The sequence below is a fragment of the Camarhynchus parvulus genome, chromosome 10 (assembly GCF_901933205.1).
Source record: "Camarhynchus parvulus chromosome 10, STF_HiC, whole genome shotgun sequence".
In the NCBI taxonomy this organism is placed as follows: domain Eukaryota; kingdom Metazoa; phylum Chordata; class Aves; order Passeriformes; family Thraupidae; genus Camarhynchus; species Camarhynchus parvulus.
This window is the reverse complement of record NC_044580.1, coordinates 12,981,497-13,269,854: the sequence shown is the minus strand read 5'-3', so window position 1 is coordinate 13,269,854 and position 288,358 is coordinate 12,981,497. Positions and strand designations below refer to the sequence as shown.

The following is a 288,358-nucleotide window of genomic DNA, read 5'->3' as shown; positions in this document are numbered from 1 at the left end:
GAGCCCAGTCCATCCCAGATTTTGAGAGCAAATGTGAAGGTGTGATAGGACAGGCTCTGTGCACCCACTTGCACAGGATGCAGGAGGCAGAGAGCAAGCAGCCTTGCTAAGTCTTCTCCTTCCCTTTCGCAAGGAAACTTTGCTGTGAGCCCTCATGGCTGTTCTGGTGCCAGCAAGTTCCCTGCAGATGGAGAGAGCAAATAAAAATGTGCATATTTACATTATACATGCAGATTAGATAGTGTGCATTCCTCACAGCCTGTCCCTGAAACACCCTCCAAAAGGAGTGTGGGGGAGAATGCAAAGAAGTTGAGTCCAACTCTGATCTCCTATTGTCTCACTCCCACACTATGGGAATCAGACAACATGTACCCCCAGCTGATTAACCCTTTCTAGTGACCTGCAGCATGGACAAAGCTCTCAGTCTCTGGCGGTCTCTACCTTAGTGCAAAAAGAGGAAATATTTGCTTACACAATGGTGCTAAATTAAAAACTCAGCAGAATTATCTGCAGGGCGGCAGTGGTAATGATGGGGAAATTAATTACTGCGTTTCTGAGCCTTTGCATGGTCTGGTGGAAGAAAGTGGGAGAGTGGGTACCTTTGTGTGCACACAAGGAGTTACCCTGACACAGAGAAAAATAATTTAAATATTGGACTGAAGTCCTGTTGTATTTACAAAGAACTTTTGCAGTCAGGCTTCCTTAGACCACTTCACTCCTCTCTGAACATCCTTCCTCCTCACAGGTAAGCCTGCTCCCTCTCAAAGCTGTTTTCAGGCTTTGTGTTTGCCTCCCTCCAGCCTCACATCTCTACCAGACTCACCTTCCTACTGTGAGGTCAGTTTAGGGAGAAGAGGGAAGTGAGAAGCCAATGATGGGACACCCAAAGTTTGCTCCTGGGGGAGGTCAAATAAAGCTCCTCTGAAAGTAGAGGAAGGACAAATGGGAGAGCAATGTCAGACCCATCTCTCCCCAGACCAGGCTGGAAGATGTTTGGACCCAAATCTCTTTCCTCCTGCTGAGTTAGGTTTTGGATACCTGCCTAGGACTGAGCTGTTCAATCCCACCTGCACTGAGAGCACCAAGACCAGAGCTTGGGCCCATGGTAGAACACACCTTGCTGGAGGTGTGCCCTTCTGAAAGGCCTTGAGTTAGACACTTACACATGCAAAAAACTTCCATTCTGCATGGAAAGAAGTCTGGGATGGTGGTTTGCTGACAGACCCAGGCTGGGAGAAGCCTGCAGCAATCAGAGGCCATTTCCTGGGCCACAAGGAGCCACCTGCTGAGCCCACAGCTCCCCATCTCCTCTCCCACGCTGCAGCACTCGTGTCTGCCCTCTCAAACGTGCTTCCTCAGGGCACTTGTTCTGTCTCTTCATGGAGCGAGCAGCACTCTCACTCACACCTGCTCCCCTCACCCTCCCACGCAGCTCAGCATTGCAACAAAATTAGGAAACCATGCCCATTTCTCCCCAGAAAATCCTTGCCGGGCTCTGCCAGCTGCCACCTCACTGACAGATGTTCTGCTCAAGCACTCACTATCGTTCTTACATAGTGGCAGCCTGGGTAAATATTTCATGCCTCATGCCAAACTTTTAGTGCTCCCAGTTGGAGAAAATGGCATCACCACATTTAGCCTGGGCCATCCACAACTACGGGGTGCTGATTTCTGAACTCTCCATGGTCTTGCTTGCAGGTGGGTTATAGTTTTTTTGTGTGGGAAGCTGTTTTCCTTGGAGTCAGGTTAATTCCAACCTTTTGAGCTGCAAGGAGAGGAGCCTGCACAGTGCCAGCTGCAGGAAAGGGCTTGGCTGAATATAAGATATAAAGGAATGAGAGATTCATGGCATTTTCCAGGCAGATGAATACATTATACTTTTTGATATCTTTTTAAAAGTGCAATTTTCCTATTTATATCCATGAGGTATAAATTGCCTTTGAGTTTTTCCATACAGAGTTTGTTTCTGACACTGATAAGCTCATGCGCCTGTATGAGATCAAAGCTGTAGATTAAAAAAAAAAAAAGCACCTGTTTTAGGTCCCAAATCAACCCCCAAATATATGTGCAGACTTAAAATTAGGAAATTGCTCTTGAATTTTTAAAGAAGCTGTTTGAACATTCAGCCCTCATTCACTTAGCATATGCAACATTGCCCATTCAGAGCCTTGGAGCCCAGTTTATTTTAGTGTTATATCAATTTGGTGTTCCAGCACTGTAATTCTCTGCTAGGTCAATGCCAATCCTGTTGAGTTCTTTCGAGGTGCAGGGTCTCAGTTCACAGAAGGGCAGGTGCAGTGTTAAGCAATTAGCCCATTGCCATCCTCGAGCATAGGAAAATGTAATGATGACCCGAGATTTTACTGCAGAAAGGGAGCCCCAGATGCAGTATGTGATTGAAGCTGACAGATCACTGCATTTACAGCAACTTAAATGCAGGTCTGGAGCAATTTTGTGTAAAATTGAAGGAAAATAGTAAAGTCAATGTGTCACAAAGTACCATGCAAATGTTGTGAATAAAAGCTTCAAAGGGTACTAAAGTGCCATTGATTACCTCTGAGAGGTTTTTTAAGATCTCAAGCCCAAGAAAAAGAAGTTCCATATACGCTGTAATGTTAAACCATCATCTCCACATTTCTAGTAATCACCTCTTCTCCAGAGGAATCCAGCCATTAGAACCCTGTCAGGGGTTCTCACTAAAGATACACAAGGAAATCGCTGCGTCCTGCTAAGATCAACAGCATTATGCCCTTCAAAAGCCACCGCTGGTCACCTCTGCTTTGGCAGCTAAGATTTAAAGAGGGATTAACATGTTTATTCAGAAGGATGGCTTAATGTCTTCTGTATCCTCAAAGCCAGTCAGGATTCAGAGGTGCTAGCAAAATGCCTCATCACCTTTCTTTATATTTTCATTGTGCCTCCTACCACGGCTTGTTTTATAGATATAGAATCTAATAAACTAAGATCATATACTTTTGGGGAGAGGAGAAGAGGAGAAAATTACATGCTTGGTTGGTAATGATAACAAGATTGCCATGGGAAGCGTGTCATTTTGAGGAGGAATTTAGAACAAAGCAGTGCTCACATGGCATGGGTGAAGCGGGTTTGAACCTGACAGTGCAAAATGGAGATGGGGAATGAAAAGGGAAAACACTGAGTGTTTCCATGTGTAACCTCCGAGGACTGGTATTTCCAGCTCTCAGAAACAAGTGTCCATGAGCAATGTCAGGCTGGCACATGCATGTTAGCCCTTTTCAGCCCTCTTCTGTGGCAACAGGCTGATGGTAGAGAGGAAGAAGAGTAGGAGGAATGACTGATACTAACCACAGGCAGGTATCCACACTAGAAAGCTGTGCCATGTCCTGGTTTTTACAGTTCAACAAAGTTGCTGGCAAATGAAAGTGCTTTGGGGGGGAAAAAAGGCAAGCAAATAAAAATCTTTAATAATTGTTTCAAAGACAAGAGATGTCACCTTAGACTCAACTCTCCACCCAGGTACCTTACCAGGGGCCAGCTGATTGGCTGACTTGGATACAATTTGGAAATTCTTGCATGAGAAGCATTGTGGCAATAAACTCCTGCTGGAAGACAGAAACAGCCTGAGATAAGAGTGACACAGTGAATTTTTAGTGCATTTAGCATAAAACATCCTTCCATCAAAACTGCTTATCTCTTCCTTCTTCACCAGCACCTCTGTTGCTGTTTCAACCCTTAAGTGGTTTCTTTCACTTGTTTTTGACACTTTGGGCTTGTCCTAAGCCTGCTGAGTGATGGCATTCCCTGAGCTGCTTTACTGGGAGGTGGAGCGACAAGGAATGACAGCAAGGCGTTTTCTCTGGGAGCACTATTCTCTACTTGCCAGTCTGCCACGAACATTTTTAGGGTCAGGCTACCTTGTAAGGAAGGAAGTGAGCACCAGAGGTCCATTCTCTCTCTGCCTGTGTGGCCAGTAGCTCTGTGCTGTTAACACATGGGCTGCATGCACTGGGACAGGGAGCAGCTTGCGTTTGCAGGGACCTCCGAGGAGAACAGCCTGGAAACGTCAGAACTCCTTTCCTTTACAGGCCCACTCTTGGGAGGTGCAGGAAGAAGCTCAGTCCAGCCACAGACTGCAGTAAGGAGGGTGCTGTCATGCAGAAAATCTTGGCAGAAGCCTTCGAGTGCTGAGCCCTCTCCCAGCACCACAAACCAAGCCAGCCAAGCGAGCGACAGCTACTAACAGGCCATCTCCAGCCTGGCCCAGATCCGAGTGTCTGCCTGAGCCAATGCTCACCAGCACTGTGCTTTACCTAGGCAGAGTCAGCCAGGTGGCATTGGCAAGGAACCAAGGCAAGCAGCTCACTCCTGGGGAGCAGTCTTCCATCCGAGGTGGCACGTGACAGGAGATGTGGTGCCTATTGGCAGCGAGATCAGATGTGCCTTACAACAGTTTCTGAAGCTCTGGAACTAGTTCAGGCCTGAAATTTAGAGAAATTTGGTTAACTTGTTCTGTTTTGTCTGAATAGCACTTCTCTTTTTTTGTGTGTGTGTGGGATCTGGCTTCAGCTCCTGTTGGGAGTGCTGAAATTCCATCACAAAAGCTGCCTCATCACTTAGCTTTTTATTATAGTCTTTCAGCACCACATGACTGTTAGTGAATCTCCAGCCATGCTGGAAATGGGAAAAAAAACAACAAATAGCTTTTTAGATAGTGCAAAAAAGACCATGTGTTTCTGCCAACAGCCACCCCCATTTACATTTCCCCTCTCCCCCAACTACCGCAAGATGGGATTAACTGGAGGTCCCCATTACCTTCAGGATGATTATTTGCAGTGGGAGGTATTTTTCAAAGTGAGTGACAGCACTGTGGTGGGAGGAAGAGAGATCCCTTGAGGGGCCTCTAATACCCCTCTTTGCATTTTCCATTCCTTAGCAATCACTCCTCTGCAGGTCTGTCCTACAGGGCTGGCCTGCCTAGCCAGTAATTGCCAAAGAAATCAAAATATAAAGTATGGCAGCTGCAGGCATCCAGTGGAAAAACATCCCTGCATGCACATGCACAAGACTAAGGGGGAGAGAGAGGGGAGAGAAAGCACATTAAAGGAAAGACAACACTTTTAGCAGGCTGGAGTGTCCTTGACCAAAGGAGACATCAAAGACAGCTCCAGTGATTTACTCTTTGACAGGCTGGCATCTCTGTGATTCACACAGCTAATCAATTAGGTGATACATTCCCCCTCCCTGCCACCCCTTTATTTTTAAAAGCTTCTTGCCAAGAGTGGAAATGCTTCAGAACTGAATGGGTAACCACATCCAGACCACGCTGCAGGACCTGACAAATATCATCCCAGTGGATCTGCAAGGGGTCAGAGCTCTACTAAAGGGGATTTGTCATGGGGCAAGGCAGTTTAGCTCCATCAACAGTGCATGAAACATATTCCTGGGTCACACATTCCAAGGCAGTCAGTGTTGCAAAGTTGCACAACCCCTCTATTAACTGGATTTAGGTCTATCCCTACTTCACCCCTTCTGTGCCACATGCAGGCTTTGCAAGACATCCAGCACTTCAGACCTTCAGGCCTGGGCAAGCAAAGTGGCCTTAAGAAAAACCCTTCCCTCTGAACATACATATCTACCTATCTGAACATACATATCTACACCTGGAGGCAGCAATAGTGACCCTTTCTTAAACCCAAAGGGACTCTTCATCATTCCTCCCCTGCTTTTTGGGTGCACATACTTACACGCACACAGGACTAACACAGCAAGTTAGAGGCACTTCAGGGGCATCCACACTCGCACAGGTACCTCCTACCTCAAATAATTTCCATATTTATGATCTGTCACCTGAATCGCAGTTCAAGAACTTACATATGCAAGCACTGACCCTGAGTTCACACAGGCTGTGCCATGTGTGCACCATCCCCAGTGCTTGCACCAGCTTCCAGCCAGTGGCTGCTCTGAGGACTGCTAATGGGGGAGAAATTAGTAAAAAACAGCATTCTCCTTGTCTGCTTCCTCCAGTTTATTCCAGGTGGGATGTAGGGAAGCAGAGCATGGCTTTACATCTCAAACCAGCAGCATCTGCAATAACAAAACCCTTTAGTGTTCAGTGTTGGGTCCTTGACATCTAATGATCAAAAATAAAACACAGCGATCCTGCATTTTCCAAGCAGTGTATCGAGGGACAGCACTTTCCTCTTGGTATAAAAACATCATGTTGGCAGTCCTATTGTAAAATGAGAGCCACTGTCACAGCAGAGCAATTCCAAGTCCTGGGAGGTACAGAGGCTGGGGAATACATCACTACAGGCTTCTGGGACTGAGAGCTGCAGCCAGCCTGGCACTGCAGAAAGAACCCTGCATTTAATGTTTGTGCTTACTCTCTCCTAATTAGAAACCACAGAAATCTGATCATGGTTTAGTACAGTCAGGGAGAGAGCAGTTTCAGGGTTTGGGGAATAAACCCTTCCCACGTGGGATTTTCTGAAGATCATGGTCGTCCCAGGACAGAAATCTTCTCAGGGATACACACAGGCACTCAGCCATTTGGAGGCACAGCCAGAGGCTGAATGAGCTAGTCAGAACTTGGGTGCTGAGCCAGCCATATCAGTATTTGCAGTGTTTAACATTTCATTGAAGATAATATCAGAAATCTCTAGTCTTTGTGGCTGCAAGACATCTTTTGAGCACAGCCACTGTAATGCTCCCCATATGAATATGCTTATGCACAGCTCAAATAAACAGCCACAAATTGATGAAAATGCCTCAGGAAAAAAAGCCACAGTAACTCTTGAAAAGTTACTCCTGAAAGAAAGATTTCTCCCTACTTGTCTCAAAGCCCAAGACCGGACAGGAATTATCTCAGGATAATTCTTGGTGAATGTTTACTACTGATCTTTCCAGGAGAAGCATGATGCTAACAAAGAGAAGAGGACAGTGCTGTGCACTGGCAGAGCACCATCAGACAGAGCTCTGTTGAGAAGATGGGAGTTCACACAGGTTTTATCCCTGCTTCTTAGCCTCATGAGACATTACATAATGGCATGGTGAAGAAATCCTCCCCTCTGGGTTCAGGCTGGAGATCTCTCACTCTGGCTCATTGAGTTCAGAGAGTGTAGGCAAAAAGCTGACGGTCTTACCCCATTCACTTTCCTTCACAGCACAGACTGCCCTGAGCATCCTGGGGTGCACCCAGCTGAGCCCTGGCTCCCTCTTGCTGCTTGGAAGTCTCCTGTGAAAACAAAGACATTGTTGAATATTCTTTGATTTGATCTAGATGAAACCTCTCATCAGGTCCTGCTGCTCTTCATGGCAAAATACCCACAGGCAACAGAGTCCAATTTTTACCCGTTCAGCTTCAGGCATAAATTTGCTGTTTTCAAAGTGGAGCATCAGATGGCAGAGTGAAGGGGGAAAAAAGTCCTTCACCAGCTGTGAAAACTGCCCTTTTAATTTTCATGAAAAGATATGAGGCAAGAACAAAAGGAATGTTCCGCTGGCTGTTTCATTCCTTACTGGTGGTGTCGACAGTGAGCATTTCCTTTCACCATTCAACTCCTAGAAGTCATTAGCTGCTGGATCTCTTTTTAGCTTCACTCCTTTCTCCTTGGTGAATTACATCCTTCTAGATATCACCTCTTGAATTCATATTTGATTTGTGTGGGGCAAGTTTTATCTGTTCTGCCCGTGACATGAAAATTGTTGTTTCCTTTTCTCCCACCCAGGATTCTCTGTTGAGGTAAACCCTTTACCTATTTCTGTGACTGCACTTTGAGGTCTGACTTCACATATAAGGCTTTCTGGTTTACATCTACACTGGATCTCATTAAAACTGTGCATCAGTCCAGATTTCTCCTCATTATAACAGTCAGAGCTTATGGGAGCACAGTTATAATGAGGCCAAAGAGTATGGCTCAAAAACAATTTCTAATAGCTCATTAGCAAGAGAAGATAAGTCAGATACCTCTGTTGTTCCCTTTAAAGATGAGAGCCATCCCCTTCTCAGCCCATGGAGCTTAGCTACATTTAGTCTTCAAAATCAAGGCAAAGCTGTCTTCTCCACTGAGGTTTGTCCCACAGCCTTAGAAGTGTCCTGGACTCCTGTGTGCTGTGATAATATCTGCAGATGTTCAGGAATCACTTAATGAGCTCAAGGCTCATTCCCTGCTTTCTCAGTGTTCCCACTCTACCTGGAAAAGCAGCTGTACACTCTGGCAACTCAACTGCTGATGCTCTTTCCTCCCCTACTTCAAGGAGGATCCACTCCTGCCCGATTCTGTGCCTGTAGTGTTCTGCTTCCTCTCCCTCAGAGTTGCTGAGGTTTGTACATCAGCCTGACACAGGTTTATTCCAAATATTCACCAGAATCTTGGTGGTGGGAACCTAGTCTGAGCTGGTGCTGTACTGCATACATGGAGTATTTCAGACTTCCCCCTTTTTTACACAAATAGACAAAACCAAAGAGAAGTGTTCAAGCTTGCAAAAAGGCTTTAAGAGAGCTTGCCTTGTCTTTTTTCTTCTTCCCCTTCTAGGTAACATCCAGCAGGGGCTACTATAGACTTGGAAGTGTTATCAAGAGCTGCCAAGACTTTCAGCTGCAAAGGACCTGACCAAAAGCCACTGTGTAGCTTTTACCCTGCCCTTACCCAGCCAAGGTGGCAAAACACTGTGGAAAATCTGTGAAAACCACCAAGCAAGGACCTTAGAATTTATGCACTCCTATTATTGCATTGCTGGGACATTTCTCAGGATGAAGCAATTCACATTGTGAAATATCAGGGCACTAAAAAGCTCAGGAGGAGCCTCATTGCATTGACAGTATGGCTCGTGTGTTCTTATCAGCTACTCACAGTACCTATCAGACAAAAACTCCATCATCAGTGGTGTTTAATGCTGAACTTTTGGCTCAGTTCTGTGCAGGCTCAAGATGTTATGTTTTCACAGCCTCACAAGATGCTGTGTGTCCTTCTAGAGCTGACATCACGGGTGCCTCTTTTGAATGGGTGATGTCTGGCTGTGGAAGGACTGCAGAGTGATGGTGCCGCAATTCTGGAGTGCCCCATCCTCAGGAAGAGCCTGGCTGCCATCATCCATCAGGCTCAAACTCCTGTGCTGCAGCTGCAGGGCACTGTGGGGGCTGCTTGCTTTGGGTCTCTGCGTGTGGCTGACAGAGCTGCCCGGCTGAAATGGGAAGGTGTCATCTCCCCTGCAGGAATGTGCTCCTCAGTCAGAAGCAGGAACATAACTATATTTGAAAGCATTTTATTTTTAGCTTATCATTCATAATTCTGCTTGTGCACGTCACAGTGACTCATGCTTTGTTCCTTCTTCCTTGAGCTGGTGGTTGCAGAAACACAATTCTTTGTTTACTGCATGGTCTCTCTATTTGAGGACTTGTTGTTGCAGTGAGGTTGGCTCTAGCAAGGGCTTCTTCTCAACCAAACATTATTTTTCCATTAGAGGTTGGATAAATATCTTCTTTTCCCACTAAGAAATATGGGATTTGGTAAAATGCAGATGAAGTAAACGCAGATGCAGTGGTCACAGCTGTCTGAAACAGAAAAGGCCTCCAAATGAAAAAGGAGCTATTAACACAATGGAGAGGAGCATCAAATCCTGTTCCTCACACCACTGCCAAGCCCTCAGCAGATGTTCAGTCCAGATGATTCCCCAGAACATCTGTGCCATATCCTCTACCTGCTGCAAACTACAAAACGTGGCCCAGCAAGACCTCACAATAAACTTAGACCTTGTGTAGGAAAGACAAAACCTTTCCAACTGCGGAGAAAAATGAGAAACGAAAGGGAAAGAAAGCTCCTAATAGTTACCCCACAGGTTCTACATGCTCTGATACTGGCTTTTCCTAATGTAAAGCCATGGCACTGTGCTAACAACTAGCACTTTTTGTACCCTGAGGCTCATGGCTCACCTAAGCTTTCTCTGATCCCTCCAGTGAGCCATTAGTACACCAACTGTTGTGAGGTTGTTTTAGCAACAGTTTGAAAAGTGATTTTTATGAGCTGTTTATTACCTTCTCAGATTTATTGTGTTCCATTCAGACTGATTATGTGGGGGGAAAAAAATCTCTAAAAAAACATGAACTAAACCAAACCAAATCAAAAAGTCTATATGTCTTTTCTTCCCTTATTTTTCTCTTTCACCTAACATTTGGAATAAGTGTCAGAATTAATTTAAGTCAACATTTTGAAATCGGTCTTGAATATTTCAAAGTTTGAGTATTTAAATTAAGGTTCTTGTGAGTGAATTTAGGAAGTGAGATTTGTGGATTCATTCCCAGTGATTACAAAGTGATTACCTGCTCCTTCCTGTCTCGGGAATCTGTGTCTGGGGCTTGACATGTAAAGGTGGATATACCTTTCATTTTCAGAACTTGATGATGCTGATGAGAACTTCTCCACAGCCCAGACTTAAAAGGCTGCCAGGTGTTGCACCAACAGAGGAAAGAATTTCTTCTCCAAAGGATGTGTGACTATGCAAATTAACATCAAACTGCTCAGAATCATCTCAGCTAGATGGCAAAGGGGAGTTCTGCCATAGAACCAGTGTCCATGGTTGAGCTTTGGATAAAAGCTGGTATGCTGACAAATTAAGGATATTTTCTCTCCATTTATTCTGTATTTCATATGATGGTATCAGCCACAAATTTCCGCAAATTTCCAATGTTTGCTGTGGTTATTACTGAAGCAAGTACATATGCAAAATAAGTACCTGGCCTGCCAGTCCCTCAGCACAGCTCCAACAAGCCCAGCACTCATTTATCCCAGCTTCAGTGGCAGGGGATTTATCCCACTTCACATGATGCCTGTGGGAGCCACACTACTGATTGTAGAAAAAGCTCTGGGAATTGCAAGACGAAGTCCTAGGAAATCCAGAGAGACTGAAAGTCGGACACACACTGAATGTTTTCCCTTTCCCTTGGCAGGTAATGAGAGGAAAGCCCTGGAGGATTCTTTGCCAGTTGTGGAGTAGGATGGGAATGTGGTTCCTGTGCAGTGATGAACAGAGCACATGGGAGCAGCCTCCTGCAAGGAGGAGGTAGCAGACTTCATGGGATTAAACAGATCCCCTGGCTGTGTGAGGCACCACTCTGTCACTCTGTTTCTGGCTCATCACTCCTCTTGTGGATTTTTCCTTCTTTTTTTAAATCTATTTTTCTGGTCTGTCCATTGACTGAAGAGGCCACAGACAATGAACTCTCCATCAGCCCTAAAAAAATGGATTTTCTTAGGTGTAGCTGTGATCTCAAGACAGAAATGAAGATCTTCGCTCTTCACAGTAATTAATATCCATCCATCAGCTTTAAAATCATCTGTGTATGATAAATGCAAGAAGCTAAATATCTTGCTCCTGAGCTAGTTGTCACCCAGGCACAACAATCCTTCTGTTGAGGGTTCATTCATGTAATTCCTCTAAAGGCCAGAAGCAGCCTTAAGAATCTGAGAATTCAGAGATTTGCCCTGCTGCCTTGTTACCCTGCATGATCATTTCTGATAAGTGTTCTTGTTTAATCATTTCCCTGCACAAAGCCCAGGGTTCTCTTATGTTTGCGTGTGTCATGTTAATAAAAGTCCATTTGGGAGGATGCTGGGGGTGGAAATTATTTGACCGAGGTTAAGTAACAATTGTACAAAATTGTTTTGACATTATGTTAATATCTGCTCGTGTATTATCCTCAATTTAAAGTTAATCACCAAAATTACCATTGTAGTTCCAAAAAATCTAATGAAATAAGATTTGTTGAGGTGTGAATAATGCAGAAATTGAGAAGTGTGCAGTCACTATTAAAAAAAAATAACTGAAATAAGCTGCTGGCTTTAACTCTCTCAGTGTTCTTATAAACTGAGGTGAGTTCACAAAGTATATCAGGCCTCTAACAGAAATTGTGACAGGGACTGAGCAGGATCTGGAACAGTGTGTCCTGCCCTTGGGCTTGTGTTAGCACACAGGGCTCAGCACAGCAGGGTCCCACTCCTGCCCCAGCTCCTGGGGCATGGCTGGACATTCCAAGCTAATAAATATGAATTGGTGCTTTAACGGTCAGTGGGCTTCACCACGACTTGGCTGTGCTAGGATGAACATATCTGATCTGGGAAGATGAAGACAGACCACTGCTATCATGAAAAAAGCTCTTAAAAAAAAATTATTACCATAAATTCTAATAAAAAGCACAGTGGAGAAATATTAGCACAAGGAACGAAAAGCGATGGAGGAATCTGTTTGCCTCTTGTGTTACACCTGAATGAATATGGAGAAAATGAAGGAAGAAACATCAATGCTGTATATGACAGCTCACTGCTCCACAGCTCACTCTTAGCTGATTTAGATAAAACAAATACAAAAAACACTTTTTAAAATAAGTTAAATCCATACTCATACAGAAACTTGTTGCAAAAGGATTCAAAGATAAATTATGTGCTACTGGGAGAAAGTAATAACAGCTATTTTTGTAAAATTGGAAATTGTGGTGGATTTGAACCAGGATTTCAACTACAGCAAGAAAATATATAATAGTTCTGAGAAATGGCATCCCAACAGCACACCTGAAGCTTGCTGCCTGAGATGTGTGAGTGGGTTCCAAGGGGAAGGGTGGGACAACTGCTGCAGGCTTGGCTGGAAGGGAGTCAGAGCCAGACTGTGAGCATGGCTGGGTGGCTCAGGGTGTGCTTGCAGCGACAGGGATGCTCTCTGCTTCACCTCTGCCCTTTCCACTGCAGGGAACAGGCACAGAAAGGAGGAAACAGGTGAAATGTGGGGGAAAAAAAGAGAAGATAAAGACAAAAATAAAAGGACCAAAGAAAGGAATGGAGAAGAAATCAAACCCAGACAATTGCAGCATCTTTCTGCAGACTTGCCACAGACATAATTAAAGTTGTCATGAATTACAGAGCAGTAACATTTTCTTATGTCCAGATCGAAGTACAAGAAAGACAATAAAGAAGAAGGAAGAAGCAGCCATAGATGATCCATTTTTTGATCCTCACTTCACACTCCAAACTGGCTAACTTAGTGGGAGAGGCAGTAAGAATCACAATTTTTGATAGAAAACTCCAATTTTCATGTGCAAAATGAATCAGTCTGCATTTGCATTTGGTTTTCCTAAGGCTGAGTGTACAGAGATCTAGTCAGTCACGGCCCAACCTGTTCTGGCACAGTAATTGCAGCCAGTTTTGTGGATAACAAGTACAATTTCAAGTGAGGAAGCAAGCTTGAAGGAGACTGAAGACCTGATCCTCTGTTTGCCTCAAAAAGCTACAGAATAGCTGCATTGTTGGCTTTAATAAATTCCCCATGGAGATTTCATATCCTCTCTAAAGTGGTTCCACAAAATCCTGTTTTCAGCTTCTTCACCTACCATTATCTGTAAAATGATCCTTGCTCTTCTGGTTTTGGGGCTTTTGCTGTGACATCTGAACAAGAATGTTTTGATTCATAGAGGTGAAGAATTAAAGATGCTTTTATCTTGATTTTTTTTTTGGTTGTACAATGGAGCCAAAAATCTATCAGGACAAAATTGATAGCTGCTGCCAGAAATAAGAGTAAAGTGCCTAGGCACAACATACTTAGTTTGTGGATGTAGCTGTATTTCAAAAGGAAAACTAACAGATTGAATTATCCCACAAGTTACTGGAATTTGAAATAAAACCATTGCCACAATGGTCAAGAAGAAGGAAGTGAATTTTAGAAGTGCTGGTACAACAGAGAACCTTCATTCTGAAACTTCCAAGTTCCTAAGTACCATGAGAAAATTGAGACAGGGAACATGTCCTCCTCTGGCAAAGTGTCATTAATGCCGAGCTGTGTGTGACAATGTCACCCTCTTGTAGCTAGGAAAATAACTGCAAGTGTAAGCCTTGTAGTGGCACAACCACCTATGGCCACATCAAACTGCCTGCAGTCAGTCCAGAGCTTGGAGGACAATCCCAGGCTGGGCTAATGCTGGAGTGCAAGAAAGGATTGCGTACTCTGAGGGGTCAAGCTAAAACCTGGGATCACGAACACAAAGTAAATATTCAACCACAGAACAACAAATCAGATATAAGTAAAAGTAAAAAGAAATAACAATCTTTTCTATTAATGGCTGTTACAGGCAGGGACCAAAAAGAAAGAGCCCCAGAGTGCTTAGCAGGCACTGAATGAGCCAAGGGGTTGGAACACAAGTTCCTGCAATGTTAGAAGGAGCAGTTTCAGAAAAAAAATCAAAACTGTTTTGGTGACCTTAACCCAAACATAAGACCACAAAACAGACATCAGGAATGGTTTAGTAGATTTATGATTTAAACTCCCCTCATTTTAAAGTGTCACACTTTAACTGTCCCAATGCAACTGAATATGTTCCATGGGTTGATACCTACTTCCAGCAGGGAAGAGTTAGGCTCTCCCAGATTGAGCTATTAATGTAATTATGTGTTTCTATTGCACAATCTCTTGGAATAAATTCCATTTCTAATATGGTTTTTTAGTGTACAGCTTTCCAAACTCCTCCAAATCAAAATGCCCACTGGTTCTTAGCAGTTGCTAATTAGACAAGATCAACCACCATGGGAACCTCTGCTTTATCCTTGACATGACCATCTTGCTTTTAATTGGCAAAAGCTTTGTGGACAGACTGGTGGCTGCTCAGACATAGATGTTTGTCCTTTTCTGATTAACAATCTGCATTTTTGTTCTCTTGCAGAGGCTTATGGAAGGTTACTAAGAAACTTGAGATTTTTGTAAGACTGCTTTACAATACTACCTGACACACATAAGATTATTTAATGCTTTAAATTTATTTAGTATGCTTGTAACTAAAATTTCAAGCTTTACCTTCCATGCAGAGATGATTGCTTTTAAAGATTGTCAACAGCCAGTGACAGCATTTCCTGAGCAATCCCAAACTTTCTCATGCCTTTGGGCACTGACAGGCTGTTCCAGCTTTACCTTCAACCAGCCTGCACTTTGTGTGGATGAGTCTGGCTTAGCCTCTTCCCACAGAAAACACATCATCTGCACGCTGAACTCAGGCCAGACTCACAGAATGGTTCACAAAGTGTTCACTTGGCCTGGAGCTGGGATTTGTGTTCTCTGAGCCAAATTTTAAGAGAAGCAGGGAGGGTTTGTAGCGCTGGGGGGGTGCCAGGCAGGTTGTGGAAGTTACGAGCGAGCGTTGAAGCCTGTTTCAGACACCATTCTCAGAGATGCAGACTTCGCAAAGTGAAAGCCCTGAGAACTGCAATTCTTGTGTAGGTGCCCAAGAACTGAAATTACAGCTCTCTCACTGCTTTTTCCTCTGGGATCTGGCTGTTAGCTGGGGCTCATTTGCACATAACCTCAGGTTTGCAGGTACCTCCTGGACTTCTGAGTCACAAGTCACTTCATTTCAGCTTGTGGTGATGATGCTTTAGAAACAAGGAGCAACTCTTGCTCAAAGCTCTCCTTAGCCATCTCTCCAAGTTACTTTGCAAGCTTTATGGCTTCTCCAGAGACCCTGGGCTGCTTTACTAATAGTTTCTACTTCATTTCCTGAACCGCCATCCAGTGCCCAGCATAGAAGGATTAAATGGTGCCTTAAAGCTCTGGGCTCTGGTGTGTGTGCTCTGCCCAAACACTCCAGCACTTTCTTGGGCTTTTCTGTCTCTTTTCTGTCTTGTCCTCATCCCTCCTTGAAGTTTCTCAAGTTTCACCTGCAGGATCAAGGTCCTTCTAGTCTGAGAATATAAGGCATTAAAACCAAGGAAACACACTGGCCAAGGGAATTTACAGGTTCAGCCCCTGCACATTGAGCCTGAGATTTCATCATGGCAGAGACAGACAAATTAGCTGGGAAAAGGAGCTTGAAGCATTCTGACTCTAAAGGTGAGTCCTGCTCTGTGTCATTAGCCTAGTGTGCTCTGCTCAGGGGAAAAAACAGATTATTCCCAATATGAATCTAGGATCAACAGTAACAGACTTTTCATGTTGGATTTATTAATCCATTTTCTTTTGGTTGTCTGGTTTGAGGCTTTCTAAACAAGAGAGCTGTGTAGCTTGGCTGGCTGTGGGAGACAAAGGTTAACACTGAAGAATACACAAGTTCCTGCAATTAGACAATTTCTTTGTAGCATAATGTAGGCACCAAGATGACCTCAGAGGCCTTTTTTGCTGTTGCAGAAGCATACTAGACAAGTTTTTCAGCAGCTGTGCATTAGTGTTCTGTATTAAATGGGCTGATTATACATTACAGCAGCTTCCCTAAGATCTTCCCATCACTTTGGATTTTTTCATGGCAATTTTCTCTCTCTCCTCCTTTTCTCTTGCCTCCAAGGGGTGCTTTGTAAATATGTGCCATCCAGTGGGAAAGCAGGTGGGGGGATCATAAAAGTCATGCTTTAGGGATTCATAGGAAGATTGTTCTGTCCTATTTCTCCAAAAAAAAAGAAAAAAAAGGACTCGACTCATATTTCTTTTCAGGGAAAGAGGTTTCAGGCTCTGGCAGTGTGGGACTCACAGCCATGGGAAAGATCTAAGTGTGCACAAATTACAGTATCTGAAGAGAGAAAGGAGAGATTTTAAGACCTTATGATACAGATCCATTTTTATTGCGATTGTTCTGGTGCACCATTTATTTACATTCTTGTTAATCCCTCCTACCTGTACTCTCTCCTTCCACAGAACAGCAAGTTCAGCATGTGGTGTATTTCTGGTTACTGAAGGAGAGAGCTCGCTGGATAAATTTGGGGAGAAGGGGCAGCTGCCCAGGAGGGGACACCCAGCTGCTCAGCTGAGGGCAGGGACTGGCAGACCAGCAAAGTGGCCCAGCTGCTGGGATCACTTCATCCCTCCCCTCAGTCTCCTCTGCTCACTGGAAAGCCCTGTGCAGGAGGATCTGTGGTTTAGAGTTGCTGGCGTAAACAGAGGGGGTTTTTTGATTGGGTTTTGGGGTTGATTTCCCCCCAAACTCTATCTCACTTCAAGATGTGTTGCTGGCTTCAATCCCCTTCGAATAAGTTCCTCTGTATTCTCTGTGATAGTTTTCTTTCTCTTTTGTGCTATTTCTGGGGGAGTTACATGTGAGGACTGTAGATCTGGTGTGAGCAACTAGCAAGAGCTGCATTCTGATGAGACACATTTAGTTTTCCAATTGCTTTCTGGGGATGGCTGGAGTGTCTGTGCTTTCTTAACTGAGGTGTGATGCTCTTTGTCATGGAGGAAAAGGAGGCCAAGCTCCTCTTCAGCTTGTCACATCCTTACCCTGTAATCAGGAGCTTTCATCCCCACTTGCTACATGGGCCCCAAAAGTTTTTGAGTGGCATGACGAATTTTCTTGCAAGAAATTATGGCTTTGTTGCTCTCATAACTACCTGTTGAGAGCCCTTAGAAGTGGTCTGTGAATCCCAGGAGTCCTCAGGCAGCAGATTGAAAACTTGGTCTGCAGTTGTTTGTGAGCCAAGCTCAGAGCCTGAGTATTTTGGCCGACTTCTGAGCTTTGTCTCTTTCTCTTTTTTCCTCTTCTCCCCAAAGCATGCGCCCATCCCAAGGGGCCTGGAGATTCACAGTCTAATTTTAAGCAGCTAAACTGAACCGTATGTTTCTATAACGGTGCTGCAAGCTTTTTGGAGGCTGGAACACAGCAGGAGGGTTAAGCTCACACAACCCAAAAAGCACATTTGTTAACCTGGCCCTCATGTTCAATGTGAGCAAAGGAGATTTTAGGAGGAGGTGAGGGAAGTGTAGCACCTCTGAGTTGGCTGAGATGTGAGGGCACGAAAGAAGCCCCTCTGAGCTTAGGGACAGGCATGGGAGTGGGGCTCTCCAAGCAGAAAAACACTGAAAAGCCAAAGGGCTCAGGCTGAGACTGCTGCTGATGTATTTTAAAGCTGCTGTGTATCTGTTGCGTGTACTCGGCTCTGAAGCAGGCACGCTGCAGATTCTAGGAACAACTTGTTCCCAATTTGAGGGGGGAAAACCACAACAATACTGAGTGTTAGAGGCTTTTTAGACTAGTGGTGAAAGTGATGTAACAAGATCCAATGTCTCTGTTTGTCTAACATTGATTTCCAATTGTAAAATGAGCTGGATGTTTTTAACAATGGGATGATGAACCCCTAGAGCAGTTGCCTGAGGGATGAGGCAAGCTCTCTGTTACTTAAATCCAATATATCAAGTTCATATCACTTTTCTGAAAGTGACATTCCAGCTTAACTACAAGTTCCTGAGCTCAGTATAGGACCACCAGGTGAATTTTTACACCCAGGGCTAAGTGGGAGGTCAGATTAGAAGATCATGACAGTCTGTTTTACCTTCAGACTTGAAATCCTTGAGCACGTAAAAGTGAAATCAAAGAGCTGAGAAAGGTCTCAGGGCCAAATATTGCCTGCCAAACCCAATTATCAGAACTGCAGTTCAGAGGGACCTGTGTCTTTCTGGGCCAGAAACATTTGACCACTGATTATGGCAAAGGATATAAGTGTTAGGAGAAGTGACAGGGCTGCAAGAGAACAGCTTCAAGTTCAGGAAACCTGCACTTTCTCCAGTAGAGGAGATTGGAGAGACTCATGAATTGCCTTAGGCTAAGCTAGGTCTGTGTGTCAGAAGAGAATCTCCCAGAAGTGTGCAGGACTCTGTGTCCATGGTCTGGCTGAAGGGAGCAGGAGCAGGAGTTCCAAGAACGTCACAAGGATGGGCTCTGAGCATGAGTGAGGATGAAATGAGAGATGGGCAGCTAATGCCAAAATTCGGATGTGGCTTGAAGCCCCTGCTTCCCCTCCTACCACTGTAGAGGTGGGCACAGAGCAGGTAAACTCACACCTTCAGTGTTTCCTGTGATCTCTTGTAGGACAGAGCCAAGAGCCCCTGCCACAGACATCTTTTATGAAAAATCCTTTCCTTAAGATTTTTCTTCCTGAGAAGCTGAAAGGCCTCAGGAACAAAATGTAAACAATGGTTATCTGCTGCTGTGGAATGCAACAGGTAAATCTTTGATTAGCCCAGGTTAGTTGTTTCTAATTAATAGCCAATCACAGCCCAGCTGGCTTGGACTCTGTTATCACAAACCTTTGTTATCATTCTTTCCTATTCTATTCTTAGCCAGCCTTCTGATGAAATCCTTTCTTCTATTCTTTTAGTATAGTTTTTAATGTAATATATATCATAAAATAATAAATCAAGCCTTCTGAAACATGGAGTCAGATCCTCGTCTCTTCCCTCATCCTGGGACCCCTGTGAACACTGTCACACTCCCCCACTGCCCAGGGCAGAGAGGAGGGAGCTGGCAGCTCCATGAATGAGTGCTTGCAGCCCAGCCCGCCTTGCATGCAATGCACTGCATGCATACAGGTTGTGAATGATTTCTTCCCTAAGAAATGAGCCCAGGTTAAAAATAGCTGTGTGCTGCCTCCTTCCTGCTTGCCGAGGCCGGAGATCACTCGAAGTACTGGCAGTCATTTTTAATGTGGAAATGTTTGGAAGCCAAATTGTCTGGCATCTCCTGCCAGTGTGGGGAGCTCTGGGGAAAGCTGAGGGCAGACAGTGGAGTCTGGTTTTCTCTTCACCCTGGCCTGGAAGGAGAGGGTAAGAAGTTCACTCTGGAGACAACTTCTTCATTCTCAGTTCCAGCCTTGACTCTCTGCTGAGCTTGTTAATGAAGGGCTAATTAACACTGGGTAGTTTTGTAACCTGGCACCTGGAGCTGGATCAAGATAAAATATTTTCAAGCAGCTACACTACAGGCAAACTGAGCCTGATACTCTGCCTGGTGTAGGCGACAGCCTCCTGCATTTGTCACCAACTCCCTGTTTCATGGTGAACTTGTACAACAAATTATGTGTTTGGAGGGTTATATGGCAACTCTTTGTCTATCCCTGCTCCTCTCCTGTGGGATTATATCTGCAAAGAGCTTGCAAAGCTGGAAGGGTTGAAAATTTAGGACCTAAATTACTACACAGATGCTTTCTCATTAATTCTCAGCTCAGGGCTTGCAGGAGTTTGCCACCATTTGAGAAGCAGGGGCACAGAGAGCTGCTACCGCATGATGATTCCCTCATCACCTGCTGACCTGAAGGACTGACTCAAGCCTAGAATGGCACTGTAAGTAATGACATGTTCTTGCAGTTTGCAATGAAATAATCAGGATTAAGCCCAAAGGCATGATTAAAACTATGCAGCTCATACTGTGGTGTGAAAAGGATGAAAACAATCAGGTATTTACTTACTGAACAGTTAATGCAGTGGTTTTTACTCTGATTAATCAAAGCTCTTGGGGTGGGCAGTGTTTGTCAGATCTTGCCTGAAAGAGCTGGAGATTTCTGGTCTCTGTGTTTGCAAGGAGAGAAGGAAAGGAGAATACAAGAATAGAAATTATCTCCTGCGCCCCAGATGTCAAAAACTCTGTGAGGGATGTGCTGTTTGAGTTTCTGGCCTACAGAACTCCACACAGACATGATCAATCACTGATGGATGGTGCTAGGAAGGTGAGAAATATATGCTGACTCCAGCAGAGCCTGATCTAGGAGATGGTTATTGGGACAGTTTAACTGGAGCCTGCAGGGAACTGAGAAGCTGTGACCCTCTATCCATATTATCAAGGCCATTGCCACATGACAAGACAGGAGTTGCCACCAACCAAACTCCTTCCTCTTCCTCCAACAGCTTGAAAATGAGCCACAGTTTTCTTGATTTCAGACCTTTTGAGGGTGTTTTCTTCTGCCCCCAACAGAAACCTAAATGTCATTCCCTGCTCATCAAATGCAGCTGTGCCTTTGCTGTGCTGGCATCTGGAGCATCCTTCCCATGGTGCTTTCAAGCCCTCTCTCACTTCTTCCCTTCCTCAGCTGCCAGAGCAGTGTGTGCCCTCAGGTCTCTGACTTAGCCCTTCTCCCTTTTCTGCTCCCAGCCTCAGAGATTCATTATAGAAAATGATCCAGTTTTCAGAAGTCACAAGGTTCTGTGTCTTCCACTTAATTATTGTTTTATTTTAATAAGCAATTATGTTTTGAAGGCACGTCAGGGCTCCAGGCATTAACCACTTATCACCTGCTGAGTGATTTAAAACCAGTGAAGCACATCCCATTTACAGGTTGGAATAAGGCCTGAATCCTATCAGCAGACAAATGAGTTCAGAAATACTCCATGTTTGTCACTCCTTGCTGATGGTTTCATCTCCTGGTCCTCAGAGAGGGGCTGGTTATGTGCTGGAGGGATGTCTGTTCCCCTGCTGTTCTGATAAGAAGCAAAGGGCTCATTAGGGGCTGTGAAAGGGAGAAGACAATCTGCTGGTTGGTTTGTGCAAATTACTTTGCCAAGTGTCTTCCCCAAGCCCCTCTTCACTACACACCACAAAATCCCAGCTACTAAATCAACCCACAGCTCAGGTATCCCTCACGTGAGATGCAAATCTGCTCCACTGTGAGAGGCAAGAGCAGGATAGCTGTGAGTGTCAGCTCCAGGACTGATACAGAAAATAAATACAGCCTCACAGGGCTGAGGTGTGAGGTGCAGTTGCTGGTTTGCCTTCAGGAATTGCTATTCCCTACCAAAAGGTAATGTGTTGAGCCCACTCCAAGAGCAGGAAAACAGAGGAATAAACCCTGAGCATTCCCATAGATTGGAAGATGTCCTCAGAAGCATCACCTTGAAGAACAGAGACCTGTGTTATCAATGCTATCTGGCTTTCTCCTGAAGTTTTTACAACCTAATGGCTTGGTTTCTGCCCTCCCACATCTCCTTGACATCCAGGTGGCACAGTTGGATGCTTGTTTGAAAACAGAAACCCATTATATCTTTATTTTTATGTTACACATTAAAAATACAGCCCAGGCCTGCACTGATCTGCTGACTGGAGCTGCAGCCCAGCTCCTGTGTGCTGTGGAACATCCTTACTGACATCATCCACAGTGTTTGTCAGCACAGGGCCATCTGCCCCAAGGTGTGCATTCTGCACAGACTGCAGGAGCGATTTAAACACCCTGGGGAGTTTTAATTTGGTTTAAATGCCAGGGGAGATTTAAAGGCACTGAAACCCACACCAGCCCTCAGCTGCCAAGGGGTGCAGCTCTGGTGCCAGCACAATCCATGGAGGAATGCCCTCACATCAAGGACAGGGCCTTCCTGAGCTGGGGAGCCCCAGGGAGCAGAGACACCCTCTGGGAGCTGCTGGTGGATGTGACAGCGGCTGAGGGTACCCAGGGCTCCAAAAAGACCTTGGGGAGGAAGGAGAAATGGGAATGAGCTGAGGTGAATGTGAAGGTGGTGTCCTTTCCACAGAGAACTGTTTCCTTCCCATTTGCTCTCTGATGTATCCTTGGGGATTCATTTTCCATGCTGAAGATGCTTATTTAAAACTAGTTTCTTTGAATGAAGAAGAGGAGTAGAAGATCATGGTGACATGTGCAGTTACCCACAAGTGTGTTCCATGAGTTGTTCCTCCTTTTGTTTCAAAGTTCCAACCTCTTGGCCCATGTAGGTGATGCGTTCTGGCCACTTTCTTTTCCACAGCCAGAAAGGAGGACAGCAGCCTTTCTTTTTGGAGCAACAACAGTCATCCTGAATTACATGTCAGAGCAGCTCTTGTTATGTTCCTACCTGTGCATCATCAGAACAGGCCCAATAAAAAGCCTCATTTCTCTTTATTTCCTTGTGATTTTACCTCCCCTGTCCATTTGACCTTCTGTTGTCATCCTCTATTTCTTTCTGGCCCAATGTCTGCTCTGATTTAGAAACTGATGGCTCCAGCACATCCCTCAAAGGAAGAGCAGGACATCCAGAAGAGTCTCTGTGTCAGTGTCTGGAAATGTGGAGTTTGCAGGGGCTGCTCCTTCACTGCTTCCCCCTGCAAGGTCTGGGCCTTACTTGCTCTGCTCCTGCTTCATCAAATTCCCTGGAGCTGGGCTGGGATGCCTCAGCTCTTTTCTGCAGTCCTTTTGGTGTCCTTAGCTTGGATTTGGAGCACAGCTCAGCAATGTTTGCTTGTCACGTCCCCACCAGGCTGGGGACAGCAATACAACAAATTCAGCAGAGCTTGGTGATAGGATTTGACCCAAATCACAGAGGGGAAAAAGAAGCAGCTCTGTAAGAACAGAAATTCCTCCAGATGATAAATTCCATTAGAGGCAAATAAATACAAAAGCCAGGTATGAAAGGGGCATATTCTGATTTTTCTCTTGTCTTAGTGTGATTTGAGCATAATTTGATGGGGCTCAGCTAAGCAAGCAGTGCAGAGACCCTGAGGAATGAGGCTCTGTTTGCTGAAAAGTCAACATCATGCCTCCTCAGCAGCAGGAGAAGAGGTGTGAATAAGATTGCATAGAATCAGATCCCTTTCTCCCTGTTGGAAGCTTAAAGAGATTGGAAAAGTACTTGAAACCAAATAGTCAGAGCTGGACTTGCAGACTGTGTAGACATTTTGATTTTTCTTACCCTTCTCTGGGGCAGAGCTCAATGAAGACATCAAAGAAGATGCCCTCAGACAGAATTGTGAAGATAGGACTGGGCTCTAAAGCAGCATGCAGACCTGCTGGGTGGAGATGGTTTGAGGTAAAATTAAGGCAAAAAAAAAAAAAAAAGCAAACTAACTCAGGTAAAGCTGAGAAGTAACAAGAGTTTCTTAGGTAAAGATATCCAGCTGCTCATTACCAGTACTCAGCATATGATCTATCAATATTTATGAGCAGAATCCTGCTTGATGTAGGGTCTATGCATTCTTTCCCATCTAGTTAGTTTGTTTCCCTGCAACTAGAAAGCAAAATTTCATTCAGACAGCTGAAGGATTCTCTGGCTGCACAGAATTTGATGGGAGAGTGGAATGCTAATAATTCTATTGGACAGGATTTTAGGGCTGAATTAAGGAGCAGCAACCACCATCCAAGTGTGGAACAATTATGTCAGTTTATGCCTGAAAAGCCTGAATTTGCACATGTAAGATAGACAGAGATACAGAGCTCGGCCTGCCTAGTGATGGCAAAAGCTGCATTTCTGAGTTGCACCAGGGCATGGCCCAAAGGCCATTGAAGGATTTGTCTCTTTAGAGTTATAAAACATAGATATTGGAACTGAAGGTGAGGTCTGGGGATGGTGAATCCATCCTCCTTGCGCTTGTCCCATTGAGGCAATACAAATTTATTTCCTGGAACATTTCCTCAAGTGTTTTCTTCCTTGTTGCTGCTGGAGTGAGGTGACATTTTTCATGCATAGTCTGGTGGATGTGCCTGAGGCAATGCTGAAACATAAGTCCTCCATCTCATCTGTTTCCCCTGTTCCTATGCAAGTCTTGGGCTGGGGGATGAGCAATAACTCAGTAGCATTTCCAAGCCACAGGGGAATGGCTGGAAATTAGAGGGACACCTTGATAGAAGAGCCATTTGAAGGAGTATTAATTAACAGGCAGCAAGTTCTGGACAATTGAATCACAACTCCAGATGTTCCCATTCTGACTAAATGCTTTAGCAAAAATGTTTAATTGATTGCTATCTTGTGAGCTCTGTGTGTGTGTGATAAAGCCCAAGACTGCTGAGCTGGAGGGATTGTCTGATGATAGCAACAGAGTGCACTGAGTGTTTCTTCACCTTTTTAAACTTGTGCTTTTTTATCATAGGGAATCGAGGCCAGGTTCAAAAATATTCTTTAATTGATGATCTTTATTGTAGTGCCATGGTGCTGATTGAAGTCACTGGGCCCCACTGTACATGGATGCCTTTAAATGAAGAGACATCTGTGTTTGGTCTGAAAGGCCTCTGAGTCTTGTTCAATGAGGGACTGCAGATTCAAGGCCCTCTTGATTTCTATATAACTGTAGAAAAGGTGCAAGGACAGGAGGGCAGCTGAAAGAAGAAATAAGCCATTGAGATAAAATAAAACCAACCTGAGCTTTTACCCCAGCTGAATTTCAAATAAGAAATTATTTTCCTTTTTTTTTTTTTTTTTTTTTTTTTCTCCCCCAGCCTTTAATCTCCAACCAAATTCAGAAATGTCTGCCAAGTATAAGGATGTTCTACCTGACATCTTGGGGGCTGGAGGGCCTCAAAGCACCACAAGGGAAGGGAAGATGTGTAATAGGTAAAGTGACACTTTGCAATGAAATTATAAAGTCCCAAAGATTTTATTTGTGTTCCTGCAGCTGGATGGGAAGAGCTTTCTGTTGCAGACCAAATCCAAATTCTCATGATATCATAGGTATCTTTTCATTTAAGTGAAAGCTGGCATGACCCTAATGGAGATGCCTCTCACCAAAATGTTCTTTTTGTGATGATTAATAGATTGGTTGTGATTTGATCCAGGGTCATTTCTCACTGGGGCAAACACATTGATTTCAGTGGGAACATCCTTAACTTTTAGGTCCCATTCCTTTTCCATACTATGAAAGCTAAACTGAAAGTAGCAGAGCAAGTAAATTAGTCCCACGCTTCTAAAAACAGGAATGCTTCTGCTAAAAGTATGAGAAGTACTTAATGGACAAGGTTTCTGTGAAAGAAAAAAAAAGAGAAAAAAAAGCCATATTTCCAGGCAATACTAGTGTGTTGTCATGAGAACAATTTTATGTTTTATTCGTGCCTTTCCCCTCCAGATTTTCAGTGCATGAAATTCTGTTGTGTTTGAAACTGTTACAAAGACCTCAGTGCTGCCCATGACAATGGGAAAAAGACAGATTTAACAGGGGGAAGAGGCATGAATGCGATGTGCTGAAATACCCAACAATTTATTCCGTGGCGCTTGGTTATGCTGAATGCTTTTGTTCCAGCTGGGGTCGCTCATCTGTGAGCAACAAACTGATGGCACAAAGTGTCTGCACACAACCTTTGTGTTTCTCTGCCTGTGGCTTCAGAAGGTTCGCAGCTCACTTGACATGCAGGCACTGTCTGGATGTGCCAGTCTCTGCCAAAACTGAGGTGTGTGGAAACAGGTAAATGAAGGGGAAACGCCAATTTGAGTGCAGCTGTTAAATAGAGACTTAATTGTTTTAATACGCAGGAATTTAGGGGTTATTAATTTGCTGTTTTTAAAAATAGCATCTATTTTTAGCTCTCAAAGGTGGTTGTTTCCTAGGGATCAGTGACAGGCCGTTCTGCCAAGGTGTGTAGGCTGATTTTGGAGAAGCTTCCAGCCAGCCTGGATGGAGGCTGATGTCTTGCAGACTCCTTAGAGCGGCCTGGCAAGGGGACACTTCCTATTGTACTTGGCCTATAAATCCTATAGACAAACTGTTACTTTTTCAAGACTGTCCTAATCCTGCCAGCTCAAAGGGAACAGCAGCTCTGGAGGAATCCAAGATGCTTTGGCACCCCTGCTAAAGGACAAACTGATTATGCTTCCTTCTGAGAGCACTGCTGCAGGCCTTCCTGGCAGCAGGGTTTATGGAACAGTGGCTATTTATGTATAAAGCAAAAGAAAGGAATGTGGGATTGGTTTTGTCTGCATGCAGTTACCTGATCCCATTTGAAAAACCACTGATCCCTGGCAGAATTGTAACCTTCCAGGCCATGAACTCACTGGCTCACAAGGAACTGGAACCCTAACACCCAGAATGTCATGGTCTTTGCTCTGGGCATCAAAACCTGAGCTTCTGGCAGTAATAAATCAAATCCTGGGTTGAACATATTTGAGTTTTTTAGTTCCCAGGCTGAAAACAACAGACGGTTCCTGCAGCTAACAACCTGCTGCTCCAAGAGAAGGAATCAGTGGGAGCAGTTGGGCACTGATGAGCAAAGGCTGAGAGTCTACTCCATACTGTTTAGAGCTTTGTCATCATAATTAGATCTTAAAATGTGTCAGTTCTGCATGAGACAATTCATCAGCGTGGCCCAGGAGCACGTTTGCTCGGCAGTGTGAGTGTCTGTGACTGGCACCAGAGCTATTTAATGCAGCTGGGACAATGCATTGCCATATCCCAGTTTGTGGGCTGTAGGAACGGGATGGAAATGATGAGAGAAGGAAGGAATCTTGCTACCTTCTAATTTTCACTGCCTTCATCAGTTCTGGGTTTAACAAAACCTTTCCCCATGGAGCAGCAACCAGCAAAAGCAGTGAGCATAAGGTATTCAAATAAGTGCTTTCCTTTCTCATCATAAAAGTTGGCTATAAATTGTTATTTGGGTGTTTTTAGAGAGAAATTTTTTATGTCTGCATTATTTTTGTTTCTGCAACTTCTCTTGTCTCAAAGGTTTTCACACTGAGGAGACAGGAGGCTGCTCCCCCTTGGGAAGAGGAATTGCAGAGGTGACCAGGATGATTGCAGAAGCAGGGAAAGGAGGAATGGTGGCATGAAGTGGATCTTCTGCGCTGAAATCATGCCCTCACCATGTATCCATGGCATCCAGGGATGCCACGTCTGGAGGACTCCATCCTCAGAGAGACAAGTGCTTTGTCACTATATTAAATCAAGTCTCCTACATGGCCAGTTTGCAGTGGCATGCAAATTGTAGAGTCTTGGAAGATAGGAGACAACTGAGAAGGATCTGAGGAGCTATTAATTTTATTTGTGGGCTTTAAAATATATTTTTCCATCCCTATGGAGAAAGACAAAATGCACACAGCTCATGGAGCCTGGAGGCTGCTGAATTTCACATGGATTTGAATGCCATCCTCACAACTGTGACTTGGGAACTCATCAAGCCTCAGGACACAAGAAAAATATTGCTACTCAGTGCTGGAAAAGTCAACTGTGACAATGAGCCTCCCTGAGAACAAGTTCTAGCTTACCTGGCCACTGCCACAGCAGTGCCAGGACTGCCACATCCACTGTGACCCAGAGTTCACAACCCATTGAGGGAACCTAGCAAGCCAGAGAGGGGCTGCGTTTCTGTCTTGGCTGGATTGTAAACAGATAATTCCCTTCTGTTTTGCAAAATTCCCACTTCATTTATTTTATCTGTGAGGGATACAGTCTTCCCTTCTGGCATGCCACTGCTTTGGGGGCTGTGCTGGTCCCTACTGACCATCAATTTCTAATAATGGTGAGGGCTGCATTTCAAGGATGAATCCAAGTAATTCCTCTGTCAGCTCATTGTGATATGTCCCTGGCTAAAAGCCTGGGAAACAATTTTCTTACGACCTACTCTTTGATGATAGTGCACTGTTTTATGCTGCTGCAGTCTCCCCATATGCTTGGCTTTGACTGATAAAGCTTAGCTGAGTGAGAAAAAATAAAAAACCACTGCTGATGTGCATTGCTGCTGCTGGCAAAGGCCAGAGCCCTGCATGGGGCCCCCAAAGAGGAACAAGAATCTATCTGTTGAGATTGAGCCCGATTTAATTCTTCTTATAAAGCATCTTGGCAACTGTCTGGATCTGACAGGTTGATAATAAGACTTTCCCTCAATGCAAAAAGGAAAGTAATTTACATTGGCTTCACACCTCTGGCAAGCAGGAAAGATCCTGCCCTACGTTAGCACAAATGGGGAGCAGACGTGAGAGCGAGAGCAGGCAGCACCAGGGAAGGGGGAAGGATTGCTCCACGCCTGAGCAAGCACAAGAAAATGCCATTTGGAAAATGTCAATGGCTCAGAGCTGGGCTTGGAATCAGCATTCTGTCCATGGCAGCGGTTTGGAACAGCTTTCCAGCCAAATCCTGAAGGATCACTCTTAGGAGGAGCAGCAGCTCCACCTGATTTCATTTTGCTCCCTTTAGCCCAGCGCTCCTGCTGATACACTGCTCACTCTCCCTTGTTACAGCACCAGCATACAGCTGCACTAGAGTTGTGTTTTTTGTTTTGTCATTTCATTGATGAGCATCTGACAGCCTCCAGAGAAGGACAGTGACTCTCACTGAGTGGAGAAGGGCTCTCCAAGAGGTGCAAGGATGCAATTTCCCAGGCTCTATCTTCCCCAATTCCCAAGCACATAGCTATTCCCAAGAGATCTAACAACCTGGATTGTGTCCCACCCTAAACCTGTTGCCACACTCGTTCTGGTTCTAAGCAAGGGCCTTGTAAGCTGGGCCTCCAGCAGCTTTCCGCTGGTCTCATGCCTCCAAAACATGAGGCAGCCTCTCCAAGCCTCATACACAGCCTGGATTGCCCCACAGCCATGGGAGGTAACAATTCTGTGATTGAAAATCCTCAGGTGAAAGCATGCCAGGACAGTGCCATGTCCTTCAGGGAAATGGGATCTAGAAAGTTTTGCTCTTCACAACTTAGCAGCTTTAAAGGCCTCTGTCCCTCCTGTCAAAATTGAGCTGGGAGGTGGTAGGGAGGGGAAAACTGGGATTATGTAAAGCAAACAAAAGTGGGTGGGTGGTGAGAGTATTTACTTTACTTGATCCCTGGCCACAGGAATCATGCAGAGGTTTTTTTTCTGTGATTATTTTGGGGGAATTAATCTCTAAAGATCAGGAAGAAGAAAAGTTTACTCAATATTAGTAACAATAATATTGGAAGAGCAATGTAGCTAGCTGTGGAGATTGCATCCATATCTTGGCTGAGCTGTGCTGGAAGGGCAGAGTGCCTCGTTCAGGGGTCTTAAACACTGCCTGTCATTGTGCCAGGTAAATACAGGACCCTGAGAGGGAGGCTCAGCCCTTACAACAATCCTTACAAATGAGAGATCCCGCCTGAAAGCAAAAGAGATGAAATTAAGACAAGTGCAAAGCACTCCTCTGGGGCAGGCAAAGCAGAATACACAAACACAGAACAGGGAATACACAATGAGGCATCTGGAGAGGGCTGGGGTTGCTCTGGTTCACAAGTAGAATATGAATCAACCCTGCAAGGCTGCTGCAAAACACCTCATTGTATCCAAGATTGTATTAACAAGAGTGCTCCTTGCCAGACTCGTGAGGCAATGATTACAACCTGCTTGGGGCTGACAGGGCTTCAGTCAAGTGTGGGTGTCCAGAACTGATGTGGAACTTTATCTACACCCATTAAGGAATTTGGAGAGCCCAGGAGGAAGAAACCCCCCAACAACAAATCAAGTGAATGATAAGAGGTCAGGCAAACAAGTCCTGTGGACAAAGATGGAAGGCAGCACATCAGTTCATTTCAAGAGAGAAGGCATGGAAATGGGATGCAGTCAGTCTTCCTCACAGGAGGAGGACTTATAAAAAGGCTGATGATGAGTCATTTTCCATGGCCACTGGTGTAAGAAAAAGAAGGTGATTGGATTCATGGTGAAGATTTAAGATGTTTATTAGGAAAACCCTTCTAATCCCTACAGAGGTAAAACACTAAAACAGGCTGTCTAGGAAAGATGTGGCATCTCCTTTCCTAGCGAGTTTTAGGAGCAGGCTAGACAAACAAATGTTATTTAAGTATATTTGACAAACAACTATTATTTCAGTTATTTAAATATATTTCATCCTCCCTCTGATGATCCCACAGAATGCCTTTCTGCCATATGTATCTATAATTAAGCACAATATAAAAACACAGACGTTTCCTCGAGGAGTTAAAAACCCATCTATAAATAGATAAAGTCTTCATCTTTTAGCACTAAAACTAGGTTGAACGTGCCTTATGTGACAGCTCTTTTCATATATCGTTGTGGAGCAAACATCAGGAGGAGAAGGAACTCTTTAAACCAAAGAACAGCACTGCTGTAACAACATGAGTATAAAACTGGCCAGGCATAAATTAGGCAGGAAATTGAAAGAAAGTTTCGAACTGTCAGAACAGCAATGTTCTGAAACAGCCTTTCATAATGGGAATGCTAGAGGCAAAAATCAGAACTTGTTTTTAAAATAGAGCTTGCTAAATTAATTCAAAGGATAGAGAGAACTACTGCCTGTCATAGCACAGTGCAGGCCTAGGAGATCCCTTTTGTTGCTGCATTTTAGGAGCTGAGAGGAAGAGAAGTATTTTTCGTGCCAGTGGGACTGTTTTCTGCTCTTTATTGACACAAATGTGTCTCTTTCATCCCTCTGCCTGTGTCAGGCAGTTACTGACATTCCTTTCACGGTCTGAAGGTCAATCTCTGTTTAAAACTACATAATTGCATTAAGGTGAAGGAGGGAATTCCAAGTTTGGGAAGACCTTCTTGGAGAGAACTGCAAATCCTCAGTTGCTGGGTGTCCTCTTGACTTTTCCTAGGCTGCACTTTGTGCTGGTTGGGTCAGTGCCATTTGGGGTTAATGTGAGCAGCTGGGAGAGCTGCCTCAGTGCAGAGCTGAGCCACTGTAGTCTGATAAACTGGAGCCAAACCTCATGGCCCAGGGGGTCACAGCGTGGCAGCACAGGTGGGGCAAGGTGAGGTGTCAAAGAGGGACAAGAAACTGCTGCAAAGGGGTGCAGTGTGCCAAAGGCAGCTAACAGGACAGCACAGGCCCTGTGCCAGCAGAGGAACTTAATTTCCTTGCTGACAAATGAAACAAAGATGTGATTGGAAGTGCCACGTTTTGGAGGTATGAGCAATTTCCCTGTAATCAATCATCCAAACCAAATTGTTTTCATATCTTTGCATTATTTAGCAGCTTTTTGATGGCAGACAATATGGGCTGGATTTTGTTTTTCACCCGTCCCTAACACTGATGTGATTTGTGGGCTTTGGCAGAGGGATGCTGGGGTGAAGGGAGGCTGAACTGGGCTTCTCCATTCAAAACACTTGGCAAAGACAATGTCTGTGATTATCAGCTAATCATTCAGACAGAGACGTTGTTTGTCTGCTCCTGTTAGGTCTGTGAAGTATCTGGCTTGGAGAAGCTGACAGTGAAACACATCCAGGAGAGGATGTCAGAAGCAAGAGGGAGGCAGTGAGGAGGTGATAAGGTAGAGCTGAGCTTGATAAGAGCCCCTGACTCCTCCAGTAATTGCGAGAAAGGTGAGACTGATTATTAGACCTATCAGCTCTCCTGGGTATTCCCAGTTATGTGAAGCTTTTGATGTGGTTAGAGGCTGTGGAAGGAGGGCTGGTCCATGTGTCCTGGGCTGAACTTTATGCAAGGGTTCTCTTTCTTTTCCTGGTGGGAAATGTACCTCTAAGATCTCGAGGGCTATTTTACTGTCCCTTGAATGATGTGAGGATATGAGAGAGGAAGGAATTAGCTGCAACTATCAGCACAGATGAATCCAGTGGCAGATTTGTTTCCTTACTTGGGTTCTGCAGCTGAGACTTTTGAGGGAGAACTGCTTGGTGCAAATGTAATGAAATGGAAGGTTGTGAGGAGATATATCAAGAATAAATCTACTACAGAGGAAATACTTTTCATCCCTTTTAAGTCTGATGACTTTGGCCCCATTTCAAGTCATGGCTGAAGAGCCTGTTTGCACCACACAACATGTCAGCCAGAGCCTGATTTATAGGAGGGCACCCTGCAAGGGTCAAGTAGCTCCTTGTGTCCTTACATGAGAGAGGAGAGGCTTTTTCCTTCAAGCAGGTTGAGCAGGACATTCTCATGCATTAAATTCCAAGTTGCCTTTAAGCTGCTTTGTGCCAGGGTGTGTCTCTGGAGGCAGCATCACAGTTCACAGACAAGATGCAGATGTCTGTGTGTGTGTGTGACCTGTGATGCAAAAATGTCCTGAAACCTGCAAATGGAGCCTGTCCCACTCTGTGATGCTCCCCAGAAGATGCTTAGACTGGGAAAATGTGATCCCCCGGTGGGTAACTGGTAGGTGACTGCTGGAAAATCTCTGCTCAGCACATCCCAGAACAGCCCAGTTTTACTCCCCATCAGGGCAGCAGGATTCAAGAGCTGTCTTTCAGAGAGAATTTTAAGATGGACAGAGTTGGAGATCATTTTAAGGACTCATTTCTGCTCTGAGTACAAAGGCTTGTGTATTTGTTTAGATGTCACTGGTGTGTTTCAATTTTGATTTAGCTGGCTTTCTAACAGTCACTGGCGGTGTGGCAATCATGTGAGTGTGGGGGTGTTGGGGCTGCTGCTTGCTGTTAAATGTGAGCAAACACAATCCTGGGAGCCTGTGCAGTTAACCCTGGGGATTACAAAGGCGTCAGGACCTCCTAGCATGTACAGGTGAACAAGAAAGGCAAGTTGGTTGTATCACCGACGCAGCACACGAGCTCCAAGCGCACGCTCACCTCTCTGTGGCTCGGCTCCTTGTACAAGAAATAGGGATCATGATACTTTTCCTCCTGCCTTTGTCTGCTCTGCCTGTTTGGCTGGCTGCTCGTGAGCAAGCAGTGCTCCTGGTGGAGTTTTTGTAGGAAGCTTTGTGCACCTGGCCCTGATCCCAGCGGGGGCTCTCGAGTGCCACTGGGTCCCAGCGAGCAGAGACGTCTGAACGCTGCTGGAAGCAGCAGCCTGTGCAGCACCAAGGTGGTGGATCAGGCTTGTGCCTGACAGACTGGAGTGTAGTCAAATCTCACCGTAATAAATGGTGCTTGTAACAAACCACCAGTTTATAGGCACCCCAATGCTTATTTTTCCACTGCTAATTAGTTCTTGATAGGGCAAATGCTTACATCAAGTCGAATGGATGCAAAGATCTTTTGTTTTCCTGCTTTTTTTCCCTAAGGGTACTTCTTCCCTTCTCCTTCATGTCTTTATTTTCTTTTTAAACTGCCATTTAAATGTTGAGAAGTGCAAAGCCTCCAAGCACAGGGTACTTATGGACAATTCAAATTGAGTGTTTTTCCTCATTATTCTGGGATGGTGAATTCCCTCTCCTTTTATAGTTACTACCAAGGTATAATGAAAATTTAGTTGGGTCTCTTGATGGCCACTTTGTTCAATACCAAAAGCCTTTATTTCTTCTTTTACTTTCTCCATCCTCTTTCTCCTAATCTTTAGAAAAGAATAAATCTCACCTTCTGATCATGATGCTTGATATTTCTAAGTTCGTTTAATTAAGCCTGTTTTCCCTACATTCTCAGCCTCACTTGCCACTTGTTTCTCAGGTCAGATTTCAGGAGAAGCTTCAAACTTCAGAATTTATTCAGGTGAAACCAACAGAAAATATGGGCTCTTCAGAAACTTGATTGTTTGCTTGTGAGGATTTGGAGGGCAGGAAGAAGAGCAAAAGCCATGTAATTCATCTGAGCAGAGGAAAAGTCAACTTTCCACACACAGACAAAGAATGCAACTAGCTAAATGCTTAAATAATGTTTGAGGTAAGGCAATGTGTTTGTCTGGGGAATAGTCTGCAGTAATGAAAGGAACATTTCCCTTGTTTCTGAGCTGTTGGTGAGAGTTGGCACTTGGGTGCAGGTAACAAACTGAGAAACAGCATTTTGCTTTGCTGGGCTGGTGAAACAAACCACGCTGCTGATGCTTTACCATGAAACCTTATGTGGAATTACACAGTCAACAAGTCTTTAGTGTTATTGGGATGTGGAGAGGTTTAACCATCGCTTTGGCTCAGATTTCATTGAAGCCCTGTTGCCTCAGTTCAGAGTTTGCTTTCTTTTATTGGGAAGCACATGGTAGGGACAGGAATGGGGAGGGGTTTTGCTGTGTCCCATCCCTACTGGGGACCTTTATTTGCCCACACTGCCCTCTGTGCTTGGCTGGCTTCTGCTGGCAAAAGTACAGCAGTGCTTAAATACCATACTCAGGTCACTTTTATGGTCTCAGAATTAAACTTGGATAGGGATGTGCTGGCAGAAGTGGAATCAGCATGTGCTGGACACTTAACTGCTTGTTCATGTGTGCTCAGGGAGGTCGGTGTGCATGTGAGCAGAATGAAATTACTGGCTTTGCTCTTTTCTGTCTCCTCTCCTGCTCCAGCGATCAAGCCTTAGCAACCACCAGAGCCAACACACACATACAGGTCCTTGAGAATCACCTCCCTTAGATGAAGGGCCAAAAATCCCCACCAGCTCCTGCTGGCAGAGTCATTAAAATCTGCTTTGCTGAGCTTTCAGCAGCAGAGAAACCCATCCTAAGATGCTCTGTGAGAAAAGTTCAAGTCACAATGGCAGCCACAGTCTGAGCAGCTTCGCCTCCTGGTGAGAGCTCGTGATTACACGGCACTGATGGAAGGCTTAGTCATAGCAGCGGGTCTCCAGGAAACCTCGTGTGGGGGAATGCTGCCTTCAGGCAGCAGACAGTGCTATCAGAAACCTACCAGGGACATATGCAAAAAAAAATGGGAGCTTAATTGCCAAATTTCCCCTTTATCTTAATATAATTAACAAGCTGGTGTCTCTGCGGCTCTGGTTATGTGTTATGTGTTATGTGTTATGGATGTGTTAAGGAGGATGGGAGTTTTGTTGCTGTGGCTCCTTTCATAAAATATCAGATATCTAAAATACTGCTGAATGATTATGGTTTCTTACAAAACATGCCAACAAAACAGAAGCTTCGCTATCAACTTTCTTGTGTTAAACTCCTCTCCTCTCTCCTCCAGCACTTGATAAGCAATGAGGTTTAGTTAATCATTCTCTTGTAGCAAGAAATAGGCTTCATCTTTTTGGATGAGATGCTCCTCATAGTTGGGGCTGGCAGCTCTGTGAATGGTGACTCACAGACTCATTGGACAGGCATCCACACAAATAAAAAATTCAGCAGGCTGGTCACAGCGTAAGGTGCAATGAATGGGATGACTCAACACTGCTGTCTTGCAGCATTGCATGCAAACTACCCAGGAGATGGTGCATGGCATCACCCAAAGGTGAAGAGTGAGGTAAAATGACTCAGCTCAGTGTCAGGTGGAAATCCACCAGCTCTGAGAACCTCTTCCTTTGCATCCTGAGGTCACAAAAGTCTGCTTGGTGCATGACCCAAGAGGCATTTTGCTGTAAGGGCTTTCTCTCTGCCCTGTTCAGACATCCTTGCCTTGCAGACAAGATTGTTTGTTTAGCCACAGCAGAGAGAGGCAGAACTCTGGAGTGTGCAGGCGAGCTTGGCTGAGCCTGGGTGCAAGTCAGGTTCAAGCAGGACTTATCTCAGGAGGGACTGGCAGTGTTTTTGAAGGCAATACACTCCCAGCCCCTTTGAAGCCTTATCAGGGATCTGGCTGTTTTATCTATAATGACTTTTCATGCAGGATGGCTCCTGTATGTTACTCTTGCATCGAGTATGCACAAATCATCCTGGTTCATGGAGTGATAGGTGGAATTGCAAAACTGCACTTAATGACTGAGTGACAGCCATCTGTGGTACGTGCTTTCAATGTGATATCATGGAGGATAATTTTTTCTCCTGCCTGTGAAGCTGAAAGAAGCAGGGGGGGGGTGCGGGGGGAGATGATCTCTTGGGTTTATTTGCTTTGCTTTTAATTGATTTTGGAGATTAAAGCTAGAGTGAAAGTATCAGCTTGAAGGCCCTGGGTACTGATTGCTTCTGTTTTTGTCAAAGGATGTGCATGGGAAGCATATTGTCAGCCTGCCTGGGCCCTGACCAGAGGCTGTCAGGACAGTGTTGGCTAGTCCATGTGATGCTGTTATGGGGGATGTGACATTGTTTTTGCAAGCTCAATGGACTGTAGAAATTAAGTGCTTGAGATAGAAAGCACTGAAGACAAGAAAGACTTCGTAAACTTTGGATCTGTCCCTCACAGACAGATGCAGGCTGAGCAGAGACCCTGGTGTCCTGGTGTTGCTGTAACTCAGTCTGCAGTGGAGCCTCTGCTGTGTTAGAGAGATCTGATTTTTTGGAGAAGCAGAAACCATTCTTGTGGCAGGTGTTTACCCATTTCTTCAGTGTTCACCCATCTGAATGCTTGGGTGAGCACAGTGATGGCTTTACAAGCACATGTCGTGGCTGGATAAGTTCTTCTCTTGCCACTCAAAAAAATTCTGTAGAAAATCTGCTCTCCCCTCTGCCCCAGCAAGCAGTACCTGCCCAATGCTCCAGCAGCCTGTGCTGGGGATGATGAGACCTTAGAAACACTGCTGAGCATTTGTCTGGGAAATACAGGCATGGAGATAAAGCCCCAGCCCTTGAGCTGTCCCTCAGGGCACATCAGGACTTTGGAAGAGCTCCAGTTCTAACCTGAACCCTACAACTAGAGCAGTGATCTGCTAATAGAGATGGGGGAACTATATTGTGGGGCAGGGTGCCATAATTGAAGCTTGATTATTAGAGAACTGGTCTGTCATCTTCATTTTCTTGTTATCATGGATACCTTTTCTTAAATGACTTTGAAAGCTGGCTGGTGTTTTACACCCTCAAGTTACTTTACACCTGGTGTAACATCCTACCTCAGTCTACCATGTGTTTAATAAATGAGCACTTCAGCCATCCTGCTGGGGAGCTGACTTTCTACAGCCTCTGCAAACACACACACATGCAGAATGCACTTTCCCTGATCTGTTGATGATTTTTAAATAGAAGGTTATGCAATAACCAAAGCAAAATATTTGTCCTTTGCAATTTACCCCTAAAACTTCCCTCCCATCTGTCCTGACTCTATTCCTAACCTCTCTGTTTTTCTACCAACTTCTTTGGGCCTCTAAAAGTTGTTACCACCAATTAGAACACCTTTGAAGGGCTTTCTCATAACTATCAAAGTGGTACTTGCAATAGCATCAACAAAGGCTTCCCAGTGAGAGGATGAAAAGGCTGTTGGGCTTTTTTCCTGGGCAAACTGGGCCCTGGCTCAGCTTCCAGTTCAGTGGCATTTCTATCACACAGGAGCTCCGTGTTTCTGTGCTTTCCTCCAGATGCTGCTTTTGCAGAAGTGAATGCCTGCATCTGCACACCCTGAGCTCTGCCTAGGCACTGAGACAAAGTGCTTTGAAGATCAGAGGGGATGAGTCTTTGTAGCTCTGATTAGGATGTATCCCACGGCAGGGAGCATTCCTGGGCGCTGAGTATGGAAGGGCTGGGAATCCTTGGCTGACCAGTGTTTAGAGATACCCTGGAAATATCAAGCTGGAGGGCTATAAGTGAACCCATCTGTCACAATAATAGCACAATTTCCCCAGCAATGGGTGTTTTCCCTGTATTGTGCTGTGGCCTGGAGCTGGTCTGGAACGGATCCAGGATCACAGCAGTCAGCAGGTGAGGCTGGAGTCTGCTGACTGATGTGTGTGTGCTGTTTGGAGTTGCTTAGAGAGGTAGCTCAGGGCTGGCATAAAGAAAAGAGGGCAATCTTTATTACTGGGCTGATAATTTGTTGCAGGCTGTGTGACAATTTTGTGCCAGGAAGGTGAGGGCACATGCCCTGCAAATGACTGTCCAAACCATGACCTGTGTGAACAGGTGTCTCCTTGTGAGAGCAGCAATTTGTGCTCTCTCATCCTGCTCTTGCTCAGTTGTTTTGGTGTTTTCCCTCCTAGCCATTCACTCCAAATCTCTCTCCTACATAATAGCTCTTTCAGCACGTGTGAGCAGGGCAGGTTTCTGGGATGGACAAGACACCAGAGTGATTCCAGGGTAGAGGAAACAGCCTTAAATGATATTGCTGCTGGGAGCTTAGCACTGTAATGGTAATGGCTGTAATGACCTTCATTTTCTTTCAGGAGGGTGATGTGATGCTCCCCCTCAAGAATTTGATGAGTCAAGAAGAAGGAAGAAAAATAAAAAGGTATTTTTGCTTGTGACACATGACCCTTGCTCTGTAGGAAAGAAAGGATGTTTTCTCACTGGTGTCTTTTCCTGCTGTACTGGCAACAGGCTCCACACAAGATCTCAGTCTAGCATCCCCTGTGTCTTTCCACAAGGCTTTAAAACATCAGAAGTCCTTTCCCTGAGCTGCTGGCAGGTCAAGCATTCAGGCTGGTGGCTGTGCAGTTAATGTGAGATGTCAAGGGACATGCAAGCAGTCTTGCCTTGATCTGTGCCAGTTCCAGCCTGTGTTGGGACTTTGATTAGGATAATTTCTTTGGGAATCTTGAAAAAGCCATGGGTGATTCTATGTTTCTCTGAAGGCCCTCTGGAAACCCATTTGCATGATTAGCAAAGTTGCACATGCAAATGAAAATCCTTTCTTGCAGGACCACTGATCCTGTGGCTGCAAGCATCATTCCCCCAGTTCTCTAAACACAATCCATGAACTCACAGCCCTTCCCACCTGGAATTCACTCTCAACTGCTGCTGTGTAATGCATTTCTCTTCTCTGCATATCTCTCAGCTGTGACACTGCAGCAGTTTTGGTGGATTGCTTCTTGTAATCTTTCTTCTTTCTCAAATGGTAAACTTGTTCCTGATGTAATTACCCTGATAAAGTTCTGTGGCATGAGGGATCATCCTTAATGGCACTGCTGCTCTTGGCTGCAGACAAGAGGATGTTTTATTTAAAACTTTTGTGGGAAGAGCAGTAAACAGCAAACAGTTTTGTTTTCCCCAGCATCACCTTCCTCTGCATTGTCTGGCAAAGATGGTCCCTGCATCCATCTTACAGTGCTGAGGTTCCCTTAGGACTTCTCTGCAGCCTGCAATAACCACAATGAAGTGCTGAGAAGTGCTTGTTCTGTAGGGGACTGAGGTGTTGTCATGGTCCAGCCAGCCCTGAGAAGCAGTGGCTCTGGAATAACAGGGGCAGTGTCATGGAGATGGTCATTCCCTGCTGTAAGCTGAGGAAATCACAGCACACTTGCAGGGAATGCAGGAGGAGTTTTGTGTGTACTCCTTGCCTGAGTCCTGTGTGTCCAAGTGTGGGAAGGTCTAAGAACTGTATGATTCCCTGCATTTCTGAGTAAGAGGCAGGTTGGGATGGTAGGAAAACAGGTTTGGGGCAGTCTGGCACCTTATCTCTTTTTACAAATATCTGTGACCTAGCTTGTCTTTTCCATGTAAAAAACCCCACACAACTACTCACTCTTTGAAGGTCACTTTTACTATTTGTTTTCACAACTGTTTTTTCACCTGACAATCAGAATCTGCCACAACTGCAGCTTCCCAGGCTCCATTGTACTGCATGCTGTTTGCAGTGCTGCCTCAGAACAACTTGCAATAAACACAGAATCCCTGGGAAAGAGGGACAGAAACAGATGGGTTTCCATCATGATAGAGGAGCAAGGAGTATTCTGGGCCTCTGAAGGAACCTCACTGCACTATATTCCTGAGCAAAGGGGAAAGTGGGCTGGAAAAAAACATCAAATAGTCACAACCTCATGATGCATTAGGAATTTACCAGTTTGAAGGAAGGATTTGGAGGGTGTCAGGTTTTTTGGGAATTTAGTGGGATCCATAGGGATTATGCCACTTTGCATGAGTGTGAGATCAAGGACTGCAGGTCATTTTGGGGTCAGCAGAAGAGTTTTCAGCACCTTTTCCTGCAACTCTACGAGCTGCACAGAATTGCTTACCTTTCTCATGCCAAGTCCTTTCTTAGCCTACAAAATGTTTTTTTTTCTAGTATATATCCCTTCTGCCTGGGGAAAAGTTGATCGATTCCTGCTCAGCAAATGTGGCTACATCCTCTTCTCCACCAATTTGTGGGAGTGTTCTTGTCACCCTGCTGTACATTTTTAGGAGCCTGAGCAGTTTGTGAAACACAGGGATCCTCCAGAGGCCAATTTCCATTAATTTGGTCCTCTGTGATCCTCAGACTGACCCTGATAACTCCTACAACCCCACCTGCAGCAGGAGGAGCCAGGGGAGCTCTCTGGGTTGTATTTCTTTACTGACATGGCTCTTCAGCACTCAAGGACAGTAATTGAATGTAATGTCCAAACCCCAAACCAGCCTGCAAATCCCAGCACTGTGAACAGGAAGCTTCAGCAGAGCTGTTTCCATCATCTTATCTCTCACAGACAGTTACTGTGTTCTTGATGTAATTACAGTGATAAAACAATGTGACATAACTGCTGGCTTCTATCGTGGTATCACTGCTGTTGACTTAAGTGACAGGATAATAATTTTATAAGAGACCTTTCATTTTTTTTTTTCCCTGGCAGCCACTGGCAGTGTTTAAGCATGGGAGCTGATATCTGATAAAGCACATTATGCACGTTCCACAAGTCCTAAAACTTTTTATCAGTTTTATTTATGCACTGCTCTTCCAGGTGAAATTTCCATCTGTTCCTGCAGCATCGAGGCAGTATCTCTTCCCATCCAGATCAGGGTCTGGAGTTTGCACAAATGGGCTGGAGCTGCAGTGGCAGCAGTCAGTCATGGGTGGTGTTTGGGAGAGGAGAGAGAGGAAAAGGCATTTTTCTGCGCAATTCCCTCAGTTTTCCATCGTTGGTGCATTGCGGACATGCCAGTCCCCCTACTCAGCTGGAGGAGGTGTCCTTGGGACGGCTTCTGTGAGAAAGCCTGGTTGAAAATGAGCCGTGTGAAGAGGATTAGAGTGCACTCAGACACCTCCTGGTTTTAATATATCAAAGCCCTGACAGTGTTGCTCCAACTGAGCTGGGGAGGTGCAGCCCAGAGCCAGACTGTGCGGGGAAAATTTCAAACCAATGGGAATCTAATCATATATATTTATGTCCCAGCACTTCCTTGTCTCAGCTGCACATTTATTGATGTCGTGTCACAGGAGTGCAGAGCCTTGCTGATCTATGCTGCTGTCTGAGGCTGTCAGCCAAGCCTCCCAGGGGAGCACAGGCCAGTGGCTCAGGAGGGACTTGTGTTGCTTCTGGTCCATCCTGCAGCCATCCACACTGCCTAAAAATACCTGGGAGTGCAAAGCATAGATCTTCAGGCACAGGGGAAAAGCACTGTTCTTCTCTATAAATATTTCCAGGTGATGCAACAGGGCTGTGCACAAAGCAGGGCCCTCCTAAGAGCACTGATGGGATGAGATGAGCTGGTGGGACTTGCTGGATGTTTCCTTGGCCAGACAGCCTGGATGAGAAGATCCCTCTGTGGGATCCCTGTGACTCTCATGCAGGGACATTAGCTCCCTGTCCATTTTGGTTGGACAAGCTTAGGTATGTCACGCTCAAAGCTGGAGGGGGAGATGCCCTCATGAGTTCTATTTCACTGTGTGCAAAATTGCTTGTGCAAAACAGTGAAAATACATTTTGTTTATCTGTGCAGAGTTGTCAGGAAGGATGATGAACTCACAAAATCTAGTTATAGGCAGATTGAGTGGTCATTTGCAAGATTTTGGATATTCGGATTATTTTCCTACCTTCCTTTTTTTTTTTTGTTCATTACAAGACAAGATAATGTCTGGAAGAACTGATATTTGCATTTGGTGACAATCAGATAGAGAAAGGAATCATCTGAGAATATTAATGGGCAGTGAACCTTACAGGGTTTATGGTTTGAGCTTGTCAAAATGACTCTGCAAGGAGTTTTGACAGTCTGCAGATTTTGAAGATTTTTTTCCCCTTGCTTTAAACCATCCCAGAGTGTTCATAAGAGGAATATGTTTTTCATTTGGACAGTTCAGAATTTTCTGGTGTTTTCCTCTCCATCCAAGCAGTAGAGGAGGAGGGGGAAAGCTCTAATTGGTATAAAATAATTTTCCAGTCTTTGGTTTCTCTTGGAAAATAATACTGACCAATTGGGGTGGGGTGGGTAGACAGCTTTCTGAAGGAGTAGCATGGACTTAAAATTTTGGCTTTATAAGCTGTAGTCAGAAGCTCAAACCATCATGTCTTTCCCAACAAGAGCAACTGGGAATGGGTGCATTTTCGGAGCTGTGGGAGAAATCCCAAAGCGAGCTTGCAATAATCCCTATCCTATCTTACACTGGGCAGCCTCCTTCTCCATGTTTTACCACCACCTCCAGGGAAGAAGGGGGGTCTCTGGCTGATGCAGGTGCAGCTGCAGGTGTGCCCTGGGCTGCTGTGGAGGCTTTCCCTGCTGCAGCAGGAGCCGCTCTCTGCTGTGCCTGTCTGTGCTGCTCATTTGTGACACTGTCCCCCACGGCAGTCCCCAATGACAGCCTGAGCAGTTGAAACAGGTACCACGGGCAAGAGAGGGATGTAACTGCTCTTTTAATGCTTCTTTTGTAGTCCTTTCCATCTGTATTGAAGGTGTCTGTTCAATCCCAGCTGACACCTGCCCTGACTGTCACTCCCTGGGAGGTTTTGTGTTGAGGTGCCCTCCTGGGCTTTTCAGGCAATCAAGTGGTGGCACATGGCCATGATAAACAAATGTCTTTAAAAATTCCCTGCACTGCTATTGAAGTGCTGATCCTGCTGGATGTGGAGCCCTTCACACAGAGGAGCAGGACAGCTTTTCACCTGGCACTGTCATCCTCCCAGCCAGCAGCTTTTGTGTGGCTCTGAGCTGTGGAAGAGCCCCAGACAATGGGAAAAGGGATATTTTGACAATAACCCTTCCTGTGATTGACCTCTTACTGATTGGAGCCGCCAGAAAGGATCCTGGGGCTTATTAGGGCTGCAAAAGGGATCCCAGGCCTTCCTGTAGTCTTCTCCTTCAAAAAGAATTCTATTAGGATGGGCCTGCTGCTGGGGGAGGTCAGGTGTACAGTTCTGTGAGGGAGATGAGGGGAACCAGCCTGTGCTTTAGTTATATACTGCAGGCACACTGTGAGGGATATATATATGTATATATATATGTGTGTGTGTGTGTATATATATATATATATATATATATATATATGTCTCACAGGGATTTCATACTTCCAAAAAGTGAAATTCATTCTAATTTCAAAATACCACTTTGTTCAAGTGGATACTGGAAAGTTTTGCTTCCTTCTTTTGAAGCAGCTTTCATATTTTTAGGAGAAGGGAGGAGAAAGGAGGGAGTGATGAAGTTAATCCTCTGCTTCAGCTAAGCCAAAGTAATATCTCAATCTTATAAATATTTCAGCAGTTCTCAGTCACTCTGAGAGCATTATGCTTTGGCCAGGTAGTCCAGATTTATAAGGGATGTAACATCAATTAATTTTCAGTCACAGTCATCTCTATTATGTCACCTACTCAATCACAGGCCCAGGAGAGCTGCTGACCCAGGGCTCCAGCATCTTCTTTCCAGGTCAAGCAACAAGTCACTTCTAAATCTTTCAAACCTCTTTCCCTTTCCTGATGGTTTAGGGATTAACTTTTCATCTGCCAGCCCTTTGCTTTGCTGTGAGATCTCGTTTTGGTTCCTGGCAAGTGAAGTCCAGGATGCTGAAAGAAATGCAGAATCTGCTTTGGTGCTTTTCACCAATTTTCTCTGTAAAAATAAGTAAACAAAATAAAAATCAGCCTCTCTGCAGAACCAGTTCTGGTTGGTAACAGGTGGAGGAGCCCAGTTCCTCCATCTGTGGGTGAGGTAGTGCTGCCTGGCAGCTGGCAGAGGGTCCTGTGCTGATGAGCACAACTCCTGGAAGACTGGCACGTGTCCTGCCAGGGAGAGCCCAAAACAGGAGCACAGTGCTGTGAACTGAACCAGCTCTTCAGGTGTGCCTTCAGCACTGAGATGCCACCCCAGAGCTCCCCCAGGACTGGGGACAGGCCTGGGACACCTGCTCTGAGCCACAGCTGTGGGAGCTGATGTGAGCGGAGGAGCACACTCTGAGCATGTGTTCAGAAGAGATGGACCCTCCAAAAGGGCTGGGCTGCTCTGTCTGTCCATGCATGAGCACAGGAGGAGACATTTGTTCCAGCAGGGTGTTTGGCTGGGATGTTTTTGCCTGGATCAGCTGTTCCCAGCACCCCCAGGGAAAGGCAGGGGGATGGAGTCACACTGACAGGTCCAGAGAGCTCCACCTGGTCGAGGCTGCACTCTGGAGTACTGCTGGGCAGTGCCTTTTATTTCCTTTCTCCTGCATTCATTGCAGGAACATGTTTGGCTGAAATCCCTCACAGGGATAATTCCAAGTGTCTTCCAAGTTTTAATTTAAAGGCACTATAAAAAAAAGGAGGGTGTGGGAAGAGAGAGAGAACGTGTAGTTCCTTCTTGTTCCTCATTATTGCAAATGTATGTTTGATTTCCCATTTGGGTTCATCTGCCTTCATCTTTCAGCTGCCATTGGTTCTCACTATGCCTTTCTGTGTGTGAGCAGATACCTCTCTAATATTTGAGATCTTTTCTGCTGGAAGTTGTTATCCCCCATAACTATCTTTTTGATAAAGCGAATTGAGCTCCTCTTAGTCCCTTGCAGCCAGGCATTTTCCCCACTGTATCTGGTGGTTTTTGTAATTTTCTGCAGCACCATCTCTAAGTGCTTCTTAGCAACCTTTGAAAAATGTATTTGTGAGAGCTGTTATCAGCACACCAGCATTGGTTTCACTCAGGTGTTCTGAAGTTACAAGGCACATTCTCCATCCCTTTGCATGTGACTAAAAGGCTGCACCAGACACTACTGACTACAACCTTCTCTGGGAGCTCACAGCCAGCTACTTCTTTATTAGGAAATAGCTCCTTTTGCTGTGTGTGCTTTGCTTTCTTTTCTTGTTCTCAGGGCACAGGCACTCCCTCACACTTCCCTACAGCTTCCCACCCACAGCTGGCGCGTAGATCTTCCTGCTTTGTTTGCATATAGCTCTGCGTTTACATCCATTAAGGTGTTTGGCTTGGACAGATCCAGCAATCCAGGAGGTCTGCAAAGCTCCGTGGAGCCTCCTGCTGAATTGCTCTGTGCTTCCTCACCAGCTTTTGTGTTGTCTCTAAATCTCAACGGCAGGGATTTTTATGCTGCTTAGCTGAGCAGCACTGGAAAGGCTGACTGGCACCAGGCAATACTCCTGGAATTAGAGTGAAACTAGACTTTTTGGTTGCCAATTTCCCCACACTTCCATCTGTCCAGTGTTATGATTTCAGCTCTTTGACTTATTCCTTCCTCCTTTCTCAATCCAATATTGGTGACTACAGCAGTTGTGGAGAGAACAGGCAGCGGGGTGAGAAGGGCTGGGTAATGAAGGGGGTGAATGGGAAAAACTGGGTTTACAGGTACCAGGTCCATCTCTGTGTGTGTGTGTACGTGTTACAATGCAGAGCAGAGAAGCCTGAAGTCTCCTTTAGCACAGCCTGTAATCCTATTAGAAGGATTACTCAGTTGTCCCAGGCTATCTGATCGTGGTAAGAACTCATTTAGGTCAGCTGTTTAGGAAATTTACACACACAAGAAAAAAAATAAAATATAAGCCTCTTGCTCTATTTCATAGGGATCGACAAGCTCCTTTTAGACTTTCCCTGTGCTAGTGATTACATCCCTGCTCTTGTCATTTCTCTCTTAAACCCTCATGTAAATGACTTGCTTTTAGGTTTTTACTTCTGACAGCAGATGTGGATAGACAACGTGGTAGCTGGACCCCAGGTATTTCCAGACCTTGAAAGGATTAGAATTCTAAACAGTAAAGTACTTTGGATTTGCTCTCCCTCTGTGCATTTGTGCCCATTATAACTTCAAGAGCGAGGGTATGGGTAAGTCTGATTTGTGGGCAGAACTTAATGAAAGCTAAATCTGGTCTGGCAGGGCCCCAATCAGTTTAATCCCTGGTCTGCTGATTATCAGCAATGTTATAATTTAATTTGAAGCCTCTGTATTTAGAAGGTCAGTGAAGCACTCCCATGCTTTCATTTATGGGAGAGAAAGCAGGGTGGCAGTCGGTTCAAGTGCCTGTTTCCCTCAGTGCTCCAGCAAAGGCAGGTATTAAACAGAGGAGATCTTAAAACAAGCAACAGACAAAGCATCTTGGGTGCAGAAGTATAATTATGCAGCCAGGCAGGAGCTCATAATGTTAGGAAAAGTGTGGTGGGAGCCTTTGCTTCCCAGACTGGAATAAAGCCATCACCATCCCAAGTTTTGCATTGTATTTCACAGCCTCCACCCAAATCCTTGCTGCAGAGCTGGGAGGGAGGTGTGGATCAAAATCCCACCTTTTTCTGCCAAAACACAGCCCACTCATGAGGGACTCCACTCTGGTTATTGGCAGGGCTGAGTCTATGACAGGCAGTTGAGCTGCTTCCTTCCACCCAGTTGTGCTGTTTCTATCCAGAGGGAAATGTTGTCAATGTACACAGAAAGGTGTGAATCCATGTTTCTGCACAGCATTTTGGAACATTAAGCTCTCTTGGAGGAATCTGCCAGCAGACTAACAAGGAGAGCCACTATTTGTATCTGTCCAGGAGCTCCACATGTCTGGCAGCCCAGCGTGGGTCATGCCTACTCAAGGTGCTGCACACTCTGTAATTCCAGTCATTTCTGCAGGAAGCAACCAGATCAACCGTGCAACGTGTGTTTGTGAGGTGGGGACCCTTCCAGAAATCATCAGGCATAGTTTGAATGTGGATTGAGCAGCTGGTCTGGGATACTACATGTGTAGCAACCCCTCTCCTCCTCAAGCATCTTTTTTTCCTCTCTGTGTCCCCCAGAGCAAAGGTCTGGTTGAGAAAGAGTTGGGTCTTTGCCCAAGGTCTTCTCCTCCTCTTCTCCCTCACTGGGCTTTGAACAGCAGCCAGGCTGGGGTCTTGCCAAGGTTGCTCTTCTCTCACAGGGCCTTGGGGTAGAAGAGTGTTTGGTCAGGTGAAAGGAAGTGGAAGGATTCTGTGAGCACGGAATTGCAGGTGCTCATGTGCATTGGAAGCCATTCTTCACTGGGAGATGTCCATTTAGCTGGCAGATATTTCTCCTTTGTACTGACACGCAGAGCCCTTCAGGCATGCTGGTATTCAGGATTTGCCAGGGGAGGAGCAGCCTTCTCCATCCCACCACTTCTTTCCCTTGGCAGTTGTTAAGGTTTGTGGGCTGGTGGCCATCTGGGAGACCTTCATCATCCTTGGTCTTGCTTTTCCTTCCAAGTTAGAACAGCAATTTCCTTCCATCCTTTCCTTCACCTCCTCACCTGGATGTCTTCTGCTGGATTTATTCTGGTTCTAGAGCATGTGAGAGGATCCTTGTTAATTCATGCCCAGCCAACCCTTCCTTTAGCTAACCAGAGTGCTTGCTTTAAGAGTGGAGGTTTTTACTGCCAGATACCTGCTCCCTCCTCTGTGTTTCCAGTGGAGTGCTGGTGACATCCAGTGTCTAGTCTGGCTTATCACTGGCATGCATGTGTCCTATGCTGATATCCCCAGGGGATGCTATAGATCTAAGGACTTGTTTTTCCCTCAGCTAGTCTGCATTTGAATGAGGAATCCTGCACCATGTCGGAGGTGTTTGTGACATCTGTAATTCACACATGAAGAAAAAGGAACCTTTGAGGCTAGAGCTCCCACAAAAAGCTGCCTTGAAGAGGAGAGGCAACTGTGTACAAAGAGAAATGAGAACTAAGAAACAAATCAGAGCTTCCATTGGAGATAATGAGAATCTCAGATAGCGACACAACTTACTGAGGCCAGAGAAGTCCTGTCTCTCCACTGCCCAGGGTGAGGCTTAATGATTTGTAATACTCACAGGGTCACTGCCTCCTTCCCCTCCCTGAAAGCAGCTATGGCCCTGTAGGAAAAAGGCTGGGAAAAGGTGCAGGAGAAATGGCAAAGGCCAGCAGCACAGGCAGTCCTCCACTCATCCTTTTGTCACTGCCTGGGCACATGGAGAGGGACTCTGTTTTCACAGGATGGCAGGAAAGGAGGCCAGTGTCCATGGCATGGCTGCTGAGCTCTCAGCTGAGATGCAGCTTGCAAGAAGGACTTGACTGGAGCACTGATGGTGGGAGGTCTGATACAAACCTGGCTCAAGTACTCCAGATGTACAGAACTGGCTAAAGGCAATATTTATCCTCAAACCTAGTTTCCACCCCATTTTTTTAACTGAGGTAAACCCAGGTTGTGCCTCTTAAGCTTTGCTGTTATGGAGATTCCTGAAGCTGTGGAGCTGTTCCTGTGAGAGTAACCAGAAGCCCTGGTTGCTTGGGTCATTACACACAGTGCAAAGCACAGGGGAGGGATCTGTCACCGTTGGGCTAGGAAAGACAGCAAATGGACCTTTCCATCCCTAAATGCTGTGATTTTCTCCACTCCTCATTTCCTTTATGAGATCCAGCCTTGAATGTAGTTGCTGCTTCCGCAGCTGTGTGCCCAACCCTGGGGGCAGAACATGCTGCTGCTCTCATTCCCAGCATCCTCTTTCTCATTTCACACATCCTATTAGAAAAGAGTCCTTCCCCAGCAGGGTTCAAGGGTCACAGTTTGGTGTGAGTGCAAGAGAAGCCCTTGAGTCAGCTTTGCATTTCAGCAGTTTACAGATATTGAACTGCAAATGGTGGGATTGGGCTTTAAAATAACAGAATTTTGCTGCATATTAATGAAAATGGTGTGGACTGTGCCTCTCCTTGCCTTGAAGAAAATATGAGAGGAAAGCAAGTGCTTTGATCCCTGAAGGGGTGAAGGGGCCCTGGGCTCAGCTGTCAAAACAGGGCATATTCTGCAGGACATATTCTGTAACTTCACCTCCTGGTGGTCCTGTTCTCCATGGCTCCTTCTGGTGCAAGAAGTGCAGAGGAGCACCATGTTTGCCTGCCCAAGGCCAGAGGCAGCTGCCTCCCAGCAGGATGGTTTCCCTGTCATCTCGCTCTGACGATCTTGGTTTATGCTGTTTGTTTTCTTTAATTGAATCTTTTATAAATTAACATGATTTCTGCATAATGTTTATCTTCCTCTCTGTGAGCCTTTATGACCAAGACAGCCTGGAGTGGGCTAATTAAAACACTGAGCCGTGGCTGTGTCCCTGGCCAAGGAGGGAGACGACTCTATAATGTACATGTTGCTGATACGGATCTGGGAGCTGGCGGAGCAGAGCACCAGAGGATCTGTCTGTGACCATCAGTCTTACTTAAGGAGCCTTTTCTATTCATTGCTGTTGAGGCCTGCCTCTCCTCTGCCTTTAAGTGGATGCTATGATTAGGAGCCTCTGGGTGAGCATCATCATGCTTGCAGGTACCTGTGCTGGCAGTGATGCAGGCAGGTACTTGTGCAGGCAGCAAGGAGAGCTCCCGGAGTGCGGAGCCAAAGCTGCACACCCTGATCACCTTGAAGGGCTTTTCCTCTGCACTTTATGGCTGAGCACTGCCTTGAGAAGCGGCTGAAGTTGTCTCCCTGTCCCCCTAAGACAGGGAGCTGTGAATGTGCTTATCTCCCTCAGCAGAGACAAGGCTGAGCTGCAGCTTTTCCCACCCTGGGAGCACTGAGGAACCAGGAGAGCTGTGCCGGGGGGCTGGAGGTGTAGGAGTTAAGCCTTCTGTGTTCAGCTCTGAGGAAGTCCTCAGGGGACTTTTCAGAAGGCTGCCTCCTTCCTCTACAGGCCTTTTTTCACTATTGTTCTTTCAAGATAAAGAACTTGGCTCTGTAAAGGAGTAAGCCAAGCACTGTTTTATTGCTACCAGCTGAATAGTAAAAAAGCCAAGCATAACCCATTTGCTGTTGTGCAGTGGTTAAAATCCAGCTTGGTACTTTGCATTCCAAGACATTCTGCCTCATCCTTTTTCATAGATTTCCTGCAAGCAGTAAAAATATCTTGCAAATGACTTATGCCCAACCACAAAAGCCCCCGTGTAAATATGCTGGTGCTCAGTTACAGAAGGGAAAGCATTGCACAACAGCAGCTTTAGGAATCTTTGTTTAATTTAAATGAGGTAATTGCTTTCCTCATCTGTAAAGGCACTCTAATGTTAACCTCAGAGTGCAGAGTGGTTACCTGCACAGATTCAGATCACAGCCAGGCTGGTGTTAATGCCTTAGGTCTTAACTGAACAAAAGCCTCCTCTGGGCATGGTATTTTTAAATGTTTATGGTTACAAACTGTGTGTGCCTATATCTGGCTCCTCCACTACATAACACACACAGGGTCCCGAGCAGGCAGATATCAAAGCTTCCTTAATGAACTGCTTCACCTCCTTCCTATCTGTGGTCATCTTTGTAACCCATGTTCCCATGCTGAACCTCATTGTTTTGGCAGCCTTCCTCTGTAGGACAGCAAGGACTGCTCTGTATTTACAGTGACACTGAGAAGATGGACAAACCGGGGTCTGGAGGAGGAGACTGGAGACAGAAGCTCTCCAGGGAAGCAAGGAGACACTGGTAGGATGGATGTCCTGAGCCTAATTCCTGCAAAGTTGTAGGCTCAAAGTGAGAGAAGCCAACCAGAACTGTGATGGACGAATGGTTCCCAGTGAACTGGGACAGTGGGAGGTGCTCTGTTTAAACTCATTCCTTGCCCTCTACAATGTCCTTAAGGTGTCCCCTGAAGACCCTTAACATATATTGATGGGTACAAATTCTTCTTTTCACATTACACTCTCTCCTCATTTGGCTTGATTTCCAGTACAGACCTGCCTGGCTCCCTGTTTTATTTTCCATTTTATCAGGGGTGACTATAAACAAATCTTCTTGTAAGATCAGCAAATCCAGTCCACTTTTCAGCTTGTCCTTCCCCTCAACCATGTCTGCATCACAGTTTGAGCTGAGCTTTTATTACTCCTGACAGCTGGGGTTGTGGTCCCTGCAGAATGGTTTCCCCAACCTCTGTGAGCTCTGTGCCAAAACTGGAGTTAGCTGTTCTCAGATTTAACAACCTCCAGTTTCACACACAGATTTCCAGCATCCCTGGCCCAGCACTCATTCCTGCCATAGCTCACCTTGTCAGCACTAGGAGCAACCTAACACTCATTGTTTCAACCTGACCCCACTCTCTGCCTTTAAAAATCTGCAAATAACCTTCCTTCTAATATGCCACTGGTAATGCCACCCATGAGTGAGAATAATGGTAGGAAAATAAGTTCACCAGGCTGTTTTCTGTCTTTTTTTTCCACGTGAGGGACTTGAAGTGCATTTGTAGTTTTATAATTCATGTAAAGCTAAGAGGAGGAGCTGCAAGTGTGACTCTGAACAGGGAAGCAGCAGTTCTGCTCCTCACAGTCTGAACCCACCAAGATGCATTTCTGACTGTCATCCTTTTTGCAGAGACTCTGACAGCAGGACTGGGCTTCTCTGCTTGGAGTGGAGGTAGTCGGGATGTCTCCATGGTGTACATGAAGATGAAAACCACTGAACCCTTCAGAACCTATTCTGCCCAAAGGTTTTGGCTGTAGTTGCAGCAAGCAAGGGTTAAAGCTGTTGGTGAGGTCCCAAGCTCTTTGGTGTTCACCACTTTCTTACACAGATGGGGAAAGTTTTGGCAATCTTGCTGTGGTGCTGTCATTAGCATGCATTCATTTCAAATTAATTAAAAGAGGAGATGAGATTCCCAAACTCGTTTAACTTCCTAAGTTTTGTTCTCCAGGGATTGATAGTGGAAAAACAGCTGAAGACCCAACGTGTCCTTTAGAAAGGGATGAAATGCAGTTAATCCTGGTTATATCAAAGGGAGCAGAAATGAAAAGTAAATTCCCATTAGAGAAGAGGTTTTTTTTCCTCACTGTGTTTTTCCATACAAGAACTTTCTTGGCCAGGAAGGTTGGGAGATATTTGTAGCCCTGGTTGTTTAAATATTAATCTGTACTTTAAGACTCGTTTGTGTGCGCGAAAGAGAGATTCAGTGGAAATCTGACAAATGTACATTCTCTGTGCTGGGTAGAGCTGCTCCAGAGTGTGCAGTGACGTTAGTCAGAGCCAGAGATGTTATGTGCTTTGACAGGACCAGTCAATTATGGGTTTCAGAAGTACTAACCTGCAGCAGCCCCACAATATTAAATGGGGTGTCTGGGACCTGAGTTGGCCTAAAATCCATTCATTACTGTCCTAACCTGGAAGAATTGCCTTCCTGAGCTGAAAGTCTTTTCAAAAGTGATATCTGTGTTACATAAGTGAGGGTGTTTCTTCTGTAAAGAGAGGAAGCAGAGATCAGGCTGGGAAGGTAGGCTCCCAAGGTGCTGGCTCTGAAGAAAGAGGTGTCTGAACACTTAACTTGGCAATTGAAATGTGTGAGTTGAGATTTATGTAAATCTAGAGTCAAACTCTGCTCTTTCCCTTGCCAAACAACACTCCATGTAGCTGGTTATTATTTGGAAGCAATTTTGCTCTCTGATGATTCAGTGAGGGAAGCTGCTGAAACAAAACAGAAGTGAACTGCAGAATAGTTAATATTGTAGAACAGCACAGGAGGCACATATCATCTTTATTTTTTGGGTCTCAGTCCTCAGTCAAGGCAGCTAAGCCTCATCCTGCCAGGGGAGGGTTGCAGTATCTGTGGACTGGCTCTTCATTCATGCTCTGGCACTGAATATGGAGAATATGTATTCAACTACCTGCACCTAGTCCAAGAAGGTAAAAATCCATAATCAGCCTTGTGAAAACATTTGAATAATGAATAAATCGGAGAGAGATGACAATTTATGCCAAGAAGAAACAAGTAAATATTTTCACAATTTTTATTCACCTCCCATTTATTGGCATTGTCCACTAAGGTAGAATGGGAGGCTGGAGAGCCAGAGATCACAGAGCTGAGATTTGGGATGTCCCAGCAGCAGTGATTCTGGGGCCTGGCAGAGCTGCTGTGGCAGCATCATTCTGGTGCTGTGGGATGTGATGGAGCTGCACTGAGGCACTCACTGTATGAGGAAGTTTTCATAGCACCTGCCCACGGTCTGCTCGGCTGCATCCCACACATCTCAGGCTTTCACACATAGCTTTTGCAGGTCTGCAGCTCTTCCAAGCAGATATGAATGATGGAGGAAAGGAGAATTTCCTCAGAGAGCAGCAAGTTAATTAATGGCTCCAAAGCACATCATTATAGCAATGAGCTGATGCATTCTAAATCACTTCCAACCAGTGGCTGAAGGTCATATCCATGTGCCACGGACCTTGCACGAATGCCCACAGTTTTCTCCTTCTTCAGTGAGTGTGGTACATCATTAGCTGAATTTGGAATTCAGACCTTCAAAGTGAGTGGGCATAGGAGCCACACTCCTGAGGTGTTTGAAATAAACTCTGCATCTACTGCATGTCTGAGCTGTGGATCTAAATAGGTTCTGGTGAGCTCCCTAGAGCTTTGGAGAAGCCTTTCCAAATGGCTGTGAGTCATTTACCACTTCATCATTTAGGTATACTGATGTGCATTATTTGTTTGTGAGTTCTCCTTTCATTTCTGTAAATTTAATTGGGTTTTTCTGGGGGAAAGGCAGGCACTGGCTTTGTTGCCAGATGTAACTGGTCTGCAGCTGCTTGTTCAAACTGAGCTGTTCTTCCTTGTGTCTGTATCACTGACACAGGCATTGCTTCCTGCCATGGAGGTGCCTCCCATTCCAGGCAACAAGGCATGAGGTGTTATTAGGGAGACTACAAGAGGAGAGGAAAGGGAAAAGTAGAGAAGAGGCCTGTCCTAATTTTGATTGGATTGGTGCATCTGTTTGAATGAGAGCATAAATTTGCTGAGCAGACTCACTGTTTCACTGGCTCAACTGCATCATCCTCCGGCTCAGCTGTTTCTAGTGGTTGAAGGAGTTGGGGAGGATAAAGGCTCTACATCTCCTTTCAAAAGTTGCATTTCATTCTACCTCATTTATGATATTTGGCTTGGAAATAAGTTTATTTCCACAGTGTCGGCTTTGTTTGACAAATGTTAATTTTATAGTCTTTCTGAATCCTGTAGAGAATGCCAGCCCACCTAAAATCTGAGGTGACTTGAAAATTCCATTAATGAGCAGTTACTTTCCTTTTACCAACACAAGTAGAACTTCCAGACATTTTTCTTGAGATCAAATGTATCACAGTGACTCTACTCAATCCAAATAAAAGTCGACTCCTTTTGTAAAGCTAAAGTGGATTTGGATGTGCTCCTGAAATGTGAGAAGGAATAGATCAAACTAAAGTATAGATTTCTGGATGGGATAAGCTGAACTGGGAGCATGCACTGTTAGACCTTCAAGACCTCTGTACCTTTTATCTTTGATTTGAATCCATCTCATCTTTCCAGCAGTCTTTGATTTCCCAAGTGAATAGAAGTTCCAAATGTCACATATCTGAGGACTGGCATATAAAAGGTCTTATTTTGGAGCAGTAGGAACCACATGCATCCAGCATTGAACAGCTCCCACATGCTGCAGCTCCATTTAATTGCTGAAATCAGAGATGTTGGGAATGGATTTCATCTGAAAGTCTGATCTCCTAAACTGAAAGGCATAGGACAACATTTGCTCATCCCCTGGAGATGCTGCCAGAAGTCTGTCTCTGATTAGCAATGTTAATGGAGTATTAACATAAGCCACGCCAGCAAGGGAAACTGTAGAACACATTATCATCAGGAGAGCCAGCTGTGTAAAGGCGTGTAAAGATGATGATAAATGTAGTTTGTGGCTTGGGGAGCTGGTTGCTGAACTGCTGCATCCCCTAATCCAGAAGGAATGGAGCAGGAATGGACACACCAGCCTGCTGTTCTCTGTGCCATCCTACCCAAGAGCAATGGAACAGGCAAAGAGAAGAACAGATGTTACCTTCACAGGGAAAGGGAGATGAAGGGGACTCCCCAGCCAAGTCAAGACTTTTGCTGTCACAGGTTGAATGCTTTTGGCTCAGCTCCATCTTTCAGCTGTTTAGGATTTTGCCTTTTGCAACGTCTGTGGAAGATTGATCCAGGATCTAAATATTGTGATGTCTCTGATTTCCTCTCTAAAAACTTCTCCAGAGATACTTTGCACTATTTGTTCTTGTGTTGTAGGTTTTTTCCCCTCTTGACTCAGAATATGTGAATAGTCTGGTCTGAGAGTGAGGCTCAGAGATGTTGTAAAGCTGCTCGTTTCCTTTATTGTCTTGGATCTTTCATTGTCAAATATTAGCCATGTAAGTCCTACAAATCCTCACACACTTGCCCCACCATATCCCTCAGGATGTCAGTATTTTTTCCCTGATTTTGTACTTGAAATCCAGAACCTTCAAGGGGGAAACTCAGTACATCTGACCCATATATTGTGGCGGTTTCTGCTTTGCCACGTGGAGAGAGCAGTGAGCTCTAGATCATCTTGGGAGCGACATGCTTGTGCTTCAGTGTGACAGCACCAACAGGGGCTTTGCAAGACAGTACTGAATCTACTGACATGAGCTTGTTTGCACAGTTTTCTGGTGGAGCCACACATTTCACCCAGTGACCTTTTTGACATTTTCCTGGTTTCCCTCCTGCAGGAACACTTCCATAGTGAAGTGCCATCCTCTGCTGAACAAACTTGGCATCTCATCAAGCTGACTTATTTGGTATGTATTTACACTTGTAGACTTTAGTACTCTCCTGGCAATTGAGCTTCCTTCCTGCCTACATAAATATGATTTCATTATTAGCTTTGTTTAGTTGTTGTTGTGCATCTGTGTGCTTTCCTTTCGCAAACTGCCAAAGAGAATTGCAGGTGTTGATCTCAATTTGCACCCAAAGCATCCTGAGCTCTCTACCCCACCTGCCAATTCTAATAATGAGCAGCACTCTTGACCTCCTGCCTAAAACAACCCATGAAAACTCACCCCTGTAATTTTTTTACGCTGAGGAGCCAGTAAGCTCTGTTAGAGCTGTGGCCTCTGTGGTTTTGTTTGTTTGTACTTAGACAAAAGTATTGAGTTTGTCTCAAAGGTGCTTTTCTGGCTTTTCCCTCTTGCTCTTGGATCTGCAGTGTTTACTCAAAACACGGGCTGAGCCAGAGAGGTTGCCTCTGCACAAAGGGCCCCGAGGTGCGTGAGACTCGTCCTGTTTGAGTTCTTGTGAAGTGCAGGGGAAGGTGTTATGAGCACGATCTGGACAGGAAATAAAGCTCTTATTCCCCCCATAAATGCTGTCTAGTGGAGCAGGTCAGATGAGAGATCTCATACAATTGCTCGTAGTGTTGAGCCCTCCAAGGGCGTTGGCAGCCTCAGCTCCCACTGATGGGAGTGGTTGGCCCTGCTGATCGGGCTTTGTGGAGGCAGGTGACGACTTCCAAAATACCTCCTTGCATGTCAGGCTAGCTCCTGCTTAGGGGAAAATGAAGAGCCAGTGGTTGGGTTTCCACTTTCTTTTGCAGTCTAGGCACTGCCTGGCTGTTTCTGGCCCAGGCACTGCCAAGGCAGCTGGCTTTGGCACCTCAACAAAGAGGCAGATGAGCTGCAAGCACACAACTTTCCACAGTTCTGAGTTAAACCAGCTGCTGTGCCTTTAGAAAGGAATGAGGCAGTTTCTGCACAACCTTTGGACAATTCCTGTTTACTTAAACTAACCATAAGGCTCCTCTAAGCTCCTACATCACTTTCATTCGGTGAAACCTTTGCTGATTGGAAAAAGATGTATTTGTATGCCCTGGAATGAGGATGCACTGAAACTGTGCTAATGCCAGAGGTCTGTACATGCATTATGCTCTCTGTGATCTCACATCCCATGTACCTGTAGTTCTCTCCAGGGAATCTCAGAGTCAAAGGAGAACTGTAGGAACTGTGGCATTCACTTCATGTTCAGTCTTTTATGGGAAAAAATACTGCAGGTGACCATCACTTGAATTACTATCCTGGATATTTTTGCAATCTTTTGAAATGATCTTGCAGAGGAAAATATTTCCTGCATATTTCTTGAAATTAATTTCTGCTCTGAGACGCAGGACTATGTTTGAATTAAAGTAATTTTTATTCTTCTAGAAAAAAATCACAATCTCACTTTACCAGGTGGGACTTGGCACTGTAGGGGATGGAGAAGCTGCTGGAATGAGGGTAGATTTGTTTTTTGCCTGGGAAGAGGCCAACAGGAGAGGTTTTATGAGATGAAGGAGAGACAAAGAAAGAAAGTGAAACCAAGCAGTCAACTTGGTAGCTGCAATCTTTGATCTGTGGCTGTCTGCAAGCAGCATCACAGCTCTGTGATTAGATGTACATGCTCATTATGTGTTGTACTCTCCAAGCAGGCATTGTAAATACAGCACAAAAGATTCTGCTTCCTTCTGCCCAAATATCTTTTTTCATCTATATTGCATTAAGACCTTGAGGCCTATCATCAGGGAGAGAAAAAATACAATTTTCTTATTGTACAATGCATTTCATTCCCAGCTGCTGTATTAAATTTATTCCTATTTGAAGTGGTGTCTGTGAGTATAAATCATTTAAGTTTATATGTTTTTGTTGCTGTGGCAACTGTTTGACTAATTGAATTCCAAAGCGTCTCTCTGTATTTCAGAGCTATGATAAAGGGCACACAAATTCTTAGCAGCAGGAGTCTGAAATGAGGAGGGGGGACAGGCAGCCCTGTCAAAATGACATGTCCTCAATCTCCTGGGCACAGGTTTGGCAGTGGTACCTCTGGCAATGGGCAAGGAGGGCAAGGGCTGGGGAGGAGCCAGAGCTACCTGCGAGCTCTCACTGTGGGTTCCATACTCAGAAATGGTGTTCATGCCCTTAGCAGGATGGATAAGGCATGGAGAGACTGTAACTTGGCATTGGGAAGATCATGTTTTACCTTGTGCCTATTTTCCCCATAATTCATCAGTTCTCAGTGGACATGAAGTGCTGGTGTGCTTCATGGTTAAAACAAGCCCAGATTGTAGTAGGCTCCATCTTCTTTCCATGGGGACTTTGAAGCTCCTGGGGCTTATCTACTGTCTGGGATCATGCATGGGTTCCTAAAGGATTTCTTTCCCTGTCAGTTTTTAGCAGGAAAAGGCTCCTCAGAGCTATGCCAAAGGACTAGGGAATACTGGAGTGTCCTGAATCTCTCCAGGGACAATTTCTACCCTGTTGTCTCACTTTCCTTTTTTTTTTCCAGCTGCAAAGCAGAGGTAGATGTCCTCCTAGACTAAAGCAGGAGGAGAGAAGCATTAAAACTTAACTCTTTGCAAGGGAATTGTCCTAGGTGGGTGTAAAGAGCAATTCCTTTGCAAGCAGAATGTTCCAGACAGGAACTGACCCACCTGTGCCATCTCCAGCTTGTTGTGGCAGCTGGAATAGGCTCCTTTTTTGTGTGTGTTAATTATGTAGGTGTTTATTATGGCCACAAAATGTTAATAGAAAGCCTAATGGAAATCATGCTGGCTAATGAGAAGCTCCTGAATACCTGCTGCTTTTCTCTGGGAATAACAGAAGCCACAACTCAACAGGAAATTATTTGTGCTGTTCCTGCCCTGTGCTTTTACCCTGTGATTACATCTTGTTGTCAACCTTTCATCTGACTCTCTCTGCAACCTGGGGGAAGGCCAGGACCTCTCCCTTCCCCCTGCCCAGAGGGCATGCAGGGGTCTGCTTTCCTTCCCTGCTTTCTGAAGGGTGATCTGTGAAGGGTTTTATGGAGCTTGAAAAGGTCACAGGGAGCCCTGAGTCCTTCCATTGTCCACTTCCCACAAGGGATGCTGTCCAGTCTGGGGCAAGTGCCTGAAGCCTGACAGCCTCCTGGGCTGCTCTTTATTTTGGTGAAGTTTTATTTCCAGCCCTTTAGATGCTCCACCAGCTGCTGCATGCTCCTGAAACCACCTCATCCTGGATAGGCAAAGGCAAACTGCAGCAGGTACCAGGAGCAGGCACAACAGGGTGACTCCAAGGGAAGTGGGTCAAACTGGGATTTTTTTTCTTTATTGCATTTCAGCTGCTGGTTTATTATTCTGATGCTGAGAAAGGAAAGGGAGCTGTGTTTGATGAGTGAGGCCTGGTTTGGGATCCGAGAAAGCAGCAGGAATGAATAGCAGGGGCAGCATTTCCAGGGAAGGGAGCAAATTCCTGTTGAACAAGAGCAGGAGAAGGCAGAAGAATGGTGGGCTGGAGCAGGGGTATGTGTGTGTACAGGCTAGGGAGGGGTGTCACACTGGGAGGCTACTGGTGAGAAAGTGGGTGTGTGCTGGATTGGGGGTGGGATGTGTTGACTTTTGGGAGAAGGGGTGGATTTAGCTATGACCAAAATATGCCTTTGTGTTCACCCACATGTGGAGAGCACACACCTCTAACTTCCATAGAGGAGAAAAGATGTCCCTTAGGAAAATAAAAAGCAAAATTAAACAAAAAAAAAAAAAATTAAAAAAGCCCAAACTCAGAAGGTAAAATCCATTGGAGGAACTGGAAAGCTGCATGGTTGAAGCTGTGAATGAAGAGACTCTCCTCACCAGGCAATACGGAAACTCCCAGCTGGGACCACCAAGTTTCACATTTTTTCTCCCTCGTGGGGAGAAATTGAATGCTTCTGTCTTTGCCTGCCAAAAATAATAGTGGAAAAAAAAGTGGTCTTACTGCTGCAGGAAGAGCCAAACATTTCCCTCATGGGCTGTCTGAAAGAACAGTTGTGAAAACACCAGATTTCACTGTAAAGGTGGGATTTCTCAACGGTGAGGAGCTGCAAATGAGGCATGTTGCAGGGTCCATATGGAGTTGCTGGTAGGAACTCAATACCAGGCTCTTGGAAGCATTTCAGAAGGGGCTTTCAGGAAACAGCAGAAAAGCAGTTCAAATGACTGGCTCTCAGTGATACAGAAAGCTGTAAAAATAGCATCTGAGCATCTCCTGTTACCTGGGCACTGGTACCCAGATCCTGTCGAGTGATTTCTCTGGCATCCATCCTCCCTGCCTTGACTTTAACGGGTTGTGCAGATTATTTTATGATCAATAAATATCCAGGCAGACACTGTGAAATTCCAATCAGAAAAATTTACAGCATTAAGGCAGATATTGTATAGCAGGATATAAATAAATAGAAATTGTCAGTCAAATTTCTGGCAGCTGGAGTCTGGTGTCAGTTGCAGTAAATTAAGTGTTACTTCACAAATCATCTTTATAGTTTTTTACAGTAAGTGTATCTGTGCAAAGAGGGTTTTTTTCCAGCTTGCAATGGTAAATATCCTCTGGTTCCTGTGATTTCAGCATGAAGCCTGGAATCAAAGGGAAACAAATGACAGCAGTGGATTTTGCCATAATCCTGAGATGTGTTCCCAAGCCCAAGATTGGAGCTGAGTTTGGGTGCTGAGCAATCCAAGCAGCAACAAGCCAACAACATGACAGGGAAGAGACTGGATCCTTCTAAGCCAAGAGGAAATTTCTGCACTCTGGGAGAGCTGGTTGAGGTAATGGTGCAGAGATCCACCAAAACGGGAGGAAGAGGATGGACTCCAGCTGTCTCTACCAGGATGAAGGGAGCTGTGATTGGTGCAGGCTGCACCTGGAGGTAGGTGGGAAGGATGAATTGGATCAGTACACAAATCATCACTTACTGCAGCTGGGACAGCATTTTACCTACAGATTATTACCTTTTGTTAACAACTCTTATTGGCCTGACCAGCAAATAAAGTTCCTGAAACATCATGTGACAGTTTCTGTATTGTTGGGATAGCTGAAAACTGCATAAATTTTAAGTGTCAGGTTTCTATGAATTAAAGCTGAATGTTCAACATGGAACAAAGAGGAGAGGAGGACCTGCTGGTGGTAGTTTTGTACTTTATTTGAGAAGAGAGAGCTACATAAACTATGTCAGGAAGGTACAGGTCTACACATAGTTTCATCAATCAATAAATGGAGTTGTTAACGTAACACTGAGGATATGATACCTTGAAGAAGACATAGACACGTGACCAAGGAGTATTTACAGCTCTAACATACAATATATTTATACTTGAGAGAGAGATTTGTGTGCATTTGTGCACACAGGTACCACTGTGCACACTCAGTGCACGCACGCGCACACGTAAATAGGTATAAAAGGCTTTAAAAAAAACCTTACAGAGTTCAAGAAATGAGTCTGCCTGTCGTTTGCAGCAACTGACTGTTTTCAGGGTGGAGATGGTTTCAGTTGGAGGTGGTCTGGAGTGGAGGTTTCAGTTTGAAATCTCTGTTCTCCATCGGCTGAACCTGAAGCGGGTGTCGGGTGCGTGGAACGCTGGGGTGGGTGGGTGGTGACAGAGGATGGGTGAGGTGGATGGAAGGGAGGGCAGTGGAGTTATGGGAAAGAGGGGATGCACAGCCTCTGGGGCTGGGGCAGTAACACGGAGATGAAAAAAATGACCTTTGGTGATGCCATTAAATCATCCTTTATACTAAACATAAATTATCGACACAGTTTTAAAAAAATAATTTTCTGTTTCATTTCAAGGCTGGGGAGAGAGGAAGGGCCAAAGCAGGGCAGGAAGGAAGGGAAGGTCTGGGGAGGGTAAATACCTCAGCACTTTAACAGGTCCCTGGACCTCACTGCAAATTCTTAATTTAAAAACTCTTCATGTCAGTGTGACTAATGCTGTATCAGTCATCCCCTTCCAGGGTAGCTCGATGCACATGATGTGGCAGGTAGGGGACAAGCAGGGACCCCACCTTGGCCAAAACTCATCCTCTGAGTTGGAGCTGGTGGAGGTGGGGTGGGCAGGCAGAGGTCACAGCTTCCTTGCTCCCACCAGATTCTCCCTGAAGGGGTAACCTGGCTTGTTCCCAGCAGGAGAAAATGGTGAATTTTGGTTTGGAGAAGAAGGGGAAACTGCAGTTTGGAGAAGATTGAGAACCATCAATTCACTTGCAAAATGGTAAATAGGACTCAAAAAATGCAAAAGAAGCCCCAGACTAAGCAAATGTGGATTGGTGCATTGTGTAAAAAAATTATGCCAAAAAAATAGAAACCAATTCAACATAGATCACCATAGGGATTGTTCTCTGCTCGTGCTATCTTTCCGTGACATTAGCAGAGATTAAAATAAGCTGGTTTAAATAATAGTAACAACACAAATGCCATCAAAATATCTTTCCTCTGAGCTGTAGCCCCATCCGCCTCTCAGCACCAGAGAGGTACTCTGGTGCCTGCCAGAGTGAGCTGGGGAGCTGCACCTCCTGGGGCCAAGCCTGCCTGCACTGCTGAAGGGCACTTCAGCTGGGAGGAGGAGCAATTGCCTGGAAATTAAGTCTCCCCTTGTAGATTTCTGGAAGGTGCATGGGGTTTTTTTGAAGCCAGCACAGGAAATCAGAGTGATTTTTCTGCCTAGGCCATCACGCTGCCACACAAACCCCTGACAGACAGCACCGCTTCAACACACAAACCTTGGATAAATTACCAGAGCAAGTGCACAGTGCAGCCCCTAAAAACATTCCCAAGAACAGACTGAAGACCCCAAGACAGCCTTCACCCAAGAAAGTTGTGTGTCCTCAAACTTTACCTGGGGAAAACTTGCCTCCTTGCCTGACTCAGAAGATTCAAAGGGAGTTGCAACACTCCTGGAAACCTAAATAAATGTTGATTGCTTGCCCGCCCAAAAATACTTCATTTCTCTTGAAATAACTTATGTAAAACAGCACTTCATTAAGACATGGTGGGGGAGGGGGAGGTAATTTAGTATAGTTATTTTTTTTTTTTGTTCTGCTTTAAGCCTATCTATGTAAAGCTCTCATGCAAAAAATTGCCTTCCAGTTTAGCTGAAAATTTAATGGACACTTCTGGGAAAAAATAATAGAAAAATAATAATAAAAAAAGCCAATTCTCCTTCACACAAGGAATTAGCTGGTTGTGGGGGTTGAACAGGAGGATTGAGGGGAACTAAAACAATTTAGACTGTTAGTACTGAAACCAGAGCTGTCAGAGAGCAAAATGTATGCAGTTAAAGTTATGGCGTTTGCTGGGTTTGAAGCAGAAATTGTGGATCTGGAGAAAGCCCAGCAGAACTGAAGGTTTGGAGAAACCTTCAGGACCCATTCAGACGAGCACACATCATTCTGTAGGGACCCTTTCCTCACATCTATAGTTCTTCCCCAACCAAGGCTCTCATTTGCTTCACCACAGGTCCTATCTGACCTTCACCACCCTCTTAATCACTGACCCTTCACTGGGAATCAAGTCCTTGTCCATTTCCTTCCTCTCCCCATGTCCCAGTAGGATTCTTTGATCCCTCCTCTTAGCATCATTTGTTCTCCAAGCCCCTTATTAAATTATCTTTGCCATCCTCTGCAAGCTCATCCTTTCTGATTCCCAGAGAGCCCTAAGCACCACAAGTCTGGCCTTAATTCCTGGTTTTCAGTATTGCTACTTACAAGTTTTGAAGTCTTGTATCTCAGACACTTCCCAGTCCTCTCTGTCTCTGTGTGTCCATCCACATGTCCCATTGTAGTAACTTCCAGTCACAGCTGGGGAGTGTGTGGGAGGTGGGATACAGAGGAAAGTGCTTCCAGAAAGCAGCATATGTTGAGTGGGGGGAATAGCCCAACTTTCTGGCCTACTTTTCTGGCTCTTCTTCTTCACACTAAATTTTTCAGGCGTGTTAATGAGCCTGCATGCTCCTGCCCAACAGCTTCTCACCAGGATGAAGAGGTCCAGGAGACATTCAACTCTAATTTGAGGGTACAGCTTCCTTAGTGTGATCCAGGAATACCTGTGGGGTGAAATCCCAAATATACAGGCTGAGCAAGATGAATGCTGAGACATTTTCCTTTTTTTCCTCTGTGAGATAAGACTGCTTCTCCATTTGGGGCCCTGCCTGTTGGTGTCTTTGTGGCTCTTCATCTTTCTCTGATCTTTAAGGCCAGAATGGACAGGGCTTTGTGCAACTTAGCTGGGTGGAAAATGTGCCTGCCCATGCTAGGGGTGTTGAAACTAGGTGATTTTTAAAATCTCTTCTAACCCAAACCATTCTATGATTCTGACAACCCTCTACTGCTCAGTAATGTGGCTTCTTCTTTTTTTTTTTTTTTTTTGGGGAACATAACTTCCAGTGGCCACGGTGTCATTTATATGTCCCTTACTTGCAATTTTCCAGGAGATTTGTCTGTTTACCCTTTACCAACAGTAAATGCAATTGATGGCTGAAATCTCAATCACATGATGCTTCCAATAAAATAAGGATTCTGTTTCTAAAGGGCTACCAGTGTAATATCTCTCCATTTGTCAAACTGTCTCAATGGATGAGAAGATAAGAACCTTTCACAATCCAAATTAGAGATGGAGCATTCACAGGTGGAATACCAGTACAGCAAAAAGTGGGGCAGAGAGCTTAACTCTGAAGGAAAACATGGTTCTCTCTTGCATCGGAATGATTGGTTTGTGTTTTAAACCATCCCTCCTCCATCACTTGAAAACAAGAGGCCAGATAATGATTTCACACTAGAAAAAAAACATGGGAGAAAGGAACGAAGGGTAAGGCAGCAGTTCCCTGAGCAGCGTGGGCAGGATTCCTGCAGAAGTTGGGTTCCTCCATGGACTGCGGGGCTCCCGCTCCAGCGGCGGCCGCCGCGCCGGGCCGGTGCCTCTGTCCGCGGTGCTGATCCGCAGGGACGCCGCTCACGACGTCCGTCCATCTGCTGGAATCTCCATCTTACCAAGAGATTGGGGCTGAACTGTTTTAGGCTGTTTGTGAACGCCACTTGAAGCAACTAGGGATTGTAATTAAAAAAAAAAATCAAAGAAAGGGCAGACCGGGCAGACCAGGAACTTTCTACTGAGAGGTGCTGGGCTCTAAAGCTGTTGTGTCATCCAGCAGGATCCAGTCCCTCTCATCCTTTCCCAAATCTGCCTCTTAATTTCAGCGTCCAGAAAGGCCATAAGCCAGGATTTGTTCTGTATTAGCAGGAGAAGGAGAAAAAGGAAATTAAAAGTGAGAGGAGGTTTGAGCTGCTCCTGTCCTGGTGGCCAATGTTCTTGGTTACCAGGGTGAGTATTCTGTGTCTTTTCTCATGTACAGTAGTGGGTTTTCTTATATTGTCAACCAACCACTGTCTTTTCTGATGTAATGTTTGTTAGTTTGGGTTTTTTTCCTCTTGTAGCATTTCTCTCTCTCCCGCTGTTCTGTTCCTAACATCTGTTCAGTGCCTCTCAGCACCTGCAGCCTTTACTGAGTTCAAAGTTGTGGGTCATCAACGCCTTCTACATTTAGCCTGGAGTTGCACAAGAAGGTTCGGTTTCACAGGAACAACAACTCAGTCTCTTGCTGATTTCTATTGTTTCAATCTAGCTACATAAGAATGAGGCTGGACTGGAGCAGGTCACAGCCGGAATCAATCCCAACCATCTCTCCAGCAATCAGAACAACCTGCTGGGAGCTGAGTAACGGCTGAATTCTTGGTGAGAGAAATTATAGGCATAAAAACAAAATCAAATATACTCGTGTGCTCATTCAACATTTCAAGGCATATTTATAGGTACTGCTGTATGGTGTCTTAAATATCAGAGTTTAAAAAGAAACTGGATCACTGCTGTTGGGGAAAATAATTTTTCTGTTCTGTCACTTTCACTATCTCTGCCCCTGATGAAAAAGGAAGAGAAAGACCCTGAATTACACACCCATTCAGCCCCTGTCATCACTTCTTTGGGCTGTTTGGATAGCCCTGGGAAGGATCTGTGAAGATAAGGAGATTTGAAGGTCATCTGACAGTCATTCCTCAGAACTGGAATAGAAACAAGAGAGCTGGGCAGGAATCTGAAGCTCAAGAAAAGCTGGAGATCTCTTCCTGTATGAAACTGGCCATGGCTCAGTAGGTGAACAGATGACTTTTCAATCCAGGTCCTAGCTGAGTCCCTTCCTTAGACTGCTCCATTGTATTCTTCTCCTCCTGCACCCAAGTCTTGCTGTCACTGTGAGGAAAAGCTGAAATTTTACCTCTGATCAAAATCTCTACACAGGGGATATATTTCCACCTTATTTCTTCACTTTTCAACAAGAGGGAATGCTTGAAAATTTCTTAGATTTTAGGAGGGAGAATATCCTTCAAAAAAATTCCCAGGATCACTGAAAAATGGATCCACATTCATTATAGAGAGGCGAGGCAGAGAGCTACAGCCTCCAAGGCCTGTACTTGTAATGGTCTGTGAGAAACAGCTCTGAGCAGCTAAGAGTATTTGTCTTGGGAACTGTAGTCAGTGAACCTTGGGTGGGAACCAAGCTAAAGCAGCAAACTTGCTGCTGGTCCAGGGTCAGAATGAGCTAAACCTCCTCTATTGCATGCCTGGGACTCAATTACTGTGTAATCTCTGTGGCATAGACATCTAGGAACCTCTCTGGATAGCAGATGGCTGCTGAATAGTGAGAGCAGATGACAGATTCTGGGCAGTGCTAAAGCAGAAGACCTCAAATCCTGATTACAAAAGTCAGTTCTTGAGGTTAAATCAAGCCAGGCACCTGAGCGGGAGGGATTCACACAGCATTGCACAAAGCCAGCACACTACCAGACTTGGGAGGGCTCTTGTCAAAAGCTCCACCTCCCCTCCTCTCCCCAGCACGCATTCACACACGCTGCCACATACAGGAAAAAATATCAAGGTTATGTGTTTTCTGAAATATGGTTGGCTGAATAAACACACTTACTGAGAACTCTTTGTAAAACAATAGCAGAATGAGTAACAGTGCATCGCTGCCATGGGAAATAAAAAGGAAAGTAACCCAACTGCAATTCAGCTAGAATCATTCCAAACCCCAAAGGTTGGCCTCTTTTTTTTTTTTCTTTAATGTGTCTGACATTTTATGGCATCAATAATGCAAACAAAGAGGAAATCATATTTGCAGAACACTAATGCACGGATGTCTAAAGCGAAATACAATACTGATTACTTTTTAAATGAAGCCACCAGGTTTTGATGTGCTGTGGTGGTTAAATTGGTCCATCAAATTCCTTCCAAAGCAAATTCCAGTCCAAAGCAAGAGCTTGACCTTTTCTATAACCTTGAGTAGCCTTTTCAGCTGTATTCTGATTGGAGGTAATAAATGTTAGTTTGAAGGAATCTTCCTGATGGGTCAAATTACAGAAATGTCACAATTCCTCCTAAAGATGAGGAGAAACTGAAGATATGTCACCTCTTCACAGGCTGTCCAAAACCTTTGGCAAACAGAATGGTAAGGCTACTGTGAAGAGCTGTGGGTGAGAGGAGAGATGGGCTCTGAAAGAGATTTCTATTGGGATTTTGCCCTTAAGGCTAGTGGTTGATCTCTTCAACACCTGATAGCTTTTCTCTTGCCTAGAACCTCCTGCAGATGACTGCAGAGCAACATCTGAGTAGGAAAATAAATGTATCACTAAGCTGGTGTGGCAAAAACACACAAAGAACCCTTCCCTTCCTTTTCTATATTTTTTTACATGCTAGTGCTTTTTTTTCACAAAGCGAATCTCAGAGATGCATCTCAAGAACCACAGACAGGATTGTCTCTGCCAGCACAAAAGTGAAGAAGCTGTTGTGGTCCTGCCTGGGAAATGCCACTACTCAATCTCCTCCTATAGCAAAAGACAGAAGGACTTGGGGTCAGGCCTATGCTTTCAACTTATCAGCAGGAGCATTCATTTCTGGAGCCAAAGGGCTTCTGAGTCAACTGTGTGAATTTCTTTAATCCATGCAGTTTTGGTTTGGTAGGCAGCGTTCACTGTGTGCCTGTGTGCTGGTGAGTAGGATTGGATGCCACCATCTCACATCAGCTGGGAGTTTGTCTGCCATGTAGATCACATCTGATCAGAGCTTTGTGTTTGGGGATTGTATGTCTTGGAATTAATCAGTGCAAGCAGCTAATTGCCTCTAGTTAACTAGTGCCTTTTAATTAGGACTGTACTGCTGGCTGGATACATGAAGGGAGCTGTTTGTCACTGGCAAAAATTTCAGCCTTGTGATGTAAACCTCTTTGGGGAATTAGAAGAAAAAAAAATACAGGCTGGTGCTATTGTCACTTTAGCACAGCAGAAAATCAGTTTCAGCAGAACTGGCCTGGATGAGGTTGGAGTCATGCTTTGCTGGGGTCAAAAATGATAGCAGCTGCTCCCCAACCCTTCCTCCTGTGCAGAAGGGTGGGACAGTGTGGGCTTCAGCTGGGATTTACAGGAGATACCCCACATGCATTACAATGAGCGTTGCTGTAAAATTCACTGCACAGAGGTTAATCTAGATGTCAACACTGCCTGACAGCAGTGAAATTACTCTGGGGCAGTGCTCCTTCTGAAGTCTTAATATAACAGTCAATTCCATCCTGCCTGCAGGAAATGAAAGTTTTCTGCTTTGTGTGCGGAATCATCCGGCGCCAATTTTCTCACTGTTTGAAGTCCAAACTGTTTGTGGTCTTGGGATTCACCTCACATTAAGACTTTCACTTCATTTAAAAACTCTGCTAGTCAAGTCCTGAGAACTGCAAGGACAGGAGCTGCACAGGGAGAAAAAGAAGAGACCATGGAGGGAGAAATCTGATCTCACCTACCACATTGAAATCAAACTGCTTCACCAGCCCTCTGAGCTCAGTAAAGGGAGGGAATGCACAAACTCAGTTCTCTGAGTATCAAGCAGCAAAGACTGGAGAGGCTGGAAGCCAGCAGAGAGCAAGAGAAAACATGCAAGAAGACATTTGGACCGCCCAGAGCTATGATTTTCTTTAGAGGTATTTCAGCTCTTCCCTGCTGGGACCTTGTCCTGAGCTGCCAGTAGTTCAGCAGTTAAACTCCCCCTCAGAAGAACTGTTCCAGTTTTCAGCAGTGGGATCAGTCACTTGTGCTGGGAGGGAGGGCAGTTCCTGTGGAGGACTCCTGACAGTGTGGGGAAGCAATGGTTAGGTTTGTGATGCCTCTTCCTCTTGCAGAGATGCTAAAATTGTGGGACCAGCAGAAGGGAAGAGAAACCAATGGTCATTCCTTTAGTTTGAAAAGAGCTCTCAGACTGGGTCTGGGAGAAACCCAAGCCACCAACATGAAACTGATCTACCAGCTTACTTAACTGTTGGGGAAAGCTGGATTATTTTGTCCTTCCATCTCTTCAGTCTCTTATCTCTTTCCTCAGTTCAGTTTTTCAAAATTGCAAGCAATAGGACTCCAATCACTTCTCTCAGGGAGTGGTTTCATGGCTCAGTGTTGCATTGGAAGGGAAAAAGAGGCACAGGAGAGTTGGAATGCTCCTTCATTCCTGCCAGAGCAGCAACTGACATCTCTGCCTCTGTCATTTATGACACTGCCAGCCAGAACAGATGTTTTGAAAACACCTACTTTCTCTAGGCTTGAAACTCAATGTCTGTACTTTCAAGGACAGCAGCAAAGGGAAAAGAATTTTTAGGATTTAGCAACTATGTAAACATTAAATGGGTACTGATGTAAGAGATGTCTTGGTGTGGGAGTGGAGAAGCTACCTTAGAGTTAAGCAAGTTTATCCACTCCTGAAAAGCAGTGCTGAGGGGGGAAATTTCTCTTCTTTTGCTTTTGATATTCATTTGGAGACACCACCATATGCCAAGGCTCCATGAGCCCACCATCCATCAGAAAGCCACGGAATGTAAATGGAGAACAAAACTTTTGGGTTGCACCAAGACACGCCTGTGCCTGTGAGCCCCATAGCAGAGCAGCCCTGTTGATGTCCAGAGCCTTCCAGCTATCAGAGGATCCACCACAGCGTGGTATCACAGCCAGGATCTCATTTATTCCCCTTGCTTATTCTCATCATTGCCCTACAACCAGAGAACACACCTAGAGCTGTTACAAAAACTTTGGGTACAAGCCATGGCTCTAGTGCTTCAGCTGATTCCTGGCCAGATCAGGAAAGGACATAGATACTCCACAGGGAGGGAGGAAATTAGAAAGATTTTTAAAAAAACTTTTAAAGATAATATGCTGAACAGACTGGCACACAAATGAATGCTGATCAAGTGTTCCAAACTACCTCTGGGTTTGGGGGCTTGTGGTGAACGCGTCTGCATTCTTCAGCCCATATCCTGAACTAAGGAAATCTACACATTTGAGTTCTGGGAAATAAGAGCCTTTCACGTGAAAGGAAACAGCTCATATGATACTTCTGTCTGTGCTCCTGAAACAGTATAACTTTTGAGAACTTCTTTTAGTTGCATTTTCTTACAGGAAAAAAAAAAATCACAGAAAAGCACAAAGCCTAGTGATTTTGTTTCCCACCTGCACAAATGGTCCCTTCATTTTATTGGTTTCTGCCTCCTTTTTAAACCAGTATTTGCCCAGTTTCATAGCTAACTTTTCCTGGAGCTGCAGTACGTTGCTATTTTCTTTTGTTTTTGCTTGCATCCATTGTGCTACTTAAAATTCTACACCACACTCCCCAAATCTGTCTTGATTTTCCAACCCAAGATACTCAGTTGCCTTCTAAAACCATCTTTTCCCTTTCCCTGCCTCTTTTATTCCTCCACACATTTTCTCACCTTGTTCCACCCACTCCTTGGGACAAGCAAACAGCTCAGAGCTAAAGGTGTCTCTCAAGCAAGTGCCCTCTTTAAAGGCATTCCACAGTTTTCACATTTGTCTGGGCAGCACAGTTCCCAGAGTCACCCATCTGCAATTCAACACCCTGCAGACCCAAGGATAGGCAGTTCAGACTTTTTCATCCCCCAAAATCCATGCACTGAGGGACATCTAAAAAGGCCAGATGGGCAAGTTGTGCAGGAGACAGGATGGACTTTCAGTCTGGCAGATCTCTGCATCTCTTCCCTTTGCTACATTTCAGCTTCTGCCTTGCAACCTGGCATACTGGGGTGGAAAGAAAAAATAATGGCAAGAGAAAACAAACCAGGTCACTGATGAGACCCTGAGGCTGGAGCCACATTCACTGCCTGCAGTTTGCAGCCCTGGCACAAAACTTCCACCTGTACCATGCACCAAAATAGTACCTGCACTTCCAAGAAAGCATCACTCCAGTGACACCCTTGGGTGACTGAGTTGGTGCAAACAATTTAAATTTTTAGGGAACAGCACACAGCTGGGACAGGGAAGACCCTCTGGCCCCTTCTCAGCTGTGCTCACACTGGTGTTCCTTCCAGCTCCCTTTCACAAGTTCCTTGAGAAAACTGCAGATGGAAGGGGCTGGGTGCTGGGAAGGTCTGCCTGGATGTGCTGGGAATTTGGGTGAGCTGTTCCCAGGCAGCAGGGATAGCTCTCTGCTCTGAGTAGAGGCAGGACATAGTAAAGTATCTCTCTGAGAAATAAAGAAGCATGAACTCATTTCTCTTTAACTCCAAACACTCAGATGTTGATATTCTGTGAGAATTTCCCCCAAAATCTGCTTTTCTTCTCCTCACACACAGCCCCATTGCAGAGCCCTTCTTCCTACAGGGAAGATCCCCAGTCCATGCTGATGGGAAGCTCTCTTCTGCTCCAGGAAAGATGCTTCTGGAAATGAGGTCTCAGGGTGTTCACCAGGAATGCAGCACAGCTGCTTTCCCTCTTCCCCTCCAAAACTGTCATGCCAAAAAGGGATGCAGCAGATTCTATCATGTCTTTGAACACAAAGCAATCTTCTCCTCGCTCCCAGCAAACCTCCATCCAACAATGACAGGCCAAGGGGGCCAGAGCAGCAACAGAGCAGATGTCACAGCACAGAAGTGCAGCTTATCCAGCTCTTCTGAGCAACAGTTCACAATTAACTCTGACAAAAGGGCCTTTCTCCAAGGCAGTCCCTGCCCATGGTGGGGCTAAGAGCAAAGCAGCCAGAGCCTGAGCATCTCACCACCTTCTTCAGCCATTTGCCATCTTCTGGGGACACATAAACTCTCCTCAGAGGCCACCTAATCCTAAACATGCAGCATCAAGGCTTGGTGTCACACTTGGCTCCTGAGCTCACCTTGACATTGTGACAGTACAAAGAGGTGGTGAAAGGGACAGGGTGGTGGTGCTGGGGAGGAGGGGAAGGAGGAAAGAAGTGAGGAGGGGAGGATGTAGCTGCTGTGCAGCTGTGAGGAGGGAATCTCATCAGCTGGGACCTGGTATCTGTGGGTGACTTTGTAGTGTAAAAGCCAAAAAAGAAATGACAGTGTGAGAGTGAGAGACAGGGGTGGACAAAATTGTGGCCTTGTACAACCTGGCACAGTGCCTGGGAGCCACAAGAGCAAGAAACCACTCGGGGTAAGAGACAGGCTGCCCCAGGAAAAAGTTTTCTTCTGGAGATGTTGGACAATTAACAGCCATGCTTCTTCTCTCCCTGCGCTGCATCTCCAACCCTTTCAGCCAAGCAGCCTGCACAAAAAGGGAGCCAGGCTGGGGCCAGCAACCTTTTAATCAGTCGTTTCCCCTCTCAAAGTTGGGCCTAAATAGGCAGGATATCTTCTCCCAGTAGAGCAAGGTCCTGCTATGGAGAGGCAGCATGGTACAGCATTCCTGTGTGTGGACTCCTGGTGCTGGCCCACAGCCTCATCCATGACCGTGCCATCACTGGAGATGCTGTGAGCACCTGGTGCCTGTTCAGTGGCAGTCTGTCCAGGCCCCATGGGCACGAGTCTGTCCCACTAGCCCAGATCTCTCTAACAGGCAGAGGAAGGTTGTGTCCTCACTCCCACGTGGCTCCTGCCACCCGCCATCTCCCACCCCAGGCTCTCACTGCTCATTACACAGAGACAGAATAAACCCACAGCTGCTGTTGCCACCACAATCCTCCTTTAGCAGTGTCCCCTGCCTCTATCTGAAGCCATCAGACAGGCCATGCCAGTGCCATGAGTGAGAGATATTGATTGTCAGGAGACATGGGGGATGGGGAGAGGATGCAAGACCTCCCCTCTCAGTGCAAGCCACAACCAGCCACCTAGCACCCCTTGCATCCTGGACATGAATATTACTCTGGCCATGGGGAAGGAGCCAAGATCCCTTCTCTGTCCCCCCTTCCCCCATCTGCATTGCCCTCCACAAGTGCCACATCCGAGCAGGCTATTTTTGTGCTGGCAGTTGTTGCCTTCTCAAAATCGCCTTGACAAAGCCTGTGCCGCCCGTTCCCTGCCTCCTGAGAGCAGCTGCCAAGCTGAGGTTCCCCCTCATCCTCCATTACCCATATGAAAAAAAGGCCCAGAAAGGTTTTGTTCTCTCAGCCCAGCCCGGACAGGCAGGATCCAGCAACTGACTGACTGTTTCCCCAGTTCAGGATTATTTTCTGCTCCGGGGAGATCAGCCACAGTGAGGATGCTGCTGTCTCTCCCTGGCTGTCCCCAGCACCCCCTGTTGCTGCCTGTCAGGCCTTTCTCCTCATTGAGATGCAAGGCTGGCCGCTGCGGCCATCCGCTGAGCCGTCTGCTCCTGAAGGCACCTTCCCCTCCTTCCCCCCTCCTCCCGGGGCTGCCTGTGGAGCTATTCTTCAGCCTCTGCATTTCACAACAGCTCAAAGGCAGATGCATCAATCCTTTCAGGGGATGGGGACGTGAGGAGAATGGCAAGGGAGCTGCAGGCAGGTGTTGGTAGGTTCCCAGCCATCTCACGAGCCTGGTCCCCCTCCCTGTCCCCCCGCTGGCTTGTGCCTGAGGCTTGGGCTGAGGCATGGGGCAGGAATGGGGAAGGGCAGAGGATGAGGGGGAAGAGCTCTGGGATATGCTGACCCCACAGAATGCCCAGCGGGGTTGCAGGCATGTTCCCAGCTGTCTGCACCCTGTAGCCTTTCCCCCATGAGGAGAGCAAGGATCCAACCCCGCTCACTATAAGTGTACACCGGGGGCTGATTTGGCCCTGGTGCAGACAGCTGAGGGCAGGGGAACAGCCCCATGGCCACTGACCAGCCCCATGGCCACTGACAGCCATAAGGACAGGGAGGAGCGGGGTTGTTCCTCCAAAGTGATGCCCTGGGTGAGCAGCACTCTTGTCTCACACTGGAGTGGGTTGGGGATGATTCAGGACCGGGTCCCCAGGGCCCCCCCTGGACTCCCAGGCACAGCTGCTTTGGTCCTGCTGCTCTCCCAGCACGGGCAGAGGGCTGGGGCAGAGGAGGGCTGGGGCAGGAGCCTGCAGCCTGCAGGAGGGTGGCTGCTCCCCCGTGTGTGTTTTACCCGTAGGTGCCACAATCCTTTGACTGTGTGTTCAAAAGCCTTGAGTCTATACATTTAAGAATCAGCAAATTAGAAAAATTGTCCTGAAATGTTGGAGGGAGGAAAAAGGCAGGAAGGCAGAAAGGGATGAGGAGGGACTAAGAGGAAGGGGTTGGTAAAAGAGAGTTCATCCAGGGGCACTGCCCTGGCTTTGTGCCCATCACCTGCGGGCTGGCAAGGAGGGAGGGAGGCAAGGACGAAAAGGGAGGACTGATTTCACACATTCAGTGCATATCATACAACCAGGGCAAGGCTTTCTTCCTGCAGCTCCTACCCAGGATGGCATTGCTGCCACAGCCAGTCTAGAGCCCTGCCCAGCTGCCCGAACCATACTCACAGCAGGGTTACATTTCACTGCTTGGTTGCTCGGGGGAAAGATACCTTCTCCTTTCTTTCTCTTTTTTTTTTCTTTTTAATTATATATATATATATTTAAGTATTTTTCTCCCTTTTTTGTTTCTTTTTTTTTAATATAGTCTCACGATTTTCTGTAACAGCAGCTTCTTTCTGTATTGGTGTGGAAGTTATATAGAGAGAGATATCTATAAATATATATAAGCCAAACTGCTTTACAGGTTGTTGTTCTGTGGGTTTTTTGTTGGTTTGCTTTTTGTTTTGCTTTTTTTTGTTTTCAGTGTTGTATGTGTAGCAGGCACTTGAGTTTATATGAAGATGTTTGCTTGGGAGCTGAGAGGAAAAGGGTTTGGGAGGTGGAGAGGGAAGGAAGGACGGGAGGAAGGAGCAGGGACTTCCAACAAGTGGCCACTGCTAGCCAAGGATGTCCAGGTAGATTGGTGTGGCCTTGCCCAGAGCATGGAGAATCTTGTAGATCTCCTTGATGTTGAGCCTTTGCTGAGGTTCCCTCTGCCAGCAGCCCAACATGATGTCGTAAACCTCCTTGGGGCAGACTCGGGGCCTCTCCAAAACTCGGCCTTGGGTAATGCACTCAATGACCTGAAAGAAAGAAAGAAAGAAAAGAAAACACTGAACACCAGCTGGGCAGTTTATGGAGGATGTCCCGTGCCTGATACTGTTTGGCTGATGTGGCACCATTTAGTCAACGGGAGCACTGAGAAGCCAAATCTCAGATCTACACATCCTCAGTGATCACCTGATTGTTGCTAATGATGATTTTACCATGAAAATTTGTCTCCAGCTGCAGTTTTTCAGATCTCAAAAACCTTCCCTATTTGACACCTACCTACCTCAATGCACTCTCCAAAGAGAGGTCACAAGCAAATGAAATAGATTTTAATTTCTGATGTCAGTTTTTCCTGCTAAATGAAGAAGGAAAAAAAGTCTTAAAATCCCCACAGTGCAGCAATATTTTGCACAGCTGAAATGATATTTTTCTTGTCTGAAAACCAAGAGTCCGTTCCATTGCAAAGCCCAGGAGAGGTTTATAAGGAAGAGTTCAGAGCATCTTTTCCTACATACTTCTTTCTGACACAGAAAAGCAACAAAAAGAATGAAATTTCATGTCAAATCACATCTGTGAAGGAGAAAAAATAAATTTACAGTGCTATCACTCTGTTCTGGGTCAGATTGGTGCTGCTAATGAGAAAAATGTGAGGTCCTGGATAACAGTAAAGTCTCTTCGGAGGGATGCCATTGGAAAGGAGTCCCCTAAGAGTCTCTTTGTGTATTGTTTACTGGAGGAATGAATGGAAAGGAAAGGGAAATATGAGTTTCCAGAGAGCTGCTATTACTGCCTGGCCTCCTTGGTTGGGGTTGATGAGTCCCAGCATTGCAGCGCGCGAGCAGCCTGCCACGCTCTGCAGATAAACACCAGTCCCAGGCAGCGTGTGGAGGGAAGCCACCCAGCAAGAGGTGTTTGGAGTTTATCATTTATGAATAGTAATGGTCCCACCATGCAGCTCAAGGGATACTTATCACGGTACTGTTTGCATATAAATACGGAGGGGAGAGATTAGGACCAGCTGAAAGCAAGGAGAGCAAGGCACAGCATTGAAGAGAAGCCTGCATTGCCACAGAGCTGCTGGATGCTCACTGTGGGGAGGAGGGGGTGAGTTATGGTTCCTGCCAAGACATCCTGGACATGCACAGGATCCCTGCGCTGGGCTCTTTCCAGGGCAAAGGAAAGGCATAGAGAGAAGTTAATGGACTGGCTGAGTGGTGCCCAGCTTCATTCCTCTGCTCAGAGAGGGTTTTTCCCAGCCTTGAAACAACCTTCTGAAAATGCTGTAGGGGTATGAGGCCATGCAGGTGGCACAGGAGGGAGTGGGCATCTCAGCCTTGCCAACACCCAGCAGGGGTGATGCTCAGCCAGCCTGGTGCTTGCTCCTGGTCCAGTCCTGGCAGCCAGGAGCTTGGCACGGCCTCATTGACCTGTCCCTCCATGGGCTCTGCCTCTCCACGGGGCTCTGGCACTGCATCTGGACTGCCACAGGGACTTGCTCTGATGCCACAGCATCCAGGAGCTGGTGGAGGTGTCAGTCCTCCACAGCCACACAGGTTCTGCCCATCCCTCCACAAACTGAAAAATGAGACTGATGGGAGGTAATGTGGCTCCCTCCCACAGGGGTGTTCCACCAGGATACTGTGGTCAGCAGGTTGAAAGCGGATACACCAACAGGTAAGGGAAGGATCATATTTTATCCCAGGGATGGTAGCAAACCATACACCCTCAAGATTAAGGGTGGTTGTTTTCAGCCGTACTGCCCTGCAAAGGAAACTGAGGCAGAATGAATGGGCAAAGCTGAGCTGTCACACTCCAGCGTGCCTGCTGCCCGTGTTTAAGCTCAATGTGCTCATTTGTGTGTGTTTGTATTTGCCCTCACAGGGAAATGCAAGAGCAGCTCATTAAATAGCGTGACAAATAACTTGTGTCACTGTCGATTCCGTTGTTTGTGCCTCTAAAATGTTTGCGTGTGCTGCTTTGGGATGTACAGTCAGGCCCCACTGAGCACACCAATGGGCAAGTATTAGAGCTGTAAAGCAACACCTTGGATTTGCCATCTCTGCAACTCACTTAATTAAGGGATCTGTATCCAGAAAGCAGAAAATGCACATTTTTCATTACAAAAGGTGAAATTTCTGAAATCCATTAGATACACAGTAGGATAAAAATGTTCAAGGTTCCCACACACTGCTATGTCAAAGCATCTTTTTCCTCTTCTATAATACCTCCTGCTATTCCAAGAAAAAATCTTCCAATGCATTTCTGCTGATGTGCCTCAAACTTCAGCAGTGACACCTTGCTAATCCCAGCCAGCCTTCCCTCAACATTTTTACAGGGCAGCCCTGTCGTGGTGGGCTGCAACTTTTACTAGTCAAAGAAATAACAAAGGCAAACAACCTCCATGGGTTCCACCCTCAGTGGACTGGGGCAAACCATATTATAGATACCCCATTGGCAAAAACCCCAAGGAAATGTGCCACATGAGATACATCAGGCTTAAAACAGTTTCTCACAAACTGGAGCCTGCAGTGAGCTTTAGCTGTGAAAGGAGAAACCAGGGAAATTCAAGGCATGACTTAGATCCCAGCAGTAATCTGGGTATCCCCAGTTCTGGCAGCACCCCAAGAGTTTACAAGATATGAAAGATATGTCAGGAGCTTAGCAGCAAGGGGCTGAGGATTAGCCAGCACATGGCTTTGGCAGAGCTCTTTGATTCCTGCAGGTCTCAGTTTTCCCAGCTCTTAAACTGAGAAAATGACACTTTTCCTATGGCTTCACCATGGGAGTGCCAAGGAGGGGACCATCCACGTACAAATTTCGTGGCAAACCACCTGGAAAGGAGAGACAGCAAAAAATACAGTTTTCAGCTGAGGTGTCTCAGCACTATTGTACCTCTGTGTTTGAGAGCTGGAACCAGGGCTGCTTCCCATAGGTGAAAATCTCCCAGAGGATCACCCCGAAGCTCCAGACATCACTCTCTGTGGTGAATTTCCTGTACATGATGCTCTCTGGAGGCATCCAGCGGATAGGCAGCATGGTGTGTCCTCCAACCTGGGTGAGGACAAAGGCACAGGGAAATCTCAGTGGTGACAGTCCTGAGGAAGGGCTCATAGAATTAGATCATTGAGTCAAGCTCCTGGCCCTGTGCAGGACACCCCAATAGTCACACAAATGTTCCTGAGAGCATTGTCCAAATGCTCCTGGAGCTCTGCCAGGCTTGGAGCTGTGAGCACTTCCCTGTGGAGCCCCTTGTCATGTCAGCTGTGACATGATGTGCACAAAATCAGGGCCTTTCTGTGAACTACAGCAGCAAGGAGCTGTTCCAAAAAGCTGGGCTGGCTCCTGTCCCCCCCCCCCACCACTCATGGGTTTACCCACCAATCCCACCTGGTTAACATCATGCACAGGGAGTGAAATGCACCGAGATGAATTACATCCTCTCCACCCAAAGTGGGCTGGTAAGGCAATCAAATGCCAAATGCCAAGAACATACTCCAGCCCCACAGTCTGGTGAACCTGGACACAGAGCACGAGTGGTCAGCAAAGCATTTCAGGGCCTCAGTACTCTGAGGCACCAATCAGAGATACAGCATGAGGGCTGTCCCTCTCCAGAAAGATTTTCTAAAAGCCATGCACAGGCATCTGTGCATCACCTAACTGCATGAAAGGTTTTGTGCTCACAAAACTGTGCTACAGGCCTTTTCAGAGACTGCTTTCCATATGTAAATCACTACAGGGCCCCCCTGCAAAATGTGGTCTGTAGGTAAAGAACAGGCTCTTAAGGGATATGCCCATCAGTTAATGGTGGAGGGAAAGCCAACCCCTTTGGAGAGTTTGGAACTGGATGTATAAAACTGGGGTATGCCAAGCCAGGGAAAGGCAGTTCCTCAGGTAAGAGTCAGCCCTCCTGTAAGGCACATGAATCCAGCAGGCACACAGGAGGCTTGCAGGATGCATGCAAACAGTTCCAAAATGGATGGATTTACCTTCAGATTCAGTAGAGATTCCTAAACAAGTTTCTCTGAGCAGGACAAGTTTTTCTCTGTGCTGTCTTTCTGCACAAGAAGCTCCATCTGTGGGAAAACAGCTAATTGCTATGACCAGCCAGTGCTGGAAGCAGCAGGGCTGCAAATCTCCACACTTTTTTCCGCTGAGGGTAAAGTGTCCGAGGCTTTAGCAGTGATGAGAAAAGTGCTTTTGTGGAGCTGCTTGGAAGATGCCTGTCTCATTAGGGATACCAAAAAAGCAATGATAATAACTTTGTAGCACTGCAGCTGAATCAAACAGGCAGAAATCTTTCTGGTCCTACGGAGGATGAGGGGAGACAGTGTCTGCTGTCTAGGATTCCAGCATATGCGTGCCAATTCCAAGTAATGAGATTGTTGTGCTCGCTCGCATGAAAACATTTCTTCTACAGACAAAAGCTCTCCTTTGAGCTGCCAGTTTTTCCACAGGTTTCTTTGACTGATTAAAGCAGAGCTAGTGTGGGGAAGGGTCAGTGCAGGGACAATGCAGTGCTTGGAAGCAAGAGGGAGGTGTGTTGGAACAGGGTGTGAAAGGGGTAGGATGCTCCGCTGGCTTTCTGCATGGAGCGGTTCAGATTTCTCTTGGCAGAATTTAGACTCAGGCTTGCAGAGTTGTACTCAGAGGGCTGCAGACCAGCCCTTTGCCTTACTGTGAAACAGACCCTCCCTCGAAAAAAGAGGATTTTTAAAAGTCTTTCTTTCCCAAGTGCAGATGCTTGAGGATAAAAAGCTCATTACAGCTCTGCACCTCCTGTTTTGAGGTGGCTTGGCTGGTGTGTTCTCAGCTTGCTGCTCTGAACTCCCAAGAATGTTCTGCTGTAATGAAAATGGAAATATGCTTTTGTTTGTTCCTTCAAAACCCTGGCTGCAAATTTAGTTCTTTCCTACATTCCCAGCTTTTACAGGTTGCTTCCCCTTCTTGCAAAGGGCTCTGAGGAAATGTTATAAGCAGAACAGGACATACATCAAACCTGATTGTTGCAAAAACTGTTTTGTGCTAATGCTTATTTTATTCTCCTTTAAGTAGCAGTAACTCTTCAGTTTTCCAGCAATCTCAAAATGATTACTTGCTGAAAAGCTCTCTACGTTTGCAATATCCTGAATCTTGCAGGATCATTTGTGATTACAGGCAGTACAACACACTGAGCACAGTTAACTCCCTTTTGAAGAGGTCTCAGAGCAGCTCAGAATGTGTGAACCAGGCCCTCAGCTTATACAGACAGTATCACAGCAGCACTGATCAAAAGGGAGGCCCTGATTTACCCCACTCAAGGATCTGGCCCTGGAAACACAGCAGAGAAGTCAGTAGTGCCATCTCTAAGCATTAAAATAAAGATAAAATAAAGTCAAGGGCTTTGGTCACCTCTAGACACACCCTGGTGAAGACCTGCCAGCAAAATGACATACACAGCCAAGAGCTGTCCCAAGGATGTGACAACACAACCTTGGCTTAGCTCATAGGTTGAAGTTCAGGAACAGCCAAAGCATTCCTCCCAGCCATGTGAGACACAGCTTCTACTGCAAATTAATCTGGTAATAATTAATAATCAAATTAATTTGGGGAAGAAAATTCAAACAAGCAATGCCCAGAAATTTGTGGATCCCAAAACCCGGCCCAGCTATGCTCAGAGATGAGGTGCTCCTTGCAGAGGCATCCTTTGCACCTCAAACAGGGTGCCACAATTTTGAGAGCAAAGATTAAGCCTTGCACTTACCAGCCATAAGTAGAACAGGCATCAATTAAACTCTACCATAAACCCACTCCAATGTCTAACCCAGCACATAAGGCTGGCTATTACACTTTAAAGGATTGCCTTTGACTATCCCTTGCTGCTTCCCTTGCAAACTGATTAGGATTAAAATTCCCATTTCACAGATGAGAAAACAGAAGCAGGAAGGGCAGAGGAAGGCCCTGCTCTGAAGCTGTGCAGTAAATGAACACCAAGTCCTCCTGGCCTGCAGTCAGCCATACCCTGTTATTTGATGATGTAGCAAAATGATTTAGAGCTGAGCACAGAGGGATTGTGCCAGTGATGCCACAGGAAGCAGAGTGTGTCCAGGGTGACAGAAATCCTTTGCACAACGTGTAGCAATTGTGAGCTGTGTTCTGCCACTGTAGACTGGCACGTGATTCCCACAGCTACACACTTGTTTTACAGGACCAGCCATTGCCAGGAGCATAAAACCAAAATGATGCTATTAAATCAGGCTGGAAAAATGGGTGCTGTTTTCTTCTTTTGCAAAGCCAGCTTACAAGGCAAAGCCTTGGCTTTGGCAAGAATCATTACCATGCCTTTAGGGAGAAGGTGAAAGTTTATTTCAGCCTCTGCTTGCTCAGAGCTGGGTCTAGCAGGCTTCAGAAATAAGTGACCATGCAGGACTGGTGTTTGTTAAGAGCATGCTACCTCTGGGACTTCTCTAAAACAGCCTTTCCTCTTCCCACACCATCTTCTCCATTTGGGAGCTAGGGCTGGGAGAGCCCTGCTAACAGGGAGCCTCACCTTCCCCAAGGGTAAAATGTCCTGAAACAGTGGCATTACAACATCTCCCCTGGAGACACTCCACAGCTTGGAAGAGGGCTCTGCTTGCAAGCAAATAAGACAAGTAAATCCTCTTCTGCTCCTCTCTTTAAATCCTATGATGCTGCCAAGCTTGCCCTTTTGCCTTGTTATTTTAATGCTTCACAGATCTGCAGACTGGCCTCTTTATCCCATTGTCATGGCTGTCTAGCTTTGTTTGACATTTTTAGCTAACTTTCTCTCCCTAGATCAACTCCCCATGCCCACACTGACACGTTATTCCCACTGCTCTGCTCTTTCTCTTCACAATGCTATCCTGGTAATAAAAAGAGCAATCAGTGCACATCCTCTGAGCAGCCAAAGTTTTCTTCCTCTCCATTTCAATATCACAGTATCACCTCCTTGATTCCATCCCTTTCCAGTGGATGCTCCCAGGGGCATGACCTGTGGCCCACAGGTCCACAGCTCTGTGTTTCTGGTGCTCCAGGGCACCTGGCCCCTGCTCTGAAGCCTCATTACACATCCAAACCCTTGGACTTGCAAGATATCCAGCCCCTCCCTCTGAGCAGCTTATTGCTGGATTAGATATGAACCTCAGGGAGCTGGGGGAGGTTCATGAAAGGCCAGCATTAATGGCCATTAGGGAGAGAGATAATTACTTAATGCTAGTACAGCACTTTGAGGATGTAAAGCTATATAAGTGCTATGTACATGTAGTATTATAAGGCTTGAGGTTTGTCTGCTACCAAGGAAAGCTGATGTCTGGGGGAAAAGTTCTCCTTGTCCCAGCTTCCTGAATGACATCCAGCTGATTAGGAAAGGAAAAGATGACATGATATCCCCCAGTGAGTCTGACAGTACAGCAGCAGGTAGTGGAGCAGCAGTATTCAGCAAAGACTGTGCAATAAATCCGCAGTTTGGGCCACCAGCAGAGATAACCTGGAAATCAAAACCAGAGTAGGGCTGAAAAACCCTCGTGCAAATTTAGGTCTGGTGGGAATACAGATGCTAGCACATTAAAGGCAGCTTTTGGTAGGAAGCACTGTTTTCCCCCTTCCCAGCTCACATATCAGGGCTGTAGTCCAAAGCTGCATTCAAAGGGGAACTATTTGAGCCATCTTTTCTACACCCACAGCTGGAAGGCACCTCCATGGATCTCAGCTCAGAATGGGACTTGTCTCCAGCATGCTCTTAGCCTGTGTCTTATTTTTGTTTTCGTGCAGTTTCCTTTGAAATGTTGAAATAAAAACCAAACCAACCAACCAAAGAAAGAAAGAAACAAACAACAACAAAAACCCCCAGTGCTTTGTTTTCCTTGGTCATTTGACATTTGCTTTCCAAGGTCATTTGATACCTTTCCTCCTGCTTCCTGCACTTGATGGAGGCTCTGCTCCTGCCTTGGGAAGATCCCAAGAACCACTGTAGATGTCTTTGCATTGTGCAGCATTATTTGAACTCCCCATTTTTGTGCAGGAAGAGGAGACATTTGAGTTTGTACAGAATCACACAGCAGGAGTGGAGACCTTGGCACCATTCCTCTCCAGGAAATTCCACTCAGCCTAGTGATAAGACACACAATCTCTGATTGCCATCTCTGTTCCTGCTGCTGTAGGTAGGGGTGGCCTGGGATCTTCTTTCCCTGCAGGCCTGGATGCCATCTCAGCCTGGACCACACCAAATCTTATGTCCCTCAGAGCTCAGCTCTAGGAGCTGGGTGATGCAGCTCTGAGCCTTCCCCAGCAGCCAGCTGTAAGTCTCCATCAGGACATGCTGATTCCTGCTGTAGGCAGGATGTGCTGTTGATTCAGCAGCTCTGGACAGCCTTGTATGAATAAGAGCCACAGGTGGCTCTCAGGGTCATCTGAGAGGATGTAAGGGTGAAAAAAAAGAAGAAAGCAATGAAAGCAAGAAGGAGGAAAAGCTGCTCTGTTTGGCTAAGTTGAGCTCTTGGAGAACAACAAACAAAACTGCTGTAGATTGTGCCTTTGTGAGTCAATGTTTGTCAGTTCAGATTGGGGCACAAGGAGGTGACTTCTCAGGGTGATGCAAAGAGCAGCACATGCTGCTGGCTGGGGATCCAGGAGAATACACACTCCTTCCTTGCCTTCAGCCTGGATCCAGCTGCACTGAGAAATTTTTCAGATGTGCCAGTATTTTGCCTCTGTGAGCCCTGACAGATTCCTGGGCACCTTTTGCAAAGCAGAGGGATTAACTCTGACATGCCAGGCAGAGCTGAGCTTTGCTGAACCTTAGCTGTCCCCACTTCATGGTTTCAACTGTCGCCTTAGTAGGCTCTTAAGTACCCAAGTTTAGATCAGAGGTTGCTGAATTTAACTGCAAATTATGACTGGATGTGATTCCCAAGTGCTTTATCTGTAATTTCCTTTCAGCTTATCCAGGAAGAAGGGTCCTAGCTGTATCTGAGGCTGCACCATTGCCAGAATTACCCTGGCCTCCAAAAATCCCCAGGGTGTTCCCCTGATGGAAAGGCATGGTGTATTATGGCTGCACCAGCCCATGGGCTGAGCCTCCTCAAAGTGACTCAAAAGCCATCATAGCCCTGTCCTTGCCTTCACCCCTTGAGTCTCTGCAGTCACTGCTGTCATAGTCAGAGCTGAAAGGGATGTAGGGGTCTGAGGCTATGTACCATGTTGCGAATTGTAGGATGGACCATGATACGAATAGTGCAATGGGGAAGAAGGTGAGGGAGTAAAAGTCTATTTTTAGGCTGACGGGGATTTTGAAGTTTATGATGAATTTTCATTCTCATAGGGAGGTGAGGCTTTCTGTCCCTGAGTTAAGGTAGATTGTTATAGGGACTAGGCTGATTAGGAAGGAGGTTTTGACTGTGTATGTGATTGCGGTGGGGTTGTTCTTGTTCATGCGCCAGCCCATGGGCTGAGCCTGCTCAAAGTGATTCAAAAGCCATCATAGCCCTGTCCTTGCCTTCACCCCTTGGGTCTCTGCAGTCACTGCTGTCATAGTCAGAGCTGAAAGGGAGATTAAACAGCCAGCAAACAGCTTCCATCAAACTTTTCAACTGACTTGGCTGTGTCCTCAGGATGCTCCACTCTCCAGGAACAGCAGATGTGATCCTCTGACAATTCTCACTGGCTACACCAACCAGCTCCTGCATTGCAGGCTCTGGCAGTGCCACAGCAAAAGGCTGCCTGCCTGCCTCCCTGCATGCCAGCAACCAAAGACATCTCACAGCAGTTTGCTAGGGATTTTTGAGATGTACAGAATGCACAAAGCAACCTGGAGCTGTTTCTCCTACTTGCGCGGAGCTGTGCTGGGTGTCCCAGTCATGCCCAAGGAAAGTAACATGTTGGTTGCCTGCTGCTAGAGGTGAGAAGGTTGGATTTACCCAGAGAGAACATGGGAAAAGGAGCCAAATGTCCCTGCCACGAGGTGATGTAAGGAGCCAGATGGACTGGTTCAGGAGCAGGAAACACTGACCAGGCAGGGTTAATGTGAAACCGAGAAAGGGGTGAGAGCTTCCTGCTGTCAGTAGGACTGTTTGGCAAGGGACTGTTTGTTCCCCCTAGATGCACATACTGTGTTTAAACATGAGTCTAAAAATAAAACCTGCCATTGACATTGTTTTTCCTTACTTCATTTAACAATCTAGTTGCTTTATGACCTGTAATTCTGAATCACGTTGAATCAGGCAGTGTAATTTGCAAGCAGGGACAGCAACCTTTCCCCCCCCTACCCCTCATCTCTGCTCCACTGAGTGTGTTTTAATCCCACGGTTTTCAGCATTCCTAATGAGCCATTAACAAGCTGCCAATTACTTATGCAAATGAGGGAGGGCAGACATGGAGGGGTGGCTGTAGCTAGAGGTAAATTCTTCTACCTCCAAATGGTCTGAGATAAATCACTGCTGCTCTAAGAACTGCCTGTGCCCAAGAGTCCTTTCAGCCACATTATCTACTGTCTACAAATGCCAGAGGTAATGCAGAAGATGGTTAAGACAAGGGAAACAGAGGAGAAATCGCACATATATTTTTAATTATGTTTGCCAACAATCTGCTTGGTGTGCACCTTACTACAACTCACTCTTCACCTTTTCTTCCCAACACTCAAAGCAGCTGCACTCACTGCTTGGAAACAGCTGCACAATCAGCCTGCAGAGGAATGGCCAGTCCCATGTTCATCTGAGTAAAAGCTCCAGAAGCCATGATCTCCAGCACCAGGATATGAACTGTGAGAAACGCCACCCATGCCTTATTCAGCTGGGGGGCTGTGGGAGCAGAGGAGCTGTAGTTTGTAAAACCTGTAGTAAAAAGATCAGCAAGGGCACCACCAGCTCCTAGCAGGTCCTAAACCCTTCTCCTAAAGATTGCTGCCAGGTGGAGGGGAGATGACCAAACTGATTCCCTGGGCCACCTACTGAGAGCTTCTGGTGGTCCAGAAGACAGCCCCACATTGGGAACTCAGAGAGCAAAATGCTGGTGCTGGTGGAGGACTCTCTGGTCAGCTCCCCAAGAGACTCTGGTGTTCCCTGCTCAGCTGTGGGTGGGCACGGGGCAGCTGTGGACTTGTGTGTGCCAGTGGTGGCCTCTGAAGTCCTCTGCATCACAGACACAACATGATGGGCACACATCACAGCCAGCCAAAAGCTACCTTTCTCATGGTCACTGCCCAGATAACAGCAGAGGCTGGGAATGCCACCAAATCTGTTCAAACTATAGCCTCCAGATATAGTTTGTCAGGCACCTCACAGATTTACCAGCTGTCTCCACAAGGCTGGAGACCCTTCCATCAGAACACAATTTCTTAGGACAGGCCTGCTCAGAGAGATGTCCAAACCCATGAGACAATGCAGCTCTCTGCTGGTTCCTGCTTTAAGGGGGATCTGGAGTCTGCAAAGATTACTTGTGCCAACAGAAGCTGGCCATGAATGATCTGCATTATCATTTCCCTGGTAATGCTACAAAAGGTGTTTAGTAGCTCAAAAGCTAGTAGGATAGAAGTCAAGTTAAACCATCATGATGCAAGAAAGACATCCATCAGGATTCTGTTCTTTTGGCAATGCAGAGAATGAAAATCAACCCAGCTTCTGGCTATGGGAAGGAGGAAAAATATTTGCCCAATAAATCTTAACCTGGTGGTATAAAAGCCAAGTCTGAAAATGGCCTGAGAAATGTAGCTTAGGAAATAGCAGCAATAAAGAACCTGCATGTGTGATCACTCCATGCTGAAATGCTTTCAGATAGGTATCTCATCATCTCCCTTTCATCTCTGTCCTGCCAGGCCTCCCCTCTGGGTAACCAACAACACTCATCTTTGTCTGCAGCCAAAGCCATTCCTGACTGAGGACTACACAAGATGTAGATAAGGCTCCATTACTTCTGGATACTGGATAATCAGTTCAACTGCCTTAGCATTAATCATGATAATATTCAAAATTCATTAGGCGAGATTGTTTGGAAATCTATTTCTTGTTAATGTCAGATTCGCTGAGCATCGGCCTGGCAGCATGCAGACAGAAAACTGATACAAGCCAGGGCATGCCACCTCTCTATGGAAGCATTCCCTTTTTTTATGTGTAGCTAGACTGTGATGTGGCAGCTCCTGCCTGGTTTGCATTTTGTGAATCTTGTCAAGAGCAGTAGAACACCATGAGCACACCATGCTGCCACTTTGTTGATCAATGGACAGCTGCAAAAATATATAGCTGCAAATATAATATACAGTTAATAATATATACAATATATACCATGGAGTTTTTAAGGGTGAAAGCTAGATCTGCACCCACAAATCTTAATGACTTTGTATCTAAAACCTGGACAAGCGACCCAAAAACGTCTATGTACAAGCATGGTATGGAGGTACAAAAATAGAAAGTATTTTAAAAATTAAAAACTGTTCTTTGCTTGCCTGAAAACTTACAGCACTTTAGATTAAGCATGGAGCATAACTGCTTTACCAAGATGAAAATCTTTCAGGAATAAAACAGCTGGTTCATTTCTTGTAGCCAGTTTTGTGTACCAGTTGAGGATTACTCCAAACAATGCACTTCCTAATGGTCTATTTGGCCTGTTTAGGCATTTTGGGTATTATTGCTTTCCTTCAGGTGTGGGTTCTCACCCTCTAGTTGAACAGTGGTTTCTCAGCAGGGAAACATCACAGAAATACAGACCAATGTCAGAAGATACAGAGAGGCTTTCTCTCCTAATGAAGGCAGTGCAGGCACAGATGGCATCTCAGATAAACACGCTGAAAGCTGTGTTAGAATAAAGAGCTCATCATCGGAGGCTGCAGTGTCACACCTACTAATGATGTGATTAAACCCATCAGCGCCAGTGGGAAAGCTGTGCCAGCTCTGGCACTGCTGAATGAAATCCTGCATTTCACAGCAGGCCAAACCCCAACCTGCACCCCCACCCTCCATCAGTCAGAGCACTGTAGAGACACACTGGGGACAGGGATGCTCCTGGCTAAACTTCCTGAGACCTAAACTAGGGGAAGCTGGCATGGACATCTCCTTTCTGTGCCTGCCTCAAGCATCCCTGCCCAAAGCTGGTGTGGCAAGCAGGGGAGAGGCTGCAGGTGATGGCAGCAGCCCAAAAGGGACAGGCACAGGAGAGGACAGTGACAGCACCTCAGCACTGCTGTCATGGGGGAGCAGCAGCGGCACCAAGAAGGGGAATAAATAAAATGTGATGTGCAAATAGTGAGGCTGGGGTTGGGCTGCAGGGTTCTGCTGGAAAACAAGCTAAACTTTAAAAATTTGAAGGAATAAAGCTTTGCATTCTCTTCTCTATTTTCTCTATTTTTCCAGCTAAGACTTTCTGTGCATGGAAGTTCCCTCCATTCTCTATCAAGTTGTCTGGATGCCCTTGAGTAGGACAGAGCTGCTGCAGGCCCATGCATTCCAACCACTGTGTTAAAATTCTTCCTCCCTACTTTATTTAGCCAGGAGCATAAATAAATAGGCAAACCCACAAATGCAGGAACCTGTTTCCCAGATGCCATTAAAGCCCTCAAGCACTAAGTGGCCATCACAGATATCACCAGTTGCCTTCTGCTCCCCTTCCTGCAGCCAGCCAGACCCTCCACCCCAACCAGCCCCGCTGGGGCTGCTGCACAAACCCAGCACCCAGTAGGACACATCTGCCTGGTTTTGCCCTAATATAGGACTGCTCCAAGACAGTGAGCTCTCCAAACAGGCCAGTTTTCCTAGAAGAGTCTCCAGCCACCAGCTCTCCATTAGGGTTAGCCACAAGCGGAAGGACGGAAGGAGAAAGTGAGTCTAAGAAACCGCTAATGTTCTGCAGTGTCAGAAAGGATGAATGACCCCTGCAGACATATGCTGAGCAGACAGGACAGCCCTCAATTATGTCACTGCTGGAGCATTTGCTTCAAGGATAAACGTGACTACAGATGCTGGGTTTAAAGCCCTGGCTGTTTTCACTCTGGATAATCCCCTCCAGTCCAGGAGCATTAGGGGTCTGTGTGCACCGTGCCCCTGCAATGACACACACCTGCCTAGGAAAAGGTTTTACAGGGGGAGAGTAGAGCTGAAAAAAACCCATTAAATTTCATTCTTCTCCCTTTCCTTTGTGAGAGCAGGCCCTAAAGGATTTGCTAAGGTATTGATGGGTGCCAATCCATATGTAACCAAGTGAACAACCCACAGCCTCCCTCAGGAAATCACAAACAAATCTTGTCTACACGATGGAAATTTCCTGCTTGCCACACTGATTTTCCCCACTCATCCTCACATTATCCCTGTACTAACTTCTATACACTTCTCTCAACATTTTCTAACCTTCAAGCTCACAATTTGTAAATATTTGCAATCAGGTAGCACATCTCCCCACTCTGGTCATCCTTCAGACAAATTATTTACATTCAGCCCTTTCTATCCTCAGTAATCAATGGCTTCACACTGTCTTTATTTCTGCTTCACCTCTTCAGAAGCTGTTGGCTGTGTGGATGCTCTTTGTGGGGATGAATTGGAAACATGTGACTATGTAATAAAAGAGTATTTAAACTAATGATTGCTGTAGAGACACTTTGCTCTTTAACTTGGGTTCTTTACATGGAGGGGCTTCAGAACAGCATTTGTTTCACTGGCTCACTGAAAGCCAGAAATTCTAGGGAGCTGCCACTGAAAAGAGACTGTGCTTGGCTTGAAGAGGACATGGTTAAAAAAGACAAAATGCAACGTGGCCTGGGGCAGGCACAATCTCACTCTACAGCACTACTTGCTGTATATTGATCAGAATGGGCTTGCTGCTTTATTAGCCACTCAAGAGATGCAATGAGCTGCCACTGGAATTTGTGCTTGATAATCAAAGGCATTTGTCATTCTTCCAAATGCTCTGTGAGTAGGTGTTGGATTTGGGTGCACGTGAGAAATGGGGGAGAGCAATCTGGAGCAAGAGACATTGTCCTGATGCACTGCAGCATCCCCCATGGCTCCATGGACACCATCCCACAGCATGGTCAGCGACTCAGCAGAGTCTTTCACCACTGGCAAAGCTGTCCCTGGTGACATGTGAAGAGCCTTTTGCCTTTCAGCTGCCTGGCACACAGATCTCCCTCACAGCTTTTCTTTCTGTTTTGGCTTTCCTGCATCTCCTAGACAAACTGCTCTGGGGTTTTATCGCTCCCTTTCTCTGACAGGTACAGGTGGCCTTGCTACCCTCTCATTGCACCTCCCCCAGCTTGAATTTTAAACTATTTAACAGCTTTAAATGCACCTAATGAGGCTTCAGCCTGCACTTTGCTGCCATCCCTCTGCTTCTCTGGCACCAGGAAGAAGAGTGGTGGGGAAGCCTATCACAGACTTCCCTGCATTGGAAGTCTAATTACACAGTAACTGGTGACCTCGTAAGTACAGGGTAATCTGCTGTGTAATACCAGGGTAAATGATCCCAGAACTCCTGTCTTTTCCACTGCAGCCTTCTGCAGAGATGGAAATGCAGCCAGTTAAATGGTAATTAATCTTTGAACCATCTGACACTCGCCCAAGGCGAGTGAGGAATAACCAGCAGAAGCCCACTGGCTCTGTGCAGGGCAAGGTACTCAGGAGCCACTGCTCTGGGAGTGTCCAGGGTCACCTGGCCAAAGCAGGGACCACCTTGTCACCTGGCCTCTCTGGGAGCCAGCTGCCAGAGGCTGCTGTGGCAACAGGCTGCTCTCCTGGGGCTGGATGAGCTGTGCCCTGCCTGTTGGGCAGCGTTTGTTTGGAGAGACACATCCAGAGTCACCTGCAGAAGGAAGAGGCACCAGGGGCGTGTGGATGCCTGAGAGGAACAGGAACCTGTGCTGCCAGTGGAAGCAGGATGGAGCCAGAGGTTCTGAGCAGCTCAGCCATTCTGGGATGAGCTGTCTGGGGCACTTCCTTACCCCAGGGAGGTGGGTGGGAGCAGCACCAATGTTTTCCTCTGAAACCATCCCAACCAGCCAGGTCCAGGCATTCACCCTGCAAAACTCCAGGAAAATCAGCCAAGAGATCCATTTTCTCCCTCCCCACTGTGAGATGCGTTTCATTCCCTCCCCTGCTAACAGCCTGCTGCCCTGGGGCTGGGGGCTGCCTGTCTGACCCCTGCTACCTTCACAGCAACAAAATATATTTGCATTCAATTCAGACTCTCTGACATCATTCCCTCTGAAGACCTGCAGTTTTTTATGGTAAGCACAGTAATGATTTTCAGATTATAGACTAATAAAATATTTTAATTTGTTCAGCACATTAAGGTGGGCACTATATGATTATTATGACATTTAAATAGCGCTTTAAAAAAAAAGAAAAAGGAAAAAGGAGGGTGAGAGGGTCTGCTTGCATTTCTTTTCCAAGCATGAGCACTGAAATAGAAACTTAAAATCCCACATGTGGGTACTGAGATCAGCTCTGATACCTCCCCTCTGTGCCTGTTTCACTTGAATACCTGCCAAGTTAAATAAGCAAACATGGGATTGCAGTGTCCTAGTTCCAAACCTGGTTTTGGCAAAGGAGCCCTCCTCCTTAGCCACTCTGGCCATTCTGTGCAGCAGTGGCCTGAGCTTAGCACCACCTCCATGTGCCACCAGGTCACAGCTGGGCTGGGTCACCACACCTGATGGGTTACCCTGAGTTTTCACACTTGAGCCTGTGCTCACCAATTTCTCCCCTCTGTCCATTCATTGTATTATTATCTATTGTGTATTAAGATGAGCTAACTGGACAAATCATGGGTTTAGATCATCCCATCATTTTCATGGCAAGCAGTGAGCTGCTGCACTGGGCGCCTTCCTCTGCCTGGGCAGCACCAGCATGATTTGGAGTCAGTCAGACTGCACTGGACAAAGCAGGGGCATTTTGGAGGGGGAAAGTTGCCCTTGAAGCACCATGGGTTGGTATGGCTGATAACTCTGGAATTCCTTTCCTAATCTGCAAAACAGGACAATGAAACTCCACCCTTGGAAGTGTTCAAGACCAGGCTGGATGAGGCTTGGAGCATCCTGGTCCAGTGGAAGGTGTCCCTGCCCATGGCAAGGGAGGGGGACTGGATGTCTTTAATGTCCCTTTCAATCCAAACAATCCCATGATTCTGTGAACTCACTGACTTCTCAAAAACGCTGTGCAGGTAATGGCTTGCACAGTGAAGCTATAAATGGCAGGGAAAAGCCTGTCAGCAAAAGGAAAAAAATAGCCAAATGTTTAGCTCAGCATTAGTTATACCTGGCAAGAGAGACAGAGGGTTACACAATGAATATGATGGTGAAGAATAGCAACAAGGTTCCTTTGTGCTGTGAGTACTTTTGCCTTGTTCCTCACCTGGATCACTCAGGAGATGATGTGAAGTCTGTTCTACAAGGCAGAGGCAAGAGTGAGCTCAGGCCTCCCCCTTATCATTACCTGACCTTGCACGTTCTCTTCTGCAGCCTCAGCATTTTTTTGTGGTGAGGATTTTTGGGTGGATATTTTAATAAAACTGTGTTAAATTTCTTGCTTCCATGCCAGGTACCTGCTGTTTAACAAATGGGCCGTGACTAAGCACAGACTGGAAATCAGGGGCAGCTACAATTTAAAGCAATGGGATTCTGGGACTGTCTTCTTCCCCTTAGGAGCACAGTTAATAGTGGTGCTTGATTATGAAAAAGATAAATCTGATGTGATTGATGCAACAGGGGATTGGATTTGATGATCCAGGGAATCCCTTCCAGATCTCTTTACTCCTAATGAAGTAATTTTTCAAAGGAGTTTTTAAGGGTGTGGTGGGGATGCAGTGCTCTGCTGTTGGCAAACAGTGGTGAAATGTGTAGGTATCTGGCGATGGTTAGTGGGTCCCCATCCCCAGATTTAACCAATTCTTATCCACAAGAGGATGGAGCAGTTATCTTTTGTGGTTCTACTGATCTAGAGCAAACCAAGCAGAGGTGGGTGCAAGGATCCTACCTGCCTCCTTTGCATTTTCCAGCCACTGAGGACTCCCAAAATTCACTCTCTGTGAACCAATACCTCAAATGTCTCAGCTCACAGACTGCCTAGATATTCCTAAGGTACTTACCTGTTTCCCAATGCTGCAATGACCGTGTCCCTTGCAATCTTATTTTCATGTGAATCTCCTTGGTGAGCACGAACAGGGATCACTGTTTAACAATGGCAAACTGAGGCCCAGGAGAACAAATGGAATTTCCTATGGTAGCAGGAAAGGGACCTGCAGCACAGTGCAGGTCTGGGATCTCACTGCTGGACTCTTCTCCCTGTGCCTGGCTCTGCCCTCCCTTTCCAAACAGGCAGAGCAGAGCACAAAGCAGTTTTCAGCCCAAGCATTCACTGATCTGAGATTCCCATCCTTTGTCAAGCCCCGGGGGCTGAGCTTGGGGTTTTTGAAGGAACAGGGCAAGGTTTTTTCAGAAGTGATGCCCAGGGAAAGTGATAACGTTCTTTTTTTTTCCCCTAGTAATTTTAATTCTTTAATTCCCACTTGCTAATAAGATAAAATGCTGTGATTTCTGCAGGATCAAATGGTGCAGGATAAGCTAAAGGAGTTAATTAATTAACAGGCTTTTAGAGCTGGGAAAAATAATAAAAAAAAGCAAGAGGGTTGGTAGATAACAGCTATGAATACTGCCCCAGCATCACCTGCCATGACACTGCAGCCAAGGGGAGGCTGTCATGTTAGTGCTGGGCATGGCATTCTGATAGTGAATAAAAATGATAAATGAGAGGGTAAGGCTTTCTCTCTCCAAAATGTGGCTATTCACAGATGTGCTACATTTCTCCAGGGCCTGATCCTGCAAGTAATACCAGGTGTAGCAATTCTGTGCTCCTCTGGCTTCCCCAGGGATTGCTTGGAGCAGCGAGTGCTAGGCCCAGTGGCAAGTGGTTGCAAGATCAGATTCATAGTGTGCCAAGCATTTTGAATGAAAAGAGCTATAAAGAAGTCACATATTATTATGTCACATTGCAAAGGTCAACCTCAGTATCTGTTCTGTCACAAGGACATGATTCAAAGGCAACAAAATAGTGTCAGGGCACAGGGGAAAATAATTTTTTTAAAACTGCCTTCAGGGCCAAGGATACAAAATTACATCAGTGCTTAGAACTAAATTCCCATCCACACCCCACAATTCAATTTTGGCTCAGAAAGGCGTAAGCGTAACAAAATCACCTTTCAGTGGCAAATCTTCTTATCTGCTGACATATCCTCTGCAAAATCAGCAATATCTAAACTCACACTCCCATTTGGTTCTGGCAACAGTCAGGAAGGGCCAGAGCCTTGCTGTGTCACAGACCCCAGGAAGGATTTGCAAGATCCATTCAGTTATTGCAGGCATTCTCTGGAGCAGGAGGAGAGGCTCTGACGCTCAATCCTGCATCACCTGGCCAGGAGCAAACAGCTCCCTTCTCAGTGCCACAGGGAGGCTGGGGTGACTGGACCCAGGTGATTTATCCCAGACATGCCTATTTTGCAAATATTTATGCCCATTTCTGGGGCTGCTGGCACAGGGAAGTTATTGGGAAATAAAGTGTGGAAGCCATCACTTTCCTGCCTTAAACTATCAGAGGTCATAACTGCTCTGTTCAGTGTCTTAGGGTGGATTAGCTCCATGCACTTCCAAAACAGGCTTAAGCAAAGACTCCCTGACTTTCTGGATCAACAGAGAATTTCCTTGTGTGCCAACAGAAAAATCCCACAGTACAACCAAGCTGGATGTTTGCTCCTGTCTCAGGCTCCTGCAGCTCAGCCTCAGCAGCCCTGCAGCTCCCTGGAGGGGACACTGAGCTGAGGATCCTGCAGAGAGCACCACGGGATGCTGGCTTTGCTCTGTGGGAGGAGGGCAGGGTGAACAGAGGTGCCACCAACCCTCAGCAGGTTCACACAGCTCAGGTGGCTCCCATCAGCCACACCCTTGGCAGAACCAAACTCCTTTGCTCTGTCAGAGCTTCAAATTCACAGCAACCCCTCGCTGCCCCTCCTCTGGCCAAGGGATGGGAGCAGCAGTGGGAAGTGTTGGATGTATCCACTCAATCACAGCTGCAGACACCCAGAGTGTGCTCAGACCAGCACACAAAAGCTGTCAGGGCTGGCATGTGACAATCCAACCACCCAGTGTGACTGTCCAAGCAGCTCTTCAGTGGATAACACAGGTCAGGGACAGTCCCAGCGAGCAGTGCAAACGCCACCCTGCTTGGAGACACGGGGTGGTTCAGCTGCACAGAGACAAACCATGCTGTACTTGCTGCCACCAGAGGCCAGCCCACACTGTCCACTAGTGCAGACACAGCCTGGACACCCCCGGAGGAAGGTGGCACTGAGGACTTCTGCGCTCACCCCATATTACCTCACCATCCAGAGGAGCCCCAGAGAGCGGCTACAGCGGACACGTGTGCAGTTCCCATCACAGACCAGAGCCCCTTCACTGCCAAACGCACCAAACCCGAGCTGTTCCCAAAACCACTCAGCCCCAGGAGTCATTTCATGCCCAAGCAGCAGCAGTCCCCCGCTGCAGGGTTTGGGATGCACTCACTGTTGCAGCTGCCGACGGTGCCAGTCTCTGTCGCTGCCACGCTGCGCTGAGCTGGCCCTTCAGACGCGGCCCTTCCTGACAGTGAATGGGTGAGAACAAGGGAAGGAGACAAACAAAAGAGAAGGGAAGGGTGAGAGAGGGAGGGAGGGATGGGGGGGGATGAAGCAAGGGGACAAGAAGGGAAAGGGTGTGTCTTTAACTGAACCAAAAGGCTTTTGCTGGCTGCAACATCCCAACGCTGCTCAGCCTTTGCTGTGAGGGCATCGTGCAGGTGAGACTCTCTGGCCCTTGTGGCCACCACCTCGCACACCACACTTTCACCAGTGCACAGAGAGGGTGAGCTGGGCAAGAGTCAAGGGGCACTCAGCCTTCTGAAACTTCTCCTTGGACCGTGAGGCCACATAGAATAGTCACACAGAATGTCATCCCTTGAGGGACCCAGAATTCTTCTCCAGACAAGAGAAATTTTAGGATGCTTGAGCACTTGCCCTGTGTCTGGTACTTCAGCATCCTGCTTCTTGCCCATTGCCAGCCCTCCTGAGCATGGTGCAGGGACTCATCTGCCTCTGCCAGCAGAATAAGGCCCAGGCCTGATATCTTCACTGAACAAGCTCAGGCCAGCCAGAGTTAAGGGTGTTGTTGGCCAAATGTCCCAGTGAAGTATCTCACACATCACCCTACACTGGCCCAAAAGTCTTTGTCCCATCAGTACTGTCGCAGGCTGGGGATGAAAATAGCTGATCCCACAGCTCCAAATCACCCACAAACCTGCCAGCAATCAGAAAACTGGAGTTCAGAAAGGGACGGGGGAAGCAAAAATCTGGGGCAGGAAATACAGCACTACATTTTCCTCTGCAGCAAAGTAGGAAAGATTTGCAGAATAGGAGAGAGGAAAAGGGGTAGGGATCTCAGTGAGCACATTAGGAGTGAATGAGAGGCATAAAGTCTGCTGACTTTCCAGTGAGGTGTTTGTGTTCCCACGAGGACAAAATTCCAAGATGGAAAGGCAGTTGGTGAACACAGTGCTTCGAGGGTACACTCCTGACTGTGCTGCTGAGGAACTCAGGCTGAGAACTGCCTGGGCAATACCCAAAATATGGCCTCAGGGTGTGTCCAGCTGGTCATTGCCATGGGCACCTGCCCACCCTGCATCAGCAGTGGAGACTGAGCTGCTGAATGTAGCTGACAGCTCATTCTGCTTGGGGAATTGCCCATTGGATGACTGACTCACCTCCCTGCCCAAAAAGTTGAGGTAGGAACTGGGGGGGAGGAAAGGCTTAGAAAATTGTTTCATGATGGTTGTTTAAATTGCCTCTGCGTTACAGTTGGGGGAAAACAAAAGAGAAGTCTGTGCATAAAACTGCATCCTAAAGCCAGCTGTGGCAGAGGCACGGATGTTGGAAAGAAGTAGAGCAAATGAAGTCATCCAGCAGTGGGGGAAAAACATCAATATAATATAGTGCAGAACAAAGCAAATTCTACCTCAAACACAGAGCTGAAAGGGAAACATCTCCCTCTGTCAGATCTATTACCATGCATTTATTCCAATAACAAATAACTAACCCGGAGAGTAACCCAAACCTGATTTATTTCTCCATCTAAGTAAATATGTAGAGGCAGCCGAATTTGAGTGTAAAAACCACTGATCTCATATGTTTTTTCATACATGTTGGAAAAAATAGGAGTGAAGTTTCTGCCTTGCTGCCAGGGGATGCTGGCAAGGCATTTGAGCTATAGATATTGTATCTTGTCACTAATGACTGCAGGGAACTAAAAGGGATTTGGATTTTTTAATGCTTCACATTAATTGATAATTTGGTCTCAGAATCCACAGTGGAACAGAGGATTTGCTATATTGGATCTGTCTAGTGGCCCATAAAATCTGGCGTCTTGCCTCAGTGATGGTCAGAAAAATTACCATCCAGCTCCTTTGCTTAGAAGGTTTTTGGCCATTCCTGTAAGGACCATACAGCAGAAAGGGGCAGAAGGTCTCTCTGCAGCAAACATTTCCAAAAACTCTGATATGTGAGTTTGGCAGGGTTCTCTATATATATTTGTTTGCTTTTTGTTTTGTTTTGTTGTTTTTTTTTTTAAAGCAAGAAAGAAACTCTTTTAACTACAACCATTCTCAACAGATACACTGCCGCTTTAACTCTTGGTCTCCACAGCTCAAGAAGAGAGGAGGTGAACTCCAGGTGTTTTCAGAAGGCAAACAGGAGCAAGGCTGAGGCCAGAGTGGGGAGATGCCTTCTGCTGAGCAGAACACTATTGATTAGGCAGTATAAAGATTTCCCTCACTAATGCCTTTAGCAATCTTATCATGTGTCGCCCACATAATTGGATGGGGAAGAGAGAGGTGGAATCACTTAAGCGTTCAAAGCTCAACACGCACTGAGAAAAGATTCCCATTCCGTGTGTGTGTGTGCAATTTTGTGCATCGTTGCCCCTTGATTGTACATTGAACACGCTCTCTTTGACAGCAGAGCCCTAAACAGCCCTGGGTGTTAAAGCTGCTTTCAAATAGGGCCTTTCTCCATCCAGTTGTGGGGGAGAAGGAGCTGGGAGAGGCAGGACTATGAAACTGGGGGGATCAGGAGGGGAAAGCCTGGAGAAACTCTGACTATGCAGGAACCTGCAGGAAAAAAGAAAAGCAGTGGTTTCCTTCCATACAAGCATCTTAATTAGGGATGTTGATGAAGATACTTGCATTTTAATTTTTTTCAGGGAGGCCTTCAGTTTGTCATGAAGCAAAGCATAATTTATCCATGATCTCACTAAATTTCTCTGCCTCCAGTTTCTTTGCTCATCACACCGAGTTTTGGGGGTGCTCCCCACCTTTCCTGATCACTGTGTCACCACACAAAAGATCTCTTGGATGCACCCATGGTAAAGGAGAGCTGAGATCATGGTCCTGCAGGTGGGAAGGCAGGAGGAGGCCAGTGGCCAGCTGGACTGCAGTGAGGAAATGGGTTTAACAACCTAGACAAGATGAGAGGGGAGGGTTTTGCATTTGCACATCCCAGTCTTGCTGGACTGTAAGTGGCAGTGCTCCTCCCAAAGCATGAGCAGTTCATGACCCACACTCTTTCTGGTCCATCTGTGCTGGAATCATGAAGCTGGAATAATATGCATAAGGTTCTCTACCTTCTTCTGCTCTAGCTGCAGTTTAAATCAGTTTAAATTTAAGTACAGTTTAAATTTGTACCCACCTTTTTAAAACCCAGAACCATCAGAGTCTCTGACCTACTGTGTACAAAATCCTTCCTTCTTTCCGGCTACACCACAGTGAAACTCATTGTGGATGGATCTCCACCAAGGAAGAGTCTATCTTGCTTAAAAGGAGGCACTGAGCTCTTTTCCCTGTCTGTCACAGCTTTCAGGCTAATGGGATGTTCCAAGTGGGGACAGGAGAAGGAAGCGGGCACACTGCATGCAGGCAGCCCCTAGCAGGTGTTGGGAACCACACTTGGACAAAACAGATTAAAACAGGGGAAAGAAAAACAGTTTCACAGTCAGGGGGAAGGGAAAAACTAAAGGATGGATGGGGATCACAAGTAGCTTCTCTTGTCTCTCTAGATCTGTTGGCTGCAGCCAGGGAACACTGAAAATAGAAAAGAGTCCTGCCCTCCATAGTAAAGTTTTATGCAAAGGGAATTGCTTTGAAGGAAAGGGTTCCTGAACTTCTCTGCAGGAAATTTGCTATTTCAGGTTTTTACAGTGGAGGTGACAGGCTTGGGTATTTTGGCTGCATGGAGAACCAGCCCCAGCTTTCTGAGCTGACTCTAACTTCTGGGGATGGTGTCACTACCCCAGGGATGGCTCCAGCATCTGACTGGTTACTCCCAGGACTCTCCCCAGATCCCAGGAAAGCAGAGATCAGCCTGCAGAGTTTTTAAGAGCAGCCAAAGTCCTGTTAGCATGGACATGGACTGGAAGAATCGTCTCTGTTGAATCCAAACTTGTCATAGACATCCTCAGGTGTTTCAGGTCGGGAAATACTGAACAACAAACAATTCCTCCCTGTTTGGCTACATCTTTGACCTCTGCAAATGGAAGGTTAAAAACCATCAGGAAGCTAAAATGAAAGGCTTTGAACTCCCAGCCCTCTGTATCTCAGCCTGATGTTTGGGAGAAATCAAAAGCCTCAATTCAAATGCCTGGGAAATGGGGCTGAGCTTTGATTGAAAGATCCCAAGTTTGATAAGCTCTCAGTAGGTATGTGAGGGTTTGGGGAGAACACAGGGATTTAGCTGGAGGTCAGTGTTTAGGTGAATATTGAGACTGTATTAAACAAAAATTCTGAGCCAAATGACTTGCAATGACAGCAGCAACATACCCCAAGCAGGAGAAGAGGTGAGCGTGGAGGTCAAGCACCAGAACAGGGAGTTTTTATCTCCCAAAAACAAACCGCTCTTTTGTGCCTGTGCTTCAAAGAAGATGTCACCAGATTGTGAGAGCTCTTCACCTGCCACATCCCTCTCATTACTGGAATGAAATAAATGGCAACAGCATGAAAACAGCAACTCAAGCAGGAGAACAACAAGTAGACATTGAGAAAAAGGGGAGGGAGAAAACAGGGTGCGGATGCAGGTCTTGACAGGGTGGAGAATTAGGGCAATTACCGTTTCTGAGGAAATGCCAGGAATACAGCACAACCTAATTTCCCCAATTAATTCTTCTGCACTTGAGCTGCTTTGTGTGAAGGGCTCTTAAGGTTCCAAACAGGAGAAAAAAAAAAGACTCAACATTTGTTTTTCCCTCAGTGTAGAAATGGGGAAGCGTTGAGGGAAAATGTCTGGCTAAAACACAAGATGATGCTGTTACATCTTCCTTTCAGGAGATAAGGAGCTGTGCCACAAATTCAATTTGCAGAGGTTTTTATAGGAGCCACAGAGATATCAAAGACCAGCACGTTCAATATCACAGTGACTTTTCCTGCACGCAGAGCACACCAGGACAGGCACAGAGACACTTCACCCACACACCCACATTGAGCCATTCCCTCACCTCCCCTTGCCAACACTACTGCAGCTTAGGAGGAATCTGGTTTCTCTGCCCCCAAACCCCAGTCAGGGCAGTTGTGAGGCACCATGGCATGAGCCACCCACACCTAAAGAGGCATACAGATGTCATCTAGGAGGAGTGGTGGCAATAAGAACAAGGAAAGAAATAAATCAGGGGTTGGGGTGATGGGATACATGGGATAAACAGATGTTGAGAAGGGCATAAATACTTTCAAACACAGGCTCTTGCACATAGGAAGACTGTAGCTCTGCTTGGCTGGCACATCTGTATCAGTCACATCTCCAGGTCACTGTGAGACTTTTTGGCCCCTACTCTTGTGGGTCTGACAAAGCAAGATATATTTCCATAATCCCAGCTAAGAAGGAGAAAATTAAAACACTTTTCACTTCTAAGTCCTCTTCCTAATAGAACACACGTTTATAGATGTGAAACCTTCCCAAAACCTGAGCAGAAAGGACATAGAGAGAGCAGCATATCACATTTTCCTCCTCAGAGAAGGGCTGGAAGAGGAAAAGGTGGTGCACAGATGCATCTGCACAGCACTGAGGTGCTGGGAAATGTGCTGATTGTGAGGCTGAATGTGACACACACATTGTACCTTCTACAAGAGATCCCCCACAACAGCCAGCATGGCCAGGGACTGAGCTTGCTGCCCTCCATCAGCACTGAGGACACTGCCTGAGTGCACAGCCTGGCTCATTCTCTGTCCAGAGCTGACTTACAGCCAGTATACACTGGCTCTACCATAAAACCTGAGAGTGGCAGCTTATTTTCCCTCTCAAAGTGAGGCAGTACCACATCCCAGCTAGGAATTCAGAGGGAGTTTTCCTCCCCTCTGCCTGTTGGCATGTCCCCCAGCGGGTGATGGTTCAGAGCCCCAGCACACTCAGCACAGGGCTCCATCCTGGTGCTGACAGGGCTGGGCAGCAGTTCCCCTGTGCTGGGATCCACACTGCATGAGCTGCACAGCAAAACCACAAAGAAAGCACCAGGGGGCTGGCAGTGGGTGTTTGTGCATCTGAGGGACCCACAGGAGCTCTAAGGGGCTCTGACAAGCCTGCACAAAAAGAGCTGACCCTCTGCAGAGAGCTCAGAGCTGCTGGGAACAGAGCACCAGTGATGGTGTGATTATTTTGGAGGCCTCTATGGAGAAGACTGTGGGTCAGACTAAACCCAGTCCCAATGCAAGGCTTGTCTGTTAGCGTTACCCATCATGCTGGATGAGCCTCCAAAGGAGCACGACCCAGGCTAAATCTCAGTGACCTATTGCACATGGGGAAACCTCACTGGAAAAACAACTGGCTGTATCCATGAGAAAGAAGCCAGTCTTGAATGGCAGAGGAAAAGAGATGGTCAACATGGGAGATGGTCATCAGATTGCAACTTTAAATGGGTACTGAAAATCGTCAAGAATATGGGGGTTTTGCTGGTCATTTTAAAGAAAGACAAGAAATAAATTGTTTACACAGTAAACCTTCATGCTTCAGAGGAGGAGGGATCCCAGACTTTTCAAGGAACACTGACCTAAGGCCAAAGTCATAGCAGAAATTTTTTGGTTCTGATGGTCTAAAGGTGTGAGAACCAAGGTTCATGGGAAGAGACATTAATCTTTTATTAAACCAACTGATACAACAGAAAATAACAATAAAAAATAAGAACTCAGAGAGAGTTTGTTCACCTAAAATTCATTTTTTCTCCCCCTTCCAAAAATATCATTTGTTCTATTAAAAGATATTGCTTCTTCCTGAAAACCTTTTTTCTCCCAAATCCAAACAATGCTCTAGAGTGGTGAGGACACAGAAACAGGGAGCATTTTTGTCATTATGATTAACTCTAATTGCTAGAAATAAATAAAAATAATAATAATAATAATTATAAAAATTCCAGAGCCCTTTTCAAGTCCTGCATGTGTCTTTTTTGACAAGGAGGTGTGCTCTGCATGATGCAATGACCAGGAGAATTGACATTGATGTCTGTGAAAGGATGGAGTTTTGATCTCTGTGAAATCCCTTGGAAGGGTCAAGCCCAGCCCAGGATTTGGAGCAGGATGCCAGAAGAGTAGGACAGAGGAAATGTGGACAGAGGAATGTCTCATGAGGTTCAATGTCTACATAAATCCTTCCTCTCCTTGGCATGTGACTTCATTGCTGATGTCCCACCCATGTCAGGACATCACCTCGGGAGTTATTAGGAAGTCTTGACTACAATTTAAGACTGTGTTCTCATCTGAAGATGAAGAAATACTGCCCTGTCCCTGGACAGCTGTCACGTGATTTTTGTTTTGGAACTGAATGACACACTTTGGGGGAAAAAAATGGAAAATTATTTTGGTATTACTGGAGCTTGGGTGGGTCCAGAGCCACAGAAGGGCTCTTGGAGCAACCAAACCCCAGAGTGCAGGGTGAAAGAGCAGCTGGGGGTTCTGATCTCAGCCCTGGTGATGCCCCCAGCTCTGACACTCCCCCAGAGGCACCGAAACATCCTCCAGGACTGCACTGGGCAGGCCCCCTGTGCCTCGCTCGCTGCAGTCTCCCTGCCACCCTCAGCTTGGCTGAGGCACCGTGTCCCTGACCTGCAGCGTCCCACCACCTGCTGTCACAGTCCTGAGTCATACCTCAAAAAAATCGCCTACCCACATGGTTTTTTAGAGAAAACAACAAGGAAAATGAAATCCGCCCAAACCTTTCCTCTCCAGCGTGGATATATTCCATCCCGCCTTCCCACAGAGACCCACACCAAAGATTGCACAGCACGTTACACAACACAGCACAGAAATGCTCCTCCAGCAGCCCCTCCTTCCCTCTTCTCACAGAAGCTGGGCCACTTCTCCCTGGCTCCCCAGTTCCTCCACTTTCCTCCTCTCTTCACTCAGATGTTGCTCCACCTCCCCCTTCCACTTCCACCTCCACAATCATTTTCTGTCCATCCTCTCTTCTCAAAAGGAGGTTAAAAGGCAGCAGCTGATGGGATCCCTCTGTGATGGAGGAGGAAGAGGATGCATCAGTCTTCAGGCAGAGCATGGAGAGCTTGCAGAGAGGGGGAACAAGCCTCTCTGCAGTTTTTGTTACACAAATGTTTGTTTTCTGTACCCAAATGCGTAACAGAAAATTAATCAGTTCACCTTTGTTAAAGCAATTTCGCATCCCACAAATGCAGGAGCCAGATGGTGTACTTTCTTTGTCTTAAAAGATTAAAAAATGGGAAAGAAAGGAAATGGCTAGGAACTAATCCTCAGCCTGGAACACGGTAATCCAGCCACACACCCAGCAACCCAGGTGTGCAGGGCCTGGGCAGGAGCAAACACAGGGACCCAGCAGACTGAAGGGAGTGCTTGCAGAGTGCTTCTCACTTTGTGTCAGCTTGAGGGGGGATTTCTCACTGTGTTTCCAGAAGATGACAAATTACAGCTTCTCCTTGGACACACCAAGCAGTATTTTCTGGAACCAGCTGAAGCAGAACTTTGCTCCAGGTCCCACAGCTGGCATGGCAGGCTGTCCAAAGGGGAAAGCTGCCATGCGCAAACACTGGGAAACAGACTTGGAAACGTCACCAGGCAGATCATGGATGTGACCAGGGACAGCACTGAAGACTTTGAAAGTTCAACTCTCCAGCCAAATCTCCAGCTTTCATAGCTGAGAGCAAGGAGCAGTCTGCTTCTCCCACTTGAGCTTGTTTGCTCGTATTCTGGGAGGAGTGTGGCTGGACTGCGCCTGGAGGGGGGATGGACACCTGGCCCCTGGAGTTCTGCTCTTTGCTGGCCTGGGGAGGCTTCCCAGCTCTGTCACCAATTCCTGCTTTGGCCTTGGGCAGGTGATGTAAACCCTCTGCCCCTCATGCCACCAGTGTAAATGTGGGCAATCAGAACCTTATTTTGCTAGAAACCCTCTTTGGACTTTAACAGAGATAACAGAGAATCAGCTTCATGATCAAAAGTTTTAAACACACTGAAAGTAAGTGACAACAAAGAAAGGAAAATCAACTAAGAACAAAAGCCTGTGATGGTCTGAAACAACTCAGTTCTTGCTCAGGTAAGTACGTGAAAACTTTACTACTTTAGTCATATTTGGCAATTTGTGTATGCAGAGAAAAGTCCACTAAAGAGCCTTAGCACACTGCATGAGACACGGAGCAGTCCTCAGCAAAGCACTTTGCACAGACAGGATGAGGGCTACAGGACACCACCACAGAGAAGACAAAAATTCCCACAACGATAGACTGGCCTGTGGAGATCAGCTCAGCCCTCCCAGCTGTGGCAACAGCCAGCAATTTCTGCCCTTGCACAGAGAGCTCTTGGTGCTGCAGGAGCACGGGCTCAGCTGGGATTGTGTCCAGCAGTGTGACTGCCTGTGCTTGGGGCAGGATTAGCAGGGCTGAAGGGAAGAAGGCAGGCTAGAACCTGAGTAATCATATGTGCTGCTTCTCATCCTCCCCTGGGCTCTTCTCTTTCCTACTCGTTCCTTCCTGAAGTTTCAGCAGTTCTGGGACCTCACCTCTCTTTCCTTATCACTGCCCAGTAACTGCACTGGCACCTTTTCCCAGCATGGGCTTTTGTGCTGCACAGTGAGGATTGGTAATTAAAGCCAGTGGCAATCCAGTGTTGTGGCCTGGGAGGGGTGACACATCTCAGCACAAATCTGATCATGTTTTCCCTCCTCCCCAGCACAGTAACTGCACTTGGCAGCCATCACATCATGAAAACTTCCTGAATTTCATCAAGACAATAGGCCACCCCTTTCTGTTTAGCTGGGTGAAATCATCTTCTATGCCAAACACACGTGTTGTAAGCAAAAATAAATCAGCCGCTGTGCAAGCATCAGGCTAGAAACCATGGCTCCCTAGCCTGAGAAGCCCTTCCCTGCTGGTAGATTGTCCAAACTCCTACTGCAGTGCGCCGCAAACAGTTCTCACATCACATTTCCCCTGCAACTGGGAAAGGAAAAGTTCTGTTCCCCCAGGGATGCTGCCATCAGGCAGGCAGGACAGTGCAGACAGGTACAGAGGGAGTGTGCAAGACAAGGGAACAGTGTGAGCACAAATCACAGGAGAAAAGGCTGGAAAGGCACTCCTGGCTCATTGACTCTCTCCCCAGATATGAGTGCAGGATTAGCCTCCACACTAAACCCAGGCATTTTTGTCTAGTTGCTTCCTGAAATTCTTTAATGACAGGCTTTCAGCAATCTACCCCTGGCAAATTATTCCATTGTTTAAATTATGACCCTGCTGGAAAAAAAATGTTCTGAGGTCAAACCTAAATTGACTATTATTTCCTCTTCCATATTTTATGCACTTATCAGTCAGTCATTCAGTTGCCTTGTCTCTGGGACCCTGTATTAAGTTTCTTTAATCTAACACCAGAGGTCACAGCCTGTAGTATTTATCATCTCTCTGGATTACCTTTAATTTGTCAATGTCTTCAAAAAACAAGGAATAAAAATAGGCAGTAAGGCTGGAATGATTTCAGAGCCATCCAAAAGCGTGTGACTGTGTGCTGGGGTATCACAGAGTCTGTGTGTAGGCATCTGCATGGGTGTCTGAACTACAAGCATGGCCAGGAGTGAGCAGGATTAAGGATAGTGGTTTAGGGATGCCTGATCAACTTCTGTGCACATGTTTCAATGAGGTAATAACCAAGCAAGTGAGCCCAAGGGCTCCAAAAACTGATTTACTGTAACATTTCCCATCTCCCTTTGCTCTGAGCATCAGAGTGCCACTGCAGCTGCCTTACCCTGTAGTAATCAGTGCTGTAGACATCTCTTGACATCCCAAAGTCTCCAATCTTCACCAGCAGGTTGGCTCCAACCAAGCAGTTCCTGGTGGCCAGGTCTCTGTGCACAAAGTGCTGGGAGGCAAGGTACACCATTCCAGAGGCAATCTGGCTGGCAATGTGGAGCATCTGGGATAGCCCTAGCTCCCCTTTGGCTTGTCGAGGCTGCCCATCCACCAGGATCATTGCATCTGGGCCGTGTGCCCTAGAGGGAGGAAAAAGCAAAAAGCACAGAGTTGGGTCTCAGGAGTGACAGGAATCCCACACAGTCACTGTTCTTGCTGGATGGGGACAGCCCCCAGCTCTGCACTGAGGACAGACACACAGCTCCAGTGGAAAGGAACAGAGAAAGGCTTGAGAAAAAGCAGGAGGTTGAGGCTTTGGGGGGAAAAAGTCATCATTCTGGCTTCCTCTTCTGAAATTCCTTTTCTGTCCCACAGCAGTCTGACTGTGGTTCTGCTTCACAGGAAGGGGAACACCAGAACTCTGCAAGTTTTCTAACAAAGCCTGTTGCCTGTTTGAGCTGACAGCAAATGGCAACAACTTATTGCAGACTGCATAATGGCAACGTGCTGTTACCCCTGCTTCAAAACTGCTGCTGACAGGAAACAAAAGCTGGAAAACCAGTAACCAAAGGAAAAGGGGGAAGTGAGGGATACCCTCAGTGAGCAGAGAGGGATGTGGTCACTTCAGATCCCAAGGCAGTGAGGGGTTGTGCCAGGAACACCCCAACCTGCAGGCAGACTCCTGTGCACACCATTCCTAGGGATGCTACCTGGAAGGCCATGCCTCTATTTCTCCATGCCAAGACCTTTTCTATCAGTATTTTCTGAGGCAGGACAGCCCCATTACAGCCTGCCTGGTACAGACAGCAGGGTTTGTTGTGGCACCACCAGCCTGGTGGCTTTGGGAGGCACGAGGAGCCATGCCAGCATGTGCCACCACTAACCCAGCTGGTCCATCCTGGTGCTTCCCCTTGCCACACCAGTTAATGTTTCCGGCCACTAAAACTCTCTGTTCTCTGGGAAGCACACAAAGGTCTAACAGCACTGAGGGGAATTTATTTATTGTGATTTTCTCTAGGAAACTGGGTCTAAAGTGAGTCTCTTCCATTTTACTGTTTTTCCAATTTCTGCAGTTAAACTAGGAAAAGTCCATCTGAGCGTCTTACAGACTCCCAGTGTCCCTGGCCTTCAGTGTCTGGGAGTCACTGTCTCCTGCTGTGGGCTGGGTGAATTATTCCATGATAAAAACTGCTGCTTGCTGAGGGATTCCAAGCAGCTCTGCATCACCAACCCTCCCTGATTCCCTTGCAGCCCCCATGCCCCACCAGCAGACACCTTACCTGACAAAGCCCAAACTCTCTTTCCGTATGACCCCTTAGGCATTCTGAGTGCCTCTTTGCAGGGTCTAAGCTCCCTTGCCCCCAGACCATCCTCCTTTGGTACACAAAGGGCTTTTTCACTGCCTACCACATTCCAGCATGCAGGCAAAGGAGCACAGAGCTGCTTTTTCCAAGGCTGCACAGGAAGGAGAAGCTGGCAGCTAAACACAGCTGGAAGATGAGAAGCTGCAGTCCCAGGGACCACACGCCTGGAAAAGTTTCTTTCCCTTCATAAAGGCCAAAGATAATACAGCAAGCTTTCTTTTTCAATGAGACTGGAGATGAATTTCATCAGGCATGAGTGTTTCTCAGACAAATCCCAAGAAAGAGTTGGGACATGGGAGTGAGGGGTCCATGGCTCCAGCATGATTTCAGCCTTAGGAACACACTGCTGAAGCAATTCCATCAGGCAGTGAGCACATGACATCTTTCTGAGATGCTGAGAGAGCCTGTTCTGCACTGTACTCTTTGGGAGGTTAACTAGAGCAGTGAGAGAGGTTGTTCCTCAGCTGCAATATCTGACTCCTCTAAGGAAATAAGGTTGGTGGCTCCGCCAGGAAAAATGATAGGTCAGTTTGGAGTTTTCCTTTGTGAAGCACCTGAAGAGCAGCATCTCTCGGCCTCTTTTTCAGACTGCCTGCCTTCAGTCACAAGGCTGAGGCATTGTCCTTAGCACTGCATCACCAGTCTGGGCTAAAACACCGTTTCAGCCCAGCTCCTGGTTTCATGCTGGTGGCAGAGCTCAATCTGCTGCTGCTGGGAGGTTGCTGAGGCCTCCAGGTATGACAAGAGAAGGTCTCAGGTAAGCAAGGCTGTTCCCCCTCGAATGTGGGTCTGAGGAGCTCTGTAAAGCCAACAGCCTTCACTCATCCTACCTTGACAAAGATGTCTTGGATCTATCCAGAGCTCAAGACAGGGACTGAGCTATAAAATCCTACTCGATCTACCCATAACTATAGCAAAATGAGGATTAAAATCAATGCAGGAATGTTCCCAGCTCACCCACTGCCCTGCAAATGCCCCAAAGCTGGAGACAGGTTGGCACTATTTGGCAGAGGAAAGAAGAAATCTCTAGGATCCTTCCTTATATTCTTCTGGTGTGGGTGATTGCTTAGAAGTGAAAACCTCAGGGAAAAAACTTGTTCTTCCTGGTCAGAAAAATATTCAGTGAGTGTATGCCAACCCCAGAGCTAGACCTGCCGTGCACAAGGTTCTTGTTCCCCCTGCAATCATATTCACACTTAGCAGTCAAAACAGGAAAATATCAAGGGTCCAATTTTCTAAATATTGGGAAATAAAACTACTAATTATTTCAAGAGGTAAGTACCACTCCAATTGCACGCAGGTTTCAGAGTGGAATTTCTGTTTTGTGGCAGAAGAGCACCATAAACATCCTCCCACAGCTGCTCCCTGACCCTTGCTGGATACAGAGCATGCAAGTGATTTGATCTGCCTCAGGCTGGTGAAATGGTTGGATGATAGGAGCTCTGGTAATTTGCATTTCTCTAGAGACAGAGCAGGTAATTACAGCACTTCTTCAGGCCTTGCCTGACTTCATGAGTAGCCTGGTGGCACAGGTTCAGGACCAGGAACAGGGTTGGATCCCACAGGCACTGCCTGAGACTCCTTCAAAATTTCTCAGGTCTTTACTGAGTGCAGGAATGAGAACCAGTAAATGTCCAGGATGCAAATCAGATCAAGGACACCAACAAATTTCTCAAAGGAATATTTTGAATATTTTGGTTCTTGTGCTGTTGAAGCAAGAGCTCAGTGGCTGAGGGAGTGATGGCAAGTGGCCTTTCTGCTTCAGTGGGACATGGCTTTGCTGGATGTGCAGGACTTGGAGCTGCGGCTTCATGTCCTTCTGTCCCCACAGGGCAGAGAAGGATCACAGCCATGCTCCCTGCAGCTTCAAACTTGCTGAGGTGGGAGAAGAAAACCCTGATTTCCACATCTCCTGAGATTACCTAAGAGAAAATGTTGGGATAGGGCTACCAAAGCCCTAAATCTGGTGAGTACCATCACCTCCTCCAAGGCACTTGGAACAGCCATCCCTCATGGAATAACAACACCATTGGTGCACCACTGAGTTAAAACAAATTTCCCCAAGGCTGTGGGGCAGCCCCACAGCACCTCCCATGCCCTCATTACCACCCACCTGAGGAATTTGTTGAGGTCCCCGTGCTTCATGTACTCGAAGACCATGATAAGCGGGTCGCCGTCGCCGCAGACGCCGTAGAACTTGACGATGTGCTCGTGCTGCAGGTTGGTGAGCAGCTCTGCCTCCCGCTGGAAATCCTTGCGGGCTGCCAGCGTGGGGTCCTTCAGAGCCTGCAATGAAGGATGCATGTCGGAACTCAGCACATCCGTCTGGGTGTCCAGAGTTGCCAGGGCCCCTGCCGGGGGGCCCGGAGACCCTGGCACACAGCCCAGAACACTTGCGGGTTTGATTATGACCCGTGGAGCAAATTACCAGCTTTGTATGAGGACCTGAAAGCCACAGAAGTTTAAATAATGTAATAGTAAAATTATTACTGGGCGAAAAGGTAGCTTTTGGGATTTTTAGTATGGGGGTTTTGGGGACAAGATGGAGGGACTTGGGCCTGTCCAATCCCTCTTCTTCTTCTCTACCTTCATCTTCTGCAGTGATGCTGGCACTTTGGGATTGGTTTAGAATAGAGGTGCACTGTCTAACATGGGTGACAGGTATTGGAAAGTAATTGTAAATATGTTATATGTAGTTTGTAGTATAAAAAGACAACACCACCCCAAGGGTGGTCAGAGTGCCACTGGCTGCCTTGCTGAGCAGACCTCAGCGGAGCAGGAGGAAAATTTTATAGATAAGATTTAATAAACAACTTCAAGACCGAAAACTGATGAGCTCTGACTCGTTCTTCGGACGCGTGGGCCGAAACAGAAATTTTCGCATATCTTGGGACTGCAATTAGCAACTAAACTCTGAGAGATGCACACACCGAGTGGGCTCAGGTGGGGAAAATCCCAAAGCAACGGGGTCAAAGCATCTGGGAGAAGCTGATGAGGAAAGGAGGGGAGAGGAACCACCCAGTTGTGCTGGTGGCACCATGTTTGTGTGGCATTCCTGTAGTTACTGTCCCACTGGGCTCCCCAACTCATTTCCTAGGCAGCAGCAAACATGCCTCAGAGGGTAATAGCTTCCAATTATTCCCAGCTTGGGCAGAATTTATACTGGTGACCTAGGGGTGAATGGCTTCATATCTCATTATTATTAAATTCCTGAGCCAGCCAGTCCTTGCTATCTGTCTTTTATTTTGAAATAGCTGACTACACTGCCTTTATTCAGAAGATGGATTTGCCTGGCTGTGCAGTTATTGTGTGGATTTTTCAAACTGCCTCTGAAGAAGGACACTGTCAAGTCTTTTCTAATAATTTTTAAAATCATGTTTTTATTCCCTGCTGTTTATAACAACTCCCCTGGCAGACTGATGCTGAAATCAGTATCCTTATTGAGAATATCTCATCTGCCACAATTTGAAAATGCCATTTTGCCATTGCAAGGCAGCTTGCATGCTTCAGGTGGTGTGGACCAGCCCGACATTGCAGAGTTGCCATGAAGATGCTGCTGTGGCTGTAGCTGATGACAAGGGAGGATCCTCCAGGGTTGGGTTCTGGCTTGTCTTGCATTTTTGTGCAGTTGCATTGGAGAGTTAGTCTGAAAGCAGCTTGTTGTCATCTCAGGATATGAAGGGAAGGAACTTGATAAAAAAGTTTAAGTCCAGATGATTTGACAAGATGAAATGGCCACAAGAATCAGCACAATCTTTTCAAAAATTTAAGAAAATGAAGAGTCTGGTTTTGAGTTGACGGTTGTGCATCATATTCTCTGCATCCTCCACATGTCAGGATTGTTTAGGACCAATCCTGGCTTTAACTGTGCAACATAACAGGAGCTGAAAAGGACTCAAATCCTGGAAAGGACTCAAGGAAACTTGTTCCACCTATCCTCCTATCCTGTGTCGGTCTGATGTGCACTTTAGTCGTGGGGACACTGGGCAGCTCTCCCTTTACCTACACGCAAATATACCTTCCCCCTTTCCCCATGCCTTGAATGTCCCCATGCAGACAGCAGAGGCGGCCTGAGCAGCTGCAGGCTGCAATTTATGTGCAAAAAGGGGTGCTAAATATCAGAAAGCTGTGCATGGAGGATGGGGCCCAGCACTCTGTTACTGCACCTGGGCTGGCCCATGGTGCTGCTGGCTCTAGAGAAGGTGCTTTTCCCCTTGGAGCAGACCTGCTGTGAGGCTTTTCCCCAAGCCTTGGGACATTGCCTCATTTGATTCTGCCCCCAAAGTGCCATTCACATGGCATAAATCTATTTTAATTCTTTGCCCTTTGGGATAGCTTTACTAGAGATATTTAGATGAATGTTAGTTACGTGGTGCAGATGGCAAAGCATCGATCCTTATCTCAGGCACCCAATTACTTTTAGTCATTTAATATCTTCATAATGTTGATGCCACCCCATTTTTCTGTAGGAAAATAGTCCCTTCCCCCATCACTCTTTTCTCCTCCTTTTTCCTGTGGTTGCACCTAATATTTCAAGCTGCAGTGAGTTTAGGTTTCATCTCCTTCACACACAATCATTTTTATAAGGTGTTAAGATTGTAAGTTTGTTGATCTCACACACCAAAAAAAAAGTGATTAACCCCCTCCTCATTGCTAAGGTTGCACAGCCAAGCATTTAGAAATGAGGGAGCTGGAAGGGATAGAACAGGGAAAGAAGACCAGAACCAAAGAAAGAGATGTCTCAGTAAAATCAGTGGAATGCCTCTCCCAGGAAGGTTCAGGGTAGATTATTTTTTTTTTGTGTGTCTCCATCACACAATTCCTCCATAACTTCTGTCAGGTCCCTAAACATCTGCAGGTTGCAGCTGTCATCATGAAGTGCCAGTTGTTCTAATATTACTTGGAAAATCCCCTCTTATGCAGCCTCAGAGCCAGGTTTCCAAAAGCACCATGTGTTTATTGCTGCAGCAGGGCTCACTCTCAGTCAGGTACCTGCTGTCCATGGGGCTGGAGAGAGAGGTTGGTAACCCCATCCTTCACCTAAAGCAGATCTCTTCAGTTCAGTTTTCCTGCTTGTGCTTCTGCCCTCTTCAAAAGGGGATGATACAGCCCCACTAACTCGCTGGGAGGCTGTGAAAATGGGTACACTCACATCTAGGTGGGTGCCAGCACAGGAGTGATCCCCACAATGGAGCAGCCACAGAGAAATGAAAAACAAGGTGTTCAGAGGACATGCCCTGAAACAGCTCCTCCAGCATTTCTAGTACTTGACTTTGTCACCTTAACACTCTGCTGGATGTAGTGTTTGTGCATTTCTTAGGACGCTTTTAGAAGCAAGCTGAATAAAACAGGAAGCTTGTCCATGCCTTCACATCAAAACTCAGCTTATCTGCAGGGCTGCAACCTTTAGATCTGCTAAAAATCTGAGTCCATTTAAGCGAGAGAGTAACACAGCCCCTTCCTTTGGCCCTGGGAGAGAGTCCCTGGGAGCAGGGCAGAGGCAGGCTCTGGGCTGTGGACTCAGCTGCCCCTAACCAGGGAGTCCTGCTGCTGCCCTGAGCTGCAGTGACTGGGGAGGTAGTTCTCAGCCTCAGCTGGGGGCATGAGATCTTCAGGAATTGCAGCCAAATCTCAACTTAATATGTAAAGCCTTTATTCCTGCTTTTTTTTCTTCTTATTTTTTTTTCTTTTCTTCCCCTCAGACTTCTAACATGGCCCAAATTAGAGGGATTTTTTTCCCTGCCACTCCCAGAGCTGGCAAGAAGCCAGATTCCAGGGCCCTGCTCCAGAGCTGGAGCTGTATGATCTTGCAGGATGAAAGGCACTCTGGAGACGTAAGCTCATAGTAGCAATTAACAGAAACAAGTTCGGATGCTGTTCCTGCCTACATGCAAATGAAACTCTGAAGAGACTCAGGAGCCAGGCTTGCTGGGGGATGGCTGGCACTGGTACCAACCCTATAATCAAACAATTAATCACGTGGGTGTCTGCATGTCCTCGGCTTTAACCAGTCTCAGAGGTGAAAGGCGCAATCTTGCACTTTGCTGCCAGAGCAAAAGGGGACATCTGAGCTAAAAAATAAATAGAGGCTTGAGCTGCCAATGATTAGAACAAGTCACAAGTAACTGGATGCCTCCAGCACTTTGGAGAGAGTGCTGGAACCTTTTTCCCTGCAGAGCATTGGTTCAAATGCAGACCTTGTTCCAAGGAGTTAGGAGGCACTGGTTAAATCCAAGGGATTAAACTGTGGCTCTGCCAACTGGTGCCACGTGAGAGGAGAGCACAGTTCTGCACTGAGTGTTCTCCTCTGCCCAGAGCCACACTGATGGGGCACAGCTCCCCCAGGAATATCACAAGGATGCAAGCAGCACAGCACAAGCCAAGCTGAGCTCGTGTTGGCTTAAAATACTCAAAACAGGAGCAACCTGTGGCTAAGCAAGCAGGAGCAGAGTGGAGCCAAGCCGAGTTGCTTTGCCCATCTTGCAGCAAATTGATCCCAGAAAATTGGCTCATCATGCTTAGTTTTCATTGCTCATTTTTGCTGAGGCCTTTTCATGTTTCAGCTTCTGCATGTTACACAAAAAGATAAAATCCAGAAGGAGCAGGGCCGCAGTGCCTGCTGGAGGGAGTTGGATCCACAGTGTGCTGCTGCAGCGGCTCAGGAGCTCCCAGCTCCCAGCCCAGCCTCTCCTCCCTGTCTGTCTCCTGGCCGTGTCAGCAGGAAGGGAGGCTTTGGCACTGCTGAGAACAGACAACCTTGAAGCGAAACACTGAAACTTTGTGTGACTAATTGGATTTACCACAATCTCCGGCATCAGATAAATCTCCACCCCTGGCCCCCAGCCCTCCCCTGCTTCCCTTTCCCACACAGGCTCATCCAGTCTCCCTTCACTGGCCAGCCCCTGCCCTTCTCTCTCACCCTTAGCATTTACCTTCACTGCCACCAGCATTTTGTCGTTGGTGGGGCTGAGGTTGTAACACTCGGCCAAGAACACCTTCCCAAAGGCACCTTCTCCCAGCTCCCTCTTCAAAACGATGTCTCTCCTCTTAATATGCTGGACATCTGTTGGAGGGAGGGGAGGAAGAGGGAGAGGGTTGAGGGGAAGAATGAATCAGGGTTAATTCAGCGAATGGAAAACAACTAATTCAATTTTCTTGCAAGCTGCACGGGAACTGAAATCGCTTCGCAAAAATATCTACGGGGATCTTTTTACCCGCCCACAGAAGGCAGCCATCTCTGTGATGGAGTTAGTCTCATGCAAAACATCTGTGAAGAAAGTACTTGAGGTTTATCAGTTCTCATGGCAAGCTCAGGGGCAAATTCTGCTACAAAGACTTGAATCTCTTTGGAATGATCCTGGAAATAATCCATCTCCTGCGTGGTGTAGCAAAGGTCACATCCTTCCAATGAAAGGCCAGGTGAGATTAGAAGGCCCTGTTGAGTTTTGCATTTCAACTGGGATTAGTTTAAACTCAAGCAGGACAGAATTTTGAGGCTGAAGCTTGGTAAGTCCAAGCATTCCTGGGAGGAGGAGGAGCAGTGACCCCAACATTCCTTAGGGCATTAGCAGGAGCTGGCTGGAAGTGCTGGAACTGCCCCACAGCAGGACCCTGACCCTGCAGCCTTCCCCTACACGACTGTTCCCTCAGAAAGAAGGTCGTCCCAGGATGCCATCACTGGCACAACAGATGAGCTGAACCCGTTAGTTTCAATGATCCTTTCCATGACATTTAGGACAGCGAGGACTGACGGAGAACAGCAACCGAGGATTCAGGAAGAATCACAAGAGCAGTAGCTTTAATTTACCAGAGGTACAGAGGCCAATGAAAAGTGGCTTGCTCAGCTAACAGGTCATTCCTGAGGATTAAATCTGCCCAGATACCAGGTACCTACAGGGGCAGGTTAGTGACTGTGGGATATCCACTGACTCTGTGTCATCATCAAATTTCACGGGTTGCTGGGAGAACTTTTTCTCTTCAGAGGACAGGAGTAAGGCACAGCAAATCTCTAAGCACCTTTGTGGCATCACAGCACCCCTAGAATTCTTCAGCAATAAAAAGAGGGGGTTTTTAACACTTGGAATGAACTGTAGAAGCAGTTAGATATGCACAGCCACCACAGCATTTTCTGAAGGGACAGCATCCAAAACTTCATCTTTATGAACTGTCCTTCAGTGGAGCTTTCCATCACCATGAGAACTGTGTCAGCACAGACCACTCCCAGCCTCAGCCTGATGGTTTTGAAGGCCAGTGGAGAGCTGTGCACTCTTCTCCAGTGCCCAGTCAGCAAAAGCTGATGCATGAGAGGTCTCCTCATTACATGCAACAGTGTCCTCTTTCCTCTCACGTGGGATGTTCATAACCCTGAATCTGTTTGCTCATAAACTGGATCACTTTTGATCCTTTTCCATCTCTTCCTTGTGCCACAGGAGCTGTAAAGCTGTGACCCTTAGATTAGACGTGTTTCCCTGCAGAGGAAGGGGGTGGAAGTGACTAACTCTGGGTCTCAGACTGGCTGCAGGGACACATCACAACCTGCCACCAGCTCCTGCCACCCAGGCACCCGAGCAGGCACCTGTATCAACCTGAGGGATCACACAGGTACCACTTAATGCATCAAAAAGCTAATGGAACACAAGGATCCTAATGGCTTTCATGCAATTAAGCTTTTTAATTAGGAGCTCAGAGGCAGGTTTATGGAGCTGCCCTCTCTGGGCCCTTGGCTTGCTTGGGAAGATGGATGCTGCAAGATTGCACAAGCAATGGGCCTTGTAATGAAAGACACCTCTCTGGAAATTCCCATTGACCTTTCTTAATTGTTCAATAGGCTGAAAACTGTTTCTTACTGATATTAATAATATTAGTAACATTGTGGCCCATGTTGGTAGGCACATCCAAAATGACTTTGGTTTTAAACCTGCAGTGGCAGCCAGGGAGAACAAATCACATATGGACTTTGCCTTCTCCACCTGGTTTAGCTGAGTGTTTAAGGAGCACCTGGAGAAATCTGAGATATAACATGTTGAAATGTAAAGCAATGCACTTGGGTGAGGAAACTCCTAATATAAGAAGAGCTCAAATGGCACCAATTTACTTAATAGAGTAGAGGAAAAGGGGTTTATCCTCTTTGGCTTGGCAAGCATTTCTATAGCACTCACCACTACATTACCTTGGTCTTACTGTGTTGTCAAACCACATATTTGCATTCTTGGTCTCCCAAATAGCAGCAATCAAGAAAGCTGTGAGGAATGATCTTGTACTGAGAGGAGCCCAAGGATATTTTTAAAAATTCAGAAATGTAGCAATTACAATAGGATTGTCCCATTTGGTGTGAGATGAAGTTAAATAGGAAACAGTCTCAGAAAAACCAGCAACACTATTTAAGAATTTTTACACTTCTGATGAGTAACACCATGAGAACTGAGGCAAACCTCTTTCTAAACTCTCCAGGGTATTGTCCAAAACTTTCAGCTCCCAATGTTTCCTCCCAATAACATCTTAATAAATTATCAGACATTTCTGAGAGCTGGCATCCAAACTGTGTAATTACATCTATATTATTAAAATAATATCCCATCTGTCTCTGAGACCAGATTTTACAGCTAGTTGTTAAGAGTCACCTGAGAAGTTTCAGGGAAAATTCATATGAACAGTTAAATGTGGTAGTATGGCAGACAGAGTTGAATTGAGGGAGAAGCAATCCTTTTGCAGTAGTGGACTTGTGTAGCACTGTTGGATTGAAAGTTAACTTGGGTGGTTATAAAAATAAAAAGGTCATGAAGTTAAGTAGTTTGACAGCAACTGGACAATCTTAATGTAGAATCAGAAAAGTACATTTCCTGATGGCAATTTCTCTCAACCTCAAATAGACATAAATTTTGCTTCACAGTATTTTAGGCACAAATGGAATAATAAGCGAGTTATAATAAATTGCTTTTCCACATGCTAGAGGCCTAAAGTAGTGAAGTTTAGATCAAATTCTTCCCTTTACGGCGAGATCAGCACTATGATTAATTCTAAGCCACTATAAAATACAGGTTTAACCACAAGGCAGTGACAAACCCCTATGTCACAGCGTGGCCAGCAGCGTTATTGAGCTCACCTTGCACCTCTGTGCTCGCCCATCCTGGCCGTAACTCACGAGGAAGGCCAAATAGCCATGAAAGATGCTGTGCTGCAAGGGCACCTCAGAGGTTCATCTGCATAAATCTGTTTGCCTGCTCCTGGAGGAAGCCGAGCCCTGTCTGATAAACAGCTGGTGTTTATTTGTTTTAGGCAGGCAGTGCTGTGCTAATCTGTCTCGGCTGTGTTGCAGTCAGCCCTGTAGACAAGGTGGATGCAAACTGCCTCTCCCGAAGCACCACTCTTTTTATTTTTTTCCTCCCCATGTACCATTTGCTTATAAAAACAAGACAACAAGACAATTCATAAGAAGATCCTATGCAGAAGCCACAGCAAGACCTGACAGGAAAATAAGCAGAATTGACAGCATGATGTGAGCTCATTCAAAGCCATGTTGTACCTACGGGAAGGATGTGAGTGCCTGACACTGAAGTAATTCCACTTTGCAATGAAACACCTTCCAGTCCTTGGTTTGGGATCAGTATATTTTTTCATGACACAGAAGAAAATTTGGGCAGATTCCCCACCTTCCTTCTTGTCCATCAAGATTTAGAGAAGGTGTTTCAAACTTTTGCATTCACTGCTGTTCTGAATAGCCCATTAAACACATCAGAAAGCACCTGACCTGCAGCTGGTTGGAAATGGCCCATGACTTCAGCTCAATGATGGCAGCATGGGGGTAAATTACAGCATTAACAAATGTAAGTCTGGGACCCACTTTTACACATGCAGAAAGCTTTCCTTTCTCCAGAAGAGCCAAGGCAGAAGGATGGCAGCTTTGCATCTGCAAAGGGACCTTTACCTAACCACCTCTGAACCTTTTGCAGGACAGATGATTTGATCTGTGCTTAAAGTGAATTTAGTCAGAAAAGTGGCTGTCTGAAACCAGAAACTTCTTCCTCCCCATCACTTGCTCCCACGTGTCCTTAGTCATGCCTGTTCCTCTCCTCGAGACAAACATCTTCTAGTTTGCTAAACTTGTGAACCCAACACAGCCATGGGATACTGGGGAGGAAGAAGAGGGAACAAGTTTAATTCTGCTTTCCTCACACATTAGTCTACCATGTCCCAGTGGGTCACTTCTGCACTGGCCCTTGTGATAGAGCCTGGAAAAATCAGAACTTTTCCACTTACATCACTGATTCAATGATTCTTCTCCCATCTTTTACTCTCATATTGCGGAGTCTCTCTGTCTTATGGCAAGGTCAGGACAAAAAGACCCCGACTCAACCTCCAAATTCCAGGTAGAGCATATGGAGCTGGTAAAAGACTGTGTGCAATGGAAACACCTTGTTTTGAATAACCATCACTTCTCAATCACATGAGCAGATATTGGGAAGTTGTATGAGTACATTTCATGAATCTAATTTTCCAATTACTGTCTCATTTCTAAATCAGTCCTGGGCATCAGATGAAGAAGAGATGGGTTCAGTGACACTGCAAATTCTGCATTCCAAATTCCCATCACAACCAGCATGTTTGAAACCATGGTTTGCTAATACTCTTGAAACCTGAATGCACATGATTGTGTTTGGACACAGATGACTCCAGTGGGAGGAAAATGGACAAATCAATCTCCAGAGTAAACCATGAGCAGTACCAGTAGTTAAGTTAGAGCAAACTGCAAAACTACTAATGCTGGATCATTTACACCAGGTCAATTTCAATTGTTAAATTAATTTCAATTATTTCCTTACATCGTCTTTCAAACTCCCAAATAGCTAGCAGTCTGTCCTCTGGTATTTCTAGTGGACTACTCCAGTGTATTTCTGACTCTGAACTATTAATTCGCAAGCAACCTGTAGCTTGCTGGTGAAATAGACCAAAATTATAGACATTTCCACTTTTACTTTTGCTGCCCTCTTTATTGGAACATTCCTCTTCTTGCCTAGAAAAGACCAATAACAATTTTCTATAAATTTTTCTTCTCCCCCAGCATGTGACCCTGTTTTCCCTAAAGGTAGGTCCTTTCCTGCACCTCTCCATCACCAGCTTCTCCCTCCCTTTGCTTTTTCACTTCATGGCATTTCCCCTCTCTGTTTCTTCTTCTCTATTTTTTGCCCCTCATGCTGTTCAAGCCCTGTTTTAAATCTGACTTATTTTAGATCTGTTTCTAGGGTATCCTGATTTGGGTCTGATCCTGGGCTCTTTGTAGATATGGTCTTGATTTTCATAAGCTGCTAATGCCTCATTTGCATCAACAGCACTTTATAAATGATAACAACAATGACATTTTTCAGCAGTGGCTGAGTCATTTGCTGCAACAACTAATTTATGCCAAAGAATTTTCTCTTTTCTCTCCACATAAGTTGTCCACAAAAAGGTAGCAAAGTTCTCACTTAGTCAATGTGATTCATTCATTTCTTCCTCAACACTGCTGGAATAACTCTTGTGAATAAATGCTGCACAGCCCCACTGTTCCACCACAATTAAAATCAAATAAACAAAGCTTACAATTTACACTGGAAATCTTGTCACCACCACATGTAAGTACCAAGCAGAGAGCCCTTCATGTCAGGCAGTCAATCACAGCCTGGACGGGAACCAAACTCGATGAGTTACCCAATGTACCTGATCAGAGCAGAGCACGCACATTGGGCAGGACCAGACTAAAAAGCCCTGCCACTGGAGGGCTGGCAAGGCATTCTCTCACAGATTTGTCTCACAGGGAGAGAGGATAACACATAGGCAGGCTGCACAGAGCCCGAGTCTCCCTCCTCACCTGGTGCAAATCCATCAAAGTCAATGGAGGATATTGATTTCAATCATGGACTGCTGGGAAGTACATGTAAACAAAGGGAGAATCAGTCCCACGTCATTTTAAAAAATGGAGACATAAACAGGCTGTTTCTTGTCTCTGCCTGGACTCCAAGTAGGTAGCCCTTCACTTCTGGTGGCTTCTGTCCCAGCTCTGACATGAGCCACCTCTGGGAAAGGGCCCAGGTACACGTTCCAGCAACTCGGCACGGTGCCCAGACACTGGGTCTTTGCCAAGTTCCTCTGTAAGGCACCCTTCAAGGACTTGGACTCAAAAAAGTCATGATTATAAGCACCAAGCAGTTCTGACACAAATCATAGAGATTTATGTAAAGCATATCTGAATCTCTGGGAACTTGGTGGAGCAACCACAGCCTTCAGCTCACTTAACGATCGTATTCCTTTCATAAAGACTTCACGAGAAAGCTATTTTATGTTTCTGCAGTTCTTTTCATTTTCTCACCATCCCCTTCATTCCTTGGGAGCAGCACAAGGCATAAGTGCAGCTCCCAGGTGGGAAGGAGGCTTTATTGCTCAGCTGACCCAGCAGACCCAGAGCTAATGCACTACATGCTGCTAAATGGACCTTGGTAAAAAATAACAGGCCTTGACGCATTTAGCTGGACAATCTTGGCTAAAAGAATGATCCAGTTATACCAATCTACACTAGGAGCTAAAGCTCAGTGCAATTGAGCTCAGGAAAACAGGAGAGGAGCAACCTCTGCATGCCAGATCTCCGGTGCTTTGGAAATACCTGACATCCACCATTCCTAAGCATACCTCTGGCACTCAGGACATCACCAGCTCCTCTGGCTTTTGCTGCAGCAATAGCAGATGGAGAGGAAGCCCTGACCCAAAGTGCTGTCTTTCAGCTTCCAGCTGACTCCAGCCAGCCCTGATTTGAGGGAGAGACGCTGCAGAAGAGCCCTCAAGCTGCACAGAGGGGTGTGATTTGCAGCTAATCCAGTGACTGGATTAGCACCCTCTGAGCTGCAGTACCAGCTCCAAAAGCAGCCACACACAGACAACCAACAACAGTGCTCATGTACAGTGCTCTTGGAGCTGAAGGGAAATGGAAAGGGAGTTTTTGTGTGTGTGTAAAAGAGCTGATAGAAAGGCAAAGCACAAGCACCCCTTAAACCAACAACTCACCAGAAGCAACTCCAGAGCACATCAGGCTCCCTCAGCAAAACACCCTAACAACCACCTGGAAGCAGGTGACATCACCTGGTATGACATACCTGCAAAGTTTAAACCCAAACCAAAGCAAATTCTCATTTACTTCATGGAAAAAAAAATCTGAAAAAAATAGTAAAGTTAGAATGCACTCGGCACCATTCCACACTCACTTTTTAAGCAAAAACTTCTCTCTGACCTTAAACCACCTGACATTCCTATTAAAAAACTGCACAACATCAAGCCCTCCTCATCCATTTCAGTCCCATAAATCTGAGTACAAACCGCTTAGAAATTATTTTATGAAGAGAGCAATACAAAGTGTCTCACAGGTGCTGAGCAGTCTCACGCAGAAAGCACAACACTGCACAGGCCTGCAGAACCAAGTTATCCTGGGGAGATCTAAACCAAAGGAGAAAAAGCAAGAGGAAGGATTCTGAGCATCACCCTCAGCTTGACAACGACCACAGCAGCAAATGAAAGAGCCCTTCAGCACATCCATGCCTTGCACAGCAGTGGGTTCTTGCCTTCGAGTCAGAATCCATCTCCTCCTCTTCCTGCAGATTTATGATTTTCTGGAATTACTCAAGCAAGAGTTCATATCAACAGGACCTTCCCTTGATCCAACAAGGTAAATCTCTTCACCTGAGCTGTTGTCAATGATTAAAATGTCCTTTAGTACGGAGACCTTGAAGACTTTACCAGAAGAAACCCAACGCTCCAACGGCTCCCTGTGGCTGCCAGGGTTGGGGTTAGGCAGCAGGCAGCTGTAAATGGGCTCCCAGTTGTGCCCCAACACAGTCTCTGCCTAATCTGCTCGTGCTCAAGACACATCTCAAGATCCTCTCAGGTTAAGACAGTCACTCTGGTCTCCCTTGCTATTGTCACCTCTGCAAAGCCTGGGGACAGGTTCACCCTGTGCTTGCCAATGTCTCGGCATGCACCAACTCCTCCTCAGCTGGCTCCCAGGGGAACACAAAACAGTGCTGATGGGACCAAAACCTCACTAACATTCCAGGTAAGGGCTTAAAAACCATCCAATGATTCCCAACATCATCTGCACCTTCCTGATTTCTGTCTGACACTAGGCTGGAAGGATAAACTGCCTTTCCAGCTTCAGCAGCTTCTGTTTCCTTAGACATCCAGCACCAGCTGCTCATCCTGAGGGGACACTCAGGCTCTGCCTTTTGTATACAAGGTTAGCAGACAGCTGGCATCTTCTGAGGATGACGACTAAGAATATCAAGACATGGGTAGAGGGGGGAAATGAGTGGGCTGCAGAGGTCTTTGCACTGGGTGAATGCCCAGCATATCACAAAAGGGATCTTACACAAAGCATCGTCCTCACCAATTCATTGATACCCTCCAGCAGCTCTTGGAAACAGGGACTGGGATTCTTGGCAGGGTGGGAGGAAAAGGGAAAGAGAGAGGAGAAGGGAGTCTTTCTGGTGAGCATGTTTTCTTTCCACCAGCCAGGCCCCTAGGTCCCCTGCTGCCAAAGCACTCAGAATAAAACATTAATTCAATACCACACATTTAATTACACATTATTTGAAAGTGAATTTATTTAACAGAGGAAAATAGTCTTCAGAGAGCATCTGCCTCCTTCAGACTCATGCGTCTGCAGGGAGGGGGGCTTGGAGAGGAGATAGGAGGCATAATGGTTTGTTTTACATCAGCAGCTATTGCTGTTCAGCTCATCCCTTCAGAACAGGAGATTTTAAGGAGATAGAGTTGTGTTTTGCAGCAACTTACCAGCTGATTTGATTTTCCAGCTAGTTTTCACTTGATTGGAAAGTGCTGCTGCAGACAGATACCACTTGTCTTTCTGTTTTACTATTTTTCCAGGGAAAAGGCAGGATTACTGGTGGAGGGTTGGAGGGGGATTGGCTGCCCCTCGAGGCACCACGTGATAGTCAGATTTCAGGCTTAAGGCTTCAACAACACAGGAATCAGACACTTAACAGCATCCCATTGCTGAGATGGATAATCACAAGAAAGTGGGAAGTGACCGGGGCTCAGCAGCAGCCAGGCAGCTTGGGGAACGTCTGCCAGCAGGAACACAGAGCCTTACCTTCCATCCTCGAGTCACAGGGGCTCAGGGCTATGGACTGCCCAGCCTGGGAGGTGACTGCACAGCTCTGCCTGCTGCAGCAGGGCCAGGAGCTCAGCAGAACCTGCTTTCAGCAGCATCCAGCCTCACATTTCCCCAGCCAGAGCTCCACTGCAGAGATGGAGCAGAGTCCAGGGCCTCACGTTTCCCCAGCCAGCAGAGATGGAGCAGACTCCAGGGAGCAGCCCTTCCATGGCTGAGCTGCTGCAGAGTCAGAAATGAGTTCCTGGGTCCTTTGAAGGGAGGAGTTTGCTCACAGTGAACTCAGCCCAAGCTTTGGTCTATGCTGTCCTCTGGCATGCCCAGAGTGTCCCAGCAGGCAGATGCCACACAGGGCTGGCTTAACTGGTGCCACATGAGACTTTCTCCCAGCCCTCGTCCCTGTACTGGCTCTTCACTCTCCTTGATTTGGGAGCAGCACTGAAAATCTCCCTTATCTCTGCAACAGCCTTGATTAGACTGCATTCCCCCTCACCCCATGCCAGGCACCACCACTGCTCCCTCCAAAAGGTGCCAGCAGAGCTCAGCCCAGCCAGTACTGACCCCCACAGACATCCCATGGTCAATCATTGCCCTTTTTGGCCTCAGCAGCCAGATCTTGCTGCTGTCATTCCCATCCCAGCCATGCCGCAGCCTGCTTGCACACCCATGCAGATATCGCAGCACAGGTTCAGGTCACAGCGTTAAACTTTTCCTTCTAATTCTGAGTATTTAGGGGGTTTTGATACTGCTGTTTCAGTGTTGTTCAGTCACTGCCCTTATTCACAGTTTGAAGGATCTAGCCCACAGCATAATTGCTAAAAAATTCCAGATATATTGAATATGTTCTGGAAAATATGTGACTATTAGAAGGGTGGCACTAAAGAAAGAAGCATGGTTTGGAAGTGGTTTAGACTAAAACTGTGATCTCCATTATAAAGCACAGAACAAGAACTGACCCCAAAGTTGGGTGCAAAATGAAGAAGTATTTTTAGACAAAGTGCAGTTTCCTCCAGATGTGGAACTGCATAACGACTTTCAGAAAAATCTGTTGTGACAGAATTCCTGGACCGTCTCAAAGCAGAAAATTTGGTGAAAGAGCCTTGTGTTCTGCATTTTCCAGCTAGAGCTCCAGGCAGGTTGGAAGTGCTTCTGATTGCTGCTGTCCTCACCACCATCACAAAGAATAAAAGGACAATTTTGAAAGAAATGTAAAATCATCTCTTTGTGTGTGTGTGTGTGTCTGTAGACTCCAGGTAGTAATATCACTTCTTGCCCCATGCCCAGTCATTTTCCCACCAACAACTTTGCTTGGTGGTCATTAAAGGAGTGGCTAATGCAGCCAAACCCATGGAACAAGAAAATTCCAGAAGTGAGGCCATATGGAGCAAAAACATGAGGTGTTGAGAGACAGCTCTCAGGCTCAAGTTATGATTTTGTTAGAAAGTCTCTCTCTAGTTTGCCCAATTTCCATCTCCCTCCTTCCTTCCCACCTCCTCCAGCTCCCTTTCTCACAGGACCGACACAGGAGCTGTTTTTATGTCCGTGCCTTGATGAGGTGTTCCCTCAGATCCATGTTTTCCTAACACCCCAAATGGACCTTGCTCTGTCTTTGTTTCTGCCTGAGGTTTCCTTGGCTTGTTCTGCTTGCACATCCCTTTTTCCATCTCACCAGCTCCTCCTGCAGAAGGAAACCCCTGAAGGAGGAGTAATGTGAGACAGCTCTGCCTGCTGGGCTCTAAAATTACTGTGGTTTGGGTGATTTAGGCTATTGTTAAGAGGCAGCAAATTATGCAGAGAGGGATAAAGAGGAGGAGGATCATACAAAGGAATTACTAATCTGATGGGGAGAGCAGCTGGTCCTCATTTAACCCTCCAGGTCTGTGCATGATTGTGCTCCTTTGCCCGGTGCCTGAGTCACAAGTAGCAGCTAATTTTGTGCTGGTGCTCCTGTGAGGCTGCACACCAAGAGAAATCCACTTTTCCTCCAAGGTTCCCCTTGCTGTAGGAAAAAAAAAAAGAGGGGAGAAAGGAGCCCACCAGCACCCTGGGTCCATCCTGCAGAAGAGGATCCCTAAAGGCAGCAGCTCAGCCGCGCATTGACTCCAAAGCTGTTCCATGGTGGGATCCAGCTTGTTCTCCAGGCACTGGCTGTGCAGAGGCGCTGTCCAGCCAGCACCACCTTCCTCTGCTTGGCACAAACAAACCTCTTTGGGCAGTGAGAGGTGAACCAGAAATAGGTCTCCTTGGTTAGGCTTTGAAAATCCCTCATCACCAGGAGGTCAGCACTGTTTAAGGACCCATGTGCTCTTGTTAGAGCATCCTTCCCTGATGGCACTGCTTCACTGTGTCCCTTATTGTGGTTATAAAGGAGAATCCATGCTGAGTTATTGTCTCTGACACTCCCAGCACAAGGAGAACACGGGGTGATAAAACAATACATATTTGTCCATTTTTCTGTCTCTCATCCTTCAGGAATGTCTCACACAATTATGAGCCAGATGGTTGGGGTGAATTTTCACAAAATCCTGCACAAATTTCAATGAGTGCAAGAGGGGAGAAAAGAAAAGAATCCTACAGTTTTCTCCTGTGGCCAAACATCAGTGTCTGCACCAGAGAAAATATACCCAGTTAATTCTTCTTAAAGGCCCTGGTGAGACTCAAGAAAACATTCTGCAGTGCTGGTAGCCTCAGAAGACATGATTAATTGCAGATGGTGAAAAGGTGCATGTTCAGCTTTAACTGAACTCTGTTTGAAGGCTGGATGATTATTAAGTTGGTATTCAAGGCACATGGGGAAGGCAACCTATGAGGATCTTCAGCTACAAACCCAAGATATTGTATTTATATATATAGATATATATACACACACACATACTTTATATATATATCATATGTGGCTTAACAGCTTAAATTTAAATGTGTATTATGAAGTTTTACAGCAAGAACATACTGCTAGTGGAAAGGACCAAAATCAGCAAGATTTCTGGGGAAGGTGGGAAAGAGTAATACTGTTTTTCAATTACTTGAGGATGCAGAGGCATACAAAGAACCTCCCAAAGCTGGCAACAGCAGTTTGTAAATGAATATATGTAGGTGATGCTGCAGAGCACTGAGTGGGGAATAATGGTGGAAAGATCTTCAATACCTTAAGCTGTTTCTCCTCACTAGCCTAGGACAGGTCTCATTTCATCCAAAAATACCTTGAACAAGACTATATATGTTGCTTTCCTGAACTGCCTTAATTGAAGGGCCAACATCAGATATTGGGATCGTAGCATGGCAAAATGAGAGGCCACTAATCCAATCCATCAATCTCCCTACAAATCCTGTTTCCTTATTGCAATGTGAGCTTGGAAAGTGACCCCAAATTCAGCCTGTATTGAAAAGGTCACCTTGAAGTCTTTTCTTTATCAATCAGAGTTTAAATCAAGTCTTTTAACCTTTTCCCAGGGCAGAGATTTTTTTAAGCAGGTAGTGGGAAAACATAACAGATCAATATCTGAGTGCATATGAGCACTGAGTTCAAAACTTCACTCAGACTTGCATTTACCTAGCCAGGCTGCAATTCTCCTGCAAACAGAGCTCACATCAAGTTGTCTGAGGTCTCCAAACTAGAAACTGGAATTGTAAAGAGAGAAGAAAAAAATAAAAAATAAAGAAGGAATGAATAATTACCGAGCTGTTAAAAATCGCATCTTCATTTCTGGAAAGAGTTCAACGAACAAAAAAATTCCTACGCTGCCCAGTTTGCTTCATTTATCCTTTCTTAATGGATAGTGCTGTTTCTCTGTGGCATAAATTGCATAAATCTCTCTCTCTAGGGATTCCTCTCAAACACATCCCAAATCAATGGAGGCTCTGGCTGTGTTTGGGACCTTGAACATAGTCCATGCTGCTGAAAAATCCCTCAGTCCACGATTCTACTCTGGTTCCTGCCTTCAGCATTTTCTTCTAGATCATTAGCAAACATCAAGAAAAACACAGGTGATTAACAGTGACTTCCAGGACACATCACTTTCTACCTCTTTCCAATTGGAAACACTTTTAGCAACAACTCTTTTCTGTCTCTTGCTCTTAGGGCAGATTTCTACACGGGCTCTTTGTTTTGTCGATGCATTTGTCAATGCTTCTACCCCTAGTCATTAATTTCAGATGCCTGGTTCTTGTCACATACTTGTGGAACACCTCAGTGTACTTTATCCACTGAATTTCTCTCAGATATGGTGGCAGTGAGCTCCTCAGGATTAGCTGAGTGTGACCTCCCACCCCTTCAAGCCGCATTTCTTTGGTCTTCACAGAGCATTGCTTTCCGGGTGTTCTCCCACAACATCCTTTAAAGTTTAAGAAGATTCCCAAGAATTTCCCAGAGCAAACACCTAACTCACTGGTCTGTCTCTTGTCCCCATTATGTCCACCACTTTCCAACTCTCATCCATCTGCCCAATTTTAAACAGGCAAATTAAAATGTCAGCAAAGAGCTTGGCGAGTTGTGTGCATGCCCTCAGGATGTGCTCTCCATCTCTAGAGGATGCTCACCTGGTCCCGTGCCCTTGAACAGCTGGTCACTGATATGAACTCTTCATCCTCCATAAAGTTGGATGCAATTTTGGCAGTTGAAAAATATTTAATAATCTTTCTCTCCTGTTATCACTGATTCAGGCTGGCTTTTGTTCTGCCATCAGTGTAAGTACTCCATATATCACTCTCAAGATAAACACTTTCTCCTCCACATTCTCTGTACCAGATCCCCGTTTTCCTCAAAACTCCAAACCCCTCCTTGATGTGACGCCAGTTTTGTTGCCTCTGAGATGCTTATGAGCAAAAGGACTTCCCTGCCTGAAATACACCCTCAGCATCCGTATGGCTGCCGCTCTTTCCACCCTTTGTTTTCTCCTGCATTCTTCTTCCTCCCCTCTCCTTTCATTGTGATACTTCAGCAGTGCTCCATTATGGTTCCAGTCTCTGGCTTAGCCAGCCTGGTGTATGTCAGTCCCATCACCCTGCCTTTTATTATCTTTATTTTTACTGGACTGAATGTTTAGGGCAGCCTTCCCAACTGTGTCTGAAAGACCTGCATTAAAGCCCAGCCAGCTTTCCTCCACTCATTTTGCATTCCCTGTAAGCCAGCTCTCCAAAAGGCCACTGGTTTTGTGTGGCTGCCCTTTCTGCAGACCCTCCTCAGCACTTCAGCTCCACAGGGAATATAATCACTTCAATTTCAAGTGTATTTATTACTGTTGCTCAATTTCCTTTAATCTGTCATTTCTCCTTCTCCTCCCCCTATGACTGCTTTCTTTTCATTGAGCTGTGAGTGCTCTGAGGAGGTTTTTACCTCTGACCCTCTCTGCCTGCTCCAGCCCATCCCTGCACTGGCTCACGCTGGGCTCCTTCTGCACTGATTATTGCTCGTTACCGTGTGGCTTAATGAATGTGCTGGGCCCTTTGCAGACAAATGCATGTGTCACAGGCAGCACCTCCCACTGCTGACCCCTCAGGACTAACTGAGGCAGAGAAGACAACACTTTCAGGCACAAATTGCCTATATTATCAGCACTGAGAAGGGAAGAGACCGAGAAATCTCCAAGGCCTGTCTGACTCTTAACAACAGAGTGCCCATGTCTGCCTGAGTCTTGTAAAACAACACATTACTGGGCAGGGAGAACAATGTTTTTATGTAGGGGATGCATGTCCCTCCAGTGACAAGGCTGTAAAACCACAAGCATCCCTTCAGAGCTGGAGCTGTAAGAGCCAGAGAAGCCCCAGCTGACATGAAAACCATCAACGTGCCTCCCCATATGTAAAGCTGTGTGAGCACACACACCTCCCGAGGCTTAATTGGTGTATTAATGTATTAAAGCACTGACACAAACAAACAGGGACTGCCTTCATAAGCTACAAAATCCTTGAGTACATTGTAATTAGCTGGGCTTGTTAAACCACTTAATAAGCAATAGATAGCATGTGTCTGATGCCCCTGTGTCTTGGCTCAGAGGGAAAGACAGGCAATTGCTTAAATATGAAATGTGTTCAGTTCTTAGGTGAATCCTCAGAACTGTTCCACTGACATAGGGAACTTTTGCCCAGGGCAGACACAGCTGAGACCAACACCAGGGTCACTCAATACAGCCCCCCTCCTCCCCTTATGTCCTGCTCCCAGCAGACAGCTCAGGTTGTGTCAAGGAAAGGTGGGAAGGGCTGGCACTGGGAAGCAGCAAGCCATCACCAGCATTCCTGCTGTGATCACCCTTTTCTCACTCCCTGAAGAGGCCCAGGAAAGGGGGAAAGTCAGCAGGGACACAGCCAAACCAGGCAAGACAGCTGTAGAGCTACCCAGCATCCCTGAATGCAAATGGGCAGGCAGTGCTTTAATTTTATCCCAGATCCCAATCTCACTCCCACAGCGCTAGCACCCATCCATGTGCCCCTGTGCAGTCCAGCTGGCTATCCAGCTCCAAATTTAACTTTCCCAGCACACCACCACGCACCACTGCAGCTTTCCCAGAGCAGGCAGAGAAAGAGAAGCTCCCTCAAACACCGCCTCCACCCCAGTCCACCACGGGGATCTGCAGCTCTGCAGCTATTCCTAGATCCCAACTGGATTCTTCTTTTCATCTTTGTTCTGCCTCCTATTCTAGTGCTGAACCCCAGGCCTGCTGCCTTGGAGCTTCTTCCAAATGCTGCATTCATCCATTTTTAAAGGTGACCTTCCAACTTTAAAGGAAGTTAGCGAGCCTCACTGTCTTCATTTGCCCTCTCCTTCTTTTCAACCTGCTCTTTATTATGAATTAAAAAGGGGCCTGAAAGGTTTTCTCTATTAAAAATAAAAGCTTTAGAAAGAGCACGTATTTCCAAATAATTTCTCTCCCAGTTTTTGCAGCAGACATCTTGCATGTCATGGTGTTTGCTTGCTGCAAACCATCAGCTGCCAGCCCTGATGCTCTGATTCAGCCACTTACCTGACCCTGTGGGGTGCCTGTCACCCCACCCCACCCCTGGCCACTCTCTCCCTAGTTCTGTCACTGCTCTTTGGCCAAGCAGTGCCCTGAAAGGCTCTGGGTGAAAAACAACTTTTGAGTGAGCAAAGTGGGGTTATTTTTAACTTGGACAATACCAGATACTCAGGCTAGACTGTGGCCTCATAAGCTCTTGTGCTGGCATAAATGAAATGCAGCAAATAAATGAAGTTCTCTTTATTTCACCTTACTGCCAAAAGTGCATTTTACAAGCCCTGGGGCTGCATAGCAATGGAAGGGGAAGGTGTCTCTAGCCCTGAGCAATAAGATTACTCTTGCCAATGAATTGGTGACAGTAATTAAAAGGGAAATAGCAAAGCAACATGAGAGTTTCCTGCTGTTCTGCTACAACATTTTGCCATTTAATCAGGACAAGCAGAACATGAATTTTTACTGTAATACAACTGATATAGGAAAGAAAACCATGATCTGATAAAGTGAAAGCTCAACTTCCAGCCCTCCTGCTAGATTACAGAATCAAACAGACAACAACGGCAAAGCACAAAGAAAATAAACCAAACAACCTGTCCCTCTCCCTCCCTTTCCACTCTTTGGCTGTGAGTTCTGCTGCTATCCAGACAGGTTGTGTTGGATATTTCTTTTTGCCAAGAGGTCAGGACACCACAAATCACCGCCATGCAGCTACACTCTGGATTTAATCATCAGCATTTGCTTCCATCCAAGAAACCAGGGATGTTTTCTGAGCTAAGGACATCTGCCTGCCAGGCATGAGGTTCACACTCACAAAGTCATTTCATGCTGACCACCAAGTGACCACAAGCAAGCAGGAGCCCTTATTCACAGCTGGCTCGTGCCACACTGAGCCTGGAAGTGCTTGGCTCAGTCAGGAAACACCCAGACTCTCTTCCCAAGCTATTCAATAATCCCTACCTGACACTGTTTGCCAGGCTAAGTGTTAATCCTTAAACCCTGCTTGATCCCATAGCATCCCTAGGACTCTCTCATTCTCTTTCCAAGCCAACACATCCATGTTTTTCCTGACAGCCCCACTGTGCTCTCACATGCTCACTTGGACATACACTTTAACTCTTTAAAAGCCAACCATCAAGCTGCACAGCATGTGAAACAGCTGATTATGCTCTTCCTACAATTATCTACTGAAAGTAGGTGAGTAGTTCAGATTTTTAGGAGAAAAAGAAGGCTTCTCAAAGCAAAGGCAAGCTTTCAAGGAGGTACTGCCAGGTCAAGTTTGAGTACAATACATAATGGAAGGCTCCTTGCTTCGCCTCACAGCCCCAGCCTTTCCTTGGCTCTGATGCTCAGTTTTATCTTTGGGCTATGAATGATTCATGGAGCCTTAAAATATATATAATCTATATCTCCTAGAACAAAGAGTCTTTTTTTTCAGGGGGTTTTAAGGGAGCAGGGAGCAGCATGTGTGCTGCCTGCACTTGGGCTTGGATGTCCCTTGGGAAAGGACCCTTGTGGCTCCCTGCCTCTTCCCAAACCCAAGCAGCTGTTCTGAGCTTGCAGCTGAGCCCTGTGAGAGACCCCAGCTCAGTCTCTAGGACACAGGGATGTGCTGCTGAGGGTCTCCAGAGCTGCTGTGTGGAATCACACCCAGCTCAGAGCCAGGCTGTTCTCATCCATCCCTGGCAGTCTCAGTGTATGGACACTGCCAGTGGCTTGTGGGGGCTTAAATCATTTATACAGAACTGCAGGTGGGGAAGCTGCAGCAAAAACTTACCTCCATGTGACAGCCTAATCCCTTCAAGGCTCTATCATCCCGACCTCCAGTCCTCTGCCTTGGGCTGTGGATCACATTAAATGAATGTGTTTCTTCCCTTGGAAATCCAACACCACCTTTCCAACATGAACATTTGATTCCTACTACACACAAAAACACAAACATACACACCCCCCTGCATCATGATCAGCAGGCATCTACTCACTTCTCCAGACAAGGACACCTCTTTGGACAGCTCCAAGGATCTCATGCCAAAGGCATTTCCTTTTCCACTGCAGAGATGACCATCCTCTGGTTTCTTGTTGAGGAACCTAAGCATGGGGCTGGGTGAGATCTGCTGAAAGCTCCAAGCACTGGGGACCTGTTCTTACTCAGCAGGGAGCCCAGGGAGACGAGAGGTGGAGAGGTTTCAGAGAGGGAGGGCTGGAGCCCTCAGTGGCTCGTGTCCAGCCAGCTGTGGGATGGCTCCCTCCCTGTGCTGGCACACCAACAGCCCAGCTGGATGACAGACTGAGCAGCACACTGCTGTAAACTAAGGGCACAGACATGCCCCAAAGGCTTGAACCAGCCCTTCAAGGTATCACCCAGATTCCTGTGCAGCCCTTTGATTTCAGTGGCCCTTTCAGATCAAAGAGCCAGGTTTCAGTCTGTGCTGGATCTACAGCTCATGATCACCACATTTCCTTGCTCTTTGAGTCTTAAAGGTCTTCCTTAGAAGGGACATTGTCAATCCTTACCTATTTGGGTGTACATAGCCCTATCTTTTATGCTCAGGAGTCTTCTTTGTTTTCTAAAGATGACTGTCTTTTTGGTGAGAGATATTTGCCTTCCCTTGTGACACTGCTATTGATATAATTCTGCCCTTTTTTCCTTTTTTTTGAGGTTCATGCCAGCACCACTGAATCCAGAGAAGGAAACTTGGCAAAACATGAGATGCTTCACACATTACAGCCATGCAGAGAAGCTTGAGGACCTACAGAAAATTTTACCCAACTCCCAAGAGTCCACTGTGAGGTTAACAGGATTAGACTGAGCTCAGTCTAGTCACAGGATGATATTTTCACCCAAGATATATGGTCAGGGATTTTGTTACCTTCTTCTGAAGCCATGGCTATAAGATCTTCTGTTTGGATTGAGTGGCAAGCGTGTCATTGGCTGCAGAAAAGGCATTCTCTCTCTGTGTTGGCCCTGGGCAGGAGGGTTGGGACACACCACAGCCTTTTTCTGGCTGATTGCTAATGAAAATGAGAGACTGGCACTATCATCAAGTAGCCACCCTTGCAGTTCTGTGCTCTCACGTTTTCTAAAGGAGTCAGCAGCTATGCCAAACACCTCCCACAGCTGCTGCCATTTGGGCTGCATGCTCCTTCACCACACCTGACCCAGGTGGCCAAACAGGAGCAGCAGTGGGTGGCAGCCCTGGCCCCCAGCAGCTCTTGGCTCTTGTGGTTTTTCACTCCCACACAGTGCCAGACCTGCAGCATTTCCAGCCAGAAGAGCCCCTGCTTCCTCCTGAGCAGGGACTGACAGTTCCCCACTGACACTGTCTAATGCAGTCAGTTGTCATTGATGCATTTAGAGCAGATCCATCAAAATAATTCCTGCTACAGGTCTGAATCCAGCACATTACACACAGTAGCTCCCTAGAAGGAGAAAAAATGACACTTACCTGTCTTTAAGGGAGGCCCTTCTCATCTCCTGCAACGTCTGTGGGTGGTGAGATGTGCTGCCTTTGGGGGACTCGTACCTCTGCAGGTGTTCCAGCAGTGCTGAGCATGCGACTGGAGCTTAAACCCCTACACTTCCAAACCCTCTGGGACCACCCACTAAACCAACATGTCCCGGAAGCACAAAGCAAACCTGCAGCCACCTTCAGAAGCCTACAGGGGGCTGGACCAGGCACTATCAAGGAAGAAGTGACCACGCACAGCTGCTCCTCTCATCCCCACATATTGCCTGGCACTGATAAAGCAAACCCAAAATGCTCTGTTGATCCAGAATATCTCTAAAATTGCCAGGCAACAAGGCCTCATGAGGAAACCTGAGCAGAGGTATGACTGTTCATCCTGGCAAGATGAGCTGACATCAGTGATGCTGGAAATGTGTATTAGCATGATGTCACTGCACATGCCTGACAGTGGCACCAGGGACTGAATACTGGCAGGACCAGGCCTTGGAAACATCAGCTTGCAAGGCCAGGAGCTCCCTCTCTCTTGTATCAGATGTTGTAATATACTCCACCACCTCACCAGCCTAGTCCATGGCCTAAGCATCCCTCCCTCTCCTAATTATCTTAATAAACAGCCTGGACACATCTCTGACTCACTTAAGATAATGATGACCTGGCCAAAATCAGTTTATTCAGACATCCTGGCAGTTTACTGAGCCTAATGCAGCTCCAGTCTGGCTCTCCCTGACTCCTCATCACTGAGCCTGACCTCCAGCAGTGGCTGCTCTGCCACCAGTGGATGGAAACCCACACAAGGGTCAGACACAGGCTGCTCCCAGAATTCTGACTGGAGCCAGGAAAGATACTTGTTCTGAAAACAAGCTCTTAACTGTTCCAGAGGCCCAGCCAATGACAGTTTTTCTTGCCTGCTGAAAGACCTGTCAGGATGGTACTAATCCCAACATGTGAAAAAGAAACGTGGGGCTGGGGACAACCCCAAATAACAGATGACTGAAGGGTATCTCTGCATGTTACATTTCTGACTATCTGTCTGAAACATTCACTCACCCAATCCAAGAGCAAAACCAACACCCATCACACAACATGAATATTTGAAGCAAAATCTTGGAGAAAAAAAGGCCAAATACTCTGAAACAATAAACAAATGCTTACAAAAAGTCAACTTCTCTGCAGGAAACAGGCACCGATCACAAATGAGTCACTAACAGCAAAGTAAATCACTTAACCAGCACTTAGAACAAATCCCTCCACTTTGTATAGAACAACCAAAATTTATTCCTGCTGATTAGTCAGCAATTACACTCACAAGTTCAAAATAATACCAAAATTGAAATGTAGCTGTCTTGCAGTTGCACTCTGCTTTACTGCTGGGGAAACTATCATCATCTCTTTGCGAAGGAATCCTCCTGCAGTTATTTACTGGTGTGTGGGTTGGGATTTATTCTAGCTCTGTGGCATCAGGCCACATGCTGGCACCACCAAGGAGCCTGCCTGTCTTAAGGAAAGTAGTGGGGACAGCTCTGGAGAAACCACAGAAGATAAAGGCAGAGCAAAATGCAGCACAACAGCAGAAGATACATCATTGCTTCACCAGGTAAAGCACCTTTTCCAGCTGAGGGTGGGCAGGTCTCCCATCAAACTACACCCACAACTTCAAAGCAGCTGTTTGCACTTCCCCACAGTTTGTTAAATTTTCTTCCAACTGCTCAGGCTCTGCAGGCACTGGTAAATGCATGGTTAATATGGACTCTTTGACTCATTGCACAAACAGCACCAGAAGTGCTTCCAACCGTTAAGGAAAAAAAATGAAATCACTCAGCATTGATTTCTTCTGTGCTCTCTTGCTGCTGCTCCTCCAAACCTGTGGTTTTTAGCTTTACTACTGTGTCTAGGCCTCTTTATCCTCTGCTAATGCCAGGCTTAACCCTGAGGATCTGCAGCTTGTTCTGGGTACAAATCAGAGCAGAGCATTTGCTGAATCAGCAGAAGCAGCTTCCTCTGACTCCCCACAGCTCCCAGGAATTCCCTGGACAGCAGGACATAGACACAGGGAAAGGACAAAGGCCTGATGGTAGAAAGAAACACCAAACCACCACCTTCAAAACAAGCTCAAGCCTTTTGGCAGAGAAGGCATTGACTCCTCAAAAGCATATCTAAATAGACAAAAGAGCAGCAAAGAACATCAGGACTCAGTGTAATGTGGATAACCAGCTGCAGAAATTCAGTATACCCCAATCATGACCTACAGCATCCCACACACCCTGCAGCAAATCTGAGCTCAAGGACCCACAGCATGACTCCATCCTGGAGAGAGCTACAGTGCCAGAAACACACTGTGCCTGTCGTGCTCCCTCCAAGCAGGAGCTAGAAGAAACGTGACTCCATCTTTTTACAGTCAAAGTACAATGAGCCAAAACTTTCTCTGCTTGTTCACACACAGGTTCCACACTCTACAAGCCCTAAGGAGACAGGGTTGTGATGTTCAGGAGGAGCTGATCATTCCTGGAGGTCCTCTGCCCTCACCCTACCAAGCCAGCATCCCAAGCTCTTTCAGTAATAACCCTTCATTTGAAGAGTCATTTGCAGCCAGAGTGGGGAGAGAGAGCAGCACAGCATTATCAGCTCATGGGCCAGCTGTCACAAAGAGCATGGAGCCTTCACATGGGTACATCAGGCAACAGAGACAGCCAAGAAGAAAGAACAAGAAGAAACAAGTGCCCAGCCCCTCTGTGATGCCTGTCAGAGCCCATAGTTAAACCAGCTCCTTTTGAACTGACAGCATTGAAAGTATTGTGGGAACTCATACGTAAGGAGTCAGTTGCCCTGAAACACAAAGCAAAGTGAACCAAAGCTGACCATAGCAGCAGCCTGAGTAATCGGCTAATCAACCACTGTTTGCAATGTTTCTGGGCTGTGAAATCCCACAACAGACCCTGCAGAAGTGGAGGAGAAAAGACAGAGCTTCTAAACCCCATGTTTGTTTCCCATCTCAGAAAGAAAAAGGAAACAGGGATGGAATCCAATGCAGCTCAGCTGCTCATCCCTTGTGTAAGGTTGTGTTAGGAGACAGACATTTGTCTTGGGCACTGCAGACATTCCTGGAAAGGTTAAGGTCTCAGCCATCACCTAATCCTGTGAACCACAGCACCCCATCACTGCTAGACACACTCATTAGAAGGGAAGGTCATGCAGAAATTCACCCACAGCATCATTTGCAGACATTTGCTTGAAAGTCATGCCAGGAAGTTATATAGGAACAGAAGGATGCTGGAAAACATGTTTTTAATTTGCTCATCAAAACTCTCACCAGGTTTTCTAAGAGGGTTCCAGCACCATCCACCAATATGTGCTCAAACACACCCCCGTCCTCATGGCCACTGTCACCTGCAGGTTGGCACAGCAGCTTTTAGTTACATCAGCGACATCTCCTGTGAACAACTCTAAGACACAACTAAGACACACCCTCGTGCCAAGTCCCCCACACTGCAGGATGGTTCCTCTCTCCTCTTGGAGCATCCAACCACCTGGACATGAATTTCTAATGAGGAACCTGAGCACAGTGCTCACCTGTACCCCACTGCCTCTACAGCAAACACACCCTTGAGAGCTTAACATGAGGTTAATTGCTCCTGAGGAGAGCACAACAATCCAACACCCAACTGCCAATTTTGCTGGTTTCTGTCAATTTGCACAGCCAAGCAAGGAGACCCGAAGCAACAGCATATCCTGAAACAGAAGCACTGCAGCCAGAACAATCTTTTACTGTCAGGCTCCCTGAGAGATAAGGCTTCTAATAAAACTTTTTCCACTAACTATAGAAACTTGTCTTGGCAAATCCTGACACAATCTCCTGCAGTACCAGCTTGTCCCTGAGAATATGACCATTTTATGCTACAAAAACCAACAGGTTGTCAACTGAGACCATTAGCAGCTAAGCTCCCAGGCAAAAAAATATCTTTGTGCCTGATGAGAGTGACAGAAGCAAGAGCTACACCTGAGCAATGTTCCCAACACAACTGTAAATCCCACCCTCCGCACCCGCCAAAGAAGAAAACAAACCAAACTCCCCACACGTGGATCATTTCATGAAGAAGTAGACTATAGGACATGTCATTCTGAACATTTATTTATTTTGTCTTCAAAGAAGAGGCCTGGTGCAGCTGTTTCGTTAGAAAATAAAGTGTTTATTAAGAAACTAGACATTGAACACCCCTATAGTCTCTGTGAAAAGGGACCGTCCCATTTCCCATTAGCACAGGATGGTAGTTATGGCAAGATAAGAATGCTCAAAGATGGAGGAATCTCATTGACAGAAAATGAGGTAATGATTTACAATAATTAAAAATAAAATAAAATTTAAAAAAGAAACATCCTTAGACTTGCTACTTAAAGCCACCAATCGCAAACAGCCACGACTGGCTTTCGTTTTCAGCAGTGAGGAACCAGAGACTTTAATTGGTGTTAAACAAATTGAGACATCGATCACAGTGGGGAGAACTGCTTTTAATTATGTTGTACGGTCCGGAGGATTTCTTCTAAGCAGAGATGGACCTGAGCTGCAAAATTCAACCCTTCCTCTGCTAGGGTGTTTGGATATAGGCTTCTGGTCCAGGCCCACAGATGCATCTCTACGACTGATACACACAGTTGAGAGCAGAGTCCCCTGAACAGTGCTAGGGAGAGGAGACAGTTCAGACGGACAAGACATCCCCAGGTCAGGTGGGCAACTTCCAGGAGATGGGGAAATTCAGTTCAGACAAGCACCCAGTGATTCACACGCTCGGCGAAGCTCCTCCTCACTCTGTGAATCTGCAGAATTGAGGTGTCCATGGCACACGGCCGCAGGTCCTCTCTGGCAGTGCACCTCTGGCATTTCCAGCTCCGATGCGGGCAGGAAACGTTGGGAGATTTGGTCATGGTTTCTGAAGCCATCCAACCTGAGCCAGGTCTCCTCGTGCTAACGCAGATGCCCCCGTAAAGGCATGTCCATTAACTTAAAGCAATCTGCCACCATCTCTCCAGTACTCTTCTATTGCACTTTACCTTTTTATGCAAATGAACCAGGAGAAGAAGCAAAAGAATGGAATATTCCCAGCACTATCCCTACGGGACAGCTGATAATAAAACCTCCTGGCAACCTCCAGGGTGGTTCATGCAGGTCACCTGTAAAGGCAGGATGAAGCAGAACATCCATTCTGAGGCTTCTGCCCAGTTCTGGTGGAGAGGGACCGTAACTCTTTCCAGTGGCAGTGACCCTTGAGGGCTGGTGATTTAGAGACACCCCTGATGTGATAAGGTCACCTTGGGCCACCAAGAAGGCAAGAAAGCTGAGTGGCTGGTGAGCAAACTCCTGGTCCAATATTCCTCTCAAAAGGATCTGGCCACACCTGAAGCTTTTGGAATATTTTTGTCCTCTAGAGAAAATTTGCTTTGCCTATAGGTCATCACTGATATGTGTGAGCAAATCTGTACTTCCCATACACGTGACATCCAGAGAGTCCAAGGAAAGCCCTGCAAATTGCCAAGAGGGCAGCTGGCTTCTCTTGAGGACAGGATGAAAGGGTTTACTTTTCCATCTGAGAGGCTTTGGATAAAGTAAGACAAAAGTGGGATAGGAGAGGGGGAGAGAATACAAATATTGGCCAGAACAGGAGTGATACTCCTGTTTTTGCCAGAGAAGAAACAACAGAATAATTTTTTTTCCTCTCCTTCAGTCAGCCAGCCTCAAGCTGATGGTTCTGCGTATGCAACTGGGTTACAATCAATCTCTAGTGGGGTGGGCATAGAGGGGAGAGCTAAATGGGTCTGGAGAAGGCCCAGCAATGGGACCTGCGTGCGTCTGATACGCTTTTCCACTTTGCTTACTGCTCTAGTCCTGGCAAGGACACAGACCCTCCTGTGCTATGGATTCTCCATCCATGTGGGAAGTGCAGGCAACTCCTCAGATAAAGCTCATCATTTAAGCAGCAGGGAGAGACCAGAGTACGACAACAAGATAGTCAGATCCAACGAGCCGCTCTAACACACACAGACAGACAGACAAACAAGAGAAGCCTCCTAGAATATGTGCACTTCAAAGATAACCACACTCTCTTCCTGTCAGGGAAGTAAGATACTTTGTTCTTTTTTTTTCCTCTTTCCATCCTCATTCCTTCCAACATTATTTTCTGTGCAAGAACTGGGAGCGGGGCTGCCTTTGTTCTTACCAAAAGTCTTCCTTCTGCTTTAGTTTCTTCCAGGCCCCCCGCCTCGGCTCGCTCTGGGAGACCTCCCATGGCGGTGCCACGTAAGAGGTGATGGCAGCATTCACTGGGTGTTGCGAAGACACAAGCTTACAAGGAAAACTCCAAGCAGGGAGGACATGACTAAAGATGTCAGTTTGGTTGGCTTGGTTGTTTTTTTTTTTTTGTTTTGTTTTGTGTTTTATTTTAAAGCAAAAGTACAATTATTTACTGTGTTATTAGGATGACTCCTTTCAATTGGGTTTTAATTCTCTTTATTTTGCTCTCATTGCTGCTGTTGTGCCTTGCAGGAATATTTAACGAACACAGCGACCATTGGAGGAAAAGAACAACCCTGTTATCTGGTGACAGAAAACCACAGTTTCAGTTGGCTTTAACGTGTGTACAGGCAGGGCTGTAGAGTCCTATTAGGAGGAGACCTCAATCCATACAGACCACGCTTACTGCTTCCCACCATTTTGAGGGCACAGCCTATAAACTTGACATCAGAACAGGGACTTTTAAGGAGTTTTTAAAAGCCATGACGTCCTTTGCTGAAATAAACACTGACATCCTCAACATAAATGCCTTGGTTAAGAGGTTTGGAATGTCCAGGGAGGCTTATTGGATTCAACATAATTTCTCTGAAACCTAAAGGGGGAAAAAAAACAGAAAAAAGAAAAAAGCAAAATAAAGTAAACGAAAAAACAAAAAAGAGCAAAACTAGAAAAAAAGAGAGAGATATCGACACACATGTGATTATATAAAAAAGAACCAAATGAATAACTAGCAAACGGCTGCCATTAAATTAAAGCCAAAATGTCCTCTCCAGGCAGGGCTACCTCACTCTGTCTTTCCATAAAGAACAGGCAATCATTTCATGTGGAGCGTGCAGGCACAAGTGCTCTGAGGACAAGGGGCATGCAAGAGGTCTGGACAGACAACTGGGAACAACTCTTTTCCAGAGGTTCCCATTAAGTCCAAATTCCTACCTAGTCCATCTTTTCCCTAGGCAGACAGTGAGGAATAGGGAGACTCCTTCCTGTGCCTATTTCTCTCTCATGATTTATTTAATCTGGCACAACATTCTTGAAGCCAAAAAGTACCATTTCAAGGCTGGGGAGACCTGACTCTCATAACCCCACAGACCTTTCTTCATCCCAGCTGTCCCATCTACACCAAACCCTGCATGCTGGAGGCATCTTCTCCTCATATAACCCCACCTCTCTAAAAAATCTGATTAGGGTTTGCCAGAAACACTGGCCAGATGAGAAAGAAAAATAAGGGGAGCAGAGATCATGGGCAAGCTCCTTCCTTCAGTCCAACAAACTTACAGGGCAATTATAATGTTTTAAAGGGCTGTATCAAACATCTCCTCAGAATGTATCTGCCTTGGGATGCCCCAGCCAGCGAAATTCACTTGTTTGCCACAACAAAGACGTGCATGGCAGGATCTTGGGGATTTCTCTCATCTCTAGCAAATTCTCATGGGTTTAAAGGGTTTTTCCAAGAAATTAGTGGGATGTCTTGTCTATATAATTGCCCTAAGGTTTAGAAAATGCTCCTGCGCCTCATACAGTCACAGGATCCTGAACAAATCAGTTAAGTTAACTCAAGTCTGGCATCACCAGGGCAGCATGGAACAACTTGGATGCCATTAAGAATTGATCTCAATAGGAAGAGTATTTTCAAACAGGCTAGGAAATTTTCTCACACCAAAACTACACCAGCCAGAAGATTTTTCTTTTCCTCTTTCTTCTTTCTATTTTGTCTTTTATATCAGTTTATGTTTCTCCACTGCACTATCTTACTCCATCTGCACATCAAACACATGTTTCCTTTGATGGACCTGGGGACGCAGACAAAAGCTGTTTGTTTGGTTTGGAACTGTTTAACTTGTTTGGGGGAAACTATCTGTTATTCTCAGTGGCCCTTAAGGACTGATCCACATGGGAGAGTAAGCCAGGCTCAGCTCTGGTTCATGTGTCATAAACAAGATTCATAGGCAAATTCCAAGCGATGAAATATCATTAGTAAACGAAATGAGAGTGAAAAAGAGCCCAGCTCAACTCTCGTGGTTTAAAGCGATCAGAGTCACTGGGACACAAATAAACATGGCATCCCTGAACGTCACTATTTATCGTGTTTTGTTTTTCCATAATATAAATACATTTTATGGCTGCCAAAGGATAGCTGGGAAAGTCTATCCTCAACAATACCAAGTATCTCCAAGGAGAACTCCTGTCTGCTTTATTTTCCTTGAGTTTCTTAGCTCTGCTAAATTAAGGCAATTTCATTTCTGCCGGGCCACATCCAACAGACCTAAAACCCCACTGGGGACACACAGCCCCAGCGAGGGGACATGTGAAAGATCAGCAAGACTTAAGGCTGGGGACTCCAAGGGCTTTGCTCTCTCTGCTGTGAATCCCAGTGACAGCAGGGTTTTTGCAGTGGGGTTAGCCCACCACTGACATGCAGGGGCTGCCGAGGACGACGAGGAGCATGGCAGGAGGACAGCCCATGTTTCTGGAGCTGAAGGGCTGAACACACATCCCCGCTGGCTTGGGAGAGCAAGGCAGCACTGGTCCTTTTGGCATCCTCTCCTTCTGATTTATTAAAAGTCCCCAAAGAATCTGAAAAACAACATGCTTCTCTCCTGACTGGTTTTCTCTCTCTTCCTCACTGCTGTTTCCCCTATTGTGCTGCTACCTTTAACCCCGTTCTCTTGTATGGAGCAGAAACCAACAAGGCTCTTGCTAGGTTTATGTCTTTGCTGACAGATGTGAGATGGATGATGCTCACGGAGATGTCCAGGGTTAAAATGGGTGAATCTCAACAGGTTCAGAGTTTGGATGCTGCTATGACAAATGTCATCTACCATCACAGCTATTAGCTTCTGAAAAACTGGCTTGGAAATATCTTTAAAAATGTGGGGGCTTTGCTTTACTTTTTTTTTCTTTCTTTTTAAAAGGAAAAAGAAAGGAGAAATAGAAATATTCAACTTCCTAGAGTAGTTAGGGAAATTTTTAAAACAATAACTTTTGTGGAGTTTCACATTTGTCAGTGCCAGCTGGAAAATGGGAGGAAAAATACTATCTTTGACATTGGTTGTAAATTTGTAGGGAAACTCCAACATGCAAGCCTGAAAATAGTAAGGAGGTAAAAATCCCCACCCTGTAGATTGAAATCAAAAACATCTCCAAAGATCAACAAAGTTGGAAAGGGTCTGACATACTAAACTTTGTGCTCCTCCCAGTTCCAATGATATCACTTTTTAAATTAAAGCATAATATTTTCTCTACTAATAGCCATTGTATGGTAGTGGAATAAATGTATGGAGAGTGTTGGAGAACAGGGAAGGAGGAATGAGCTCAGATTTGCTGTGCGGCTCTAACAGCTTGAGATGGAGGGAGCAGATGGGACATTTCTCTAAGCAGGCTGGATGGATGTGGCAATGAAATGACAAGAGAATTGAATGCAACCAAACCATGCAATCAGTTTTTGTCCTCAACCCTGGCCATCCACTTAGTCCTCCAGAGCTGTCTCATGTTTCCCAACACCCTGGCTAGTGGGTTTTGGCCACTCTGCCCCATGCCCATACCAATCCAGTCTATGGACAGTGCCCTGCCAGGAACACACTTCCTCCACTGAGAGAGCAAAACTAAGGAGAAAATCAGATATTTTTTCACCTTGCCTTCCCTGTGTGCCTTCTGGTAAAACTGCTGCTATTCAAATAGAGTATGCTTCTAAAGTCTTGGAGACCTGAGGCTGCTCCACATCACCTGAGAGGAGCAGCAGGGATTGTCACATGGGGAGGCGAGGGAATGACGCAGAAAATGATGCACTACTCCTCACAGCATCCCTATCTTCCACAGCAGGAGTGATGCAGACCAGTTTTGAGACCCAGGGATGGAAACTGCTTCTGAAACAGCAACATAAATTGCTGTGGGAACGGATGAGAAAAGCAACGGGATGCTATGTAACGCCTGGCAAAAATGGGTTAAACAAAAATAGCAAATTAAGGGCAACAAGCTGGCCAAACATAACTTTGCTATCCACACAGCTCACATTAGGCAAAGGAGCTTTGAGCTCTCTTCTGAGTTACAGCAGAATTTATGGTATAAAGGAAAAGCAGTAGGAGACTCCAACAACAGCGTACATTTTATCTGCCTCTCTGCGCAGATATGAAGCATGAATAGCATCAAAGAAAGCATGAAAACCATCAAGCCTGGCCCACATCCTGAGCAAAGGAAATAGCCATCCCTTTAGTCAAAGGCAGCACTGCTGTGTCTGTATCTGAGGGGTAAGCAACACAACAACCCAGGTTTCCTGTCATGGATGGGTTCATCTGCTGGGCTAGGAAACAAAACCCTCTTTTTTCCCTTCCTCTCACAGCATGTAACAGGGTGAGATGCAACCCAGCCTAAGGCCTCTCTTGCCACAACAAAGCAGGTCACAGAAGCTCAGCAGAAACACACTGAGAGGCTCTCCCTGATACTCTCAGATGCATCATCTCCTCTACTGTTGAAGGTAAAGTCAGAGCCCAGATCTCCTCTCATTTACACCAGCCCAACAGTGTTGACCACAATGGAGAACCTCAAGCAAATCCAGTCCACAGATGAATTTCACACTGATACATAGACCTCAAGCAGATCTTCAAGTAGATCACACCTCTTCTTAGACTAGAAAGGCTCTGAGAGCTACAGAAATTCTTATATTCCTTCATTTTCATGTAAACAGAGTCCTTATTCTCCTCCACGGCAGCTCACCTTGCATTTGTTTTCATTGTCCATGGTTAAACCTCTGGCATAAGAGTCTCCCACTTTAATCAAAGAGATTTGACATCACAGGAAGCCTCTTGGGAATGTGCTAGATGGAGCTCTAGCTACGGCTTGTGCCATCTTCTTGTGCTTTTCCACATCCCAAAATCACAAACAGAAGATCTCAGCGCTGTGAGTGGTTTGGAGGGCAGGGAAAGGAGGAGACGGGCTCAGAGCAAGAGAAAAGCAGAAGCAAATGGATCCAGGAGATCCCATTTCCACATCAATTTCTCTAATGTTTGGCTAGAGCAGAGGAAGGGGTAGGAGAATTCTGCAGGCACTCAATGGCCAAACAGCTTTTCCTTGAGGAAAGGGCAGCATTCACAGCTTTCCACGGGGTGAATTCTTGAGGTCTTTATAAGATTCACTAAACCTTTGGTCGGAGGAATTCCAGTATCAGCTGCGTTTCCACTGTTGCCACCACTAACGTAGGCCATGTCCATATTAGCCAGGATCACAAGTTTGTTTTCTCTGGAACTCTTTCATGGATGGAGTAGTTCCAAGATACTAAATGATGTAGCCTGATAGCTCAGGAGGCAGAGCTCCAAGATTCCCCATCAATCCCCCCTTAGGAAAAGCCCCAAAGTAGGAAAGCACTTAACAGGGTATAAAATAAAAAATAAGAAGGAAAAAAAAAATCCTATTTAAGACCAAGGGTGACAGGAAAAAAAAAAAAAAAAGCTATTTTCAGGTCTGAGATGGCCTGTGATTCGAGCCAAAGCTACCCTTTTGTCCAGAGGCACAGCCAGTGCTTTCTCTCCAGCCTGCACTGAGGTACAGCTATTTAAAGCCACTCAGAGGCCCACTGCATGATGGAAAGCAGCCAGATCAGTTGGGCCTCATCGGTTTTGTTTTTGTTAGATTGAAGCCAGAGTATGTGAAATGACTTGTAAGAGGACCAGGGAAGGGGGGAAGGCTGGGCACCCAGCAGTCTCACCCACGACACGCAGAGCTCAGTCTCTGCCTCGTTTAAGTGGCAGTGGGTCACAGAGGAGGTCTCTGAGCAAGGAGAATGGCTCTTTTGTCCCCTGAAATACCCACGGCCATGCAAAGACACGTGGCAAAACTCTGAGGGGTTACAGGTCAGCCATGAGAACACGCTGCAGGAAAGTGTTTGCAGAGTTGGTGGTAGCTGGCATTGTGGGCATTGTCCAGCTGCTCCCCTGCCTCTGCCTCCCACACTGACACATCCAGGAGCCTTCTCCTCTGCCATTCTCACTGCTGGGAGGAAAACCCTGTCTCCCTGCCTCCACAGGTCCCCACTTCTCACCACTGTGCACTCCTGCTGCCTCTGCACTCCACAAAGCCCAAGGGACCTGGCATGAAAGATCCCATCCTAGCAAGTAATGCATCATTTTCATCACTTTGGTTTTCAAATATATTCTTATGTCAATTTTTAATTTTTTTTTTCAAGTCAGCCCTCGGAGTGCTGCCAATTTAAGCACAGTGCACAGTGCTACAAGAGCTTCTTATTTCCACTTTGCCTGACAGGTATCCATGTCCCTGTGACACTGTCTCTGTTCCCCAGCTGCTTCAGATAGCAATAGTTACCCTAAGCGTTTTACAGAGTTATTGAAACCACTGACTAATGTGCCCAGAAATGAATATCCACTGGGAAAGAATCTGGTTTGGGCTCGTGTTCCTTAATTGCTGATTAATTCCAATTATGGTACAGCTGATCCACCAGTACCACAGATCATCACATCAAAGAGCCAACCAGTAAAGGAAGCCCCTGAGTTAGAACAGCAACAGCTCTGTTTCAAAAGTTCCTTTTAGCTGGAAAGTGCTTCATAAACATTAATTTGTTACGCCTCACTCATTCCCTGGGGAGGAAGGAGCTGTTATATTTAATAGACAGGCGGCAAAATGGTGTCACAAAGCAGGACCACATTTTCTCCAAGGTCTCCAAAGGAACGTGTGACAGTCCTGAACATCCAACAGGGAACAGCCTCGGCTCCCATCCTCTGCAGGAGCTCTAGAAGGGACAGAAGTGCTTGGTAAAGCCAGAGGGCTGGGATATCACAGCAGACATCAAGAAGAGACACAGATGGTGGGCAGGATTGCACACAACTGCTGCAGCCTGCAGCTGGGACCTCCCCAGCCCAGTGCCAGGGATGCTCTCCTGCTCTTCAGTGGATGGGAGGAGCTGATCAAGGCCCAGAATAAATCCTTGCTTGTTCAAGTCTCTTTACTCTGCCATCTGCTCCAGCAACACCTTATGTCATCTGGAAAGGCCAGAGCTGCCCTCCAGGAAGCCCAAGAGCTGTACAAGCCCGAGAGTCTGAAGTGTCAGGAAGTACATCCTGTGGGAAAACATGATTTTGTGGAGTTTACAAACCGAGGATGGAAACTGAGGAGCGCAGGAGATCTCAGCAGGCAAGGAGGCACCGAGCACTACAGAGGAGCTGTAAATGGGAACAGGAAGAGCTGAGGGCTAAAACACAGTGAGAGCAGCAGGGAGTTTCGAGGAACAAGATTTTGTTGATTTGTTTTAGGCTGTTTGGATGCTGTGCTGTCCGGAATTATTGTTCTTCGTCTGTGTCTCTCCAGTGCTCCCACTCTGCTGATTTCTTTAGAAATTAAGCTGCCACCACAGGTCTTCAGCTCTTGGTAATTGCCCCAGTAGAAGATTCTCAAAATAAGTTGTCTTCTGCACCAAAATATGTCAAAGGGTGTTATTACACTTCCCAAGGGAGAGCTCCCAGCTCCAGATTTTGTTTCGAGACCATGTCTTGATATCTTTCAGTACTTCACAAGCTCTAAAACACACACCCCAGGGCACAGGGAAGGCTGTGCTCTCCCAGGAGAAGACAGAAAAACATGGGTTTATGCTGATACTACAGAGTTTCTGTGGGACTGTCTGGATAGTGCCAACCAAACGAGTGTCAGGTATTTGTGGCTGCCTTCGTTCTGCAGCAGGGGCTCTGCTCCCACCAAACACACATGAAACATAGTAGGTTTTTGCAAGAGAATGTACGAAATGCCTGGAAAGCTCCTTGCAGCCAGTAAAGCACCGATGAGGTGAGTGAGGAGCCCTGGGGGGGCTGCTGCTGTGCAAGGAAACCCTCACTCCACCCCAGAGCAGAGGGTGAGCTTTGCAGAGTGGGGAAGGTCTGGCATGGCACAGCAGGGCAGCAATTCAAGATCTAAGACCAAAATGTGTGTCTGCTGTTGATTAGGGGACATCATTCAAAGGAGGGAGGAAGGCTCAGGAGTCTTTTCTGACAAGCTTTTCCCAGCTAGTGGTCCAGCTGTGAATTTTTGCTCAAGCAATCAGCTCTGAGCTTAACAAACTACACATCTGCCAGACCCTTCTCTGCCCCAGTTTGATTCTGGGTCTGCAAATAAGTCTCCCTCTCTCCCTTCTCCCTCTCACATCAACTCACCTAAATGCATAAGGCATTTAAAGCACTCGAGCCCAATCTTATCTTACACCGAGTCACTCTGTGTAAGCCTTTGTGCGTCGGCCCCACTTGAGCCATTGGCATGTGCTGATCAAACATCAGAGATGGGGCAGTGAAGGGGCTGAGCTCACAGGCCTCCAGATGGGGAGGCACTGCAACATGGAAACTCCTGCTATCCAAACACAACCATCCAAAACCTATTTTCCCTCCGCTGAAGGCTTTTATGCTTGAGAAAGAGGAAAACAACTTTACTTAAAAAAAAAAGAAAAGTAAGTCTTTCCTCTTCTCCATCATCTATCAACAAAAATCCTACCTTCCACCACAGCTAGGACAACTCCTCCTCTATTTTAGCTGCTCCTTGAAGCAAGAACACCCCACACCATGACTAAAACACACAAGAACATACGCTTCTAACAGCAGCTCCGCATTTGCACACGCAACTGAATGTGAGAGATCGCAGCCCAGAAGCCAACCTCACTCCCAAAACCAGCCTGGGTGTGCCCGAGTGTGCCCGAGTGTGCATGTGTGTGTCTGAGTGTGTCTGAGTGTGTCTGAGTGTGCATGACTGTGCCTGTACAGAGGAACCCAAGCTGCGTGATGCCAAAAGCACCACCAGAAAGCAGGGAGAGCGTGCACAGACCCTGCTGCGTGTGGGACACGTGGGATGGCCAGGGGTGAAGCGTGAGAGGGAAGCAGAGAGAGATGCCACAGCTCGGAGCACGTGGCAGGGAGCAGAGGAGTGCAGGAGAGGGGCCCAGAGCTGGAGCTCACACGTGTGGGGCTGAGAGCACAACGCTGCTGAACATTTACTCTCACATTACAGATTTAATGGCTTTTAACAGGAGACTTTGTAAGAGATCAGGAATTGGAACAAAAGGAGCTGGGGGAATAATTATCCTAACCAGGGGAGCTAAAGAACATGGCAAAATCTGTGCTGAGCAATCATGCTAATTAAAGGCACCCAGAAGAATCAGGATAGCAACGCCAAATGGTTTTCACTCTGCTGCCCTAATCCACTAACAGCCTCGGCACTTTGACTCCCACCAGCTGTGGGAAGGACGGCTCTGGGTGAGCTGTTTTGTAGCAATAAATGACAGAGATAAACAAGTGACACGGGGGGGTTGGTCCCCTCTGCAGTGGAGCCTGAAGCGATGCTTGGCCCGCCAAACCGAACAGTGGCTGCTTCGCACCAGCAGCCTGGGAGAGGACCAAATGCTCTCACAGCCTCCAGCTGAGCAGGAAAGATCCCATCACGCTTCCCAGAAAGCAGAACAGCTGCTGGCAGCTACCAGCATGAGGCTGAACATAGCCCACAGCCACCAGCCTGGTCCTTTCGTGCTGCTCAGCCCTGCTGCGCGGCTGCCTCTGCAGGGAGCTGTGTCACACAGCTCAGCACCCTGCTCTGGCCTGGGATGTGCTCCCAGTGCCACACCAGAGCTCTGGCAGCATTGGGTGTGCTGCTCCATCATTTGCATAGCTTCAATCATCACAGGGCTGGGTCTGCTCAGATTTGGCTTTCCAAGGTAAGGATATCTATGCAGGAGGCACCATCCTGATCTTCTAATGGTTAAAATTCCAGCTGGGGTTCTTGCCATCTAGCATCAGAAAAGCAACAGCTAACGCTGCAGCATGGGCACATTTTCACCCAGAAATGTGGAGACTTGACAAGTGCCCATGTTGTAGAGAAACAAAATGAACACTAATGCTTCAGCAGAGTAGAAGATTTACAGACCCAAATAAAAATTCCCATGCATGTAAATTCCCATGATTGTAAAACCCAATCAGACTCCTCAAGGAGCTGCTGAGCCTTGGTCTGGTGGGGATTTCAAGGGAATATCTTCTTCAGATATACCTGAAGTCAAACAGCACATCACATGCCAAGGTAGATGGGCGCAGAAACACAATTAACAGAACAAGACACAGAGTGGTGAAATCACCCACTGAGTACAGAGAAGTCTCTCTCTGCCCTTCCCAACCTCCAAGAGAAGGTTCTCCTCAAGTAACTGCTTGGGTGAGATGTGAGTCTCTCCTCCCCAGCAGTGCAGACCTGGGTTTTGTTGCAGTCACCTGCATTGGCGCAGAATGAGAGCTGTGCTGGGGAGGAGGTGGGGAGGCAGAAAAACCAATGCTGACAATTGCCATCAAGTAGCAGCTTTCCATTTTAAAAAGGTAGGTTTTTTGTTAATCAACAGGTCCATTAACATGGAGCAAATATCTCTGTAATGGACAACCACAGGATCACAGGCTGAACTATTTGTGTGCAGAATCTTTTGATTGATTCACCCTAAAGATCATCAAGTAAATGAGAGAGGATGTAATACTTGTGCAGGAAACATTCCACAGCGGATACATTGATTGCAACACTCAGCCAGCTGCCGTGTGCCAGCCTCCTCTTAAACAGACTTCATATTTGATTCTCTGATTAAATATTTTGGAATGGAGAAAAAAATCAGGCTTAGATTTGTGCTTCCTTCATGAAACCTGGTATTCTTCCAAGGAGGATCACATGAGTGACCAATGTCCAATCTCCTCCCTCTCTTCCTGTCCTCAAGACTTACAATTCTATTCTCTTGGTCCTTTTCCAGCCACAAAGACCACTGCCACTCCACTGCCTGGCCTCTTCCCACTAAATCCTCGGATCAAGACAAGAGAGCCTGTTTGGTGGCAAACCTGGAGACCTCTTGATTTATTCATCCAACCTCTACGTACATTTTGCCTGCCAGAGCCTCTCTGACTCCTCCTCTCTCACCACAGCAGATCCATTTTCAATCAAAAGCCCACTGAAAGCCCAACAGGACAAGAAAAGACAGGGCTGAGAATGAGGGATACCCTGAGATGAATACAGAGTCAGAGAGTCCAGGACCCATGAGGAAATTAGCAATGAAACCATCAGCTGAATAATTTGCCCCAGCAGCAATCCCAGCCAGCAGGGATGGCCCTGGAGCCAGAGTTGAGAGCTTGTGCTCTCTACAGCTTGCAAAAACAGGTTCTTTTTCCACAGACCAAATCCCAGGCTGACACCTCCTTTATGAGCTGCTGAAAAACACCATTTTCTGGACGAGCTCTGCAAAAACACAGTGACACTTCCAGTTTATGAGCAAGCCCTGCCACCACTCACTGAGCCACAGCCTTGGAGCTGTCAGAGCCGTGCTGAATGAGAGCAGCGGGGCCAGGAGGCTGCTGGCAGCTCTGCCGAAGGGACGTGCCCATTTCACATGCAAATGAGCCACACAAATTGAGAACAGACCCTCCTTCTCCCCTCTGAGCTACTGCTAAATTGCAGAGGCGGAAGGCAGGTGAAGGGTCTCTGAGAAAGGTGAAACACAGCGGTACAAGGGACCCAGTATCTAACGGGAGACAAGAGGAGAAAGCTGAGCACTCACCCAGGGCCCACAGGGAGACACAGCTAACCCTCCCTTCTCCTGAGATAAGCTCCATCAAGAGATTGTCCAGCCTGTTGGGTTAATGACTCCTTGAGGCTAATCAGCGGTGCCAGCACCTACAAATGAGGGCCCTTCTCTGCTGTAGCATCCATCCTTTCTCTCTTCAGCACCATGAAGAAAATAAATAAATAAAACGAGCCCGTAGGTCCCATCCAAGCTGAGCTATGTGGGCCATTACAGGCAAGCAACAAGGTAAGTGCTGCAGGTACAGGCTCAGCTGTGGATTCTGGGCTCCTGCCTCCTCTTCCCTTCTTTTCAAAGAAAATAAAATTGAGTTTGCATCGACTACTGAGAAAATGAGACAACATTATACAGGACACGACCCTCTGCAATCAAATTAGGACATTGCAACACCATAACCAGCATGGAGTGTGTAGCCCTGATAGGGTATAGGATCAAGAAGAATGATTTTATGCAGTAAACATTTAAAGACAAAAGGAAAATGAATCATATCAGAACATCCATCATAACTAGAATAAGAAATAAGTTTGGAGCGGCACAACAAGCAGCACTCCTGTCTTGGGGCTTCCTTCCCAAGTCTTTCTTGTGTTCCCACGCAAACTGGCCAGACACTTCTCAGGGCTGATCATTAAAGACATAGCAAAAGTTGGGAAATATTTTTGCCACTTGCTGCGCAACTTCCTCTCAGCCCCTTCCCCAGAGCTCTGACAGTTTTCAAGAGAGTAAAGCCTCCATCCACAGAGTTTCCAGCTGTGGCCCAAGAACAGCACACCCCAGGGTGCTGGTTTCAGGGCTGCTCCTCACTGTACCAGGACTGTGGGCATGGTGATCTGGAGCCTGGGTTCTGTGCAAGCTGGGAGACAAGTTCTGCCACCCCAGGCTGGTCAAAACCCAGTTCAGCCAAACTCCCTTCATGCCTGTTTCACCCATCAGGCAGAGGAATATGCACCCAGTGTATTCATCCTGCTAGATGTGGGAAGGAGGACACAAACCTTCCTAAACTCCTGATTTACATAGCAGTCTGTAGCAGTGGTTTCCCAACTGCATAATGAGTACATTAACTTTGGCTAAGCCAATTCCCCAGAGATGAAGAGATGGAAAAAATAATCGAAACAAACTGTGATAGAGTTTTTGATTAAGCAGCTGATGATCAATAAAAGTTATCTGCGGGGCACAGAGTGTTAATGAGCTACCATTCCTGTATCAAAGAAACACCTGAGCCCATGGTCCCTGCTCCACAGAGCCCACAGAGGTCAGCTAGACCTGCTCCCCCTGGACTGACAAGGTGAGAATATGGGCTAAAAAGTCCACTGGTCTCACCTGCCCTTATTCCTATTAAAAGGGTGATGGTGGAAGAAGGATGAGAAATAACCTTAAAGCAGAATGTGGCTAGAAAGAGAGGAATGAAAAAGGTTAACAGCCTGACTCAGACTTGAGGCGCTATGTTTGGGGGGGAAAAAATAAATTGAAAAGGCATTCATAGCCTTCTCAGACAGCTCCATTTATTTAAAGAGGCCTTGGAGCTCTGCAGCTGTAACACCAACACCTCTACAGCACGGAGCAAGAAGGACCAGCCAGTGGAGCTACCAGCTCCCTGCCACCAGTGATGTGACTCACACCACATCCTGTCATTGCTATCCCCTTATCCTTTCCCCCACAATGTCATTGCAAAAAAGGTGTTAAATCTCCATAGTCCTTAATATCTTAAATTCATCCCCAAAGATCCTAAAGCATTAAAGAGTGGACTTTATAGAGAATTTCTCATAGTAACATAGCCACCTGTTTAATAGCACACAGCAGCAAGGCTGCACAAGGGTTTCAGAGAGCAAGAGGAAAGGAGAGCTTCAGAGCTAAAGCTACAGAGAAGAGACAGAGGCTCAGATCAGCAGACACATAAAATATCACTACCTCCGCCTGAATTTAGCTATTTCACTGTAACTAATCATTTTGCTCTTCTAGAAATGTCTGGAGAACTGTTAGTGACCACAGGGAGCTGCTACGATCTTTGTATTACATTTCCTCCAAAAGTTCCCTCCTCTGACAGCCCAGCCCAGCCTGCCTACAAAAGGGATTTGTTTTCCCAAAACCCACTTAGCCTTCCTGTCCTTAGAGGGTCTAGGGAAAGCTGAGAAAAAATCAGCAGACAGGATACTTGTTCTGAAGTGTCCCAAAGGGAACAGAGGGGATGAACAGCACATTAGGATTTCTCCCCCAATTTCTCAAATTCTCAAGGCACTGGGTTTTGCAATCGCCCTCTGCAGAGCCCATGTCAAGACAAATCATTAATACCACTCGACACTGAGGATCTCTTGTATTAAAAAAGCACAGCAATTACTTAGTGCAAATCTCTATATTATTCATAAGATCTATATCTATCATGGACATGGTATTTACACTGCTACGGGGAAATGTAATAAATAAGGCAATAAGCGTTTTCTTCCTCCAGGTCAAGATGAAAGTCTGCATCTTCGAGAGCAGTGCTTTCCTTGGGCAGCCAGGCTCATATCCCAGCCTCCCTGCCTAATTCCTGCAGCCAGGGACTAAAGCCAAGTTGAAAAATAACTGCTCTTCCTCTGAGCCCAGCACTCAGGTTCCAACACACTCCAATGGCTGGAGGAGGCAATGCCTAGGTGGAATGAGGAGAGGTCTCTTCAGAAGTAATCAAGAGAGCAAAGCAGAACATATTAAGGCTGTAGCATGGCCCCCATGAAGGTGGAAAGGAAGAATTTGATCTAAGCTATCTGGAAAAGAGCAGGAAAAGTTCAGAACTGCCATTTTCTGGGATCATAATATGCAGCTGACAGCCCCAAGGATGTGTTTATCCATCGAAACCCCTGACTCCAAAAGACTGGCTGTGAAAGGACTTCAGGTGGGGACTCATAAACATGCAACATGGTCCAGTGGGCTGAGCATGGGCCAGGCTGCTAGCTGTCAGCAACCTGACGTGACCTTGAGCAAATTGATGTCTTTCCAGCTGCCTCTCCTCATCCATAAAATGGAGATGAAGATGCTCAGCAGCCCCTTGATGGGCTGGAAGGAGAAATGCCTCTTTCCAGGAAACAGTGGAAACACAACATGCCAGGTTAGTTCTCCAATGAGGATAAAATCTCCCCCATGCCTCAGATATTCAGCTGCCTGCTGTGCTCTCAGTAATGTTCCCCTGACATTTGGGCTCTGCTGGGATCTGGCACAGGAGCAGAACAGTCCCACTCCACCCTATCTCTGCGATTTGCCCAGAATTTATTTTTAACAAATGTGAACATTTGTGTTGGGTTTGTATGAACTCATGCTGCTCCCTGACTCTGAGCTCGTCTCACCTCTGACTGTGCCAATAGCCAGGACTGTCAGGAGAACAGAGGGCACAATCTCCCCCACCCTCACCAGGAGTCTGACACGAGGCAGACCCAAAGCCTCCCACCTCGTTCCACATGAAGGAAGGAATCTTTGGGCGGCCACCTCAGATGGAGCCATTCCTGCTGTCCAGGGTAACTAACTTGTTCTAGAACAAAAGACATGTTCAACAGGGCCCAAAGCTGGGCTTAAAATGACCTTTCAGAACCATGCAGCCCCAGCTAAGTCCTTTATTTCCCTGGTTCTGTAATGTGAGCAGTGGGATAGAGATGGAGCTGTGGCCCATCTGAGAGAAGACTTGGAAGACTGGGCTGTAACTTTCTGGTTTGCCAAGTCCCCAGGTATAGCTTGAAACAAGGTCCTTGCTCTTGCATACACCTGCTGGCCACCACCTCCCTTGCTCAGTGCTCCTCATCAATTACAGCACAGAGACACAAAATGACTGATACTTTTAATACAAAGAGCCTGTCATTTATTTATTAGCTGGCGACAGGCCCTGCAGTCCTGGATAGATGCATTATAAATCAGCTGCAATTCTAACCATTAAAAATTCATCCAATTCATAATGTAGGATGCCTATAATTTCCTTATTAGTGTTGAGTGTGAAGGATTTTTCTTTCTCCTTCCTTGGCTCTTTGCTTTCCCAAGATCTTGCTCATCTGAGGATTAGCTTGGCTTAATCCTGCAAGAGGGAGGTGGAGGGGTGGGAAGGGCTGGGAGAAGGGAGACAAGGACTAAAGAAATTTTGTTCCAGTGTTTTCTTCTAATTGCAATTTGCCATATATACTTAGGAGACTTAGCTGTCTCCTGTCACACTTATGGGAGCAAGAGAAACTACTTGTTCTGAATTTATGAGATGTTTGTATTGTAGGACAAAAAAAAAATTCCCTTTTATCTCACAAAGGGAAAAAAAGAGTATGGTGGTTGGACAGGGAAGGATGATGTAAAATCTGTTAAAAGTACAAGTAAGATAAGAACAGGTGTCCATACATTCTAAACCAGTGCATTTAAAATAGATCAAACATATATATGAGATTTATATATAAAAATAAGTAGTATAGTAGCCTTCAGACTCAGTGCTCTCATTCAGTGGGGAAAAATAGGTTAGTAGGCCTGGAAGAAAGGTGTGACATTTTTACAGACCCACAGTGGTAACAAAAAACTTCAGGTGCTGCTGCAGCATCAGCAAAGGAACTTGGAAAGAGCATCAGAAAAAGCTGAGTCTACATGAAACTGTAAATCATTACTTAATTTGAGTACTGCATCCCATCTTGACCAGGCTTGGCTGCAGACAGCAGGACAGCCTGGTCCTTGGTGTGGTACACACAGAAATGTTCATGCTTTCACTGAGTCTCAGCTTATTCCCATCTCTTAAATAGATATATTCAGGGAGGGACAGGGAGAGAGAGCTTGAACAGATTCAACCCATGCTCAGCACTATGTAACTTGCAGTGTGTTTAGGAATGAGTGTGCAAGAATCTAAAAATGGATTATGCAATAAACCCTGCCTTAATGGGAGACAAGCCCAGGCATTGAGAGCAATGCTGTGACTCCAATGTGCTTTTCACCTCAAGAGATGCTTGCATACAAACCTTACATCAGCTGCACATGGAAATGGGTTTACTGGGTTCTCCAGTGGGTATGTTCACTTCAGCAAATCACATCTTGTTCAACAAGGCCAGTGCTTTTCTCTCAGCCGTGGTGAGAAACAGCTGCTTCAGGCCAGGGCTTTGGGAGCACACGAGCAGAAGTGGAGCTTCCATGAGCGCCTTCCTCCACCCCACTGAGCCACTCCCTGTCTGCACCCACCAGGAGCAACACAGACTGCAGCATGCTGACGTGGGCTGGAAGTGTCCAGCAATCAAAAATGACAATGTCTGCATTTTTGTTATGTGAAGCAATCGTGCTCTGCTCCACCTGCCCTGCGCTGCTGGGAGCCATCCCTGTCTGCCCATCCCATCTCCTCAGAGCCAGCCACCACACAAGGCTGGGAAACAAAAGCATCCTTCCACACAAGAAACTCCTTAGGCAGAATATTTTTTTTACATGAATCTTTCCCCAGGTTTCAGGACTGAATGGGATGTTTTGGGCTGTTTTGCCCAAAAGCAGCACTAAGCCGAGGTTTGAGGTTCTTTAACCTCTACCGATGTGCAGGTTCTCTGCTACATCCTGGGTTGTACTTCTTGTGCCACAGGGCAGCACCACTAATAATGCTCCTGCTGTGTGTGTGGTCATGCAAAACTGCTCCAACTCCCAAACAATAGCAGCTATTTTAAATTAGGAATCACAGTTTAACCAGACAACAATCAAACAATGAGAGCCTCCAATCTCCAAACCAGAGAGACACTTCCTGCCTGATCACAGTGAGGCCCCACACACTTCTGAGAGATTTTAAACCTGACAAAGAGCCTAGGGAGACTAAAAAATCACAACACAATGTCCTTGCAAACTCTGGGAACTCCTGGTTCCTTCAAGGGCACCCCCTACCCAGGCACGACCTCTTTACCCCAGGAAAGCTGACGTACCCCAGCTGCCAATCATTATAAGCCACAAAAAAACTCATTCAAAAACAAGACAAATGTTTAAATGAGGGCCAAAATTAATCAATACCACCACTCAGCCCATGCACACATACACACATTAGCTATTTTTACAGCAACCCACAGCAAAATTCACACAATCCATGAGCCATTAGGAGGACACTCTTGACACTTGGGCTGCCTGAGTCTACAATAGCCTCAGGTGGAGCACTGTGTTGCTACCTGTTGTCTTGCAGGGATGAAACCACACCCCTGAGGAGTGCTGGCTGCTCATCAGAGCCCTGCTCTCTCTGGCACAGACACCTCCTTCAGGTTAGAGCACACCACAAGCACAAATGGATAGGGAGAAGCACCAAGACCCAGACACACAGCTGGTAACAGAGGGAGTAAACCTGTTTTTATCCCTATTGTGTCCCACTACTCTCACCCTGCCACAATGAGTCTGGACCTGTGCCAGACCATGGGTGAGTGGACAGGGACACTGTGGGGTGTGTGTGGAGGCCAGAGAATGCTGCAAGAGGAGTGGGAAGGTGTGAGCCCCTGTATGAGATGAGCAGGGGGCTGGATAGAAGGTGGAATGTCAGGGTGTACATACACATCCTCCATGAGGTGCTGCATTCTCGGGCACTCTGGTCCAACCCAACTGATGCAGGGATGAGGCTGCCAGGCATAAAGAGCAGCTTGCTGCACTAGAGCCACTCCAAACCAAGTTGGAAAACAGGTCTGGACCTCGTCTCATCTGGCTTGTTAAGTTCTTGACAGTTCACACATCACGAGCTCCCTTCCTGAAACTGCCGCAGGTGAGCCAGCCCTGCTTCCGGGCCCCCAGACATCAGGATTAAACAGTCCAGTGGGGATGCTTTTAGGCAGAGGAGAAAGCAGAGTTTTGTACCAGACAATACCTCCCTGTCAACCCCTTGATGTCTGTACCCAGCAGTCTCTCCACAGGCTGGTCTCCATCAGCAGCCCAAAGCCACATTCTTCTTGGTCTAAGAGTTTCTCTTCCTCATGGATCTTCACCACCAGGAACCAATGTATCATCACTCAGCTGTGCTGCCAGTTTCACTTCCCCATTCCAGGGCTGGAGCCTGCAGGTCCCCCTTTGATCCTGAGTGTTGGTACAAATATCTCCAGTAAACACACATTAAAGCAACAGAGAATGGACCTAAAATCCAAACAGCAGCAGGAGGTGATCATCTTGTGCTCATCCAAGTCAGGTGCCCATCCCATCTGGAGCAAGCAGGGCTGCACTTCAGCTGTCCTAAAGCAGGCAGGGACCAGGCAGAGCCATGCTGCTTTTCTTCCTCATGGTACAACCACACAGACAACATCTCCAGAGCTGGCTGAGGGGTGGGGTATAGGCAATGCATCTTGCCAGCCTTTCCAAGACATCCTGAAAAAACCTCATTTCTGCAGCACCATCACGGCAGGAAGGCCTGAAGTGTGAGACTGCAACTAAAAGTGCAGGTGCAATAGGTGGGATGGGCACTCCGCTTTTGCAAAAGTAGGCTGGACTTCTGGAAAATGTGGATATTTCTTCCATTTGCTCTTTCAGGGATAGAAGAAATGATGCAGAGGAGAAAATAGCTCCAGGCAGGAAAGCTGAGAGCTGGGAAGGTTGGCTCAAGTCCCACTGTCCATGGTGTGTCTCCTGTTGGTCAGATGTTGCAACCTGGGCAAGAAGGTGATTCTGAGCACGAGTGAAGCTCAATTCTTCTCTGGTGGGGGACAGTAGCAGTAATTTTGGTTGCTCACATATTTCTTCAGATATCTACAACACCTGCTGTGGGAACAGCCAGCCAGAGCCCACAAGGCTTCTTCAACATCCAAATCTTTTGCAGGATGTTCACATCAAACCTTGGAGCTCAGAGCAGTTTCCATGACAGCCAACAGCAAGCCAGAAGGGAGGGAAATTTGGGGGCAGAAGGTCATTGCAGAGACCCCCAGTGCCTTCACTTGTTGGCAGCTCAGCTCTGAGGTCAGTGCTCTTCCACAGCCCCCAGCCACAAGCCCAGGCTTTGCTACAAACAGTGAGGAGACACAGCACAGAGCAGCAAAACACACATAAATGAGTAAACAGCTACTCACAGGTCCTCGTTAAAACTCTTAAAATACCTCACATGAGCTGAGTGAGAAGGACAAGACTGTGAGACCATGAGAGCAGCAGCTCAGAAGAGTCTTTACCCACAAGTGCCTACTTCAGAAGAGTAATGGGAGCTGGGTCCTTCTGGAGAAGAGCCTGGGGACTTCATTTTAGAGGAGACAAGAGGAAAAGAATAGTCTGGAGAAACAGCACAGCTCTGTGTGAGGGACTGAAACCTGCAGAGCCTGACCCCAGGCAAGGCATGGGGAAGCAGAGTGCTGCTGTCACTTCACCTTGAGCTCCACATTTATATTACATAAAAAGAATATTTGACAAATTGTCTTATCCCTGGGAATAAAAAAAAAGGAAAAGTTTCTCTTCCACTACCAACTGTTCCAGTTTTCTTTTTTAGGCAAATAAAACTACAAGCACTTACGACTTCAGTTTTATGTTGCTGCTGTTTTTGGCAAAAGTGGGACCATGAACTGACCGAAAATAGAAATGCTGCATACTTTTTATCTTCTCATGCCCAAGATGAACAAAACACACTAGACAAACAAAAACAAAATTAACAGTTCTAAGGGTAAATATCCTTTTCATTTTAGTTTTTGAGATCTATTGAAAGCAGAGTTAAGAAAATCTATTTGTTTAAGAAATATGATTTTTGAAATGACCACGATGTTCCTTTTAAGCTGCACTGAAATAAAAGATAAAGACAGGGTACTGAGTGAAAGAGTGCTGATGGCGCTTTTATTGTGTGATTTGCCTTGTTTTTTTTCTGAAGTACTTCTTTTTAGCCGATTACCACGTATTTACAGTTAGTGTAATTATATCTAATTACTTAATTAGCATGAATACGTGTAATTACTAACTTTGAATATGTAATTATGTCAGGGCAGCCTGTAATAAATGAGGTTGAAAAAAACCCTCATTAGGACTCTAGGAAAGGACGGCTGCTCCACCCGTGTGGAGAATGCATCCCAGTCCCCAGACTGCGCCAGTCCTGGAAAACACAGCCAGCTCCAGTCCTGGCTGGCAAAATCCTCCCTCAAAATCAAAGAATTTGCCCCAAAAGTTCAGCTTCACAATACTTGTTGCAACTGAGCATCCACTGCTGGGATGCAGGTGGGGATCTGCCCCCCAGATCAATTTTCTCCATCAGGGTTTGGATTTTTGTCTCCAATTTGTGTAATTCTCCAGAAGACCTGTTTTGTTAGATGAGAAATACAAGGGAACTGAACAACTCCAAAACTGTGCTGTGGCATTTGACTAAAGCTCAAGAGATCAGATCCAAGAACTAATCTGCATCTGATGCATTGTGCTTAGAATTAATTACTACTTAATTACTATTATTAAAGTAAAACGACCTTCCAAAATGTTTCTTCTGAAACGTTACCAATATTTCACCACAGAAATCTCCAGCTACTCATAATTGCAAAACTTGAATTTTGGGAATTCAAATCCTGAACTTCAAGAGAGGGAGGTAACATAAGGAGCTGCTGTTACTGCCAGGCCTGGCCAGAAGGACAAACAGCCAAATTCTGGCCACAGATGGGGGTAGACTGGATCGTGTTTTGCATTACCAAAACCTCTGACCATTAGCTGATGTTAGGTGGTCCTAAACTCTCATCCTCATCACTTTCTCTGCCCACTGTGCTTGCCACAAATCCCATTCTTCTCCTCTGATCTGTTTATTTCCAGATGTAGAGGTGCAAACTCATCACAACCTGTTGCTCTTTGCCAAGCAGATATGAACTTGGTTTCTCTTCCATGTGCACAAGATCGGGAGAAAAAGGCCTTTTTGGCCTATTCTTCTGAAATCCACTTGTGGTTGGACTGTCCACGTTGCCAAACTCTTTTCTTAACCCTCCAGGTAGGGCCAAGGACAGCTGAAGCAAGGACAGGATGCAAACCCAGCACGGACCAGAGTTAAAGCACAGAGATGGGGGAGCATCTTCTCAACAACTAAAAGCTTTAACATGAGAAAACACAGTGGTGCTGGTGTCTTCCATGCCTCTTTGAGAACCCCTCACCCAGGAAGGGAAAGAGAATTCTGAGTCAAGCTTGTTCCCCCTCTGCACTAAGTCAGGCAGCGGCAGAAAGAGGGTGAGACAACTGCAAAAACCCCAGAAAGCCAGAAGTGAGGGCTGGTTCCTGTGCCCTTCATACCATCGACACGAGGACAGCACATTCCCAGTGAAGAATAGGTCTCTGTCTCCTTGGGGACACATTGAGAAGAAGATCCCATGGGACAGCACTGCACAGAGGGAGCAAGAGGCCTCCAGCTCCACAGGCAGGGAGCTGCTCTCCATATTTCAGCTGCAATTCCATTATGCAGAGCTAAGTGGCTGGGAATAAACATCCCTCATCCCTGCGTGATAAGTGATGCTTGCTAGTATGGAGGGTGACAGAAATCTATATCACATCAATGTACTATTAATACTGCATTAAGCACAGAGAGTTTGCTCCCCTCGCTGCAGCACGGCAATGGGTATCAGCATGTCCTCCACCCAGGCAGCATCCAAGAGCACTGGGATGCTTGCAGGAGGAAGGAAGGAGAAAAGCTTCATGTTGGAGAGGGAAAATGCTTGCTGAAGGTGTTGCTCTAGCAACAGCTCAGTGCAAAGGAGAGATGCTGGGTGCCACGGAACACCTTTGCTCACAGCTGGGCAGCAGCTCTGGGGGAGGTGGTGGAGTGAGGAGTCTGCATCTGTACAGGCTCAGCTGGGCATAGAAGCACTCCCCAGCCCAGAGGAGCTCTCTTTAGAAGTGACAGCAAAGGGAGAAATGTTTGTGTCCAAGCTCTGCACAGAGGGAGGGAAAAACCCTCCAGCATGACAACCACGGGGAGAACAGGAGCAACAAATATTCTGCAGCCCAGGCTTATGTTGAGTACAGCACATCAGAGCAAACAAACCCCTTACAGCAAAAGCTCCCCAAAGCATGGTTAATTTAATAGGTGAATTATGAAACTTTCCAGCCTCAAGCAAAGCCACCAGTGAAGTCAGAAATTTTTGACCAAGTTAAAGCCTGGGGACTAAAACACAAAACACACACCAAATTCAACTCTGCCTGAGGAGTCAAGGCTTGGGTTTTGCCCCACAAATGATAAATCTAAAAAAATTAGGGTTTTCAACATGAAAGCACCCATCTGTAGTTTGCCTCTTATTATCCCCCAAAGGGAGTACCAGCGTTGTGGGGTTTGGTTTTAGCCCCACTGCCTTGCAGTCCTGGAAAAGCTGGAGCATTCCCTCCTGTGGCACCCCTCACAGGAGAAGCGCCTCCAGATGCCCCCCCAAGCACCTCTGTGAACCCTTCAGATCCTACTCAAACAGCCCCGTGAAGCTCTGAGGTCAAATCCTGCTGTGAGTGACTTCCCCTGCAGCCCACCCAGCTCTGACAAGTGCCACAGGGCAAAGGCTCAGAGCAAAACTTAATCCTTTGAGGTTTAAGCTCTGCTACAGCCTCAAGAGCACCCATGTCTTGCAATGGTCAGCGTGCAGATTAAAGAGATTTGAGACAGCACAGCGGGAAAAGGAAGAAAAAGTAAAGCGGGGGAGCCCTCCCTCCCAAGCCATCAGAGTTTGTAAATCATTTTGAGATGAGGTGCTATAAGAAATGTAAAATATATAATTAACAGCACAGAAAAACCACGCTACATTCAGCTTCTCCACTCCTGCCTAATCACCGCCCTCCTCCTCCCCTCTCTACAAACAGACCAAATTTAGCACATTGAAATGAAAATCAAGGGAAAGCCAGGCACGTTCTTTGGGTACATCCCATCGCTCTGGCAAGTGAAGGACGGTGCTAAGGGCTTGGGCACAAGTCAGCAGGACCCATGAGGGTGCACAGGGGGGGCTGCCCAAGGGATACCTCTGTGGGAGCAGCAGCTGCAGCTCCCCTTCCCCTGATGGAGGCCAGGAGCAGTGTGCTCCTGCTGAGCACTCAATGCCACATGGCTTCCTGCAGGTTGGGAGATGGGCCTTCTCCCTGTTTGCAGGGGCTGGGGTCTGTCTCCTGCCCCCGTGAGTCAGCAGCAGCCAAGAGAAGAGCAGAGGTGACATCAGCACAGCACTCCCTGCCTCTGGCTGGGCCACAGAGATAGCCCAAGCTGAGGGCTTTTCACCTTTTGTTTTGCAGGATTTTTATTTTTTCAGTTCCACCTGGAACCAAGAAACACCAAAAGGATGAGAAATAGCAAGAGAGGAACGTTACCCAAACCTCCTGCATTGCTCAGCTTGCATGTCAGAGCTGGTAAGAGGCCTGGGAGAGCTCAGCTACCGCCTGTGAGCCGCATGCTGGGGAAGGCTGCATCCCACCACTCGCGTGGGAAGTGGTGCAGGACTCCCAGAAAAGCATCCTTTTACACAGCACTTTTCTTTTATGCTCAGAATTTAGAAACACAACATGGAGAGGGACACTTGATCACCTCCTGCTAGTCTAATGAGCCCAGTTCATGAACCAATTTTATACAGGAAAGATGCAGAAGCTTTACAGAGGCCCATAAAAACAAGACATCCAGCATCTAAAATTCCTGGAGACAAAGATAGCTCCAGGCATCTGCCACACCTATACCCATGTATCCTGAGCTTCCCCCTGGCCCTTTGGGGAGCCAAAGAGGCAGCCCCATGACTGGGAAACTGCTGGAGGAGGAAGGGGAGGCAGGTCCTTTCCCCAGCCAAGCAGGGGTCACATCCATCCCCACGCTCCCAGGGGGCTCTTGCTCACACCTGGGACCTCATGCTTGGAGCTGATGAGGAAGAGCCCGGCTTGGAATGGCACTTTCAGGCAGGGGTGGGGAAGGTGACGGGTGGGTGGCAGAGGGAGGGTGAAGGGAGGTGAAGGTGAGAGTGGAAAGTCTTTTCTGGAAGCATCTACATGTATGTTGTGATTTCTGAGACCTGAGATTCACTTTGGTTTCTGGACCATACCAAGACCCACTCTCCTCAAAAACCTCCTTCTCTTCTTCCTCATCCTCTTAACCTCTCCCTCCCCACCCTCCTTCCCCCAGCCCCCCAGCCCACCCCTGAGCCCTGGTGGGGGCACTCACACGTGTCTGGTTTGTGGCAGTTGTGACCTTGTCGGAAGTACTGGGGGTTCTCGATGACGGGGATGCGCGTCATGCCGATCACCACCGTGTCCGGGCCGGCGTCCAGCGATGAGGGCGTTGTGATGCCATGGTTGATGTGGTGGAGAGGGCTGGCTGAGTCCTCCTCGCCGCTGATCACTGCCACGGGACCTGCAGACAGCACACGCACCCGTCAGGGACAGCAGAGGACAGGGAGGCCTGTTGATCGCATGCTCATGGATGGATCATCACCAGCCTGTCCCAGCGTTACGTGACCACGTTCACAGGGGTCTTAGGTTGAGGGAAGAGATGAGGATTTGACTCCATGTTTCAGAAGGTTTGATTTATTATTTTATGATATATATTACATTAAAACTATACTAAAAGAATAGAAGAAAGGATTTCCTCAGAAGGCTAGCTAAGAAAAGAATAAGAAGGAATGATAACAAAGGTTTGTGGCTCGGACTCTCTGTCCGAGCCAGCTGGGCTGTGATTGGCCATTAATTAGAAACAACCAACATAGGCCAATCAAAGATCCACCTGTTGCATTTCACAGCAGCAGATAATCATTGTTTGCATTTTGTTCCTGAGGTCTCTCAGCTTCTCAGGAGAAAAAATCCTAAGGAAAGGATTTTTCATAAAAGATGTCTGTGACAGCATTCCTGCCAGTTGTTCCATCCCCGGGCTTAGTTTCCCTGGGAGACTCACAGGGTAGGGAAGACATCTCAAGTTTTCCTTCCTTCTTCGCTTTGAGGTACCAGGCTAAAAATCCCAAAGGGTTAAGCTGATACAGGTGACACTGCATCAGAGGTGAGTCATGCAAAAAGTCCTCTCCTAAGGCTGTCATGAGAGAGCAGTTGCTGTGGTGCCTGTATACTCTGGCATCACAAGCTTGGCAGAAATCATAACCAAGCTTACACTGCAGAATCACCATCCCCAAAGAGTTAGTTCACCTCAAATCCATATTTGGATATGTCTGTTGCCCAGTGTGTTGCCCATCTTTTTGCCCTCCTGCAGCTTTTCCTGAACAAACTCACTGAGCCCTTCAGTCAGGCTGATGCCTACAGGGACCCACAATGTATTGGAACAGATCCTGCCCAGCTCAGGCTCATTCCCACCACCACTACCACAAATGGCAGCATCTTCCCCTTACCCTCTTGATCCCCAAAATTCACAGCACCAGCAGACAGGCAAAAAAAATGAAGCAAAGCAGTCAGGCATACAAGATAGGAGCAATGGAAGGCTTCTATCCCTTATGTTTTATTTTGGTATTAGAACCTCTAATACACATTTCAGCCATTCTTGCTGCATTGGTGTTGGACAAGGTAGGGACCACAGTGAAGTCTGGCATGAGACCTTTTTAATATTTTAACATGGGAAGAAAATCCACACTCAAAAAGTGACTTTCCTTTTCTTCTATCTGGATGTTACCAGGGACTACCAGAAGCTCAAGTAAAAAGGAGCAGAGACGCTGCAGTTAGGCTTTCAACTTATTCAGAGCAGACAGCCTTTTACCTACACTGCATAAAAAATGCTCATCTCCCATCAGTAATCTGCTTCTAATTGCACAATTACTTTATTATGTAGCATTGGCAACAAAGAGGGGACTCTTCAAGCCATTTTACTCTCCAGAGCTACTGGGAGGACGAGGCGAACACCGGCTCCATGCAGCCATTCTGCCTACATTAATCTAGTCTAAAGGCTGCTCATTTTTGGAGCTTCAAGTATTGTTTGTTCTTCCAAGTGGGATATAATAAAGTTATTGTGTAATTAGCAGAGTCTTGGCAGCTGTGACAGGTGTTTTAGTCACGAGGAAGAAAGCTCTCGCCCTTTACTGTGAATTCCTTCTGGCAGGTTCTGGCTTTTTTAACGTTACTCCCCGGGCCCGCGTGACTTTCCAGCTCTTGAGGCGCAAAGGCAAAATTCAGCTCGTGATGCAAGATGCCCCTGTAGGGACTGCACATGGTGTATTTCTCCAAACACAAAAAGCAAAGGGGCAGTTTTGGTTTGAATGACTTTTGTTCCTTCGCAATGTCAAAATTCATTGCAGACAAACCAGGAGGACTCGGTTTTGCATGATGTGCACATTCCTTCAGCCACACCCTGCACTGCTGGCTGGCCCAGCTGTGGTGGGAAGGGGAGAACTCTGCTTTTCAAGGTGCACTTCAAAAAACATAATAAAAATATCAACTGGCATAGACTGGTGTAAATAATCTGAGGGAAGACCATAAAGAGCTCCCTTGCAGTGGGAGGGACTGTTGAGAGCTTCCTGCTTTCCTTAAGAAGCCTAGGCATTGCTCCAAAGAATGGTACCTCATTCAGGCAAGGGGAGGTGAAAGGCCTCTGATGAATTATAGTCAGGCTGGATGAGACTTTGAGCAGACTGGTCTCATGGAATGTGTCCCTGCCCATGGCAGGAAGGTTGGAGTAGCTGATCTTAAAGGTCCCTTCCAACCCAAACCACTCTGTGTTTCTGTGTGAAGGAAGTTTTCATTGCCCTCTATTCTGAGAGCAGAAACCCCACCTTTGTGCCAAGGAGCCAAGAGGATGTAAGCAACCATGGTGCAAACACCAGGCTGACACAGACCCTGCTGAGGATCTGCTTTACAGGGACTCACAAATCCCTGCCAGCATTTGACACTTGCTGTTCTTGCTTGCTCAGCACCTCCTCATTTTTAGGGAACACATGGCAGTGTCCCTCCAGCACAGGCAGGTTGAAGGGGCATGGCTACATCTAAAAGAGCAGAGGACAATCCAGGAGGTTGGGTACTTGTGAAAACAAGCACAGCAAGCATCTATTAGCCAATGTTCTGTGGCCATTTCCCTGGCAATAAACAGACCCAGAGTTTGACCTTCTTTACACTCCACAGGGTTGGGTTTTTTGGTTTTTTGGTTTTTTTTTTTTCTGTGGTTTACTCCTTAGGAGGACTTTCTTCATGTGTTATCTTAGTTTCATCTCCAAACATATCCAAGATCTTTGAGGCAAGCGGTAAGCACATCTCAGCTGATCCACAGCTGCATCCTCACTCCTCACAATGTTCACAATGAACATTGCGCCCCATGAATGGACTCAGCCTCTGAGTCACCCAGTTCAGGTCAATGTCACCAAGCTTATCCATTTACAAGATCTGCCAACCCTCAAAAGCCTCAGAGCTGAACTCTGATTGTCCATCTCAACCCCTTCACATCTCTGCAAAAGTGGGAAACCCCAAGAACTGCAAAGGCAGACACAGGGAGAACACAATATGTTAAGTGTATTCTACTATTCTACCCTTGCAGTAATCCAGGGACAGCTTACTGCCTCCAACTGTACTTCCAGGTCTTGAAAAAAACTGAAATAAATCACATTCCCAAGAGTCCTAAGGAACACTTACAACAGATTCACTGCATTAGCCTTCCAGCTTTCCAAAACAGTTCTGGTGATTGTAGGCACTGATTTGACATGCCCTAGAACATATAATTAATCCCAATATCCTCTAAATGATGTAATTTGATTAAAGGCAATTTGCAGTTGAGGACTTCTCCAAGTTTCTCTATTAGGTTGTGGGGTTTTTGGGTGTGGTGGGGGAGTATAAATCTGGACAACATTAATTCCTACAGCCACAGTCGTGCTGCTTTATCACATTAATTCTCCTACTCCCATCTCTTCTAGCAGGTCACTGCTGAGATCCAGTTCCCTCAAAGCTCACAGCCTCTGTGTTGTCACTCTGAGACTCAGATGAGTGCTGGACTCACTGTACAAGCCTGAGACAAACTTTAAAAACATCGTGGATATCAAACAGCCACCAATCACTTTTATAGGTGTGACTATTGCCCTGACTCAAAACATACTCTGCCATTAGCAATTCCTGGAAATAAAGCAGCTACCTAAACTTCAAATTTTTGAATTTATCTTGGCAATAGCATATTTTTTTTGCTTTTAAGTAGGCAAAGAGGTCCAGTTTTCTGATGTCTAATGCTGATGAATAGCTTTATTTGGAAGAATTCTCACTGGTTTCACCAGTGCATTTTCCAGGTAAGGGTAAAGGAAAAAATTAGGCAGAAAAAAAAGGAGAGTACAGATTTTAGAAATTTAACTTTACCTTCCATTTGACAGGGAAATGTGCAGAGAGAGATATAAAAGAAGACAGTTTTGTATAGTAAAAATGTATAATAATAGACAAAAATGTGGCTTGGAGTAATTCCTAACATACCATCCTATGATTTTAAAACATTATATAAAATATTTCAGAGCTTTTCAGAACAGTGGCTGTTTTTGTGAATAACTCAGCCTACATTATGGACAAACATACTACAGATATTAACTATAGAAAGGCTCTATTTGTTAAAACTTTAAGAAGTCTGAAACAACTGAGTTTTTTTCCCCATGTTAACCCCATGCAGTTTTCCTGACAAGGAGGCAATTCCAGCAGCAGTGATGGAAGCACTCCATCATTCCTTTTCCCTGTGAGGAAAGGCTGGGGAGATGTTAGGGGTGCCCAGGGTTACCCCAAGGGAAGAAGCAGCCACCACTGCAGCCCCGTCACAATGCCAGTGGGGGAGTCAGCCACAACGACCTGGAAATCAGGACCAAACTCATCTGATGTTCACCAAAGAGCAGTGAGGCAGCTTGGAAATGTTGCTTTTGGAAACGCCACAAGCAGCAATTCTGTTCCGCCTTCCCTCCCACATCTCCTCTACAGCCAACTCCTCTCTCCTGAGAAAAACACCTCACTCAAACACCACCATTCCCAGCCTCATCTCCACCCTCTGTTCTCCCCCAGGCTCCCAGCCGCTACCCTCCATCCATCCAGCCATCCATCCATCCATACATCCATCCATCCATCCATCCATCCATCCATCCATCCATCCATCCATCCCAGAAATGTTCCAGCTCATCTCATCTCTTTGTATCCACCCTGGCATTATCATCTCTGTAAACACTCCTCCAGATTCCCCCAAAACCTCTGCTTTTCAGAAAATCTCTCATTCTCTGACCAGTACTGTTCCCCCTGGCTAAACTGGAGTTTGGCTCGGTGTTTACCTTCACCTCCCTGTTTACCTGGAAGCTCTGTGAGCAGGATACAGCTTTCAGTTCATTTCTGTGAATTGCCTGGTTCATTCACAGTGTTATACAGACAGCTTGTTACTCATGAAAAATAAAGCAAATAATAATAGTAATAAATAGCTTAGGGACCCCTGTTTGCAAGATCATATCATAGTGGGAAATTATTTATCAAGGCTAAGAGCTATACTTTATGATAAAACAGGCTCAGGAATATAGGGTACTGTATAAATAACCATAGATTAGAGAAGATAATGGTCACTTCTCACATATTTGCAACAGAATGAATGCCCCAAGGCAAAAACAGGTGAAGAAACAACAAAAACTCCAGCTTGCCATTACAGTAACCTCTGCAAAGCAACAAAAGCAACTGAAGGTGAAGAAAACATGACCTCGAAGGGAAAACTGAAAGAATTATGCTTTGTGTTCAGATGAGAAGACTGAAGGGACACGTGATAACAGCCTTCAAATATGTAAAAGGTTGCAGCAAAGAGAAATATAATAGCTGTTCTCCACGTCCACTGGGGATAAAACAAGAAATAATAGGTTTAAATTGCACTGAGGGAGATTAGAGTGTGGATGTTCTCCCTGATGCCTCATGGTACGGCTGGTTGAGCACTGGAACAGATAACCCAGGGATGCTGTGGGGGTTCAGCCACTGCCAGGCTGGGGAGGGAGAGGTTAAAGAAACTTCTTTCAAGGACAGTTTAGCTACAGGGAGTGATGCTGCTCAGAGCCCTCACAGGGTGCAGCACTTTTTACCTGGAGCCAGAGCCCTCAGCATCCTCCCTTCCTGATGCTTCCAAAGACACTCCAAGGAGGGGTCTCTGCAGTGCTGCAGAATAGTTTGGGCAGCGTCAGAGGCACTGTGGGTGTAGCTCTGGTCTCCAGCATGGTTTCAGATAGGACAACTCCCTGCACCTCCCAGGCCAACGGCTCAGGACAGAAACAAAGTTTTCAGAGGCAGAGAAGAGTGATGAGAGTGTTCAGGGCTGCAGGGCAATCCCCTCTCCCCACCCACACCTCTGGGAGCTGTTGTGCAGAACACCATTTTTTGATCAAAAATGATCACTGCAAGAGCTAATTGTGCCATCTCCACTTTCCTTTGTAATATAAAGAAGCCATATAATTAACCTACTTAATTAGGAACTGTATATGACCCATAACTAGAAAAAAAAAAGCTCTCCTAATAAAGTGGGTCACCATGCATTGTATAGCAAGCACAGACCTCATTAAATTCCAATATATAGTATATAAAATCCCTTCCTCCTCTGACTCCAAACCCCTGTTGGCACTTCCATATTTCCCCAATCATAATCTTAAATTCTGTTCTTCAAAAGGTCATATCACCAACTGGCAAGTAGATGATTCCAAGGCTACATCTCTCAGCCCAGCTTTAGAACTCAGAGCTACGCACATAAACAAGGGTAAAAATAACCTCAAACTTCAGCTTATCAGGAAAACAAACAAGTTTAGAAAGAAACTTAAAAAAATTACCAACCTTTTGTTGGAGCTGAAATCAACCCACACCCCAGGGCTGATCTCTGCACTAGCAATGAGAGGAACTGAAACTCATAAAAGAATAAGCGAAAGCGCAATAAATACAATTAAAAATCCAGCCATGCTCAGAGCAAGATTGCATTTACTGTCTCATAAAGAGAGCCTCGTCCTTTCAGGCAAACAAAAGAAAATCAATTTCTTAATTTTTATTGACAGATGTGGGCAGGGAGCCAAGGCAGAGCTTGGTGCCTAGGCGGGGCCTGTTTGGAGCCAGCCTGCCACAGGCTCCAGCTTGTTCTCTGCCCTCCTACAATGGGAACCAGCCACTTTTCATCCCCAGAGACACCAGTCCCAACCACAGGGTGGTCTATCATGTGGCAGCTCTTCCCCTGAGCCACAGCAGACCCCTCACTTGTGTAAAACAATGGGTTTTTTCCAGACCTCCCTCCTAATTCCAGCACTCAGCGCCGTCTTTGTCGCCAAGCAGCATTTCCCACATCCATACAGCTCAATTCCATCTCCATGGCCCAAATTCACCCCAAGCTATCCCTGTATGATGCCAATGGACCTGGAGGGCACTGCTGCAGAGGCTGGCTGCAACAGCACAGCCCCTGTTTGAACACCACTGTGGTGGCTGAGGAGCTTCCAAAGGTGCCAATCCCTTCTCTGCCATAGCCCAGGGCACACAGACTCTGCCATCAGCTTTTGGGGAAACAGCACAATAAAAAATCAAATCCTTCAGCTTTGCAGGCGGATGAAGACATCAAGAACATAAATCTGAACTCTTAAAGGGATATAGTCCAAATCCTCAGCTCCCAGCCCCTCCAGTAAAAAACACAGGAGCAAACAGCAATCCCTTTTCCTTCTCAACAACATGACGGGTTTGAGATCCTGATGATCTCAAGGAGATGAAGATCCCTCTGAACTTTATGGTAAAAGGAAGGGACAGGCCTGGGATCTCTGCACCCACCACTGCTTGGGTTGGACAAGTGTCTCCTCCCCCACTTGCACCCTCCAGCCCCTTATACATTGCAGATGCATTATCATATAAAAAAGCTGTCAGATCCGCTGTCAGTGGGCGATCCCTACACAGGCAATCCTTAAAGCACTTTCTTCCCTGATGCAACGCTGCCAAAATACTGCCATTTACAGACGCCCCTTTCCATCTTTACATATTGACATTTCCTTCTCTCTCTGATTTTTTTCAGGTGATTGCATTAGGGAGAAGGCAGCTCTTGCTACAAAAGGGGGTGCATCAGGGCAGAGGGGCTGCAGCAGCCCTGTACATCCCCCCTTTCACCCTTTCCAGCCTCCAGCCATCCTGGCAGTCCTCTTTGGAGCATCACTCCATCTGCTGTAGAGGATGTCCAAACTCCCTCACTCCTCCCATGTCCTTCCCTTACCACTCCTTCTCAAGTTTATTTATTGAGCTTAGACACCAATCCTATAAGCACTCACACTCAGGAATGGAAACATTAAGATCAAATCATATAAAATATAAAGTCAATGCATGTGACGGCACAAATGCATAAATCCAGCAGAACAAGAAACAGAAAATGCTTACAGTAAAAATGGTAATACAACCTGATAATTAAAAAGGGTGGGATCTGACAAGCCAGAGCCATGCATAACAGCAAAGACAGCCAGCACTCACAGGAAAGCAAAGCAAGAATTTCTTCATCTAGGCTTAAACTTCAGCCCAGCGTTACCAAACATCTTCAGCTCACAAAGTGTCTGACCAGCAGGCCACAGGAGAACCAGAAGAATATTTTAGAACCTGCAATGCAAGTATTTACTGATGCCTGAGGGATTGACAATCCAATACCTACTCCCATGCTATAACATATGGGAAATTGGTTCATTTGCCAAGATAAAAAGATTTTCACTGCTGAGATCAGGTGAAACAACTAGCAAATAATGCAGGCAACAGGAGAGGGAGAAAAGTAATTTTTATTCAATTGTCACTGCAGGGAGGGAGATAGTGTTTAGTCTGGCAATGCTGGTGCTGGCATTCAGACCATATCCATCACCTTCCACCATTCCTCCCACCCATATTCTCCCATTTGCTGGTAACAAGATGTTTTCCCCACTGCCAGGCATGCATGTTCCATGCAAGTTGTATGAGCCAGCTGCAAACCAAACATCTATCCTTGCAGAGAAACCTGCTGTGATGGCACCTTGGCATGGCAGAGGCAGCAGCAGCAGAGAAACTCGCACCTGGATAAGGCAGGAGGAGTGAGCAGGGACACCAGGAATGCAGCATCTGTGTGTGGACAACATCCCTGCATGGCCCTGCTGCCCCAGCCCCAAGGCTGAGGTCCAGGAAGGGCTGATGAGGCAGGATGGGTGGCTGTTGGGTACTGGATGAACTACAGTACATCAAAACAAATCCCTGTTGCCTCATCGTCAATGTACAATTCCCTCTCTAAGGGATCAGCTCCATTTGAAGAGCAAACCTCATTTCCTGCTCCCAGGTCTCCATCCAGCCCCATCAGCTCCAGAGATGAGCAACATCCTGCCTGCCCCAAATCACAGGCTTATTGCCATTCACCTTTCTCCACCCTTTGTTCCTCTTGACTAGATTTGCCTTTTTTTTTTTTTTTTTCCCCAAGCAAAGTCACCAAGCTGTCACCTCGGGGGCACCTTGAACTCCAGAGCAACACAGGCTTTACAAGGCAGGAGCCAGGCAGTGCCTGGGCAACGGCCTCACCAGCATCTATTAATCTCTTAGCTCACTCATCCCTATCACAGACACACCGTAAAAATGATATAAGCATTTCATTCGAACAGCGCTGCAGAGAGATTGGGAAGAGCATGGGGCCAATTGATTTCCAGTATGTCTGCTCTTTACCTCCAGGTATAAATACAACAGCAAAATCAATCGGAATAACATCATATCAGCTTTCTAATCTCTTCTGTTCGCAAGACACGCTTTATATACTGCAGCATTTCCTACAGCTTCTCCACAGGAGCTTCCAGCACCTCCGCAGCCCTCACGTGCAGGAGCTTCCTCGCTCCTGGTCCCTCCTGTGACAAGCTTCAGGAGCTGCAAGTCCAAAGCACAGGTCTCCCTCTGCTCTGTGAGGGAGGCGTCACAGATCTCCCAGAGAAATGTGCTGTGGCTGTGTAAGAGCAGTGCTCAGTGGCACCTGCTGAGCCCAGGGTCACGTCAACCCTTGTGAGAAGGGAGATGCTCGCCCGCTCACACCCCACTGTGATGGACACTAATGGGCAGCCAGGCGTGCCCAGATCCACTGAGGGGGACAGTCCCACTGACACAGTGACATGAGAAAGGCAGCAGCCCCCTCGGGACCCCATAGCTGGATTTACCACACATGGCCCTGGTGGTGTTTCACCTCCTCGTGAGCATCCAGAGTGACACCACACAAAGGCCCAAGCCTGGAGCAGGGCTGCCTGCTCAGCACCGAGCAGACACATTTTCTTTTTCTGCATTTCTAATTTATCATCAACCTAAGGCTTTTCATCCTCTCTCCTGGCCTCCAGCCATGGAAGAGGGGGACTGTGACAAACAGATAAACACTCCCCCCAAGCCATTGCTTGGGTCAAAATGGAAATGAACCGTGGGAATGAGGAAAGGGCTGCCTGACGAGGTGTCAAGGGGTCATTTAAGCAAACTGCAGCTCAGCACCAAGGTGATGCTTTGCTCCACCTCAAACCAAACTTTGGTGCCAGATAGAGAGGAAAGGAGAAGTGGTTTAATCATAGAATCACAGAATGCTTTGGGTTGGAAGCAATCTTTAAGATCATCTACTTCTGACCTCCCACCATGGGCAGGGATACCTTCCACTAGACCAAGTTGCTAAAGGTCCATTTATCCTGGCCTTCAACACTTCCAGGGATGGGGATAAGCTACGTCTTCATCCATTCTGCAATTCAGATGGCAAAGAACGTGCACATGGTGTGCATTAAGGCTGTGGCAACTGCATCATCTTCCACACTGTGGCCAGCTCTGGGGTGTGTTATCTATCCCAGCCAGTGTGGAGCTCTCTTAGCACAAAAGGGCCCCCAGTGGTATTTGGCAAGGGGGCCACTGGCAGCTCCACCACCAGCATGTCCAGCCTGGTGCTGGATCACTGACCTGAGCCAAGAGTGTGATGCTGCACAGGCCTGACCCTGTGCCAGAAAATGCTTTAAACAGCGAGAATCACTGAAGGCCTGAAAGTCAACAGCTGGGACCACTGCTGCCCTCCTGCCTGAGGCTTTTCCTGACCTTTGCAGAGACTGATGCCCAATGCTGCTTAACAAACACCATCCATGGAGCCAAAGCCCTGCCAGCAGCAGCTCTGCAGCACAAGCCAGGGCAGCAGAATATGCTTCCCACCAGCCAGGACCACTGCAGGCTGAGGACAAGCATTAGGCGTGTTTCTCATTAGCTCTGAGTCCACCAGCTGCCTCCATCCCCCTCCCACCACTTCCCTTCCCATGCCTTGGCCACTGCAAGATCAGTCTTGGGTCATCTTGATCCACTTGGAAAGCTTAGCAGCCATGAGAGCAAACTGCTTGTCCTCTGGCTCCAATCTCTTCCTGAAATTAGTGCCAATGGAAGTGTCACTATCAATTTCATAATGTTATTGGATAAATGCAAAACTGGGCCAAGTCCCATATTCCTGACAGCCCATCAAAGAGGTGGGGATTATGGGTAAGGAGACAGGCAGCCCTGGCAGGAAAGGCAAAGGCTCCAGATCAATTAGCCTGACAAGGCTATCTTCCAGCCACATCACCTCGTGCTGACACCACTGCCTTCTCCCTGGAGCCCAGCTGCCCCTGCACCAAGAAGGTTTATTTTTTCCACTGGTAACCAGAGTCCTTCCAAGCCCAGGGAGCTGTGCATCCACTCTCCAAATATCCAGTTTATGAGACTCTCAAGACACCAGGGGATTTTGCAGTCATAAAAAGACATTAATTTTCAGGCCTCCTTATTTTGGTTTAATATTCTGTCAAGCTAAAAAAAAAAATTTAAAAATCAGCCATTAAACAAAAAAGTGCCTTACTCTGGCGTGCTCAGGGGTTTCAAATGGAAGGAGTGATCAAAATGTAAAGTACCTGGCACAACACATGTTTTGTCTTTGCAGTGTGTTTTTCTTCTTGGTTTTCTTTCAAGATCCTGCTTGGACCATGAAAGTGAACTGGTCAGTACCATCTGGTTCTCATGCAGTAATTAATAGTGCTTGTAATTTTTCAAACAAAAATAGTCTTCAGCTGTAGCTTTTTTTGTCAACTTTTGACCTTTTTGTTTTGAAATGGAATTTTTATGAAAACACTGAGCAGCCATCAAGGCTGCAGATGCCAATGGGTTCATTTCCAGCAGACACCTCATGTGTCCAGTCCCTGCCAGCAAGCAGGCGGCTGCATTTACTCAGGGTGCAAATTTGTAGACTCAGATTTAAAATCAGAGTTGTGATGTTTGCTTTCAGGCCAAAAGATAAATCCTTACATGGTCAAAAAATAATAAAAATCCTTGCACTCATAGTTTGCCTCAGTTCATGCATGAGGGCAATGAAAATTTAAAACTTACACTTCTCAAAAAGTAAATGCACTTTTTTTTCACTCCAGAGTCCTCCTTGAGATGATCTCCAGCAGTGATATCAGTCTCTCAGATTTATTCTATCCCAAGATAAATAGTGTGTTGCTTACAGAATCAAAACGTATTTAACTTGTATAATGGTTTAAATCCCGAATCTGCTCCCGTAATATTATGAGACTCTTCTGGAATATGAAGTCCATGTCAGAAATATCCATGAACAAATAAACAAATCCTTTTTCCTTCATGCTGAACAACTGGGAGAGGAAGTAAGGCTGGGGTTTGGGTAGCCCTGGTGCTCCCTAGCCCAGGATGCTCACATCAGTAACAGTGTTGGGTGTGTTAAGCTTTCCTACAAGGCCCAGAATCAACAAGAAATGAGTTTTGGAGGTTCCTACAAAAACCTTTGTAGACTTAAAGAGTAGAGGGAAGCCCTTGACATTCTCCAGGCAGAACTGATGGGAAAGGAACTGATACTTTTTGGCTCAACTATTACCAACTGCTGCATCCATGCACTGGTGTTTTCCAGGATGTCATGCCTTTCTCCAAAATTTATAGCCCTTGGTCATAAAGATGGTGGTTTTGTTTAAAAGTCACAGAAGTAGTCCCTGGAGAAAGGCTCTGAAATCACAGCTTTCTGAGGGCTGACAGCTCATTTGTAAAGTGTAGCAGTTTTGGGGTTTCCACTGGCCTTGCTGGGACCTTCATTAGTTTTGAGAGAGAGTCTGTGAACAGGGAGATGAAACAAGCAAGGAATAAAAGGTTGGGAGATGTGGAGAAGGACGTAACACAGCTCCCCACTCAGACAACTTGCCGCATTGTCGATCCACCGGCCCAAACAACCCCTGTAATAAATTAGAGAGCCATTCATTGAAATGGCTCCCTCTGTCCCCACACTGACAGTTAATCTGTAATTCAGATAGATCTGTCAGAAGGCAAGAGTCCAGCATACAAAATAATTAATTCCTCTCCAAGGTCTGAAGATATTTCCCTTTCTAAAGAGCACAGCACACTCCCCTCCTCACCGGTGAGCTCCAGGCATGGACGTGGCTCCAGTTGGAGGTCAGCAAAGGAACACTACTTGCATTTCAATACAGATGCTCACAAATGCATCACCTGTCACCTCAGTCCTAGGCTGGCAGCCCTGGGGTGGGACTTGCTCCACAGACCTTTCAAGGAGCTTGCCTTGTGTCTCCCAATGCCCTCTTGCTCCCTCAGTGCCCAGCCAGAAACTCTTGGCCTCTTGCCCCACATCAGCCCGACGCTGATGCTGTTCAAGACCCATTTTTCTGCATCAAGAGTCTAAATCATCAATTAAAACAAGCAGAAATGCAGCATCTACTGATTCATCTTGATAAAAAAAGCAGCTAGTGCCCAGTGTGAGTGTGGAGGTTAGGGCAGAGCACATCTTCTCTCCCAGCTTCCCCAAGAGGAGTCACTCCCAGATCCACCTCTGTCCTCTACAACAGCAGGAGATAATCAGGACAGTGGCCTCTGGCTGGAAGACACCAGTGGAACAGAGCAGCTTGGGAAAAGAAACAAAGGGTGGGAGTCAACCACATGGACATGCTTCGGTGGGTGGCTGGGGAATGGGGACAAGCCACATGAAGCCCCATGTGAGACCAGCAGCACCTGAATGTGGTGCCAGCCCTGGAGGCAGAGCAATCAAAACAAACACCTTCCTTTTGCCAGGACAGAGGCATGAAGAAGGGGAAAAATGTTACAAAGGACTCATGAGTGGAGGCAGGAGATTGGGTATCACAACAGTCATCATGGGCATGGTTGGCACAAGCAATGGCTTGGCAATTAAGTGACATTAAGGAAGGATCTTCAGATTCAAATCTTTCTGATTCTGCTGATTCTTGCAGCCTCAGCCACCAGCTTTCAAAGCATGACTGCATAAGAAACACCACCAGCCAAATCCCTGTCTCCCTACACATATTTCACATCCTTCTCCCAAGATATTTCATCAAAATCCCCAAGGCAGGTGGGAGGAAAGCTGCCTCACGTTAGCCTGTAAGCCACAGGGGCAGGGAAAGATGGGGAGTTCAGCATTTACCTCCATGAGTCAGTGCTGTCTCCCTGCTCCACACCCTGTGCCCCCAAACACATCCCTGGCTCAGCAGCTCTGTAGCTCACGACAAGTGACACAGCAACACATCCACACTGAGAAGCCAGACCTGAAGACATGTGGAGGTCAAGTGACTTCTCCATCTGCACCACCAAGGGAACAGAAAGAAGTGGCATAAACAGCATCCTCACCCACAGCATGGTAATAAGGGGGGGAAATAGAAATGTGATCTTGCACAGGGATGGTGGCTTTCTGGTTGAGGGTAACACGTGTCTGCTGAGCATCAGGCCAAGTGCCCCTTGTACAAAGCCCACTTCAGGCTGCCCAGAGCATCCTGCAGCAGGCCCTGCCAAACCCATTCCCAAATTCACCTGCTTGGAGCAACCATAGGAATAGTAACATCCCACAGACCGTGGCTCGAGCGTGCAGACAGCACAAGCAGGCAGCTGGAAGGCAGCACAAGGCAGGAAAGCTGTGGTGGTGGTGGGGGGGCTGCTGGACCACAACCAAGTCCCTTTCTAGAAGCAGCTATCAAGTCTCTGCAGAAGTAGTGGAATGGAGCCACTTTTCATCCTACCTCTCAAGGAAATCATCGCTGCTGTTACGCAGACACAATTATGTCTCCAGAGCCTTTTAACTGCAGCTCTTTAGAGATGAGTGGGTTGATAGAAATCTATTCACAGGACTGACATCGCTTGGCTGGGTAAGGACACTGCCACTGAGTCAGTGGCTGGGGAGGGATCACAAAATAAGACTGGTGATGGGGGAAGTCCTAGGCAATGCCAAGGCAACGTCTCCTGGGGGAGCTGCCTCTAGTCCCTTGACTATAAAGGCAAGGCAAACTTCTCATTTTATCCTTCTAGAACTTTCTTTCAAAGAAAAACAAAGTAATAATACTGGAAAGCTCCTTTCCTTTGGTTCATGTACTCCCCCTTTGGGGGGACCATCACAAGGAGATGGGTGGCTGCACGTGTGTGTCACAGGCAGCAGGGCAACACAGAGCAACATAAGGCTGTCTCTTCCCCAGCACCCTGACTCTCCAGGTAGCCCTAAACAATGCCAGGCTTTGAGCACATGGCAAATGAGAGCTTGGCCATCGGTGTCTCAGTCACCTTGCCAAATCTGAGTCTGGAGCAGAGGGCTGCAGGAAGCTCCCACTGTGGGACCCTTGAACTGCATTGCAGAGCCCTCTCTGAGCCTGGCAGAGAGGCCGGGGGCTGCTTTATCATATCCGCCATCTGCTTGTTTGCTTTGCCATCCTCTGCTCCTCCTGGCTACGCTCACAGACTCCTACCTGTTCTCCAAAAGCTTTGCTGGGTCTCAGTAAACAAACCACAGGCAGGGACAAAAATAGGGAGGGGAAAGGCAGGGAAAGGGGGAAGGGGGAAGAGAATAAAAATTTAATTAAAGGCACTTTTGCTTCAGGGCCTCAGAAAATTTACAAATTCATAAATCACTTAGTAAATGCCCTGAGCAGTTGCTATGCCAGGCTGCCTACCAGTCCCACCAGGAGGGCCATAAAGCACGAGCACAGAGCTCGGCAGCTCCCTCCTTCCACCTCCACCCTGCAACATCAGGCAACCTTGAGCAGCTTGTCAAGCCTGTGACAAGTGTTTCTGCAAGCAGGAGCAATCAATCTGCAGCCCCATTAGCAGCGGTGCAGGGAGCTGCTCGTTTCACCTGCAGCTGTGACACAATGAGAGCTTGGAGAAGGGTGTGGAGTGGGGGGACAAAAGTCATGGCAAAGTGGGAGCAGAAGACCCCCAGGATATTTTGCTGGAAACACACAGTTCTTCAAAAGCACGTTTTCTAATGTCAATGGCCAAAGAAGCAGCATAAACCAAGAGGTGGGTGCAGAGGGATTTCCACTGGCCACTGACTATCTGAGGGCATTACAGAGAAAACCCAACTTCTGGTAATTCCCAAATAAATCAACCCAGCTTTTTTTCCCACCGTTGGGAGGAATCTTCACCAGGGGATTCACACATGCTGTCCAGCCCCAACGTTCTTCTCACAAGGCTACAAAGATAGAGTGCATCCTCTGCCAAACAGAGGCAAGAGCGAGCCGCTTCCCTGCGTTCCTCCTTTGGCACGCGGCGAGAACAGACTGAACGTCCAGCACTCGGGGGTGGTGCACAGCTCTGCTATATTTAACACAGCTCTCAGCACAGTCTCTGCTAGTGTGATGAACCAACACATCTTTGCCAGCAGCCTATCAGAGGAAAGCTTGGAATGACAGAATTGGGAGTATTTTTCACCCTTTACTCAGAACTTTGAAGGTGGGAGTGGAATCTTTTCTCAGCAGTGTGGTCAGGTCTCAGCCCTCCCTGCTAACAAGCAGGTGATTGGTAAAATGTTAACAAAACCTTGCTGGCTTTCCTTCAAGATGGGCATCAGTGCTTGGAAATGGAAAGTTTATCACACAGGAAGAGACCGGGACATAAATTCATTTGCCAAACTATATGATTGTCTAAATTGCAGCCAGAAATATAACAAACAGGTTAAGAGAAGCTTGCAGAATCACTCAACCTACCACAGGCTATACTCTGAACTGTATCAACTATTGACCCATCTAGTAACACCTATTTTCCAAGAGACTGAGTCAAGCGGGATAGACCAGTGCTGGTAATACCAGGAATCTGGGACAGATAAAGGGTCATTCTGGCAGAAAGGCAAAGACAGAACTGCTCTGAAGATGCATCACCAACCTTTGCCGTTTCTAAAGACAGGCTGAACACCCAAGTCTTTCTAGGAAACTGCAAGAATCTCACGTCTCCATTTAAGCAACTACAGAGATTTTGCTTCAGGTAATGAGTAGAAGAGCAAGAGATGAAAACTGAGACAGGAATGTCTAATGGGAAATGCTGGGAGCCAGCCAATCCTCCAGACCTCCCTAGCCAAACTCTCCAAATCACGGTTTGAAACACTCAGAACAAATATAGAATACTTGAAAAAAATCTCAGCACCTTACAAAGGAAGGGTGTCAACAGTTCACTCTGAGGTTTTGCTTTGTGTTTCTAGATCATCTGCTCAGGGATGAAACCCTGCTAGGCAGAGGAGGCAGCACAACAGATGCCATGGCATCCATGAATACCTGGGCACTGGAGGGGCACAGACAGCCACTGGGGCTGGTTCACCCACAGCCCAGATCCCTTTGTCCTGCTGGAACAGGAACCACAGGAGCTCAACCAGGGGCAGATCCGAGTCGGGCTGTTTTCATAGATTCATTTTCATTATTTTATTAACCTCTTTTTTCCCAGGCTGCTCTACAACTTGAAGATGCAATGTTTGGGAAGCTGCAGAGTATGGAGACTAGCAGTCAAGCTTTCACAGGAAAAAGCAGCAGCTCACCATGCAAATGACTCCCCTGGCAGGAACACAGGTGAAAGGGACAAGGAGTTCAGAGCCAGGGTCCTGGCCATATAACTGATGTGTCTCCTGTTGTGCAGGAGCATCCTGATAACATCCATATCTATGGGCTCGTTGTGCATCCATCTGCCTACACAGTTATTTACAGTATGTATTCTTTTATTTATCTAAGCAGTCTCTCACTTCTTCCATTTCTCTTTCTGCAAAGCTATAATATTTATCTCTACTTTAAGACAATAGAGCTACTTTTTTCCACAAAATTCCCAAAGTAGGGCAGTTCCCAGGGGACATGGCTCCCTCCTCCCACGTCCTCACTGCAGTTCAGGGTGGTGGGGTGGGATGGGGATGGAGAGGGGACGTGTGCCCACGGGGTGGCAGTGGCTGTGGGAAGGTGGGCAGGCAGGACTCATCCCTGTGTGCGTGAGGATGTCTGTGACAGCAGGCAGGGTTCAGGCTTAGAAGTGTGGAATATGCTGCCACAGGGTATTTCTTTTTCAGTGTAAGCTGGGATGGCAGCTAACCCAGCTTTCTCCTTCTACCTGCCTAGTCCAATCTCTCTCTTTCCACAGCACTCTGTACACACAGGAATGCACAAACCTGGCAGTGCTCTGTTCTCACTCACACTCAGATAGCTTTGCTGGGGATGTCCATGCCTGGCACCTCTCAAGGTTGAGCCCCTGTTTTTCCCTATAGGCAAGCTCACACCTCCTATCATCACCCCTTATATCACCATTTCTCCAGTGGGCAGCAAGGGCAGATCTTTCAGGAGTCAGCAGCAAAGACCAGCCCCCTCACCAGCGTAAGCAATGAGCATACTCCAAACCCACAGACAAGGGAGGGGGTGCTCAGCTCTGCATCCCCCCACTCCTCTATTTGTGGCAATACCTTCTGCTTTATCCTTCTCTTTTTTTTCCCCTTGAAGAGTGGAAAAAAATGCAAATAGGAGCTTATAAATTATCAATTCTTGATTGATTTTGCTGAGAAAAGCACATAAAACAATCACACAACAGAGGAGAAGAATAATTTAGCATTTCAAGTGGGGAATGGTGATGTTGCTGAGACAGCTCTATGCAGGCAGAGCACTCTCAAGCCGCCCAGCAGGATCTCCCCACTCCAGCCTCCTCCTCCTGTCCTTTGAAAGCACACAAACAAAGCCATAACCTTGTCTAGCAGATGCCTCAAAACACAGAAATCTGTATTTCCATTAGCAGGACAATGCCCTTCCAAGACAGTCACCTGAGAGTACACACACATGAATGCAGCTCCCTGCACACAGGCTTTCACCAAGAAGATCCTGTGGTTTGACAGTCCAGGATGGAGCCACAGCCTGCAAAATTACTGCCAGCAGAGCAAGACTTCTGCATGAAAGACTACAGTTTCAGCCCCAGAAGCTGGATGCTCTTAGGCAGAGCTATTAAGAACAAGTCCCTGTAATTAGTCTGCATCAACAGCTCGCCAGCGCAGAGGGTTAGTGCAATTGTTGTCCTCCTGTTCCTGCTTAGTTGCACACTAGCAGATATTTTGGAGCTCTTTGCCACCTGTGAAGTCTTAAAAAAAATGTTCTCTGAAGTGTTGTCTGCTCCAGAGTTTCTCCAACATCTCATGAAAACTTTCTTCCCTGAGTCTGTGTGGGAAGTCAGAATCCTTCCCAAAAACTGGGTGGTAGCATCACCCCACAGTCTGCCAAAAGGCTGCACAAGTCATGCTTCAACTGCTTCATCCAGATTACAGCTGACACCATATAATGTTCCCCAGCCATCCATGCAGCATTTAGCTTGTGTCTATGGAATTAGTACAACATTGCAGCTCAAAGGCTTCCCAGGGCAGCTTCTGAAACTACACAGGGACTACCTGCAAGTCAGAGGCATGAAAGAGCAAAACCAACCCCTGCACTCCACACCACTCAAAAAGCTGGTACCTGGGGACTGCGACTCTCCAGTGCCAGTGGCTCTACCAGTGCAGACTTCAGCAAAAGTCAGCTGGGCCTGGAAGCAATGATTTAATGGAGAGGACAGACACGAGGCCAACACAGCCACCAAAGGCTTTGCTCTCTGCTATAGCTCAAGGAGCTCTATGGGTGCTCAAGGTTGCACCTTCTGCTCATAAACCACCACCTTTTCTTGAGTTCCTCTCAAATGTCACCAACACCTGGGGCAGTGCAGAACACTGGTGATAGAGCTTAGGCTAAACATGAACCTCCCAAAGATGTTGCCTGTATCCTAAGCTGTACTGCTACAGCAGCACTGGTGTTGGGCTTTGATGCATTTGGATTTTCTTTCAATACATTCACTTCTTCTCATCCCTTCTGTTTCCTTTTGGCCACAGAAGCCCACTGTGCTAAACAGATGAGTCCAGTACCTGTAATCTGGATGTAATGGAATAATATTTAGCTGGCAGTAAAGACTGTGTGTGTCTACCTCAGAATCAAATTTCAAACCATCTGGGGTCTTTGCAAGAGTTTGGTTCTGAAGAAAAGAGCATTTTGCACACTGTCTAAACTTGACTGACTTCTCTTCTTGCCTTTTACACAGAGTGATTTTATTTTTGATCACATGGGGGGGAAATATATATACATTATTTAGAAATAAATAAAGAAGATGATGAAAGAGGTGATGGCTTGTGGATGGGAAATTATATTCCTTCACAGCTGCAGTGATGATCTGATTAGGATCCAATCCCTCCACATCCCTCATGTGCTAAGTCATCTCTCCAGAGGTGAAGTCACCTGAAGGTGAGGGATGGAGGGAGGGGGGTGTGCAGAGGGAGGCTCCGATACAATGTGGTACCAAAAGAATTGTGCACTTGCCCTCTGGTCACCTTACAAAATGAGAAATTCCCTTTGGCACTGAAGTACCTTTCCTGCAGATTTTTGCAGCAACATCGTTTAAAACTACAGTTTCATTGCTCAACAACCATTTACATGCTTTTTGGATCCTCTGCATGAGCTAGAAATTCATCCATCCTTTTTGGGATGTTCCTTCCCTTCTCTCCCAGACTTACCACCTTCCTTACAAGCCTGCCTTTCAGCTCTCTCTTGCTGCTGTTTCCAAGCTGCGTAGGAAATCACAGAAGTGTGCCAGCGCTGCTCCACCAAGCCTTATTCCAGCTGCCTCTGGCTAGATTTTCAGCATATAGTAAGAACAGCCATTTTTCCCCTTTTTCCCCTTTTCAAAAGGTAATTTCCTCTGATCCAGACAGCAGTCTTAGCCCAGACAAACCACTGGGGAACTCCCCACCATTAGCTGCCCTCCTGAGAACACAATCCCCCCTCCTCATGCATCTGGGAGCACCTCTGATCCACAGACAGGGTTCAAGGCTGTTGCTGCTGCTGGAATGCACAATCCCTTCGCCACTACCAAAATAAATTCTGGGTTTTCTCCCCCTTCCCTCTTACTTTCATGCTGACTTTGTTTTGCAGCCAAGGAAATAGAGCCCTAAAGACGACACAAGGACACGGAAAGTAGAGCAAAGGAGATCAAAGATTCCAATTTACTCTCCCCCATCCCTTGTAGGAATTGAAGATCAGCTGGCAGTAAAGCTTTAATAGTAGCATTAAAAGGCAAATAAAGGGAATTTTTTTACAATGAACAATGTGACAAGCATACAAAAAGTCACACATGCAGGACTCTGCCTGTTGACACCCAAAAGGAGATTTCTGCAGATTTTAGACACAAGGACAATCACTGTCCGGGCCATGATAGCACCTCCAGCTCCTGGAAAATGGGGAGCTTTGTGGGGGCTGTAAGTGCCCTTTGCTTCAACTCCAAATGGTTGACAAGGGGGATAGGGGGGCTTGAATTCAGACCAACTGGGGCCTCCCAATCCACCACCACCTGCATTTACTGAGCCATGGGACTTCCCAGGCCAGAACCTTCAGCCCTGCACAGCTCCCATGCTGCCCAGGATGCAGGCTAGAAGACTTCTTCCCTCCCTCCCCCCCCCAAAAAAAAAAAAAAAATAAAAAAAAAATAAAAAAAAAATTAAAAAAAAAAATTAAACTTTTAATTAAATAATGGAAAAAGGAAAAAAAAAAAAGGAAAAAGAGGAGGGGAGAGATAAAAATAAAATAAAAAAAAAAAAAGAAAAATATAATTTTTTTTTTTTTTTTTATTATATAATTTAACTAAAATAAAAAAATTTTTTTTTATAAAAATAAAAAAAAAAAAAAAAAAAAAAAAAAAAATAAATTTAATTTAAAAAAAAAAAATATTTGGGGTGAAAAAAATTTTGAAGGGTTTTTTTTTAAAACAACTCTATATGAGAATAGATTCTCTGTGTGCAGTCTCCTTCATCAGAGTCCTTTGGTTCCAACAGACCCAAAGACAGACTCGAACATCATGACTTTGGCAAGACACCAGGGAGCACAGGGCAGCACAAGGCAGCAAAGGCTGCAGACTAAGAACAGCCTCGGCCCCCAAAAACCTCCAAGATCTGTTTTTGTTTTCCATCAACACAGAAATAAATCATTCCCTGTCACTCTATCCACACACACACCATCTTTTTTTTTTTTTGCACTTGCTGGTTCAAACTCAGCCAAATTCATTAGTCTAGGTCACGTTTATGGATGACACATGCTGTACAGCCATGAAACAAAAAGCAAGCTTGGCGCTTGGGCGCAAAATATTTTTCCTGTGTCCATTGCAGCTGAGGTCACAAGAACAGCAAGTTCACTAGAACTTAGCTGGTGCATAATACAGCTTTGTTTCCAACCACAAAACATTCCTCAGAAACAATGTCCAAGAAAGTGCTGTTGCTCTTTAAGCATTGTTTCCCAGGGGTAAATGTTGGGTTATTTTGAGTGGGGAAGATGGGGAAAAGCTTTTGTTCCTGTTTGGGGATTCATTTGGCTGCATTTCTTTCCTCATCATAAGTTATGTTTTTACTTCTATTTTATTAAAGCATCTAGAGGCCTTTGGGAATTGATGCCCGGGACTAGAAAAAAAAAAAAACGTAAAATGAAATTAAAAATCCCCAGCAGGATCAGGATTGCTGCCTTCTGCCTGTGGATTGTTCAGACTCAAGCCAAGGCTCAGCCTGATCATACTTCTCTCTCTCTGAGCCCATTGCCTCCCCCTGCAACACCAAAAATCCACAAATTGGTGTCCTCACTAACCCCCACCCCTCTCCTCTGAGCTGGTGGCTCCTGCCATCTCCAGCCTTTCTCTGCCCTATGCCACAAGTCTGGGTGGTGAGACAGCACAAACCCTGATGGCCAGCACAGTATCTCGTGTTCTAACCTACATCAAAAGGTGCTTCATGAGTTCAGATGCTCCTTTTAATGAGGAGATGAGGGAAAAAAAAACCCCAAACCTCCTCTCCTGCTGCTGAGCACAGCTGAGCACAGCTCCCTCCTCCTGCCCCTTCTGCAAATTACTGGGATGTTGTCACTAATTATCAGGCTCAACAAGTGAAATTGTGCAATTTGCTACAGACACGCTGGAGAGCTGCTGAGAAAAGTGGGGCAGGGAGGAGAGGGGAGTGTGGGGGAGCCCGTGGGGCAGGGAGCCATGGGGCAGCCCCCGGGGGCAGCTCCTGGCACAGGGAGGGGTCCTGCTGGCAGCTCTGTTGTGTTTGCATTTCGGAGTGTTTGCTTTTTTTTTCCTGCTTGATGTTTACTTCAAGCATTGCACTCTGAGGGCTTATAAAGAGGATTAAGTGGTGAGGAGGTCTCACAGAGTTAGGAGGAATTAATCAAGCGGTAATCAGGAAGGAAATTAATCTGAAGAGTTAATTAATCAGCCAAGGCAGGGAGACTGCAGCCAGTTGTCCCTATCACACCTTCCAGGTTTTGCTATTTCGCACAGCAGCAGGGAAGAGAGAAGGCAGTCCAGGGCTGGGCGGCTGCTCAGCCACCCCTCCACACTCTCTGAGGAGAAAAGAAAAGCCAAACGGGCCCAGCAGGTTTCCAGACCCACATCCCCCCCATGCAGAGACCTCAGAGAGGACATCTCCACCCTTGTGACATGTGGTGAGCACTTGTCAACTTCCCCCTCTGCCCCCAGACCAACTGAAAACTTTCCAAAGGCTGCAGCATCCATTTCAGAGACTCTTCCATGCTCCAAAGAGGCAAGAGCCTCTTTCCTTTGGAAAAGGGACCTAGATATGCAGCCCCCAGGTTTTTGATCGCTTAATTGATTCTGTATACCCCATGTTTTCCTTCCAGCATCCTAAATAGTCCTTTTAGTTCTTCATTGTTCAACTCTTCTAAATATGCATCACTGGGGATTGCTTCCCTTCAATCTGGTCTAGCTGCATTTTATATATTTAGTCTTTCTTTTTCCTAATCTTTTTTTACAATACATTCCCTGCAGAACCTTAATCATTTTAGTTGCTCTTCTCTGAATTCCTTCCAAAAGGCGTCAGGCAGAGTGTTTTGCAAATTTGTTCTTGTCCCTTCCGGGCTGCATTTTGACTAATGCCTGTTTCCCTTGTGATGAGACATCCCCCACGCAGGCTGCCTGATCAGGGATGCTCAACCTTCATCACAGCCTGAAGCACTTGGGGGAACAAAACTCCCCAACTCACAGGGGCTGCAACGCAATGCATCTCTGAACTCAGAAAAACCCAGGCCGGTTAACAAAGGCATCTGAACTCTCATTAATTTCACCATTATTATTATTATTAGATTATTTTTATGCACTGAGTAGACATTTTAATTGCCTGGATGTGGATAGGAGTTTCTATTGTGTGTTTTAAGGACTACAAGCAAAGGTTCATCACTATGTGCTGCCTACAAGCGCAGGAGGTACCGAGACAAGGGTGCCCCAAAACAGCTCAAAAAAGCCCCAAAATAGCTCAAAGCAGCCCCAAACCAGCTCAAAGCCCCTTCTTCAGAGGGCAGCAGGGCCCATCCCTCCATCTGGTCACCCCACAATCACTGAGGTTCAGGATGTGACAGACTCATTGCAACAGACCATCAGCATTAAACATAATATTAGATACACAAGCTTCTTTCACCTAAACTGCGTCAAAGTATAAGGGAAAAAGCTGCATTTCACAGAAAGGGCCTGTGGGACTGAGAGGTGAGGAACCACAGGAGGGACCTGGGGCATGCAGAGGTGAGGGGTGACCGGAGAGAGCCCAGCTGCACTGAGGATGCTGGGTGGGGTTATAACTGGCCACACTCAAACAATGATCTTCATCAGCCCCAAAAATAGCTAAAGCAGCCTCAGCTTCAAACACATCCACTCCACAGCTTCATTAGCCACTAGAGCCATTCAAGGATTCATTTTTGTCATCCCATTCCCTTCACATCAGTTTTATTTCCAAGGAAGACTGGGAAGGGCCACTGCTCTCCTCACACAGAAAGCTCCCACATCACTCAAGGCTGTCTCTCCCTCTAAGCCATGAACTTGTCTCTTTTTTTTTTTTTTTTAATGACTCTTTGCACACATCCTCCAGAACAAAAACCAACCTCAAAAAATAAAGTTGAAAATGCAAAAAAATCACTGTTCTTGCCTAAAACAAAGTGCCACAGAGTTTGGAGGGAATGGTGAGATGCCCCTGACTCATGCACATTTCTGGTCAGGTTAGCCTGACCCAGAGAAGCAGCTCCCCACAGATCATTTTGTACAGGGAAATCCTGCTCTTTTCTCACCTCTCCCACACTGCCTGTCTGTAAACAGGTGGACCCATTTCATTGTAACTCACTTCTACTGTGACTGCTGATTATAAAAGATTGATTTTAATAATTTATAGCCTGCCCAGCACCATAGCACTCTGGCCACCAACAGGTGCCCAAAGAGGTTCTGATTGGAATGGAAACCTCTCCATTCAAAGCCAGAGCCTCAGATAGCTCTGGAATCAATGTGGTACCCCAAGAGCTGAGAGAAAAGGGATGCTGCTGCTCCTCTCCACACTAATAATGGAACAAAGAGAGCAAATTAGCAAATAGCAGCTCCTTCCTTTGAAACCCCCTGCCCCCCTGGCTCCATCAGAGTAAGGAGTGAAGATCTAATCCCTGAGGGGGTGCCACTATGCATTGACTTTAAGGGGTGCAATGCTTTTTATTCTGGCTTTTCAGGTGGCAGTTTAAAGGAGAAGGCATTAAGTCTTTCCTTAGTATCTAAACCCACTGCAGGAGGACCCCAAAACATCACCTGTGTCCCACAGAGAGATGTGTGAGTAAAAACATGGGTAAAACATGGGTAAAACAGAATAAACTGAAAGAATAAGCACCATGCACCCACACACAAACATGTAAGCTTGGATATAAATATGCTCAGATAAATGCACACCCTCTCAGACGATGCTATCAAATACATTACACTCCCAAATCCCTGCAGAGCAGTAGACCATCTCCAAGGTCATATTAGCATGGAAGTAATGTAATTCCATTACCCAGGCTCCTTTTCCCTCTTGTAGTTTTCTCTGTTGATGTTTGCTCTCTTAATTTTAAACACCAGTCGTATATCTTATAACCCAGCCTGGGACCACTTTGCTCAAGTGGTGGTAAACACATGGCTTAATTCAGTCATTCTCCAGGAAAAAAAAAAGGAAAAAAAAAAGGAAGTTTTCCTGCATGAAATGCCCACGTCCACCATGAGATGATCGAGGCAGAGCGTGCTGAAAGCTGCCGTAACTAACTCGGGCTCAGGGAACAACCAGAGCTCACAGGGTGGCATCAGAGAATCCACACATGCTGCTCTTGTCAGGAGAAAAACATCCACGGGGCTGCAGCTCAGCTGCCAACAACGTGCTGTGTGAGTCTCCCCGAGCAGGGATGCAGCTCGGAGCTCGCACTGAAGGGTGATGGCCAATTCCCCAAAGGGTGAGGAGAATTCCCCAGTGTGAAAGCTGGACCAAGTGTCTGACAGCAGGGGGAAGCAGGGCAGGAGGGGGGAGCAGCCAGCAAGGCAAGCTCCAAAGAGAGAGGATGGAGGAGAGTGCAGGCAGGAGCTAGCACAGCCACTCTGCCCCATGGGCAGTAGTACTGCTCCTCACAAGCCCTCTGCCACCTTCTGCAGGGAGTTTGTCCTCCACAGCAGAGAGCTGGACCCTTGGGGTCACAGCACACAAACCCTCTTGGAAACCTGGCTCCACTTCTCCAGTCCACCCCCTGAATTCCCCCTTGCTGGACACCATCCTTCTCTCTATGAGCCAAAGCCTCTCCTAACCCATCCACTAATCTTCCTGAGGTTCAGGCCATTGCTCTTTGTCTATTCATCTTCTGAAAACATCTCTAATCTCTCATTTCTACCTTTTATTGCCTGCAGAAGGCTCTGATAATGTAACCTCCTTCACACCTCATCTCTTCTAGCTGACACCATAACAAAGAAGTTTAATAATAACAATCTCCAACAAAGAGAGCAGTAAAGGAGCACAGGAAGCACTTTTCACTAGCAGACACCAGAGATCTGCCAGGAACATGCATCTCCAAAGACACTTAGACCTCTTCCAAAGCTCCCATGTTCCACTTTGTGGCCAGCCTGTGCTGATTGAAGGCCATGCAGGAGGTCAAAGGCATGCAGGAGGTCAGCACTCAGACGTGCCCTTCACAGGAGATGCTCAGGACAACATTTCAGGATGCTTTTGCCCTCAGCATGCTCCATCTTTGCGTCTCTTAGGCTTTTACTATGTCTAATGGATGGTCCTGAGGCTCATTCTGCTACCAGAGGTGAGAGAGCCACAGCTCCAAATACTTCTGCATCCACCTAATGGGGAACCCACCCCTCCTGGCTGGCTGTGGAGGGAGTCTGCAGGGATTCCTCTCATTAAACCTCTGCAAAAGCTCCTCCAACATCAAACTGATGAACTGCCCAAGGCACACTTTTTTAGCAGAGGATAAATAAAAATCCAGCCATGCTATTTTAGCAGTCTACAAGGCATCATTTCTACCTGGCTGACCCTTAGCCCCTTGCATGCTCTGGATGGCTCACTGGTCTGCTGGCCACAGCAGGGAGCCTGTCTCAGTCCCAGTCTTCTCATCAAGACCAGGCAAACTTACCCACTGAGTTACTGTGAGTAAAGCCCTTTTTCTCCAATGAAACACTTTATAAGTACCATCCCCTGTTCCCATCATACACACCCCAGCACTCGTTAGACATTAAACCCAGGATTGACGAAGGATGTTAGAGGAATTTCAGTAGGATTTGTCTATTAATTCCCTTTGCTACTTTTTAAACTCCTATGCTTAGAAAAACGCTGGCACATATGTACTTCTCAACAGGTGGCCAGTAATGAATTTATCTGCCAGCTGCTTTCTCAGTAAAGCCCAGCTAATCTGGTAAGAGGAGCACCCCTAACAAAAAAAAAAAGGCACCACTGAGATGGCAATTCTCAGAGCTGCTGTCACAGCTGATGGAGGCTGGAACACGGGTGCATCCTTGGGTCCTCACTCCTCCAGAAGTGCACACACAGCATCTCCCCACCCTCCCAGCCCACACCTCCCATGTCTGAGGCAGAAGGAAAGGCAGAGCCGCAGCAAAAGCCTGATCTGTGCATTTGTGATACGCCCCAGAAACAGGGATAAACAGCCTCAGACAGATGAGAACTTGCAGTTTCTTTATCTTCCAGGAGCCAATATTTACTAGAAACATTTCCCTCAGCCTACAGCTTCTAGGAAATTACAGCTGAAGATTTTTCTTGGTACCACAATGTGTTTGACCCCCTGCTCTTCAACAGCTGCAGCTCGAGGCATGAGCACAGAGCACGCAGTGCTTCTGCTCACTCAAAACACATGCAGGAGTGTGCTGAACTATTTCCAGGCTCTAAATGTGTACGTTCAAATTCAAATCTTCAAACGGTGATAATTCCGGAAGGTACTGAGATGGTTTTGTTGAATTTGATCTGACTGTGATGGAGACAGGAGGTTAATAACTGTGGGCTTCCACACACAGTTCCCCCTGCTCTGAACTAGCATAAGTTTGTGTATTTTGCATTTGTTCTACACCTTCTTAATCAAGACAGTCATGTGTACCTTCTCAATAATTTAACCTGACAGAACTGTGCTGGTCTGTGCATCAACCAAACCTCTTTATCAAGACAACATTTTTCAGTAAAACTTGCAAGGACTGCGGCCTGCATAGCGGAGCCACATCCGTGGGTAAGGCATCTCCCATAGCTACTGTCTTACCAGACCAATAAAAGAAATTAAAATTCAACCACCAACCTTCCATCTCCCACACCACTAGCCAAAATGGGAAACACTTGCTGCTCCCTCCTCTCCCCAGCCTCCTCCTGCCTTCCCCATTCACACCCCAAAAAAAGCCAGAAGCACTGCTTTCCCTCCTCCTCCACTGATCAAGACATGCCAGCGTGCTTAGGAAATCATTAGTGCAAATTGCAGCCAGGATTATTTATCCTTACAGAGCCTGCCAAATGGCAAATGGGAGCTCCAGCCACTCCTGGGCTCTGAAGCTCCACGTAGACAAATAGGCACTTACCACCAGCTATTAACAGCTTCATAAAGCCCCTCCCCAGCTGTATCTCCCCCTCCATACCTGTGCTCTGTGGGAGAAGAGAGAGGAGTTTCCTCCTTCTCTGCCTGCTTGGGTAAGGGTGACATGAAGGATTTGTCCAATAAGAGCCTGGACTGCTGCATTGCCTCTCCCTCCTCCATCCACACACTCACCTCTTCTGCCTGGAGCTTCCCAACACCTTTGTATTCACAGTGCACTGCAGACAGTGATGGTGCAAGGGCCATAAAACCTCCAGAATTCGTGTGCCATAGGAGAGTTCAGAGGTCCTGAAGCACACAGAGCCTTGTGTGTACATGCCAGCTTAGCACTGACTTCTGACAGTAAAATACTTAGAAATGGCTCTTGGGAAAAGCATTCAAGTGCTGAGTTCAAAACTTGAGGTTCTCCACTAAGAATATGGGATGTTAGAGGATCCTGAATTTGCACAAAAAGCCTGCTGGTTTTGAAAACCACAAATTTTGGTTTTGTAAAAACAATAAAGAAATTTAAAGGTAAAACCTGATCCAGGGATGGTGTATACGTTTCTGCCACTGGTTGGAATCCAGGATTCATCTTCAAGGCACAGGTTCAGACAGCATGTTGCCTCCCTGTCTGCATCCAGGAAGGTTTCCAAAGGCAGGTATCAAAGCAGAGCTGCACAGCAACCAGGAATTTGAACTAATGTGCCTTTTGCAAAAGGAGAGCTTACACAGCTTTCTGCAAGCTGTCTAATAGCAGGTAAATAAATGCCAGGTTTTGCCTCAATGAAATAACAAAGCAAGGTATTAAAAAAAAAAAAAAAAAGAGAGGCACCTGACAGGCATTCAAAGGCCCAGTAGCACATCCTAGTAAAATACTCAATCAATAAAATTTAATAGCACCTCTCTCCTCTTTTAGCAGAAAAGCAGAACTTCATTCCTTTCTGGCAGATTAACACAAAGCCTGCCCCTAAGGCTGGTCCCAAAACCCTCTCCTGAGACTGGCAGAGCTCTGGCAGGAGCAAACCCAAGTGAGAGGCCCTTTGCTGAAGCACCCAACACCGATTCCAGCTGCTCCACTGGGATGCACTGAGGAGAAAGTGGCTTTTTTTGGTGCAACCTGGTCACAGTGGATTCAGCAGAACTTAAATCAATGCCTTTGCCTATACATTTCAAAAGGTAAAAAGTGCCTTGCTTTACCCTTACAACTTCAGCTTTAACATGCCAGAGTGGAGCACTGTGCTCTGCTGATGAGGGGTTTTGGCACATGCTGACATCCCATTAACTCCAGTAGCACCTTAACAGACAGCAGCAGCCAAGAGGCATTACTTGAAATCTTTAAGCAGACAGAATAAGCCCAAATTGCTCCTAAATACACCAGCAGCATAATGAATTTAGATAGAAAAGAAACATAGGGAAGACAATATGTTTTGTTATTCAGAATTAAATAACAATATATTAAAAAAAAAGAAGAAATAGCTAAAATCCAGCTGCCCTGCAGCAGGAGGGTGGAATGGGATTTCTTCAGACATTCAAAAGTAAAAGGCTGTATCTAATTTCAATTTGTATCACAATTCCTTAGATCAAGGGAGATTGAGAACAAACAGGATGTAGAAGAATTAATACTCCTTAAATATAATTAAAGCATAAACCAAAATAAAATAATAAAAACAGAGAGAAAGAAAATTAAATAATGGTTAAAACAGCTAAGAAAATTATTACTGGAAAATTCATCTCTGTTTGTTCCACACAGAGGGACAGACCTGAGCAGGATACTCGGAAAAACCCTCAGCAGCCCAAAAGGCATAAAGTCTCATTACCAAACCCTGCAACCAATTTCATTCCAGGCTGAGAAACTTGTCAAGAAGGCAGAAGCTCTCTAAATCTGTAAAGACTTTTCTCTTTATATACACATATATGCATAAAACTTGTATTTGTTATCCTGCCTGGTGTGAAGAATAAATTAATAAACCTAACTTTAAATTTATAGTGAAAAATCAAAGGAAAAAAAATGTTTAAGAGGCTAAGTGATAGTGGAATCAAGAGGATGAAGCAGTTGGTCTATAAAAACAAATCATGCTGAACTACCTTCAATGCCTTATTTTCCCTTGATTGAATTACAAAATTAGTCAATGAAGACTGTAATATATTTGATAATGTCTCAGAGAAAAACTTTCTTGAAAAATTAATTCAAACTGGCTGGGATATGAGCACTTTCACACTAATATAACGGTAAATTTGATTTACGGTGCTCTTCCCTGCCAGGGCCAGTCTGGGTGGCATAACTGTGGCAGAGCTTTAAGCCAGTCTACATGGCAATGTGTGTCTGTTTAAGGGATGAGGTGGGACCATGATAATTTCTGAAGCCACTGCTGATATGAGGCTCAGTGACTGAGCAGAGCTGGCTCATTCCCAGCGGCTCAGCTGCCTTCTCCTAAGTCAAGAGGCACCAAAGGCACAAAGTCACAGGGGCAATGCATCCCTCAGCCAGCAAACACGGGCTGAAGTAAGAAAACCAAGGTGTAGACTTCAAAAACATTAAATAAAAAGTTTTGGTGGTAAATCACCAATTTACTGGGAGGCAGGAACCTGGAAAACAGTTAATGTTGAGATGGGTGGTGGTGACCACAGGCTGCAAACAGGTTATGAGCCTGCAGGGGAGCAGCACAGAGGGACCAAGCTCTGCACAGGGAGGAGCTGTCCCCATCCAGCACTGGGGAACCCAACCTGGGGTAATCCTCAACCCTTCTGGGTGCAGGGACAGGAGACTCCCACACACCGGGGAGCTTCAGCAAAGGGAAACAGCAAAAAATGTGATGGTGGTGCTGGAAGGACTGGGCTGGGATGAAGGAGGGTTTGCATCCATGCCCTTGTAGGAAGAGCCAGCTGCAACAGCCCCAGGGATGAACAAGCACGGGGATGGGGTGCAAAAGCATGTAATGAGTTAACTTAAATAAACAAACTGAGCAGTTCTCTGGCAGCAGCCTGCCCTGCCCCTGGGTCCAGCCCCAGAGTACCCTTGGTGACCAGCACAGACACTCTGCACAGCACACATCCTCCTGACAGGTCTCAGCAGCCAGATCCCCAGCAGTGCACCCCACCAGCAGCAGGAGTGTCTGCCCTGCCCTGCTGTTCCAGAGTTCCTCACTCAGGCCTGCTGCAGCATCCCACTGCTGTGTGCACAGGGATGGTCATGGGAATTTACCCAAAAACCAAATGAAAAATTGTTAGAGAAATTAAGAAATCAATAAGAATAAATATTGATCCTAGACCATTGTTACCTCAAAATTATAGGTGGGTTTTTTTTTTCATACCATTACTACAGCCACTTTGGATAAAGACATGCTTTGCTTTTTGCCTGGACTATGCACCTGCTGACTGGGGAAAACTTGGCTCTGTTTTGCTCTTTCCAAAGCAGTGGCCCAGTGTAAGCACAGGAGCCCCTAGGTGAGACTCAGAGCATCCCTGAATGCCAGGAGAGGGTGCCAAGAGGCTCCTGAGCAAGAGATGAGGAGATCTGGCCACCATCTCCTGCATTGCTGCACAGCCTGGGAGAAGGAGAGGCAGAAACTGCCCCATGAGGATGAGCACCTCCAGGTCTGATTGCCATCTCTCCTCTGCATGGTGAGAAAGGTGTCTCAGCCCCAGGGCAGCAGAGTCTTTACCTGCCTCCCCAAGTGCCAGCTCCACTCAGTGTAATGATTATTAAGCCCTGTCAGCAGATATGAAACCAATGGACACAGCTCCACAGGCGAGCGCTTTGCGAGCCGCCCTGCTCGCAGGTTTTCATTATCCAGCTGGAAAATTGGTGATGTCACAAGAGTTCTCAGAGCACCAGGATGAAATTGTCTTGTCAGCAACAAAAAGGCCAGTTCAGGCTCCTGCAGGAGGAGGAGGAGGACAGGGATGAGCCAGGGAGCCCCTCTGGCGCTGCCCACCCTGGAGCACTGCGGCACCAACATCTCAGCTCCTGCCCTGTGAATTGTACTGTGAAGAAAAAACAGAGTGAAGGAAAACAGTGTTCTTCCTCTCACACTAATTCACAGCCTCTTGTCTGACTTTTGACTGTGTTAGGCTGGGAAGAGCTTGTAGTTGCTGGGGGGGGGATGAAGCATGGGCTGGCATGGAGAGAAGATGGAGGTTCTTACAGGTTGTTCACATGGAATGAGAAGCAAGCAAGAGAGTTTTTAATCCAAAACCCAAGCAGACACACCCTTTTTCTCTGCTGTAACTGTATGGTTTTTCACCCTCTGCAGTTTTTGAAGCTGTGCATTACATTAGCCTGAGTGTCACCAAAGGCAGATGTGGCAAAACCACCCACCCAGAGACTGCTCCTAAACGGACATCTGATCCAACATGGCTTTCTCACATTTTTGGTAGGGAAAACCCAAGGGCAGCCAGCAGAGCCACAAAACCTCCCCAACACCAAGCTGAATGTGATGCTGGGCTGCGGTGTGAGGGTCCTCATGTGAAACAGTCCCTTCCAGAAGAGGCTGGTAACTCCTGTGGGTGCAGGACCAGAGTAAAGCTTTTCTGGAGCCACCAGGTTCCAGCAGATACAAGGAGAGGGGCTGTGAGACACAGAAGATGCCCAGCTCCAAGCCCTTCTCCTGCCACAAGGCTGAGAGCAGAGGGGAGATCCTGCAACACAGCCTGGGTGTGGAGCAGAGCACATGACAGCTGATGATGAGGCTGGGATGAGTTTTTGGGGCTTAAATTGAAGACCACTGTCCCAAACAGAAGCTGGATTATAACCATTGCTCCTCAGACACAAAATATGAGACTCCAAATGTGATTTATTTCTCCTGTGCACAAAATACTACCCAGCTGCTTTTGTGTACAGGCATTATCTTCTGGTCCATTGATTTTTAATAGCACGGTTGTAGATTGAAATTAGATGCCTGAGCATCCAGCTTCCATCAACAAATGCTAAATACTGGTGCTGCTGATGGAGGTTTTTGGAACTGTCCTGGACATAGATAGGCTCTCTATTGCACCACAAGAAATAGAACTTGGAGATGGAACAAGCCCATTAGATCATCAGATGCTCCAGTGCTCTCTACAATTTGCTTCCCCAGTGCTTTTACCAGTCAAAGCCTGAACAGCCCAGGTGACAGCTCTTATCTATTCCCTTGGGAGTTTATTCCACTGCCTCTGAATTTCTAGGCATTCCTTCAAGCACATTCATCCCAGGTTCAAAACCAAGCAGCATTTTTCTTTTTCTTCTCTCCATTTGCCTTCACAGCTGCCCAAGGTTTCCCTTGCCAATCCTGCATTTACATCACAGCCACCTGTGCCTTGACAAAGTGCAGAGCTCTCCTGCTCCAGGGTTTAAGGACAGAGTGACAGATCTCTGCATCCCTGGCTAAATACCACATAAATGAACAACAGTCCTGCAGCAAGTCATGAGGAGGAAGAGGTGATAAACTCAACAGAGACATCCTCCCAGAGGACCATTTATCAGCATTAGCAGCAGCAAAATCTTTTTCAAAGAATAGCTGGACAAGTGCAGTACAAACCACAACTAAAATATTAATTAAAGTCCTTTGGTCCTTCCAACACTGCCCTGCACCTTATTAAAGGCACATCAAAGTTTGCATCCATTTGTCTGAGCATTGGCTGCCTGCAGAGAGGCACACAAGAGTGCACATGACGCAAGGTTTGTGGAGATGGTGGGTCTTCATCAGACTTAGTCCTGTTGGTTAAACAAAATAGCTTATCCTGCACGGTGCTACAAGGAGTAGCATCCCCAGCAGCGCTAATTTATCGTGCTTTGCTGGTAGAAAAACCAATACTCTGAGGCTGGAAAAGGGACACTTCAATTAAAAAATGCATTAAAAAATAAATAAATGCCAATCTCTTTCCAGCACCTCAGCTGATGCAGGTAAAATGAGGGTCACTGATGCAGCTCTTAACACCACAATGTGAGAAGTGATTGTGAAAGTCTGAGAGGAGACCCTGCAGGTGCTGAGCTGCCCTGGGCACACACCAGCTCTGCCATGGGGTTCCTGCAGGGTGAGTGCTGCACCCAGGGTGGATCACCCAGGCAGGGACTGGAGCAAACACGGACACCCCGAGTGAGGGAGTCATGCACAGGGAGGAGGAGCCTGCAGGGTTATGCTGTGAAGGAGACTTGGGGCTCCTTGGGTCACCTGAACACCACTATTTCTTTTTCTGCTTTCAGCAGTGGCCTAAAAAAGACACCTGGGTTGTGTAACAGCAACCGAAATAAATAATGGCTGGTCAGTGCACTTTACATTTCCTTTATAAATAACCTATCAATACTTCTGGGAGTGGGAAAATGTTTTATTTCTAGATCTAAATAAATCCTGACCTTTTCTCCTGCAGGGCCACTCAATGCACCTGTCCAGCCAAGGGTGGCTCCTTGCCCCTTCAGACAGCACCAAGGAGCAGTGTGACCTTCCAAGCCTTCACCAGGCCAGCACCGCCCGAACTGAGGGACAAGGGGGCAAGCATTTAACTGCTGGAGTGACAGGGGATCTGCCTTTAAAAAGAGGAGAAGCAGAAGCCTGTCACAGTCACAGCAGCTCAGGGGACAGCTGGGATCTCTCAAAGGTTTGCCACAGGACCCAGGGCTTCATAGCAGCTGTCCCTTGCTGCCACCATACCAGTTACAGACTGCACGGCACAGCAGAGGGGGAGACACCTCCCATAAAACCACTAAAGCAGGAAAAGATCTCTAAGATCATTAAGTCCAACCATTCACCTAACACTGTCAGTTCTACCACTATATGTGTCCCTAAGTGCCACGTTTTTTTTTAATGATTAAATTTAATTTAATGAAGCATTAAAAAAAAAATCCATGTTTTTTTCATGCTTCCAGGGACAGATTTCACCCCTTCTTTGAGCAGCCAGTTTCAATGCACAACCACCCATCAGTGAAGAAGTTTTTCCTAATATCCAATCTAAACCTCCCATGGTGCAGCTTGAGGCCTTGTTCCCTTGACCTGTTGCTTGTTACCTAGGAGGAGAAGCTGACACTGACCCCCACCAGTCTACAACTTATTTTCAGGCAGTCATAGAAAGCAATATTCAGCAGCTCAAAGAGCTTTATGCTTTATCACCTTGAAGGCATTAAATAAATAAACATAAAAATAGCACAGCTTGCACTTCAGCAGAGCATAAGCAGGTATTTATAGAAGGAAGCCCCAGTGAAACCACATGCCCTTTCAATCCACTTCCCAGCCAAATAAACCCAAGTAATATTGAGGAATGGAAGTATATCAAGGGTATTTGCAAACAAGCTGAAGGATATCAGCAAGGAGAACCCCTGAATTCCATCAGTCCCATGCAGCTGCTCTGCTTGGATGTTTCAGGGGGCTCAGCACATCTCACACCCAGCTCAAAGAACACAGCAGCAATGGGTTCCCATTTCCAGCCCATTGCTCTGGAGAGCCATACATCCCCAAATCCCTGGAATTAGCTGTGGCTGCTGATGTATGGCTGTTCCTCTCCTGTGGCTGTGCCAGATTGATAGTGCTTTGCTCTTTCTTCCTGCTCCCACTACATGGCAGGATCCCAGGAGGAAGGAATGAAAGGGCCCTGATCACAGATTTCTCCTGAGCAGCAAACCCTTGATGTGCAGGATCTCCAAGCTGCAGAGGGTTTGTCCACGCCTATACAACAAATAATCAGGGGAGAAAAAAAATAAAATCAGGATATGATTACAGCCAGGCTTGGCCAAGGCAACAAGGGACAGAATTAAGCCTCATCTGAAAGGCAGATCATGGCTCTGATATATATATATATATGATAGATAGATATTTCCCCCCCTTTGAACCTGTAGCAATAATTACATAACGAAAGTGGAAAAAAAAGAAAAGAAAAAAATAAAAAAGAAATTAAAAATCCAAATCAACAAAAGCAAAAAGCCAGGCACCCAAGATATCTTTGCAGGAGCAGCTCCTCCTGAATTAGAACTCTGGAATTGTTCTGCAATCAACTCAGCGGACAGTAACCATCTGTTTATGGAAAAAAATGTTAATGGCCTCCAATCATAATCAAATAGGCAACTGCTTTAAGTACCTTTTAACTAACACTAAATTACAATGGAACGGCTCTGCAAGTATTTCTGACATCCACATGCACATCAGCAGTGCCAGCACTTTGATCAGGGCTATTAGAGCAAATATCAAATAAACTGATAGCAGTGGGATTCCTGAAACATTACAGAAAGCGTGGGCAGTATTTGTTTACTGTTCATTTGGTTCTCCCCCACCTCCTTGCTGTTTCTGTTTATTCTGAAAGAAAACACATATATGCATGTGCACGCATGTGCACACCACCCACCACAGCAGACCCTGTGAAAGCCTGATCCCTGTGTTTTTCTGTCCAAGGCTGAGCTTCCATATGAATTCTCCAATGTCCAGAAAGCCTTGAGGCATTTTTATCAGCAGGACATCACCTGAGTTGTCATTCTATTAAGTTCCCTTAATTCCAAGATCCCAGTAAAGACATGTGTAAGTCCTGTTCCCTCTCCTCTGGGTGGAACTGGCCAGCACGTGCAGAAGCTGCAGCACAGAAAGGGGAAATGCAGGCAGGCAGAGCTGTGCTCATACACTTGTGTGTGAGCAGAGGCAGCACGATCACACACCTTATTTCTTTAGGAAATCAGATTAAAAACCAATCGAGTTTTTGCCATCTGTAACCAAGTCTGAACCATCAGCTGGCACCGGCTCCACTCGAGGAAAAAAACCTTGCTTGGACAATGGAAGTAGTTTTTAATCTCAGAGCCTGGAAAACAGTTAATCTCAGCAAAACTACAAGTGCTCTTGTCTCTAGATTTTCCCTAGCACCTTTCTCTGCATATCTCACCTAACTCCATTTGGTTTTTATTGAAGTTGCGCAGCACCAGGGATACATCACAGATATGCATGAGTACACATCCTTCATCCCCAGGCAGTTGCAAATGTAACAGAAAACAACTAAAAGGGGGAATATATTTTAGTCCATCAACCTAAGTATTTACAGTCTCCATCACTGTGCCATCCAAACGTTTTGTATGTCCCTGATCTTTTCTGTGCCATTATTATTTTTTCATGAAATTTAATTGTTCGTAGTCCTGGGACTTGCATGTGGCTTTTTTATTATACTGCAAAATTTCATTTCCTGTCATCTGCTGAGATTAAACTTGGATTGGAAGACACTGTTTACAAGGGTTGTAGTGACAAGCCTGACCCCAGGAGGTGAGGTGTAAAGCTCTCCACATTGGGTGTGCACTCAGTGAATGTGGGACACTGGCCCCAGAGTTGGAGCAAGTAGCAAATCAGAGCAGGACATTGGGCTCCTTATTCCCATGTGGTCCACCCCATCCCAAAAAAAAACACCCCCTTGGGACACAGAGTAAACCAAAGGACTCCAAATTTCAATGTCTTGCTTGGTAAGACTATTTTCTTTTTCCCACACTAATACAGGGCTTTAAAAAGCATCCCAGCCCCTCCTCTGCATACAACACCCTTCAGCAAGTGACTGCATTTCTGCAACTTCAACGAGCCTCAGTTTTAACATTCATTTCTCCCAGTGGTTTTCGCTCCACTGCCTCTCTGTTGCTCACTTTCCACACAAAAAAAGGAGCTTTGTTTGCCATTTCCCTGCCGCCTCCACCACCCCAGCTCCAGTGAGCTCCCGGCTCCCCCCAGCTGCCTCAGCCCACCCCTGTTCCCTCCCAGCCAGAGCAGCCAGAAAGGGGCTCTGACCTTGCCGTGCCGTGGTAATGAATGCCCTCTCTGGAGGGAGCAGGGGAAGGGAGAGGGATGGCCCAGAAGCCAGGCTGGGCGAGCCCAGCTGAGGAGCACAGCGCGTCAGAGCCGCTCTCAAAGGAGCTTTTGTTGGTGCCAGAGCTCCAGCCCAGTGAGGCACGCTCAGCTCTGCAGGCTGCCCACCCTGGATCAGCAACCGGGGCTGCCTCTGGCAGGGCTCTGCCGCAGTGCTTCAAGGGTGTGCCACCAGCCAGAAGAAGACAAAAGTGGGCAGACCATCCCCTCAGAGTCCTCTCCCAGCAGACATCCCTCAAGCAACATCATCTTTCTTTCCACAAAGGCAGCTGGGGTGTTGGACACTTGGTTCTAAGGTTGGTGGGCAATCCATCAGGCTGGCCCAGGGAGCCTTCCAAACTCAACGTGACATCCAGCTTTGTCAGTCCACGCTCACCTCTCTCGAGGAAATAAACCATCTGCTCAGCACTTGGAGAAGCAGAAGGAAAAAGATGTACTCAGAAAGACTCATGAGGTGCTTTAGGTAACATGTCCAACACGAGAACACAATGTTCTGCATCTGACAAAATCAACAGGAAAAACCTGCTCCTGCAGGCCTGCCAAGCTGGGATTTCAACAACAAGTGGCAATATATCAGCTGGCAACAAACAGCTCCCGAATCAGGGATGCACTTGCCCAAAAAGACTCAGGGTTTGGATTTTTTTTTTCCTTAGTAAATGATAACACACTGGGTGCCACAAAGGATGTCTCCTGCCCAAGAGTTAACTGAGCAGAGTTTGGGCAGTGTGAGTAGGCTGTGGTGGTGCCTATGACAATTGTGACTCAATCTCCCTGGTTTTGAAGATGTATTTATCTTCTGTTAACTCCATTTCTCCAAGCAAAGCAAATAAAACTTATAGAAAATTTGCAGGGTTTTGGTTTCATATCAGAATTGGAAGAAACACGGCATGAGGAGGAAAGCAGACTTTTCTAGCTAAACAATTTTGCCTCCATTAAACTTCACACACAGGGGCCCATTATGGCACCCCCCTCTGGTTTCTGGGAATGCAGAATATCCACTGACATACTTATCCAAACACCTCTAAACACATACACACATCTGTTCACCAACACTTGTTACTCACATTAGGCTCACTTCACTCCCCTTTGATTCTTCCACTGGAGTCAGATGTTACTTTTCCTTTTCATATTTATATCTCAAAGCTCCATCAGTGGCACATGCCCAAGCACTTCCAAAGTGTTCTGACAAATCCCTCCAGAAAGCACATAACATCATCCCAGTTTTACAGATGGGGAAATTACAGCAGAGGCAGAGGTTAAGACAGCTAATTGCCTATGGCCACTAAGTGAGTCAGTAGAAGAGCTGGGAATTGATCCCAGGAACCATGTCTTCCATTCCTCTACTCCACCCACCAGCCGGTACACTCTACCAGATGGTTCTTATCATTGGACATATGGACTAAATATTCCTAAGTTGGTGTAGAAGATTCGTTGTTTAATTAAATGTCCTGTCCTCTATCTCCATAGGACGCATAGGAGAAACTCCAGCCAGAATCCCATCTGGACCCACTCAGGAAATGTCTACGTGAAGAAAACAAAGCCCTAGGCAAGTGCAGGGAACATTCCCAAACTTATCAACCTGCCCTGAAGCAGAGACCACAGCAAGGCCAAGAAATAGGCAGTGATTCTGGAGCCTTGAGAGAAGCTCATGTTTGTCAAAGCCTGGCTTCAAACAGTGCATGCATGAGCCCCCAGTTAGGCTGGGAACTACTTTGTCATGTGAAGGTTCTTCCTTCAACCTTCACCGGGCACCACCAACACTGCCCAGCTGGAGACACCAGCAGAGTCACAAAAAGCAGATGGCACACAATTATCTGCTTCTGGCATTGGCTCTGTCTCACCACAGAGCTGGTGTCCCTAGGACAGAGACCAGTTCTGCCTGGCAAACATCAAACACCTTCTCACTTTGCAGTCACTATCAGTGATACTTGAAATAAATTTCTAAAGTCGTTATTTTGACACAGAGGAGAAAACCTTTCATCAGAGAGTCATCAGAAAGTGACCTTCCACACCACTGCTTTCCCAGCATGGACATGAAGTGACAGCAGCATCTCAGTCCTCACCCAGAGATAGGCACAGAGCGGCTGCACCTGCCTTCCCAAGAGAACTCAAACCATTTTCACACCCTGCTGTCCCCCCTGCACACCCAGTGCACCACCAAGTCCATAAAACAGATTTCACCCAAGACCCTGCTGTCCTGAACACAATGCAGGGCTGGAAGGAGCAGACTCAAAGCTCTCATGGACAGCCTGTAGATGCAATGTACTCAAAGGAGCACACATCCACACTTGTGCCCACAGAAGCTCACACAGGTGAGAACCACCAGCCTACTTGTCTCCATTACTCTCTAAACAAGCAGAAGAGGACTGCACTCCTTTCAGAGGGCTTTACATTGTAGGAATAAAGCCACAACACCTTTCCACGTGTGCTCTAAGAGCCGGGCAATCCTGGAAGGTGCCTCCTGCTAGGGGAAGGTGACTGCACCTACCTTTCATCCCAAACTTGGAGCGCCGGCCATACTTGTTGATCATGATAAAGAGCACGACCAAGAGGACACAAGCAAAAGCTGCCAGCCCAACTGCTATGGAAACCTGGAAGGAAAAAGCCTTAGAGTCAACACAGAGGAATTCAGGGGTCTAAATTAGAAATACAGCACCTCCTTGGCCAGTCAGCCTTTCTGTAGGCTCACGTGGATGCCATGGGACAGAGAGAGAGAAATGGCAAGGGTTTCTCAGAGCAGCTTGTGAGAATTTTTAGGGAGTTGCAAGGATGGCACAACTTGTTAAGTATAAACAATCTGCAGGTGGTGTTTTTCTACTTCATCTTTCTGTTCTTCTCAAGGATGGTGTATGAGGAAGGTGTTTTTGTTAACTAGCCAATCAAATGGAATCTATTGTGTCACTCTATAAAAACTGTGTGGTTCTCTTGAATAAAGCCTTCTTTGCTCTTTCTACAACACTGCCTCCCGCCTGTTCCTGTGTCATTCTCAGTGCAAGAGTGACAGGCTCACCCTGTCTGTGCACATCTATAGCTGTGATATCCACAGATGCAGCCCTGTGGACGTCAGCCATGGAGGAAAACACAAGCTAAAGCAGCAGGCCCTGACACAGCTTGGAGGCATTGCAGGCTTTTTGCAGGACTGGGAGGTCTGGGATCTTGACATCAGTGATGCTGTTCTGGTAGCAGGTTTTTCCCAGCCTCTCACTCCATATATCTTCAGGGAAAAAAGGTCTCTGCTCCAATGCCTGGGTTCTCCCTTCACTGCATCACTTCCCAAGCCTCCATTTCTGACATCACAACACTGAAGCTATTCAAAGCTCAGCTGGGAGCACAATTCTGCCTCCATCCAAAAATCCCTCAGGACAGAGTGAAGGAAAATAACACAACACAAAGAGAAAACAGAAGAAATTAAGTAGAACTAAGGAGTTTTTCCTTGTAAAACATCCGAGTTTTCCAAAGGCCTCCAACGGTTTCCTATTTATTGTAAGTTTACTAGTAAATATTTATAGTAGAGCAATGTCCAAGTCCTTCACTGGAGCTGTGGTTCCACTGTGGCATTGTACAAGCAGGGAAAGAAAACCTCCTTGCCCTAAAGGGTTTGCAATCCCAGGCTCATTTTAATATTTATGAATATTTATTCCTTCAAGTCTTTGCTCAAAATACTTTTTATTGCATTGATGTAAACAACAATTTCTCTGGCATGTGTCCAATTGTTCTGTACTAGGTCTTGTGATGCATTTAGACTCTGCTTCCTTTTACAAAACTCTATTCTGCTATAATAGAAAATACATCATTTAACTAAGAAGAAGTAATTTCATTTTGCAATCCTTTTCCCTGTTCTCGGTACATTTGTTATAATATTTTTAAATTTTTATTTTGCACTCTATTTTCATCCCCAGTTTGTTTTCTGTGCTTTATATTTAATAATCAGCGCACATTATTACTCCAGCCTCGCTGTTCAAAGCTTCCACTTCAGTTAAAGGAGGTTTTCTGTTAGATGAGAACTGAAACCAGGGTGGACTGAGCTTTGCTTATTCTTTTGACACCTCATGGATTTCAGTGTCTTAAAACTTTCACAGAATTAGAGCAATTGTGTAACGTGCTAATTTTTTTCTTCTAATACTTATGCACACTTTTTTCTTCTTTTTTCTACTAGGATTCTGCAGAAGAAAGACAGTGCTGAGATCTGATAAACCCTAGACTTACTTTCCTTTTCCATTTTAGGCATGTCCTACACAGCAGGAGAGAGGGCAAACAGACATTGACAGAATTGAACAAAACTAAACCCAAGTCCCTCACCAGGCTAAGCTTAACAGATCAGTAACAGTCCAAAACACACAATTTTCCTGCTTGTTTGTTCTCTGGGTGCTACTTTTTAAGAGTGAGAATTCCTGACCCTACCAGCAGAGACTTCACAGGATGCCTTATTTTCAAAGAGTTCCCTGGTTCCACACTGCAGACCCAAGAGGATCAGATGGTTTGTGTCAGTATTTTACCTGCACAACACAAGCCACAAAATCATTCTGACTGCTGTCTCGAGTCATAAAGGAAGAGATTTCCCTTGCAAACATCTCAAAACAGCAGAGAAATACAAATACTGAGCAGTATCCTGTAGAGAAGAGACCAGGACTCACCCCAAAAGTGTCCTCCTCTGGTTTGTGGGTCACAGTGATGGGTGGGGTGGGACTCACTTCATAATCACCGACTGAAACCAAAACACCAGAGACAGAAAACTCAGTGTGGCTCCCATGGGACTCCCAGCACATTCCAACAGCAGTTCCTGACCTAAGGAGATTCAGTTCACCCCTAAAAGAGGCTGAAACTTTCTGTTCCAGAAGGCACAAATCAACCATCAGAGAGCTCCCTGTGCACATCAGCAGAGAAAACACAGACCAGCACTATGCTGACATTGTTCCAGCCTCACAAATGAGAAACATTTGGGTGCCTGGTGTCCTGGAATAGGTTCCCACCACTCTTGAGCCCACTTCCTAGCTTTCAGAAATCCACTGAGCTAAGTGGGGTTAAAACACAACTGACCCCAGCAGAACTTGATCTGAACAAAGAGTAAGTTGAATGCTTTTTGCTGGTGTGTGGTGTTTTGGGAAGAGAGGGAAGAATCTGCTGAAGAAACATAACAGAATTGAGTCCTGCTTCTCATCCCAGCCCACACCAGAGAGCTGTTGTTGTTGGGGACAGCCCAGCCTGCATGAAATTAAGAGCCTTTTTGCTACAGAACAACCAACCATCATTTCCTTTATAGGACCTTCTTTGGGCACCACTAGAGGCAGATGAACATCTCCTGGTCTAATGAGATTATCAAGCTGGTCACAAGCTCCCCAGCAATCTTGCTCATGCACAGGGAAGCCAGGGCTGTGTGCAGCCCCCACCAACCTGCTTCTGGCTTCCTCCATTTTGCTATGTAAATCACAGAGGGGAAGGGGAAACCACAGAAACAAATCAGCCACAGTATTCAAAAGGCAAGGAGACACTTACTTGAGACAAAGCTGTCCGTGCTCTCTGTGGGAAGGACAAAGAGAGAAGTAACACAGTTAGCAGCACAGCACGGGGAGGGGACTCCTTCCCCATCCACTTCAGATATACTCCACCACCCCAAAGAACCCAGAAAACAACTTTTCATATTTTTTCCTCTTGGGCAACTGTTGCTGGAAATTGCAGCAGATGTGCCAGCAGGACATGCTGGAGGTCAGGATGGAGAACCTTGGGCTGAAGGAGGAGGGGAGGGGTACTCCTGTGAGGCCAAAATGAAGAACAAGTAGCACTTCTGAATGGCTGGTAAACACCCTGCTTTCAGCAAAGCTCAGCAGACACACAGGGCTCTGCAGGATGGAGGTGGAGGGGAGAGAAACAGGTTTTACCTTGCATGGCAGTGTGCACCCATGGATAAAATCCTTCAAGGATGAGGAATAACTCCCATGGAGGAGGGCCCAGCTTGGGGCTGGGAGTTAGAGGAGACCTCCTGTGACCTGCTATTCATGAACCACTCAGAACAGCTGATGGCTTCTGAACTGGACAGCGAGGCTGTGGCTGTCCAAGAGCTGCCTCTTGCTTGAGACAAGCAGAGCAGGCCCTGCTGTCAGCCTGCTGGCTGCTCCAGTCCATTCAGCAAAGCTCCTCCAGCTCAGAGGTGGCTGAGGCCCCAGACAGTGAGGTCTAAAGCCCTCAGTGACACTCAGTTTACACAAAGTGAGAATCACGTCAGCTTCCAATCCACTCGCCCATGTAAGAAACTGACCCGAAATTAACTGGAGTTTGCACAGCTTTGCTGGCAGAGGGCTCCTGGAAGGATGCTGGAATGCTCACACTGCAGCATGGGTGAGGTTTGGAAGGGGAGTGTAAAACAAACCCCAGGTGACAAACATGGCTTTCCAAACCAGGGGAAAAAACCTGAACAAATATTTTTGTTTTCAGTCAAGAAAAAGAGTAACTTTCTTTGGCTTTTTCTAGCAAGAGGGAAAAAAGGAAAAAAAGAAAAATATATTTTATTTGGAGACTTTTTCTTCTCTATTAAGGCACAGTCTAGTCATAAAATTCTTGCTGCCTCTACATTTTCCCCTTTCCATTTTTCTCTGCTGGACTAAGCAATTTCAACAGAAATGCACAAAAAGGTTCTTTTCCCATTAAACCCTATATTTCCAAGCATAAAAAATAGCCAAGAAATTTCAGCCAACTTGAGTTCTGTGAAAAGTTCTCAAAGAACTGAACACTCATCACAGGTACATTAACTTCTGTGGATTAAATAAGGAGTTGGTAGCCTGTGACAGAGATACCAATAACAACACGCAATGAGATTTTTACAGGAAATGACACAAATCTGTCCTGGGAGCCACTGCCCTGCAGCATCAGAGAGAAGGCAGATATGGCATGCAGCTTACATGTCTCAGATCCCAGCTTCTAACAGCACCTTGCTCCTCTCAGCCTGGAAAGCAGAGTGTGGCCTTTTACCAATGAGAGGTTTTTGACCAGGGAGTGCTAAAATACATGGTCATTGTTCCTCCTCTATGCTGACAACGTCTTCCAGGCACTGTGCTTTCATTAATTAATTAAGAATAATAATCTCACCCTGGGTAGTGACAGCAAAGCCCTTGCACGTGTGAATTGCTGTAAGCAACATGGGGCTTGAATGAGCCACGCTGGGGAACCTTCAGTGTGTGGCATTTTCTGAAGGAATCTACCTTCAAACGGGAAATTATAAACGTCAGCTGCAGTGAATGTATGTGCCAGCTGTGGAAGTGGACGAAGCAACAAGCTTCAAGGAAAGTAAATTACATCCTGCATTGGGCTGACAGGGTCTGCCAGGGTGAGGAATGGCTTGGGACTTTGGATCAGAAGAAATAAAGGAAATGGGTCAGCTGCTGCTGCGAGATGGTTCATGGTCAGTAAGCATCCCACACCAACATGAGCCATGGGTGGAGCTGCAGTCACAAGGGCAGTGTTTTACATATATTCGCAGAACTCCATTCTCCCAGAGCCCCTAACACAAGATGCTCTCCAAACATCAATGTGCTTTTCCACACCACAGCATGGCTCAGATCCCTTTCCAAATTCAGCTCTCCAGAACAGCATATCTGCCTCCCTTTCCTGCAGGTCCAGCACCTACCTAGGAGCTGCCCTCGTTTCACAGATGGGGAAATTGAGTCACAAAGGTGGGACCTGACAGAGCTGAGACTGCAAACCTGTGCACCTCTGCTCACCCACCTACATTTGATAAGGTTTTCTGCCCTGACAGAAGGAAACATAAATAGGTCAGATAGTCAAACAGGGCAGCATCCTTCAAGTCAGAATACAAATTTTCCACTCCCATCCATATCAGCTCATTTGTTCAATTGTCAGATCTTCAAGGCAGAGATTTGGGTTTGCATTTATGATATTTGACCTGCGGGAAAACTCTGTGTACATATATGGTGTGATATAAATAATAAATGAGAGTACCGTTGGTATTTTGCTATATTTAGCAAACGCCCTATTTTGCTGGATTTTCTTGGGCTGCAGGGGCCAATTTAGAGCTGCCACTTTCTCATGGCATCATTCCTGAAGGCAGCACAGAGATCTTAACTCCATGATGGCCAGCGTGGTGTTGCACTGTCAGGGATGCTCCTACAGAGCAGACAGGCCACCACAAAAGTCTCTACAGCACTTCCCAGAGATGGATCCTTATATCCTCAAATGGGTTTTTTTTGCACTTTAGCTGTGAATCACCAGGGAGTGCAACAGGGAATTCCGAGCAATCAGTTAAGAAATCCCAGCAAACTGATGCAAAGTGACTAATTGAGCTGTCGCATCTTTTGTAGCCCTGTCATCCTGGAATTGCACATATTGCATTTGGAAAGAAAACAATCCTGACACCACTGCATCCAGCTTTAATCATTTCACAGATGCAAGCTAGAAGTAAAAGAAACAAAGGGACAGGCTGCATCACTTCAAAGGCTTTTCCTTTCTATAGCTTATGACTACCACACAGCAGAACACTGTCTCTAGAAAAAATTCAGCAACGTCTTTGGGGCACACAAAAGGAAATTCAAAATAATTGGGCAAATTTACATCTTATTCCCATGGAAATTCCTAAAGGTCTTTAAAATAAATATATAAATACACTGCAGAATATGCTACAAAATAAAGTTATCTAAAGCAGTTAGCACCTCTCCCAGCACTGAAGAGTTCATATGACACCATTGTGGAGGAAAATCATACTGGTCAGAAGAGGCTGCCAGGGGTCACCTCTTCCAAAGCCAACTTGGGTTGTCAAGGCCTTGTTGAGGTGCAAGGGTCATAGTAAGACCTTTGGATTGCAAGGAGCCCTGATGAGACAAACTGAATATCCTACCTGGAAAAGGCTTTTCAAGGAAGTGTCCTTTGATAGTTTGGTTGGCTGAGCCCAGCTGGTTGGTGGCCACGATGGTGTAGTTGCCGTTGTTGTAGTGGGTGGGTTTGTTGAAGAGCAGGCAGCCCTCAGACACCTCCCCTTGCTGGTAGAACTCCATGCGGATGATCTCGGTCTCGCGGAGGACCTGGCCGTTGTGCAGCCAGTGCAGGGTGGGAGCTGGGTTCCCATGCACTGCAAACGCAATGCAGTGGTCCATGTGCAGCACCGGCTCCTCCAGAGTAAGGATGCGAGGGGGATCTAGCAGAGAGAAACATGGCAGGCTCACAGCAACCTCCACCCAGCGTCACCACTCTGTGCACACCACGGAAACTAAGAGCACTGAGAACCTCCAAAATCACTTGTGCCTTCTACTCTTCCCATGGATGTCTGTAAAGAAGCAGTGCTGTCATGAGAACCACTCCACCCTCCCTCAAAGGAGGGTCTGAGCCATGGCCAGGCCTCTTGGCCTTCCAAACAGGGATATAAATAAAAGACAGGGATGGAAATTTCACCAGCCCAGAAACAATTCAGCTCGAACTGTCCTGTCAACATTTACTGCTGCTCTCCTTCCCCCAAGGGATCCTGGGGAGACTGCCTGTCCCCATTAAGGAGGACACGGTGACGTAGCACTGCTACATTACATTACAGATGTGCAAGGTGCCCGTGGGAGGTCTCCAGTCACACCGAGCAATTCTGGATTGCATAGCTGTGGAAGCAAACATCCCTCAGAGACTGTCTGTCCTTGGGGGCTTTGACTGCCTGAATATCCCAAAGGAGTTCTCACTCGCCGAACAGCCTCCAGGGGTGTTTTAATTAAAGGGAGTAGAGTGGGAGAGGGATAAGAAAAGCAAAAACTCCACCTGCAATTTATTGCATATGCATTGTCTTCCTCTTGGGACACGCAGAGAATTCAAATGTTGCTCTGCTATAGCTTCTGAAACCCCATTTACAACGCCTACACCTAAGGTCCCAAACCCCAAGGCTGGCAAGGTCTGAACTAGAAGAACAAGTTTTGTGCAAAGATACATGACACAATGATGTATGTCTTCCCTAAAACTCTCCTTTTCCTGCTGCCATCCAGCTGCAAAGACAGTCCATTCGGCATCCACGAGGAAGAAAACCAACATACCAAATTTGACCCATCTTTGTGAAAAAAGACAGTGAATTTTTAAGTCAGTGAAGTTGACAAAAGAGAAAAAGGTGCAGAGCTGGTTGGAGCTCAGCAAAATTCTCCCAGCAGTGCCCATCTACCCTGAACCACAGAGTCGTGTCCGACCACCCTCTCTCGTTCGCCAGCCCAGATCCGCATGTGGCTTGTTCATATCTTCCTGGCAAGGGGATTCAAAACAGGCAGCCACCTACATGCACAAACCCAGATCTTTCCAGTGTAAAATTACAGCCTGAGTGATGGCTCTGTGTAACAAGAGCAAGAGTAGCAGAACCTGTCAGCAGCTCAGAGGATTTCATGGGTGAAAATAAGCATGGGCATAGTGCTGTTGAAAGGGTGGAGGAACAGATGCTAAAACACTGTGCAAAAAACTCCCATCTGCTGACCAGTCAGCTCTGAGCTGGGCTGAGCTTTAATTACCTCCGTCCTTCAGTCCATCAATAGCACTTATTGGAAGGAAGATGAAAGTAGTAAAGCATCATACAGGATGAATGGGTTTACCAAGAGTAGCCAGAATACCACAAGGGTCTCTGCTCTACATGGCAAGGTTGAGGTGAGGGACTGATTTTCAAACTACAGAGTAAGGGCAAATATTACAGACACAGCAAAATAGAGCAAATCTCAGCTGCTTGAGACCACAAAGCTGTGTAAACTTCCTTTTAAGGTCAGGGGTTTGTTATATTAGAAAGCACAAAGAAAGTTGAGCTGCTTGCAGATAAAAGTGAACAGTTCAAATTTGACACGTGCACATTCATATGACATTTGAAGTTTAACTTTGTAGGATCTGACCTGAGAGAAAACCCTAACATCTCTGAAATTAGTGGCAAGTTTTAAACTGTCTTTAGCAAGGGTGCCATTGAACCTTCACATGGCATCAAGACAAGAAACTTTGCTTTTGTTAAGAGATTTTTAGTCCCTCTATGGCTGTCCTTTAGTCTGTTGAATCTTCCAAGACACAGGCAGGAAACTCCCACCACCACCACTGTGGCACTGCTGTTCCTTCCCCGCTCCTGTGCTCATTTCTGGATTAATGCAGGCATCAGTAAAGCAAAATTACAGACATTTGAGAGGGTGAGCTGTGTGATCCACCTCCAGCTCAGTGTGCTCAGTTCCTCCTAATCTTCACCCACAAAACCATGACACAGGTAGCAAGTGGCCATGCATTCAAACAGCTCCCAGGGCAGCCCCTCTGGGCTCTGCATGGACAAGGGCTCTCCACTGGTACTTACAGTAGACAGTGAGCAGCACACTGGCATTGCTCATCCCCACCACATTCTCAGCAATGCAGGTGAGCAGGAATCCATTGTCCTCGCTGGTGACGTTCACCAAGGTCAAATTGATGGCATGAACATTGGTCCAGTTGAGGTTGGTCTAAAAATCCCAGAGAGAAATACAGACAGAAATCGGTATCTGGTGGGTCCTTTCCTCCCCTCTACCACCCCCAGAAAAGGAGCATCACAGTTTCCATGTGAGGAGATATCCAAAATCCAAAGACAGCTGGGATCTGCGTGAAAGGAGCTATTTCCTCACCTGATCAAACACAGCACATCTTGTAAGAGGAAATACTGGGAAGGGGAGAGCCATGGCATTGTAGCACTGATAAACATGGCCAGCCTCTAGAAAAATCTTACTTAGCTATTGCAAACAGGTCATTTCACTGGAGTTCCATCAGAGGACACATGAGTTAATTCAATCCGGGAGCACTGAGCTCTGAAACTCTGTCATCTTCACTTCTTGGCTATACAGAAGGAAGGTTTTGCTCCCTTCTGGGAGTTCCCAGCTTCTCATGTGGATAGAGCATAGCTTCAGCTTTCCTTTGGATACAACAAGTATTCTTTTCTCAAACCACCTGCCCTGCATGCACTGACCTGGGAAACCCTGGGGACTGCTTTGGCACAGGCACAGGCAGCACTGGGGTGTTGCAGCCCCTACCTGGTGGGTGTTGATGGAGTGGAGCTCAGCCACTGTCCAGTCCACGTCCGGCAGTGGCGATCCTGAGCCATTGCAGGTGATGACCGCGTTCTCCCCTTCCCGCACCGTCAGGTTCACGTGGCTCACACTGATCTCAGGAAGGTCTAGAGGAGCCAAAAAAATGCTCAGGTGTGGGGCAGAATTTTCTATAGCCAGCCACAGGAAGTGTGTGGACCCAGATCCCACCAAGCTGTTTTCCAAATCAGCCTCCAGCACCCTGAGATAAATAGCATTAGGCAACAGAATGTCTATGCCCTACCAAGAAATGGAGGAGTGTTGGACACTGGAGAGGTGCCAGCTGAGCAGACCCTCTCATAAGCTTTGAATCCAAAAGTTGCTGTCCAGTTCTGGCCACTGTTCCTCTCACACAACTCCCATACCCATCTCTCTACTCCCACAGAAGCTGCTCACGAGGGCAGTCACCAGGGATGAGAAAACTGTGTGTGCTGGGAGAGGATCCAAGGCATCCCCACCCCCAGGGACAAGGCACAGAGCACTCAGCATTCCAGGTTAAGAAAGTGTCCCTCTAATTTATAACAATCAAGAAAAGATGACCAAGGATGTGTCCTCATATTAACTGCAGCTCTCCTAATAGAAGGTGCCCTTGTTCTTCCTCGGTGGTAGCAGAGGGATTCACTGATTTATGGTGGCTCTGATTTACACCAGTTCCTTGCTTGCTGCCACAGGCACCAAATATCCTTGTGACGTGAAACAAGACAGTGCTGGTTGCAAGAAGACCAAAGAGTCTTCTTGAATAGGGGTGGTTTTCAGAGGCAAATTGAGCAAGCAGGGCAGGAGGAACTGACCAGGGGTCCCATCCCATCATAGGGCAGCAGCATCCATCATGCCAAGGCAAAGTCATGGACAAGGACACACACACCCTTTCATGGCCATCAGAGAGTGACACCAGGAAGGAAGGAGCATTGTACTGATTAGGGGGGTGCCAGAAGAAAGAAAGCAGCAGTCAAAACCTGGCAAAGATGCATAGGGGGCAGGAATAGTGGAAAAGGAGACAGGAAGGACATGTATGATCTTCTCCAGAGTGAGCTGGTATCAAACATGGCCACAAACAGGCAAGCTATGCCTGCCCTCAGCACCAAAGGACAAGGATAAATCAATATCCCTGGAGTCTTAATGCTTGAACAGAAGGACTCCTCTAGAGGAAAGCAGACCACTGTGGCTCGCCACCCTTCCAGGAGTTTGCATGGTCAGGGGAGATGCTTACCCTGCACACCAGCACATTTTTTCTCCCAAAGCAGCACCCTGCTGTCCCCTATAGTCTAATGCCACCATTGATGGAGCCATCTCTCCTCCTGTCCCTGATCCCGAAGGATTTTTTGTTGTTGTTGTTTAATCCTTGCAGCTTATTCATCCCATGTCGGGCGGAAATTACAGCACTCTCAAATCTTTTTAGTTCATCCACACAAAGGCACATTCTGGCCAATTTCCAGAGCTTAAAGGGACAGGGTGAACTTGGGAAAAAAAAAAAAAAACAAAAAACCAACTAACCAACAAAACAACAAAAAACCCAAGTCATGCAAATCCAAACGTGCATGCTGTTTGTCTACTACTGCTACAAGCAACAAGCCCAAATCCCTAGTACAGAGGATGATTATATAAAAAAAATAAAATCTAGTTTTCCTCCTTTTTTCAGCCTGTGAGTTTGACAGCTGCTTGTGTACAGACAGTTTAATTGCTCTGTGGAAGGTACATCTCTTTTTCCTTACTCTGCAAGGGATGCTTTCCAGTAATAGCAATAGCAGAGCAAAACCTGACACCAAACAGGCAGTTGATGTGTGAACAAGGTGAAGGAAAAAGGGATAACTATTGAACATGCCTTGTGTTGCTCCTGGGGCCGCTGGACTCTTTTAAACATCAGCAGGAAATAGAAAGAGATATAAAGTCACTTCTGGCTCTTCCCTACAGATATGGGATTTCAATTGAAAAATAAAACAAAAGAAAATGAATAGAGACATGTGTTTCCTAAGAGTAATTACAGAAGATTCTGTGTCAGTGTCTTTTAACAATATGCTGCTTCTAGGATTCGTTAGGCACATGAAGATCTACATGAAACAGCTCTTTTCAAGACATCACATAGCCTCACTACAGACACTTTGTCAGGCAGCAGCATTGCAGTGAAGAAATGCCCCAAATCACCCAATATCTTTCATAAGCACATTAATAGCAGCCTCACATTTGCCCAGATATTCTATTTTTAATCTACAAGCTATCCCAACCAGCTTCAACCCTCTTGTTCTCAACCACATGGTAGGATCCTGCTGCATCAGGCTCCCGAACCTGAGGTGCTAGATTGTTCAGGAATCCCTCCTGGCCTCCCTCATGTCCATGCCAGGGATCCTTACCGCACTGGGTGATGTTCATCTCCTTCAGAGTGATGATGGCTGCATCCATGGTCATGCAGTAGAGATCCTGGTACTGCAGGTTTGCCTCGCTCTTCTCCTGCCAGAGCTGGATCCAGCGGATGTCACAGCTGCAGTTGAAAAGGTTCCTCTCTAGTCTCCTGCGGGCAGAGAGAGGTGAGAGAGGATGGTGGGATGGGGAAGGATGAGCAGAGCTGTCACCTGGCTCTGGGATCCCCAAGGAGGACAGCCACCATGCATGTGTAAGAGCTGGAGTAGAATCTTCTCTGCGTTATCCATCTGGGGTCTTCTGGCACTTATTATTCCTGTCTTTGCCACAGTCACATATCGCTGGATTCACACAGTCTCCTTCCTGAGTGCACACAAGGTTTTACAGCTCCCAGGTGCAGCCACCATCTCTCACCACAAGATCTGCACTGTTGTGGCTTGGTTCCACTGTCAGCAAGACACCCAGAAGATTCGGCCCTCAGCAAAGGAGCAGACAGCTCTCTACTGCCCTAAAATATCGATTTACACCTTCAAATCCCACTTCAGTGGTAGACCTAGACTCTGCTGGGCAAAGAACAATCCAAGCCCCCACAAGCACTCAGAGGAGCTGGCAGCTCTTCTCCCAAGTTCCTTGTACAAACACAGGCTCCTGGTGACCCAGAACACAAGCTAATGTGCAGGGGAACATGCATTTTAATCAAATCAATCAGCACTGTGCAGAGACCCTGCTGACCTGGCCAGGAGAAATGGAGAAAAGCACTGCCTTTAATGTACTTCATTTAAACCACACTTACACATAGTTTATATACCAGGAATGTTTATTATAATTGATTTTCCAACCTATTAACCATTTCATTTACATTTTTAAAGCTCTGCAGGTGTCTGTGGACATTCAAGAAGGCCAAGTCCCAGCAGGGAGAATAGTCCAGTGCTCAGCCAGGGCTGAGCTGCCAAAGCTGGTTGCAATAATTTGAGCAAAACTAGGAGATACAGCCTGAACAAACAAAATATCTCCCCACACAACTGCAAAGCAAAGAAAGTTGGGATCAGCAAAGCCAGCAGTGCCAAAGATGAGCTCAGTCACCCCAAACCAGAAGGGCATCTCCAAAGGTCAAACCGTTGTTTCATGTGATATCTAGATCCCCCATCATACAGGGGAAAGCTTTTTTCCTGCTCTGTTCCACGTGTTACTGCAAAATTCATGCCTGCTTTTACAAAATTAATTTCACCCACTAACAGGATTTGGAAACAACCTTCCAAACATCTGCAGCTGCTGCTTTGTCAATAGAGTGCTGCAAAAGGAGGAGCTAAAGGGGTCTGCTGGTAGCACCCAGGGTTGCTTAACCTGAACCCTAATGATGCCACTTTGCATTTCCAAATACATCAAGATGTCATCTGACCTTTTTTTCAGAGCAAACACTGAGTTAAGCTTCACTCTGTGGCTTTTCATTAGTTCATTTCTTTCCCACCAAAAGCACATAAACCTCTGTGACACAGGTACAAGGCTCAGACAAGCAACTCAAAGGCCAAAGCACTAAATTTAACAGACCAGAGCAGATTAGTGCAGTGATTTGAGTGATGAGACATTCCCTGCGTGCTCTGACAGGCACTGCCAGGGCTTTGCACAGGCTTTGCATCCTCTTCTACACAACCATGAATCTCCCTCTCAGGAGCCCCCCAGAATCACTGATACCAACAGGACATGGGATGGCAAGTGGGAAAGGGCTGGTCAGGTAGCTGGGGGTGTACCCTGGGACCTGGCAGGGAGCTGGGGAAGCCCAGATGCAATGGGGGAGAAATTCTGCTCTGCTGCAAATATCCTCACCAAACGAAGCTGCTGGGAGAGCTGCTGTCCTAGCACTTAAGGGCAGCTCTGTAAGTAATAGACAGCAGCTTTCCTGGCCCATTGTTAATTCATGAAGGGCCATGAATAATACAGGAGCCACGGGCTTCAGGGCAGAACTTGCCCACAACCTGCCCCAACACCAGCAGTGTAACTCGCTCTAATCGAGACCCCCAGAGGGGCTTTTGCACAAATTAACTCCCATCACAGGCTGGATGTGCTGAGTGCCACGGGCAGCTGGGGCAGCTGGCGCAGCTCTGTGGGTAGAAGCGGCACATGTGTGCACCCATTGTCCCTAACATGCATTGCTAAAGCATTCCCAACATGCAGAAAATAACCTTTCCTCCTTGCCTCTGCTCCCCAGAGATGTGCATAGGGAATTCCACACTCACATTGCCCTAAACCCACCCAAAAACCTTGACTTCCAATTCTCTCCTCAGACCTCTTCCATTGCAGGGACCATTGCGGCTGCTTCTAACTTTTCCTCTCACTTTTCTGTAACACAGCTCCACTACCTACAAGCCTCTACTTGTGGGCATAAATGCACCTTCTGTTCCTGCAAGAAGCACCTTGGGGACAACAAGGTGCCCTTTGGACAAAACACACTGCTGGACCAGAGGACACTGCCATGTGCTGCAGCAGCACCCCAGTGGGAATCAAGACAAGGGGCCCTTTGTGGGACACATCCAGCACAACTTAATCCTGGAACGAGCAAACAAACCCAAAGGGCATTTTTTGCATGCAGGCTGCAATTGTTGCCAAATTGTGCTTGGCTGCAGGCACTCAGGAGCTGTGCACACCCCCACAGCTTCTTCAGCCCTCCTTGAAACTGAAAATGCCTGTGAGAAATAGCAAATGTCACAGCTGCAAGGGAGCTGGGCTCTGCACAAGCAGAGCTGCTCTGTGGCTCAAGGAGTCCATCCTAAAAGGGACTGAACCTGCACCTGAGACAGAGCCACTCACCAGCACCGTAAGCAGAGTGATAGTAGGGTGTACTCAGGGCAGAGCCCCTTCCCCAAACAGGTACACTCTGTTTAGGAAAGAGGAAAATTGTGGCAATCATGCTATGAGCTGTTATTTGATGAGACAATGACCCATCAGAACTGAAACCCTAGAGCATGCAGGCATCAAATTTATTCTTCAACAAAACTGATGCTGCTGGTGCTTGGTTGAGCCCAGCTCTGCTCCCTGCAGAGAGCTGTACCCACTATCTCCCAAATCTGCCTGGACAGCCTTCAGCAGGGTGGGAGACAGATGCCATCAACACTCCAGTGTGTTCTGGAACAGACAGGGACTTCACACACACAAGCAGGTTTTTTCCAGACTAGGCAGCTAAATGAAACACATGCCCCATCCCATGCCTCCCTGCTCATCAGCTAAAGCAAAGCTGTCTGCAGCTAAAACCTCTCAGAGGGCAGCAGAGATCCTTGCCACGCTTCTTCTGTCTGTTTCAATTCACATGAAATTCCTGCCAAGGTCTCATACTCTTACAATTAAAATGCTCTTCCTATCTTGGGACTGAGGCCACTTCCCTAAGCTTGAGAAGCAAAGCGCACGCAGCAGAGAGAGAACAAAATCTAATTTTTCTTTATTCCTATTAATTTCCCAGAAACCAGGGCTTCTCTTGGTGGTCCAACCAAAACTGTTATTTCTGAACCCCTGCCAGAAGGGGCTGGGATAGAAAGGGAAGGACTGGGACAGGGAGTGGTGAGTGCTGTCTGACAGCTGGCTCAGCTAATGCAGAGAGCAGGCAGTACCCACTGTCTGGCCACAGCTCTATTACTGGGACTACTGGTGGTGATAAGCTTCAAAGCTGGAGGCACAGACCATGTTAAGTTGGACTCATAACATTAACAGAAATGCTGCTGTGCACCGTCCCCACCAAAGCCTCTTGCTGTAGCATTGCAGAAATGTACTGCAGGGCAACTTGGCAGGGACTGCTGGTATTAGAAATGCTGATGGGTTGGGCAGAGCAGCAAGATGTTCAGGACTACAAGGTTTTATACAACCAAAGACGTAATTGGATCCAGAGTCTTAGGTCTTTCCGGGAAGGAATTTCTTGAAATGTCAGCTCTAAGCTCTCTGAGGATATGACAAAGGAAGCCAAGGACATGACAGAGGAAACCAGCTGTGACTTCTGGATAAGAAAGGCTCTAAGTCCAACATTTATGAGCTGTTGCATGTGTCAGATGCTTCCCTGCACACACTCAGCTTCAGACCTAGGAGACTTGTGCACTCATTAGCCTGAGCCCTGCTGGTCAAGGTCAGCCCATGCCATGGGAATTAGGGCTGGAGTTACTGGAAACAATTCCAAGCCTTGTTTCTGGCCAGAGCAAGCAAGAGATAATACTCTCTGGAAGTGTGCCTCATTTTTGCCATCCTTTCTTCAGTGAGTCAGCAGGGAAAAATCTCAGCTCTGTTGAACAAGAAATTCTTCTTTAAAGCATTACCACGTTCACAAGGCTGCAATGCCTTGGATGCAGCCAAGCAGCAATTTCAAGCCCCAAGTTGCCATCCACCTGCCCAGTATCTTCTGATCTTAACTCCTCATTGTTCACTGTGAGTGGCTTTGTCAGGTCTCGTGCTCCCTGGCAATCTCCATGGCACACTCAGCTGTAGCTCCTCTCCTCCCAGCGCTCTCCTGGAGACAATCCTCCCACTGCTCCCCTCACCACGTGCTCCTCTGCTCCGAGCTGCCTCGTTCTAAGTCACGGTTTTGGCTTGGGTGCCTTTCCTTCCTCTGGATCCACGATTTCCTGATAGAACAGGGGCACTGGAATTCAGTACTGGGCATCTCTGGTGAGCCTCTGCATCCACTTGTTCCACCAACCCTCCACACAGACATGGAGAAGAGACTCTCCCAGCTTCTCTGTGTCCCTGGAGTCTCCTGGTCTCTCCACTGCTGTGCACAAACACTGCTGCTCAGCCTGTCTTCCTCAGGCTGGTGTCTCTGCATTGGCCTCTGCTGCTCACCACCTTCTCCCTTTCCACAGAGTTTTGGGCTCAATTTCAAGTCCTTGGCTGATGTCGATCTGCAACTCCCTTTCTATCTTTCACCAGTGTTTCACACTCGCTTTATGTGGGCCATGTATTCCATCTCCTTCCCAGGTTCTGTAAGTCTCCTTGGAGCTCAGTGTGCCAAAAAACTGTCTCTTACTCACCCATCCTCTGCATTTCTAAAAAAAAAATACAGTATTTCCCACTTTTGTGGATCCATTAGTAATTTCTCCCCGACGTGGAGATCTGCTCTTCCACAACAACAGGTCCCATGCTTCTAGCAGTCAGGACTACAACCACCTCACAGTAGGTAATGTGTGTTTACCTTAATTCCCAACATCTTTATGTGAATGATTATTCAGAACCCATAGCTCAGGCTACACCTCTGTGCTGCCTTCTTTCCAACAATTCCAAGTTTCAGCATGGCTCCAAGAAGGATGCTGCAGGCACATCCCCCTGCCCCTTAAAAACTGACACCCCAGGGGATATCAGATAAAATATCCCTCTTCTGCTGTGTTTGGGGGCCAGCATCACCACATTATTCTGGTAATCTCCACCCTAGCCATGCTTATGTGGATGAAGGGTCCTTAGTTACTCAGAGAGGAACATTTGCAGAAGGCACTTAAAGCAATTCTTTAGGAAAATTGAACTTGACCAGGCTCTTAGTCCAGCCCAGCCAGCAGCAAGGCAGTCCCTGCAGGCAGGCACGTTTGTAGGTCTAAATTGCTCACTGGAGCTGGTGCCAGAGGTTGGTTTGCCAAGACCCCTTTCAGAGCCTGAAGCAGGAGAGGTTCAGCTGAGGCTCCTGCCCCACATGATGCCAAGCCTCTCCGTGGGACACCATGGACAACACACACCACATCAGAACTGCTTTCCCACCCCACCATGGCTTCCTACCAACCAGCCCTGTGGTCTCCCACGGTTCTTTGTGCACGACTTCTCTGGTTCATTGGGATTTGTTATCTCCAAGAAAGCTGCTCTGAGCGCAGCTCCAGCGTGAGCCAAGTAATTCAGCTCCTTCCTGCTCGCCAAGCTGCAGAGTGCTGGCCCCAGGTGACACCATCCAAAGCCACCCCAAGCACACCAGCTCCCTGCCAGGATCATCATATCAGGACAGCACAGATGTATTCATCAGGTGAAATACCCTTTGCTGCCCAAAAAGCAGCTTCTCAATCCCCTTTGTGCTTGTTATTGGTCTTTTGAGCCTGGCTGGAGCTGGCAGACCTGGGACGTGCCTGAAGAAACAAAATATGACCAAATGAAGCAAAAGCACATCAAAACAAGCCCCTTTGCAAGTATTCCCATTAATCTGCAGGCTCACCATTACCCCAGGCCCTGCAAGTGCCTCCAGCTCAGGACTGCAGTCCCATTTGCTCCTCCACTCTTGGGTCTCTCTTGGGTAACAACCATCAATCTGAGTTTTGCCAGACAGTGCAATGACAATAAGTAAAGGTCTAAGAATACAAATGACTCATGCTATTAAACTTGAAACCCGAGCCAGGCTTGAAAAATATTTAGAGCTGTAATCAGCAAGGAGACAAATTCTGAATTCAGCATTTTAACTCTGCAAGCCAAATTTCCCCATTAGAAGGGCGTTTCTCCATTTTCTAATATCACTATTAGTATTTTTCATTTAACAATTTGACAGAAATAAAATACACTGCAGTAACACCAGTGATAACACACTTACTCCCACTTGAAAGACTGTCTTTATTCTTTCATAAGTCACTTCGAGCTTACAGCTCTATTGATCATCAGTGAGGATGAATGGAGCTTCCCAGGATCCTCTGGGACAAATCCTACATATATATTTTTTTTATACCCACCAAACAACTATTCCTAAAATTCAACAAAACAGGTCATCAGGGCAACGCTCCATTGATTTCATGTCCACTTATTCTTCGAGCACCATGCTGAATGCTCTATCAATAATTCAGCAGGCTGAAGGCCACCAGTGCCCCAGGAGACACAACTATCTCATCATCTCCCACATCAGAGCTGGGAGGTGTCTCCATTGCTAGAGAGAAAGGGAATCATGGGCCTAAAAAGCAGGGATGTCTTGTAAAGCATGTGCACCAACTAAAGAAAAGCAGTTAGCCCTACCCTGTGACAGATGGGAGCAAGTGTTTGAAGAGATTCACTCAAAATCTGGCCTAGTAAGTATTTCTAATGTGCTCCCAGAGTTAGTCAGCCATTTACTACTCCAAGCATGACTTGTTCATCATCCCGACATTAATTAGCCAGCTGCTGTGAAGTTAAAAGAGAAGCAGTTCTGCTCTGGTGCTCCCATACCCAGGAAAGCCTCCCAAGGATGCTGCTGCCCACTGGAGTTTTAGGTAATTATTCGCTGGCTTCAAAATAACTCTATTTGGAAATGGTTCCTCCTCTCAGCCTCCTGTCTTTTCCCAGGAGATCCCCCCAGGGTGGGACTTACAGTTCAAAGAGTCGCAGTGTCTGGAAGAGTTGCCATGACAGAGTGGTGAGCCGGTTCCCGGAGAGGTCTCTGAAAATTAAGGGGGAAAAAAAATAAAATAAAGTAGTCACTGTAAATAATTCTTCCTGCACATGGCCCTACCACCTCCACAGAGCTCATCGTCCTCCTCGATGGGGAGGCTGTCAAGCAGTTTAGAACCCGAGTTCAGATTTCATAATGAGAGATTTTAATGAGGACAAAACCAAATTAAAGTTTCTCTTCTTTTTTTTTTTTTTTTCTTTTAAGGGGAAAAGTGATTTATATCCTGCTGCAATGCTAAGGAAAAAAAAAAAATTCCAATGTCTGATTCTTGCCCATGAATCTGGAGCTCAACCAACCATAAGTGAAAAGAGCAAGTCTAATTTCAGAACTTGAACAAAAAATTAAGTACAAACCTCACGTTAAAAATAGTAACAGCCAGGTTCAAATGACAGCACGATGATTACCCAAGGTGTTATCATATGATCTGCAGTAGCTGTGCATTCCAGGTGTCCCGGAATGGCTGTGTGCTGCCTGCACCCAGGGGTACCACTGCTACAGCAGCCAACAGCTCCCCATCCCTCTCTCCATCTGCCCAAACTTGCAAAAACATAAATCTCATCTACCTGGGAGAGCTTTGCAACCCAGCAGACATCTTCTCTTTAGCTGAAAGCCAGAGAGGATGAAAGAATGTAAAAGGAACTGAATTAATAAAAACAAGAGGAAGGAATGTGTCTGGAGCAGGGTGAGCAGAAGGAGAACAGCCCCCGGTTTCTAGCAGCACAAAAAGATGATAATGAAACTTGTTCTGTTCTGGCCAGCCTTCCCAGGGACACCTGGCCAGCCTGAGAGCCACCAACCCAGTGACCAGCCCATGGGTGAGTGAGCAGAGGAATGGGTGATCACGGGTTCTGGGAGAGCCCCAAATGCCCCATATCTCTTTGCTGGCCTCCAGAACACACAGGAGGTGCTGCCTCACATCCTTCACCAAATCCATCCCTGCTGAGAGCCACAGGCAGGCAGGGCAGCCCCTCTGCCTCAGCCTGGCCCATAGGAAAGAGCAATGAAGAGCCAGAGGCATCAATCCTCTGGGCTGGCCAATAGGAGGTATGACCCAAGGCAGTCCAGCTGTGCAAGGCTCAGCCCCCAAACCCTGTTTGATTTGCAAATAAGTGTTAAAACCAAGAGAGCAAAGCCCTGAATGGCTCCTGCTGGCACAGGTCTGATGCACGAGGATTTGGGATGACAGATTCATTTCTTCCCTTACACTGAGTTTCAGCAAGGGAAAAGCAATTCTGGTCCTGTCCCACCTGCATAGAAGTCTGCAATTAGGAGTGGGGAAGCTGCTCACACAGCACAGCTTTGTCCCAAAGGCTCTCCACGAGCCTGGCAGAAGAACAAGCCCAAACACAATGATGGCACAGTGCTGCCTTTTTAAATTCTGGCTCTGCTTCACATCAGACTATCCCGCTGTGGGAACCACAGCAAACCACAGGTACCTCATTTCACATGACTGTGATCCCACCATTCCCACGTCTGTAGACAAACTGCTTCCAGCCTCTGACAAAGGTGGCAAAAATGGCACGTAAAGCTAAGCAGGGGGGAAGAAAAATATTACGGGACTCCCTCCTTTATCCACCCCAGAGCACTGAGCACCTGGAAATTTTGCAAAGACAGATGAAAAGTGGGAGGGGAAGGAGCAACTCACTGTTACTGAAAAGTGAGACAGTAAACTCCCTCCCCCAGCCCAGGGAGAAGAAGGAAGCGTAAAGGGGATGCATGAGAGACAGCAAGATGTGGGAGAGAGGCAGAAATGCAGAGGAGGGAGTGAATCTCGCTGGAATGTCCTTTCTCAAAGGTCATGTTTTGCTACATTAGGCAGAAATGTCAAGAGAAAATTGGATTCTGAAAGAGAAGAGAAAAAACAACAGGCTTTCCACGCAAATAAGGGAATCAAAAATAGCATGATCGTGTTATTACAATTTAGGACACAGAGAGATGGAGAAAGGATACATCCTCACTAATGCAGGGGGCTTTGCCAGGCAGATGTGCTCCGCTCCTCATCTCCCACAGTGCCTGGAAACCAACTCCTACCACCTCCTCCCTCCCCCAGACAATAAATAACCCCCAGCAAGCATTAGGGACAGAGGAGACGGCTCTTCCCTTGCACACATCTGGCAGGAGACTCTGTGCTCAAAGGGCAAAGCCAGCGTTTGATCTGACCTGACCATCAACTTCTGCAGGGCTGGGCAGGGGGACACACACCCACAGCTCCATTTCAGGTCAGCCTGGACACACACAGAGAGGAACATGTCTGTCACTGGACACTGACACCTTGGGCACTCCAAAACGTCACAAAGGTCCTTCCTCAGGCTCAGAGACAGACCTCAGCACAGAGACACAAACACACATTAAAAATGCACCATTTCGGTCACAAAATCTCCAAAGGTCAGAGGTGCCAGCACTGAGATTCCACATACTAAAAGGGTACAGCTACTGACTTGTGCTGCAGAAAATAGAGCTCCTCCAGAGAAACTTCACTGCACAGCAGTGATTTCTGCCCAGAACAGATCCATCCCACGTGCTGCATGGGACAGGTTTCCTGGGGAAGGGAGCATGTGATTCTGTAATTAGAGATGGAATCACAGTACGTGCACACGAGGAGATTAAATTATGGCTCCACAGGTGAGGCTCTGAGCTCCAGCACTTTGTAACTCCTGTTTGGTGATTGCAAGGTTCCCCATAGTCACAAGCCTCAGCTGCACACACCAGGTTTCCCAGTGGTCTGTACAGCATAAATGGGGAGGGTTGGGGAAAATCAAGGCACTCACATCCAGAGCTAGTCAGCTCACAGCTCCAAATCAAGACCTCTCAAAGGTTCATTCTGCCTTCCTGCAGCATTTCCAAGCCTGTTGCCACCTCCAAATCCCTGTTACTGGAGTGACAAGAACCCCATCACCCTATGCTGTGGCTGGGCAGTGCCAGCTTCTCTCCTTCCTGACCCATTTCCTTCTCCCTCCTAGCTGGCTGAATCACACTACTCATTTCTCTCCAACCTCTCCCAAATATTCCTCAGCCTCAATTTCCTTATCCATGCCCAAATTTCCTATGATCTTCCCCACTTTTACACCCTCCCACACCAACAGCAGTGCCCCAAGAAGAGCTGCTACTCCTCTCCCTTACTCATTCCTGAACATCCTTTGCAAAACTTCTCCTCTCCAACTGGACCAAGGGTCATTCTGCTGACCTAAGACGTCTTTGAGAAAAAACAAGTCTTCCAAGCAAAATCTGCCCTTTGACAAGATTTCTTTCCCTCCACAAAAGGAGGATACAAATGTTCTGTAACAGCAGCATCACCAGCATTTTCTAGCCTGAGCAATACAGCTTTTTCCCAACCTCCCTTCTACCATCTCAAACATTTGAGAAAGCTCTTCTGTGAACCTGGAAAGAAATAAGAAAAAATAGAATCATCCAGGAGCAGACATCTAAAACAGAAAACTTCAGTCTGAGCAATTAAAATTTGGCAGAATTATAGGAAAGTGGAAGCAGTCCCGTAGCAGTGTGCCAGACAACCTTTATAACAGCCTATGCATCAGTTCCACCTGTAACAAAACACATCACACATCAAGGAAACACAGGCAGAGGGAAGCAAAATGCCTTCCCTGCATTTTTCTCAGCAATGAACAGAAGCCTGTCTCTCCCAGGACAGATCTGCCATCAGCACTCCTGGAACATATTCAAAGTGCTTCTTTGCCATGGGACATTTTCTCCATCACTCACAAGATGCTCTTTTCCATGGAGACAGTCTCTAGGAGTAGCTGCCAGGGTGCTTTTTGCCTCCAAAAGGAGTTGAGTAGGGAGAGGGGGTTGGAGAGAGCTCACCTGGACCAGGTCCAGGGCAGAGCCACCCAACGCATCCATGGCTCAGGCTCAACACCACCCCACAGCCCTCCTGCTGCAGCAGCCGTGCTCCCAAGGCTCCTGCTCCTGTCCCCAGCAGCCCTCTCCATCAGCACCTCACTGCACACCTCAGGGACAGGCTGTTACCACTGAGTGACAGCTGAATCCCAGCTCCTGCTCTCTCCCTCCATTCCAGGGGGGGACACGCCGTGTCCCACACACTCTCCCACAGCTCCCACAGGCACTGCCAAGACCTTGCTGGTGACTGATAGGGAGGGGAGGTGACCTTTGCCATTTTGTCACAGCATGAGTGACAGATGGGGCCATGGAGTGCCCCATGGAGTCCTGACTGAGCTCCTGGGGTTAAAGAAGGGATGGGTGAAGGTGGAACAAAGAGGAGTCCAGATCCCTGTGGACCAGAACAAGCGGACTTTAATGCAAGAGGAGACAGCGTTTTTTTCTTTTCCCTTAATTACCCAGCAGCCAAAAGTGTTTCCACTATTAAAGCCATTTTTATTCAGCTAAATTAAGCCAGTTGCCTCATTAATGACACCAACAAGCAGGAGCCCCTGTAATTAAACTGTAAGTTATTTTATGCAGTTCAGCTCGACGCAATGGCAGAAACGCTGCTGCTGGGGAGGGACCCTGTGCACCTGTCCCTCCTCCACGCGGCTCCATCCTCCACTTGCCCTTGTTTCCAAGCTGACACATTTATTTCTGCATGGGAGAAGTTTTTCACACGTTTTAATAACATGGTGCCACTATGAAAATCCTGACTGGGAGGGATTAACTTGCCAAAGCAGCTGGGGCTGAGGGAGCACGAGCGAGTGCCTGGCAGCAATGAGAGGAGAGATGCACATCCTCAGCTGTGGTCCCCAGTGCTGGATATGCTGGTGGCACTGCACATGACTCCCTTGCTATTTGGGCACAACAGGTGCTTCCCATCATCTCACAGCTCACTGCAGCCTTAGCTGGGTGCTGGTGGCCACAGGAGAGGAGAATGTCACAGCCTCACCTGCTGCTGTAGGGGCAGCTCCGTTCAGGCTTGCTTATCCGTGCCAGATAACTCTAATGACCTCTAAAAGCACTGTTACACTCGCCATCACCCTCCGTGCCTCCCCTGTCCCCCTCCCTCCTCTTCCTGTTTAGTAAGCAGCTTTGCTCATTAAGGGAAAAAATGTACTGTCCTCCCTTAATGAATGTGCTAAAATTACCCCAACAAGTCCCAGAAGCTGTGGCAGGACAGGCCTCCCCACAAATCAGGCTCTGCAAATATTAGACTTGATTGGAATTTCCAACAGCTAAGCCCCAGGTCCCAGCAGGACACGTTTGAGACAGCCTGGAAAAGGACTGGGCACTGCCAAGTGCGTGCAAGGCTCGCATGCCCAGAAAGCAGAGTGGGCAGAGCAGGATGTGCCATTGGACTGGTCAGCCTGGGATTTCATGGCTCTCCTGGGTTTGCTCCCTGGGCAGGCTCAGCACCAGGACACATATATTGGTGCTGTGGAGACAATTAACAGAGGTCCCCAGCCACGGTCTGGCATTACCTACAGCTCAGTTCTGCTCCTCAAGCAACACCCCAGCACCCCCAGGGCTTTTCTGACCCCAAACACAGCAGAACAAAAAGTCTCCAAGGTTCAATCTTTGTGCACTTGGGCAGCAAAACTATATCCTTTCTGCTGTCCACAGGTTCAGCCCTGTACCTTGTAAGGCTTGTGTCACACAGCATGTGCCATGACATAATCATCTCAGTCCCCACAAACTATTTCTTGTTCTAGGGCTAGAGTCAGAACCTGCAATAATCTCCCAAACTCAGAGCACCCTGCACCAGAGAGGAGAGAGGCACCATGGTGGGTGACGCAGAAGAAGAGGCCCTGCCATTCCACATGCACACCACTGCTCCTGGAGGAGTGGAACTGGAGCAGGGAACCACCAAGTCCCCCACATTCCTCAGTTGCAGGTCCCTGATTTTCAAACTCGCACTGAAACTGAGCTGGGGGAGGCAGAAGGGGCTGGTCTCTTGCATTGTTCTTTAAGCAAAAGCATTAAAAAACAAAAGCTGCAGAGCAAGTGGGAAGGCATTAAGGCACCACACCTCTGTCACAGGGCTCCCACAGCCATCCCACAGCAGCACATCTGCCCCACACCTCTCCTCCCAGTGCCTCTGCTGTGCAGCAGCCATGTCCTGCTGCTGCCTTCAACCCAACCCAACTGTAATTAAAGGCCATCTCCTACCCCATGACACTTCCACACCCTCCAAGTCATCTCTTCTGAGGCATCTCCCAGCTGCACAAAGCTTTGTTCAGAGACAGATCACCCCTCAGAGCTGATTGCTGCTCACAGTTTCAGTTCACACAGTACAGATGGGAAGGCGTCACCAGATGTGGGTCACTCTGTCCCCTGTGCTCCAAGGCACAGCAGATGCAGGGATCTGGCCCTCTGCACTACACTCATCTCGCCCTTGCTGTGTGCAGTTTCCATTGCTCTTCTCCAAAGACATCTGGACTCTCAGAGGACGTGAGGAAAGGTTAAAAGCTGGGTCAGCCCTGCAGTTGCTTTCCTTTTTCCTGCCAGCTTCCCTGCAGGGCAGAGTCCACCAGCATCCACAGAACTGCCCAATCTTCTGCTCAAGGAACAGAAAAATCAACTTGCAACAGGCAGGAGCCTTCCCCCATAGCTGCCCTCCTGCAGCCAGGAGGTCCTCAGGGCTGCACTGCCCCCACCTCATCTCCTCTGTCCCAAACTGCAGCAATTCTAGATCCATTAGACCAAAATATTACTGCACACTGGGCTTTCCTCCTGCTTTGGCATGCAGAAGTAATAGAGGAGATGTGTGTCGGCTGAGGACAAGGGTTGCCAGCTGCCAGCTCCAGCAAGGGGCTGGGTTTATCCAACCCTGTTTGCTTCAAACTGCATTGTTCTTCAAGCTGGGAACAGAGAACAACCAGGGAATGCCTCCTGCTCACGGGTTTCCAGTGAACCTAGAGCCAACCCCATGGCCCTGTGTGAGGGAAGAGCTCAGAGCTGTGGCAAGGCACAGCTTGGGGGGATGGCATGGGAAGGACAGGGATGTCCACAGGGCCTTTCCCAGCATCTCTGAGTACACTGTAATTGCACTTTGATCATATTAGAGGTTTTTTCCAACCTTAATGATTCTATGAACATCCTTGAAGCAATAGGGACAGGTGCTCATCAGAGGAACCACCTAGCTGGGAGGTCACTCCAAATGCCCAGGCAGACACTGGGAGAGCTGGACAAGGTCCACACAAGAGCCTCAATGTCAGCTCATTGAGCACAGATGTGCTGGGACAGGTTCTGGTGCTCCTCTTCCTCCTGAACAAGGACTGTGATCTCAGCTGTTAGAGGGTTCTTACCTCAAACTTATATTTAAAAAAAAAAAAAAAATTCAAATATCCCCACCTACTCAGATGCCCAGAAATCAATGAGCCTTGAATAACCTCGAAGGGGTTAGCAAAGAGAAAACTAACAGCTGGGCCTGAGCCCCAATTTTCCTGACTCAGGGAGGAGTGCCAGAGGCTGGGATGCACTGGGATGGTAGCAAGAGCTCTGCAGAGCCTCTGAAGGAAGGAAGGGGTATAAATACAAAACTATATATATATAAATATAAATATATATATATATATCTCCAGCAATAGAAAAACAACAGGGCATACGGCAGGGTAAGCTCTCGGCAGACTCTGCTAAATGGTTTCCAATTAATTAACTGATTACATGATAGAACAGAAGGGGATTCAAGTGAGTGCTGTTGACCTTTAAGAATAATTAATATCATCAGGATAGCAAAACTCGTCCAAGAAAAATAATTAGGAAGATTCTAATATTGCCTCCAAAGCCACATTGAAAGGGGTGAGGAAGGTTCTGGCTAATTCAGAGGCACAGTTCCCACGTATTTCCTAGGAAACCCAATTCTCCCTTGCACTTGCTTCCACCCTCAGATCTCCCACACACACGTGCTTCTTCCCTACCCCAGTCAATCCTCCTCCTCCTCTCCAGATCCATTTCCCCGTCACCTCTCCTACACCCCATCCCCCTTCTGCTCTCCATGTCTTCCCTAAAGACTCCTTGCTCCAATCCCTTGTTGTAACCTTCTCCCTCCAGCCTGTCCCCTGGCCCTGCCACAGACTCATCCCATCCCCTGCTCCTCTTTGGCCAGCCCAGAGTTCCACTCTCTGCCTTCCTGAACCTCAGGAAGAAGCCCTGGTCCCGCCACATGACATCAATCCATTTTTTATCTCCAGTCAGCACTGGCACCTTCACAGGCTGACAGAAGGCAAGCACTACATGTCATCCCAAAAAAAGCCCTTCCCTGCTTTTCCTCAGCAGTCAAATCCATCCCAGAGGCGGGTCTGGGAAGCAGATGCAAGAGATGCTCAGCAACAGGAGGAAGATGGGAAACTTGTGAATCCCATTACACCTCACCAAGCACATGCGAATTCTCCCACCTTACAATTTTCTCCTTGCTTCTCCTTTCCCAATTTGCTTGGCCCCAGTGTCGTGTATGGGAAAGGGGTTGGAAAGCCATTTAGCCAAGCAGGAACTGTAGTGCTGAGCTTCTCAGGGAAGGCAGCCTAGACACACCGGGAGCGAGGTTACATGAGCAGCCAACATTTCTTGTGAGGGAAGTGTAAAAAGAAACCAACCCTGGAACGAAACCCACCTTTGCAGCAAATAAATAAATTTCCTCTGCTGCTTATTATCATTAAAACTTCTGTGGCTTGACACTTCACTAAATTATAGATAAAAGGAAAAATGGTCTTCCTGGGCTCAGAAAAGCAGGCTGCTGCCAGAGCCCTGTGTTTACAGCAGTTAATGAAAAGAAAGCCTGCCATTAGCCTGCAGCACTCGCCCCACCTCAGCAGGGAACGGAGCTACCTGCATCCCCAGCACTGGGAGCAGCAGCTGGGCACCACGAGGGAGCAGAGCTGGGGGCAGGCAGGGGGAGGTGAACACGGGGGAACTGAAGGGCCCATGCCATCAGCCAGCAGAGATGGCAGCTGCCACCTCCCCTGCTGTGCGGAGCCTCCTGGCCGCAGCAGGAGGTGAGGCTGACATGCTCCAGCTACGCCTCAGCAGATGACAAGAGAAACACCCAGCCTGGGAGACAGACAGCGGCGAGCAGGACCTGCCTCACCCAGGCTGCTGCCTCCCCCCAGTGCCCATGGGGTGGGCAAGGGGAGCAGGGAGACAGCAGGTGCCTGGGACACACCTGAGCATGGGCACAGCAGCACCTCTGCCCAAAAATCTGTTTGCAGCACCTGAGCACACAGGGAGGAATTGTGCTCTGAGGGAGACCTGCCTGCAGCCACAGCTGGGCTGTGGCATGATGTGCCTCCTGATAGCCCAAGGACTGCTGGGCTGAGGGAAACAGGGTGACTTAATCCAGGCAGAGCCCAGTGAAGCCTGCTTGCTGCTCTCCACACTTATAACCGCTCCAAAAGCAGAAATACGCTTTGCCTTTTACAGTTACCGCTGTCAAAATAAACAGGAATGTCTGCACACAAAAGTTCCATTTTACCCATTCTTCTCAATACATTATGTATTTAAAAAGAAGTATCTTTTTGCTGGTCACTGTGAGGAATACTTTGCAATGAAAAGACTAATCACCACAAAGCACTGAGCGCTTCAGAGTGCAGCAGGCATTCCTTCATTATTCTGAGACAGCAAATTACCCACAATTATCAACACGCACAACTGGATAGAGCAAACATTTAGCCAAAGCCCATGGATTGTGCTTGCAGTGAGGTTGGATGGCAGATGTCCTAGAGAACTACTCATGTGAGAAACCCCCAGACAGCAGCTGGGTAGTGGTGCTGCAAAACAAATCCATTCACGCTGCAGAGCACAGTCAGTGCCAGGAATCACTGCAGCTCAGAAAGTTTGCATTCACAGAATCTTAGAGAGGGCTGGGTTGGAAGAGGTCTTGGAGATCACATTAATCCAACCCCCTGCCATGGGCAGGACACCTTTCACCAGGTCAGGCTGCTCAGAGACCCATCCAGCCTGGCCTTGAGCACTTGCAGGGATATTGCAGGTATTGCAGCTGTCAGAGAGGCAGCTGGGCAGGCTGGCTGCACAGCAGGAGACATGGAAGAAAAAACACACTGCTGGCAGTGAAACCAGCCTGGGCACCCCACAGGCAAGCTCCCACCCCATGCCTTGAGCCAGTCTGCAGCTGCAGCCAGGAGAGCACAGCCTGGGGCTGGAAGGTGAAGGAGTTTGTTGCAAGAGAAGGGAAGAAAAGGCAGGGGCCAAACCGCAGGGAGGGCAGGGAAGCCGGGAAGGCTTCAGCACAGTCAGGGAGCTGGGTCAGAGGCCGGGCGGCTGCAGGGAGAGTGGGACGAGCGCAGGAGGGACGGGAGCAGCGGCCGGCCCTGTCCGTGGTGCTGAAGCGCGGCCCCACAGGGCGCCGGGCACCCGCACCGGGCACCAGCGCAGCTCCCGGGGGAGCAGCCTCGGGAATGCCCAAGCTTGGCTTCAGACATGGAACACGGTCACCCCACAGCTCCCCGGGAGACACAGCTCTGGCTCTCGCTGGCAGCCCTCTAAACGCCCCACAGTTGTCACAGACATGTTTTATGAAAAATCCTTTCCTTAGGCTTTTTCCTCCTGAGAAGCTGAGAGGCCTCAGAAACAAAATGTAAACAATGGTTATCTGCTGCTGTGGAATGCAACAGGTGGATCTTTGATCGTCTCATGTTGGTAGTTTCTAATTAATGGCCAATCACAGTCAGCTGGCTCGGACAGAGAGTCCAAGCCACAAGCCTTTGTTATCATTCTTTCTTTTTCTATTCTTAGCCAGCCTTCTGAAGAAATCCTTTCTTCTATTCTTTTAGTATAGTTTTAATATAATATATATCATAAAATAATAAATCAAGCCTTCTGAAACATGGAGTGAGATCCTCGTCTCTTCCTTCATCCTCAGACCTCTGTGAACACGGTCACACATAGTCTCTTGCATCCGGTGGAATTCACAACTCATCCCTTCCCAAATACAAATAAGGGAGGGGTTGGTGGGAAACTCCACCCTTTGACCAGTATTCTGATAAAATTTTATAATTCCAATAAAACTCACGGCTGCCTAACTTATGACACTTAAATTCCTGCCTTGTCACACACCATCATGAATTAATGTCCCATCATTCATGCCCTGTTGTATCTTATTGCTCAAATACCATATGATTTTAATGTTTCTATTTTTCTGCCCTGGTGCTTATTGCCAGTATATCAAAAAGAGAAAACCAGCCCTCTAATCATACTGTTAGTAAACCAGGATCATGGAAAGACAAATCCCAGGACAGATAACTCCTGTGGTCACTAAACTTCCACTCATCCTGCCATGACTGCTCATTCCCCCAGCAGCTTTCAAGCAGGTTTCTGTGCCCTCAGGTACCCCCTCCCAGGGAGGGTTCCCCTTCCCTCTGCAGCCCTTCTCACACTGGAACAGGCAGGTAAGAAATGCTTTGCAGCACAGGGGATGGGGAGGAAGCAAGAGGGACAGTCAGGGGCTCTTTCTGGAGCCCCTCCATGCTGCAGTGATCTCAGAAGCCTAGAAAAAGATCCATTCCCTGTCATGCCCAAGTCTCCAGAAATCAGCTCAATCTGTGCTACTGGTGGTCTCAGAGATGTGGTGAGGTTTAACCAATGTACAACTATGTCCCATTTTCAGGATCACATCCAAGAGAAACATTGTGCCTCTCTTGGAGGGGAAGCTCGCCACAAGACATCCATCAGGCCATTGTTGCACAGCGAAGACTTGGTCAGAGGCTGACTCCCCTAAATCCACCAACTTGTTCACTCCAATCTTGTAGAAAAAAAAACCACAAAAAAACCCCAAAAAACAAAGAAAACAAAAATAACCCCTCAACCAAACAAAAAAAAATACAAAAACCAACATGCAATAAACCTCACATCTTTGTAGGAACAGCTTCATTTTAAACATTCCCAGCGTTGTCTGCAGACTTTTTGTTAAAGAGTGGATGGGAAAAAACAGGACTTTTTCAAAAACCGCAGCTGCCCATTTCACATGTCAGTCAAAAGACAATTGATCAAATTTCAGAAAGGGAAATAACTCTCACAATGTAACTGGAAAGATCATCTCAACATTTCAAAGGAAGGAAGGAGAGACAAACCCAGAGAGAAATCCTGAGAGCCCAGGTTCCAGAGCCATAGACATTACATAAGAACCCAAATATGCAAAACTTATTTGTGACAGAGTTATTGTAACTGATCTTACATTGCAACAGCATCCCACAACTCAAGGCCAGGTTTCATTAGCAATCATACAAGGTGTTATACCTCAAATAGATCAAATAAAAGCAGAGAAAATAAATGTTATTCCAGGTTCTAAGGTGGGAAACTGAAGCAGAACAAATCTTGGCACAAAACATGAAGTGCTTGAAACTCTCAGGTCCTGCTAGAGTACATCAGTCACAAACTCACTGCTCCCCCTTCTATCACAGTACAACAAACCCTCTCCACAGCCAAGCAAGGCAGCCTGCAGCCAGGAATTAGTTACCCAGCCCTCTCAATGCGGGTCAAATGATTTCAACCCAGCCTGAAGGGAAGCCACAGTCTTGCAGGGAAGTGGTCTCTCCTCTGGCCTTGTGCACAATGGCTGGTAAAACGCAGGACCTACCTCTGCCACTGCAGCAAAAGGAGAAGCTGCAGTTAGCTGCTTATCAGTCACCTGCGGCAGGAAAGTGGGAATAAACATGCCATCAAACCCCTGCTGCCGATTAGCATATCAGCAAGGACCTGCTCTACACTGGCATCCAGGGGACAAAGCAGATGGGGAGAAAACAGGGAAGTTTATGGAAGCAGAGGAGATGTTACAGCTGTTTGTTTTAGTGGCTGTGCTGTAGGCATGCCCAGAATTTTATAGGGCTGGAGACATATGGGGGAAAATGCCTCCCTGAGTTAATGGCAGCACAGTGATTTGATCTTGGAAGGGGCTGGAGCAGGAACATCCTTAGAGTACAAATGGGAATCAAAAGGTAGCCAAAGCTGCTGCCTGCTTTGGGATAGTAAAGGAATATTCACTTTATAGTACTTAAAGGCTGTTTAAATCTTTCTCATAGTTCTTATTTTGCCTATATTCATGGAGAAATGTAGCTCCTATTTAGGAAATGCGAAACAAAACACATTAAACTATCAAGGAGGTGGTTTGGGTAAATACATTTTGCTCCACCTTCCCAGTGAAATAAGAGCTCACCCAGTGTCATACACGGAGCCCAGCTGGTACCCACAGCCTCGTGAGGCTGCACTGATTCAGGAGAAGGGATTGGAAATCAAGGCCAATGAAAACACAACACTTTGGGTTAGGAGGAGACTGCCAGGATGGGTATGACAGCAGTGCAGTGGTGGAAGGACAAAGCAGGAAGATAACATCAGGAAGGAGGCAGAAAGCTAACAGGACATCCAGAATCAAGTGAAGGGTTGCAGGCAGGCACAGGGCCTGAAGCTGGCTGTGGAATGGAGCAAGAGAGAAAGAGTTTAACCCTGATTCATGTCTAAGAATGGCTCTCTCAGAGCAAGACAACAGATTATTAACACTGAGTGGGAGAAAGTGACCCTCAAGGCATGACCAAGAGGAAACAGTATTCCACTTGGAATAATTCAGCATCTGATTAGTTGTTTATTTCTTTATTTAGTGTAAGATCTCAGTCAAGCTCCCAAACACACAGAGCAAAGAAAGTGAGGCTTGCCAGCCTTGGAGAGGGTTGCCTGCAGCCCTCTGAAAGCACACAGGCCTCAGTTTTTGGAGTGTTATGAGTCCTGTCCTGACACAGCACTGAAGAGGACAGAAGGTAACTCACCAACTTCATACTATCTCAGCCCCCTTAATTGTCAGGGGATGCAGCCTTGTGTTTTTCCTGTAACATAACTCTGGGAATCCCCATGCCAGAGCTACAAACTACATTCAATACCAAGGTACCAGCTCATCTGACACTGCACAACTGCCTTGAACCAAACCAGAACACTGAAGCCAACCCCGCCCTCAGAAAACACCACAACCTACAAAGGATATTCTGGCAAGCTCCAGATTAATCACAGCTCAAATTTGCCCATGAAAAGAAGCCCATGGATCATCCAGCTCAGTCTTTCAACAGGCAAAGCATGTCCCTGCAGCATTCCTGCCAGCACCTTCCAGTTATTCCCCAGTCCTCATTTTGGGGAGAAAGAGATCAACATGATCACACAGATAAAAACACCTGGGAAGTTGGTCATCTGACCACACCATACTCAAAAAAAAAAAAAATTACACACAGCATGAGCCAGCCCAGGGTCACAATCTTGAAGACCTTTGGGTGAAGACTGGAAGGGAAAGCTTGATCTTCAACCCTGGCAGGCAGCACTGAGAGAGTGCTCTTTGATGGAGGCTGTGTCTGGGCTGGCCCACAAACTAATTTTGAGCATGTATAAACATCCAGAAGACAGTTTAAGAAGAGCCTCTGATGCAGACAGAAATGGTAATTATTAATTTTCTAAATAGAAATCGGACTACTTAAGCCTTATTTAAAAGCATGCCTGTCTCTGTAATTACACAGCCTTAATTTGTTTTCTTTACTACACAATAAATAAGGTGTGCACAATTACCTCTGCAAATACAAGGCAGTGCCTCCTGACTGGCTGGTTGAGTACACAGCCGCCCAGGAAAACATTCTGAGGGAATCACAGCCTTAAATACCTGCTCCCAGGAAAGGGTGACTCATGCACTGCAAATACCAACTTGCCTGGCTGTAGGCACAGCCTGCTCTACTGTCCCACAGCCAGTGGAAATCCTGTCCTCCCCTGTGCACCAGTTCCTGGTGCACTGTGAAGATCAATTCTGCTGTGGACTTCCCAGGAACACGTTAATGCTGAATTCTCCCCCACGAGGCACTATAACAACTTCTCTTTACTCTGCCTGGTTTCATGATATGTGTAGGAAGTTGATAACCTCCCGACTTGTAACCCTCTATCAAGTTCAAATAAATTGGCCAAAGGTTTCCAGTGTCATTAGGAGGACAGAGAGAGTGAGAGCATGCAAGGCTCTTCCCTCACTAAGCTGTGCTAAACAAAGCAGCACAGTAAATATGTATTCAGATGGTTTATATTTCTCAAATTTGGGAACAATACCATCCTAGAGTTTTCTTGTACAGCCTCAAGCCAAAGCCTGAGGTTTTGTGTCAACACAAACATTTCCTCTGCTCAGCTGCATCACCTGCGAACACTAACACCCAGAAACCTTGGCTACAAAGGCTCAGTCTTCAACAGCCTAGACCTGTTGGTCCTCACATCCAGAGCATGAGATTGTCCAGAACCATCCCTGTAATAGCCAAAGGGCTGTCAAACATGCACAGAAATTGTACCAGGAACCTACCAATGCAACTTCTCCCAGTGAGATGATCTCCAGTAAGGGTACCTGACACTGGAATATATTCAGCTTAGATCAGACACACATCCACCCCTATTTAGCACCCAGCCAGTATTTGTTCTAGAAGCACTGAACTGTCTCAGCCCAACCACCAGCAGGAGAGGTAGATCCATGTTGCAAAACCCACTGTTATATTTTGGATTGTCTCCATAGCAGTGACAGGCTTCACATCACCAATGATCAGACCGGCCATGGAGCCCTGATTGTGCTCATTCAAGGAGAAGGAAGAGGAAACCAAAGAGGAAACCAAAGCTATTTCTAGATTCACACCTCTGGCTCACAGTCACCCACTGCTCCTCCACTGCTTACGTCAGCCTCAAGCCCCTTGCACTTAATACAGCTAATTTCAAACCCTAAAAGGACCTAAGCCCTAAAATGACCCCTGCCAGGCTGCACTCTGGAGCACCCTGAGGTCCACCACTCGAGCAGCTGAATGCTGAAAATCCCCTTCATGGGTTTCCCACCTTTCCTTCCTGACTGTGGTGGGGAAGGGGGAAAAAAATTAAGCCAAGCTTCACCCAAACCCTCACAAACCTGAGCTCCTGCAATTAGAGCTGGGATAAGTGATCTGCTTGTGATTGCACAGCTGGGGTCTGAAGACAAGCGCGTGCACAGAGGAAGGGCCAGAAATAGATGTTACTGGGAGAAGGCAGAGCTATCTGGCCCATCTGAGGGGAGGAAACCTTGATGAAAGGCACTGGGAAAAAACTCAGCTCAGCAGGAAGTTTTGATTTAACCCAGGATGGGAAGGGAGGCATGTGTGGGGTGGAAATAGGCTTTTGAGACCTCAGAATTTGTACGTGAGCTTCAAGTGAAAAAAACTGCTCAGACCCAGCTTGTAACACCCCGCAAAGGTCCAGCCTAGGGCCCCCACCACTCTGTGCCAACCCTCCCTGGCAGTGAAGCCACTCTGTCATTTATTAGACACCTTTGCCATCCTATTGACTCAGCTCCACCAGCAGCCATCCAAACAGCCACCAAAGGAGAAAGAAAACCTGAGTGGCAGCAAGAATGTGTAGCAGTAACTCAACAGGCCCTAAGCACCATCTCATGGTCCCAGCCCTGCAATCAGCCACACCACGAGAGGACTGGAACAGTATCCTTCACTCCCATCCACTCCTGTACCTCACCACAGCAGCCCAAGACTTACAGCAGAGTGACATTTCCATTAATCCTTTTATCCCTGGCTCCTACGTGCAGAGGCTGCAGAAAATGTCAGGCCTTTGAGCTGAGCTCCCAGGGAGGCAGAGCAGCCAAGGAGGCACCTTGATGTGCTGGCAGAGTGCTGGGGCCATGGAGGGGATCCCAGGTGGCACCAGGCTGTGCAGAGCCTCTCCAGCAACCCTGGCTGCAAGGGAGCATCAAAGGCATCGTGGTCTGAGAGCCTTTGGGAAGCAGCAGGGAGCCACCACCAGCCCTGCAAGCCCAGGTCTCCACCCTCAGCTGTCCAGCATCCCTCACGGGGAACATCCACACTGCCAAGCCCCAGGAACAGCATCAAAACCCACTGGCAAACACCAAGCAAATAATATACTTACTTGCCTGGAGCTCCAAAAGGCATGGGAAGAAAGATGTTAAGAACACGATCAATCTTACAGGGCCCAAGCAGTAAACAAACACATATTTCATCACCACGTACCAATCCTAACTCTTGACAGAAGATGGATGTGGGGTTTTTTCCACTCACAAAAGTAATTCCAAAATACAAAAACAAACACTTTGGGGAAAAGCAGCAACAATTGCCTGTGTACACATTAATGGCACATTCAGCCTCAAAGCTAGCATACATGGCCTTCTAGACTCCTACGACATCCAAACTAATTTCATCAAGAATCAAGTGTTATTCATTTTATCTGCTAGATACATAAACAGCAACGGCACAATTGACAAACAACCGTCAAAAAAAATCAATTCAGAGTGGTTCAGAGAGAACTGCTTCCCAGGAACAAACAACTACAGAAAACACAAAACAAATGCTACAAATCAAAATAACAAAGAGCAGAAATCAGGAATATCCCAGTGGTCAGAATTAACGAGGGTTCATTATGAAAATATGCAATTCTTTTAGCTCAAAAAGCCTCAGTTCATGTTCACAATGCCCTCAACTATTCATGTCCTTTGGTACTGCAGATCTTCTATTTAGTAAGTACTTTACTGTCACTTAGCAACTGTAAATGGTTTTCCAAAAAGGAAGCTTTTGGGGTTTTTCAGTTCACATCATCTCTGAGCAGACATCAAAAGACAAATGCTCTGCAGGTCGCATCCATCTCCTTGCCCCAGGAACAAGTCTGTATCGATGGCCCAATGCACCCACACACTCAATGAATGCACTTTTTCCACTGAAGAAGCCACTAGCACTGCTTTCCAAAAAGCAGGGATAAACATTCCCATTCAGCCCATCAGCTGGTGCCCAAGGCCAGGGCCTCTCCCCAAAGCCTTTTCACCTTTCATATCTACAGTGGAGCAGAGAGGGCTTTGACCTTGGACACAGCCACTTGGACAAAATATTTCAAGCCCACAGAGCACCTTGCACAGTGTCCTGAAATTCAGGCTTTGCTTTATCACCTTGGGAAAAGTAAATACACATTTGGAAAAAAAACAGATGCACTTGGCGTCAGGGATGTGGAAGTTCCCTGTGACACCACTCTCTATCTAACAAGGTCCCAGCACTTGTGTGATGTCCCAGGATAACAGGGCTCCAGCCTCTCTGGCACAAAACATCCCTACCCCACGCCCCTGCAGACACGAAGTCAATAATTAGCAGCAGAGCTGGCAGCTCCATACTCCAGGATTTGTGTCAGAAAAGCAGCCTTTGGCTAAAAAGTAATGAGTGGGGCAGGCTCTGGCTGTGCTCTGGGGTGGCTGCCCCCAAACTCAGCAGAAAGGGAAATGTGCAGCAGCCACGGGGCTGGTGATGATGCTGCACTCATCAGAGCTGCCATCAGAGCCGGGGCAGTCATTGGGAACCCAAACCCCTCAGCTTCCCAGCAGGCGCTCTCCCCATCCTGCACTGCAGCTCATTCCACTTCCCTGTGTGTTTTGCTTTTCCATCTCCTGCCCTTTCCCTTCCCCATCAGCATCCTCCTTCCCTCTCCTTGCTGTCCGCCACAGGGACTTTGGGGATCCGCCTTGGGAACCACTTTTCCACAGGGAGAAGAGGCAAAAGGGGACAGGAGCCATTGGCACTTACATATAGTGCAGGTGGGGGTTCTTGGCAAAGGCTCTTGGCTGGATGTTTCGTAGTCCTGAGTTCCTGATTGTCCTGTGGAGAGATGCAGAAGGGCAGCAATGGAGTCAAGGCAGACAATTGCTCTGCTCCCACATCCCCCAAGGCTTGCTGGGGTGGCACAGTCCATCTCCTGCTCCTTTGCTCTCCCTCCATCTCCACAAGAGCACTACACAGCAAACCTACCACAGCACAGTCATCTCCCATCTTCACACCCAAGAGGAAACCCTGCTGCTTGCAGCTCTGATAAAGAAGGGTATTTTCCATAGGGAATTGTGGATCTTGAAGGGAGAATAATCCTTTTCACAGCCTACTTTGGAAAAGCTCCATCAGTACTATAACCAGGATTTGTCAGTACTCTTTATTGGGGATGGTCCTGTGAAGGGCCAGGAGTTGAACTTGATGGTCTTCGTAGATCCCTTCCAGCTTAGCATGTTTTGTAATTCTGTAAATATCTTCTGTCCCTGCTGCTTTTGTTGCATGAGAAGAGAACAACAGCCAGCCTGCTTACAAGGGTTTTGTGGGTTAAAAGTACAGCTTGCTGCAATTTGGTTACTGAGTGCTCAGCCCCATACCACTCCTCCAGCCCACATGGGAGCTGTACTTAATGTAAAGCTCCCAGTGAAACACATTATTAGTCTCTGATTAGCCCTGAGCAGCACTCTGCATCTCACACACGCAGCATCCAGGGTGCTCACAGATCCAGAGGATGCAGGAAGGGGGAATTAAGAGACTGGCTGGCATCCTTGCTTGGCCAGGCTTCCCAAGCATATGCAAAGTCCCTTCAACCCCATGGACCTCAGTTTCCCCTCCATGACGCACAAAACTGACCTCTGTCCATGCCCAGAGAGCTGTGCAGGGAGATGCAATTCCCTTCCTGCACAGCACCACCATGATGGTAACTGCACTAAATGAGGACCAACAGCCCAGCAATGAAGGATTGGTGGAGACAGCTGGAATTTCACATTGTGGGGCTGGAATGAGTCAGAGCAACACACAAGCCCAGAACCAGAACAGCAGGGGAGAGGAGAGGTCAGGGCTGATGTGTGTTGACAGAGCTGTCAGGAGCTAGCAATCCTCCTCCTCACAGCCCCAGCCAAGACCAAAAGGCATTTCATCTCCATTTTGTGGGCTCCCATAGCAAAACACAGCAGATCCAGCAGCTTAAAGTGGCAGCATGGGGACTGCAGAGAGAAGGAAGCCATGGCTCTGATGGAAGGAAGGGTCTGCCCAGGCCCAGTCCCCTCCCCAATGCACAGGACATACTCACAGCCTCTGGAGTCCCGTGTACAGCTCCATGTCAACGGCGTTCAGTGTCTGCAAGTTCTTCCAGTTCTCTATGTGTCTGTGGAGAAGAAGGACAGGCTCAGCTGTGGCACAACCAGATGGTTGCTGGGCCCATGCCAGGGACAGCACACAGAGGGAGGATGTGATACCCCACCACCCAGCCCCGTTCTGTTTTCCCAGCCTATTGGAAAAGTCAAATAACATGGGTTTACCCACAGTTTCAAGCACAGAACACGCAACCAAGCCATTGAATATCCTTGCCCAAGTCATTGCCCCTCCCCGCACACATCAGTGAACAAAGACACGATTGAAACGGGTCTTGCAAAAAGAGTGAAAGCAAATAAAACCTCTCAACAAAAACTTAGGGCCTAAATGAAAAAAAAGTCATATATTTATCCAGTCTCTAACTGGGGTGGATAAACAGGCTCCTAGTCTTTGCTGGCTGGACATGCTGCTGGCAGGAGAGTACCAAGCTTAGTTTGGAAACATTGCCTTTATTACAAATTCCTCAGTCGCCTGGGGCAGTCTGGCAGGTATGTTACAGAGAACAAAAACAGAAATAGATCTGTCACCGCAGCATCGCTTTCAGTAAATATTAGAGGCGGGGGAAGGTGACAGATCAGCAGCCCCAGAGAACAGGGTCCCCTGTTATCAGCAGCCCAGGAGTGATGCTGGCAGCAGTGGGGCTGCCTGGCTGTGGCCACTGGCCTCTGCTAAGAGGCTGAAGTGCTGTGTGGGGCGAAAGGAGTTCAATCCTCATCTCCCAGGCAGCTTTCTACCAGTTCTGGCTTTCTCCCAGATTAAACTCAGACACCCTCCCACCAGAAACACAAACATTTTCAAGAGGGTCTGTTCTGAGAAGCAGGTGGAGGTAGTCGTCTCTAAAAGCCAGCTGAGAGAGGGAAAACATCTGGCAGGTCCCATCGGACAATATGTGAAAGAAGCCCAACTTTGAAGTCTCTGAACATGTGCACCCAAGCTCACATCTGCCTTGATGCAATAGTTGGCTTTGGACTTGGCCCTGGAGAGGGGAAACATCTCCAAGTGATGAAGGGTTGGAGTGATGAGAAAACACTGAGAACTATGCTGTGAATCTAGGCAAGAAGGCTGCAGGACCCCACATGGTGAGTGTGCAGAATAGGGACCTTAGCCGACTTACAGAGCAGTCACAGGGGCCACAGATTCCTCCTCCAGCATTTGCTATTCCTTATGCTTGCACAAGAACAGGTGAATTAGCATGAGGGAAACATATGGACCAACTTGAGCCATCCCCCAAATAACATCCATCTCAAAAAAAGTAAAAAAACAAAGCCTGGACTAAATCTCCTTATATTTCTCTGCTCTCACCATGCAGATCCAAGAAAGGAGAGACCCACAAGAGTCACCTCTGCTTTGCACATGTTCCATAATTTGTCTGCATGCCCAGAGGGGTTGTGCTAAGGACACAGCACAAGCTCCCACATGCTGCTGCACAACAGGGTAAGTCACAGTTCATCCCCAATGCCCTGCTCATCAGCTGAGACTGCCTGTGTCCCAGACAAAATGAGAAACAGGACATTATTACAGCCACTTCGTGTTCCCTGCCATTGTCTACGGCCCCTGTGAACATTTCCAGAACAAAACACAGACTGGGAGGAGTCAGTCAGGAGATCCAAGAGCTCAGTGAAACTCTGGAGTCAAGGCAGGGCTGCCAGCTCAGGCTCTGGGCCATGAGATTGCAGGACTGAGCAAGGCCAGAAACAAAGGCCGAAAACATTTCCTATCTGCAACTCGTACATAGCAAAGTGAGGGTCCTCCAAGAGAAAGGACATGGGAAGGAGGAACAGGATGATCTTGGTTTACCACCAGGGCAAGTTGCAGCTACAGCATCCAAGCAATGACCTTCAGGGAGGGATGGAACAGCCCCGAGCCAGGAGTTATGGAGCAACCACAGCTGGGAAGGAGGCAGCGGCCAGATTGGCTCTTGTTTTATTGATCGTGTTTGCTAAAAAAAGTCAAGGTTATTTTTGACCTGACACTCAGAGCCATGTGGGCAGCATTCTAGAAGGGACAGAAAAAGACCTGAGCTTGTTCCCAGTGACATGCCCAGGCATGAATTTCCCCTGACTCAGCACTGGTGCACGGGGGTCTTGGGGCCTCCTCATGGCATCTCCCACTCCCCCCCAGTGACATAACTCTACCCTGTAAACACAGCTCCACAACCTGTATTGTATTCCGGCCTCCCAAAAAGCCCAAGAGCTTCCTGAGGCAGATATGCTTTAGTTCATTATTTAACATAGACATACCACACCCACAGAGAGACAAGAAAAACAGCAGTGGAAAGAACCATGCACACACATCTACAGGATAATCCCCCAAACCAGCAGCTGCTTTATGTAGAGTGCAATGGAAGGAAATAATTAGGTGCACAGGTTAGCAAGGGTCTTTGGGTCCTTTAAAATACACAAACACCTCCCTTCTCAGGGATTTGCAGAAATGGCTTTCCCCCTTTTCTCTCTGATTTTTCAACTTAGAGTGAGTTGTACCCTTGCTCCTAGAAGTGACAAATCAGTCTTGGTTTACAGGCACTTCAAAGATACACCAGGAAAAATATTTTCTTTGGTTTCCTATTGCTTTAGAAAGAATAGCGTAGCTTTGCACTGGCTGGGTTCACCTGAACCCACTTAAAAAATAAAACAGAAATGCATCTTATTCTGAAAGCTCAAGGAGTCAAGCTGTGATTGTAAAATTGGCAGTGGTTGCACAGAAAAGCAAACCAACCAAGCGGAGAAACTCCACCCCTGAAACTTCAATCCCTCTCATGTCCTTCAGTATCTCAGCTAGCTCCCCCTCTTTTCCTTCCAGGGTTTGCTTGCCCTAGAAATCCTGTATCCTCCCACTTGCTGCTGAAGATTGAGACCCTCCCTCCTCCTCTGCCTCAGTCCATTAACCCAGCAGGAACGCGGGTGCCTGGTTCACACCAAATACAGCTGTGACAGCTCCCAGCCCTGCCCTGGTCTCCTCAGGCAGGCATTGAGGTATGAATTACAGCCAGTGGACTACAGCTTACTCCTCCCTGCACATCTCTAAGTACATATTCCTGTGGCATTCCTCACTTATTACTAAGGCAAGCTGCTCTTCTGCAAGACCCAATAGCTTCAGGAGCATTACCACACTTCACAAATCCTGAGGAGCTCACATGCAGACCCACCTAGACTCACATCCAACTTCTAATCGAGACCATATGAGGTGCATCACTAACACAGATGATGTTGCTCACTCATTTTCTGGGTGGAGAATGGAGGGTAGGACATGTTTGTTTAAACACTCACTTCCTTCTCATACTTCTTGTATGTTAGAAGGGTCCTGCTGGTCCAAATCCCCTTGCTTGCACTGCAGAGCTGAATTATACCATGCCTTGTACAGACCAAGCAAATTCCACCTTGGGAGTAACAAGGGCTTGGCCCTCCCAACTCAGGCTGAAACGCTGCACCTCTCATTCCTTACCCAAATATAATCACTTGCATTTTACATCCACTTTCTCTTGTGTCAAAGCTGTCTTTGCTTAAGTAGCTCTTTTTCTTTCCTGGCACTTCTTCCTCCCCCCTTTACAAGCAGGAGCCAGGCCCACCCAGCTATCATTTACAAGCTACACGATGCCAGACCTTCTAAGGCAGCACATCTGTACCTGTGAAGTGCAAGGCAAATTGTCTCAAGTGCCATTAGAGCACTAACTCACGTCCCAGAAGCGATGCAGATATATTGCTCAGGCAGAGTCCTGGCAGAGAGCTTGTTTTGTTTCTGATTTCAGACCCAGCCCAACTAATGCTCACACTTGGTGATCAATGCAAGAGGAGCCATTGTGATAGACGCACAGAAAATGGCTATTTGCTTTATCAGCCTGTTTAAGTCCCTTTTCCTTGAGTAAAAGTGACCAGAAGCACAGAGCAGTCTCCAGGAGATCTCACTTGTGCAACAGCATGAGCAGCTCCCCAGTTACACTGAAAAGCCATGATTTGCAGTCTGAGATCACACTGGCCCTTATCACAGCCCCATCAGCCAGGAGGTTTGTGTTTACCCTGTTATTAAGCATTGCCCCCAGCATTTCTGTCCAGCAGGTCATTACCAACAGACATGACTTCCTAGCCTTGTTACACCTACATTTATATCCACCCCACTTGGCATTGCAGTGTTTCTTGGGTTTGTATTGCAGCTATTGGCCACCCTCAGCTGACTTTGTGTCCCCACAGCTCCAGCAGCAAAGCCCATGAGCACACTCCTGCCTCTTGTGCCAGCATCCTCAATAAATCATGAGCCAACATCACCCCCAAGCAGCCTCAGCACTTCTCATCTTTCAGCACCTCCCACCAAGACTTCACCTAGCACACCTGGGCCAGACAGTGCCTTCTCCAGAAAAACAAACCACTTGTGATGTAGTGCAGCATCATATCAACCTCTCACCACAAAGTCATCTCTTTGCTGAGGAAATCAGCTGCCTTTCCAAAGGAAGGCATAGGCTTAGCCTGACAAAAGCCAACCTTAGGACACCAACCTTGCATCACATCTCAGGTACCCACAGACATGCTTCAGAATTTGTTGAAAGCCTTGTAGACCACTGCAGCCAGACCAGTGGTCAGTCCCCAGCTCTGTGCTGTGTCCCAGCTAACAGCAAACCTGTGAAGCATGAAGCCCTGTTTGTCAGCTCAGCAGCTTGCAAGCATCTCATCCCTCTGACAGATCTCCTGTGGAGCCAGCAAGGCAGCCAGGTGTCTTTGACCCAGCATCACAGACAGAGATCAGTGACCTTGCTGACTATAAGGTCACCAACTCACAGGGTTTAGGTACCAGCAGGTCTGGAAAGTTCCAGAACCTTGCCCTGCTTGCTGCAAGGGGGCTGGTAGCCAACAAACCTGTGGGAACAGCAATTCCCTTCATTCCCAGAAGGAGTGCCTGTGTCTGACAAAAAGATGACAGACAGGTGTCATCTTCTTGAGACTGCTCAGCTTCACATGCTCCCCTTCCAGCCCAGGGCCAATACAGCAAGGGAGACTGGAATATCCACTGGGATTCAAACACAGCCAGGCAGAGGTGAAGAAACAGCCTTATGCCAATTTACCAAGTGATTTACTTGAGGCTACTTAATGTGTCTGGCCTTCCTTCACCTTCCTCACACAACATTTGCTTAATCTCTCTCAGCTTTTCAAGCATTGTGGTCAACAGCTACAAAAGGCACCTGACAAGCACCAAGTATTACACAGCATGTGTACACATGTTCCCCAAACCTGTGCCTATCCCAAAGTGGATATCCCACAAGGATGCCATCAGCTCCAATCAGTGCCTGACCAGGTGACGTGTCCTAGGTGCCACCACTCATGTTTGGATGCTGGGCAGTGAATCAGCTGTGTGCCAGCAATTAGGCAGCACCCCAAAACACACATAATTATATTACATACATACATACATACATATATATATATGTAATATAATTTTAATATATATGCAATATAATTTTAATATATATGTAATATAATTTTATATACATAATTATATTATGTATATATATATATATAGGGAAGGCAAGCAGAGCATTTGCCTCCTCTCTCTTGTAATGCAACAGGAAAATTAATTCGTCACCCAGGCGTATTAAACCTTGCAATCCAGACAGACACATTAGCTTTCAATTACCTGATATGTTTAGCATTATAAACAAACCTCCTGGCACACCAGCTCCAGACCATGCAAATGTGAATTTGATTGCAGAGGGAATAAAAGAAAGACCTGTCTGAACCCCTGACCAGTAAGAGCTGCCTCCTCCAAGCAGAGGTGCTGCAGATGTTGATGGGAAGCCCTGAAAGTTGGCCCAGGTCCCACACAAACCCCGGGCTAAGCACAGCCATTGTGGCTACTGCCAGCTCCTTTTATCCATCCCTCACATCCTACTTGGGGCTGAGGAAGCCATAAAGAAATCAAACATATTTCATAATATTATAAGGCACTTATCACATAATTTAATAACTAGAGGCACAAAGGACTTGATTCCCTCAATATGAAATTTATAAAAGTGAATTGGTAACAGAAACTTAAAGGCAATTGCAGCTGAATAAAGACTTACAAGAACAACATTCTCCCCATTTAAAGCACAGTCTCCCCCTTCCCAAAAAGCATGGAAAAGTCACCCAGCAGTGGCTCATTAAGGAGTGGGAAAAGGGGGGGGTAGAGAAAGCAAATGCAACTTTGTAGAAACAATTATGAGCATAACTCCACAGTGTAATTGTGATTCGTCAGGGTAACGATGATAAAACACCGCTGTGACACAGCTCCCTCTGCTCTGCTGCTCCTGCCAAGGTCATGCCAGGGTGTGTGGGGGCTGCAGAGTGTGACACGGATGCACTCAGCCATGGGCCAGCCACATCCAAACCAGCCATCCAAACCAGACCCTTCCAGGAGGGCTGAGCAAAGCAGAAAGTTCCCAATCCGCAGCTGAGGAAGGTGTGGGAACAATACAGCTCCCCCAAGGCACTGCTCAGTGGCATCTCAGAAATCTTCCCGGAGAAACCTGACTGCCAGACACAAGCAAGTCACAGGACACAAAGCACTCAGAGAGGACTCCCCCATAGAACACTTTTCTCATGAGTCCAGACAAGTTTCATGTTCACCCCAACAGCATCTGCCCGGCCCCAGGCTGGCCAGGAGCACCCACAGGGTGCAGAAGAGATGCTACAGCTGCACTGTCTAAAAAGATTGTCATATAGAGACACCCTACAATGGGAGATACCCTGAGAAACAGCTTTAAGCTATGCTGAATAGGTTTGGGGGGGTTTTCTCCCCAAGTTTTGCGCTTGTTCCATCCTGCATGGCTCTCCTAGGGACACACAGGAACTGGACATAAAAAACAGCAGAGCCAGTGCCACCAGAACCTCATGCCCTGCTTTTGTCCCAGAGACAGCAGATCCCCTCAGGGCTCACTGTGCCCCGTGTTTGTGCATGCACCAGTTTCCTTCTATGGTCTCCTCAAGCCTCTGCTTCCCCCAGCAGCTCTGGATGCTGGGAGATTCCTTTCAGGGACAGTGTGTCAGTGTTAGCAGAGGACAGCAGGCTGCCTGGACACAGCAGGGACAGATGGCTGCAGCACACAGGAGGCACTATGTTCCTGTTATCACACGCTGCATCCAGAGATCTTCCGTGTAGGGAATTATTCCCAGGCACATCCTTTCAGAAAGGAGGAAATAGGTGTAAAGTAGGATAGCAGAGCTGAAGAAGGGCTGTGGGCAGCAATACCACAACAAATAGCTGCCCCAATATTCCATCCCTATTACTCATCTAGCCCTGGGAGGGAGCAGCCCTGGGGTCCCAAGCACCTGAGGGGTTCAAAATCATCCAAGTGCTGAAGAAACCTCATTTATCATAGACAAGCAGCAATGCAAAAGCCTCAGGACAAAACTCCCAAGGGCTGCAACATCTCCTGCATGGGAAGCAGGGTTAAGAGGACAGCACATCTAAAACACCTCTGTGTAAGGGCTGGGCTCCTGGTCCAGCCCCAGCTCCCTGCCCACCACCTTGGCTCTTCCCAGCTCCTGCAGGCTCTCTTCCTCTTTCTTATTTATTCCCACAACTATCTGACCCCTGCACAGTCCCAAACACCATCTAGAGTGAGAAGGCGTGAAATGGGATGAGCAGTTTTGTCCTGCAGACATGAATATAAATACACAAACTCAGACACCTTGGGTGAATCATCACCAAAAGTGGGAGTTCACTCCCCACACGCAGCATCAGCCAAAGCTCACTCCCCTTTTCCTCAGAATGCCAAAACCAGTTATATTTCCCCAAAAGGGCATTGCTTTTATTATTCTCTGGTGGGAGAACCTACAAAGCCAGTCTTCTGTGCCCAGATATGTGGTCCCCACCATTGGACATGGATCTGGGGGACATGGAGCAGAGACTCCTGGCTCAGGACTGCCAACATCAACCTGTGCATGTCTAATCATACCACATCTCCAAAATAGCCATGCAGCTGGCTGGGACAGGAGGGCAACCCAAGGACAGGAAAAAAAATCCCTTCCCCTGGGAGTTTTACACCACACAAACCTCAGGGTGAAGCAGCACCCTTTGGGCTCCTGCACCCATGCAAAGCAAAAGAGCATCTGCTTTCCAGCAGCTCTCCAAGCACCTGCCATGCCAAAGGAAAGGATGCTTTATCTGTAGGATTTCATATGCAGGGAGAGCCAGCAGTGTGCAGCATTTTGTGGTCTTTAAAGATCAAACAGCATTTTAGAGAGGAAGCAGCACCCTGGTCAAAACCAGCTTCAGTAATCACATTTTGCTTTATTAAACCCTCCTTGCAATTTCAAACTGGAAGTCAAATTCCCTCACACTTCCATCTCCAAACAGGTCTGGGGCTTTTCAGAAATCAAACTATAATATTTTTAAAATATTTTATACATATGTATGTATATATATATATATGCATATATATTATAGATATGTATATATACACACACACATGCACAGATATATATAAATATATATCATATATAATATACACATAAATACATTATATATAAATATATAAAATATATAGGTATATGAATATATATTTATATATATATATATATATATATAAATATACTAATACAGGCAAAAAAAAGGCTGCCAAGCTCTACTCCAAAAGCAGCTGTTTCTCCCCTGGGGAGCACAGTTCCTACACACATTAGCAAGACAATGAGATGTACTAAAGGTACTGGATCACCAGAGTTCAGCTTGGCAGGAATAACTCTTGATAAAAAGCAGTGCCAAAGAGCATATGGCAGAAAGAACACCCCCCCAAAAGGACACAGAGCCTTGGAGATGGTCAAGGCAGTATTCTGGTAGGCTGTAGTAGCTCAGCTGGGACCCAAAAGGGAGCACTGCCAGCCACATGCACTCACTGCACTTCACGCTGTGCTTGAAGACAGGAAAACGGATGGAGGAGGAAAAGGAGAAAATAAAATCTCCCACAAACTGGCTGTCCCTGTGATCGATGGCACTGGGAATGAGGAGACCGGAACAAGAGTCCAGCAAAAGCAGATGTGGGAGCCAGGAATGGGGCTGTACAAGTGCCATGGCTGGAGGGGCTGCAGTCCTTCACCCAGACCTGCTGCCACCCGCCCACGCAAACCCACAAGCACACTTCCAAAAACCACAGCCACTGTGTGAGCCTCATTTCAGGAGCTGTACATCCCTATGAGCTTTGTCTCAACCCTGTTTTGATGTAGGTGCACATTTTTGGGCAGTGTTCCATGCCGGGATCCTGAAAGCAGCACAGAAAACAGAGCCCAGAGCTCAAACCGTGGGTGCCAGAGGGTGCCTCAGCCTCTGCACAGTTATGGACATCCAGCAGCCAAACCTATGGCCCTCCCACTGTCCCCCAGCCTCCTCTGACCTCCTCTGCTCCCCCACAGCTCCACCACCCCCAGACTGCAGCTCATCCCATTTCCAGCTTTCCCACACACCCCAAACACAGGGAAAGCCACTGGCCAAGAAAGAAGGGAGGAGAGAGAATCTTTCTGGACTTGGATCCTGCTCCTTTGAGGCTGCTGGGTTGTTTTTCATTTTCCCAACCATCTCCCAAGGAGCCTGAACTTTGATCCCCCAGCATTTTGGCTCCTCAGATGTTTATGGAGCTCAAGCAAGCAGGCAGCAATGCCCAGCTGGGCTGGCCACAGGCCAGGCTCCCATCCTCTGCCCTCAGGACAGCCATGGGCAGGGTATCTCCAGCCTGAAAGGAGATTTCCAAGGCCCTTGTTACCTCCACAGCATCACAGATCTGCCTGCTCAGCTTCCAGCTGCTTCCCATAAAGCCAAAGAACCAGATAAATTCTCCATACAGTTTATTTCTGAGCCAACTGCCGTGACCCCCTGAGGCTTTTATCTGCTCTTCAAATAAATCACAGCCAGCTCTGCCCACCCTCCTCCCCAGCAGCAATGGAGGGGCTCCTCCATCACCCAGGAGAAGGCCTCAGTCCCCTTTTCCCCATGAAAATGCATGAAAAAACCCTTCTCCCTTCTCTCCACTAAGCTTTTCCTGCAAGGGACACACACACACACAGACTTGGCTCTTATTGCAGAGGTGTAGGAGCAGGGGGATGTACTCATTAAGACATGGTGACTCAGAGCTCAAGGCTTCCCAGGATAACAGGTATTTTGTGGGAAGTCAGCTGGCTCTGAAAAGGAAAAGCAAACCAGCATGCCTATGAACATGACACAGGCAGGGAGACGCAGGGAGGGGAAGAAAGGAGAGCAGGGAGGCAACAGACATTTTAAAAGCTCCTCTCCCGGCACTCTACTTTGTTCTTTTAAATGTAAATAAAGCACCTTGCAAAAATCTTACAGAAGACACTCTGACAGCCAGAGGCACTGCTAACCAGGCTGTTGTGTTCGAGCTGATCCAGCTGCACAAACAGCAAATCCTGGGATGGTTTCTATCCCCTCTCTCAGCTCAATCTGCCATTCCCCCCTAGATAAAGGCACAGCTGAACCATGGAGAAGCCTCTGCTTGCCTGGCACTTTGTCTTGCAGCTTCCCAAAACACCAAAACCCCCTCAACCAAGACCCAGCCCTTTGCTCAGCATGGGCACCTCCTTCAGCAGGGCCAGAGGTGGGTGAAACCCTTGAGCTCCCACTGTCCAAGCACTGCGGCTGAGCTGCCCTGGCTGCTAATAAGGGAAGATTTGTTTTACACCACAAGCAAGGCAGGAGGACACAACCTGAGTCCCTGCAGTGTGGCCAGCCCATGGCAAACATCACCCAGCACTGAGAGCCCCACCCTGCCCTAGCAGGGTCTCCTTGCACCACTTGGGGATGTTGTTCATCACTGGGGCTCGGGGCTTTGCGCAGTTTTAAGGCCACAGCAGTGACACATCACAGCATCCACGAGACAAGCACAAATACGATGAGCCCAATAGCTTTGAGCTGCTGAAAATGTGCCTCCTGTTGCTGAAGGGTTTCCAGGAGGCTGGCATTAAACTGACAGGTAGAAAATCTCACAGGGGTGTTTGAGCAATCCAAAGGTGCTGCCCAGTATTAATTGAGGAGAGGCAGGGAGCAAGGAAGTTACAATTCACCTCCTGACATGGCTTGCCCTTTCACCACTTGCTCTGAAGAGGTATTTAACAGGACACATGTCTTTTTAGGTGCCATTGAGGGTCATGGAAGAATTTTGAAGCCAGAAAGCAGATCATCAGACAAAGTCCCTCCAGGGAGATCCTGTTTTATTATTTTTTGATTGTTTTTGCAAGGATTCACTCAAACTTTGTTTCTGCTTCTGGGCAGCTGGAGGGGCCAGAGTGTCCCAGCACAGCCCATCCTCAAACTGCTCAAGCCCAGATGTTATCAGGAAAGGAGAACTCACTGCACAAAGAATACAGCTGTAGCTCCCTCCCCAGGACTCCGGACCCTACAGGAAAGCAGGAAGAGGTGTAAGACATTCCTGACTCCCCCCTGAGCTGGCACAGCCCCCAGCACCACTGAAATCACCCTGCTGACAGCGAGCACAGCGATGCCACCAGCTTGGGAAATGACTCTGTGCATCAGCAGCTGCAGCATCCTCCATGGCTCCCCCGAGAGCAGCAGCACATGCTGCCCCCACAGAGCCATCCAGGCACACTCCTGCCCTTCCCAGCCCCAAAGCCCTGGCAGAGCTGCCCCAGGAGGGCATCCCAGCCTTCCCCAGCTGTGCAATGCAAGCACCAGCTCCCATTTCCACATTTTGGGCTGCCTGGCACACAAGGTCCACACAAACACACAGAGCCAGAGAATTTCTGGGGGAGAGGCAATACAAGAATTCCTGAAGCCCCCACCCACCCCAAACACGGACCAACAGATTCTGCCCTTGATGGCTTTAAGCTGGGCTGGTTTTGGCTTCTCACATCTTTCCCCTAAGTCCCCTTTGAACAACCCTGTAGTTGCTATGGAAATAGTCTCATCAGTATGGGTGGAGCATGGCAGCACTGGCCAAAACTCCCTGTGGTTCCCAGTTGACACCAGTTCTAGGACCTGGCAGCACTGGAGGTTACTCCAAGCTGCACAGGGAACACCTTGAGCTTAAAGTAAAGCTTGGCACTGATGGATGAGTGAGACCCACCTGGGAGTCAAGGGCAGGGACTTGCAATTCACTCAGGGATAAACAGGTTAAAATGAAAATTGAAACACCCTCACACTGGCTAAGGGGTGAGAGGGTTATAAACAGCAAAAAGCTGCAATTTACCCCAGCAAAACCCTCACTTGGAGCAGGAGGTGGCTACAGACAAGGGTAGCAGGAGCAGAGCTGAGCTCTATCACTGGCCCTGCCACCAATGCAGCCTCCAGGGAGGCCTCTGCTGCCCTCTCGGCCCTCCCAGCACTGACACGAAGCTAATCAGCAAGCAGGGTGTGAACAGCAGCCATCCAGCACTGTGAAGAGGGCTGGAAGGCAGAAGAGAAATCTTTTCCGTGTGGCAAAGAGAGCAGCACGTTGGGCAATTGCTGCGTGCTCCAGTGGAGCCACTTCACGCGCAGAGTCACCCCCTCCCACCTGGTTTGACACCTCCAGTCAATCCCTTGCTGAAAACACTGCCAGAGCCCTTGCAGATGATGGATTATCCTTTACCAGCAGAGCTTGGAGAGAGGTCCCCAGGCTCCAGAGAGCAGCTGAGTGGGAAATGCATTTTCTCCATGGGAGTGGACAGCAGGGCAGCAGCACTCCCTGCACAGGGAGGTGCCACTGCTGTGCTGGCAGATGTGCTGCAGCGTCACCAACCCCAGAGTTAGGGTAAGGGCCAAGGATCCTCTTGTCCATCACCATCACCCACCCAGCTGGGAGACAGGGAGGGTGTGATGCCTCTGCCAACAGCATGGACACCTCCTGCCTCTGGCCACGCTGAGTAGCTGTGTTCAACCCCCTGTCACCAGCCAGGAGGCTCTCCCAGCTGCAGAATGCAAACCAAGGTTTCAGCGCTGCCAGGGCTGTCCCCAGCCATTCCCAACCAGAGATCACATCACGAGTGGCAGCTTGACCGGGCACAACCTGGGCTACAGCAAGGAACTCCCAAGCTGCATGGTGGGCTCTTACACCACCAGCACTCATGGTGGACGGGCACATGGGAAACCTCTTTCACAACATCTCTGCAAGCTGGGCAATGAGCAGGTTGCAGATGTTTTTCCAAGCATTGGTCTCCTGGAGCAGGGGTTTTCCTGCCCTCAAAGCTGATACCACCACACAGATCTCACCAAGTTTTACCATCCTCCCCTGTCACACACATCTTCTATGAAAAATCCTTTCCTTAGGATTTTTCCACCTGAGAAGCTGAAAGGCCTCAGGAACAAAATGTAAACAATGATTATCTGCTGCTGTGGAATGCAACAGGTGGATCTGTGATTGGTCTCATGTGGTTGTTTCTAATTAATGGCCAATCACAGTCCAGCTGGCTTGGACTCTGTCCGAGACAGAAGCTTTTGTTATCATTCTTAGCTATTCTATTCTTAGCCAGCCTTCTGATGAAACATTTTCTTCTATTCTTTTAGGATAGTTTTAATGTAATATATATCATAGAATAATAAATCAAGCCTTCTGAAACATGGAGTGAGATCCTCGTCTCTTCCCTCATCCTGGGACCCCTGTGAGCATGGTCACACTCCCCCAGCAGCCCTACACAATTCCCCTGGAGCTGTCACACAGCACATCCCACCCTCTGCTCCCAGACCTGCCTGCAAGGGGGATCACACAGGCAGCACCAGCACAGCACCAGGAGCTGGCACATCCCTTAGGCTCACCCATCACTGCTTCCAGGGTGGATTTGAGCACAGAGCCCTGCTGGAGCCCACATTGCAGGTGCATGACCCTGTTCAAAGGACTAAAGAACAATTTGCACTGTCAGGCTGCAAGGTGCACATCTGCACTCCTCCTTTGGGAGCATCCTGCCAGATCCCAAACCCTCTCCCAAACAAATGGGCTCAAGAGAGAGGTTTGGGCTTGAGCTGTCACTGAACCATCCATGCCTGGTCAGAGCTGCAAATAAGCCTGCACTCCAGTAATTGCACTTTCTCACCCAGATTCAGCAAGTTCAAGAGAAAGCAGAAAGCAGCAGCCAAAATGCCTCCCACCCCCTGTCCCATGCCCAGGTATGCAGTCTCTCTCCCTCTTTGCTGGCAGAAGTCTCATTGTACCAACCCAAAACGTTCTGCTCCACAGTTTTGGGGAGATGTTATTGAAAGGACATGCAGGCAAAGCTGCCTGCAAAGCAAAGGGACTCTACAAAATCAGCAAAGACCTGAATCAGCCCCACTTGGACCAAGGACAGCAAAACCAGGCTGAAGCCAGGGGAGCAGCCCCCCGTGACTCTGTGCCACTGTCACCTCCAACTCACAGCACCGCGCCAGCACATATCCCCATCCCTTCTGCCACACCTCCAAGCCCTGGGTGCCAGACTGCACAGCCCCAGCTCCCACAGTCCCTTTACCCCCTGTGAGCCAGAGCTAACCTCAGCAGCAGAACAAGGACCATCCTGTATCACGGAAAACTCAACCACAGACCAAGTAAACAACTTATCCCTTATAACACAGCAGAACTTTCAGGATGCCCTAAAATGCAGTTCCTCCAAAACTCACATTTTCTCTGTCTTTACCCCAGCTTGGAGGTCCCCAGCAAAACCTCAGCAGCACAAATGCTTTGGTGAGGCCCAGCCAGGCCTGTGGGTGCTGCCACCAGGAGGATTCTGCTGTTGGGCAGCAGAGCAGAGTTTGGGGCTGACTCCTGGAGAGGGCTGCACCCCACAGCACCCCGAGATGCCCAGCAGAGAGCTGTGCCCATTGCCTGCAGAGCAGCACAGCACCTCAAATAAAAACTCCCCACAGCCAGCACAGTGAATAAGATTACAACAAATATAAACTAATGATACAGCTGTCAAGACAGATTAGACTGCACAGTGTAAAAAATTGCAGGGCTGTTTAGTCACAACAATATAAGATTAATTTATCAATACAGCTTATGTGGCACTGGAGAGATAGTAAATTGAATAAGTGAATCTTTTCTACACCTTGCTCAAGGAGGGAGTCTCAGACCTGATGGGTGTATGGGGCTGGATACCAGTGAGGATCTGCAGGCAGCAATCACCCAGCAGGGCTGGTTTGACACAGCCCAGGGGGATCAGCACCTTCATCCCAGGCTTAGGGGATGGCCCATGTGCCACCCAAATGCACAGCTCTGCACCCACATGCTCCTAAAGGTGCCCACCCTTCTGCAGTGCCAGAGTCAAGAGGGATGTTGCTAAACCAAGACATCCAGAAGCTGCTGCGGGCAGGAACCTCCCAGAGCCTTTCCCATGGGCTCCTCCAAGCCCAGCATCCAGGAGTGGAGCTGTGTGTGCAGCCTCACCTTCCAGCTCTGTCCCAGTTACAGCGTGTCCATGTGCAGGAATCCCAGCAGCATCCCCAGCTCTAACACAGGCAAAGACATGCACAGCCACAGCCACCCCTTGGGGGCTGAATCCTGGCAGAACCAGGCGAGCTTGCAGCCCTGAGAACATCTCCCATGAGCTCCCAAAAGGCAAGAACCCGACCCAGAGGCCCTCAGGAGGTGCTTCCCTACTCATCCCACGGCTTCTACCCAAAGATTACTTGCACTGAGCCCACATCTTTTCAGATCTCTCATGTGCTGTCATCTGTGGGTTAAAAAATGTGCAAGTAAGAAAATAGGTGCAGCAATAATGAGCCAGGGTTTCGATCTGTGAAGGTGAGAGCACAGCAGCATCTGCCAATACGAAGGAAGCACCCGTTTCTATAAATATTGAAATCCGGTAATTATCATCATTAGAACTAGTTGTGATTTAGCCATAGCTCAATCCCAACAAGTAAGAATGGCATTTATTTGCCACAATTAGAACAGCTAAAAATACCTCCCAAACTTTGCCTGGTTCAGCCCTATCCCAGCAGGCTCAGCTCTGGGCAGGGAGAAATGCAAAGCTGGGGATCACTTGGAGAACCATGCAGGGCTGAAAAACCTCTGTGCTCTCACAGGGACACCAGGACACCAACACAAGGCTGCCCCATCTTCTAGGAGCCCTTCATGGGAGCTCTGCTTTCTCCCCAGCTCTGGGTCATCCCAGCTAATTCCTGCCCCACAAGGGTGGCTATTTCCTATGCAGAGCAACATTCCCTCTAGCAAGCTACATTTTCCATAGCAAAAGTTTCTTTGCAGCTGCATCAAAAGGCACAGATCTGCTTGAAAAGGCAAGCAGAAAAGCCTGGCTCAACCAAGCCACCCCACTGGCAGTGGGGGCTATAGCCCTGGTGGCACCCAGATGATCCAAACCAGCCTTTGCTGAGAGCCACGGCTCTCCTCTGCTTGTGGGAACCTTGCAGCTGTGCCAAGAGCCTCCACACCCTCAGCATCCCTCCCAGGCCCCAGCTGAGTGCTGAAGGACTCCCAGAGCTCGGCATGCTGGACAGACAGAACCTCCTGGAAGCCCTTATCCTTCCCAGTTTCTGCAGACAACTCCCCACACAAAATCCTGTGAGCAACATCAAGCTGTCCTGTCCTTCCTCTGCAAAGTGACCAGAGGGTCATCACCTTTCCAGAAGCTTTAAACATGAAGGGACTTGGCCATCCTCCCCTGGGGACACATCTGCATTCCTGCTGCCGCCAGCAGTTTCCCAGACTTTTCCCCAATGATAAATAAATGCCTGTGAGGTGCAGATAAATATCTCAGGAGGCAGCACCTCAAAGCAGCTACAATCAACTCTCAGCTTCCCATCCAAGCCCACAATCCAGGAGAAAATCCCCATCTACTGACACAAATCACCCAGGGCCATCTCCTCGTGCTCCCTGTTCCAAGAGTTGAGATTTTCCCTGAGGAAACATGCCCAGCCTCCCTGGTCAGGGATGTTCTTTCTGACAGTCACGGTGAATATTCCCCAGCTTATCCCATAATATCTGCAAAGGGCTGTGAAATGGGAGCTCAGCAGTCTCTGTGTGCGGGGGTGAGGACGCTGCTGAGGTGCTGCTCCCTGCCAGGACCCAAATGTCCATCCCAGCCCCTCCGGCCCCCACCTGCTCCCTGCCAGGTCCCAAATGCCAAATCCATCCCAGCCCCTCTGGCCCCCACCTGCTCCCTGTCAGGTCCCAAATGTCCATCCCAGCCCCGCCCCCACCTCCTCCCTGTCAGGACCCAAATGTCCATCCCAGCCCCTCCGGCCCCCACCTGCTCCCTGCCAGGTCCCAAATGTCCATCCCAGCCCCTCTGGTCCCCTCCTGCTCCTCCCTGAAATGCCTCCAGCCCTGGGATTTCTCAGCCTCCCTCCTCGGGTAATCTGACCCCTCTGATGCCTTTTTTCCGTGCTCTGTTGGCTTCTGAGCTCTCTCCAATTTGTCAATATTCCCATAATAAGGTGCCTCAAACTCAGATCACATTCCTGGATTTTTTTTTATTATTATTTTGGGGGTTTCTGTCGTTTTGCTTTGCATTTTTTTTCAGTGAGAATAGCCAGGTTGTAGCTCTGCTCCCACAGCTCCCCCTCTCCCCAAACACAGCCCATCACTGTGAGTTTAGGGCCCTGAGCCAGTTCTCAGTCCATTTGGCAGTGTCCAAGGCAAACTGAACTAATTTTGAGAGTAAGATTTGGTGAGACACTATATCAAATGCTTTGCTAAATCCAAATATATTAGGATTTCCACGTTCTGCTCAGCCACTAATTTCGTGATTCCATCAAAAAGAAAAAGCAATCAGGTTTGTCTGGCAAGATTTATTCTTTCTAAATCCCTGCTGTTATTGCTCATGCTTTCCTTATCCTCTAGTGCTTCACTTTCTTAATACTGCAGGACTGGAAGCGTTTGCTGGAAATTTATTTTTGCTATTTATATGGATTTTGAAAATCTGCCTCTGCTCTCCTCCGCTGCCCCCTGCCTTCCCCACTGCTGTTTAGCATCCCTGTGCTCCCACCAAACACATCAGCTCCTCCATCCTCCTCCCAAAGGCAGAGCACAGCAGCATCATAAGCCCAGTGTTAATGCACAGCTCAGACACAAGATACTGGAGAGAAAAAACTAATTAAAAAAATGTTTGGCAGCAGGAGAAAGGTCTAAAGGAAACATCCAGCTGGGTCAAGCCCAGGTCCATCACAGAGCATCACCAACAGTTAATATTAATGCCTGAATCAGCCATCCTGAGCATCTCCACGTTTTTCTTGCAAATTTTCTGGCAGTCACACTCAGGGTGATCAGGCAGAGTTGAGCCACAAGTGACACAGGTCAGTGCCTTTCCAGGGGACACACACAGTCCATGCTGGGTCAGGGCCAGCACTTCTGTAACCCAAACCCTGAACCTCTCAGGCAGTTGAGGAGCTCCTCCAGGCCTGGGACTTGCAGAGAAGGGCCAGGAAAGGCTGCACTCCCCTGCTCTAGGCTGGCACCCCAGGTTCCCAGTCACACCTTGAGCACTGAGGTGCTCAGAAAGCCACACCACAAGGCACTCAGATCTCTTGCAGGGTTTTCCTCCCCAGTGAGCCAAGCAGAACCCTCTAAGCCCTGTGTTCTCACAGAAGCTTTTCAGACAGCACCACCCCAAAACACCCCATGGGTGACCCCATCCCAGCTCTGACTGTGCATCCACTGCTCTGTGCTCCACTGACCTCTGTGGGAGCAGGACTGAGCTGCCCCTGCATTCCAGGGTATCCCTCAATCCTGCTCCTTAGGAGCTGTGTTAATGTCACCAGTTTCTGCTCACCAGGGTTTGGAAGGACCCAGTGATCTGTACCCCAGATGAACCTGCCTGGGTGCCAGCTGCCTGCACACCCTGGGGACGCCCCAGCCAAGCAGCAGCACTTCCAGCCTGTAGCAGGGACAAGCCATGGGCTCCAGACACAGCTTTCCCACAGACCTCCCAGCACACCCAGGCCATGGCACTGAGCTGATGTTTGGCTTCCCACACCTCCAGCAGGCCAGGTCTCTGTCAGACCCTTTGCCTAAGCTCCTGTGCATTGCAGACATCTTCTATGAAAAATCCTTTCCTTAGGATTTTTGCTCCTGAGAAGTTGAGAGACCTCAGGAACAAAATGTAAACATTGATTATCTGCTGCTGTGGAATGCAACAGGTGGATCTGTGATTGGTCTCATGTGGTTGTTTCTAATTAATGGCCAATCACAGCCCAGCTGGCTCGGACTCTCTGTCCGAGACAGAAGCTTTTGTTATCATTCTTAGCTATTCTATTCTTAGCCAGCCTTCTGATGAAATCCTTTGTTCTTTTAGTATAGTTTTAATGTAATATATATCATAGAATAATAAATGAAGCCTTCTGAAACATGGAGTCAGTTCCTCATCTCTTCCCTCATCCAAGAACCCCTGTGAACACCATCACACCTGTGTGCTGTTTCAGAGGGGAAAAAAAAACCACAGCGTGTTCATGGCAGCAGCTCAAGACTCAGAAACAGGGCATCAGCACCCAGCAGAAGCCCAGGTGACAATTCTCCCTGTCACAAGGGACCTCTGCTGCTCACAGCTCCCACTGAAGGGACCTTACACAGGCGCTCGGTGAAGCTAAGCTATGGCATGACCCCAAGCACCCAAGGGATAAAAGGAGATTTTTCTCTTTACCCCAGCTATTTTTACATCTCAGAAATGTCTCCTATCCCAGGAGCCCTGCTGAGGGCTGGGACACCAACACCCTCCAGTTCACAGCCAGCTGGCTGCAGCCCAGCTGAGGATGAGAGCCCAGCCCTGCTCGCAGAGCAAGGATGACCTTCCCCACAGGCAGGCAGGCAAAATATCCCCCACCAGCTCCCACTGGCGAGTGAGTCCTGAAGGAGCTGGTGGGAGGGATGAACCCATCCTGGGACAGCTGCCCTCCATCACCCCCTCCCTCCCCCGGCCTCACCAGGGCCCAGGATTTACAGCACAGGCAGAGCAAGGGGGTCAGCAGTGGAAAACTCATGGGGACAGAGGATTTACAGGGAAGGGCTGGATTCAGGGGAGGCAGAGCAAAGCAGAGGGTGATTTACAGGGTCAGCAGCAATTTACACAGCAGGTAGCACAGGGGAGGCAAGGATTTACAGGGGCAGGGGAGAAGTGCATTTTATGGGGCTTTATTAGGAAACGAGCGTCCCCTTCCCCTGACCCGGGGAGGGATGTGGGAGCTGATGCATCCCCAAGGAGCCTCCCCCTTCTTCTGGGGGTCACAGACAGGCCACATCAGGGGGAACCATCCCTATCCCAGCATGGCTGCACGCTGCAGCTGCTTTCTGCTTGGCCACAACAACCTCTGGGTCATTCCAGCCTGGCCTTGTCCCACCACCACCCCAGGGCAGCATTCCAAGGGCAGTTCCAAGGGCTTGCAAAACAAGAAGTGGTGAGGTTGATCCTCAAAGGGCCAAAAAAGGGGGAATTCACTCAGACATTTCATCTCATTCTCCAGACACTCCCCTATTTTGTAGCAGATACCGGAGGCCACGTGCTAAACAAGAGCAATCCCTGCAGCCCTGGGCTGCTCAGCACAGGGGTGCAATGAGGGGATGCAATGAGACTCGTGCCACTGGCAGAGAGAGGGATGGAGGGGAACAGCTCCAAGCACTGACCACAGACGCCCAAGAAAGCACCAGCACTGCCCAGCCCTGGCACGGCATAAAAGAGGTGAAAATAAAGCTGTGAGCAGCCCGCACAAAGCAAGAGAAGTTCCTCTCTCTCAGCCTGGAGAGATGCAGCTTTGCAGCCCAGACAGGTCACACCAGGCAATGTCCTAATGTGTAGGAGCCCAGATAATGTCCCATCCTTTGCAGGTGAGGACTCATCACAGCCCAGCTGATCCCCCAGATCCTCAGGTGACATACATGGGCCACATCCCAAACAAGCTGGTCCCCTCATCCCTGTGAAACTTCCAGAGAGGCACAAGAGCAGCACCCAAGTCACATCCTCACCAGAACCACAGACAGCAGCAACACCAGTGCCCCCCTCCCGCTCCCCCAAAGTTTGACTAAAGCTCAGGAGTATCTTTGCTTTTATAAATCTCTGCCTTTTAATGATGGCTTCAAGGCTCAGAGAAAAAAAGGCCCATTAAACTCACTGAATAAGTTAATGGGGCAGAGAGAATCCATTTCAAAGCCACCCCAGGCTATTTTCCTCTGGAGCTAAAGCCTGAATAAGCAAAAAGGAAAAATTAAAACTGTACAGTGCTTTGCCAATAAATAACCCCCAGTGTAATCTGCTACCAGGCAGGCCTCCATTTGCAGAGATAATAGGATGCAGATCAGCTGCAAACCACCTCCCCTTGCAGGGACCACCACCTTTTGATTGCAATTAGCTGTGCTGAGGCAGGAGCCTCCATCTCCTGCCTGTCCCCTTCCACGTGCCTGGGCAGGAGGGAATGACACATCCTGCAGGAAATGCCAAAATCCAGCACTCGGCTCTGCAATTCCCCAACATCGATGCTCCAGGCACACACCCCTGCCTCTCTGCCCCGTTTTTCCCGAGCCCTCCTGCACCTTCATGCCTGTCTTCTCCCTCTCCTTCACCAGCAGCACTGTGGGTCCATCCCTCACCCTTCAACCAGAGCCCACACACAGCTGCTCCTCCCCAAACACTTAAAAAACAAGTGCATGTCCCAGAGAGCAGGAAAAAAAACATAAAAATCCCTGCTTGTAAACGTCGATCCCACTAGACGCAGTTTGTTTACTATTTAATATTTAAAGATGCTAATTAAGTCTCCAAATAAATAAATCTGTGCTCCCTGTGCCTTTTGAAAGGCAGGGATCCTTCCCTTGGGGCCAGAACATGCTGGGTGCTGGGCACTCTGCCTGGGGCAGAGCCTGAGGGTCCCACCACCACCCTTCTTGGAAGGAAGCACCAGGCTGGGAGCTCAGACACATCGAGTCCTGCAGGGAAGCACAGGCAGGACAGGGCACACAGAGGAGGATTTCCAGGCAGGGGTGCTCATAGTAGCTCCTCTTGGCCCTGGGATGGGATCTCAGCTACAAGCAGGGAGCCAGGGGCCAGAGGATGAGCCCACGAAGTGCTGGGGGTCACAGACACCAGCACACATCCCCAGAGCCCACCAGCAGCCAGGGCTGCTCCAGGGACCAGCTACAGACACCCACATCCCTCCCAGCTCCTTACCTGAGAGCATCCCTGCTCCAGCTCCTCTTCTCCAAACCAACACGCAGCATCTCGCAAGGAGCAGCGACCGCTGCCTCCCTCCCACACCGCCCCTCACATCTCTCAACATCCACAGCTCAGCTCTTCCACCTGATACCTCTTCAGCTTCATTGGGCTCTGCCTCTCCCAAATCCGCTCTAGCTGTATCCTGCACCTTGCCATTAACCCGGACAGTGCCAGCCCTGCAGAGCTCCTCCTCGCCCCTCCCTGCCCAGCCACCATCCCTGCACCGTGTGGGTGCCCTGCCTGCCCTCCGTGGGCTCAGGCTTTGCTTTGATGCTCCCAGGACAGCCCTCAGCACCTGCCCTGACCTGAAACGAGGGGCACAACACCTCCCAAGGGAGCTTCTCTGATGCTGATTCACTCTGTGCCACTCTGCCCTGTCCCCCCGGACACCGATGTGTCCAGAGCCCATGTGAGGCTCAAAAGAGGAAATAGCCCCCAGCAAGATTCAGCTTCTCTGAACAGGCACAAAGACAGCCCCAGGAGGAAGGGACGCTCTCAGCAGGCAGGGGAGCTGGGAGCACACAGCATCCTTGACCCTGTGTCCCACTGAACTTTGCCTGCTCCACAGGCGGCTCAGCAGCAGCCACCAAATGGCTCAGGGGCCTTCACCTTGCTTTCCCTGGGGAAATTTTGGCTGGGAGAGCACAGGCAAGGCATGAGACAAACCCAGGATCCACCTCACTGCCCCAGGAACACCCATCCAGATCCTGGAGGGAAGAGTTTTGGAGACAAGAGAGATTTTCCCAGCCACAGAGCTCCCCACAGGCAATCCCAGCTGTACTGGGAGGGACACAAGGGATGCCCAAGCTGGCCTTGCCTGCCTGGGCTGGGAACAGGCAGGAGGAGGGCAGGCAGCCCAAGGGAGCATTTGCACAGCTGGATCACAGACTGGAGAGCCAGGACTCGTTGTTCCCAGCCCAGGTCACTGCACAGCATTTCCATGGAGAGCATGGGATGGGGGATGAGGCCAGGGCTGCTCCAGGAGCAGAAGGAAAGTCAGCAGCTGCAGGCACCCGAGATCTCCCCCATGTGGCTTCATGTCCTGCCAGGGTCAGGAGTCAGAGCCTGGCATTTCTGCAGCTCAGCTGAGCATTCATATTCCTAATTTATCCTGGCAAAACCCTGAGCATGCAGGGTCCTCAGCAGCACTCGGATTCCCAGCATCTGCTTGAGCATTTCCACATTAACATTTCCTAGTGGGAACCTCCTGGTGAGAGCTAGTTAAGGGACAGCCTTGCAGAACCCAGAAGGATGGGGAGTTCACCATGCTCACATCTGCTCCTGCCCACTTTTAAGTCCCCAGGGGCAGTGCAGAGGTGCCAGCAAAGGCACCAGTGCCCTGTCCTCTTCCCAGCACGGAGCTGCAGGCAAGAGGCTGCATGGGGGGCAGCACTTGGGCTCAGCCTCTCCCTGCATCCTTCCCTGGGATGCCAGGACCATTCAGCTGTCCCTTCAACAAGCACTGGTGTCAGGAATAAGCACCCTGAGTTGTGCATGTGCTGTCAAACTCCCTTGGGAATCCTTCCTGACCTCTCTGCTCCACTGCTGGGGATTTTGTTTTTAATTAAAAAGGCAGTTTTTATTCATGCAGACTGAAGCTGGGGGTGAGGGCACATGCAGGTACAGGAAGGGCACAGTCACTACCAGGTTCCATTATCCACCACACCAAAACACTGGGGGGCAGCTGGAGGAAAGCTGGCTGTACACATGGCTCTGGCTTCTCCTTCAGCTCCTCAACTGCTACAGCACATGAAAACAGGCCAAAAATGCAGCCCAGCTTTTCCTGGTGCCACCCTTCCAGGCAAGCCAGCTCTCACACAGAGGGGAACAGGGAAGGGTGGGATCCATGGGGTCTGGAAACCAGGTGGTACATGGGGGATGGGGACACCCAAGGACACAGCACAGCAGGGTTGGTGGAGCTGCCCTGTGAGCTGGGCACTGATTCCAGTGCAGTGTTCCAAGGGGATTCCAGAGAGATTTTAATCCCCCTTTCTTCAGCTGAAGCAAAGCCCAGGCCCTGAGCAGTACCATGGCTCTGACCCATGGTCCATCACTCACTCCCCAACGCACCTCCACCCAAATGCTGCCTCTGCCATGATGCTGGGGGCCCATTTGCTGTTGCATTGCAGGACCACAGGGTGTCACAGCCTTTCCATCATGCTGGCAGCCCTTGGCAATAGCCAGCAGGGAGATAACCAGCCCCTCTTTGGCCCAGCTGCCAGGGAAAATGAGATAAACCCAGGAGCTGCACATGGAGGATGTTACAGGGTCAAGGCCAGATTCCTGCCCTCACTCACCCTTGCTCTGTCTCACACCAGGCTCTCCTCCTTGGAGAAGGACATGTGATCTCTTTAGCTCTCTGACCTCCATCCAGCCTGTGCAGTAGAGTTTTAATCAAAGAATCAAAGAACATTTTACATTCTCTGGAGGCCCTCAGAGACAGCTCTCAGCCTGTGCCCTCTTGTCTGTGCCTCCAGGATTTCCCCATGGACCACTCTCATGTCTGCTAAACACAACAGGAGCAGTAGAACAGCCTTGTTTATCCCTCCCTCCATGCTTGGCCTCTCCCTAACCCTGGCCAGTGCTGGGCTAAAGGATCTCCATCCTCACTCTGCTCCTTGCAGGCCAGCTCCAACCACTGCTCCGTGCCTCAGCTTCCCCATCAGTGCAAAGGACAGACCCATTAGAGGTTTCCTGGCAGGACCACAGCCAGAAGCTGGTCACAGAGGGCAGGCCATGACCCTGGGCAGGCACTGCTTGCCCAGCAGCGCCTCACTGCACCTGGGTGGAAACCATCCAAAAAGCTGCAAATCACCTCAATTCTCACACAGGCTGGGGCTGCATCCTGCTGGAAGAGCTATGGGCACGTGGGGACGCACTGACCAGTGCACAGACCAGAAAACCACGACCCAGCGACCCACTCAGCTCCTGGGGGACCATCCGACACCAGTGGGTGCCCACACAGGAATGGGGATGATGAGTTGGGCGACCCTAGAGGGGTCCAGCAGCACGGGCACGCAGAGCAAAGGCTTTCCAGCGTGACAGCGAGCAGGGGTGACCCCGAGCAGGGGGTGACAGCGAGCAGGGGGTGACCCCGAGCCTCCGCAGCCCCGGCGCTCCTGCTGCGGTGCGGGTCGGAGCCGGCCGTGCCCGCGCATCCTGCATCCCGGAGCCGGCCGTGCAGCGCATCCCGCATCCCGGAGCCGGGCTGTCTGCCGCTGCCGCTTGCCCTCTAGCGGCACAGCCGCCTTCAGACGGGAATAGCGGAGCGGAGGAGCCGGGGATGAGCCGGGATGAGCAGGGCTCCGGCAGCCCCAGCGGGGCACAGGGTGCAGGTTCGGCCGGGCGCTGTGGGACACCCACGGGGATGCTCGTTTGTCAGCGCTCCTGCACCAACAGCCTCGGTGCGGAGCTTTGGGGGAGAACGGGGACAGCCCGGTGCTAGTGCTGCTTGCATGGCTCTCGGGAGCCTGGAGAACCACGTGAGGTGAGCAAGCTGCTGGTCCTCATCTCATGTGGGCACAGAGCGCTGCGATGTCCAACCACAAAGTGCAGCCTCTGAGCAGGGAACTCGCCCACAGCACCTCCTCGACAACAGCTTTGCTGTGCAGAGAGGAGAGCAAGAGGATTTGGGGGGGAGCAGAGCCCACAGGCTGCTGTCAAACACCTGCTTAGAAAGCGCCTACAGCACCTGTCGAAACCCCATCTGCAGGAAACACCAAACTCCTGCTATTCCACAGTGCCTGGCAGTAACACTCCCGGTTACAAGCACTAGTAACACTCACTTTGGAAGCCTGGCAGGCTTAGGGCTTGGTTTATTTCCCACTTGTCAGCAGCCCCCTACATGGGATCCACCAAACCCAGCCATAAACTCCAGGACAACACCAAGCAGGGGCTCTTCACCAAGCAGGACAAGCCGGTGTGCCAGGGTGGCACTGGGAAGCATCACCAAGCTCAATCTACCTGCAGGGCTCCCCAAAGGTGATCCCCTGGGACATCTCAGGGACTCTGGGGGCTTCACTGACAGGGCCCAGCGTGGCTGGGGGTGTGGCTGGTCACAGGGCTGTGGGAAACCTCAAGCACCCTCATGCCAAAGCATATGAAGATGCTTTGCTTCACAAGGATGAGCTAATAATGTAAAGCAGACCCAGAGAGCTTTCCCTGACTGACCTCTACAAAATCCTCCACGGGCAACAAGTCAACTCCTTCCTCAGTCTCTTCTTCCTCCCATGAAACATCTGTCCTAGACATGAAACACCTCTGTCTCACCTCTCCAATGTAAGGAGACAAGCCATCAGTCAGAACCAATTTAGACCTCCCCAAAACCTGCAGGACATGAGGACTTGGGACACATCCCATGCACCCTGAAACCATCCGGGCCACCAGCTCCTCCTGTCAGGCCAGAAGCTCAGGCCCCATGTTTGGCTCAGAAAAAGTCTGGGAAGTGCTGGCAGGCACCAAAACTGTCTCCTTCCTGAAGAAACACCTGACATCACCTGTGCCCGGAAAGTGCCTCTCTCCAGGATTGGTCAGCAGACTGATCGACAGGAAGAGCAGGGCAAAGAGCCAACAGCCAGCCACAGGAAAGGGGGAGGACACAGATCAGTGCTCCTGGCTTAACTCACCTCTAGAGCATCAAGACCATACATCTCAGCCCAACTCTTTGTCTCAAATATCTCTGCACCCTTTTCTGTTCTCAAAGCTTGGTGCTGTGCCCGCCTCCCCCATCCTGACATCCTCCAGGATAGATGCTCTGCATGAACGAGAGCCCTGCAAATCCAAGATGGATTTAATTAGGGATCTTTTTGATAATCTCTGGAGCAGCCAAAGCCTCTGGGACCAGGAGATGGGAGGCTTTGGGAACACTCTTCATCTCTGGAGAGTAGTAGTACACGAGGCACATTGGGCACAACGTGGCTGATTCACAGAGAGGAGAAAAGTTTGTGCCTGCTGTCTGAAGCAGAGCAGTCAATAATTTAAGCACCACAGGAGCCTTTCTCATGGCTGTTTGGGTCACCAAAGCAAGTTCTGCTCCCTCCAGGACTTCCAGGAAGACGCCTGCCCTTTCTTTCTTGCCTCCTTCCAGGCCACGGGTACAGAGGAGCTTCCCCGTGCCTCAGCTCTCCGTGCAGCAGCAGGGAAGGGGTGCTGCTGCTCCCAGCACCCCCCTCTCTCTCTCTCTCTCTCCCCCTCTCCACATGCTGCCAGCTCCCACCAGCGAGTGGGGGCTGCGCTGCCGCTCCCCCCGCAGCTCCCGGCGCTGACGTGGCTCTGCCACCCCCGGCCAGCCCCACGGCACAGAGCTGCTGGGACAGCCCAACGGGAAAGAATGAAAATGCTCTTCTCATCTATGGAGAGAGCAAGATGCTTCTCTTGGCCCTGCCAGCGAGACCCAAAAATCCTGCTCCACAGAGGAGCAACTCAACCTCCTCTTGGGTTGCTCTGAATTCATTTCACCTTGCTGAAAGCAGCTAGGAGCTGCACAGATGCACCCTGACTATCCACCCATTGAGTGTATTTCACCAGAAGAGTCCCCATTCTCCCCAGCAAGGCTGGCTAAAGACTGAGGCTTCATATACCAGGGACATCTCCCTACCTCCAGGGAGCCCAGGGGTGACACACGCAGGCCACCACCGCCTGCCTAGCAGCATCTCCGCAGTGCCATAGCAACAGCTGAGGAGTAGGGAGGCCCAGATGGCAAACTCCTCCGTCTGTCCTTCCCCACGCACGCTGCCGGCGCACGCAGGCGCTGCCCACGCTGCCAGCGGGGTGATGAACCCCAGCCCGGCCACCCTGGCACCCCAACACCCGGCCAGCCCTGTGTGTGCCAGGGCTGGGGACCTGCCGTGACAAACACGTTCCCTGGGGCCCAAGGGGTTCTGTGCCACAGCAACTCCAGGATCAAAGTTCTGCCTGCGCTTGCAATGAGTAAAGCCCCACGTCACAGGGGAGAGCGTCTCTGTAAGTCACACCTGGCTGGGGACACAGCAAAGGCCAGCCAGTTGTACAGGAAAGGTGATGGCATTGATGTGCCCCAACCCTGTGGTGACCTCTCCTGAAATTGGGAGGGGGAAGAACAGAGCATGACTCCAAACTCAGCCAGGCCCAAGCTGGCTCCCTGGCTAGACAGGGCTGCTGGCAGCTCTCACAGGGATCTGTGGGCAGGGTCTCGTCTCCAGGGATGCAACCCAAAATCAGGTAAGTTTCTGGGCATGCTGGGAAAGGGCAGATCAGCCAACCCAACTTCCTCCTCAGGGCAGGAGCCTCCTGCCTTTCCCCTGTCTCACCACTGACCTGGCACCACCTGGATTTGCAAGGTTGTGCGTTACTGTCCCCTTCAGCCCAGCCAGGGCAGGAGCCACCCAGCCCTGGCTTTTTAGCAAAAGGAAGCCAGAAGCACCAGCAATTGAAGCAAAAGCCATTCCTTTGAAGGGTGAAACAGGATGGTGGGGTACACACTGAGGTACCCACACGGCTGGCCTGCCCCACCACAGCCTGGTTGTCCCCTGTTCCTCTTCTGTTGTCCTCACCTCATGGGGTCTCATCAGCCCCTGAGCAGTGATATAACCCAAAGCTCCTGATGGCTCAGCCCAGTGCTGGCTTGGGGTGGGCTGGCATGGAGGGCTCTTGCCCTCCCTCGAGGGGGTAACATGGACAAGCCCTCCAAGATGGCCATATTGGTTTTTTTAACCAGCTCTCTGAATGGGCTCTGGCAGCCTCTCATCAGCAACACTCAAGCCCTGATTTGGAAGCTGAGCTCTCTTTTGGACGTGAATAAGGCTCTGGTTGGTCGCAGGGTTGTTTCACCACCCCACACTCCATTTGCTTTTCCAACAGCAACAAGATGGAGCAGCGACCACCACCTTCCCCAGGGCCTGTGGGGAGGTTCCAGGCAGGGCACTGCATCCCTCAGCCACTGGGACAGGACTGAGCCTCCCCTGCCTACCCCCAGCCCAGTGGGAGAAGGTGCTTTTGCCCCCTGGCTGCTCACAAGCTGCCTAATGAGGCCAAGTCCCCCGTGAGCATGGCAAGCAGGGGTAAACACTGCTCCTTGCCCAGCTGAATCAGTCTCACATGCCAGCAGTGATTCAGCCATGACCAGGCTGGGCTTCTAGGCACCCTCACCCCAACACCCATGATGATGTCAGGGCTGGCAAGGAGAGGCCTGACATCAGCCTGAAAGGGTGCAGGACCTGCTGCCTTCCACACAAGAGCATGAGCATGGTTCAACTCTGGCTCCCAGCAGTGTCCCCTTTGCTGGGAACCATCCCTGCCACATAAATCACCCCTCTGCTCCCATAAGTCTCCCCTATAAACCACCACTGCCTCCCCAGTAAGCACAGACCCTTGTGGAAAGTTTCCATTCGTGCACAGTCTCAGCCCCTGAGAGCATTTTGGGGTTCACCCCAGCCCTGTGCCTCAGCCCTCCCAGGCCCAAAAAGGGAGGCATGGGTCCAGCAGCGATGCAGGGGGTGGAGGATGTGCTTTGCTCACTGTGAAGCAGAGAGGCATATGAATTCCAGCAAAAACTGGCACCTTCTTCTCCTTCCCCAACTTAAGAGAAGCTCCTTTCCAAAAAAAACACCCCAATATCTGTTTCTGGAGTTGTCCGGTTTTTTTTTTCCTCCCCACTCCTTTTTACAGACGGCTTATCAGCATTTTTCATTTTCAAAGCAGCAAAGACATTTTCTGGGCACAAAGCACTCGTGTAATACTACCTCTCCCAGCAGTTCAGATGTCTGTGCATCTGACAACGCACAGTCGCTCACACTGGTGGCTTCCAAACCCTTCCCTGCCTTTCCTGCTGCTCCCCGGCCCCCAAAGGGTTAAAACTAAACCACAACAAACAGCGAGCACAGGGGAAAAACACGAGTTTTCTCCGACTTCCCCAGCATCACCCTCATCCCTCCAGCATCACAGGGAAAACACGCCAGCACCACGGCGCAGGATAAATATGGGGCAATTGGAAGGGGAGTGTTACATTAGCTCCCCCCATCTACTTTCCCCATTCCTGCTGTTTTTATGGAGGTTTGCTGGGAAGGGGGAAGGCAGGGCTGTGGATTCAGGGTCAGTGACCTGCTGAAAACCTGCCTGGGCATCGCACGGACCCGTAAGCAAACAGGGAAAGCAGCTCCCGTCATCTTTACCCAGCAAAGGTGATGAGCAGAGCTGCGAGAGAGGCACTGCAATTACTCCATGGCTCTGCTGCAATTGCACTGTGACCAAATAAAACAGCCTCAGGAAGAGACCCAAAGCCCTCTCCCTCCATGCAACCATGCCACCGAGGTGAAAAAAATTAAATAAATAACCCTCCATTACTCATTTCAAACCTTGCTGCATTTCACTGCCAGAATAAAGGATTCCACCTCTTCTCTGCTCAACTCCCACTGGCAACTTGCTCTGGGGGCTACATTTCCCTAAATGCTCACATTTCAATTAGCATTAGAATAATGAAATGGCTCAGAGTTCATCTCACCCAAAAATGTACTGGAAAATAAAGAGCAGAGATTGGAAGCACTGAGGAATTTTTTTTTCACACACACACACCAAGAGCATGATGGATTCAGAAGAGGGAAATATATTCCTTTCTCGACTCCACACTGATGAGATTAACATGGGCTTTGCTAACTGCCTCTCCAAACAAGGATAATGCAACTTCAAGTTGATTTTCCAGATAAACAAGCATGCAAACAAACGCAAAGTGCTCAACTAAAAATATCTCGCTGCTCCGATGCTTCTCCCCACCGCCGCCACCACCCCAAACCTAAAACACACAAATCCTATCGCGGCACCACGACGAGTTACAAAATTGCAACAATGTGAATTAAATAAGCTACTTAAGGAACATCTCACTGTCCTATTTTTATTTTTTTCTCCTCTTGAAAATGCGAAACCGCAGATCCCCAGATACACTCAGCCAGGGCAGGGAGCATTTTCTGATGTGGGGATGTAAAAAATAATGACATTTTAACTGGATGCAAAGTCTCAAGAAAGAAAAAGCAGTTCAGAACTTGCTTTTCTCGCCCAGTTTGGGTGAATATGTGGCGGTGTGTGGCTGTGGCGTCCCCATTCCCCTTGCAGAAGCAAACAGTTAAAGCAAGCAGCAGCTTTAGCATCTTTGCCTGCTGCTCTCTCTCCTGCTAAGGAATCAGATCTCATTTACTTTATTCCTCTTAAGCCTTGGCCAAACTGTTGCTGGGCTTTTTATGGTGGTGTTTTTCAGGGGGGATGGGGTAAGGGAAAAGGCAGATCTGCATCCTGTGCCCGGGGAGTCGGGCTGAGCCCAGGCAGCGCAGCGATGCCGGGGGCACCTGAGCCCCGCACGGGCAGCGCAGCCCGCACCCTGCCGGGGAGGGGGAGCCCTGGGGGACCCCCACTTACATGGAAGTGATGTTCCTTGAGATGTCCGTGATATTGATGCTCGTGTTGCCATTGCTGCTGCCTGAATCCTGCCCTTCCAAGAGAGGGAAGAGGTTCCCATCATCCGGCTTCTTGCAATTGATGTCTGTCTTGCTGCAAAGACAATTAGCAGGGCAAGCCAGCACCGAAAGCAGATAGTCTCCCCAAATGCTCCAGAGCAAAAAAACCCTCCAGAAAGTGCACTTGGTAGGGCAAAGAGAGACATCCATCTCCGATTGCTGCTTCTAAAAAAGAGGAGGAGGAGGAAAGGGGGGATGGAGGGAGGGGAAGGGGGGGAAAGGGGGAAGGAAACAAAGACGGAGGGAGGAAAAAGAAAAAAAAAAAAAAAAAAAAAACAACAACAACAAAACCTCAAGCGATCAGCTGCAAAAATCCTCCAGCAGATGAAATCATGCTGGCAGCTGGCTGGGAGAGGCTGTAATTCCCGCTAGGGCAGCGGCCGCGGCCGCGGGCGGGGATGGATGCATGCCGGCCCGGCCGCCCGCCGCTCCCGCAGCCGCTCCGGAGGATCGCAACGGGAGGCTGGGGAGGGAGGGATGGGAGGGGAGGAAGGGAGGGAGAGAGAGAAGCAGCCGGGGAAATAAATAAATAACAAAAACGGTGCGAAAGTCACCAAGTCCCACCTACTGGGCAGAATTAAAATTGACACACCTGCAAAAAAAACAGACAGAGGGAGAGGAGAGGAGGGGGCGATCTCCCCTTCCCATCTCTTCCCTCCCTCCCCCGGCCTGGCCAGCCCTGCTGCGGCGGGCACAAAAAGCAGGGGAGGAGGAAGAGGAGGAGGAAGGCTCGCAAAGAGAACCGGGCTCCGCAATAAAAAGGATTCCCCACCCCCCTCCCTCTCGGCTAAAATCAGTGCAGGAGGAGGCGGGGGGGAGAGAGGGGAAAAACCCCACTGCTGGAGCCCAGCTCAGCCCCGGGAGCGGAGGAAAAGTTGAAGCTGGGGTTAAATTTGTGGTGGGGGAGAGCAGAGGGGCTTTGGCTCGGCTCCTGCTTTCTCGAGCTCTTTTGGAGGACGATGCTGCCTTTCGCTTGGTTGTTGGGTGGGTTTCCCCCGCTTCCTCCCCCAACCCGGACATAAGGGTGGAGAGGAAAGAGAGATTAAACTGAACTGGAAGAGAATAAAAGCCAGTGTGGATTACAGCAATTTAAATTTTTTTTTTTTTCTTCTTTGGAGGATCCTAGCGAGAGAAGCAGATCAGACGGCTGGGTGTGAAAAAAGCGACTGAAGAGCATCCAGGAAGGACTTTCTAGAAAAGATGCAAACCCCCCCTCCAGCCCCTAAAAAATGCATCGGGGACCAAGCCGGCTGCCGGGAAGCGCAGGCAGGAGCACCCACGGTCGGGGCTCCCGTCCTCCCTCCCTCCCTCCCCTGGCTTCCCCCTTCCCTCCTGCAGCAGATTCTGCAATCAGACATGCAAAAAAAAAAAAAATCCTGAAAGAGGAAGACTGAAGTGTTGAAAAGGCTGAGCTCAGAGCGCCGAAATGGCATCAGGAGAGCAGTGAGTGCGAGCTGAACAGCAGAGCGAATTAAGATGCATGGTGCATTTTTGGCAAGCACAAACCCAAGCAGATCAGAGCTCTGCTTAATTTGCTCTGCTTTTCCACAGCGCTTTTCTGCATGCCTTTTTTTTTTTTTCTCCTCCTCTCCCCAATAGTTTCATGTCTCTGCTCCTCTGCACAGACACACAGCAATAAAGGGATGGTGCTGCAGGCAGGAGCACGGGCAAAGGGAGGAATTACAGGTGTAGGACTCCACGTATTTCAAGGGTCTACTTCTGCCAGCAAAAAGTGCTTTGCACAAGGAGGAGAGACAGCACTGGCTGAGCCAACACCGTCAGACTCCTTTACACACCCAGAACCATCCTGCTCTGGAAGGGGCTACAGCATTTGGAGGGAAAGAGGGAGAAACCTCACCACGCCGAGAGGATTTGCAAGTGGGATTTGTGCACCCATAGCCCCCTGCAGGGAGCCTGTGCCAGGGGGACATGGGCAGGGCTCCTGCTTGGGCAAGCCCTCACCCACTGCTGCCCAGCTGTGCCAGAAACCCTGGGAATGGCAGAGGTGTGCAAGGGGATGCTCATCCCAGGGCATCAGTCCTGCTCCCACGGGGCCTTCTGGGGTGCCAGGAATTTCACCAGGGCTGCTCCTGCCAGGGCTCCCAGAGCAAGCAGGTGTATCAGGCTAGAGAAGAAATAGCAAGGTGGGAGGGCTGTTTGCTCCCTGAGCCCCACCTCTTCTGAATTACCAAAGTGAAATACCTGGAGCAAAAGAGGCCACTGGGGTGCCTGGCGCTGCAAGAAAGAGGAGCACTGGGGAGAATTTTGTAGATTCCCACTCCCACAAGAGGCATCTCCCATCCTGAGGCACCAGAGAGGAAAACACCCAGGAGTATTGTCTACTCCCTGCCTCAGTTTCCCCACCTGTATCAGAGATGCCATTCTCGTGGCTCAGCCCTGTGACCAGACTGCAGAGGACACTGATGGGGCACCACGTCATATTCCCTGCCCACGGGGAACACCAGGCACCCCAAAATGCCCACACAGCATGTGGGCTCATCCCCCAGCAGCATCAAGGATGTCACACTGCCCCCAAGACCAGTGCCCAGGATGACACCAGGGCTCCCTTTAACCTGCAGCAGCTGGTGTGGTGTCACAAACTCCTTGTGGCACTTGACATCAATCACCCCATCCCGTATAAAACCAGTGTGAGGCCATCGGCATACCCTGGCATGTCACCACAGGGTAAAGTCACAGCTGGGGACACATTCGGGGGCACACGCCCACCTTGGGGACCCTTGCAAGGCTCTCCTGTGGGCAGATCGGCACTGTCACCTGGAGGAAGCCACTGTCACCTGGAGGAAGTGCTGTCACCTGGAGGTGCCGGGATGCCACTGCTTGGCCAGGGACATGAGCACCCTGTCCCTCTGTTCCCCAGGGCATGGGGTCACCCATTGGCCTGGAGCAGAGTACAACTGCTAACAAAGCACAAACACAGTCAGAGAGGTTCTCAGGTCTAGTTACCAGCGTTGCCCTCTGCTTGCAAAGCCGAGGTTTAACCCGCAGAATGCCGTGGGGATGCCTCAGGTCAGCTGTTCTGGGTGTGGGGACACAGGAGCCCACCCACCCCGTGACTTTCCCACCCCACTCTGCCACCTGGTGTCAGGCAGGCCCTGCTTCAGCAGCTGATGAGAAGGGTTTGTGCCAAGCCTCGTCTTCCTCTGCCACCAATAAATAAACCTGAGGAAATGTGGCCAGGCAAAGCAGGGGAATGGGATGGGCAGAGCCCCCAGCTGGGTGCCCGAGGGCAGGGGGAAGGTAGGCAGGAGAAGGAAACTGAGAGGTTGTTCATTCTTGCTGGTGCTGGTGCTGGCTGCCAGGGGGATTGGTGAGTTCGCTGGAAGAGACTGCAGTGACAGCAAAGGGAAGATGAGCCACCACCCTGCTGTTCCCCTGCTCAGAGGCAGCACCCCTCACTGTGCCTGGACAGAGGAGTCGCTGCCCAGCGCTGCCATTGGCACACCCAGACCCAAAGAGAGCAGGGGTGGTTGGGAGCTGCCCATGGTGGGAACACATCATTCCTGCTTCCAACCCTGCCTCCATCCCTCACTCCTGTGCCTGTGGAAGAGGGAGGCAGGAGCAGGGCATGAGTGATGGGGCTGTCAGAGCACAGAGATGGTATCTCGAGCAGAGGCCTTGCTGCTATTGCTGTGAGGGATGCTGGCAAATTGCTCTTTCAAGAAGCATCTCCATGAAGGATGAAATCAGTGCTTCCTGTGAGAACTTTGCCCCACAGGGGCTCAGGGGCTGGGTTTCCTCTGGCCCTTGGGAGCCTCCAGAAATTTCATGGGATGCACTTGGCCAAAACTAAACCCAAGCTCCTCTGCAGAGACCTCTGCCCCATCCCAGCTGCCCTCTGCTTGGGGACACAAACTGCTACTGAAACACTCATCCCAGACAAAATAGCTGGGCTAGAAGTGCCTGAGGAGCTCCTGACCACAGGCAGAGGTGAAGGCAGCTGTTTGGGTTTTGGTTCCACTCTTCCCACCTACAGAGATGCCTTTAACCTCTGGCTTTCAGGCTGGCCATCCCCTGGGGACAGCTTTCCCCTTTTCATCCTGCATCACAGGTAAAGGCTGCCCAATGCCCTGCTTGCCTCCTGAGGCCTGCAAACACCACAGCCCCTGGGGGCACGAGCAGAGAGAGATCCATGTCCAATATCTGCTCAGTCATCACAGCTCCGACAGGCACTGAGCCTCTGATCTCAGTATTGATCCACAGGCCCGCGCCCAGCCTCGCTCCTCTTACCAGAACACCACTCCTGCTCCCTGAAAATGATGAGCTGACACTTTCCTAGCCCCCCTCCCGCCCAGGAGGATCTGCAGATGTGCAGGCAGCAGGACTGCTTTGCGCACCTCTGACAGGCAGCCAGTCCCAGGGCAGAGCAGCTGGCAGGGAGGGTGTGAGCTCTGACAGGAGGGGCAGGGAGAGGGGCTTTAGGCCCTGCCTTGGGGATCCACTGCAGGTTCAGGTGCCCCTGTGCAGAGAGACCCCAAAAGCTGCACACTGGAGAGGGTCCAGCTTGCAGGGTGCTAGTGCCAGATTTCATGGAGGGATGTCAGGGCTGGTTTGAGGGCACAGCATCCACCATGGCATCACTGAGATGGGCTGCAGGAGAGAAAGATCAGCCCCTGCAGAGCCAAGAGGCATTTGCCTCTCACCTGAGCTGGGCAGGCACACAAGCATCAGAAGCGTTGCTCCCTGAAGCAGAGCTCCTTGTTCCCACCACCCTGGGAAATGGTTAGAAGCATCTTTTGATCTGATGTCTGCATTGCTTTGCAAGTGCTTGGCAGGAGGACCCCTGTGCAGCAGGGAAGGTCACACCCTGGACTTGGGTCAGCATGGCCCAGGGAACTTGCAGGAAGGGCAGCAGGAAGGGGGCCAAGGAAAGGTGTGTGGGACAATCATTTCTGGGCAGTGACAGCTGTGTGATGAAAGGTGAAGGTCTCAGCTCAGGGACGCCACTGGAGAGCAGCCTGTGGTAGCAGACTCCAAGCTTGGGTTGACCTTGACCATGCTGTGGACATGTGGGGACAAGGGCAGGAGGAAGCCATTCCAGCTGATGTCCTGTCCATAAACTCCACAAGGCTGATAACAAAGTGTAGGGAAAAGCATCTGACTGAGAGCTGTTTGCTCAAATTATCAGGAACGAAAAATCAGGAGAAAACATATTCAAGTGAGGTCTAAAGAAACAGCTCTGTCACGAAGATAACAAACGCTGCTGTGCTTGCATTCAGTGTTGGGACCTGAACCAGTCTCCCACCTAGGCAGCTCCTGAATTAATGTGCCTAGCCAGGGAAAAGGGTGCGATGTCCAAAACATGGTCCGGGGAGGATGTCTGCAATTAAATAAAAAAAAAAAAAAAAAAAAAAAAAAAGAAAGTCTTAGAAAGCACAAGGAATGGGGAAAAGAATAGCATGGCAGATTATAGCTGCCATCAAGGAAGCAAGGCAGGGCTTTGATGTGGCAGCAGTGCTCAGCAGAGCCAGTCCCGCTGCAGCCCGAGGAAAGAGGAGAATGCTGAGCCCGGGATGGGGAGGCAGGGCCGGGCTGCAGAGCCTGGGGGCAGCGCTGGGAGAGGAGCTGGGCAGGGAGCTGCAGAGGACTCCCAGGAGGCACTGGAGATGGCCATGCTGCAGGCAGATAAGGGGAATTACAGTCCCAGCATCGCCGCTCTGATGTCCTGCCATCTGCAGCTCTCCCGGGGCATTTTACAGCTCAGAGCCTCTCGCCTGTGGGCACCAGTCAGGAAATCCCTGATGTGAGTGGCTGGGACACGCAGGCAAAGGCACAGCCCTGGCCAGGACAAGGGAGCAGAAGCATCCATCATGTTCCCCCATGATTTCCCCCAGATGAAGTCTGGTCATTCAAGAATCCCACATTCCTAAATCAGACAAGTGGAGTATTTGGGACTGCAGTGGGATCACAGGGTGCCTGAAACGTCCCACTCTGCAGGACCTCGGTGTAAGAAAAATTGCTCTAGATTTTAAAATTCATAAAAATCAATGGATTAATTAAGCCACAAGCCTTCAGCTTCTTTTCAAGCATGTTTTTAAGAGCAGCAGGAAGAGCTACATCCCTGCCAAGTCCTGTTCCCTTGCACTGTGAGGTTCCATCCCAGCACCCCAGCCCTCCAGCCAGGCACCTGTGCCCCTGGGAGCTTCCCCTGAGAGCCACTGCCTGGTTCATGGGAACTCAGGCTGATGCTGACATGCTGGGGAGGAAACTGTACAAAAGGAATAGTGTCCATGACACACACCTCATCAGACAGGTAACAGTGCTCATCCCAGGCCCTCACCAAGCCTCCAGGTTGAATCACAGCTCACTGGAGAATTGATTCCTCCTTGCCCTGAGCTCTTCCCAGCACAGGGGCAGAGAAACATGTTCCACATCCCCATCCACCCTTGTGAGGAAGCTAAATTGCTTTCAAATAAGCTCCCCAGCCTGTTTATGCCTCCAAGTCTTTTTTCCTGGGGAGTTTGTCGGGTGCCAGAGCAGGGTTAAGCAGAGAAGGAACTAATATAATGAAACTCTTGATAAAATGATTTTCCAAAATCTTTTTGTAGGGCGCTGCTTTCCCAAATAAATCTGTAAACCCTACAGCAGGGTGGGGAAGGCAGCTTTTACCTAATATCCTTCCCAAGCATCAGGGGGATGAGGGACTTGCAGCCCTCACAGCTGACTGGGGAGAAGGCTGTGGCCCCAAAGGGGCACCATTTCAAAATTCTCTGCTGTGCCTCTCAGCCCAAGGATGAGTTGGGGCAACAGCTGCTTGAAATGGTCATTTGGCCCACCAGAGGATTCAGGAAACCTTGAACCACTTTAAATGTCTCCTCATCCCGTAATGAGTGCAAGTGAGACATCTGCTCCCACTCCCAAGCCACCGTGCAGGGAGAAGTGACCATGCCAGATCCAAAGGAACAGGACTCAAATCCTGGCTTGGCCAGCAGCCCTGGGCTGAGCAAGAAGGGCTCTGACCCATCCACCTCACCTCACCCTGGAGAAAAGCAAGCGAACACGGGCTGCTCCCCCTCGGCAGCTGGTGGCATCTGTGTTTTCCTGCTTTGATGCCTCTCCAGCATCACCTGAAGACTGGAGCTCCTGGAGCAGAAGGTGACAGGCTGGCAGCAGCCCCAGCAGCAGGACTGTGCCTCTGAGCCCCTCTGCAGGCACTGCCACACTTGTTTCCCGACATGGGTTTTGCGGAGTCATTAACAGCCCCACTAAAGCAGCATCTCACCCCTCCCTGCCCAGGGATGACAGCAGCTGGGGCTCAGTGGCATCACTGTGTTTCAATCCCCTGTGCCAGACTCCCTGGGGGCTCACAGCACCTTACATGAGGGGGCCTTGCTGTGGGGGAAAGAGCTCTCATGAGCTCTGCTCACCAGGGAGAAAGAGGGGCTGGGAGGGAGGATCCAAAGGAAAACCCTTTATTGTTCCCACAGGCTAAAGGGAATAGCCTGGGACACCCTGGGGCACACGGGTGTGTGGGTGGGACTGTCCTCAAGGTGGGGCATCAGGTCCCCAGGTCACCCCCCCAGCACTGCCCTCAGCCCCCATGAGCCACAAGGGGAACCGAGGGCAGGAGCCTGGTGTGCCAGCTGTGGCCACGTCCTGCCAAAGTGTCTGCAATAAACAGATCAATAATTAAGGGAGGATGTACATTAGCCTTTGAACACACTCCAGGTAGAGCTGATTTTAACCTCCCAAGGCAAGAGTGTGGGGTGAACAAAGGTGGGGGGCCTGCAGTGAGGCTGCAGGAGGGTGAGATGTGGATCAGGGAGGGAAAATGGTGGATCAAGAGGAGGAGGCCAGGCAAGTTGCAGGATTAGGGACATATGTGGGAAGCAGCCAGCTGGGGGAACCATGGGGGGCCAAGGAAAAGAGGGCTGCAGGCATTTGCAGCAGCATGGCAAATAATTGCAATGATCTCTGGTGTCATTTTGGCTGGTGACAGGCACCAGCAAGGTCAAACTCGAGGTCCCTGTGCTCATCTGGGACACACTGCAGGGCAGGAAAACAGTGGAGGACAGCAGCAAGCCCTGGAGACATCTGGGCACCCGTGTCATATTGTCCTTCACAGTGGCACCTGCATCACCCCTGCTCTGACACATCTCATGCTCATCTCAGCAGGGAAAAGCCAAAGCCTGAGATCTCAGTGCAGGTAAATCTGACAGGGGTAAGTGCCCACGCCTTCCAGCCCATGGCTGAGCAATCCTCAGCACTCAGCAATCCCCCATCACCCCACCAGTCTGAAAAGAGGCCCTCCCCATCCTCACAGAGAAAGGCTGACATGATTTATGCCTACAGCACATCCAAGCTTGCCTGCCACAAGCTCCTGCATTTGGGCTAGGGCTGGAAACCACACAGGAGCATCAGCTAATGTGAAACACAACCCACCTTCTCAGTGGGATGGGGTCCCCAGAGCCCATCTTCCCATTCCCCCTGCCCAGCACCCGCCCCCCCTGCCAGGCAGGGCTGTGGTTTGGGGTAGCCAAGCACACCAACAGCAGACCCAGCAGCAGCATTAGCAGAGCCCTGCCAGCCATGCTCCTCCCAGGGAGCTGGGGAGGCTCTGGGAAAGCCCTGCAGAGAGCTGGAGACAAATCTCTCCCAGACAGAGCTGATTTGGTCCCCAGCCCCAAACAATGGAGAGCTTCCCCCCAGCAAAGAGCTTCAGCAATGAATAACTACCAGCGAAACACTTGTGATGCAGTTCAGATGAGTAAAATAAATAAAAGTGATTAATGACCGATTAAATATTAAAGGCTGGCTTTATTTTTTTTTTTTCAAATGCACAGAACACTGCACCCAGCTGAAATCGGGAGATGGCACCTACAGGTGAGATGACCAAGGAGCCCTGAAATGACACCAGGTCCTTCCTGGTGCTGTCATGAAGAGCCTCTCGATGGAGACCTCTGCTTCCCACCATGACAGAGGTGGGTCCAGCAGCCATCTCATGTGCAGATTATTCAAATGGAATTTCAACAATCAAGCAGATAAGCTGAGCCTGCAGACCAGGCTGTGCCCGTCTGACCTGTGTGTGCACAGACCTGGCTGTGCTGAGCAGGCAGATTCAGCTGTTTCAGTGTGCTGCAGGGTTCCCCTCACCCCCTCACCTCCTGCAGGGATGTGTCAGAGCATCTAACCAAGTTATGATAAGTATTTCCACCTATTGCTTATTAACACTGGCAAGAAGAGAGCTCCTTGTCTCACTGGTCCTGCCACAAGAGACACCACCACATCCCAGTCAAAACAGCAGGGAAACAAGGTTTTGCATGGCCCAAAGTCCCATGGCTCAGACACAGAAGCCCCAGGCTGAGCAACAAGCAAACCTCCATGCAGGGAAAACACACAAAGAGTGCATGGTCACATCACAGAGAAAAAAACATATTTTATTGTGAAATAATCCCTTCAGCACCATCAGGTTCTTTGCTCCATCTCTAAAATCCTGCCAAAAGGGGCTGCTCCTAAACACAGCCCCCTTCAGGGTTATTGCAACTGACTGAAAACATTGTTCATGCTGGTAACTTTATTTTTTTTGGTAAGGAGCAGTCCAAGAGGCAATGCAGCATCAGACATGCATCACCCTCATCCCTGGAGAAAATCACTGTCCTGCTCCCATCCCTTCCCCTGCCCTCTCTGGCTGGCCACAGCCACTGCCCAAGCAAGGAGAGGGATGCTGCTCAGTTAAAATCCTGATTATTAGGAACTCAAAGGGAAAGGAATGAATGAGTGCCAAATGGCAAAGGATAAAATCAATATGGGGAGAGCTGTTATTTAAGCTTCTGAGCTCCGGGGTATTACAAACATTGGAGAGCAATGAAATAAAAATGATACATAAAGTGACAACATCATCATGACTGTATAACTGACGCCCTCAGCAGCTGTTTGGTCTGAACAACAGAAGTAAATCCAAATCTGTGCCTGCAGCCCAGGGCTGTCTGGCATTCCTAAGGGGGCACTTCGTGATCAGAGACAGAGGAAATTACAGGGTATTTTTGCCAACCAGATAGTTTCTAACCTGCTTTGGCCACCATGCCCTGGAAGGCTGCAGGATCACACAGTCAGCAATCAGCCCACAGGCTGCACACTGGAATTTCTGAAAGAGGTCTTTGCTACAGGTGGAGGAGACCCCAAGGGGCATCCCAGCAGCTGCAGGGGTACGGGGTAGGAGTGGGGCTCCCCGGGTGAAGGAGCCAGCCCCCTGCCATGGCCAGGCTCTGCCCCTGCAGGGCACATCCCCTTGGCCAGCCCTGAGTCACTCCGCGCTGCACAGCCAGTGCTGAGGACAGATCTTGCAAACCAGGAGTGAAAACACCAGGCTGCCATGCAACATGTCCTTTCTTTGCCTCCGAGGCTTCCTGACACCCTCTTATCACCCTTTAAAACTTCCCCACACCAACACCAAGCAATAATGTCTGTTTCTCTCTATTGCTGGAAAACCGAGTTTTTTCCAGCTTTCTATGCCTCTCCAGCATCTCTCCTACCAGACCCTGGAAGCTTGTCAACCCTCCCAAACCTGCCTTCAGGCTGTTCCTCACTGCCAGGGCGTGACAGCATTCACAGGGGTCTGAGGATGAAGGAAGAGATGAGGATCTCACTCCATGTTTCAGAAGGCTTGATTTATTATTTTATGATATATATTACATTAAAACTATACTAAAAGAATAGAAGAAAGGATTTCATTAGAAGGTTAGCTAAGAATAGAAAAAGAAAGAATTAATAACAAAAGCTCCTGTCTCGGACAGAGAGTCCGAGCCAGCTAGACTGTGATTGGCCATTAATTAGAAACAACCACATGAGACCAATCACAGATCCACCTGTTGCATTCCACAGCAGCAGATAATCAATGTTTACATTTTGTTCTTGAGGCTTCTCAGCTTCTCAGGAGGAAAAATCCTAAGGAAAGGATTTTTCATAGATGATGTCTGTGGCACCAGGGGCTGTGTGGGTATCACTGCTGCCATCAGTGGCGGTAGTAGTCACCAGTGTCGCGGCACCCTGGGGTCCCCCAGCAGCCACCTGGGGACAGGTGGGGCTGGGAGGTGCCGCAGATGGAGCCTGAATCACCAAACAGCTCTTCGGGAGGCAGGGACAGCCGGCAGCTGACGGAGTGAGTTGCGGGAGGATGCTGCAGTGCCGGGATTGGCGCTGCCACCTCAGGGACAGCCAAAGAAAATGCTCAAGCTGAGAGCGGGAAGCCTTGGCACTCCCGCCTTGGCTCGCAGAGCGAGCAGCTCCTGCGGGGCCAGGGCAGGGTTTACCC

The 288,358-nt window shown here is 47.6% G+C and overlaps 1 protein-coding gene across 4 annotated transcripts; it reads right to left on the bottom strand.

Annotated features, from left to right (window-relative positions):
- Window positions 1–60,845: 60,845 nt before the first annotated feature.
- NTRK3 (neurotrophic receptor tyrosine kinase 3) lies at window positions 60,846–277,730 on the bottom strand. 4 transcript variants are annotated; one of them, XM_030955024.1, is made up of 18 exons: window positions 277,381–277,730; window positions 276,992–277,059; window positions 245,461–245,535; window positions 244,155–244,226; window positions 225,610–225,678; window positions 218,330–218,487; window positions 215,928–216,070; window positions 215,225–215,366; window positions 212,789–213,085; window positions 209,440–209,463; window positions 208,581–208,651; window positions 206,435–206,537; window positions 165,232–165,420; window positions 114,730–114,860; window positions 109,911–110,083; window positions 106,330–106,573; window positions 77,951–78,109; window positions 60,846–75,090 (listed from the first exon to the last, which is right to left on the bottom strand). In XM_030955024.1, the coding sequence occupies exons 3-18, from the start codon at window positions 245,487–245,489 to the stop codon at window positions 74,905–74,907; spliced, it is 2,190 nt and encodes a 729-aa protein (XP_030810884.1). In that variant the 5' UTR covers window positions 245,490–245,535; window positions 276,992–277,059; window positions 277,381–277,730; the 3' UTR covers window positions 60,846–74,904. The 4 variants fall into 4 exon arrangements, with proteins under 4 accessions (XP_030810884.1, XP_030810887.1, XP_030810883.1 ...); XM_030955027.1 differs by lacking the exon at window positions 277,381–277,730 and adding an exon at window positions 95,580–95,654 and having other exon boundaries at window positions 276,992–277,359; XM_030955023.1 differs by lacking the exon at window positions 277,381–277,730 and having other exon boundaries at window positions 276,992–277,359.
- Between the last annotated feature and the right edge of the window lie 10,628 nt (window positions 277,731–288,358).

Excerpts from the sequence above, each read along its gene's own strand:
- NTRK3 (XM_030955027.1), bottom strand. The coding sequence starts at position 277,239 with ATGGATGTCTCTCTTTGCCCTACCAAGTGCACTTTCTGGAGGGTTTTT. Across the intron at positions 213,086-215,224 it reads TGTGCTGCTCACTGTCTACT|ATCCCCCTCGCATCCTTACT; the intron begins GTAAGTACCAGT and ends TCTCTCTGCTAG. Across the intron at positions 206,538-208,580 it reads CAGAGGAGGACACTTTTGGG|GTTTCCATAGCAGTTGGGCT; the intron begins GTGAGTCCTGGT and ends TTTTCCTTCCAG.